General features: G+C 36.1%; 7 protein-coding genes and 1 non-coding gene across 16 annotated transcripts; 3 read left to right on the top strand and 5 right to left on the bottom strand.

The window, feature by feature from the left end:
* Positions 1-2,340: 2,340 nt before the first annotated feature.
* Positions 2,341-11,351, bottom strand: LOC140152818 (uncharacterized). Of its 3 annotated transcripts, none has more exons than XM_072175324.1 (3): positions 11,133-11,351; positions 5,778-5,937; positions 2,341-5,091 (listed from the first exon to the last, which is right to left on the bottom strand). In XM_072175324.1, exon 3 carries the CDS (start codon positions 5,062-5,064, stop codon positions 3,598-3,600), a length of 1,467 nt encoding a protein of 488 aa, XP_072031425.1. In that variant the 5' UTR covers positions 5,065-5,091; positions 5,778-5,937; positions 11,133-11,351; the 3' UTR covers positions 2,341-3,597. The 3 variants fall into 3 exon arrangements, with proteins under 3 accessions (XP_072031425.1, XP_072031427.1, XP_072031426.1); XM_072175326.1 differs by lacking the exon at positions 11,133-11,351 and adding an exon at positions 7,709-8,011; XM_072175325.1 differs by lacking the exon at positions 11,133-11,351 and adding an exon at positions 7,217-7,404.
* Positions 11,352-20,629: 9,278 nt separating this feature from the next.
* Positions 20,630-24,465, bottom strand: LOC140152816 (uncharacterized). The gene has a single exon (XM_072175323.1). The coding sequence runs from the start codon at positions 24,314-24,316 to the stop codon at positions 22,595-22,597; it is 1,722 nt and encodes a 573-aa protein (XP_072031424.1). The 5' UTR covers positions 24,317-24,465; the 3' UTR covers positions 20,630-22,594.
* Positions 24,466-57,412: 32,947 nt separating this feature from the next.
* On the bottom strand, positions 57,413-66,519 carry LOC140151828 (general transcription factor 3C polypeptide 6-like). The gene is made up of 5 exons (XM_072174154.1): positions 66,397-66,519; positions 61,162-61,242; positions 59,285-59,396; positions 57,993-58,094; positions 57,413-57,649 (listed from the first exon to the last, which is right to left on the bottom strand). The coding sequence occupies exons 1-5, from the start codon at positions 66,442-66,444 to the stop codon at positions 57,579-57,581; spliced, it is 414 nt and encodes a 137-aa protein (XP_072030255.1). The 5' UTR covers positions 66,445-66,519; the 3' UTR covers positions 57,413-57,578.
* A 5,700-nt stretch (positions 66,520-72,219) lies between these two features.
* Positions 72,220-87,087, top strand: LOC140152815 (uncharacterized). Its single transcript, XM_072175322.1, has 6 exons — positions 72,220-72,372; positions 78,979-79,131; positions 80,559-80,789; positions 82,565-82,921; positions 83,721-83,879; positions 84,174-87,087. Exons 2-6 carry the CDS (start codon positions 79,035-79,037, stop codon positions 86,585-86,587), a joined length of 3,258 nt encoding a protein of 1,085 aa, XP_072031423.1. The 5' UTR covers positions 72,220-72,372; positions 78,979-79,034; the 3' UTR covers positions 86,588-87,087.
* A 7,413-nt stretch (positions 87,088-94,500) lies between these two features.
* On the top strand, positions 94,501-94,574 carry Trnat-ugu (transfer RNA threonine (anticodon UGU)). Its single transcript has one exon. It is a non-coding gene; the product is annotated as a tRNA-Thr (tRNA).
* Positions 94,575-104,154: 9,580 nt separating this feature from the next.
* On the bottom strand, positions 104,155-122,302 carry LOC140152814 (uncharacterized). Its single transcript, XM_072175321.1, has 6 exons — positions 122,248-122,302; positions 115,276-115,438; positions 113,694-113,954; positions 112,475-112,783; positions 111,431-111,562; positions 104,155-110,822 (listed from the first exon to the last, which is right to left on the bottom strand). Exons 2-6 carry the CDS (start codon positions 115,400-115,402, stop codon positions 106,078-106,080), a joined length of 5,574 nt encoding a protein of 1,857 aa, XP_072031422.1. The 5' UTR covers positions 115,403-115,438; positions 122,248-122,302; the 3' UTR covers positions 104,155-106,077.
* A 6,190-nt stretch (positions 122,303-128,492) lies between these two features.
* Positions 128,493-221,873, top strand: LOC140152813 (77 kDa echinoderm microtubule-associated protein-like). 5 transcript variants are annotated; one of them, XM_072175319.1, is made up of 21 exons: positions 128,493-128,710; positions 135,935-135,979; positions 158,127-158,315; positions 164,999-165,037; positions 170,063-170,252; positions 173,651-173,725; positions 180,129-180,154; positions 198,353-198,479; positions 199,120-199,269; positions 202,649-202,721; positions 204,717-204,818; positions 205,459-205,554; positions 206,070-206,204; positions 207,220-207,319; positions 207,920-208,074; positions 208,627-208,752; positions 209,324-209,612; positions 211,415-211,512; positions 214,467-214,650; positions 215,286-215,416; positions 216,657-221,873. In XM_072175319.1, the coding sequence occupies exons 1-21, from the start codon at positions 128,641-128,643 to the stop codon at positions 216,780-216,782; spliced, it is 2,526 nt and encodes an 841-aa protein (XP_072031420.1). In that variant the 5' UTR covers positions 128,493-128,640; the 3' UTR covers positions 216,783-221,873. The 5 variants fall into 5 exon arrangements, with proteins under 5 accessions (XP_072031420.1, XP_072031421.1, XP_072031417.1 ...); XM_072175320.1 differs by lacking the exon at positions 135,935-135,979 and having other exon boundaries at positions 128,494-128,710; XM_072175316.1 differs by lacking the exons at positions 128,493-128,710; positions 135,935-135,979 and adding an exon at positions 150,395-150,845.
* A 7,929-nt stretch (positions 221,874-229,802) lies between these two features.
* LOC140152812 (E3 ubiquitin-protein ligase UBR2-like) lies at positions 229,803-277,678 on the bottom strand. Of its 3 annotated transcripts, none has more exons than XM_072175312.1 (47): positions 277,580-277,678; positions 273,816-274,081; positions 273,237-273,315; positions 271,227-271,334; positions 270,769-270,917; positions 269,813-269,873; positions 269,523-269,600; positions 268,757-268,943; positions 267,263-267,367; positions 266,786-266,874; positions 265,407-265,505; positions 264,412-264,493; positions 263,712-263,790; positions 263,106-263,205; positions 262,683-262,811; positions 262,126-262,210; positions 261,476-261,624; positions 260,910-261,020; positions 260,401-260,466; positions 259,641-259,818; positions 257,520-257,644; positions 256,731-256,783; positions 256,325-256,430; positions 255,984-256,032; positions 255,043-255,197; positions 254,628-254,718; positions 254,224-254,312; positions 253,511-253,797; positions 252,955-253,110; positions 252,324-252,370; positions 252,013-252,106; positions 250,549-250,746; positions 249,666-249,856; positions 248,748-248,856; positions 248,266-248,326; positions 247,271-247,358; positions 246,132-246,187; positions 244,516-244,612; positions 243,595-243,662; positions 241,721-241,886; positions 233,912-234,011; positions 233,115-233,248; positions 232,483-232,654; positions 231,475-231,552; positions 230,854-231,030; positions 230,443-230,544; positions 229,803-230,014 (listed from the first exon to the last, which is right to left on the bottom strand). In XM_072175312.1, exons 1-47 carry the CDS (start codon positions 277,646-277,648, stop codon positions 229,873-229,875), a joined length of 5,460 nt encoding a protein of 1,819 aa, XP_072031413.1. In that variant the 5' UTR covers positions 277,649-277,678; the 3' UTR covers positions 229,803-229,872. The 3 variants fall into 3 exon arrangements, with proteins under 3 accessions (XP_072031413.1, XP_072031414.1, XP_072031415.1); XM_072175313.1 differs by having other exon boundaries at positions 249,666-249,853; XM_072175314.1 differs by having other exon boundaries at positions 270,787-270,917.
* Positions 277,679-278,177: the final 499 nt, after the last annotated feature.

Raw genomic sequence — 278,177 nt, 5'->3', positions numbered from 1 at the left:
TATAAAATTTGTATTATATCGTGAATATCAAAAATTAAAATTATTTGATATCAGAAAGACATTCTTCGTATTCAGAATGCAATTCGATATGTCTGATGTGCTCTCATGTCCCACAAAAAATACTGTCGAAACGCTCAAAACGCTCATTCCAGATCCCTTAACTTCGCCCGTGAGCTTTTTTCGGAATTCATTGTTTTGCGTTTCAAACTAATATAGTTCGCTACAGAAAGATATTATAGTTTTGTCAGAATATCCGTTTTAATTGATATTCTATTGTGGCTTGCAAAATCATCCATCCATGGATACATTCGCGAGTTCATTTTGACAAAATTGGTAGTCGGAATTGAAAAATGATGCAATCAAAACCGAAATTCTGACAAAACTATGATATATAGCTCACGGTGATGTGCGTTAGAAAGTTGGGAAAAATGCTTCATTGGCGAACTAAAGTCTGCACAAAAAGTAACGCAGCTGTTATAAATACGCCTATAGCTTCAGAAGTAATAATTGTATTGTTTCCACAATATTTCTACATAGAAAGAAGGATGATTTATTTACGCGCATTTTGATACCCCATTTGTCAAATGTCGTTCAATATTAACAACACAGTAGTTCTTTTAAAGAAAAATATCCAAATTTAAAAGTTGCAGTTTACAGCGATCAATGATTATTACGCATTGTGGTACGTAAAACCCTCCATTATCTTATTGACTTCAAATCAATACAAATAGCTGCAACTTTTAAATTCGGGCATTTTTCTTTAAGAACACTGCTGTATTGTTAATATTGAACGAAATTGGGCAAATGGTATCAAAATGCGCGTAAATAAATCATCCTTCTTTCTATGTTAAAATATTGTGAACACAATTATTAGTTCTGACGCTATAGGCGTATTTATAACAGCTGCGTTACTTTTTGTGCAGTCTTTATATTACTTTGAAAAGCTAAAAGGTTGATAAAAAAAAGCTAGCAGGCCAAATTGAAGTCTATCAAAATCGAAAATCTTACACTAATTTGTTTTTTAAAGACTGAATTTCACGCCTAAGTTTAACACTAGGATTTGAAAAAAAATATAGTATCAAGCATTATAGTTTTTCATGGCATTTACTGAAAAAATGAAAATTATATAGCTTTTTATTTGGCCGAAAAATTACTTTGCATTGAAAAGGTGCAACTCAAAATTTTGCTCATTTCAATACCAAATTCGATCTTTTGTGTTGCCTCATTAAATGACTGAGTGAGCCTTGTAAAATGATAGAAATCGGTTGATTAGAGTTCTGCCTGCACAAGCGTTATAGTATTCAGTGATTTGCTCATCCGAATGATCGCAAAAATCATCAAAATTCAGCTTCTGGATAGATAAAATAGTTTAACCTAAATTCAAATAATACTTTTTTTTACCCAAACCAAATTCGATTTCCAATAATTGGTCTTTTAACTAGATAATACATAACATCTTATTTTGCAGTTAATGAGGAATCCAATGTTCTTAAATTGACGTACATGTATTTTCGTTCATATTTTACTATTCACTATAGATTTTCGCGTTCACTTCGACACATTAGAGAATGAATTTGGAGAAAACCTTCTGATAATTACAAACACTCGCTGAGCAGCAAGACCTTCCCTCTAAGCTTTTAATCCGATAAGCTGATTATCTATTTGTTTTCATGAATTGGAAGACATTCTTTGAGCAGTCAAGTTAGCTCAATCGATAAAGCGTTCGACTATGGTGCGAGAGGTTGCGAGTTCGAACCCTGGTGGTGCCTAGAATGCTCTCGTGGAAAAATTGAGTTAGCTTGAAATTCCCTTGGACAAGGAACTCACTGCTAATTTGTCTCGTTGTAACCCGTACGAAACTCGGGGAGCTGATCCTGGTTGCGAGGGTTATTTGTGGAATGTCTAGGGTGTGCGCTCTTGAAGCAGCAAAGTCCCTGAATTGTTGTTTAATGGTTTATGGAATGATGTGGGGCCATAGTGGTCATTTTATGTATTACTGAGCTCAATCATCTGAAATTACTGGACAGCATAGTATTTAATTAACAGGTTTTCTCCAAATTCGTTTCCTAATGAATCCTCTAAATCTTCTCTAGACGTTGAAGTTTCTGCTTCTGAACCGCATTTCGCAAACTCTCTATTACTAACAAACTTTGCGTCAATTCACGGGCGGCGCGTACGCCTCATATAAGGCAGGAGCCATTGGTCTTGTCCCTACAATGTATTCAGATCACACAATCAAGCGATACATTTTGGACTTGACTCTTGCCATGTCAGCCAACATTTCACAGCCCTTAGTAGAAAAAGAGTCACATTCAAAAACATAATTCTGCACTATGATAATAGTTTTATCGTAATTTTAATGTGAGTTGTATATTTAAGTATATAGTATATTCAACATTATTCGTAAAAAGATGCATTTAAGTTACAGATTTGTGATTATGTGAAGAGGTTCATAAATAGCACGTATTTACACCAACAGATAACAACGGAACCCAATAATAAACACAACACAACATGAAAAGAAAGTCCTCACTTACGCCAATATAAATATTCTTGTTAGCTCCAATTTTATAGTTACCGCATTTGCTACCAAAAGCTCTAAATTGACAAAGATTGATATTATTATATGAAATTTGATGGATTTGTAAAAGTTGTAAATTTAAAAAGGAGCGCGCAAAGCTGTAGAGGAGAATTGCATAGTGTGACAATGGCATAGCCCGAAACCACTGCTGGTAAATATCGATGGCATAATGCCCTCATATACAACAGCCCCTCCCGCAAAGCATTGTAACAATGCATGCGTTTCAAATTGACAATTGAATAAACCGGGCACTTGGGATAGTCGACAGGAGTTCGTCGCGGGCATGCAAGCTTGGCCATGCTTGGAAATCCAACTGCGTGATCGTCTTGATTTGTAACTTTTAAAAATGCACGAATTTCAAATACTGGTGCCAATTTTTGTAAATTTGGAGCTTTTGGCAGCAATACAGTATCAAAATTGGGGCTAACAAGATGCTGCACATAACCGTGTCAATCGAATAGTCATAACATGAGCAGGTTTAGATTTATGGCGGGTTATATAAGTGAGGATTTTCTTTTTATGTTGTGTTTATGTATATAATACAATACTTACAATGCACAAGCAGCAACAACGATATGATATGGTCTAATTAACGTCTAACAGGTGAGCGGGGAATTATCATTAATCCCCATACCAAATATGGAAAGAGAAATTGTTTCATATGCATCCCTTCTACATTTTAATTCAGCAAGTCATGATGACTTAATATGCACACTGGAGTATAGATGTTATAAGGAGAGCCAACACCCTAGAACTGCGCCGTATTTCACGTGCTGGTTAGTTTCTACATCAACCCAACATAATGTCACTTAATGAGCGGGTATATAAATTCACTCCAGCTTGCGTGGGCAAATATTTAATGGGAGGAACTTTTCATGACTAGGTCGTAATATTTGTTGGTGCCAGAATAATCGTCACAACAGATTTAACGATTTACATTTATCTTCACAAAGCCTCTATATTACAGTTAAGATTATCGTTATTTTCTATTTTATTGTTGAATGTGTATTAAATCTTCATGCTTGGACAATATCAACATCTTGAACGTCTACGCGGCAAAATGGGCATGTACGCCAGGCACTGATGTTTGGACAGTCGCGGATACAATCTTCGCACCATACTGGATGTAAACGGCACGACTCGAGGTTGTAGGCATGTGTTGGTGGCGAGCAGTAGCAAGCCAAACACATCCCTACAGGCATTGTAGTGACGTCTGTAGTTTGGGCCATTGCGATCATAGCCTTTGTTTGATCCGTAGCATCGACACCAAACGCAAACACCATAGCTCCAAATCTCTTCTTGAAGGGTGGTGTTGTTCCCGTGTACACAAAGCCTCCAAAAGGAGCCCCCAGCCAACGAAAAACTTCCTTTCGGCCATCAACAACGCGAGTCATAATGTAAACTCTACCGCTTGGGATAGTAGCATAATCTTCAAAGCCTTTATCCAAAAGAGGGGCAATTGTGGTTTCATTTCTGGATTCAATGGGTGGAAAGGCCCCATTTGTAGGTAAAAATTCACCACGACCAACTTGTAGACGAGAAACGCCTTCGAGTGTAGGATTTCCGAGTACGCGGAAGCCACTTCTTGTAGACAAATAGCTTGACGCCGTTGTCTTTTCACGTTCGTTGTATTTAAAACCTCCTTGACGGATAGCGGCGAGCATCTTCCCGAAGACGTCGACGTATTTATTATTGTGGTGCATGCACGTCGCAATAGCATCGTCGATAATGCGAGCATCAACATCCAGTTCCTTCAAAACGGCGTCTGAAAACCCTTTAGTGTTTGCACAATAGCGATAGGATTGTTCAGGGTCCGATGGTTTGAAGGCTTTGGATGGATCAAGAACACGATCTGGAATACCAAGCGCATTGCGAACTTCTATGGGAAGGTTGACGGGTTCTCCTTTAGACGTAGAGTTGAGTCGAAATTCGGTGGGACGACACTTTAATATCGTCTTTCTGCCACCCCATCCTCCTTGTGAGTCTTCGTAGTTGGTACCACCAATGTCGGTTCGTCCAATGTAGGTAACGACCTTAAGAGCCTTTTTCATGGCAATCTTCACAGAATCAGCGACGTCATCCAATTTGTCCATTTCGGCATTATTCCAAACCGTTTGGTTAAACGCGACGCATTCGCACGCATCATGAGAAAAATCCCCATTGATCAAAATTCGAACATTGGTACCTCCATTGGATGGTTTCTTTTCAGAAAAGGACCATTCTCCCCCTGTCTTGAAAGCCCAAATAGGCACGGTGGCAAGGCCGATATCTGCCAGTCCCATCTTGTGGTCTTCTGGAAAAACAGACGTCCATGAAGGAATGTCTTTGAATGGCTTACGTTCGCCGTCGCCCAATTCAACCATGCGTCCATCGCGGTCGGCCCATGCAATTAAATCAGCCTCTGTGTTGATTGTGGAGGGGATTTCAATGCCTTGGAAGCGAAAACCCGTCGTGTCAAGTAGAGTTACATTTTCTGAAGCCATTCTTGTAGTCTCGTGGTCAAGTAATGACTGTGAATATAATATAATAATAAATATTCAGAATTTTGTATAAAAGTATGAAGAGTTTGAAATACAAGACATTTATTCGTTTACACCATTGTGCAGATTTTTTAAATGTCAAAATGTTATTGTAAACTAGTTTTGGGCAAACATTTGTGAAAAATATGTTGTCTACTCTCAATGGCCCATTCAGTGAGTTACTCATCCAGACGATCGTAAATATCATCAAAATTCAGATTTTGGTACCTTTGTCATTGTCATAAATGTGTTAACATAGCCTGCTAGTGGTTCAGCCGAAAGCCGTGTATTATTTTACACTTGCGCTTGGATCACTGAATGGGACTAGAAATAAAATTCTGTTAAAATGTTTTGCATGTTTTCAAAAATGTTTTCGGAACGTTATTAAAAGTTTTATACCCTTTATTTATATAACCCGACAATAAAACATTTCCTGTAAAACGTTTTGTTTTTGCTAGGGAGGTATGTTTTTTGTCCAACTGACAACACTGAAATTATTGTGGTAGATTTCCTATTATATTTACGGCGACGTCATTTGCAATACGTTAGAAGAAACTGAAGAATGATTATGGGTAGCCAGTGACTGCGGCAACTCAATAAGGCTGCTTCCCATGATTCTTTTAACGTATTGCAATTTACCTCGTAATTTGCACAAGTACTTTGTTTCTACAACATACCTTTATTTTATCTTCACACAAATATAAAGTAGGTACCGGTGTAGGGGTACGTGGCTAAAATCTATGGTACAGGTGAGTAGATGTGCCTGCCGAGTCACTGGTGGTATCACAGTGGGTGGTATCAATTGTGTTTTCTGACCGAGTTTAGTCTATAGTTGCTCTACAAAAAAGGAATAAATACAAAATTAATAATCACTCCACTCCACTTATCCACTGGGTGCGAAAATCATTGGTGGGGGAGGGGCAGGGGGGTCGGGTCAGAGGATGAACACATTTTCTTCTTAATTCCTACGTACGGAGTGCACACCAGTAAATACAAGTCTCCTACACCCTGGGAGGAACAAATCAGTGTTTCAAATGAGGAAACGTGCAATACGACTTAATTTAATACATTAGAAAAGGCTTAAAACCCAACTATTAGGCCCTGATTCATATTTAATCCTCATTTAGGCCTGGGAAATAGCTTGTCTGTGAAAAATGAACAGGATCTGACTTTTTATGACAATTTGGCTAAACTTTCAAAATGTGTTACATTTCAGAAACACCAAGCTATTCGTTAGGTGGTGTAAGCTATGTGGGCTATAGGATGATCTGGTCGGCATTTTTCTGCGAAAAAATGCTGGACTCCGTATATAATTTCTACAATGGATGTCTTCATCTGACCTTCGACTTGCAGAAAGGGTAAGTTTTGAAGAACTTAGTCGCTCTGGAGTCAAAAAAATGACGTTTTCCCAGACCCTGTTTGTACACAAAGTCAATGGGAGCTATTTTCTGGTGTGCACCCTACGGGTGTAAATCCTGGGCAATGACAAAGAATAACAGGAAGAATTGCATTTGAGATGTGGTACTATAGAAGTGCTGGGAGTATCTTGGAAAGACGAGAAGACAAAATCTGGGTCCCGGATAAGATTGGCACGGACTGAAACATCAGAAAGTCCATAACTGAGAGAAAATTGCTCTTCTTTGGCCACATTGTAAGAAACGGTGGTGGAGTTGAGAAGCAGATTCTTCAGGGAGCCGTGGAAGGCCATCGTGGAAGGGGACGTCCATCAACATCTTGGAATGGAAGCTCTTGGACAAACGATATGAAGAATGTGTCATCCCGGGGTGCCTTCACACGGAATGTATGGTGCAATACGTTTGGCTTCTGATAGAAGTAGATCGTGTAGATGGCATGTACAGCTGCGCAATCCTGTGCCATCTGACCCAGAGGGCTAAGAACATTATGCGAAAATTTCTCTCGCATCAGAAGGTAATTTCTATGCAATTTTTGATGTATCAATACCGATACATCTGACTGCCAAGTTGTCATGGTTGTAGGTGTAATAAATCACTGTTTTGGAGAACAAGTCTAATCGAGTCTCTAAGTTGTGTATATTGGCCTCATATAATTGGCTCAAAATATATCGCTCATTTTAGAAATCAAAGATCAATGTTACCTGATTTACGACACAAAAACTTGTAGCAATTATTATATTCCTTTTTTTCGTTTGGCTGCCAATGTAATACACACCCCTACACGGAATACATCCGTATACTTATAGCACAATGCAATTGAGTGGATTTCCGCTCCAAAGAATACTACACACCCGGCCGTGACCCAGTACACAGAAGTAGTAGTTTCGAACCGTGTCAAGTTCAGGGCCGAGTTCAAAGTAAAACTGGTGGTCTGTACCATTTCCTTACAGGGCTTTTTACGAAACATGGAATTTCAAAATAGACACTAAAATGAGTAAAAATCATAATAAACACTGATTCGTGCGATAAATATATAGCACTTAATATATAATGTTGCAAATGTTATTATTACGCTAAACCTATCACTATCTTCTCAGTGTCATTGTTTATATCAGCTGCTAATTCTGCTATATGTTCTGATATTGAAAATCAAGTTTGATGTCATTATATGATAGCCTTCTACCGGTACTTACCCCGTCAGTAACGTCAGACCCGGCGTTAGTTGCGCTATTACATGTACGTACGCACGTAAGTACGTTTACAGTACTTCAGTAGCACAAGAAGATGGGTTATAAACTTAACAAACTTTTACAAAGGTATGGTGTAGGTATCGTGGCTAGTAGTAGTATTCAGCTATGTTTACACACAATAATTGCGGCAGTGAATATCAAAAGTAAGTGTTCACAGCTCAGTCCAAAACAAAGTGAAAGCAGATATAAGATTTTGATTCAAATATTTGACCGTTTAGTTGTACACACGCTCTACTGGATCTGTTAAATAGTCTGTATTGAGTCTCGTTATGCACATTGAAAGTTTATAATCTTGATCATAAGGGACGCACCATTTGACATGGGGGGGGTGGAATTTTTTTTCGCGGCTTAAGGCGGTGAAATTTGTTCCAGGTGCTTTTTTTTACACAATTTTCATGCATTATTGTATATACGATTGGGTGTAGACTATGCCATAGTCGATTTTTGATTTGAAAATAATTATGTTATATTAAATCATGATGAACGCATTCAGCATGTTCAGTTGAGCTCCAAATTATAATAGATGTTTATCACAAGTAGTTTTCAATAAATTGTCATAAAAAGGCGGCTTTTCATAGACAGGGAGTACTGTGACTGAAATTCCAAGGGACGTGCAATAATTATGAGCCCCCCCGGGGGTGAAATTTTCGAGCGGTTCGCCAAAAATAGCGCCCCCCCCCTCTCGGCCTGCCAAAAATGGCTTGCCCCTCCCCTCTCTGCCCGCCAAAAATGCTTTCCCCCCCCCCTTACACATGCCAAATTTTTGGGATCCCAATTTGCAAACCTTAAATGGTCTAGATATATGTTGCGAGCGCAGCGAGCAGGAAAATTTGCATATTAAAGCGTTTCCGTACTGTTTTCCTAAGCCTTGTTAGAGCGTTTTATTTAAAAGGTGCCCCATGAATGTGTGCCAAAAATCGCTTGCCCCCCCCCCTCGGCTGGCCAAAATTGCTTGCCCCCCTCCCTTTTCGGCTCGCCAAAATTTCTTGCCCCCCCCAATTTTACCCTCTCCCAGGGAACATAATTATTGCACAGCCCCTAACAATTGTACACAATTTAATACAAATCGGAGTTTTCTGTATAAATATAAATACCCAGAGTGTGCACAATGGGCAAGTATACTACAGGTTGGGTCACTTGGTGGGGAATGTTTTTGGTGTGTGGGTTTGTGTGTGGGGGAGGGGTGTGTGTCGGGTGAGGGGTGTGATAGTGGGGAACGTTTTTGTTTTGTTTTTTGTTCTAGTGATAGTTGGGAAAGTGTTTTTTTGGCTTATGCAGTGGTGGAAATTTGTATCCAAAAACTTCCAGCCCCCCCCCCAAGTCAAATGGTGTATCCCTAAATAAAAAGGACACATTCGCAAGTTGGAAAGTTCCAGGTCAGTGAATACCAGCAATGTGTTATTTCAGTTGAAATGACGAGAGAAACACAAAGCAACTTCAGATCGCATTCTTTAGAAACGAAAATACGAATCAAACCTGTAAATTAAAGGTATTTACAGGTTGTCCCAAAAAATAATGTTTTTGTGCATACTCTGGCTATATACATTTACACATAAAACTCCGATTTGTGTACAACTAATCTGATCTCTTCAGTCACCGCACTCCCTCTGTTTGCTAGCACCCTAAGGGGCTGTGCAGTAATTATGAGGCCGGGGGTAAAATTATCAAAAATTGCTTTCCCCCTGCCAAAAACATTTGCCCTCACCCCTTTTCATATGCCAAATTTTTGGATTCCCAATTTAGTAGGAAATTTTGCAAATTTGAACGTTTCTGTAGTGTTTTTCTTTTTAGAGGTTGTTATTTAAAAAGTGCCCCGTAAATGTGTGCCGAAAATTGCTTTCCCCCTATCAGCCTGCTAAAAATTGTTTGCCCCCTCGCCTGCCAAAAGATCCCCCCCTCCCAATTTTATCCCCCACCCGGGTTCATAATTCAGTATTGCATAACCCGTAAGTGGACTGACTTTGGATTGTGGTTAAATGCTTAACACATTTTTTATTGTCTATGGAATTAATGGAAAGCCGTTCGGTTTTCTGACCTACTAAAATTAGCCGCCATGATGTAATGCATAGAACCTCATAATAATAAGTAAAATTTACCTCTGAACTATGAAATATTTACTAAATTATGTAAAATTTTAATCTAATTCATTAAAATATAACATCATTTGGGAAATATTACATGGTTCTAAGGTAAATCCACTTAATTATTATGAGGTTCTATTCGCTGTCGAAGTGACGTAATAATCGGATTAACTACCATAGAAATAGATGAATACAATTTTGAATAAATCGCCCTGAACTACAAGCAGGTTGCACTCAACACATGTGTTTGTCTGCAATCTTAGATTGAATACAATTCGCTACTTGCACGGTTCCGCCATTATGCACTATGTGCGGGGAGAGCCTCGAACTGGCAGCATACATGAAAGGAAGAATTATGTAACCTTACACAGAACGTTATGACTAGTTCAATTCCCATTCATGTATGCTGCCAGTTCGAGGCTCTCCCCGCACATAGTGCATAATGGCGGAACCTGCAAGTAGCGAATACCGCTCTTTTCAAAGATACTAATTTTACAGGTGCGAGTGATTTCTTTGACATCTATGGTTCAATGCATAGGTACCGCGTGAACGTTGTAGTGCAGGGCGATCTATTAAAAAATTGTATTCATCTATTGCTATGGTAAATAATCCGATTATTACGTCACTTCGATATTGAATACTTACATAACGTCATGTAAAGATTTCTTTGTGTGTACAACATCATTTTTAAAATGTTGTAAAAATGTTATAGTAAATATACGGCAAACAATTTTACAACATATTTTGTCAACTCAGCATTCTGTTGGAACGTTTTGCATCAAGTTTTCACAAAACGTTTTTGGAACGTTATTAAAACGTACCCTTTGGGGGATGCAAAGATTTATTGACAGGCCGAGGGGGGGAACAAGCAATTTTTGGCGGGCCGAGAGGAGAGGACAAACAATTTGGGACACATTTACGGGCCACATTTTAAATAACACGCTCTAAAAAAGCAACTTTCCTGCTCGCTACGCTCGCATCATTAACCATTTAATATAAAGTTTGCAAATTGGGAATCAAAACATTTGGCATGTGCAAAAAAAAAGGGGGGGGGGGTTATCGGCATGCCATTTGAAAATATACCCCCGGGGCAAGGCTCGTAATTATTGCACAGCCCAACCAGACAATAACGTTTTCTATAAATACGTTTGTGTTTGCTGGGATGCGTCATTTCATTTAGACCACGGCACAGCAAACAACAACAAATACACCAATGCAATAAGTAATACAATACAACAAAGTCAGCAGAATGCAAAGATCAAAGAAAAATTAATAAAAAATTTTACCTGCTTTAATACGACACACTAAAATTGGCAGCAATTAATGTTCTTTTTTCTCGTTTGGCTGCCAATGTCATGTCATATGCACACGATTGATTGGATTTTCCACTCGAAAGAATACTACCACACACACATGAAAGCCAGTACAAAAGATAGTAATTTCGCCACGTTCATATCATGTTGAGGGCAAAGTTCAAAGTGAAACTAGTGATCTGTTTCCGTGTGATCTGTATCATTTCTAATTAGGGAAGTACCATTAGATATCAAGGGGGCTGGGTTGTTTTTCGAAAGAAAAAAAAATGGAGAAAATTTTTTGTCTCAGTTAGTTTTTTTATGAAACACGGAATTGTGAAAAACGTTACACAACGAGTAAATAAAATATTTGATAAATTAAATGTGCAATATGTGACCGTCCACCACGAATGAGCCGTAAATGTCCTCAATTGTATTCTGAGTTACAGTGTAAAATGGGCATACGTGGTCATATTAAATGAGGTACACGTAGCACCAAATTGGTGTACCTATGAATACGACCTTCATGCCCATTTTACACTGTAACTCAGAATACAATTGAGGACATTTACGGCTCATTCGTGGTGGACGGTCACATATATTAATTTATATGTTTGTCTAATGTGTGTGGGAGTGTGTCAGGAAGGATTTTGGCGTTTACAATACAAGGCCGAGGCAAGGTTTTATAGCAATGGATTAATCATACTGCACCACTACAAGTCTATTGAAAATGTAATACCATTACGTAATACGAATTGTACATCTTCCGTCGACAAAAGAAGAAACTCTGAGAAGAAACTATGCAACTATGCTTTCATCTAACATCTATGCCGCCATATTTAGCTATAAATTTAAAATCAAGGCATCAAAATAAATGTATAGTATAATTATCATCAGTTACTTGTCGGAAATAAATGCATAATATTGAGAGAGTTAATAGCTAAAAACATAATATTTGGGAAACACTGAAATACGTCGTACAATTGTTTTAGCGGCATGTTAGCCCAGAGAAGATGAGAAAAGAGGAGATCGCTCGAACATATTCATTCACTTTTCTTTGTTTGGGGTACTTAAAGCACCACTTGAAACTTCCTTTATAATCTGTTCATCCGCCACACGCTCGACTTATTTGGTAGTTCTCTTAGTGGAGAAAATATTCCACACACGGAAGTACATCGTTAAATTCCCAATTTCGCAGTCAAATCATGCTTTTTTTCTTTAAAAAAAAAAATAACCAGGGTGACCATGATTTTTAAACGAGCGAAAAAGCATTATATATATATCGCAACTCCCATTGAAAAAATCAAAAGTTTTGTTAAGTTATGGAAAGTCAAGCATAAAAGGTCAAAGGAAAAGAAATTTAAATGATAATAATTTGAATATTTGCGGTAGTTTATGGAAACTTAAAACTAGTGTAATCAGTAATTCACCTCGTGTCAGTTTCTCCATATACTCCTGTTTTGTGTCCAAACGTGTCCAAAAATGCTATTTGGATCCAAAATGAGGGTCTTTTTCACAGGGATCTCGGGTCAAGCTTAGCAGCCGGTCATGCCAAACAATACAGAAATTATATTTCGCGGTCAACTGACGTAACAAATTGATACCCGGGCATGCGCCGTTTAGAGCTAGACAGTCGTGACTCGCAAAGCCACTTATCGTATTAGTTGATCAATCGGATTTATAGATCATTGTTTCCATCAATAGGCGGATGCACACATTATTTATTTGATGTGGGCAGCGAGCGACCTCCTCTTTTATCATCTTCTCTGGTTAGCCTTTGTTTGTAGTCAAAATTAAAGGCATACCGAATTATAGCAGGCATATAAGACCCTGGCATAGGCCCTAGACCAGGTGTAGTCTAATTCTACCTAAAAGCGGGTCACGTTATTTCTATAGATCTGCTGCGCATTCAAATTGCATTGTATTGCATCGTAATTTCATTTGTGTCCATGCTAATTATGTTTACACAACATGAACTCACGTCTGAGACTATTAGGTATAATAGTCTCAGCTCACGTGTTTTCAAGCAAATTCGCCGATAATAGCGATCAAAAGCGATCTAATCGGAATGTTACAAAAGTACAGATCGCATTCAGCTTACTTCATATGAGATGATCTTTGGAAAAATATGTCACAATTTGTCATGTGCTTGCGGAATGTCATGCAGTAAAAAGCTGTAAAATACTAAAACGTTGCGCGGCAATTCTAGTGCCGTACTATTACGCTGACTTTCCTATTCGGAGAGGATGTCAATTTCGACATCCTCGTCTGTTTACAAACAGAGAGGTAGACAAAAGACCGTTCCGCTTGTCCAAACACACAAGTATCAGAAAGATGGTCCACAATAGCGTGATTCACGTAACATGAATAGGGATTAAAAAGCTGTCAAGTAGAACCATTAGTCTCCACAGCAGCCAGTTTGGTTCCGCTCCCTCCACACAAACAGTCTGCCAATGGTCACGAACTGGTCCTTTTTGATTCGCTAACGGTTTTCTGCCGACGTCATCCAGCTTGACGTCAAACAAAGCTTTCAATTGGTCGATCGGCTAGACGGCTACTTTATTATTCATGAGCAAGTTTGACCCGCCATCTCGCCAGCTAGACTGAGGTCAATCAAGTTCCCGTATGTACAGCTCTACGGCTACAAACGTGTAGCCAATCAGAAACGGCGTTATAAGTGGCCATTGGCAGACTGTTTGTGTGGAGGGAGCGTAACCAAACTGGCTGCGGAGGAGACTAGTAGAACCATGTGCTTCTTTTGTCCAATTTGCCATCAAGATTTCATATGGAAACAGTTCAGACCCAGAACACGATCATGTCAGAAATTAATAATTTGTTCTGGGACTGATTATTCGGACTACGGCAATTCATGATTGACAACTAAAAATCGGCGTGTCGTTCGTATCCTCCGCTGTCAATTTCTTATCCACTCACTAGTCCTCACAAAAGCTTTGTGTTGATTACGTAATGTGTGGAGGCAAATTGCAATAAGTACAATGAAATAATGAGTAGGGCGGGCTCCGGGCGGGTTTCTTCTTCGTCTTACGTAACAGTATTGTTCTCCAAAAAAACCCCGAAGCTTGTTGTCTGGCGCTCTAGCTGAAATACAGCAAGATAATGTAAAATAGTCAATGTAAACCTGTATTTTAGCTAGAGTGTCTCGAGCTATATCACACAGATATACTTTTGTAGGTCCTGTGGTTCTTGAGTTATGTTGTAAAGGGCTGAAACCACATCACTTTTGTAAAACGTACATAACTCATTAATAAATCAAGCAAGTTTCAAAGTATATGATTTGTAGACTGAACTTCTGTAAAACATCAAGGTTGCTTTCAATTGATTTAGACAATTAGTTTAGTTCGACAAAAAACTAGTCATTAAATTGTTAGAGATTAGCTTAACATCGCCATGATTTACCTTGAAATGACTGAATCAGTTTTCTATTTTCATTCACAAGTGGTGCAGATTATCTTTCCATTACAATCCCAATATTTCTGATCCTGCGTATATGCGGTAGAAATAAACATCTCAAAAAAAGGAATTACCCCTTTTGAATAATGGCCATTATTCAAAAACGGGTATGACAAATCTGTAAAATGCGTTAGAAGCAGAATTTATTTCTACACATTTTGACACCTCATTTGTAGCAATTGACTAAATATTGACGTTACAGAGCACATTTAAATCAATGTAACCCAAGATTTGAAAGTTGCAGTAAATTCTATTGATTTGTATTCAGTATGATATCTGAGTGTTTTTGTTTTTGTATTGTTGTAAGTGCAACCTTCAAATCTGGACCTCACTACATTAAATTGACCGGTGTACTGTTTTTTGGGCTATCGTATCAAATGAGATGTCAAAATGCGCAGAAATAAATTCTGCTTCCAAAGCATTTTACAGATTTGTAAAACGAATTGGAGTATGAAGCTCAAATTTTCAGGATTTTACTTTCTCATCAATATCTACCACCACACAGAAAAAGAAAAATTGAAGAGGTGCTGCGATGCACATCCCTGGAGTTGACATGGAATGGGTCTGCTTCCACATTTTATATAGTAGAGCAAGCAGGTTTTAAAGGAAGATTCTCAACCACAGATCACCTACAGCCACAGGCAATAAATCAACTGATTGAAAAATCAAATGAATAAAAAGTCCATTTATGTTTTGGATTCATAAAATACCAAAAGGCATTTGACTCCAATAGCCATACTGATGTTTGATGCACTGAGGAAGGTCGGAATAAATGACAGTTACATCTGCATCCTAGAAGATATACAGGTTGTACCAAAAATTTGTATACAATTTACATGATTTAGAAAATAGTAAAACATATCACTTATTGATTGTACTGAATTTTACTTAGTCGTCAAGGTAATTTCTAAAAGCTACTACATAAGCTTCGTTTCAATAAGTCTACAAGCGAAGATATGGGCATGTGTAAATTAGTCCAAAAATAGCGTGGGCTAAATTGCATTGAATCATGAACCATCTGTCGGTGCTCTTAAGATGGGTACTTTTAAACAAGTGGGCATTTTTTTCCATTTTGAAGTGGTATTTTAATTTATGATTTTGAAATAAATATGTTATTTATTTACTAATGTCAATTAAGGGATCGGATAGCAACGTTTGCACAGTATAATTTGTGGGACATTATGTATGATATGTACTTAAAGTTTATGTAGCTGGGAGGAAAAGCCGACGATCATTTGAAAATTTTGACCTTTCGTATTGAAGATACACATTTTTTTCCAAAAAGACCTAAATGTCTTACTTCGAAAACTGTTTTTAAAAATATCCATTTTTAATAATTTGCCATAAAATTTGTATTATATCGCGAGTTTAAAAACATTAAAATTATTTGATATCATCAGGACTTCGATATGTCTGATGTGCTCTCATGTCCCACAAAAATACTGTGCAAACGTTGCTATCCCAGCCCTTACGTAAAAAGAAAACATGAAAAACCTTTACTTTTGTTCTGAGATCTTTGGCGATAAGCATGAGAGCTTATTTTACGCGGTACAAACTTGATGTGCGAAATTGGCCAAAAACTGTCCCAACTCGGGCGATTAAGTCAAATCGGGCATAGCAGGCGATTAAGTGAAATCTGAACTACTAAAGACACCAAGTAAAGTTTTTCTGCTAGCCTAGATATTACTGATGCTACTGCATATTACATTTACGCTATGACCTCTTTATTATTTCTTTTCTGAAAAGCAAAAATGTGACCGTACACCACGAATGAGCCGTAAATTCGGCCCGGTCAATTTTGTTTTATTTCGTGTTTAGAAAATATATATCATAAGCTTTAAAATGGTATATCATTTGACTTCAAACGATATCCAGAAGCGGGGTTATGGTTTGTTGAATTTTGCTCCTTCAACAAAATGGTAACCTTTTTTCGGTTCTACGTGTGTCTTTTTCCACATTGCTGGTAATAATATCAAACAGTCATAATTGGCGGTCATTTCAAATCATCCCCAAGTCAACGAGGTTTAGGAATGTCCTCTCCTTGTTAATTGTTGGTTATAGATACCTAGACAAAATCCAATGCTTTGTAATACACCACTTGAACAGGATTTAACCAAAGCAAACAAAGACTAGAGCTATTTAAAAATTCTATAGATATAGATAGAAGCCTATTATCCTCTTCAATAATAGGATTATTGATGCGTTATCAAAATGAGATACATGTAGCACCAAATTGAGTTACCTATGAATACGACCTTCATGCACATTTTACACTGTAACTCAGAATACAATTTAGGACATTACGGCTCATTCGTGGTGTACGGTCACAAATGCAATTGCTAATCATGAAACTCGATTTTACGCAATTCATGCTTGATAATATGTCAAAAGTGGGCCAACTCGTTTTCTGGACGATTTAGTTAATTGAGCATAGCGTTTGAGCCCGAACTAGTAAAGATGTCAAGTAAATTTTTTCTGTTTGCAAAGATGTTACTGATTCCACTGCACATAACATTGTGCCATGTGATCTCTTTTAACTCATGTATAATCTTTATTGTTACCGTCTGTATACACAGATGTATGCCACTGCCAAAATACACATAGATAATGTTTCCAAGGAGGTGATAATAGAGAGAGGTGAGGAGTGAGACAGGGAGATACATTATTACCAAAGATTTTCATAGCAGCACTTGAAGCGGTTCAAAAAGTCCAACATAGAGGGGAAATGAATCAACATCGACGGGGAGATGTTCACGGATATTAGATTTACAGATGATGTTGCCCTAGCAACACGAACAACAACATCGGTGAAGGATATGGACGATCAATTGAACAGCTTGTGCAAAGAAAGCATATGTTGGACTGCAAATGCACAAAGAAAAAACACAGTTTATGGCAAAATTTGTGAGAAAAGAAATAATCGCAATAGCAAATCACCATATCAATAAAGTTGACAACTATGTGTACCTAGGACAGACCTTGAGAATAGAAGACACCAACACAGCTGATGAGATATCCTAATTCGTGTAAAGGCAGGATGGAGATGTTTTGGTATGCATAAAGAACTGTTGACAGATAAAAACATACCATTGACATTTGAGGCGAAGAGTTTATGACCAGTGTGTGCTAACAACTATGACCTATGGTGCAGAGACTTGGTTAACAACAAAAGAAATGGAACAGAAATTGGTAACTGCACAGGGAGCTATGGAAAGGAAAATGCTCCACCTCTCATTGCGTGATACATACAGAAATCAGAAAAGTAACCCAGTCAAAGATATCTTGCAGAAGATTAAAGAAACAAAATGGAGATGGGCAGGTCACTTATCAAGAACTGACGATAACAGGTGGACAAAGAGACTGGACTGGACTGGAAAGAGGACTGGAAAGAGGAGAAGAGGAAGACAAAAAAGACGTTACGACTTTACGAGTACTTACAGCTTGGGCATCAGCGGCTAAGAACAGAATTAGATCGAAAATGCTGGCGGGGGGCTTCACACAGCAGTGGGTGAAACAGCCTAAGTGCGTGAGTGAGATGAGTCTGAGTGGAAATATATTATTGATTTTACGTCATCAAACATTCGTTAGAAGTTAAACATGACTGGAAAGAGAATGGGAACCATAGTAGTTTGGAGTTTCTGTTAAGCCATATTGCATAGCTTCCTTTGGGCCCGGCCTTTGGGCTGTCTTTGCTGCATGGTTCGTTATCTTATTATACTTCCCGTATGCCGAGCGCTTCCATTTTCAATTGGGAAGTAGTGGTGAGTAGCGGTTTTCACATTCAGCTACAAGTTGAACTTACATTTCTTTCTTACATTGTCTGTAATTATTTGTCTGCATGTATCTTCACCATGCCCATTTATGATATGAATTTCATAACGCTCCATTAGAACTCGAAAGAGCACAAAACAGAATCTCACCACAACATTGACTGGGAATCCACAAAGGTGTTAGCCAAGGACGATAGAGAGTACCCCCCCCTTTAGTGCGGGTCCTGCGGGAGGCCATTCAGATCAAGAAGAAATCGCTAGAACTAAATCGTGATCAAGGACTGGAATTGTCAACCTTATACAACGTCCTCATTCGACCAAAAGTTGCCAATGGCAACACAAGGGCCGCTGAAGTCCATCACAACATCTCAGGACTTCTTCTGATGAAGATGTGTGTCACACATTGAAAATTCAAGGTTAGTCAGAGATGCCAGTCAGTTTCACTCAAAAAACCTGAAAAGCGCGTGAATGCAGGCCAAAATGCCCCATAACAGGGTGAAAATAAATAAAAACGCGGGAATTTGAACTCACAAAAAACCTGAATTCAGGTTAAAACCAGGTGGTGGCCGCATTGCATTCTGTAAATTCAGTAAAATTTTCATCGTCAACCGTGTAATTGAATGGGATTATTTTGAAATTTTAAAACGCTTGAAATATCACAAACAAATAGGACTATGTTGATAATAATATAAATACAAGCTAAAACCGTTGGGGTTCGATAATGAACCCCACAAAACTAACCGACTATATTGGAAAATGCCATACGGCCGGGCGGTTTCACAAGTTGCTGGCTCGATCATGTCATCCGCCGCCTGATTAAAACCTGAAAACTGGCATCTCTGGTTAGTGAATTTTTGTGCTGAAAGTCAGTTTAAACTTTTGGAAATTGCTCTATTAGAAGGTTTGAACACAATCTGTGGTTTGAACCAACCAATATCTTTCCGCTGTGGAAAGTGCGGTCCCTGTACGACGCACCGTTTATCCATTTCGCTTCACGTATAGCCAAGCTATCTAAAACTTTGTATCGTATATAACTTTACGCAATCATGTGTAAAAATATAAAATAACATAAGATTTGTTTCGTGCCACAAAATGCTAATTAACTGTGTATGCCATAAAAAGGCCATAATTTTTATGATCTGTATTAGATATATTTAAATACAAGATTGGTTTCGTGGAATGAATTAGCCGTGTATGCTGCATAAAAAACCCATTATACTCCTTATTGGATATATCTTTGTGTCCAAAATTAATTATAATTAGGAGATGTATTCAGGAAATCGTAAAAAGCATTAGGAAATCATATTGAAAAAAACCTATACAGTAGGACGGAAACTTCGTGACCTCTTTTATTCGACAGAAAATTATTACGGGTTGTGAGCACGGTGTTACGTGACACAATGTTGAAAAATTAGCCCGCAAATGCATTTTACCAAAATAGCTCCAGAAATAGAAAAAAAAGTAAGTTCTAGTATTAGATTAAATTCCAAAATTGATTCTGTTTGAAACTAACTCGCTCAACTGTTTTCGTTACCTTTTCACCTTTTTATTGCACTTTGTAGATAGTGCCAACTTGGTTTGTCAACTATACCCCGGATTATTATTTACGTCATACTTCCCAACACCAATATTAATTATCACTGAAATCAGCGGATCACACCATAAATCAACATGATCAAATTCAACCACCATCTAACCATCGACTCTGAATACAACCATATTTAACAGTGCAGCATACTATCGATACTAAGCAAACAAAACTACATTGTAGCTTTCGGTTCCTTTGATTTACACCAGCATTACCGGTAACACATGTTTGTTCTCACATGCTTATACCAGGTGTTAGCCTGCTTCAATAAACATAAACATTACCTGAGCTTGCACATTCTATTCTAACGTTACAATCGTATTCAATTTTGCATTATCTGTGCTAAATGAAAATTGGTCATAGTATTAATTTTGTTACGTTATACGTTCCCTTAAAATGTGTAATTATACACCATTTTAAAAATACAGCCAAAATCAAAATTATGTCCACAAAGTATAGCACTTGTAAGTGACTGTCAATATTTTACCTCATGCCATGCCATCCCACTTCCTTATTTATCATTTATACTTCATTGAAACTTCAAACTGTATTCATTATTCCACACTTCTCATCCTCTGCATGAAATTATGTTAGTCTAAGCTAGTCTACGCGAGTAAATGAGATTATGAGACTGGGTGAATGAGTAAATTACTTCTGTAGTGTTTACAATGGCAAAGTTTAATATGGCAAATCAAAAGGCACACTATCTCAAAGTGTTATTCCTCCTCTAATTAAATTCAAAACAACATAAATTAGATCATTATTACAATTGGCACCTTCCTGGTGTTGATGGGGTGAACATTGATATCACATGGACAGGGCACATCGATGAGTTGACATGTGTTTACATTTGATACGCCCTCTGTTGGTCTGAGATCAAAACTGTCTGGCAAACAACAATATAGTTTACATGGAAGAAGTTGGATTTTTTTTATTAGTTTCAGTTTCAAAGCAAATAATACTAAAATGATATCAAACTTATTTACAAATGCATCAAGCTCTATACATAATATCATACAAAATTATAAAGGTTGTTAAAAGTTGGGTTTTGAACAGATTTATGTGGTCTGCCATAGACACTCCTGTGTTATTATGCCTGGCTTGAAACAACAGAGGGCGTTCGATGAAGGATTTTATATTGCAAAAATTTCATTCTTTCTTCAGTGGTAACTTGAAAAGGTAATATCCTTATGTATTCCCAATTTAGATTAACCAGAGGATCAAACAAACGATCATAATAATTCGGATTTACTGGTTTTGTGGATTGTGACATCTTCAATTGTTTAGATACATCACGAGTTGTTAACTTCTTTACTTTTAACGAAATGGGTTTTTTTTTCAATACTTTTAAGTTTTCCAATATCTGTTTCAGAAACTTAAAGTTTCTTTATTTCTCATTTCCATTCCTTTGGCAAACTATTTATAACACCGTAGTATGTTACAAAATCAATACATCGTCCATATTTTTCACAAAGCTTTTCGTAAAAATAAAATGAACCTTTATCATCTAATATATCTTTATAGTCTTGTTCGAGCTCTATTAAGATTAAGAAAACAACTTATTATAACTTAGTGGCATATGCAATACATCTTCTAAATTGATTGTTTCTTTGTAATTATATTCTTTAAAACTTTGCCAGCTTAAAATGACTTCTTTGTAAAACTGGACGAAATTGGCAGGAAAAACAGAAGCATCAACATTACATTGTAACTCCAGACCTCCCATTTTATTAAAGAAATAATTTGGGCCATCTTTCCATGGTGCATAAAAAAATCTTTTTAGCCACATTATCTTTAATGCTTTGTCTGTATTGAATACATTTACCATCTCTATTCCTCCGCTTTCTTTTGGTGCAATTAAAACAGAACGTTTGATTTTTTCTGGTTTTCCACTCCATAATAAGTTATACAGTATCTTTTGAACATCAGATAACACATTTCCATTCACACAATCTGTGGACATTAAAGTCATTTGTGCAATACTTTTTACTAATAAGACTTTTCCTCTAAGTGTTAAATCTCTTTGTCTCCAAATATCTAATTTGTCCTTTAATTTCGTGAATCTTGGTTGAATATTATACTCATTACATTCTTTTACAATCATAACCAACAAATAAGCCCAATATTTTAACAGGTTCCTTAATTGGTTTAATGCCATAAATATAATCAATTTCTAAGACTTTCTATCTTCATCAATTCTGTTGTCTCCCAATTTATCTTCAAACCAGACAACTTTCCAAACTTTCTATTTCTCTTACAAGATTCTCCACAGATTTTGAATCGGATAGAAAAATAGGTTGCATCTGCAAAAGGACTGCACCTAGGGAGTTCTATGCCATTAATATCCTTGAATGGTAGAAGTAACCTCAGTATGCAATGGTATGTATAACCAGTTCAGCCCTCGATACGTACTGTACTGCTACGGCGAAGCTTTTTAACAAAATATTCAAGATAACGCACCGAAATATTTTGGCAAATTATCTTTACGAGCATGACGAGAGGAAGCGTACCGATTTAAAACCCATGTTTATCACTTTTTAACGACTTAGTACATATATTGGCTGTAGAACGAAATGTCTGTTTTATCCATTCTAATGAAAACTTTTCGCCAAAGTATGCATGTCGATTTATTTGAGACAATAAATTTTAACGCAGCTTCCATCAGCTACGGCTAGTTCTTTTCCTCCTTGAAGAAGACATACGTCTTGAGGCGCACCAAGACCCGAAATCACTTCCTCTTCTTTGACTTCACCGCTGATTCCGCAGTAAAAACCTATTGCATTGCACCCATAAGTACTGCCACTCTTACAGATGTATAGGCAAGCTGTTGATTTATCAAAACATACACCCGTTGGTTTTGGGACATGGATATTGAAAATGTCTCTGTGGGATATGTAGTTAATACAATGGACCCTATCTGACGTCACATCAGTGTAGACAACATTTGTGCCATATGTGGTCATCTTATATGGATGAAATGGCACTGGGATGACTTCAGCAATACCATTGACCGAAAGAACTGTTATAGTACATGTTTGGATATCGCCAATCACTATTAGGCCTTCTGCATTGATTGCAATACTTTGGATGTTCAGTGTTGCATTGTCTTCGGAGCCACAATCTGCGAGCAACTCTGTTTCGCAGATTCCCAAAGGAGAGTATGATTCAACCGTAGTTGTTCGTGCTACGACATATCGATTATTGATTTGGTCAAGTGTGACTCCAGTAATACTGTTATTTCCAGATACTTCCGTAGCCAAGATTCGCTGGTATGCACCACTGATGTTAGACCATACCTGCAGGTTTCCGATTGTTGCCGAAGCGTATCCTGCTATAACGATATTACCGTCAGCGGACGCATCGATCCCGATGATTGTAGCATCGCAACTAAATTGCGTGATGAGTTGTTTGCGTAGGTAAACGCGTTTTGTGATGAACACATTACCCACACAAAGAGAAGGCGTTGTAAGATCACCCCCACATACCAATTTCGGTGCATCTGTGTCTTTCTCTGAATAAGAGATATGATTAGAAATAATTTCCTTTATGTCATTTATAATACGACTATATTCTGCTATATATTCATTGTCGGTGAGCTTAGATAAAGTATCACAGAAAGCCTGTAGTTTATCTACCCGTTGACGACAGCGATCGGACTCGGCGTCAATACCCGTTATACGTTTGTTTTCGTCCTCCGTCAACTGCTGCCTCATGATGTCACCTTGGCGAGTGATTTCGTCAATCACTTCTCGCGAATGATTGGATATCTTCGCTACTTCTTCGTCCAAAGATGCAGCCACCTTTTCAGAAAGTTCATACAAGGCATCATACGCTTCCTGATAACGCTCTGGTTCTTCACTTCTTGCAGCTGACAGCGCGGGGGTGATCTCCTTGCGATCTTCTGATTCGTCTACCTTTTTCTCTTCTACCTCAAAATTACCAAAGAGTGTTTCATCTTCCCGTGACGCATGAGAAGCCCGAGGTCGGAAGCCAAACTTATCGACTCTTTGATTGTTTTCAGATCTCGACGCGTTTTCATGGGAGCTTTTTGTGACCTTGACAGCATTCTGTGGGGTTTCAAAGGAGCTTCTTACATTCTTGATATCAATAGAATGGGGATGGACACCTAATTCAACCATGGATACTATGAAAGGTCGACTTGTATCTGGTTGAAGACTTTCAATGGGATCTGTTTGCTCCAAATTGTCGTTGGTATTTATATGCAACCAATCAATAAATTGAGAGTCACTCAACTCGCCCACACCACCACTGGCAATATTCAACTTGTCAAGTTTTAGACGACATTTGTCCAATTTCTTCCAGATACTTTTTAATCGGCCGTGTTCCATGTGATGTAACTCGCAGACAATCTCAGTTCTCCTCTGTTGGACATAGTCAATGCGTGATTTCACTTACTTCGAGACATTTGATCTTTCGTTTTCAAACGATTTAGATATTTTCTCACGACGTTCCGTCCACAGAACGACAAATCTGTCGCACCATTGTATTTCCTCACGGGCTTGACGTACGAAGTCTGTACATTCCTGTCTTCTCTCCTTTATAACATCTTTACGTTCTTGGCATGAATGTCCCGAAGTTTGATGATTTTGTACGATACAAAATTGACACACTGGTACGTTACAAGAAACGCAAACGAAGAGAGATTTCTGATCGGTATGGATGGTGCAGAACTCGTCGTCTTTACTATGACTTCGGGAATATATTTCAGCCAAATTACGCACTCTGTAGTTGGGTTTCAAAGCAGCCACACCAGCAGGCTTCACATTTGTGATCACTCGACATTGTGGACATTTTACAGTTCCGTTACTGACCAACGATTTGAGACATACTTCACATACATCGTGGCGGCAATCAAGGACAATTGGAGTGTGTTTGTCGACGAACAGTTGCCAGCAAACAGGACAGGAGAGTTCCTCTTCCACTGCGGGAGACAATGCCATTACCATCTATTGTTAAGCTGCAATGATATAAAATAATATAGTGTATTAAAGAATCATTAGTTACATGTAGCTAATATCGATGGTACCATTCAAGAATATAATTGACCTTGCTAATGTTTTTAGAACGCAGTTCTCTAGGTGACAAACTAACTATTAGCCTGCATCTTGATTTGAATCTCGTTTGTCTCGCTTTTGTAGTTATTGTTACAAAGGAACGGGTGTTCTCGAAACATAAGCGAAGTAAGCAATGGGTACAACCGTACAAGAGACCCTCTTTATGAAGTAGAAACGACAATAAGCCGAAGTCTTCTCCGATATATACTTACTGATATTTGGAGCTACATCATGTACATGGTATAATTGCGTTTTAGATCTAGTCATCTATATGATAATACTTGGTTTTACTAGTTCCAACCTACACAAACTCTAAACAATGTCGTTTTCTAAAGCATTAAATATATATACTAACAATAACATGGAGTACTCGATATCTAAACAACAAACTATGTACATGATATAGCTGTTCCATGCCAAACCGGAACAGACTGGCAGAGCCGCATGATGAAATGTGTACTTTGTATATGTGTCAGTTCACAAATGCTATTGTATTCTAAATCACGTCTAAATAAACCTCATCAAATGCAAGGTTAAATAACATAATTTTGATTTCAGATACATAATTAGAAACAGGATCTATGCCTAAAACCACGACACGGGCATATATATGAAATGAACACTGTCAGTGACTCACTAATAATAAATTTGATTTAATATGGATGTCGTAATATTTTCAAAAAATTTAACTACACGTATAATGATATTGAACGACGCGAAAGCATGAGCACAAACCGACTGAACACAAATCTGCAGGCATACCTGAGACAAATGGAAATATATATATACTATTTCCTTGATGAGAAAAATTGTTTCAGCATGTATACAAAATGTTTTCATAAATATCCCTATCGACAACGAATTTATATAATATCGGCAATATTTTGGTATATTATATTATTATTTAAGTTTCTGAAAATGCAGTAAGCATGGTATATAAAGCCCTGTACTCCCTATAGTATGTACAAAGGGCAATTTAAGTACTGATACTTAACATAATTATACTGGAATCCGCTGGAAGCATTATTTATAGTTATTGTTATTATCAGTTATGGTTCACCGAAAGGTTAAAATCAGGTTCAAGTTACCAAGGTATCAAAATATTTCATGTAAACAATAATTATTCGTTGTCATAATTTTATGTAAATAGTTATCCGTTGGTGCAACAGCCTAGCTACAGGAATGCATATGAATGAATCACAAATAGATATTGCGACGAACCACAAAATTAATATACTTAGAATTCTATATATTTTGGGCGAAGTGGTTTCAGCTATAATAGGACCATGAATATGGCTGTTTCACTTTGAACAGAATGTCAATAAACTCGCTATTTGGATGAATACCAAATAAGGCAAGGGTTCCTAATCTGTAAGTTTCATATGTATTTTGCCAAGTGGTATCACGTGTAAAACTAATCAAACCAGGATTTAGCGCCTACAAATAGGAAAACCACAATAGGAAAACGTACATGATAGAGGTGAGAAAATCAGTTGCTGCACTGATCAAAAAGTGCTGCACTTCTGTGGTTATTCTTACACACAGAAAAAAAAGAAACATTCAAAGCGAACTGTAACAGAAGTGCTTTACTCCAAAGGGAAATTTCCAATACGCATATTATATTGCATAATTCCAATTCATGAAAGGTATATGAATCTGTTTGGTTGAAATCACATCCCGTATTGGATTTGCATGGAATTCCTTATGCTCGGGCATTAGGAATTAAGACTTTTTTGACATGAAAATGTACCTTATTGGGTTATACTGCATGTATAAAGTATAGACTTATATAATTCTAAAATGTCCCTTAAAGACAGACAATCCTGAATTGGGGTCATGGTACAAAAACAAGTGGCTGATATTATAGTAGCTATGCCTACTATTGTACAACTTTAATGGTGGGCAATCCGAATGACAGCCTGATCCTCCCCACTTTGACCTTGGAAGTAGGAGTCTCTTACTTCCATGCTTTGACCGATCAACATTGAGATTTGAAAGCTGTTATATAAGACACGGTGGACTATTGTGATAGGCCTACACGTTAATTGTTTTTTTGCTTTTAGCCGCTGGAGCAATTTATTTCTCAAAACAAGTTGGAATAAGATGGTTTCAGCTGTTAATATGTATAGCCTATTTAGTATTACCTACAAAAGGCCATGAAAAATCGGATCAACCAGTTTTGGTAACCAAGTCATTGCTCGTTGTCGACGCACAATGGCAGATTGAGACTGTGCAGATTTAGCACGTTTACAGCAATGTCATCAGGCATCAGCCTTTCAATTAACTATAAAAGCTAATATAAAAATCATTCTTACCGTTTTTACCGTAGCTCCTAGTACTGTAAACAATTCTGTTATCCATATTATACCACAGCTAAAGAGTACTAGCATGTCAGCTATGGGCAATCATACAAGAAAGTCCCTGCCGAGTGTCGTCCAGTTTTATCAAGAATTACTTCCATTGCAGCTGGCTAAAATTCATGTCACGTGAATAAATAAATTTGGTTAAAATCCCTTTGTCATGGTTGTCGATGACTAAGATCCATAAAAATCCTTAGATTGTTGGGCAATTGTAACTGCTATCGACGGAGGTGGACGATTTGCAGCCATTGGCAATTTGCACTGGCCGCTACATTGCCTTTTCAAACTACCGCTCGACGCAGACATCTCTCTTCACCGTCTGCTCCGGGAATGACCAATATCATGAATATGGTATAGGTCTATATTGAATAGCTAAAAGATTTCCCGAATAACGGCTCGTGCAGGTTCAGGAATGGAAATCTCAATGGGCGTGTGCATCCGTAAACAATCGGTGGAATCCCGATTTAGTTTGGTCCCGAGGTTTAAGTTGACATCAATTCAAGTCGACCCGAAAACCAAACATAGTCTTCTCTGATATACCACACGCGAAGCAACTCCGGGATTTCCCCTTTTGCAGCGTTTTGTGAAAACTTGCATGACAATCATGACAATCTCCATTCTCCGGCGCGGCGGCGCTTTATATAGCATTTCCCACAATTAAGAGCTATTAAGCAGGTGGGCCATCATAGGCCCTAGATGTGCTTACATAACTGTGGTTAAGCTAAAATCCGCATATTTTAAAAAGACAATAGAAGACACATTAGCAACACGTATTTGAATGGGGCTTCAACTTTGTCAATACTGCTGTTTACTTCGTTTTTTACCAAATACCACAGACAGTTTTGTACGTACGGTGTAGTTAATGGTAATGGCGCGGGCCCAGTAGATTTAAACCATAGCGAGATATGGGCGACCAATCACAAGGCAGATCCATTTTAAGATGCATTACATCATGGCCAATTTTAGTTAGGCCAGAAATTGCCTAACTCTCCATAGAGTCCCGTGTTAAAAATCTTAACCGCAAGGCAAAGTCAGTAGTCTACTTGGGAAGCTAACAAAGAGAGGGAGTAGGGTGACTGAAAAGATCAGATGTGAAAATCTATCAATTGTGCACACATTAATTAAATCAGAGTTTTAAGCAAAATACAATATCCAGAGTATGCACAATGGGCAAGTGGACTACGGGGTAGTCTATGTAACCAGATCCCGGAACCAGATATGTATGAAATAGTATATTTATAGCGGTGTTCCCTATCATTTTCAGTATTGAGTAAAATACCCGTGGTAAAATCAGCGACAACATATAAATCAGTACAGGATTCACCCTTCGAACAGAAATACAAACGGTGTGGAATTCAACTTCGGCTAGTGAACTGTAAAGCTATCATGGTCAAGGGAAATCCCCTGCCAAATACCTATGCTAACCCCACATTCATGCAACGCCTGGCAACGCAAGGTTGCGTTTCTGCATACCGCATGTACTACCTGATTTTCAATCCGTTCCACGGAGTCAAATACCAGTCAATGACAATATTTGACGATTTCTGCGCAACACTAAAATGCTGATAATTGATTGATAATGATATTTGAATCCATGGAAAGGTTTTAGAATGAGCAGTTTCGTAAAATTCTTATATTTCAAGATCATGATCATGTTGATAGCTGAATTATACTTCAACCACCTCAGTTATTTAGTTATGTTTGGTTTGGGTGTTAAAATACCCAAAAATTTAAGTTTCCGACGTAGTTTTTTCAGGGACACCCTGTATGAAGGATTGGGTGGCCCATCGGGAAAATCCCACCTAATTGCAAGACTATGCAAGTGATCAAGGTGAAATTTGAAAGGTGAAAATGTACGTGGCTTTTTATAGTCCCATATTTGATGGATTCTATAGGCACAGAAGACCCTTTTACAGCGTATCATGTGTAGGGCCTATAGAAACCACAGATTTAACTTTGAACCGCGTCTTTTGTATAATTGGTGCAGATTGTGCCTAGAGGTGAGAAATATCTTTCTTTAGCGAATTATATTTACATGTAGTTTGAAACGCAAAAACGTGAATTCCGAAAAAAAAGCTCGCGGGCGAAGTTAAGGTCTAAAAAATCAAACATCTTACACTAAAAGACATAATTTCATGCCTAATTTTAACACCAGGATTAAAAAAAAATGTATATCCAAGCACTATGTTTTTAACTGACATTATTGAAGGAAAAACAATTATTGCTTTGATAATTTATTTCATAGTAAGAAGGTGTATCGCTGAATTGTGCCGATTTCAATATCGAGCTCCTTTTAGCGCGACTATGCATAACAAAAGAAGCTGGTGACCACCGTTCTGAGTGTATATATTTTCCTTCGTGCACACAGAACGTGTTATAAGGGACCGTTCACAAACACTTGCAAGGGGGGCCTGATGCAAAATAATTTCATTGCGAAAGCTTTACAGACTTCGAAAATTTCAGCCCCCCTTTTGACATGAAAATTATCGGTCAACCCCATAGAAAAGCATATAAACTCAATTTTCCCAGAAAAATTTGTAGCCATTTTTTCAGCCCCCCCTTTGCATCAGGCCCCTTACAAGTGTTTGTGAACGGTCCGTAATTGCTGGATTTTTAACAAGCTTCATCTAGTCCGGCAGGCTTAATTTTTTTCTGCATAACGGGACGTAAAATTTTTATAACACATAGGAAAGGTTTAGGGTTAGGGTTAGGATTTAATAAAATGTGCGTCCCGTTATGGTTGCAGAAAAAAATTACGCGTCCGGCAGCAGAGCTAGATTAGATGGTTTTGTCACTTAATGCATTTTTAGATGATTATTTAGAGAATAAACGATAGGCAGGTCCAATATCCACTACTCAAAATATTGGACCTTTCTGATTGTTATCTATCACAAGGTATATGATATAGTAAAAAAACACAAATTCATAACTTTTTCAAAGTTTAGGGCCTACCAGAGTTTACATAAGACTAACATTTTAACTCAGTGCTCGAATTGTGTCCACACTCATGCTATGATTTTGATGAAAATGGTCTCAAATTGTTTACCTTGTTGTCATGAAAATTCAAATAAAGAATAGATTCTATACTCTGATTAGCTCCTAATCGGCGGGATTAGGCTTTTACCACTACTCCGAAAAGAAGACTCACGTTTAGAGTGATATAGCTGATTTTGTGTGTTAAAAAAGGTAGACAAAGTATAGGACTTCAATTAATAATTTGTAAACTTTCTGGCGAGATGTCACATGACAATTCTCCAAATAAAATATATTGATATCAATCCGCGATGTTATAAGGACCGCCGATTACGAGCTGATCAAACTATACTTGCCTAGGCTAGAATGAATCCTTTGATGCTAAATACCTAACCCCAAATACGGCATTTCAGGAAGTGCAAACTATTATTTAAATTGTCATGACAGCACGAACGATTTGAGATAATTTTTTTTATCAAAAATCATAGCATTTTTATGTTTTGGAAGGTCAAAGGTCTTATTATTATTATTTGGCATTGTCCAGCGTCTGCTCAGTGACACTGCTTCTGCTTGTAATGTTTATGACTAATATCAGGTGTTCACTTCCTTATATTAAAACTGAACTGGTACAGAATTGAACAGAAATCATAATAAAGGTTTATATGTAAATAATTATTCAAACAACACGAGATTGTTTTAGTTGATGTTACCATGGTTACCTTTGTGTATATCAAATGTGCTTTAAAAGAGTTAGGAAATGACTGTTTTCACAGTGGAAAACAACAAGGAATTTAAAACCAACAAGACACGAAATGTGGTTTCATTTAGATGCTTTTATTTCCAATTAATTATATCATAATCTCAAATAAAACCATAAACAGCATTAATAACTACATTACTCAACTCTTAATAACCAAAGTGATTCTGATTAATAAATTTATGAAAAATTTTCAACTTTTGAAATTGTTTCTAGATGGTATCATGGGGGAAGGCACTGAGTTTGGTTTGGGTATGTCCCTCAGAAAGTGGAACCATCTTTACATAGTATACAATTTTTCAACGAAAATTGGCCCCATTTTTATACCCGAGACCCAGATTTTTGGTAAACTTGTTCATAATTTTTTTTTTAATTGAAATTTGGGCTCTAGTTAGGTGAAAATGGGGGCATTTTTCTGGAAATTTCAAAAAAGTTTTATCCACACTAGTACTTATAGCAAGCAGCCAAGTCAAGTGTTCCCCCTAAGGATCGAGTGAAAGTACGGGGACAGCATAAAAGTGAAGGAACTGTAAACAATTCTTAGTAGGTACAATTATTAATATAAGCACAATTTTAAAGGAGAAAATGACAATCATGAACAAATTTGAACCCATATTCTATTGCATGTTGCTGTAAGGATCATCAGTGGCATGCGCAGCACATTGAAAGTGGGGGGGGGGCAGGTTGTTCGGTTCCCCCGAATGGTGTCTGATTGGAGTCTAGTGAACAATGCAATCAATATGACTTTTTTAAGTTTCAATATTTAAGTTAGATACAGAGACCCCTAAATAAATGGTAACATAAATGACAGAGAAAACATCAGTCAAATGACAGAGATCCCAATCTAAAAAAGAATGTCACATTGAAAACCAGATGCCTCCCAATCTTTTATAATAAAATGACTACAGATAACACCTTATAGGCCAAATAGAAAAAAAACATGTTTCTTGTCCAGGTTTTCATAAAAAGTATTTCTTTTATATTAGCAAGGCTACTAATAGTATCTCAACTTCCTAAACATCTTTTTCAAAAGTAAGTTAGAACTGAATAAAAAAAAAAAATTGAAGCAGCCACAAAAAAGGAAGCGGGAGGGGATGAGAAACATGTTTGGTTTTTTTTTTACTTGGCCTTACATATTAAGGAAGAAAATTGACACCTGACTTGCTTGATGTTGGGAAAATATCATGCAGAATATTCATTACATTTTGGACTTTTTTCTTTCAAACTCCATACATGTGTTATTACTCGATGACAAAGTTGCATGTCGTTTTATAGTTACTTTTACAAGAATTGAATGTCTTGTTGGCTCTTATATACACCCAAGGCATAAGTGTTTGAAATACTTGAAATGCACAAGAAACAATAGAACAAACCAGTCACATATACATGATGGTAATGTAACTGATCGCTCCAACATATTTGATTGAATAAATCAATTATAATGTATTGTTAAAAATTAAATCCTATTACTTTTGTTTGCATCATAAGTTCACTCGTCATCAAAATACAATACACATTTTGTATCCACCCACAGATCCTTTGTAAACTATTATACGGTGTATACATGGTAACATAAAAATTCTTACATTTGCACTTTTTGAGACATTTATACTTTTTTTATTTCATTTATTTGCCCAAAATTACAACAGGAGTTTGAATTTCCCACCGGCTCTGCCACTGGTTTTAATTTGTAAACTATTATTTATGATACACTGAAAAAACTAAGCAGCATATATTGTAATGGGAGCGAACTTTCCATATTTCTGCAAATGAAACAAAATAACCTACAAGTATGAACATGGTCTCATTTTGAAGCTTAAACTTGCTGAACATTATAAACTGTAAATAACATCAATTTTTTTGTTATATGTTTGAGATTCCAGGTACTGCTAATTATAGCTGGAATATCAAGGATGGTGGAGGTGGCGGCAGTGGAGGTGGTGGCAGTGGCATGTGTTAAGTCTATGGGAGTGACAAAGAAATGCACCCATTTCATTATAACTTCACAATACAATGATATACCACATGCATTTTTTCTTGTTTCGAAGCCTAAGTATTCAAAGTGATTATTTACTTTAATATTTACTTATTATTTGATTATTTTACTTTTATAATTTTGATATATTTACCAAGTTGATCAGGTTGTTATTTACTCTTTAATTGTGTAAATTAATGAATTAATGAATTGATGAATTAATCACTTTTGAGAACAGTGTCACAAAAGTAGAATCGTATGCGCAAGTTAGTGCATACAAAAGCAAAATGTATTTGTATCATTTGATAAATTTCAAATAAAGATTTAAGTGTGTAAAGTAATTTGGCAGGCTTTAGTCACAATGTGTATACCTGGCCACCAAATGACGACATATCATGGCAGGATATGGAAGATATAATCCGCATTATGTCAAAGCCTATCTTGCTCCCAGGAAGGGGTATTCTACTGCAGTTCAATAAAAATGAACTGAATGAATGCAAAAAATCTTTAGAACTATGACATTACAGAATATAAAGAACATCATAAACATGTAGACCGTCTAACGTGTCTTACGCTACATTGCGCGGTTTGTATAGGAAGCAGATCACAGGGCTTGTCATTGGAAATTTGACTTGCTGCAATTCTGGAAGAGAAATCATCCAATTTATCTGAAGATTTACAAGAAGAACTGCTTGATATTAGGATGAAGTGCTGGATCATTTGCATAGAAGTGCAGCAAGGTCAACAAACACATCGCTGCAGATGAGCCTTGACGATCCTGGCAAGAAAGGTGCTTTTAAGCTGCTGAATACGAATCTGAGGAAACTATTCCAACCGAAAGAAGAGGCCATAGAAGAAAATTTAGCTTTGCATCCAAGCTCAAAGAAACAGTTGGATATTGTGATTTTTCTTTTGGTATGTTTCATGAACAAGCCAAAAAGGAAAAAGAGAAAGAGGCGGAACAAGCTAGAAAAGAGAAAGAAAAGCAAAGGAAGGAGAAAGAGAAAGAACAAGCCAAAAAGGAAAAAGAGAAAGAGGCGGAACAAGCTAGAAAAGAGAAAGAAAAGCAAAGGAAAGAGAAAGAGGCGGAACAAGCTAGAAAAGATAGAGAGAGGGAAAAGCAAAGAAAGGAGAAAGAGCAGGTCCAAAAGGAAAAGGAAAGGAAGGAGAAAGAGGAAGAGGCTGAGCAAGTTAGGAGAAATAAAGAAGAGGAAGCAAAGGAAAAAAAGAAGAAAAGGATTTGGAACAGGCATTGATGGATGAGAGGTTAGACAGAGAGCTGAAGAAGGTAGAGGGGTCAGAGAATAGGAAGAAAGCGTGAGGAAAAGGGACAAAGGCGAAAGTAACAAGGCAGGAGAGCAAGGGTAGTGGAACGGAGGTAGACGAGACGAAGGAGGAGTTGGAACGTTGGTGGAATGAGAGCGACTCGGAGGAAGAGGGGGATGGCATAAAGGGGAGTAGGAAGCGGGTAGCTGAGGAGGAGGGCGAGGGTGGCCAGGAAGAGGTGCAGAGTGGGAGAGAAGAAGGTGGAGGTAGAAGGACTGCGCGGCATACGCGCCCTTACAGAGATGGGCCCGGTGTTGGTGGATGGCCGGGAGGTCGGAAATGGTGAAATGTTTACCCTCCATGGAGGAGGAGGCACCACCATCCGGGTCCACCGTCTGTGGCCCGGTCAAACCTTCACGGCCGGGCCGTATACCGCGCAGGTACTGGAGTTTGTTGGGACGACCAAGTGGGAGACGGATCAGATTGAAGTGGAATGAAGGGAAGGTGAGGAGAAGGAGAGAGGGAGAGAGTTGTTTGTTTGTTTGGGGTTACAGTCGTGGTGTTAATTTAGTTGAAATAATAGAAAATAATCAAGGAATCCAGCAATGATTGTATGATTGAGAGATCTTAGATAGGAGAAATGAACATCGATGAAAATAATCAAGGAATTCACCAATGATTGTAAGATTGAGAGATCTTAGATAGAAGAAATGAACATCGACGAAAATAATTAATGAATCCACCAATTATTGTAAGATAGAGAGATCTTAGGGGGAAAAAATGAATGAACATCGACGAAGATAATCAATGAATCCACCAATGATTAAAAGATAAAGAGATATTACCAACCAGTGCTCATCAAATGAGAGTAACCAATGAGAAGTGAGCAACCACCTAAAAAAAAAAAACAGACATAAAAAAAAAAGAAAAAAAAGAGAGACAAAATGACCGAGGGTGATAGGCTGGCCCTTTACCAGAGCGAGGGGATAGCAGATGATTCAGGATAGCAGATGAGACCATGGAGGTATATAAATAAATGGAGAATGATCTAGCCAAGCATCTTTTGTACTACGTTGGTTATGACCAATTATTGTTGAATAGGCAATTTCAGGGGATATTGATTATGCTAAGCTGATTACATTGTTAAGTCTGTTTCACTGGTCATTTATTTCAATGGGGTGCAAAATGCAGTTACTTATAATGTTTATTGGAAAGTGCTCATGTTTCAGAGAATTTAATATCAAAATGTCATTTTCGCCAAAAAAATGCATTGAAATCAGTCTTTTTGAATCAAATAAACACCCTATCTGTAGGCCTATATCTGTGGTCATATTAAGACCCCCTACATTTTGGTCATGATTCTTGAAAAATTAAATTAGGCTATGACCCCTATTTTTCTTTCCAAAAAGTTATGACCCCCCCCCCGGTATAGGCCTATTTGGAACCCCCTCCAAAGAAAATGATGGCCCCTAATAATATTAATAATCATTTAGGCCTAAATACTGATAATTATTTATTATAAAATGAGAAGTTTAATGATGATGAAAAGATTTTAGCTGAATTCGAAGTACTTCCGGTAAATTTTACTCGCTCTTAACTCAATTGGCCCAAATTGGCCCAACATAATTTTTTTCACAATCGGAAGGTAAAAACGTTTTGCTTTCATTTGCACTATATTTGAACTCCCTCAGACCCCTTAAAAGCTTAATATATGAACATGAAAACTAAGTATATTTGTCAAGTTACGGCACAACTAGTGTTGAAAACAGTTTCATAACTTGAGAACAGAACATCCAAATTTCATCGGGTTTTCGCACAATCATACATTGAAACTATAAGCTATCAAAACTGGCGACTTTGAACAGCTAATTGACTAGCTGACGTCATTATACAGTCTCTTTTACAAGCCTTCCGATGCACGGGTCAATGTAGGGTCAATTCCTATGAGGAAATTTTGGGAGTGACGATCAATGAACCATGGTAGAGTCTCATAACCATCGTGGAGATCAATAGCTTGGCTGAAGTGGCTAGTCATTCAAGTTTGGTGACTCAATGAATAGAGGTAATCGGATAATCTCCACTTAAGAGATTAGAATTCTGGCGATCATTCTCCATTTATTTATATACCTCCATGATGAGACAATGCACATTTCTTGATGTTACTACAATTATTAATACCTGAGAACAACAGACTAATAATGTCAATTTACTTACTAAAAATACTTGCAAAATCTTGACTTTTAGGCTGTGTTCTGTTTAAAAAGATCTGTTGATGTTGATTTCATTGCACCACATGTCCATTTGGCCTGTGGTTCCATTACACATGTTTAAAGATGAAGACTAAGCTAAAGAAGAGTAAGCAGTGGTTTTGTTGTAACCAATGTTTCTGCAAATTCACCACCAGCAAACCCAGTAGACTACAGAGAATGAAAGCAATCATTCAGAAAAGCAAATAGGGATATGATGTGGACAACACAGCAAATCTCTACTGTGGTCAAGCCTATACCAAACTAGTAACAACAATTCCTTTAAAAGGTAATGTTCAGCCAGGTAGTAACTATGAAAATCATTTGTTTTTTCCATTTCATCTCTTTATGTATGTATGTATGTAATAGCCCAAACATAGGGGAAGACCCCCTATTTGGTAGCAAATCTGTGCACTGGTAATGAAAGGGAAATACTTGGCAGCTTTAAAGTGAATATACCAATCTAAACCGGAGGAGAATGCTGTTCATCAGTTCCTCAAAGAAAAATGTGGAAGCCCAGCCTACAAATGTGCGCATACCCAGACTTGTCTGAATGGGCGCATGACCATGGACTTCGTCAATGAGTTGGATTGGTTAGATGTAATGGAGGAGATGGAAGAAGAAATGCCTATCCTCTTTGGTGCAATAACCAGCTGTTTTCCACACCGCACAGCAAGACAAAATTTTGATTTGTAAGTTTGTAATAATGTGTCTGGTGATTTTGTTATTCATGTTGCCTTTTCTTGCATTTTATATTTTCTCAATCTCTGATCACTTTTGCTTCCTTTTCTCACTTTATAGAACTGACGGGCCCTGGTTAGCACTGAGGGAATTACTTAGCTCACATAGGAAGACTGAGGACGATATAAAACAGAAAGTAAAGAAGTACTTGCAATTTCAATTGCATGACATTCAAATTCAGATTTTGCACAATTGCTTAAATAAGAACAATGTCATGGCAATGCTGCCTACTGGATTCGGAAAAACTGCTTTAGCATACTTGGCGCCATTGATACTTAATGAGGTACATGTATGTGCATGCACATGAATGGGGAAATGATGTGGACAGAACATATGAATACAACAAATCTCTGTTGTGGTCAGTGTGGTCAAGCCTATACCAAATGGCATCACAGGATGCCATTCGTGAGAGTGATGGCGTAAGAATAATATGTCACTGGAAATTTGACTTGTTACAATTCTGGAAGAGAAATCATCCAATTTATTTGCGGCTTGCCCATCAACTCCTAACATATGCGCATGGCGGAGTTTGTGCAAGACTAGCACACCAACTATCAATACTCATGGTGGAGTACTTAGCCAAAAATATCAGCAAGCATATTCATTGTGAGCATGAAAGAGCATGAAGGAGGGAAAAGGTACTAACACCCATTTTTTAAATATAGAAGCACTCAATTGGTTAGTGTGCACAAATTAAAGGTGATCGAGAAATCTATGCGCAAATTTAATTTGGGTCATATTTTGCTTATTTCTAGGCGCATCAGTGTCAGTCAGTGCAAAATTGGTTAGGGCCTGTTGGAATTTTGACGAAAAATCTGCGTAGTTAAAATATTTCTAGTACAAGCACAGAAAAGTAAAGTGTATTCACTCAATATTTCAAATGATACCATGGCAAGCACATCAAATAATTCATCATCTGGTGATGCTTAATAGTTGGTTCACATGCTGAGCAGGCTCCGAAACTTCATTGTTTTTATCAGAAAGCTTTCATCAACTGGCTACCAACGAGCACAGTGTCACTTCCGGATAACAACGACAAGGTCAACATGGCGAGTTTTGGCTACCCCTTTCACATGTAATTGTGTGGATGCAACACGTATGGCCAGTGTTCCCCCCTCAATGTTTCGTTCAGTTTAAAGCAAGCCAAGATGACAGATTCTGGAAGATTTTTAACGATTGTAAAGAAATGTTTGATGGATTTAAAATGGAAGTCAATGACAAAATGGAAGAATATATATATTTGACATGGATGCTATGAAAAAGAAACTTGACCATGCTGAACTTAAATTCCATGAACTTGAAAACAAGGAGTAAATGCAGCAACTTGGTGTTTCAACTTGCCTGTGGGTGAAGAAGAGCCAGATTGTTTGTAACCTGCTTCACTTTTCCCACTGTGTAATGCCAAATGTAGACATCTTGCATGGCATTCTTGTGATATCAGTGTGGATGGGGTGAACAAAGCTTAAAATGACAAAGCAAACTTAAAATGACAAAGAGCCCTGAAGCAACAACGAATGATATGTGAGGAAAAATATCAGCTCACAGAGGAAGATTGAGGACAGCTGACAATATAAAACAGAAAGTCAAGAATTACTTGGAATTTCAATTGCATGACATTCTGATTCAAATTCAGATTTTGCACAAGTTCATAAATAAGAACTATGTCGTGGCAATGCTGCCTACCAGATTCAGAAAAACTGTTTAGCATACTTGGCGCCATTGATACTTAATGAGGTACATGTATGTGCATGCACAACGCAAAAGGGCACTGATGACAGATCTAACATTATGAATTTATGTGATTAATAGGTAAAACTTTATCTTGCACCAGTCCATGTATTGTATTTGGTTTTAAAACATGGTTTCATTTATAAGCAATCAGTATATCACAACAAATTGTTTTAAGAAGTCTGTGCACGAATTAAAGCCTTGCATGTAGGTATTGCATAGGCTTTACGCTCCTATAATATGAAATTGCAACCAATGTTTCTGCAAATTCACCACTAGCAAGCCCAGTAGACTACAGAGAATAAAATTAATCATTCAGAAAGGCAAATGGGAAATGATGTGGACAACACATACAAATACAGCAAATCTCTTCTGTGGTCAAGCCTGTACCAAATGGCCTCCCATGATGCCATCAGTGGGACTGGGAATGATATGGCCAAAGAATCATTTGTCATTGGAAATTTGACTTGCTGCCATTCTGGAAGAGCAGTCATCCAATTTATCTGAAGGTTTACAAGAAGAGCTGCTTGATATTAGGATGAAGTGCTGGATCAATTGCTACATGATTTGCATGAAGAAGTGCAGCAAGGTCAACAAACACATCTTACAGATGATGAGCCTTCATCGATCCTGGCAGAAAATGTGCTTTTAGTTTCTGAATACATATCTGAGGAAACTATTCCAACCAAAGAGGTCATAGAAGAAGATCCAGCTTTGTATCCAGGCTCAAAGAGACAGTTGGATATTGTGATTCTTCTTTTGGTATGTTTCATGATCCAATTCAGGATAGCAGATGAGACAATGCAATATTACTTTATGTTATTACAATTATTAATACCTGAGAACAACAGACTAATAAGGTCAATTTACACAAGTTTTGTGTGAAATGCAATTTTACTTGAAGGAAGAACCTCACCAGCCTGTGCTACCCTGCAACTCAAGATTCTTGTTGAGATACCCAAGGCACAACTAAAGATATGTTCCTTCAGTAGCAGGGAATAGCCTAGTATTTGGTTTGTGGCTCCATTTGTTTAAAGATGAAGACCAAGCCAAAGAAGAGTAAGCAGTGGTTTTGTTGCAACCAATGTTTCTACAAATTCACCACTACAGAGAATGAAAACAATCATTCAGAAAAGCGAATGGGAAAATGATGTGGACAACACACATGAATACAGCAATCTCTACTGTGGTCAAGCCTTTACCAAACTAGTAAAAACAATTCCTTTAAAAGGTAATGTTCTAACCAGGTAGTAACCATGCATGGAAGTCATTTTTTTTCCATTTCGTCTCTCAACAGCCCAAACATAGGGGAAGACCCCCTATTTGGCAGCAAATCTGCGCACTGGTAATGAAAGGGAAATACTAGGCAGCTTTAAAGTGAATATACCAATCTAAACCAGGAGAGAATGCTGATCATCAGTTCCTCAAAGAAAAATGTGTTAGCCCAGCCTACAAATTTGCGCATACCCAGACTTGTCTGAATGGGCGCATGACCATGGACTCCGTAAATGAGTTGGATTGGTTAGATGCAAAGGAAGAAGGTAATTTATATACCTTTCTTTTCATAATTCTCCATCTTCATTTTCAGATTGAGAAGACCATGGCGACATGATTGAATATGGTATCTCACCAGCATGTCCATTTGGCTTGTGGTTCCATTACATATGTATAGGAATGAAATCCCAAGTAAAGAAGAAGAAGCAGTGGTTTTGTTGTGACCAGTGTTACTGTGAGTTCACCAGCAGGAAACCAAATCAACTGCTATAGGAAGAAAGTAATTTATATACCTTTCTTTTCATAATTCTCCATCTTCATTTTCAGATTGAGAAGACCATGGCGACATGATTGAATGTGGTAACTCACCAGCATGTCCATTTGGCTTGTGGTTCCATTACACATGTATAGGAATGAAATCCCAAGTAAAGAAGAACAAACAGTGGTTTTGTTGTGACCAGTGTTACTGTGAGTTCACCAGCAGAAAACCGAATCAACTGCTATAGGAAGAAAGTAATTTATATACCTTTCTTTTCATAATTCTCCATCTTCATTTTCAGATTGAGAAGACCATGGCGACATGATTGAATGTGGTAACTCACCAGCATGTCCATTTGGCTTGTGGTTCCATTACACATGTATAGGAATGAAATCCCAAGTAAAGAAGAACAAGCAGTGGTTTTGTTGTGACCAGTGTTACTGTGAGTTCACCAGCAGGAAACCAAATCAACTGCTATAGGAAGAAAGTAATTTATATACCTTTCTTTTCATAATTCTCCATCTTCATTTTCAGATTGAGAAGACCATGGCGACATGATTGAATGTGGTAACTCACCAGCATGTCCATTTGGCTTGTGGTTCCATTACACATGTATAGGAATGAAATCCCAAGTAAAGAAGAACAAACAGTGGTTTTGTTGTGACCAGTGTTACTGTTAGTTCACCAGCAGGAAACCGAATCAACTGCAAAGGAAGAAGGTAATTTATATACCTTTCTTTTCATAATTCTCCATCTTCATTTTCAGATTGAGAAGACCATGGCGACATGATTGAATGTGGTAACTCACCAGCATGTCCATTTGGCTTGTGGTTCCATTACACATGTATAGGAATGAAATCCCAAGTAAAGAAGAACAAACAGTGGTTTTGTTGTGACCAGTGTTACTGTGAGTTCATCAGCAGGAAACTGAATCAACTGCAAAGGAAGAAGGTAATTTATATACCTTTCTTTTCATAATTCTCCATCTTCATTTTCAGATTGAGAAGACCATGGCAACATGATTGAATGTGGTAACTCACCAGCATGTCCATTTGGCTTGTGGTTCCATTACACATGTATAGGAATGAAATCCCAAGTAAAGAAGAACAAACAGTGGTTTTGTTGTGACCAGTGTTACTGTGAGTTCACCAGCAGAAAACCGAATCAACTGCTATAGGAAGAAAGTAATTTATATACCTTTCTTTTCATAATTCTCCATCTTCATTTTCAGATTGAGAAGACCATGGCGACATGATTGAATGTGGTAACTCACCAGCATGTCCATTTGGCTTGTGGTTCCATTACACATGTATAGGAATGAAATCCCAAGTAAAGAAGAACAAGCAGTGGTTTTGTTGTGACCAGTGTTACTGTGAGTTCACCAGCAGGAAACCAAATCAACTGCTATAGGAAGAAAGTAATTTATATACCTTTCTTTTCATAATTCTCCATCTTCATTTTCAGATTGAGAAGACCATGGCGCCATGATTGAATGTGGTAACTCACCAGCATGTCCATTTGGCTTGTGGTTCCATTACACATGTATAGGAATGAAATCCCAAGTAAAGAAGAACAAACAGTGGTTTTGTTGTGACCAGCGTTACTGTTAGTTCACCAGCAGGAAACCGAATCAACTGCAAAGGAAGAAGGTAATTTATATACCTTTCTTTTCATAATTCTCCATCTTCATTTTCAGATTGAGAAGACCATGGCGACATGATTGAATGTGGTAACTCACCAGCATGTCCATTTGGCTTGTGGTTCCATTACACATGTATAGGAATGAAATCCCAAGTAAAGAAGAACAAACAGTGGTTTTGTTGTGACCAGTGTTACTGTGAGTTCATCAGCAGGAAACCGAATCAACTGCAAAGGAAGAAGGTAATTTATATACCTTTCTTTTCATAATTCTCCATCTTCATTTTCAGATTGAGAAGACCATGGCAACATGATTGAATGTGGTAACTCACCAGCATGTCCATTTGGCTTGTGGTTCCATTACACATGTATAGGAATGAAATCCCAAGTAAAGAAGAACAAACAGTGGTTTTGTTGTGACCAGTGTTACTGTGAGTTCACCAGCAGAAAACCGAATCAACTGCTATAGGAAGAAAGTAATTTATATACCTTTCTTTTCATAATTCTCCATCTTCATTTTCAGATTGAGAAGACCATGGCGACATGATTGAATGTGGTAACTCACCAGCATGTCCATTTGGCTTGTGGTTCCATTACACATGTATAGGAATGAAATCCCAAGTAAAGAAGAACAAGCAGTGGTTTTGTTGTGACCAGTGTTACTGTGAGTTCACCAGCAGGAAACCAAATCAACTGCTATAGGAAGAAAGTAATTTATATACCTTTCTTTTCATAATTCTCCATCTTCATTTTCAGATTGAGAAGACCATGGCGACATGATTGAATGTGGTAACTCACCAGCATGTCCATTTGGCTTGTGGTTCCATTACACATGTATAGGAATGAAATCCCAAGTAAAGAAGAACAAACAGTGGTTTTGTTGTGACCAGTGTTACTGTTAGTTCACCAGCAGGAAACCGAATCAACTGCAAAGGAAGAAGGTAATTTATATACCTTTCTTTTCATAATTCTCCATCTTCATTTTCAGATTGAGAAGACCATGGCGACATGATTGAATGTGGTAACTCACCAGCATGTCCATTTGGCTTGTGGTTCCATTACACATGTATAGGAATGAAATCCCAAGTAAAGAAGAACAAACAGTGGTTTTGTTGTGACCAGTGTTACTGTGAGTTCATCAGCAGGAAACCGAATCAACTGCAAAGGAAGAAGGTAATTTATATACCTTTCTTTTCATAATTCTCCATCTTCATTTTCAGATTGAGAAGACCATGGCAACATGATTGAATGTGGTAACTCACCAGCATGTCCATTTGGCTTGTGGTTCCATTACACATGTATAGGAATGAAATCCCAAGTAAAGAAGAACAAACAGTGGTTTTGTTGTGACCAGTGTTACTGTTAGTTCACCAGCAGGAAACCGAATCAACTGCTATAGGAAGAAAGTAATTTATATACCTTTCTTTTCATAATTCTCCATCTTCATTTTCATATTGAGAAGACCATGGCGACATGATTGAATGTGGTAACTCACCAGCATGTCCATTTGGCTTGTGGTTCCATTACACATGTTTAAAGATGAAGATTAAGCCAAAGAAGAACAAGCAGTGGGTATGTACTGTACTTTATGCCAAAAATATAATATAACTCCACTCAGATTCAGCAACAAGCCAATACCGCAACACCAACATTTTTAACATCATCAATCTTCATGAAGATATTTTCGGTATTCCTGCTACCTGGCAATATTTTGAAAGCGGACATGGAAAGAGGCCTTGTGATGGCGTAGGCAATGCAGTAAAGAGAGCTGCGACCTAACAGTTAATAAGGGTCATCTCATTCAAACGGCAAGAGATTTTTACGGGTGGGGTGTTGCCAATGAGTTTTCCACCGTAGATTACTTCATGGTCACCAAAAAAGAGGTAAAAATTGCTAATGAGGATATGAACACCTTGGGAGCAAAGACTTTAAAAGGGACACTGCAAATACACAGTGTGATGCCAGTTGATTCTGAGGTCTATGTGCGAGAAATCTCCTGTTTCAAGGATTGTTGCTGGCAAAATGGCGAGTTCAGCCCAAATTGCAATGGTTGGAAGAGGAGATGAACCCGGCAAGCATATTTTGGCCAACATAAGGAATATAATGTCAGATCGTGCCTCAACTGAAAAGAAATCACCAAATAAGTCAGCGACACACGTATTGGTGGGAAAGAGGGTGGCAGGACACCAACAGAAGCAAAGTGATATCCACAGTCCCAGGCTATACAGATTGGTTCAACATCAAATACCAGGAGGATGAGGCCATCTACACATATAAACTTCTGGAAGACATAAAGAATGGAGACCTGGTAATAGTAATACATAAGATATATAGGCCTATTTATTTTGTCTTTCACATGTACAAAAAAATCATTTGCTTGCCTCAGATCAAAGTTATAGTGTACAATAGTTGCCCAAAATATGTTGACATCGCTATTAGTATAATTCACATAATTAATTAGCGCTTATTAGCATATTAATTAAAGAGGACATTATAAGCTTCAAAATGAGTGGTAGCATGATGTGGTTTGCATGTATTTAAAAATTTTATGTGACATTGCATGAAAGGGAATTGCCAATAATTATGATAATAAACAATGTTGTAAATTGGTGCTCATTTATTGTATGAGCAGAACCTACCAGGAAATTAATTATGTCTGGAAGAAAAAGTGACCCAATATGGTATCACTTCGAAAAGCTACCATCTCAAATTGCAACAGGCTGCAAAGCCAAATGTAAAGAATGTGGCCTAGTACTACAGGGTATTGTAGGACGACTTCAAAATACAAGGAAAATTGCATTGCTGAAAGCTGTGATGTCATGATACTAGCAGAATATAAGATGGCTTCCAAGTTTTCAATTGAGGTCCACAACCTTCCAATTAAAGGAACAAATCTACTACTTGTTTCGGAAGTTTGTATATCGGAGCTGTCTGACTTCACGATTTCTGGGGTGAATTTAAAACTATGCCATTAGTGAAGTATTTTGTGCTGTTACCAGTACTGCAGTAACATGGACCACTTTGGGAAATATGTCCTATTCAATAATGTGGTCTGTCGCATAATTCCAAGCTGTACTTTGGTTTGTCACTGCATTTTGATGTTTCTGTGGGTATCAATGCTTAATGTTTGAATCCATGATCATATTTGCAAGATAAGGGGAATAGGCAAATAGGACACATCAGATTCAACAAAAAAAGCATAATTGCAACCAAGTATGCACAAATCCTGAATGGCAAGACAGTATGTCTTTCCACTGATGGTTGGTCGAATGTTCACAACAAGCCTATAATATGTGCAACTGTAACAACTGATGGCAGTGTCTATTTAGTAGATACAGTAGATACCTCTGGATTACCCCATACTGCTGAGAATCTGACAAAGCTTACAGAAGCATCGATTAAAACAGACAATGCTGCAAATGTGGCAAAGATGAGGAAGACACTAGAAGAAAGAAACAGGGATCTTATCACTTATGGATGTTCTGCTCATCTCCTCATCTTACTAGCTCATGATCTTGAAATGTGATAAAGTTGTCCATGTTGTCAAATACTTTCGCAACAATCACTTCGCTAATGCAGAGTATAAAAAGGAAGGATGAAATGCACTGATCATGCCTCAAGATGTCAGATGGAATACAATGTCAGATGGAATACAATGTCAGACTGTCTCCGCTCCTAACTTGACAACTGGCCTACCCTGGTGAAGCTATGCAAGATCAATAGAGAGAAAATTAACAAGGTAGTGAAAGCTAAACTGACAAATGTAGGGCTGAAGAGAACAGAAATTTGCACCAAAAATGGTCCAAAAATGCAACATTTAAAAAAAATCATAAAAAAGCCTGATTTTACCAAATTTCAAATATTTTTGGTGAAGTTGGTCAAAATTCAAAAAAATTAAAAACGGCTCCTAGATATCTTTATCTAGTTTTTAAAAATTAATAAAAAGTAATGTAATTTATGAGAAAAGTAATCAATCACCTTGAAATGAGTTTTGTGTCTAGTTGTCAAGATTATATGTCACAGTATTTTTTAGGGAACTTGCCATTAATTTACAATTATTGGCTGCCTGATTACTAAGTTTAAAAGCTTGCCATTTTATTTCACTTTTTGGATGACATGGAAGTTCTTCTACGACTCTGTGGTGCAACCATAGTACCACATCCCAAGCTGTTCCCATTTGATGTTGGCCACCAATATTATTTGGTTGTTTCACCAACCTCCACAGGGGCTGAAGAAAAGCCAATTTACCGCCCCTTCCTCAACAGCCCGAAAAGGTTGCCCCAATTTTTTTACGGTCGTTTGAAAAAAGGGAATTATAGGCGCTACCGCCCTAAAAGCAACACATTTTGATGTATAGTACAATTTTTTCACATTTTTGGCCCTTCTTTCTTTACTAATTCTTTTTGCCGCCCCTTCTTCTTCCGCCGCCCCTCTTTTGCCGCCCTTCTTCTCGCCGCCCTTGATTTTGCCGCCCCTGCTTTGACCCGGGGGCTGGTGCCCAGAGCCCCCAAAAAATATGTGCATGCTCCACACTAGAAAACTATGATGGTAAGTGGTTACAGTTATGTGTGCATTTATAAAGTTTACTTGGGACATTCAGGTGGCCTAGTTAATGTGTCTGACAATGTGAGAAATCCTCATGATACCATAAATCACCCCACAGGGAACAGTATCATTTCTAAATGCTGGGGAGGCTGTGTTTCGGACAAGCAGATAACTGAAACCAGTGGTTTATTGGTCTACCTTGATCCTGGTGATGTTATAATTGCAGACCGTGGATTCACTATTGATAATAACTGTAGACTTGCACTCTCTGAAGTGTGCATTCCTCCATTTACAAAAGGAATTTAACGCAATTTACAAGAAAAGAAGTCGATTGGAGTCCCAAACTTTCCATTGTCAGGATTCATGTTGAACATGTAATCGGAACAGTTAATCAGAAATATACCATTTTACAAATCTTCAATTTAGTGTCTGTCCCGTCACATAGTTCATCATCATCGGTGACAATTAATGAATTTAGAGTGACAAAACATGCTTTAAATGTCAGATATCAGAAGTTTTAACAGCTTCTTCAAGAATGCAATGAACAAAGAGAGACTTCAGCAATTCCTTCTTGATGAGTTCCAGTCATTGGCATCAACTCTAGAAAGTCAAGTCACTATGCTTTACACCTTTAAGGAGAAGTGTTATAATATAAGCACTGGTGGCGTGGTGAAGAAGCACACTTTACCTGTCACCAACATGAAGCAGATACGAGACTGTCACTTGTAGAGAAACCAGGTGTGTCAGTCATAATTAATGCTGAAGACACAGATGTTGCAGTTATTGCAGCACATGTGGCACATCACACTCCTGCAAACCTCTATGTACTGCATCGAAAGGAGAATTATGTGAGTGCAAACAATGTTCACAAGAAATGGTAGAAATCATCATACCACTCCATGCATTTACAGGTGCTAATGCTTTAAGTGGATTCTATGGACAGGGTAAAGCGCGCCTATACAGCAAGGTAGAGAAGAGTGGCGATGCACTCAAATTACTCCAAGACTTTGGTACAATTACCGACATTTCTCGTGATGCTAAGCAAGACATGACTTCATTTACCATCAGGACTATTTACAATGACACGGAAAGTAGAAGTCTTGCTGAAGCAAAAGAATATAAGTGGAACAATATGAAGAAAAGGACAGCAATGCTACCCCCGGACCCTGAATCATTTGATTTTCACTTGCAACGAACGAACTATCAGGTAAAAATATGGTATGACTATGCCAGTCCAGACCCACCACCGACGGGACAGACACTATTGAAGATTTGTTGGAAAACGCCTGCCTCCAACATTTCGCCTTCAACATCCTCAAAATGGGACAAATCTTCAATATCATCTGTCCCGTCACGTAGTTCATCATTCAACATCTCGCCACCTGTCCATTCGTGTAGTGATATGCCATTTCCATTTCTGCCCTCGACAAAGTCAACGTCTTCAAAATGGGACAAATCTTCAAGTGTCTGTCCAGTCTGGTAGTTCATCATTCAACTTATCATGAGTTGATAGCTTGATGTTTTAAAAATCCCTTCTATGAATCTCATGATGATAAATGAGAATATGACATTTCTTTGCATTTCATTTCATCGCATGGAACACAGAACTTAAACAAATTACTGAGGACAATTAAAATCTTAGAAAAACTTTATTAGAAAAGAGGAAGTTATGAAGTCTCAATCGTTTACTAAAGAATCCATGTAGAGGACGACGACAAATTGTGTTTTTATACAGGATTGCACTCATGACTGACTTTCATGGCATTGTTCAATTTAATATTGTTGTATTTCCTTGGCAACTCACAAGGTTTTCCTTTCAGACACATGTAAGTATAGCTAAGTACAGGAGAGTGACTGTGTTGAACCACATCAGAAATATTCACACAGGCCATGTTTTTAAAATAAATACTCAAATCTTTTCCAGGCGGTAAAGAAGTTCCTTAAATGTAGGAAATGTGACATGGATTGCAGTGAGCAAAAATTTCACCCACAGAACTTTGGATCCCAGGTAAAGGTGAAAGTGATGTATGTTGCAATAAATATGAGTGCATTCACAACCAAAGGAAGGAGATTTGCAGAAAGGCAATATTTCTCTTTGCCACAGCAAGCCACTGAAAGTCTTCAGCCACCTATACTTACTTGCAGACCATTTCAAACAAGACATTCATAGAACATTAAAGACAGTATTTACAACCAGCAATAATCATGGATATGGATACTTGTGCAGATAAATGTTTTATACTTTCTTCACAAAGTAAACAAGATGGAATTAATGTACAAATATTGAAACCAACAACAAGGAGCTTCGAATTTCATGGCAGGATAGTGATCCAATCTTAATGGACTGGGCAACACTAACCAGTTTACTTGTTATCAGCAGTGAGAGACCTGCAAGCAGTAGACCAATGAAAACCACCATGACCACTTGCACTCCAAGTACAGCAACAGCAAAACCTGCAACAGCCATTCATTTCCAATGGCAACTACACCAAGATACTTTTTTTGGCTCCCTTGTCAGTCACTTGTGGCAAACAGAAAACACCAACATCAGTGCAGGACATTGCCAAATATGTTAACTGTGACCATTACCTATAGATGAGATAAGTCTCAAGGAAGGCTTATGGTATGATAAAGGCAGTGACAGGCTAATAGGACTTGAGAACTTAGGATTTCTGGGTGGAACAAACGAACCAGCAAATTCCGCTCTGGTTTTTATGGCAAGAGGTATTGACTCTAGTTGGAAGCAGCCTCTGTGCTATTTTTTTCTAGAGAAGGAGTAAAGGCGGACACTCTAACAATGCTTACAAAAGAAATCATCAAGTGCTTAAAAGACATAGGTTTGTAAGTTAAGGTCTGCGTATGTGACCAAGGGGTTCATAATAGGTGTATGGATGGTACAAAGATATATTTTATGTACGACACACCACGCCTGCTGAAAAGCATAAGAAATAATTTAAACAAATATGATATTATTAGTGTGGACAATAAAATTTCAAAGTGGTAGTACATAAGACAATTTTATGAACTTGATAAATGCAGGGGTCATACATACACAAAAGGAGCACCCAAAGTTATCAACCTGCATATATAATAATATACCCCACATCATTCTCAAAAATGAGCATTTTGGGAGCAGCACAGGTGCTAAGTGCGACTGTGGCTGCAAATATAAACACATGTGTTGCTAATGGAATATTACCAGCTGAAGCAAGCCACACAGTGGACTTCTGTGAGAAAATGGACAGATTGTTTGGCTCTGTGAATAGCAGTGAAGTAAGAAATATGGTCAAACCTCTAAAATCCGCAGTTACAAACGATTCAAAACACATAGAATTTTGGGAAGAAATGAAAACATGGTTATCAAATTTTAAAGCTTCATCTGTGGTCAATTGCACTTTAGTTAGGTAAAAGACGGTGGCATAATTAGGCAGTGATAAAATCATTTTCTTTCCGACTAAAACAATTTCACCACACAGATTGTGCAAATTTCATACTCTGTACTCCATTAGATATATTGCAGAAAATTAATAACAAATCTTTACATATTAACAAAAGTGGAAATTCTTATGGTTTGCTTATTTCTAAATATTTAATTTCATAATTAACCAGATAGCAAATGTGTAATTTCGGAAGATTTTTGTATTTTATATTGATAATTTCAACCAGTTACTTTCTCGTTTTCATACCCGGACTGCACGTTATACGATCGATGATCGACAAAAACACAACTCGATCAGCTGTATACAAACTTCAAAGTATTCATTCAGTTTCTTTTGCATTCAAATTGTTGTTGTTTTTTCACTTGTAGATATGGGAACAAAATTAAACAATTTTCTGGCCAATGCTTTGATAGAAAATCATGGTTGATAGGCAGTGTTTCAAGGAAATCATTGTTCTGTTTTCCCTGTCTTCTATTTGGGCTGTTTTAAAATTGGTCATCAAATTGCTTAATTTTGAAACATCCTTCTAAATGAAGTTATCAGTACATTTTATGTAAGAAACTAAGATTCATATCTATCCTTTTTCTTGTGAAAACTACAAGATTTTTAAAACTATTTTGATATTTTATTCAAAACAATAACAGGAGAGGAAGCTTACAAGCTACTGTTTGAGTAAGTTCAAAAGCTAAAGATACACATACAAACAGTATAAGAGCTGCATAAGTTGCAAAATCTAATCTCAGGCAAAATGAGCTGATAATCCATGTAGATTTTAGTGAAAACTATGAAAAAAAACAAAGACATGCTATACAGAGTGCCTATTTTGGCTTTGAGTCATTTAGTCTATACGCCGTATGCGTGTATGCATGCCAAAAATCTGACTTGCAACAGTTAACTTGCAACATTTGCCATCAAATTCCGTCTGACATGATTACGACAATTTTGAAACAGGCCCATTTGGTGGTTCTGACTGCACATTATGGACCAAGCATGATGTAACAGATCTCAAGCATTTCTCTGTAAAGATCAAGGTTCATGAAGGAGGTTCTGTCTGTTCATTCAAGCTGCTCTATAATTTACAAATGTTTGAGAAAGTCAACATTGGCACTCAGCTTGATAATGGCTACAGATATGCAATAAGGCAGCATAATCAGTTAGTGGACAGGAATAGACATGTTGTGTCTAAACTTATAGACTGTATTAAGTTTTGTGGCAGCTTTGAGCTAGCACTAAAAGGTCACAACAAAACACAGCACACAGTGTCTTCGACCCTATATCTTCATGGCAGGAATCGCCATGGTAGGTTAAATCCACAGCCACGATTAGCCATTTGGTTCAAACCTTTAAAGCTCTTTTAAACTAATAATTAGTCGAGGGACATAACTAAGGCTACTCACAATAGCCGGGTGATCGATCTTGGTTGTGCGTGATTAAGCTTGTATACCCCATTGAGGTCAATGGTCATCGACTTTTATACTGCCTACAGTGAGTGCAGCTGTACTACACGCTGCACGCTGTAGTCCATAACAGGACCAACGCAATATAAAATGGTCAAATTTTGAGTTCAAAGCGCACGGCCAATTTTCAAAGCGCATTCTAGCGACTATCATATCTGTTCAACACGTATTTCCAAGTTTATGAGACCAAATCTGGTTTCTTGAGAAAAAAATCATGACGGAGATATTCATCATTTTCTAACCCGGTATCAGAAGATTTTCGTCTGATATCAAAATCGTGCATAGCAATTCACGTGTATCGATCCGTGTATTCATTTTAGTGTCCTTCTGCACCAAATAATTATTAGCCAGGCGGTGTCGGTGTGCAGCAAAGCAAAAACCCTCATGTTTTCAAGGGACTTGTTGACTTTCTGGCAGACCATCTGGCAACAACACCCACTGTATTCAAAGGGACTTCAAAGACTAACCAGAATGAACTCCTCGAATGTGTGTATCAAGTATACCTTGAGCAAGTGGCGTCTAAAATTGATGTTGCTCATTTCATCAGCAGACATACAGATGCCAAATTGTCATAGTAATCTGCTGTGTTTTAAATGGGGAAATTAAGCATTAAATCGCGAAACAAAATCTCGCATCAAAACAAAAACACTGCTTGATGCAACTAAGACATCACCACCAAATGGTAATGTTGCTGACAATTTAACAGCCAGATGCCAGTTATGGAGAGCCTACTATCACCTGTATCTTTTGGTGTCACATCGGAAACATGATGGAGAAGCCTTGTAGATCTTTGTAAGATGTATGGCATCATGTCAGACCAGCTCGCCGGCTTTGGCTTTGACGGTCAATATTTTCATTTGAATGTTCCATCAAAGCTCCGAACAAAACTTAATTTAGATCAGTGTGTATTAACATGGGATCCTGGCCACATGAAGCAGCTCAGAGACAAAGACACACGGCAATCAGCAGAATGAATTGACAACACTTGCAAGAATATTGCCACATTCCTTGGCAAGTTTTCATTTTGGAAGACCTTCAAAGAAGCCCTAGAGAAAGCATCAGAATTGGGGATTGACTTAAAAGCCCCATTATAGTTTAATGACATACGGTTCGCTTGTTATGGGCATGGTGTATTCAAGAACTTTCTTGAAAATTATCATGTTGTTTATCAAGTGTTAGAAGAAGTCGCAGAGAGTGATAATCAACATGCTGGTGTCACATGCGACCTACTTAAGTGAATCGGAACCGTTGACTTTGTGTGTAGACTTTTCATCTGCTGTGACTTTTACAAACTCAGCTGACATATCAGAGATGCCACTTTTCCGTATTTATACGGAAATTCTGTATTTTTATGAATTTGCCAAAAAAAGCAACAAAAAAAACCTGGTAATTTAGTCTGAAGTATACACATGCATCATCATTAAAAAAATGGATGTGAAAGATAGTAAGTTCAATTTTGGTGATGACGATGATGTCAACGAACAGCATGACAAGGAAGTGTCAGCACTTCAGTTGGATACAAATTTGTCTCCAGTAGAGTTGGATGGCAAAGTCATTTCTCTGGACCAATGGTGGAATAGAATATTTGCGGGTGGGAAGTACCCAGTACTCTGCAGAATAATAAAAGGTGCTCTTAGTATATTCTGTGGGCCCAAAATAGAACAGAGTTTTAGTGTTATGAATCATTTAATTAATAAGAAGACCAACAGAATTCATGTATATACCTATCAGGCATATCACCTAAAAGTATGATTTGCATGCCAAATGTACCGACACAATCAAATTGTACCGCAGAGATATTCTGAAAAGCCCTATTAAGTATTATGGAAACCACCCAGAAGACAACACCATATTCAAAAATTATGTTAATCACATGGAACCTTCATATCCTAGCTTTCAGAAAATGTTTACTTTATGATGCTTTAATTGCCTGTATAGTAAGTTACAGACTGTTTAATGGAACTTCTACAATTTTCAAGAAAAAAATAATTTGGTAGTCAAAGCAAAGGGTTAACTCAATACAATTGTCACAATTTAAACTTGACTTTCTTTTTCAGGATGAAACCCCACAAAACAGGGGAACATCAGTTGAAAGAAATATTGAACTACAGCAAGATCAAACTACCATGCAGTTGGCAATGTGGCAACAAAAAAAGCACATCTCCTGTAAAGCTTGGCGACAAAGTTACCTGTTCACACGTAAAAGTTATCCACAATACGTATCTGCAGCAGTTGTCATTGAGAACGACCAATAAATCTGAGATAAAGGTAGGTACAAGTTATCCTCTAAAATATACAAATTAATTACACATAAATTCAGTATTGTCCTTTCAATAGTGTAATTTTCAACAAATCATTCAACAATCTGCTACTTTTGTATAAAAAAAGTTACAATGATAAATTCTTGTCCATGTTGCACATTTAATTCAACATACATACTCCCTCCCTAAAAAAAATGCTTGATGATTTTTTTACTTCTTATAATAAAAATTCAATAAAACATTTAAAGAGAAAAAAGCCCAAATCTGCTGTAACAGGCTTTCGCGCCATATTACTTTTTTCACATGATTAATGATAAAACAAACGTTTTTAAATACCTAGCATTTTATTGTACATGACTCGTACATGTGTAATTTTTAGCCTTCAAGTTCAGTATTTTTTAAATAACCTAGTGGCATCTCTGAAATATAAAATTAAGGCAAACCCGCTCCCGAACAAATGCAAGAATGACAATGACATCGATGATGATCCAAAAGCAGATGTAGGCAAACAAAAAGCTCACCAATTGGCAGAGGCGATGAAGTAGACTGTGAAGCCAAGATTCACAGATGAATTCTTGCAAGAAATAAAGGAGAAAGAAAAAGCAGCAGCACTATCTCCAATTCTCACATGAGCCAAATTAGCAAAGAGATTATCGATTCAGATGAAGTGAAAACACTTAGTTCAATGCATGCCGAGAAGTGTCACAACTTATGTTTGAACGAATACAGACAATGCACATCACTACAAGACTGTCATACAGAAGTAGAGTTTCATCGCCTGATTTTCATTAATGCCGATATCAGCATCAGACTCTGATTTACTCACCCATATCACACACAAAGACACACACCACATCAGCGATATTGATGTCAGAGAGATAGCAAGAAACCTAACAAAACATTCTGGAAACAAGGAGTACTTTTGGCAGTTATATCAAATCAATGGCAATGCTTTGCTCTACATTTAAGAACAAAAAATATCAGTTAAAATTGACATTTCATGCTTCTTGACAATAAACAGAAATTACCAGTACATCAGGCATGAATGTTTCACAATTAGATAGATTTTTCAAAGTACCAGCCCCTCATCAGTTAGTTATAAGCTCATTCCCAGTTTTCTAGTGTAGTGAATTGCCAATTTTAAGGGAGTGAGCTTAATATACCAGAGTGGTTACAATAATATTTATTCAATGAGCCTGTCAATATCTCAAAAACAATTTTGATGGAGTTGGGCCCTTCTTCCACTCAGGTAGTCAATTGTCAAGGAGTTGTGAAGCAGGTACTGAATTTGCACTTATGTAGAGCATGACACTTTGTTCCATTGGACATTTGTACCAAAATGCTTAGTCTCCAAGGTCGTAGTCCGAATGACCCAATGAGGGGGCACACTCCCTCAGACAACAGGGCCAAATGAGGGGGGTAGGCACACTCCCTCAGACACCACCTGTGCCGCGATATTATCTGATCTTCTTAACATTTATTAAGGATTTTTTAATTGATTATGAATTCAGAACTTGACTAGACTGGTTTGTGATTTTGACTTATCCAAATATTGATTGGATTAAGACTCAGAACTGTTTTTGACAATGGACTGAACTTAAATTGTATAAATAAATTTTAAATAATATTAATCATATTTCTGAACTAATTCAAAGAAATCAATTCTAATTGACTTAGTAGTTAAATTCAAAATGCCTGAAAAAAATATATAAAGGTGATAGGTGAATAAGATTCCGGTATCCTGAGGTAATTAATAAGTAACTAAAGGCAAGAATTTGTTGAAAAGTAATAATTAAGAAGTAGGAATAATAATAATCAGGAAATTAATAATTTGTCCAATCTTTCAAAAATATTGTCAAGAAATTAATGTTTGGCTTGAAGGGGAAAGGGAATAATGTAATAATGTAATGTAATCAATTATTAACATATGGTTTTGATGTTTAGCCTTGCTTAGTACTTGTCTTTCCCCATTTTCTAACTACTCTGGTCCGGCTCAGTGGGGAATGCCTAACCTCTCTGGGGTGCAATAACCTATGCAAGTTGATCTTTGACCACAACCATTGCAATATATGCTGCTGTTAGTAGTTACTTTTTCGTAACAGATATTTTCATGATTTCTAGTTATTTCCATGAAATTTATGTCATTATACAATGTATAATATACATGTACATGTATTGTAAAAATTCATATTCGCATGTTGTTAAATTTATGACCTAACCTCTTTTCATGAAATTCTCAAAAATAAAACACTTGCCTAATTTATCACTTATACAGTAAATGTAGCAGTTGTCAGATTGGACTATACAAAAGCATACGCATCATACACGTCTCCGACATGCTTCTCTCCTACTTGGTATTACAATGCATAAGAGCAAATATATGTGACCTGCTCTCACAAAATGAGTATAAAGTTGACAAGATAACTTTCTGAAATCATAATTTTATGAGCTTTAATGCATGCATACCAAACATGTTCGAGTTGCTTGTTATTTTGGACTTCAAATCAGTATTTCCTTCAGAATTTCCATTTGTCTTCTGTTGAGTATTGTCGATTTTAATGGACTGTATATATTTTGAAGGGCTCTGTGACTTGATGCTCATTTTGTGGGAACAGATCACATATTCTGCTGCCATTGAAAGGCACAGAGCGAATGAGCTCATGTAAGGCTTACATCATACTTCAAACTAGATGGATATTGAGATATCTTATATCCTATAATAATTCTTTCACACCTGCCAATGTGTGTACTGTAATAAACTGCATAAGAAGTGCCCTGTACATAATTCAATGTGGATTTAAAGCATTGCAAAATAACACCTCACATTTATCTGCATTCTATTCACAAACTTCAGTGGGAAGAAATTCTGATGGCAAAATGTTACACAACTGGAATTTTCATAATCATTTAGAGCTTGATGCCTTGGCCATTATGTGACTACATGACCCATGCAGGGTCAAACAAGTAGGCGCAGTTATACAGATTGAAAATCTCAATATGCGCACAAAGGGGCATGTTTGACAAGATTGCAAGCCCACCAAAGAGTACACGTATCACACTAGGCAAAGAACAAATAACTTTGAAGGATGTTGAAAATGCCTACAATAAATGATCACTTATATGATCAACATTGTATACCTGTACTCATGGAATTGATAAGATTCTGTATCATCAATGTATATTGTGTACCATGTCTAACACACCGACCATAGACTGTTCTCCATGAGATCCAACAGGTGGGGATACTTCTGCAGCAGTAACATCTTTGTTATCAGCACATGGTACCTGTTCTTGACCTACCCTTACCCTTGTATGCCATAGATCAACAAAATTAGTTGCACATGCACATCAGAATGAACATAGTTACAAGAGCAACCAACTGTCATTCTCCCTGACTCAGGATGGTTCATCAGTTTCTGATGACTGGCCTTTTGATTCCTCATCGGTATGTGGGTGGACCTCTGCACCTGAAAGCAGAAAACAAGGTATCTTACTCTCAGATTATACTCTCCCAGTCTCCCTTCTTTTTGGGGAATAATCAAATTCAAAGAAATGTCTAAATAGTATTGCCATTCACATTCTTTTGCCATTTTGATTTCAATATATCGAGGGCTGATCCGCATTAGCTCCCTGGGTAATTGTGCAAAATGAACAACATTATTACCCAGGAGCTATTGGCTATGGAGATGACCCTTCGTTGTACGGTTGTACAGAGTCCATGATCTACAGTGATTTGAGCTGCTTATTTAGACAAGTCAATTTTGACCCTGCTACTTTTTAGCATCTTTCAGCTAATGACCTTTGACCTACCTGACTCTTGTTCCTTGGGTCTTATGAATGCTCTTGTCATGTCTAACTTCTTGAATGTGTGACATTTGTATTTCCATTGCTTTACATTCCCTGTTTCTTCACCTGCAATGAAAAAATGAAATAAAAACAGATTTTATTACATGATGACTGAGAATTAAGTAAGGTTCGATAACAGTATATAAGCTAGTATAATAGGCCTGCTAAATGTGCTTTTGGAGTCCAAAAAACACACCTCGACTTAATAAAAATGTTGTGGATAGGGAGAGTTCAAGTGGTAGACTGTGAACAGAAGAAAATGAAATATGCTGAGAGTAATTTGTCAAGTTTGATCACAAATTCACAAGAGAATGTCTATGTCATGTTTCTATTCAACAAATGCAAGGTTTATTTTGATATCATATTTTCAATGGAAAGGTACAATGTACATATATGTATATCCTTTTAAATTGCAACAAAAAATCAAGACTGCAGAGTTAAACACTTTTGAGGTCCTGACTTGACGAAATTGCTATCTACATTACAGAAAACACATCTTGACACCGAGTTTCAACTGATGTGACATTTGTTTAACATTCTTTGATCTATTACTATGATTTGCAACTTAGTTTTACATGACAAATGTCAATTTTGACTTTTAAAACTTAGGATATAATCAGAAGATATCTTGCACTTCCCATTGCATTTCTTCCATGTCTTGATTTGCTATTCGATATGGGTCGATAGTGACAAGAAATACCTCACTTGCAAGATCTGTAAGAGCTCTATGTTAATTAAGTGTTTTTCCCAATTTGGACCCATGTTGCACTGAATCAGTACATGGATGAAATACATTGTGGAAGTACAAGATTATTTTCTCTGTGACATAATAAGCACCCTCTTGGAATGACTCTGTTAAGGTCTGCACAAATCAGATTAAATACAGACTGAATACGGTGGTATAAGCCCACCTACACCCATCCCTATTTCTCAAAACATTCTGGAAACACGTTCTCAAATCAAATCAATGGTTTGCTCTCACATTTAAGAACATAAAATATAAATAGAAAATTGACATTTCTTGCTTAATGACATATATGATAGAAATTACCAGTACATCAGGCATGAATGTTAAATAAATTAGATAGATTTTTCAAGCACCAGCCTCTCATCAGTTAGTTATAAGCTCATCCCCAGTTTTCCTACAGTTTTGTAGTTTGGGTTACGGTAATATTTAAATTATGCCATGAGCCTGTCAATACTTTGATCTGCAAATGTGAAATTTCTTAACTGGCACAATAACATGCCATACTTACATTGTTGCTCTTCGTCCTCCTCAAAAATAACCACAGTTCCCAAAGTATCTTTGTATTTACCAGCAAAGATGAGATTACCAAGCTGCAATACAGGCTCTTTAGTCTCGACACCCTGAAATATAAATATATACAACATCATGGCTTTATAAGAAATAGGGCTGTTCATTCTGTAACTACCATTGTATGATGCAGGCTGGAAGGTAAAAATACAATGTAGCATACCCCTCAGTGACCTGTGATTTGCCAAATTCAAATTTGGCAAGAATGCATTCTTCCAATGTAGATAAGCCATGCGTCTCTACAGCCCTTGGTTTTCCACTTTCGTTGTCCACTCTTGGGCAGAACATGAAAACACAACAAATCAAGAGTTAAGATATGTCTGAATTAATATCCAAAGAGTTCCCACGTTTTACTTTACTCATTTAGGAGTTATTTGGGGTTTAAAATGTGTTTTTCGTGATTTTTTTCCATTTTTGCCCAAAAATGTCAAATATTAAAATAGCTGTAACTTTCAAAATAAATTGAGTAGAAATTTCATTTCTATTGTAGATGTTACATATCACATGGATGTCTAACACTGGTAAATAAAAATGTCACAGCACAACTCTAAAATATAAAAAAAATGGCAAAAACCATATTTTTGTGCTATTTTGGCCATTTTTGAGCTAAAAATGCAATTTTTGCATGGGAAAAAAATAAATATATATTTTATTGATTTAAAAAATATGTCATTATGTCAACCTAGTTATTCTGAACAAAATGCTGAATGTTTGTGACCTATAGTTTTTGATCTATGGCCCTTTCAAATTCATATATGGACATGTTTTTGTTCAATATTTACAATATTACGCCAAAAATGGTCTTTTATGGCCATTTTAACCAACTTGTTACTTTTTGGAAAGTGGGAATTTCACTTAATAATATGAACATGTAATTGTACTTTAATGTTAAGCTATTTCAAGATCCACTAGTATGCACACTACCGGGGTAGCAGCAATTTTATCTACTTTCAATGCAGTAAAATGATGACTAAAATGATTTTGCTGCATTGAAATTAGTAACATTGACCGATATAATTGGTGCTGCCATGGAAACCGAGCTACCAGTGGATCTGCAACTAGCTTAAAATTAAAGTACTATAATATATCCATAATATATGTGAAGTTCCCACTTTCAAAACACTGAAAATTTTGTTAAAATTACAAAAAAGGACCAATTTCAGCCTAATATTGGAAAAATTGACAAAAACATGCTATTTTAGTCCATATATGAATTTGAAAGGGCCATAGATCAAAAACTATAGGTCACAGACATTCACCAATCACCATCATTAACTTTTTTGTTCAGAATAACTAGGTTGATATAATGACATATTTTTTTAAGTCAAGAAAATATATATTTATTTTTTTTTCCATGCAAAAATTACATTTTTAGGTCAAAAATGACCAAAATAGCACAAAAATATGGTTTTTGCCATTTTTATTCACCAGTGTTGGAAATCCATGTGACATGTAACATACAATAGAAATGAAATTTCTACTCAATTTATTTTTAAAGTTACAGCTACTTTAATATTTGACATTTTTGGGCAAAAATGGAAAAAAATCATGAAAAACACATTTTTAACCCCAAATAACTCCTAAATGAGTAAAGTAAAACGTGGGAACTTTTTGGATATTAATTCAGACATATATTTACTCTTGATTTGTTATGTTTTCATGTTCTGCCCAAGAGTGGACTACGGAAGTGAAAGATAAATGCCTATGTCTCATAGTCTAATGATTCCCCTGCCTGAGGGCTGCCCAAGTTATTTCCAACACTGATTTTCAACTTCAAGCATAAATTTGCCAACTTCACAATTACATGTTGAAACTTACCATGATTTTACATGAATTTCCGCATTTTGACAGGTAGTCTAAATCAATGATACCAGAAAGTTCAAGTAGTACTAAAGATTCCTGAAAAAGTAATAACCAATAATAATGATCAATGACAATAAAATGTAATAAATTAGGGGTTCATTCATATATTTTCATGACTAAACGATTGTTTATGCCCGAGGGCTTTAGCCCGAGGGCATAAACAACGCTTAGTCATGAAAATATATGAATGAACCCCGCTCATACATATCATAACATTCTGCTTGCTGTTATTTTCCTCCAAAACTAAAAATACCATCATTTTAAACTAAAAACTACCAGTTCCTTATCATTTTTTAACAGTTTCTCCATCGCTAATTGTAAGAAAACGTTTACTTGCTCAGTCCATCGTGCTTGGAGTCGCGCGAACATCGCGTACATCACTCGCGCTTATGCGTAAATAGCATCGCGAACATAGACGCGTAATATCCTACTCATGGCGTCCATCAGTTCTCGCGCGGCTTGTTTATGATCGAACGCCGGGCATAAACGTTGTTTATGCCCGCCTATTGACCAATCACGCATGCTGTTATATAGCGAGTATGTATGAAACATTGATAACAATCAATCATCATATATTAAAAGGGCATTTTGTGATCCACAGCCTCATCCCCCCACTTTTCTCAAAGAAAGTTGAGATTTTTATATTACTGGAAACCTCTGGCTACATAATTTGTTTAGCAAAGATTTGTGAAATTTGAATTTCATTCTGGTAATACCAGAACAAAATTACAACACATTGTCTATGGAGCAGTGTAATACACATATATGGTATTCATGCATAACTCGCAAACGCAAAATCGGAAAAAAAGTACCGATATATGGGGGTTTGCAACAAAAGCAGTTGTTGGTGGGGTGCTTGGGTAGGATGAGCATCCAGCTAAAAACTTTTGTTGAAACCCCCTTAACAGTGATTTTTTGACGTTTTCTCAAAATTGCTCAAGTGGATGTAAGGGGTTTTGCAACAAAGCTCTTCATATGTTAATCACTCTATCGCTTTGTCCAAAGCAGCACATTGCTAGGAGTAGAATTCAAGTCAACTCAAGAGCGGTGCCGCTCTCAGGATACGATATGACCAATGAGCACAGGGTTCAGGATACAATATTTGGCCAATGAGCACAGAGCGGTGCTGATTGGCAACATTGGCTTTCAGAGTCATGCCGCTTGACATTGCTCCTGGTTCACTGGGATTTTACAAGAACCAAGAGCAATTTCTGAAGAATAGTAAATCCTTTTCTGCATATATATACAATACAGCATACCAGCACTACTGCCTCAAGTGCAAAACTGGAACCAGTAACAATTTGTTTTAGAAAATTGCTCCTGGTTCATGTGAATTTTATAAAGACCAAGGAGCAATTGGTGGCTTTACGAGGGCAAATTTGCTCCCAGCGCCTGCTTATTTCAAGGCTTGAACACCCACCGTTAGATTCTAAATTTCCTTAGTCTTATACCCAAAGACACAAAAGGGTCATTGTGGGTGGCGATCATTCAGATTGGGTCCCTGTTATACATTCAATCAGGTGTTACACAAGGGATGGTCTTAGGGCCCCTTTTATTTCTTTTATTTATAAATAATGACTTCCCTGAAAAAATATCGTCTCTATAGTGTCTATATTTGTAGACGATTGTGTCATTTATATAGAGATTGAGAATGATTTTGATTCCCAAGTTTACAAGATTTTGGACACCCTTTTCAAATGAAAGAAATCCTGACAAATGAGGTTCCATCCTGACAAATGTCAAGTTATCAAAATAGCTCATGCTACAAAAGTACAAAACACTTTTTCACTCATATTAAGCTTGGAGATTCGTCACTGCAAGAAACAAGTTTGCATGCATAATTGGCCAGTTGAAATAACAAAAGATCTTGGGAAACCACATTAAATCAAGAAGGATAACAGGGCACTTGGATTCATCCCGAGAAATCTCAGTTCATGTAATGAAGAAACCAAACTCACAGCTTTTTTTAGAATGTGTACTATAGCCTATTTTACATTGTGTACCATAACTAGATTTTAATCAAGTAATTGATTAAAATGTGCAGTAGTTTACATTGTAAGTACCAAAAACTCCAAATTTTTATACATCTTCTCAGACCTGAGAATGTCCCAATATATTGGAGAATATCAGTTGGAGCAACCTTGGATTATGAGTAATGAGTATGAACTTATATTATGAAGACATAAGTTGCTTACAGGACAGAAGGAAAATAGACATACAGTCGTACCATACTCCACAAAGCTACAGAGGGCCAAAGTACCGGCCCTTACATTGCAAAAGATACTTCGTCTAACTCATTGGACAAGGCCACCTACATGTACTTGTGTGGCTCCACCTTGGATTCTTTCAACTGGAGCGTTGAGTAGTAACCTGCTAACCTACAAGACAAGACATTGCTTTTTAAACCAAGCGGAGTCATCTGAATAGATTTCAAGAACTTTAACTCTGCTAAGATTTTTCAAATTATCTTAGAACATTCAATTCAAGGACTGGAACTCACTTCCAACCAGTGTTCGAAATATGCTTCAAAATGTTACAGGCCAGCCGGGCTTGACCTTAAAAAGTTACCGGCCAGCCGGGCTGGCAACTAGATGCCAGTCAGAAAAGTTACCGGCCAGGCCAAAAAGTTACAGGCCAATGGCCGGCTGACCGGCCCTATTTCGAACGCTGCTTCCAACACCCTTAAGTACCAGCAAGACTCTCAAAGACCACTTTTGTGGCATGTAAGCAGTCCACCTCGCCTCGGTGCACAACATATATCCTCTTAGTCTGACCCCACCTGGGCTGGGGCTTTGGAGCATGTGCACTATTGTGGAGAGTATTGTCGCAAGTGTTAAGGTACATTCATACAACACCGCAATTACTTTGCAGTGTGTTGTTGCACTGCATCATACTGTACATGTATACGTATTGCGGTATCGCGATGTTAAAGTTAATACATTTTAACTTGGAAATGCGATGAGTTGCGGTAAAGAGTAATTGCTATATTGGGAATGCAGCACACCCATACCCTTGACACCACAACGCTAGTGTACATGTAGCATGAGCAGACCTTTAGAATTATTGAAGCAATCTTCAGAGACTTCACAGAGTCCAGAAGTAGTGCTGCCTAATCTACACTGGCCCCAGGGATCATTTAAATAATTCAGCCCCCTTTAAATTCTAAAGGTTCATTCATACGCAGACGCTGCATGAATGAACATCAATGTCAATGTTCAACTTTTAATGATGCACCGAGGTATTTTTAAAACATGATTGATTAACTGTGCACCATCTATTTTGAGGTCATTGTGTGAAATTGGAGGGTTTTGTTTTGGGCCGAGGTATTTACTGATTAGAGGTTAATAACTGTGCATCGGTTATTTGGAGGGAATTGTGAAAAATCTTAACATTTTGCCTTTGGAACCGATTATATCCCGAGGGGTACAGCCCCAAGGGATATTCCAAGGTCCAAAGCAAAATGTTTATAGATTTTTCACAATGCCTGACATATTACCGATGCAAAGTTATTAACCTTACCATCACTTTGATCTCTTCACTTTGCAAAAGTTTTGCTCAAAAGTTAGGCAAAATAGATGATCTTACATCTTCCCTTTCCAAAAATCGATCAGGCTAAAACAGGAAAATCAATAACAAAAGTGCGTATCACAATCTGTGCAAATATGGTAACGCACAAGCAGTCAGCGCGCGCATAGTTTGTTCGACGCACAATACGGCGCTCGCCGAGGTTACTAATTTTACTTTTGAACAATTACACATTTTGCGGTCAATTCATAACCTCATTAATATACGCGAAACCTGTGATCCAATCAAAAGAAATTGATTGCCTGACCGTGCACTAATTGCGAGGTCATTATATCTCACAATGACTCCTGACGTGCTACAATGACTTCTGCGCGTGCATGCGTGTATAAAGCTAAGCATTATTGCAACGCACACGCCTACGCGATGCCGCCGCGTTTCTGTGATTGGTAGCTCTTGATGTCGACGCGAATGTTAAATTCGCCTGGTCAATTTTTTGTAGGGTAGGTTACAACAATAATTAAAACTGGTTATATTTTAACAATGTTTTATGGCATAAAATACTGACATAAAATGCTATTTTGATTTGTTCAAATTATTAAATTTACGACGGTTACCGTAATGAATGACAATAATAACTTTGCACCATCTATTTTGAGTTCATTGTGTGAAATTGTCGGGTTTTGTTTTGGGCCTCAGTATTTTTCCTTGTTGGAAAAATACTGAGGCCCAAAACAAAACCCTCCGATTTCACACAATGACCTCAAAATAGATGGTGCGCAGTTATTATTGTCCAATTGTGAGATATAACCTCGATTTGCGTGCATGTTTTCACAAATAACTAAATGTGATTGGATCGCACACATCGCGTTTATTAATGAGGTTATACAAAGGCCCAAAACAAAACTCAATAATTTCCCGCAATGACCATATTAAAAAACAGATGGTGCAAAGTTATTATTGTCATTCATTACCACCAATTACAAATTTGTTTCATGAAAATAACAATTTGTTTGCTTTAAATTAGTTTACGATTGAAAATGTATCTACCATTCGCCATTTTAATTCCTAGATAATACGCGATCAACAAGTACCGCGTGTTTGTTTGCGCATTTAAAAACAACACGCAAATGCCGGTCAATTGTGTGCAACAATGCCAACATTAGAACAATTACGCATTTTGCAGTAAACTGTGAGATATTAATGACCTCAATTTGCATTCGCGTCTTTACATTATACCGGTAGTAAAATATGATTGGATCGCACACATCGCGCCGCGTGTATACGAGGTTATGAATAAAGGCTAAAAAATAAAAGCTTAAGTAAATGTAAATTGTAATCATGGTATAACCATGACAAACATGTAATAATAGTTACAGGTAAATTCCTGGGGTAAATTAATTCTTGGCCAAAAAAGTGTACAAAGCTTGTAGACAATTAAGGCGCAATATTTGTATTATCGTTACACTTTCCTCTGAACCGCGCTATGTTTCGTTTAGTTTTATCGTGGAGCTGCTAATTTACCTGTAGTACATATCACAAATTTATGTTTTCATGTTTATAAATGATTATTATGATTATGAATTAACATAATTAATAACGTCAACAAGTTACAACTCAAAAGCATGTAAGCTTAAAGTTATTCAGCTCATTGATTCTACATTGTACCTCTTCTACCCACTCGTCATCTAAATGGTCACAGTCTACGGTAGACATATTAGAGATAATTAATGTGCAGTGTCAAAGCATGAAAATGAAACAAATTTATGAATTGGGTGAAAGTCCTTCACACAGCCACAGGAATACTGGACACTTCATCCCCTGGACACTTCATCCCCTGGACATTTCATCCCCTCGTGTTAAAACGCTATTGTAGCGTTCTTTGAGCGTGACAGTGAATCAAGAATGCATATGAATATAATAATTGTTTAGAATCTTGAACTTAGAAGGAACTAATATAAGGAAATTAATAATCTTATTTATCCAATGTATGCACCGTGTTCTGTGTGAGCTATCACCAGCTGATCACACGTATATTAATCGATCAATGTTGAATGGCAGCAGGGCCTATTAGACTATTTAGTTAATAATAGTTTATACATTCAATGAATTTACCTAAATTGAACAGTGCATACGCGCATATCTTTTGTTATTACTGTGAGTATTGTTATCATTATAATATTACTATTATTGTTAATATTATTAGGCTGTTAGGCATATTATTATTATTATCATTATTATTATTATTATTATTATTTAGTGTGGGTTTTTGTTGTTGATAGCTCAGACTATTTATTATTGTTATGTTAAGTGTATTTTTTCCCCTGTTATTTATGTATTTATTATGTATTGTTTTTAAAATTAATTAATTTTATTTATTTATTTATTTATTTATTTATTTATTCATTTTATTATTATTTACTTAAAGTTGTTCATCTAACAAAATTAGTACATTTTTAATGCTATTTAATATCTGTTTATTGTATATTGATAAATATGTCTGCATATAAATGGAAGGATCATGGCAATGTTTTTGTATTGTCCACTTGATGAGGTGATTAGCGCAATGTCATGTTATACAATAGGAACAATAGCTGAATGGTTACAGGAAGTTGAATTCTTTCAATCATTGACTGGTGTGCTATTAATCAATGGAATCTATATAACTATATAATCATTCGGGAATCTGTAATATAACCATTAAAGGAGGATTTCGTGATCCTAGCATCCTCTTTTTATGACATTTTTCAGTAGATATCCACGAAAAAGCTTATTTCCAAAATTTCAGTTGATTCCGATTTTGCGTTTGCGAGTTATGCATGATTATGTGTATTACACTGCTCCATAGACAATGTGTTGTAATTTCGTTCTGGTGCACCAGAACGAAATTCAAATTTGGCGATATTTTTGCTAAACGAATTAATCTGCAAGAAATATTTGGTACATAAACATTATGTAGCCAGAGGTATCCAGTGGTGTAAAAATCTCAACTTTTTTAGGAAAAGTGGGGGGATGAGGCTGTGGATCACGAAATGCCCCTTTAACCATAGTCTTATCAATTATGGTAAAACTTCGCCTGATGGTGTGATAATTGTGTGATTTCATAGTTTTATTAAGAAGATAAGCCGGCAGCGAACGTAACATGGTGGCAGCGGTGGGATATTACATTCAAAAGTGAATTACAATAATAAAATACATTCGCAATCATGGCGCTACGCAAATCTGCGGACATAGCGCGCCACGCCGCGTACTAGTCAGCGCATATTGCAATTAATCGCGCATTGATAACATTACCACATGACAAGGTGAGATTAAAAGGTTCTAAAAGTAGTTAAGTACAAGGATAGTTAGAACTTACACTTAAGGAGAATTAAATTAATACTAAACGGTAAAGACTAAGGAGTACTATACGCAAAATACTGGAATTCCATCAATTCAACTGATAATAAATATCTGCATTATATTTGTTCTTTTTCTCCTGTTTTTGCCCATTTATTTTCTTACTTTCCTCCAAAGATCCCCTTCACCACCTCCAAAGATCCAATTTTTTCTTGTTTTCACCCAATAAAGCCATTTTTTGCTCCCAAGACCATTTTGTGTGGACACTCTATACTGTTATAAGATCGGCAACCAAGTTTTAGAATATGGCTCAAAAAACTGCAGAAAGAACTGATTTTGGGGGTTTTCCGCACATGCATGTCATTTTACTATTAGAGTGCCCCCCTCCCCGGAAACTTTAAAGTTTGAACTACATGATTCCCGACAGAGTTTACACAGATTACACTCTGCATCTGTATGGATTACAATCCATGGCCCTTAAAGACCGGGTTATAAAAAATCGCACGACCGCAAATATTTAAATTTGATTTCTCTAAATTAAATTTTCTAGATTAATTTTCTAAAAGTAAGACAAACTCAGTTTCACCCCATACAAACTTGCTCAAAAATATTAATCAACATAATTTGTCAGTCGAGTATACATGCAAGTCCTATTTGTTCACCTGAAGATCATGTGGTTACTTATTTTGTTTATTTAATTAATTAATTTGTTTGTTTGTTTATTTATTTTTTAGGAACTATTGCATTTGTTTGTTTGTTTGTTTATTTATTTATTTTAGGAACTGTTGCATTAATCCAACAATTCAAACAACATATATATTCCGGTCTGAAACTATCAGACAATATTTTAAAAACATTATTAACATCCAACAATTTGCAACAAACCCAAATTATGAAAAAATCACCACAGGGTAGTTTTATATTTCTCCATTTACGATCCTGCCCAAAAGTGTCTCCTTTTGATATACCACGTCACAACTAGATAGATGTATTTTAATGGGGCTCAACTTTGTCATTACTGTGGTTTGATGGTTTCCTCATTTTTGACAAATGTTTCATTTCGAAAATACCTAAAGGATTTGATCCGATTTGTGCATGATGATGGATGCATCATAATATTTTGGGTCGTGCTTGTACACGCCGTACTTGAAGTCAAGTTGTCATTAACCGATTTTTTTTTAATTTCATGATAAATTTATGTGAGACCTTATATACTTTGGGACGAATATACTTTCTTGCTGATAAAACGTGAAATAAAAAATAGTATAGGCCTACCATTCCTTTTTGTACAATTTTTTATAACCATGAGTTTTAAGTTCAGTCAACTTTCAATCAATCAACCCAGAACACCCTCCCGGGTCTGTGGATAACGACTGGTAATGTAGTCTAAGCTATTTTCTATTTTCATCCCCCCCGTGCCAATGTATAATGTCATGTAGTTAGTGATATTTTTAATTAACCCCAAAACAACCTCTTTTTTTCGGAGGCCTATACATCATGCATTTTTGTAGTTGATTTTCAAAAAAATAAATAAATAAATAAATAAATAGATAACGACTGGTAATGTAGACTAACCTATTTTCAGCCACTGCCCCACTCCCCAGAGCCATGAAACGACATGTGGTTATGTTATTTTTAATAAACCCAAGTGAACCTGCATGAAAAGAGAAACTTGGCCCCCCGCTTGGCACTTTTGTCGTCTTAAGCCACTTGTGAGAATTGATATGGGAATATTCTAAGGATAATCATGGGATTAAGCCCTTATATCAGTTATCTCCCTGCGCGTGTATCGACTTTAATTTGTTTCCCATTGTCATACTTGGATGCACACTGACCACATTTTTTTTATTTGAATTAGTTGTTTGGAGGTTTTGTTTTGAAGGACCATTGACTATGACAGAATATCCAATTCAACAATTTTGAAGTCGGCTTTTCAAAAATCGCCCAATAGGCCTATTTAATGGATTTCGCGGGTGAGATTTTCAAAGTAGCCAAAATGTCACGAAATCGCTGGAGCACTTTGTTTGTCGCGGGACGGAAGTCAAAAGTCGCCCAATTGGGCGACTAAAACTGGCAATATAGTTATATGTATATAGATTCCACTGATTGAAAGAGTTCAACTTCCTGTAACCATTCGGCTGACGGCTATTGTTCCTATTGTATAACATGACATTGCACTAAATCTAATCACCTCATCAAGTGGACAATACAAAAATATTGCCATGATCCTTCCCTAGGGCCTATATGAAGACATATTTGATCACTATAAGAATATAACATACTATCCACATAACAGATACATGGTTCCCATAAAAATGTACCGGTACTAATTTTGTTAGATGAACAACTAAGTAAATAATAATAAATAAATAAACAAAATAAATAATAAATACATAAATTATAATAATCTTACTATAAATAGGGAAATGTTGTATGTATCTATCTATGTATGCTATAAAGGCTCTGTCAGTTTCGATCCAAATGTCGCCAAATTCATACGGGAGATCGATGAATATACGGGAACGTGTTTAAACTTTATTTGGTTGAAAACGGTCAAGAATTGGCCTCAAAATCAGTGAAAATGTGGTACGTTGCTATGCTGGGTAAACAAAAAAGGGAGTCAGTTGTCAAGCTAGCCCGTGCGCGTCGTACGGGCGTATCTAATGCCAAGTCGCTCGCGTAGCGCAGCGATAGCGCGCAGGTAACGCAGCACTACGCCATGTCGCGCGTAAACGACGCAGAGTCGCGCAATGAATGATAATACGGGTGAACGACCGACCGTAGGCGTAATAAATACGGGGAAAAGATGTGTGTTAAAAGTACAAACAACATGAAGCGGTAGGCCTACTGTAATTAAAAAAAGAAAACAAAATGAGGACAAACAGGTAGGCCTACGAGTATGTGGGTTAGCCTATAGTTAGTCACAGTAAGAAAATGAAAACGGGAATAAAATAGGCTAAAGAAGGAAAAGAATAATAAAATCTAATAAAAATAGAAGATTAAAATAAAAAAAGCTATTAAACTGAGGACAGAACTAAATAAATAACATGAAAACGGGAAATCACAAGCTAAGCAGCAAATAAAAATGAAGTCAACAGGAAATGTAAGAAAGGACAGATTTAGAAAATAATGGGAACGGGATTGAGTAAATAAAAAACATGGTAACGGAAATTTACAAGCTTAGCAGCAAAATGTTTTTAAAAAATGGAACAAAATTGGCCCATGTAGAAGAAACTAAAAAGAAAGAAAGAAGCTAAAATGGAAACTTAGGCTTAACGAGGGTCAGACTCAGATAAATGAAATTTACCTTTTCAATGATTCTACCTGTTCAGTAATTCCTCCCGTTTTAGTGAACGCTCCCATTTACTCACCTAGCGGGGACCCGCGCGTAGCGCGGGTGTCCCGCTAGTTATAAATAAATTAACAGCCTATAGATACATAAACAATACACAATAAATACATAAATTTAACAGGAAGAAAGAGAAGAAATACACTTTAGCTTATCAACAACAACAAAAACAAAGTATAATAATATAAATAATAATAATAAAAATATTAATGATAACGATAGGCCTACCCCGGTAAAATAACAAAATAATAATACTTTTAATAATAATACTAGGCGTAATACTGAATTAGAATCATCCGTGCTACACGGCCTACACGCCGCTTAATAGGCAAATTGATTGCACTATTGCCATTCAACATCGATCGATTTTTATACGCGTGATCAGCTGGTGATACTGATAGCTCATACAGAACACAGTGCATACATATTTGGATAAATAAGACTAATTTTAAATAAAGATATTATTTCCTTCTAAAGATCCTAAACAATTATTATATTCATATGCAATCTTTTTACTGTCACGCTCAAAGAACGCTACAATAGCGTTTTAACATGAGGGGATGAAATGTCCAGGGGATGAAAATGCGAGGGGATGAAATGTCCAGTTACCAGCCAGAGCATGTGAATAAATGAAACAGCGTGCAACTTGTTGTGCCAATGGTCAAAGGTTAAGAGATAGCCTCGATTCTGTAGCCTCATTACCAGTAAACCGTGTGCAGCATGCAGCAATGGTGACATTGGCTGTGGATGAGTGATCGAGTCTAAACTATTTTTAGAATCCACGAATTCGGGAAAGTTGATGATGAGTTTGTAGTGCAGTTCTGCATTAGTTTTTGTCGTGTTTGTTTGATTGTTTACTAGTATTTCCTGAACGAGATCTGAGATGATGCATATCCCGTACTTGTCCCGTACAAGTTGAATTTGATTGAACATTGGTACCTGGCATATTTGGAATGGTAAGTATTGATAAACTTTATTTCAGAGTAAAGCTTAAAATTGTTCGAAATGTTCTAACTTTCGTATGAACAACCGATAGCTTGTGATACGAAAGTTAGAACTTGCAAGGATGTTATCGTATGTAACGTACTTGTTTACAGTACGACAGCAACTTCGTGACCTCTTTTGTTCGATAGAAATTTTTTACGGGTTGGTGAACACGGGTTACGTAACTAAATGTTGAAAATTTGGCCGGCAAACATGCTTTAGCGAAATAGCGCCAGACCGGGGAGAGCCGGGACGGTTGGGGCTTAAATTGTGTACCATGATCACGGAGAAGATACCAAACATTTGTGCAAAGAACAAAAAGCGAGTAAAAGTTGAATAATATTGAAAATAAAGAAGCTTGAACATGTCCAAAGTGGCCGAGAAAATGAGAAAAATTGCATGTCACGATCACCAAAATGGTTATATCTACAACTATGAGCAAACGCCGGTCTTATGCTTTTCTGTAATGATAGATATTAACTAACTTGAGCTTGTATTAAATTTTCAGCGAAAATGATTGGTGGAACAATCGAGTCGTAGGTTGGAAAGTTACTCTCAAAGCGGCCCGTGTCTCAATAAATGCGTGTCCCGTTAGTGACAAGTGTCACTAGCAAAATAGCAGCCGGTCTTGTCATTATATCGAATAATAATCGTCAGAATCGTCCAGTTGACTCCAGTGATATTTCTTTATTCAAGTAAAATACTGCATTGACTTACAAAATATTGAAGTCAATATAAAAAGTAATATCACCTCATTTGACTGAACTTAAAAGCAGTTTTAAAAATATTATTGTTGATCGAGTCCCTGAATGAGAAATAAGATTGCAAAAGATACGAGTATGTTACAGCAGGTTGTGATGGTCTAGTGGTTGGCCCGTGGTTTGAAGTGCGAGAGGTTGAAGGTTGAATCCTACAGCATTTCGATTTTTTTTTCTCTCTTGTTCTGTTAGGCCTATGGTGTAAGCCCGTGAGTATTATGATCAATTAAAAATATTTCTATGCAACACGTTTGCAATGTTTTTCTTTATGTGTAGGCCTACATATTAAAAAATAAGATAGCGTCAGCCATAATTTACGAATTTCAAACCTGATATTTTGGCATAATATTATTTGTAATTTTTACACCGTTCTTACACCCTACCCAGACATACACATAATTGGAATCAGCGTTTCATTGTCTAGAGTAACTTTAATTATCTTCAATAGAACACCACAAGCGGTCAAGATAAAAAAATGCTTTCTTTCATTTTACCTCATTATTTCTGCTTCAAATGATCAGAAACCCTTCCTGAAAGTTGTTTACTAATATCATAAATATTTTCAACAAAAAAAAACCCGCTATGGTAGGGTTCGAACTCCCAACCTCACGCACTTCAGGCACAGACTTTGCCACTAGACCATCACAACCTGCTAACCTATTGTCGTATCTTTTGCAATGTTATTTCTAATTCAGTGTCTCGTTCAACAATAATCTTTTTATAATCTGTTTGTAAGTTCAGTCAAATGGCTTGAAATTACGTTTTATATTGACTTCGATATTTTGTATGACAGGGCAGTATTTTGTATGAATAAATAAATATCACTGTAGTCAACTGGACGATCCTGACAATTATTAATCGATTATATGGACAAGGCCGGCTGTTAATTTTCCTGCTGACACTGGTCACTTATGGTCACGCGACGATTGCGAGGGGAAGCCGTTTTGAAAGCAACTTTCCAACCTACGACTTGATTATTCCACCAATCATTTTAGCTGAAAATTTAATACAAGCTCAAGTTAGCTAATATCTATCATTACAGAAAAGCATACGACCGGCGTTGGCGCATAGTTGCAGATATAACCATTTTGGTGATCGTGACATGCATTTTTTCTCATTTTTTTTTTTTTTTGGCGCACAATAAACATTCATTTTCTCCACAATAATTGGACTTTTACACGTTACTGTTTGTCTTATACTCATGTTTCATATCTTATCTATGGGCTCAATATGGAAATGAAGGGAGAAACCACTTGTGTATTCCATTTTTTTGATGTTTTCTGAAAAACTGTATTTGCCACCTGATTTACAACATTACGTTACGTAACAGCAAAGGTCACGCCGGTAAAAATTACCGGAAGTGAGCTAAGTTGCTGTCGTACTGTTTACATGTACGTGTGATACATGTACGCAGTTGCCATACAGAGTACAATTTCATGCATATGAATAAAACCGTCTTCCTCAAGTTAGTGGTTGTCTCCAAAATATCATGAAATAGTTCGTGACATATTACCGACACACTGTACTATAATATTTTCTTAAATTTTCATACATGTACTTACTTAAAAACGTCAATATTCGTTCTCCGAACGGCTTCGATCAACGCCGTGTTTCTGCTGTATATGCACCCACTGACCTCCAGCAGTGTTGCCAAAAATGTTAGCCCAAATCATGAGTCAAATAAATTAAAAGTCGATCGATTGTTTTTAAAATTCATACATTGGTATCTATGGGATAGCAAAATACCATAAATTGCCTACGCCAGATTTGAAAAGTTGCTCAATTACTTTCTTAACCATCAATTGGTGTCTATTGGACAGGAAACTGTAGTGTGGAAAATCTTCAAAAGTCATCCTTTTGGGCTACTAAGTCGCTGCTTTGCCAATCCTGAACTCCGACGCGTGCTTATTCCACCAGCCGTCTACACTGCGCATGTACTGTGACCACTGATCAGTGACTGTGACTGATTATGACCCGGATGTACCCAATTGAAAAAGGTCGTCTCTAGCGTGTACATCGGTGACAGTAAATCGGCCATGATCATTGCTCGGCGCATCGCACTGCTGTGACCTAAAACATCTCCAGAATGTACTTCAAAGATGTATTTTTTCTCTAAAAGTAAGCAACCTTGAATCCGAAGATACATTATGTTAGTCCAGGAAAATTGTAGCCAAAAGTGACATTCGGAAGAATGTTTTTTTTACTTGCGTTAAAAAAAGTATCAACGCTATGCAGACGCGTTTTCAAATAGCCGTAAGTTCTATCTTATGCACACATAACTCTCGTGTCGTCGTGCATAAAAGATAGATTTTTCGATCAAGCTTAAAATTCACTGAACTTAGCTGAATTAGAATTTTTCTTAGTACCAGTTTACAGATCCGGGTCTCATGGGTGCCAGCATATTATAGCCAAAATATTAAATTCTCGATCATGAGAGCCAACTTGGGTACGCACAGTATTTGCGCCGAGCGTACTACGCAAATACCGCCCGGTGGGTTCAGTTTGTATTTAAAGGTAGGACGTATGACCGTTCCAGGATTTGAAAATGACCCCTATTTCACGGGGAATCGAGGACATTTGCAGCAATTTTACCCCCTATTTTGCACGAAATCAAGGAAAATTTGCCCCCAAATACCTCCCCTATTTTTATCATTTCGAGGACGCATTTTCATTTCACCCCCTTATCACGACACAAGGAATCGAGGACATTTTTCCGAAATAAATACCCCTATTTTTACCATTTAAGGACGCTTTTGAATTTTTACCCCTATTTCATGGGGAAATGAGAACAATAATGAAAACTGTAGCGGTAAAACGCGGACGAAAGTCCTAGAAATACACTCCTATTTTTCATTTCAAGGACAATTTTGCTCCAAAACACCCCTAATTTGAACAATCGCGAACAATTTTGTCCTCAAAAATTCATGGACATTTCTTGAAAAGTACCCTAAAATTGGAACCATCATGCGTACACATTGTCAGTGAAGACTGAACCCACCGGGAAATACCGGCGCTAAAGCTGAATTTATTCTACTTCTACTTCTACAAAAATACTCGTTAACGCCTGCTCAGCAACTTAACTATACTCGATCGGCGAGCGATTGCGATTTAACGCGATGGGCAATCGCCAAATTTTGCGATGCATCGCTTGTCGCTTTTGCATTTATACTTATCATAGCGATAGCGATTGCAGACGACAATTAAAATATTCTAAATGCCACAAAATAAATTTTTAAAACATCAGTTGCTGTCAATTATTATTGCTTTGAATTAATTCATCACCAAAAATTAATAATCGAGAAAAGTAAATTAATTAGCAAAATAATAGATTCAGATGCAAGCTTGTATATGATTGGTTGACGCATTCATGTGTCAAGCAATATCGCAGGGAAGTTGAGATTTCTTCAACTTGCAAAAGCGATGTCGTTTTTGCCTCGGCGATTTGAATCGATTGATCGGCTTGACGCTCTTGAAATGTAAGAAAACATTGAGCATGAGTGAAAATCGCTTTTCTGCAAAAGCGATTGAGTACATTTTGTATAAATTCAGCTTTATGGCGCAATCACAGCTTTTGAGAATTGACCAATCACACAGTTGTTGCTAGGCAAAGTCAAGGTTCAGTCATGCGCGATTGTGATTTGTGTTATTCTATGAAAAGTACGCTGACGCAGAAGGTACAAATGTACATCCTCTCATGATCGAGAAATAGTTATTTTGGCTATACATGTAGCCCAGGGCACAGCATCACCATGAGGTCAATAATTACATTTGTACAGACGAAATCACATGGAAATGTAAACGCACCATCAGGCGCTGGATTTTTTTTTTTAGAAATGAACTGAATTAATAAAATTCACCTCAGTATAGATATCTTTCCATTCCATTTTTAATGAAAAGAGTCATAATAATCCTATTGACCAGGATTAATTGAAGCTTGCACTCTATCATTGCATCTATAGAATTGATTGAGCCACACACCACACAGAGTTTAATTCATACAATACATATACAAGAGCTTATGATTTGAAAAGATCTCCACTTGACGATAAATTTACTCATAGTAAGACATAGCATGTTGAACTTGAAGGTTAAAGTATTTCTGGTATTTTAATACTCCTAGACTATATAAAAAGGCCTGTAAGGGCTGTGCAATAATTATGAGCCCTGGGGAGGGTAAAACTGGGGGGCAAGAAAGTTTTGGCGAGCTGAAAGGGGGAAAGCAATTTTGGCAAGCCGTTTGGAAATTTTACACCCCCCGGGGTTCATAATTATTGCACAGACCCTAATGGCAAATGTATGTTGATGGTGCAGGTGAGCTGAAATGGGCTATGCATGGCGGTGTCTAATTCTTTTGATAGTACCGGTACTATTATTCTCAAACAGTATATCACATTTTTTAATTAATGTACGATTTAAAAACGTTATGGTGAAAATGCAGTAAAATATACGTGAAAACAGCAATCCCAGCTGAGTGTATTGAATCAGTTCCAATTATTGAATACGTGGATCAAATCTTTATATTATTATTTTATTAGTCGCTTTTAATAATATTGGAAAGTTTCTGCATTTCTCTCTCTAGGGGTAAATCATTGTAAGCAACTTGCACCCCTTTAAGGGACCGATCGTTATTTACGGCAGGGGGGAATGGGTGTTTTGGCAAAAATATCGACAAAAAATTTCGCGTTCCCCCTCGCGTCCGCTCAAAATTTTCGCGTTCCCCTTGTTTTCCCAATTTTCTCCATTTAAAATTTAACAATCCCCCTCCTGGTTCAACTAAAAATTTCAGGTTCCCCTCTCAAGACCACAAAAAAATTTTGTGTTACCCCTAAATTTACCCATTCCCCCCCCTGCCATAAATAACGATCGCTCCCTAAGTTTAATGTTTCTTGCAAATTTTACATTGAGGCTGGTGTTTCTTTCCCTTCGATGTTGTGATGAATTCTCTGTGGTCCACGTATTATCACCCGTGATGCGGCGGACATTAATTGTGCCTCTTCAGTCTTCTATTTACAAATTTGAACAGATTTTTAATATTTAGGGCAAAATGTAGGGCTCAACCGATAGTGGGATTGAATATCGTATCGGCCCGATATTTTAGATATTGGTATCAATTTTTAATAAAAAAATTTTTGTCAAAGCTTTTGGCAGCTTTGGAGAACCCCTGAACCTATTGTGACCTTTTTAAGTTCTAAGATCATTCATAGTACTTTACTTTGAAAAAAAATTACAGTTTGTTAGATCCTTAACCTTAATGCAAACCATTATGATTATAACTAAAGTTTAACTCCTATACATGTATCACATATGCATCTATGACAACTCCAATTTCTATGCAAGTTTCAAAAATTGAAATCTAGACATCAATTGTATACAAATTGACACCGACTTTAACAGAATCAGGCATACATGTAATAATAATTTTTGATGAAAATATTTACCTCCAAACAGACCCCTTGTCTAAATATTTGTTTTGGCCGGCACCACCTTATTTTTTGGCCGATTTGGATGAAAAAGGTGTCATAATCTGAAGGAAATCATACCGCATAACAAATACATGTAAGCTGGTTCTCTAAGAAATTTGAAACATCACCATTCTTTGATCCATCACTATTACAATTGCACATTTTTGTGTGCATTTCACCCATTAGTTACAGTAAAGTCAAAATGGAAGCCGATCAGCGAGGCAACTTAGAAATTGTGCCTGTTGTTATTTTGGGTCATTGGGAAAGATTGGGATGCCCTGGTATACATAATAATCTGTGCAATTAGCTAGTATTTATCTTTATTATACTTTGAATTTATTTGCATATTTTTTTACAGATTTTTTATCGGACTACATCAGCAACATTGTAGAAAATCTAGAATAAGTGAGCATCATGGATGCGTGTATGCATGCAGGGATCAGTACGAAAGAACAAAGTGAATGGCAAACCGTGTGTAGACGACAAAATAACAGAAGAGAACAATCACAAGGTACTTTTAAAATTTTCTGCACATACAATGTAAAACAAAATACTTTAGAAGTAGTTCTGAGAATATGACTCATTCATAAGAGCCTTTCTTACATTTGGTTTGGCTAAATCAACTAACAGCTTTGTAAAGTGTGCATATTCTGTGATGGGACTTTAAAAGTTGCTTTTTTGGCCTAAATTAACTCACTTTTAACAACTATTTAGTCAAAAGCTTTTCTTATTCAACATATTTAGCCAAGTTGATCAGTTTTTGACAAACATAAAAATAATAAATATCAATTGAAGTAGAACTTGGTAGTCAAGCCAAACTATATGAAATGATCCACCGCTAACTGCAACCAAATCCATTTTGACATGCATCCATCTGCCAAAATATCGCACAAAAAATATCAAAAGTCTATAAGTGGTAGAATAATGCCGAAATTAATCCAAAACAGGCAAGTGAAATTTCAGATAGGAGATAGATTGACTGGTTTTGGGTTCACGAAGTTTTATAAATTAATAGGCTAAAACAGATAAACAATACATGTAGCGCGTCACAAAGCTGTTAGTCTTCACTGTGAGTGTCGTGGTCTCATTTCCCATGGCATAATTCATAAAACTCAACTCAGCAATCAATTTAGTAGTATTGTGGCAAGACCTATTGTTGCCAATGAGAAAAAATGAGGTTTTTCAGAATGTCGATGAGAAAGTAATCACTGTTGACAAAAGAGTAATCATTAATAATCATGTATGACTAAATAATCCTAAAAATCCTGGCCAAAAATCCTGGCCAAATACTACGTGTATTTACACAGGCTGTTGCGAGTAATGATCTTCTACTTTGCGATCTCTCTTCTGCCTGTGTTTATAAAGATCACATTCACACCCATGTTAATCTTTAGACCATCTGAGATCACAATCCAGGAAGTATATCTTGTGTAAAAACAACCAGTTTGGACCCCTTTTTGATGAGAATTCCTCCTCATGTCATCACCACATGCTTTCACCATTACTAATTTCATTGTAAATCAGCATAAAAATAATCAAAATAAAAGTAAATCAGCATAAAAATAATCAAAATAAAGTAGGGGGAATAAATGAAGCGATAACATGAATTTTGTTCAGGAGAAGTCCAATTCATTTAAATGGAATATGATAGGTGATATTTTAGGGCTGTAGAATTAACGCCATCATGGATACATGAAAAACCAGAATAACATTGACTGCTGACTTTGGAAGCTTATTTCTCTTGAGATTTGTACTATATATTCAAAGGTCATTCTATGATTGTAGATAAAGAATGTTGCCCTGACATGTGTGTATGTTTGGGAATCTTAATTTATGGCATGCATTTGTTTTAGTGAACTCTGAAAGTGTACTGATTTTTTTTTTTTTTTACATTGGGTGCAATAATTTTAAATACCCCACCACTTTTTTTTTCACTAGACATTCCAGATGATGCCAAAGCAGCACAGAAAATGCCAGCAGCATCTACATTACGAGTTCCTTCACCTGTTGGGATCAGACGTAGCAATTTCCAAAGAAAAGGATCTGGTAAAAGTGTGCATTCAGGGAACAGTTCTCAGACATCATCAAAACAATCATCAAGGCAACCTAGTTTATCAGACACAGCTTCATCCCAAAGTACTGTCAAATGTGAACAAAACACAGGAAAAGGTATGTGTGGGATTTCTGTTTAAATATGTGCACAAAGAGGACATGTGTGGACTTATTTGACCAGATGCCACATGAATTGAGAAAAAATTGACACAATTAAACAAATTCAGTCATGCCAATTTCATTTTTCCCATTTGCTTTCTAGATAGCTCAGTTGGTTAGAATACTGACTAGACAGCCGGGGTTCCAGATTTAATGTTTTTTCCACCATAAACAAAGAATTGAAGAGGGCAAGACTGTACTGTACATGTCTGAATGTCACCACAAGGTCCATGAGATCACTGGGAGTCAGATCATGATAGTATTTGAAAGTTAATGTGAATATATGGTCACTGTAATTTATGTAATAATTTATACATAATGGTATTCAAATACTTCCACTAAGGGCTCATATTGAAATACCCTACCACGCTTTCAAACAGAAAGAAGGCAGGATTCCCCTCGCTAAGCGCGCGCTTCAGGAAAGCTCGGTCATAAAACGGATTATAAAGATGGATTATATGCATCAGTGATACACCCTGCCTTTTGAAGTGGTCCATGACGAATGGGAAGAAAACAAACTGACTATGGCTCATCGCACAACCCAGGAAAGCGCGCTCCTAATTTAAGTGGCTAATTGTAGTGTTATAATCACACAGGATTTCAACAAAAGAAGGCTAGCATAGGAAAGCTGCAGGATGGCGCACACCTTCCTGTGTAAGGGAATTTCAATATCGCGAGCCCTAACGTTACCAGAAAACAGTATCTACATGTTGGAAAGAGTGAAGAGTTAACCAACCAAAGTGTTACTAGACATTGGAAGCTGCTAGTCTAGTGTATAAAGCGTCCCACTATACCATTCAGCAAATTACTTCAGCGGGGTCCGTCTGCCCTGTCTGATTGTCGCCAAGCTACGATAATTTTTTTTTTTAATTGCCCGATCAGCAAGCTTAGGTCAACTTTTGCTTGCCCGATTATGCCCGAATATTTGTGAAAGAAAATCATCAACAAGTTGCAGTACCGTATTGTAATAGCTAAAATTGCCTGAAAATATTACACTGTTATCATATTACTATTATTGGGATCAATAACAGTGGAAATTAGTTAGAAATCAAGTTGCTGGCTTATCGAGAAATATATTTTGTAACGTTTGTTTGTCGATCTGCATTACTATTAATGTAAGTAAAATATGAACGCAATAATGTTGTCATTGCACCATAATTTTGCAATTGCCCGATCGGGCAGGGTGCCTGATATCTTGCCTGACAGTATTTTTAATTGCCCTGAGCAATCGGGCAGGTGATTTATCGGAGCCTGATTGTCGGGTAAAAAACAAGGTCACATGTTGCTACGCAGCTTGGCCAGCAAATGAGGTGCTAATGTGATGATGACGTGATTCAATTGGCCAATCATAATCCCACTTCTGTATACGCCATAAACTGCGCCAAATTTACAGACCGCTGAAGTTCTCTGCTGAAAACTATAGAAAACAGATGTTTGTGGGTTTGAATCACAAGCGTTGCACATTTCCTTGCTTTTGTCAGTAGGGTTATGGGCCAGCCAGGATTACATAAATTTATAGGTCATCTAGTTTAATTGTAACACTTTGGCTTAACTTTTCACTTTTTCCTATATAATTATATTCAGTTTATTAATACCTCTTGTAGCCAGCAATCATTCCCCATTGTGTTTATTTTGTTCTTGTGCAGGATGCGTATGCTCTATTATTGCACATCTGCATAGTGAATACAGCGTAAATTTTAATCAACATTCACACATTGTATTACCGGTTACAGGTGATAATTCCAATGGGTGTGTGAAATCAATCAAACCAACCAGAGACCTACTCCAAGCAGTGGCCCAAGACATTCCAAAGAATGCATGGAGGTGGATTTTCAGGGAACTGATGAAGAAGAACTCAGAAAAAGGCAGGGAGGAGAATATCATACAGAATATAGAAGCCAATCATGACAAGGACTTGGGCGAGCAGAAGTTCCAGGCACTACTAGCATGGATAAATTGTGTAGGAGACAAGGCTACTGTGTATGATCTTGATCAAGCATTGAGAAAGCATGACTGTGCAAGTGTTGCAGATAAACACATCAGTGGTGAGCCTCGTGCTACATCCAAAGTAGCCCAGCAAGATAGTACAGGTTAGTTTAGATAATAATGGATTTTATTCTCACAACCTGATGTTTGTTTTTTAGAGTACGGTACCTTATACTATAAATTATAGCCAAGTTTTGTCATTTGATAATCCTATATAATTTTACTGCAGGGTTCATGTCTGTGCAGTATCTGAACATCAGTGCGACCATTTTTTTTTTTTCAAGCAGGTCTTATTTCTTTACCCCCCCCCCCCATTATTTGACTTTGTCAAAATGTTCATCCGCAATCAGAAATGTTTTGGAGAAATCTACATATTAATTATTATTATGTGCATTACAGAAAGTGTAATGGGACCTACAAAAATACAGGCTTAAGTTTGACACTTCTGCTGTATTCACCCTGGGAAACTTCCTTTCAGTCCCATTCCCCCCTGCCCCAATAGAGGTTATCCATGTTCTATAAGCTGCATATCCTATCAGCGACTGCTATACCTTGTTTAGGACTTTCAAAAGAAGTACCTGCATGTGCAACCATGACTGTTTCAGTATAGCCTGTCAAAGTCATGCAGGTAACTCGGAGGTTGTGCATTGAATTGGTTTGAATGAAGAATACTACAGGAACCAGCGCCTTTTGTTAGAAGTCACACATGAGTAAAGTGGATAACCTCTATAACTACAGCCATTCTTTGGAATGTGTAACACTGAACCCTGTGATGAAAACACACATGGTTAGCATTTTTCTGCTGTTGCCAAATCATGTCACAGCCAAATCGCTTCACATCAACCTGAAATCATTTGTATACAATCCGCTCACTTAAGGCATTTTGTGATTGCTTTCTTTCAGATGGCCCAGCTGTAAAGAAGGATGTCGCTCAAAATATTGAAATTCGGCGTGTCAGCGTTGATCAATCCAATATCCAGCTGTCTCAGGATGGTAATACAATTACATTCAGCGTGCCAGCACAAATACTGGCTAACACCAAGTGCCAGCAACAAAAACCAGGTAAGGTTTTCATTCCATTATCAAATATATACAATCAGTATCCATAACAAAAAGATGTGCTCAATGGTGCTCAGAAGGTACAATTGTAAAGGAAAAAATGAGAAAAGACCCCATAACGCTGAGCCTTAAGTACATCATTTTAGTTGAATTTAGACATTCAGTGTACTCAAGTACATGATGTACACACTTGCCAATTTGTATGATTACAAGACCGTTTAATAATGTAATTAAACAGAGGAATAGTCTATGAAATAACCGCTAATACTATCTTGTTGTTGCTATGTTTTCTTATAGATGACGTATCATCGCATGAATATAAGTCCAGTATTGTAGCCATATTGATTGCCAACATCATCAACCCCAACCAGTATCCACAGGGCTGCAAGATGAAACTGTCAGATTTAGCTTCCAAGTTTGAAGAAAAGTATGGTAGCCAGCTTAAATTCAGGAATCTTGGTGTGGGTAAACTGAAACCCTTTTTAGTGCAAAGTTCTTGGTTTACCTTACACAAGGATGCATCTGGAAACGATATTGTTGAACAAACTGCACCAACACCAAGTCCATCAGCTGATAGTGGAGTAAGTGGCATGTTCAGACAAGAATCGGTCATCAGTGATGATACAGGTTCTGAACGTGAGGATTATGACACAGCACACCATAGCCCATCTGAGACTCCATTTAGAACACCTGATGGATTTGCTAGAAAGACCCTCAACCCTATTGCCCTAGACATGGAAATGGGACTCAACGAGGGTATATCTGCACAGCTTCTAGAAGGGTTACTCAAAAGACCTCAAAGCAAATCCTTGAAGTTTGTTAATGAATCAGAATATCTTGACAAGAGAAAATTCACTTGTGATGTAGTTTCACTGTGGAACACCCCAGATAGACAAACTAGCTACATAGTAGTCGGTGTGTGCCCCAAAAGCTCACCACCTCATAAACGAATCGGTGTGAATGATATCAGACAAGACAAGTACTATCAGGAACTCTTTTATGAAGGAGCCTTTTCCTACAAGCCCCCTTTCAGGTACTCAGAAATATTATTTGAAGGGATAAGGTACGGAGTCTTTGTTATACCAAGAAGTAAAGGGTATGGCAATGGTGATCCATGCTATGCTGAAAACAATGATCGTTGTGGCCTGTGGCAACAAGAAAACATTTGCTACTGCAACCCAAAGAACAGTATTGCTGGGAGGAAAGCAACTAAGAAGATAATCAGGTGGTTTAGTGCTTTAGATAGTGTGACAGAATTTCCCACATCACCAAAAGATGCTGCTGAAGAATGGAATAAAGAGTGGGAAGACATCAAGTCACAAATTGGAGGATTGGTCCGTGACAGAGTTCCAAGCCTAGTCCTTAGTAGCTGCAATCCAGAAACACGGTATCTTGGTTCTCTAGGAAAATTCCCATGGGTCAAAGTGTGGGATTTTGACCCGCAGAGTAAAACATCTGGTGTTCTGAAAGCTTGCTATGACGAAGGCTTGAAAGATAGGGTTAGGGTGTCAACTTGGAAAGATGCAGCCTGTGATACTCCTTCAGATGGAACTACAGATTGGGTCTTTGTCAGAGGCTTAGAAGACATTGCAGACACTGTGATTGACGCTCAAGATCTTCGATGCTGGTCTAGGAAAGTGAAAACATCCCTCAACGCCCACTGTAGACAATTAGCAGAACACTGCCACAGTAAAGAGAAGCCCTTGTTGGTTGTCGTACTATGGTATGACAACTTCCAGTACATCAGCCATTTAGCTCGGCTTTTGCAGAAAATAGATGATGAAACAAGAGATGCTCAATTTCTCCTCATCATGCCCCATCTACCAAAAAACAAGATGCAAAGTATGCACCTAGAGGCTCTTCGTCAACAGGTCGGGATTGACCGTGTAGCTCAGATACCTCTATCGAATCTTTGTCATAATCTGTATCACTGCGCTTGCCCATTTCAAACTGAAATGGGCGGCAATTACATGCTGCCAGTATCAGATGGAACCTATGATGCCGATATCAATGATCGAGATTTCCATTGGTACAACGAAGAAATAGAAGTTCTTTACTCAAGTCCAATTGCTCAGGAGATGTGGAATGACACAAAGCTTGGTGAATCGTTCTTCAGTGGTGGACTTCTACAATGGACTGACTGTGAATTGGGCATGATAGATGCAAAGCGATCCCTCTACAAACCACTGATGCAAAATGTGATGGGTTGTGTGCGTAAACAAACATCAACAGTCATCAATCTGTTCCATGAACCCTCGTCTGGTGGTACTACCTTGAGTAGACGACTACTTTGGGATCTACATCTCATTACACCATGCGCCTACGTAGGCTCAAGCTCTTTTAAACCAAGCCAGGTTTACGAGAGGTTGGCATCGCTGTATCAGAAGACGCAACTACCGATTGTTCTTCTTGTGGATGGAGCTGTACCAAAATTGGTGAAAGAGTTGGAGTCCGATAAAAGGTATGTCAGTGTACCCACTATAATACTTCATGTACAGCAATACACTGGTGAGAGCAGTGACAAGACACATGGAAGCAATCAGCATTGGTTGACGGCAAAAGTGGACTGTTTAGAAGCCATGTCTCTGTTACATGTGTTTTCTCACAGCTGCTCAAAGGAGACACTGGTGAATCTAAGAGCACTAGTGGAAGAGGTCAAGGAGGGGAAATTGCATAATATGAACGAATTTAAGCAAATCCATGTAGCATGAAAAGGATCACTTGTGTAGATAATTTCTGTGTGTCAAGATAGCTCAAATCAGTTGAACTGAAAGAGTTTGTGTGTTGCTTATAGAGGGAAAATAGTGTACCTCTGGATTGTTTCATCATGCGCATGTCAAATTGTAATTCCTAGTGCATCTATGTTTGTGATGGGTATAGTGCATTGTGCCAATTATGTACCCTAAATGCTACATGCACTTTTATAACGCTTGTGATATTGAGCCTTTGCTGTAACAAAAATGCTAGAAGTGCATTATTCTGGATCCCCGATAATAACAATTCAATATTTGGGGGATTTCTCATAATTTGTTTTGATGATGGTGATGGTCATGCTTTTAGGTAACTTGGACATATGCTATGAAAAATGTTTATAAGATTATCAGGAGAGTTATATTTCTTGACCTCTGTGTGGAGGTGTTACCAAGTACACACACAATTTGAAATTTATGAAGAGATAAGCGAGGAATATTTCAAAACCAAAGGATATATGTATGATTTTTAATTCCTAACATTCTATAATAATTTTTTTAATGTGTACTGTTTTTATTATTCAGTTTTAACAATTGATTGACTTTAAAAATGAATTTTACCTTTCTGCTGGTCACAGGATGGTCTACCAAATCAGGACATTTGTACATTGCCATATTCATAAAATTAATAACTATTAAATGTAGAATCTGAAAGTACTTTGTACATGTACTACCATAACGTTTAAAGACTTGCTGCAGTAAATGTGTTAATATAAGTAAGGGAGCATACCAAATGATTGATGAAACCCAATAAACAAAACTAGATGTGTTATTGTTAGGGAGGTTATACACAGCGTTCGAAATAGGGCCGGTCAGCCGGCCATTGGCCTGTAACTTTTTGGCCTGGCCGGTAACTTTTCTGACTGGCATCTAGTTGCCGACCCGGCTGGCCTGTAACTTTTTGAGGCATATTTCGAACACTGGTTATACATGTATGTGTCTCAATCTCATGCACTCTTAAAACATTGATGTTTGTTGATGATAGGATGGGACCAGGTGGGCGCTCACTAAAAATTGGTGACGGGGATGTGCAACCACATTGACCTTTTTTACTGAACTCCCTCTTACCCAGTGACCCCTAGAGTTTTCTTTGTTTTATGGTCACCAAAAGACCCCTTTTTTCAAGAATTTTTGACAAATTTCTGATCTCTCATTGAATGACCCCATTTTTTAAAAAGATTTCAAAAAAATTCAAATTTTATTTACTTTTTGAAAATACTGTATCAAAAGGTTTGTTTTTTGACCCAAATGTTCCCCATACCCCTTTTTTGGCCTTCTCACTAATGTCAAAGCTCTTGCCGTAAGACCCCTAGTTCCGATCTGGTGTCTGCACAAAGTGCACATCCCCCTCACTACTAAAGTTGAGCCCCCCACGAGAAGGTAGGTGTGAGCTTTATACCAAATCTAGTTATTTCATCTATGACTTCATTTATCTACTGGTTTGTCCCCAAACTTAAACTATGAATTTGACTGTGTAATGTGTGTGTATACATTCCAAAATTTATTTTTTTAACAATTGATTGCACAGCATTCATAGAAAAGACCTGTGGCATATGTCCACATTGTAGCAATATCAAAGATTATTCTCAGGCAGAAGTAAAATATTTTAATTTTCACTGCCTCTTGTTACTTGCAAATTACAAAAGTAGAGAGCAGATTTATATATGTCTATACAGTATACCTCATAAGATTATTTGAGTTATCGTCAACATGTAGTGCTCCTGGAGCACATCTTGTTTCCATTCATGACATTTGTTCATTACTCATCAATTTAATTATGAATGGACTTTATTCTGTTAGGTTAACCAATAAGTATTGACAGAAAACAACCTTCTGAAAGCTATGTTGCATGATGCTGTTAGTATTAAGAGCATGTCTCACCGTCTCACAGCCCCTAAATAAGTTGTACTTCAGAGATCGCTACAAGTTGGCGATATCTCAAATATTGCTCATAAACCATTCAATAATCGGTGTATGTAAAGCATTGGCTCCCTGACTACTGGTGTCCAATTCACACAATACATTAAATGTACAGTTGTTTGTTGAACATGGATTCAGTGCACAAAAATCTGTTCTCTTAACACTTTATCTGCTATTCATTTGTATATTTCTGCTTCAATATGCATTTAATGTGCAAATGTTTATAATTCACAATGTAAAATCAGTATTATTGTACTTTCTTTTGTAAATATAGCAGTGCTTAAATATTTCAGGTACTACCTGTATATTGTTTAATTACAAGTTTTATTCATAATCACACAAAATTGTTAGCACAATAGAAAAATAGGTCACAAAATTTGAGTACAGTCATGCTACCAATATTTATGTACAGGGTAAAAGGAGGAAATGTATCCGGGAAATGTAACTGAATAAGGGCACAAAGATCAAGCCCATATAATGTGTAAAATGGTTGTTTGTTTAGACTGCATTTATATAATAATAGCTGCCACATGTAAATATGTACAAATGTATATTATAAACAATGGTTTAAATACCTCAAGTTCGGTAGTGACATTGATGCCTTTTCACCGGTTGCTCTGCAAGTATGCTGACAAGCCAACCGTCCTTGTACATGTGTGTGGGTGGCGGGTGTAGGGTGTGTGCACTTTATTTTGTGTAAATAAATTTACAGAAGGTTTTGTTTTTCACTGACAATTCAGTTCCAATAAACACCCCCTTTTGGAAAAATGCAACACCCCCTGAGCATTTATTACAGACAATACGGTATGTCACTACTGAACATGAGGTGAACCAAAGTAAAGATATAATAGAATTGCTGCCATGTGTAAAATTGTATAAATACTATAATAATGAATGGCAATGGTTTGAATTTGGAATACATGTATATATATATATTTGATAAGAATAATAACTGCAATATGTAAAAGAGACTGGTTAAGAATCTGCATATTATGAATTTCTGGATGTACAATGTAAAATCCATTATGCCTACAGCACACATTATATGCCAAATTATTTTTTAACTTTTAAAACTGTCAAGATCATGCACTGGATACTCTTTAAATATTTTACATGTAATGTATGAATTTGTCTATATATTTAAGTTTTGTAGGCTCACCAATTTACATGATGTGATGAAGGGAAGTATTTGTTTGTCTACTTCATGTTGAGCAATATCAATTAATATACTTACACACTGAACAGGTTACAATTATGCTGCACACCTCATTGGGCTTAATATTCCAGAGGTCTGATTAATGACATGTGGCTGAATGTATAGAATACTGACAGACAGTATAAAAGCAACTATACCAACTTTTGTTGACCATATGACACGATCAAGGGAAATGAGTCTAATGTCTAAATATTTTTTTGTCGAAGTTTTTTTACAACATTTACTTCAAAAATGCTACCTTTTGATGCACAAATCCCATAAAATTTTGAACTTCAGGTTGCCAAGTTATATAGTAAATTTATCACTTACTGAAAACAATTAAAAAACAAAAAAAATTAGCACCTTTTATGCCAATAACTCAAAATCAATATTCACGACATTAGACTGATTTTCCTTGATCGCTGCAATGTCTAAAATAATTGATTTTAGTCACAAAAGATTCCTTGTGTGTTATCCATTTTCTGCCAGAATTATGTAATTCCTTCCCATTCACATGTAACAGTTGCCCCGTATAGTTAGACTTTTTTCCATCTTCCGTCCTATATAATAGTTGGATGAGTGGAGCTGGTTCATTTCCTATATTTGGTGCTTTGTAGTGTAGATTAGTATACAAATATGTACAGCAGTGTCATTTGTTTTACATTTCATGTGGATACTGTAGAACATTTATACTTTCATTATAATTCTATCAGTACAAGTAGAGGCTGTAAGCCTTTTGCCATCTTGTGGGTAAATCAATACAGTTGCATTTGCCTTTATAAATATATTGTCATGGGTGTAAGTACTTTTCTCTAGGTCCTCACATGATTTCATTTAACTTTAACAGTATGTATATTTATTGATTTACCCACAAGATGGCTGAAATGGTGTAGCTACCTCTAGTGTACCAAGAAATATGTGTCCTTAAAAATTTAAGGTATATTTTCACATTAAATCAAATTTGATATGCATTATTATGTCAATGTAGTGCCCTGCAGGAGCACAAGGTTTGATTTGCTGATTGTACTCTATCATTCATTAAGCTCTTGCTTCATGTTCATGAAGTACTACATGTATGTATGCTCTACATGCCCATGCTCCTAGAGCACACTATACTGCTTGTCACCTCAAGATTAGTAGTGATGTCACTTCATGTGTTGGGTTGCATAGCCATGAAATGCCTGCTTTCGGAATCACAGCTTAATACAATTGCATGTATAGGCAATGCAATCGGAATACTCTCTCACATACAGATTAGACACATTTTGACATCACTACCAATCTCAAGGTGGCAAGCAGTATAGTTACCAGTGTGTATGTTTTTCATGTGTATGTCAGTGTGTTCTCAGAGTCCTCTTATGGTACATGCAAAATTTGCATATACATGTTTATACGTAATTAATGTTGTCATAGATATTCTTCAGTACTGTTCATAAACTGAATGTTAAACTATGTGACAAATGTGACACAATTGAGCAAGATGAGTAATTGTTAAGCCAAATTAATTTGTCAATTAATTTATTTGTCAATTAATTTCCAAGATTTTTGCTTCAAGTCATCAGAATTGAACAGTTCTGTAGATACAATAAGTTACAAAGTGATTTTAACACTTTTGATCATATATCAAAATTAATTTTAAGAACACAGCTCATTTAACTTTATCATGTCACAAGTGTGTAACAGTAGTGTCTTTTACATGTACTATCATTTAGCGTAACTAACTACATGTTTCTCTTGTCCAATGAAATTATGTACAGGATATTTTGGTGCTTTGCAGACTGCCAAACAGTGTACAATGTACATTGACCATAATTTGTATTATAGAAACCCTTATTTTTTAAAACTTAAGACTGGTCTGCTGTATAATTCAAATAAGTGTTGGCAGACTTCAAAAAATGATTTTTCTTCAAACTTTGTGCATGGATGCACCTTGGGTCAAAGTCAACAGGAATGACATTCATGTCGCCTCTGCACCTTTGGTTGCCATGGCAACCGCCAAAATGTAAATTTGCCCAATTTTCAGCATTTTCAGCATTTTCACATGTAACAAAATGTAGAAATATCAGGTCAGATTTCAGGATGAAGGAAATCATGTTCAGTACCCTTCTTTTATACAGTGAATAAAATATCCTTCCTCTCTATGAAAATCATGTAAACACAAACAAATCACTTTCAGAAGTGGGTGAAACCATTATGTAAAATAGGGTGTTTTTCATTATTTTCGCCATGCCAAAACTTGTGTTGGGAAAATTGATGTAACCCCAAAGTAACACTTTTCTCACAATTATCTGCTCAGGGTAAGTAGATAAGATGTTGGTCTAGTAAAAAAAAAAAAAAAAAGTTTTGGTAATTTTCATACGTGGGAGCAGTGTTGCCAGGAAAATTGCACAATTTTCAGTTTTTTAATTTAATATATTATGAAAAATAAGGGCTTTTATCCACCTAGGGGATGATGATGTATTTTTATGATATTAGTATGAAGACATTACCAACTGTAGTGCATGAGTATCAAGTATTTCTGCCTAAGTGTTGCCAGAAACCTCACTTTTGTGACGTTTGAGATTTTATTTACAATGGAAAATGCTGATTTTAACAGACAACTCTCTTGTTAATTTTGTGCAACACTCTAGTATTGTTATTTGGATTAAGTGCATGGTGTGACATGATTTGCATTGGTTTCAACACCAGTGTTGCCAGTAGCGTTGCCTTTTCAGGTGCTGTTATAAAGTAATTTTCATCACGTGGGAGCAGTGTTGCCAGGAAAATTGCACAATTTTCAGGTTTTTAATTTAATATATATGAAAAATAAGGGCTTTTATCCACCTAGGGGATGATGATGCATTTGTATGATATTAGTATGAAGACATTACCAACTGTAGTGCATGAGTATCAAGTATTTCTGCCTACGTGTTGCCAGAAACCTCACTTTTTTGACGTTTGAGATTTTATTTACAATGGAAAATGCTGATTTTAACAGACAACTCTCTTGTTAATTTTATGCAAAACTCTAGTATTGTTATTTGGATTAAGTGCATGGTGTGACATGATTTGCATTGGTTTCTACACCAGTGTTGCCAGTAGTGTTGCCTTTTCAGGTGCTGTTATAAAGTAATTTTCATACGTGGGAGCAGTGTTGCCAGAAAAATTGCACAATTTTCAGGTTTTTAATTTAATATATTATCAAAAATAAGGCTTTTATCCACCTAGGGATGATGATGCATTTTATGATATTAGTATGAAGACATTACCAACTGTAGTGCATGAGTATCAAGTATTTCTGCCTAAGTGTTGCCAGAAACCTCACTTTTTTGATGTTTGAGATTTTATTTACAATGGAAAATGCTGATTTTAAAAGACAACTCTCTTGTATTTTATGCAACACTCTAGTATTGTGATTTGGATTAAGTGCATGGTGTGACATGATTTGCATTGGTTTCAACACCAGTGTTGCCAGTAGCTTTGCCTTTTCAGGTGCTGTTATAAAGTAATTTTCATACGTGGAAGCAGTGTTGCCAGGAAAATTGCATAATTTTCAGTTTTTTAATTTAAAATATTATGAAAAAAAAGGGCTTTTATCCACCTAGGGGATGATGATGCATTTGTATGATATTAGTATGAAGACATTACCAACTGTAGTGCATGAGTATCAAGTATTTCTGCCTAAATGTTGCCAGAAACCTCACTTTTTTGACGTTTGAGATTTTATTTACAATGGAAAATTCTGATTTAACAGACAACTAACTATCTTGTTAATTTTATGCAACACTCTAGTATTGTTATTTGGATTAAGTGCATGGTGTGACATGATTTGCATTGGTTTCAACACCAGTGTTGCCAGTAGCTTTGCCTTTTCAGGTGCTGTTATAAAGTAATTTTCATACGTGGAAGCAGTGTTGCCAGGAAAATTGCATAATTTTCAGTTTTTTTAATTTGACATATTATGAAAAAAAGGGCTTTTATCCACCTAGGGATGATGATGCATTTGTATGATATTAGTATGAAGACATTACCAACTGTAGTGCATGAGTATCAAGTATTTCTGCCTAAATGTTGCCAGAAACCTCACTTTTTTGACGTTTGAGATTTTATTTACAATGGAAAATTCTGATTTAACAGACAACTAACTATCTTGTTAATTTTATGCAACACTCTAGTATTGTTATTTGGATTAAGTGCATGGTGTGACATGATTTGCATTGGTTTCAACACCAGTGTTGCCAGTAGCTTTGCCTTTTCAGGTGCTGTTATAAAGAAACAGCGAAACCAGTTTTGCTAGTAACATTGTCTATTCAATGAAGTATAGCGTGAAGTATAGCGGGTCCTGGTCTGCTATTATTTACATGTCAATAACTGTATTGCTAGAAAACTCACTTTTGTATTATTGAGGTTAAATTTACTGTTTAAATTAAGACCACTTGACATCACTGTTTATCAACAAAGGCGAGGGACTCGTCTATCGATATGCTCGAACGAGCCGCTATACTGTTCAATGGCTTTCTTGTATTGTATGACATGTGGCGGGCGATTTAAAATGCACGTGCCCTTAGCAGACTACGATGCGTATGCACACTGCAGGGCAAAGAACAATGTAAATTGTCATTATGCGCACGCATACTGCCGGGCAATGACGTCACATGCCAAGTGGTCTATACTTTATTTTGCTCACTGTGATTTCAACACCAGTGTTGCTAGTAACCTTTTCAGTTTATTTGCGACGGCGAACCTGATGAGTTCGAATTTCAACCAGCCTAATCATGAAGCTCCCGTGGCCAAGTGGTTAAGGCGTAGGTCTTGTAACCCTGAGGTCCTGGGTTCAATTCCCAGGTGGGATCATTTTTTCTTCTTGTCTCCTTTATTATTTTCGAATGCGCACCTGATGAATAACCATGTTTATTTATATAATCCCGTTGATCCTGCCACTGTTTTTCCGTTTAATATTTGTGAACTTGTAAAAACAAAGAGTCTGATACAGCAAACTGTTTCAAAACTTAAGGACATATGCATATACCTCAACATCGACACCTAAACGTCCGTATATCAAGAAAATTGAAAGCTTTGTGGAAGGTTGTTCCTGTTTAGTTACAAACAATGTTTTGAACAATTTCAAAACATGTAATGTTTTTAAGCACTATGTCTGTAAATGTCGGTTGGCAATCTTGTATCTTCCGTAATGTGAGTCATCAAATGAGATGAAAAAGGGTACTCTGCTGCATCATATCTAATGTATGAACTGCAACAGACATAGCTAACCATGTCACCTCTTTAGATTCTTCTGTAGCTTTCTCAATTGTTTCAAAATAACTGAAAATGTTACTAGCAACACAGGTGTTGAAATCACAGTGAGCAAAGTAAGGTATACTACACTTAATTTAAACAGTAAATTTAACCTCAATAATACAAAAGTGAGTTTTCTGGCAATATTGTTGTTGACATGTTAATAATAGCAGACCAGGACCCGCTATACTTCACGATTTGAAAAAATTGTGTATACTATGTATACCAGTGCTGTTAACCTCCTTTTCTGTAAATTTGTCAGTAAGAGTGTCATTACCCTGTAAACTGACTTGAATAGACCATGGAAGAAAGATCTCTTTCTTCCATGAATAGACAATGTCACTAGCAACACTGGTTTCGCTGTTTCTTTATAACAGCACCTGAAAAGGCAACGCTACTGGCAACACTGGTGTTGAAACCAATGCAAATCATGTCACACTATGCACTTAATCCAAATCACAATACTGGAGTGTTGCATAAAATTAATAAGAGAGTTGTCTGTTAAAATCAGTATTTTCCATCATCAATATAATCTCAAACGTCAAAAAAGTGAGGTTTCTGGCAACACTTAGGCAGAAATACTTGATACTCATGCACTACAGTTTTTAATGTCTTCATACTAATATCATAATAAAAATTCCCTTTAAAGGGAAAGCCAGCTTCAATGCAGAAGATGCCTTGTAATTAGTTTGGGTGGTGGCATTTTTAGGATCACTCTTTTTTATGATCCATCATGTTTCATGACAGTCCACCAAACCATCAATGATGAGAACATGCACATGTTTCATGACAGTCCACCAAACCATCAATGATGAGAACATGCACATGTTTCATGACAGTCCACCAAACCATCAATGATGAGAACATGCACATGTTTCATGACAGTCCACCAAACCATCAATGATGAGAACATGCACATGTTTCATGACAGTCCACCAAACCATCAATGATGAGAACATGCACATGTTTCATGACAGTCCACCAAACCATCAATGATGAGAACATGCACCAAACAACTCCTATAACTTCCTGTCAATTAATTACTCCAAATTGTGTCTTTTTGTCTTTTCTGCCTTTTAGGCTACCCTTAGCTCATTATTAATATAAAGAAATGCAGTTTTTAGTTAATTGGCTAAAAACTGCCATCCTACTTGCCTTATACATGCACATTAATTTTATATTAATTCGCAATTTATACTTAATATAGCACATTATAAAATGTATAAAGACTGATATTGTTCAATTATAATAGGCCTACATGTATATAAATTATACCCATAAAAAAAATAGGCCCTGAAATTGCATCGAATTTTTCCCGTTGAAAAGACAAAACTGATGTTTAAGATATAAATTATTTCATAAATGACATTTTGAGTCATTTTTATCCATAAAACGATACAGATTATAGGATATTTTTACTTTGACTTTTACGTCCATAAAGGTTTTAATCATGTTATCAATACACTCACATCTCATGCTGTGCTGATCTCCAGGAGGTCTGCGAATGTAAATCTAAGAACGCCTGATAACAAGGATTCTATAATTTTCTTTCGTTGATATGCTGTGGAAACTATTATAGGCCTGGCATGAACTTTTAATGTCATATTTCCTTCAAACCATAACTTTTGAAATTCTCACTCGTTTTCATTCGTTGAAACGGCAAAACATACTTTCTTTTTCTTACAAATCCAATAACAGGTCTATTATATATTTTTACCATAAAAAGTTCAAAGTAATTCAAACCAATGCTAGTACCCCGTAATCTCTTTAGCAAACAAAGACGATCTCCGAATTAGATCATAGCCAGCTAACGCTGGCGAAAATGCATCATCATCCCCTAGGTGGATAAAAGCCTTATTTTTCATAATATATTAAATTAAAAACCTGAAAATTGTGCAATTTTCCTGGCAACACTGCTCCCACGTATGAAAATTACTTTATAACAGCACCTGAAAAGGCAACGCTACTGGCAACACTGGTGTTGAAACCAATGCAAATCATGTCACACCATGCACTTAATCCAAATAACAATACTAGAGTATTGCATAAAATTAACAAGAGAGTTGTCTGTTAAAATCAGCATTTTCCATTGTAAATAAAATCTCAAACGTCACAAAAGTGAGGTTTCTGGCAACACTTAGGCAGAAATACTTGATACTCATGCACTACAGTTGGTAATGTCTTCATACTAATATCATAAAAATGCATCATCATCCCCTAGGTGGATAAAAGCCCTTATTTTTCATAATATATTAAATTAAAAAACTGAAAATTGTGCAATTGTGAAAAACACTGCTCCCACGTATGAAAATTACCAAAACTTTTTTTTCATGATATTACTAGACCAACATCTTATCTACCTACCCTGAACAGATAATTGTGAGAAAAGTGTTACTTTGGGGTTACATCAATTTTCCCAACACAAGTTTTGGCATTGCCAAAAATAATGAAAAACACCCCTATTTTACATAATAGTTTCACCCATTTTTGAAAATGATTTGTTTGTGTTTACATGATTTTAATAGAGAGGAAGGATGTCTTATTCACTGTAAAAAAGAAGGATACTGAACATTATTTCCTTCATCCTGAAATCTGACCTGATATTTCTACATTTTGCTACATGGGAAAATGCTGAAAATGCTGAAAATTGGGCAAATTGACATTTTCGCTGTTGCCATGGCAACCAAGGGTTTAGAAATCGACTGTCACTTCTGTAGACTCTGACCCAAGGTGCATCCACACACAAAGTATTAAGAAAAATCATTTTTTGAAGTCTGCCAACATTTTTTGAAAATATCTGATTTTTACTGCATAGTGTTCTTAAATAGCTTGAAATATTGTGGGTGAATGTATATGTACATAATTGCTGAAACTTCGACTTGTGCCTTGAAAATTGGGTCTTTTACTATATTGCTATACATTATATTATGCCAACATTTGATGAGTCGGAAAATGTGACTATAAACTAAATCTTGCTGCATATCCAAAGAGAGCTCTTCCAGTACATTTTCAATTGATATAAATGTACCTCATTCTGTGTGTTACACCACATCCAATCATCAAAATCCTGCCATCATACATGTACATGTATGAATCCTGCCATCATACATGTATGACTTACATGTAAAAGGGACAAAGTTAACCTAAATCTGGTACACATTGGTACTTGTTGAAGAGTGTATCTGTCCATTGGCATTCTTAACCATGCAACACAATGGTTGAATTAAAAGTTTGGTAGTAGTTTTTGACTAACAAAACTTCTGTCAAACATTTTTTTGGCACAACACATTTGTTTTTGTGAATAACATGACAAAGACAGATTCATCCATCATGAAGATGAGCAGAAATGTCATGAAATATAACAAGCTTGACTAACTAGTAAAAACAAACTTGATCCAAACTCGTAAATTTACCCATTATCGTCATGATAACCAGGACAACAGAGTGGTCCTGGGGTACACATACATGTATGTATATATTATCCATAAGTGTACCCCTAGGACAGGGTCTGCCTTTTTGGCAGTGATCCCATTTCTTGACAATCAGGCCATGCATGATGAGTATTGATGACAGGACATCAAAATTCTAATAGTTTGGTATTCCTGGAGAATTGCACAATTGTCATTTGTAGCACCAGACACTGTGTGGGATCCTGACCCACGGGTGGAGAAACCCAGACCTTGGGCAAAAACCAAATACGGTGTAAACCATTATGAATGAAGGAACTAAAGCAATATTATCAATATATCGCTTAGTACTGGCTATGTAAAGGTAAACATTCCTGGGCTATTAAAATGACCGAATATATTTCCGGTTATGTAATCACTTTGTAAAACGGAATATATCGATGTAAACACTTCATTAAATGAAATACAGGACTCAATTATTGTTTGTAGTCATAATGTGGCCAACAACATTTTATTTTTTTAAACAATATAAATTCATAAAATGTATATGACTGAGTACCATTGTCTTATTTTATTGAAGTAAACAATACAAACAAGTAACACAAGATGTAACTTACTTAAGAGCTAGATTTCACTAACACACTTGCATAGGACTTGGAGATTATCTAAGGCACTTGTTCAAGGCACTTCAGACCCATCCTTGGAGTCCTTGAAACCTGATCTGTTTGCAGTCATATCACTGATGTGGAAAAACATTTCTCTTTAAAATAAATGTGAACAGCTTTTGTTCTTTATCTACTGTAAAAGTGGAAATTTTTGCATTCCAAGCAGCTGCCATAAAAATAACACTTTGTGAATATACATGTATTTCTTCTGTGTATAGGTCAAAGTAAGGAAGCTCAGAATTGGGAATTTAAAAATACTTGAACGGTTCAAAATTGGCAGAGCGAGAACTTTAAGCGTGCAAAATGTCCATTTTTACAGTATTCTAAATGTCTTCACTGGCTCAAAACCACCATACTTGTGTGATCGTCTTAAGGGGGTACTACACCCTGGCCAATTTTGTGCCTATTTTTGCATTTTTCTCAAAAATTATAGCACATTGTTGACAAGTAAGATATGTATATTATAGGGCAAGGACTACAACTACTGTACTGAAAATTCAGCAACTCAAGGCAAGTAGTTATTGATTTATTGATCAAATATTGCTTTTCCCTCATTTTTGACTGTAACTCCACAACTGTTGTCTGTGCTGAAATAAAATTTCCAGTGCAGTAGTTGTAGTCCTTGCCCCTATAATATACAAATCTTACTTGTCCCCAATGCACTAAAAATTATGAGAAAAATGCAAAAATAGGCACAAAATTGGCCAGGGGTGAAAGTACCCCTTAAAGCCACATATCAAACTGTAAATGTGAAATATTTACAAATGTTCACACACCTACCTCAGAGTAGAATGATTTTGAACAGGGATGGCTCAGTGAATGAAATCCCTGACATCATCAATCAGTATAAAAATGAATACCGTACATAAAATACAAAAGGACGCAAGTGCTTTTGGCAAATTTGAAGAAAATCATAGCTAATTACTTGATGTTACATAGAGATTGGAGCTCAAATTTGTATTACATCATTTTCATCAAAAAATTCAAAATATCTTTTTAAAAAATTAAGCAAGTTCTCTGACTTTAATGCATTTCCCCAAAATTTGCATTTCATGCAGTCAATTCTTAAATTGAAAATTATAATAATATATTTTAAAAAAATCATGATCATACAGTTAAATATGCAAATTTTTTAACATTTAATAAATTATACCCATAATGCATATGCAATCAATCATGATGAGTTGAATGCCAACAATTTTCAATTTCAACATAAATTTCACCAGTCATGATTGTAAAACGCAACAAATTACTGTGACAGATATCATCAAAGTAGTATTGTTTCCAAGATATATGAATAGTTACAGTATCCCTGAAGCTAAAAGACAACTCATTTTGCAAGTTTTTTAATAGGTCTTATGGCTCATAAGAGATATGTCCGACCTTAACAGATTTTGCCACTTTTTTGCCTTTAACACAGGAACTGCAAGACCTACTGAGTTTGATATTTTTACACTTCTTGACAGATCAAATACACACATTGCTAACTTTTCTTGCAATCTTAGATAGCGAGAACCAATCGGAGCAAAAGTTGGAAAAATGCGAACCATGCATTAATTGTGTTTAATGCACGGGTGCATACTATGCGCAACTATTTCAGACGCGTTCATTTTTCTTGCGGGTGATGCATTTATATTTGCTTGTATTTTCCAACCTGTCAAAAGGGTTGTTATAGGTCACATTGGATAATGAAAAACAAAGTTGCATGTATGTTTGACGACATTTAAAAATTGCTTTTTAAAAAATATGGCTTAAATAACTTGACCACATCACATAGGTCTTGACATCAGTTGACAGATTAATCATGTGAAAAGATGATTGCACTTTCTTAGCCTTTACAGTTATTATAACGAATAGTGAAATTTGGTGAATTTTTACAAGAGCACACTTTGTAAAATTGTCACTTTACATGATGACTATATCCAAGTTTTTAAAAAACACAAACTTATTGACAATATAAAAAATTCAATGCTCTTTTTACGTTATAGTTATACAAATGAACTAAAATATTAACAAAAGTGACACAATTTGGTCCACTCAGTACCTACACTTACTGATGTTAAAATCCCTAAGCCCCTGGCATATTTGTTGCACAGTTACAAACTGTTTAGTCCATTTTCTTACTGGATATTTCAATGTCATTATTGCCGACTTTGGTCTCATTGGATCATAACGAGTCACCTATAACCCAATTTGTGTATGCCAAAAGATTAGCCTTTGACAATTATACCTTTCTATACTAATTTCTGAAAGTGACAATTTGGTCCACTCCACTCATACCAAAGGCAGTATCTTAAATAAATAACATCGTATTTGTGATATCATTGCTCAAGAAATGAATTATGGTATCAGACTTTGCAGGGGAGCTTTTAATTGCTCTCCTTGAGTGTTACAGGAGAGCATTAGGAGAGTATTTTTACTGTACTGAATATATGTGGTTATTATTTTTACACCAAAGGTAGGCGAGCAATAAAAAGCTCTCCTCAGCTTTACTTGAGGGGAGTGATGGGGAGCAATCACTCTAGCTCTCCTCAAACAGCAAAGTCTGTATCATTGAATGCCCATGAATCAGTGTTGCTAAACTGAACATTCCAAAGTGGTATTAGCATGATCATAGAGAAGTATATCCTGCATGGTGGAAATAGGATCCCAAAAGGGCTGATTTAACATTACATTTGCCTCCGCAAATTACACTACATGCAAATAAAACAACATTCACAAAATTATTATAAACGTACTGTTTAAACAAACTTTTCATCATGTAAACATTTTAAAGTCATTTTCTTAAAGATGGATGACCAGATTGACAGCCTCATCCCCCACTTCAGCCCATCAAAATGCAGATTTTGGACTTTGGTGTCAGTTGAATGCTCGTATTTATCTCATTGACATATTGAAATTGGGTGTACTAAATCAGTATATTTCAGAAAGAATCATCAAAAACTGTCAAACAAGTCTTGACTGTTGTATACCATGTTTGAGACTTAATTTGACAGGTTTTTGATGATATCTTAGGAAATACACCAATTTACAACTCAATGTCTTTCGTTTAATATCAATATATAATACATGATCATGATGATTGTCAGTGATTCCATTTAAAGGATCAGTTTCATTTATAAGAAAAATTGACATATTCTTTTTGTATTAATTAATGCTTGAAAGGGACAACATTTATGTTATGTACGTACGTTTTAAAGAATGTGATTTTCCCAATATATCGGGTCACCTTGCTTAAAAGAGAACATAACATTCATGTGGCAACAATATTATTTACTTGAATGTCACGCTGTTGATTCATGCATACATGTACCAACTAGAACTCCTGGGCTGCAGCTTAGTAAAGGACTGTTACAGTCCAAGATCATAGCCATAATGTCCTTGTGCTACATGCCACATCACAGGAGATAAACCATTTCAGACCAGACTTCTCTTGCCATCTGAGATGCAATCAAGAGCACATACCATGTTACCAAGTCTAATAAAATCTCTTTTTTGTGGATGCGAGCACATGTCATAAAATAAAGCCTGAGAAACAAAATCAAATGGAATGTAAACTAGTATAGAGCTTACTATTATGACAGCTCCTTGCACAATTCAATCTTACTTTTTTTATTTGGAATACAATCTTGATAATGATATACATGATTATGTAGAGCGGCAGAACACAACATTTTAAAACTTTTATCAGCAACAAAATAGAACAATGTGTTGAATACAAATGCTGTACAAAAAACAATGAATTTGATTTTTGACATGGTTTTACTTTTTGACAATACTTTTAATGTTCAGCCTCATTTCATTCCAGGATATGTATCAGTAACAGTTGAAACAGAACAAAACATTTTCTTCTTTTACTCTGATGGCTAATAAATTGTTCACATGATTTGTTTTGATTACGGTAGTCATCTTTTACTTTGTTATATTTAATAATTTTCTGTTTGTTACTGTTACTGTTACCTTTCTTAATCAACATATTAACAATATTTGAATGCAAATTTGCATGAACTATGGAATGCTTTTACACGGAACATGTCAAATATAAACAAACAATTTGTGACTCCAATGTTTTTACTTTATAAGTATGAACTAGAATAAGATATTGCTAACATTGTGACCCAGTAAAATGGGAAATATCAACTGGATTGGGTTTAGAATAATCAAATTTTGACATAAATGGCAATAATATACAAGTCTCAGTGTCCTGAATCACAAAAATATACAAATTTTATTGGTAAATATAACTCAAAAACATCTTTGGTGACTTCACTTCATTCATATTTGTTGCACATGATCAGATCCAAAGTGCAACCACACTCAAAAATAGAGCAAAAGTGACACATATACATTAAGACTCAAGTCTAACCTTTAAATTCTTTTCCCTCTTAGTGTTGATCTACACATACTTCATTGTTTCATGCATAAGCCTCATGTAGGACAATCTATGTCAAGCTTGGTCTATATACGAGGGGGTATCAAAAAGTTTTAGAAATCGCCAAGAAGTGAAAGAGCTATATCAATGAAATTTTGTCAGTGCAATCACTGGTCCTTATGTACACTATGGTGCAAAAATGGTCTCGTAAGTATGTTTACTTTTTTTACAGGCGCTAGATGTCAGTACCTGCCTAAGTAATCGCATAACCAGCAAAATGGAGAAAATTGAGGCATGTAGCATGATTAAGTTCCAGTTTAAGGGTTTACAGTGCCCAGAAAATCTGTGATGAAATAAAAATTTCTTTTCCAAAAAGCAACAGTGACACATCACAATCACCACCGAAGATAACTTTCATTTTATCATCGATTTTCTAGGCACTACAACCCTTTAAAAGCAGGATCTTAATAACGTTGCTTGCCTCAATTTTCTCTATCAAGCAGTTTATGTGCAGTAACTGGGGCAGCAGGTTATTGGCATCCAGCGCCACCTGTAAAAATAGTAAACATACTTATGAGACCATTTTTGCACCATAGTGTACATAAGGACCAGTGATTGCACTGACAAAATTTCATTGATATAGCTCTTACATTTCTTGGCGATTTCTAAAACTTTTTGATACCCCCTCGTATTTTAGTCTGAATTATATAAGCTTATGTGCATCATCATTGAGTTTTTGCAGAATGTGATTCAAAAGAGTAATGTATTAAATTTTTTTTTTTTCATACTGAGGTCATTTTTGTATGAGGTCTATCTAAGTTTACTATTCATTTGTATTTAATTATATTGCTTTTTTTGTCTACTTTCATATTACTACTTACAGAGTTATCTTCTTAAAAGCTTCATGATTTGAAAGTAAACAATCAAGAAAGTAGACAAGCAAGTCATGCAATGCAGAAACTTGGCTCAGTATGCCAAAACAAAATTGTCCTGAATCTGACCAGGGTAATTGTGTTGGGTTGGGTGCTTGGATTTATTGCCATTTATCGGTTACACAGACCATTTGTGTCATTTCCAATGCCTTCCTTTATTGATCATAATCAATACAGGTGACAAGTCGAAGTACATATGTATACTCAAGCAGGAAAGCCCATGCAGGAGAAAACTGAAAGTCTACGAATCACTAGATTCTATTTTTATACCTGCAAGACGTGATCATCCTTCCAAGCAAACATTGCTTTATTTCAAAATGGATGCATCTCTCTCTCCAAAGCATTTGGTCTCAAATTATCAAGTAATGTAGTGGAATTTCTTCTGCCTAAACTGATTCAATATACAATTCTATGACACTTGTTGCATTCAGATCTAACCAAGGAAGACACAAGAACCGAGTCACCGCAGAAACTACAAACCACTCTCTTCAGTTATCTCACATAGTATGCTCTGATTCCATGCTCAATGTTGAAACCAACGGAGAATCATTTAACTTCCAGTACTGATGGAGATTGTACCATGAACTGCATTTGTACACTTCATAATAGTTTGCAACTTCTTAGTCACTCCAGAATCCTTCCTGAATCACATTCCTGAATCCCATGTTCCATGTTTGTTCCAATGTTTGATCCCTGGTGTAAAGCTGGACATAACCATTAAGCTAACTCAGAACAGGCAACCACAACTCCCTTCCAACTTTTGAAATATTGTGCCAGTAAGGCAGTATTCTCCACAATCAATTGGTGTCAGAGAAGTACAGTCTTTAGTTCAATTAAGGATATGTTTGGAGGCTGTGAGTTAAGAAGGAAGCTTTAGTGGAAGTTCTGCTGCCTAAACTGATTCAATTTGTACGATTCTATTACACTTGTTGCATTCAGATCTAACAAAGGAAGACACAAGAACCGAGTCCCTACAGAAACTACAAACCACTCTCTTCAGTTCTCTCACATTGTATGCTCCGATTCCATGCTCAATGTTGAAAACCAATGAAGAATTCAACTTCTTTGTTTTTGTGCATCTTACCAAAGAGTTGGCTAGCATTGGGCACAAAAACTGCTTCAAGATTGTGTCTAGCTGTACTGTTTCCAGTACTGTTGGAAATTGTACCATGAACTGCATTTGTACACTTCATAATAGTGCCTCTGAAGGTTTGTAACTTCTCAGTCACTCTAGAATCCTTCCAGAATTGCATCTCTGCATCCCATGTTCCATGCCTGTTAGTCACTCTTCTGTTCTGATGCTTGATCCCTGATGTAAAGCAAGGACGAAACCTCTAAGCTAGCTCAGAACAGGCAACTAAAAGCTCCTGTGAAATCTTGTGCCAGTAAAGTGCACAGTTTTCTCCAGAATTGATTGGTGTCGGAGAAGTACAATCTTTTGTTCACTTAAGATAAGGATATGTTTGGAGGCTGCGAGTTAAGAAGGAATCTTTCTATGAACAAGAAATAATGCAAAGGCAGAAGTGGAAAGTAACTAAAGCAAATATACCCTAGATGGTCCACTTTTCTATTTTTCATACCTGCAAGTGATGTGGTTCCAAGTAAAATGGATTGCATCTCTCTCTCTCTCTCTCTCCAAACAATTTGGTCTCAAATTACCAAGTAATGTAGTGGAAGTTCTGCTGCCTAAACTGATTCAACACGTACGATTCTATGACACTTATTGCATTTAGATCTAACAAAGGAAGACAAAAGAACCGAGTCACCGCAGTAATAACAAACCACTCTCTTCAGTTCTCTCACATTGTATGCTCCGATTCCATGCTCAATGTTGAAACCAATGAAGAATTCAACTTCTTTGTTTTTGTGCATCTTACCAAAGAGTCGGCTAGCATTGGGCACAAAAACTGCTTCAAGATTGTGTCTACCAGTAGTGTTTCCAGTACTGATGGAGATTATACCATGGCCAGCATTTGTGCACTTCACAATGGTGCCTCTGAATATTTGCAACTTCTCAGCCACTCCAGAATCCTTCCAGAATCGCACGTCTGAATCCCATGGTCCAAGTCTGTTCCGATGTACTAACCTGTGTATTCCTCTGTCTTTCTCTACCCCTACCCACTCATAGGCCATCAGACGTTGCAGTTTGGGCAAGCTGATTCGAGTCTTCTTCAGTTTTTCCAGCAGACTATTTGATTCTACAAAGTACTGAATAGAAGTCTTTGAACCAATGGCAAGAACCGTGTTCAGGACATACAGGTAGTACAAAGCAATGTGTGAATTACAAGATGCATCATAACATCGCTGAACTCTTCGGAGTACGTCTACCTCAATCCTGTATATCTTTCTCTGCAATCTGTGACGGATGACAAATATCCAGTCCCTCAAGTCAAACGAGACATCAGTACCAATACTGTCATGGTAAACTTCATCTATGTTCTTCTCATACAATTTCACAACTTCTTTCAAGTCTTCTTCAGACTGGAAACTATCAAGAATAGCAGCGTAGTTCTGCCTGCTTCGACGACCATCTTTAGCATGTTTGAGCTTGATGACTGCAATCTTACTTCTACGCCCTTCAATGTCATCCTTATCATTCCAGTATTGCAGGGCTGTTGTTGCATCATGGAAAAGAGAGAAGAACAAGTTGAGACAATGATCCAGTTGGTTATTTGAAGAAGTACCAATCTTGTCTTGATACTGCCTAAGCAATCCATCAACTTCCTGAAAGCAACTTTTTGCAAAGAGATACACATCACTATCAACATCTGCGGATTCAAGGAATCCATAGAAACCACCAGCCTGGTAGTTTGTTTCCAGATAATCCACAAAATCAAGCCTCAATTTTATCTCCCCAACATAGCCATAGCTTTCATCCATCCCCTTGCTGCAGAAATCACGGCATTTCTTGTAATGACCAACAGCCACTTTTGCCAGGACCAGGACTTTTGACAAGGTGCTTTGGAGATTGCCATCCGTGGCACTAATTGCATTTGAGCTCTTTGGCAGTTTGCCACCACGAAAGAGATCTATGATTTGCTTGTGATAAATGGTTCCAGAAATATGGTAGATGGTTGACAATGTTGAGTCAGTGTCTTCCTTTTTGGCATCATCACTCTGATATATTCTCCTGTGACTTTGACATTGTGCCATTCTCAGGTTGCGAGCCTTATTAAGCTGATCCAATGCTTTATCATAGCAGTTGCTGAAGAGTCCTAAGGCACGACCATAGTGTGCAGAGAAGAGTGGATCTTCAGGAAAGCTTTTGGCTAATTCCTCCATTATTCTTAACTTTGAATCATTGCACATCTCTCCCTCTTCTGCTGTGTTCTCATAGACATCTGACATCATTCGTGACAATCGTTGCTTCTTCAAGCAAATGTCATCATGGCCAGTTTCTTTATAATCTCTGTGGATGAAGATCATCTTGACAACTGTCATGATTTGCGAACTTGGATCATAGGATTTCTTTCTTTGGGTTTGTTCACGTACATAGCTGATGAATCCTATGGCAAAAGATGCAAGACCCTTCCTGGCATTCAAACTCAGCCTGTTACTCACATGCATCATATTCTCATGATATCTTCTTGGAAACAAGATCTGTTCCAAAATCTCTTTGGCCACAATATGATGAGTGATCTTCCATGTCAGTTTCCTTGAATCTTCTAATACAAACTGATTTCCATTGTGTGTCAGAACATCCAATGTAACAACTTCACTCTGCTTCATACCAAATACACCAGCGAAAAACTGACATGGTAGAGAGCTGTGACCAAAGTAGGTAGCAAGTGCCAGGTATCCTATAGCTTTCTGCCATGGCTGCAAATTGCCTGATGTCACATTGAGGTAGCCATGGACATATGGAATTATGCCACGGTATCTCTCTGCATGTGCTATCAGACCAAACTCATACATGAAGTGAGATTGATTCTCTCGCACATCTTCAACAACTTCACGCAAACGCTTCTGTTTGGCAGTATCGCTTAGACCGTACGAGAAGACTTGTGCAAGTTTTGAAGCCTCAACATAGTCAACTTTTCCTTGTAGCCAGTGTTGGTTACCCTTGTGCACTTGATTGCTTATTTCCATGGTGTAGCGATGAACACACACAAAGAGCAGGTGGCAATCCTGACATTTCTGAAAGAGCTCATTCACTAAGCAGGTTTCTTTGCCATCAATGACAACAAGTATTGGCAGATGTGTCTTCTCGTATAAGAACTCAATCCTGTCTGACACCTCTTTAACTCTTAAAGTTGTTGAAGTTAGAGACACACAAGGTGTTAAGTCATGTAGATCCCATAGTATTCTTCTGGACAATGTGGTTCCTCCTGCTCCTGGTTCATGATAAATTGTCACAATTGTTGATGTTCCCCTATCAATGTAGTTTTTCAGTTGCTTCACTACCTCACCATAAATCGATCGCTTGGCATCACTGGTACCCAGATGAGCTGCAGTCCATTCCAAAAGACCACCTCTGAAGAATTCTTTATCCTGCTCGATATGTTGCACATCGTGGTGATTGGTAAGCCCTTTATAAAGGACATCCATTTCTTGCTCTAACCAACTGGAATCTCTCTCAGTGATGGTTGAATCACCTGAACCTTCAGCCACAGGAAGCTGGTACTTGAGACCATGATTTGGTTGATATGGGCAATCACAATTATTAGCCATCTCATAACACAGCCTGTCTAAGGGAATTTCCACTACTTTCTCAATGTCAAGTTGCTCACAAAGGGAGTGAATACTGGCCTTGTGGTCCTCACTTCCTGGCATCTTTGTCATGCAAAGGACAAACCTGGTTTCTGCAACATTCTCTTCAATCTTCATCAGAAGCCTGTGCAAATGTGTGATGTAGTCGAAGTTGTCATACCATAGAATGACAACTGTCAGTGGTCTTGTCTCACAGTATCGCATAAGCTGCCTGCAGTGATCATCCAGGGGAAGTTTCACTTTGCTTGACCATTCTCTAACCTTCTTGGTAGGCACCATGGAGTCATCACGTGACATCAGCCCTCTCACAAATACCCAGTCAGTGGAAGCCTCTGACAAAGAATCTTCTGGCTCATCATTCCAAGTAGACACTGTGATTCTATTTTGCATGACTGGTTCACAGACATTCAAAGCACCACCCTCACGACTTTCAGGATCAAAGTCCCAGACTTTGACCCAGTTAACATTTCCCAAAGCCTTCAAATGTTTGACTTCAGTATTACACCTACTGAGAACCAAACTAAATGCTCTCCTGTTGCTAAACTCACCTATCTGATCCTTGAACAACTCCCAAGCTTGACGGGACTCTTCAGAAAATGGATCCTTTTTAGGAGAATGAGGTTGATTGGGATTCTGGCTTGTAGAGAACCACTTCCTTATCTTCTCTGCACTTTTTCTTCCACTGCAGACTGTATTTTCAGGTGTACAGCACAAGATGTCAGCTTGATGCCAATATCCATCAGAGTTGTTTTTCTCAGCATAACAAGGCATTCCACCTTCTTCTTCTTCCTCACTGTATCCTTGACTACTTGGTATCACCACCACACCATACCTCTTGTCTCCCAATGTGGTTTCAGAATACCGGTAAGGAGGCTTGTATGAGAAGTTGTCACTTAAGAAATTTGCTTGATAATCTGCATCTATTCTTTGTGGCTGTTTTAGTCCTATGTGCTCATGAGGTGGTGTAGTATTGGCTACTACCCCAACTATAATGTAACTTGTTTGCCTATCAGGAGTATTCCACATACATACTAAATCTCGAGTGAAATTAGCTTGATCAGCATAGACATCTTCAGATCGAAATTTGACTGTTTTACTTGGAGGCTTTGATAGCAAGACTGTAAAACGATCTTCACCAATACTTTCAAAATTGTACAAGATTTTACCAGAGGATTTTGAGCCAAAAAGGTCTCTGCATGCATGTTTGCTTTTTTTCTTATGTGGGGTTGGATGCCAGGGAGTCTCATCTAAGTTCAGGGAAGCATTGAAAGATAATGGGGGATTAGTTGGGTCATTTCCAAAGGGTGATGCACAGGGAGTCACTATTTTGCTTGTACATGTAGCATATCCATCAAGCTCAGAATCTGATGTGTCATCTCCTGCTGCAGTTGAGCTACTTGTAACATAACCTGACCTTAAGAATGGATTGCCATCTCCCAAACTAGGATCCAATGAAGGACGTTTTCTGGGAGGAGGTTGGCATTGCTCAACATCCATTTGACTGGGGTCATCTGGATTTGTACTTAACTTAAACCATTCACTATGCTGTACAAAGTTCTTAAGTTTACCTACACCTAGATCTCTAAACTTAAACTCTTTACCATACTTCTCATCAACACGGGCAGCTAGGTCACTAAATTTCATCTTGTACTGCCTGCTGGATCGTAGTGGATTGATTAAAGAATCAATGATGGCTACTGCAAGTGATTCTCTTTTGTTACCTGAAAAGCAAGCAAAGTGAAAGAGTATCTTAACAAAAGGAAATTAATGGCCTGAATCATCATGGTAGCACCTGGCTCATGAAAGAATTCAGGGTTAAGAAATACAGGATAGCAATCATGTATACAAATGTATAATGGGGTTGTCATAAGAACAGGGTTGGTGTATCTCATGCAACCCTAGTTGCAGCAGACCCCATTTTCACAAAGCTGTAGTAGCATTGCTTTATCCGGGAACAGGCAATTTGAGAGATGACAGTTGATCAGATTCACACCACTTGAACTCCCTCCCAGACAACTTGCAAAAGTCTGGTTCATGTATGGAAGGTCAAATTGGGACAACATTTTATTTCACTGATTTCCTGGGTTTTCCATATTGACAAGAGCTGACAAGTTGTTTTGTACAACATTCATTCTATGGCATAATTGTTGAATCAGCTCTCTACCTTTGTTTTAGCATTAGGTATATGAGGAAATGAAGTGAGAGACACATCAGATGAAAGCTCCACCTCTCACACAGGGACTGGCTAAACAGGGACTATGATAACTGATGACGTACTCATAGAAATACTCTAACTTATTATAAATTCACTTAATTATTTTGCTCTTACCTGCATGGCTGCCTCTTGCCATTTCTGGTACTTGAATGGTAACAGTATCTCCCTGAACAGACGTCTCTATACTAGTAGTGTGTCCGCCTAACTTTATTTTGATGGTAGGTGTCTTGCATTTGTCCTTGGTATCTGTTTTGTAATAAAATTACACAAAAATAAACATTTTTGTTTTTAAATGTGTGTTGAGAAAAGAAAAGCAGTTGTTTTGGTCTTGCACCTAAAGCAGTTAGGCTCCAGCTCCACTTGAAATTTTATAAAACTAATATATCAACATGATCAACAGGTACCTTACATATAATTGTTACAAATGCTATTCACCCATTGCACGGTTCCGCCATATGCAAGGAGAGCCTCGATCTGGCAGCATGCATGAATGGGAATTGAACCAGTCATATAACATTACGTAAAGTAACGTAATACTTCCTTTCATGTTTATTGCCAGTTCGAGGCTCTCCTCGCTTATGGCGGAACCGTGCAATAGGCGAATATACTGGTATAATAACAATACATGATCAGAGGAAAGAAACATGACATGATGAAGCCAAACATTGTTGTGCTCATTCAAACCTGTTTTGATGCCGCATTTGCTACCATGCTTGCAGTATCTGTGATAAATGTAATAGCAGCGGTTTCAAATTCCCAACTACATTTTGACCTTATTTTGCTAGACATGTTTACCACACATAATAAGGGACAGTAAATTTATGGACTTTTAATCTAAGAGTCTAATACCGCCACAGTATAAAACATGTTTAAAGTGTTTTATCTTTAATATTAAGGCATGATCCTAATACTGGAAGAAAATGCAATTGTTTTCAATGGAAAATGTGATTAAAAACACATCATCTTGCAACATCGTCCCCCGCTACCACATGTATGTGGTAAATATATTCAAAAAGAAAAAGTCTGCATCAGTCACAGGGGAATATTCTGTGGTTTTGGAAAAAAATAGTCCAAATATCCACTACATATTGTGACAGCAAAATATATCAGGTGTACTCCTGTATTTAAATTTTAAGTTGAGTAAATGTGTTATAGTACCTTTATCAACATTCCTCTCGGTCTCCAACATTAGTTTGGCGTGCTTGTCAGCCACATGTCGACAGTCACTTTCCCTCAGAGCCAAATCAAGGTCTGCTACTGTGGCTTCATCACCCATACAGTTTCGCCATTTCAATAAGGCTTGAAATTTCTGTTCCCGCAAATCTTTAGGATTATTGCTTTCTATATCTTGCAATAAATTCTCTGCATCTTTGTTAGTCTTCATCAAAAATCTGAATACCCTTTTCCAGCAATCCTTTGGTACTTTATCAGATACACTTTGCAAGAAAGCTTCTGTCAGATGATCACCTGGATATTTAAAACAAACATATAAAAGTCTCTGAGACAGGAACTAATTTAACTTTAGGCAATTGGTAACTGGTTCATCTAAATCAGCACCCTGTATTAGGTGGGCCTCATAGCACTCTAAATTGATTATCATATAAAATATATGCATAAAATTAATTTATAACAGCTTCTGTAGAATAACATGTAAGAAAGATAGATATATGGTCCGTATAATGTCAGCATCTTTATTCTCTAGGTAAACTTTTTATCTCCCATAGGCGTGACACACAATTTGGGTCCATTATCATTTCAATAATACCTCTAATTTCCATTTATTTGGTACCGACTATTAGAATACATGCAGGAATTCCAAAAACTATAAAAATTGGATTTAGAGTGCTGCATATTTTACATCATTGTTATAATACACAGCACCACCACTACTGGTCAAAATGTTCTCTATTTTATTTCTTGTGTATCGTTTTTGTAGAGCTACACCAAATGATGTTTGGTTCATTTTGTTTGGTTCTTACAAGTTGTTTCTGTTTCATATTTCTGCAACACCTTGTAATTCATGTATTGTGTACACCTTTTATACTTAATTTTTACATGCAATAAAACTTCAAGAGTCTCACTCTGACATTGATATGAAAATGAATGTGTTGCAATTTGTGTTTCTTTCTTTATATGCAGAAACCTGAAGCGCATTAAGAAGTATTTTGATTATTGCTTAATTGAGATAGCGGGTGGGAGATGGGGAGAGGGAGAGAGAGAGAGAGGGGGGATTCTCCTATCATGAGATAGAGATGGACAAAGGGAGAGGGAGATCAAGAGAGAATGGGGTGAGAAATTGGGAGAGGGAGTGGGGGGATTGAAAGAGCAGAGGGAAGAGATGGGCGAGTTAGTCGTGGAGTTAGTGAGGCCCAAATACCTTTGTTGCTATTTGCTGCTTGTTCAATCTTGTCAGCTCTGCTTGCGCCTGAACTACCACTAGTAGGGTTGTCTCCATCCGAACCATGGAAACTGGCTCCCGGTGTGGCGATAGTGGTTCTTGTCGAATTTACAACCGGTGACTTTCCGCCAGAAGCAACAGTTCTATCACTGCTAGATGAAGTGAATAACTGAGCTGATGATCTGCTTAGATTTGGTGATAATATGGATCCATTCTTCGGAGGAGTGCCTACTGGTGTTGCTAGAAATATCAAGCAAAGGTTTCTTTTTATAAGTTTGGAATAAGTTGGAAAGCTGTGTTTGAGGTTATGTTTGTGTGCATTGGTTTCATTTTTACTGAGGACTTGCAAGTAAGCTTTGCCCCCTACTCCACCAGTCAAAATAAGAAAACTGAGACATTCAGGAGTAGCATTAAGGCCCGAAAGTCGGGGTTGTTTTACCATGTTTTTTACTCCTGAGCTTGCAGAAAATCCAAATACATGGGGTGAAAATTAAATCTCTGGGGTGAAAGTAAGGTCCAAAAGTAGCGGGTCAGAACCTCACCCCGAGCTTGCACATTCCCTATATATGGAGGGTGAAAATTAATATTTTTTTAATTTAGGGGGTCATTCACCCCAGATCGGGGGTTAATGCTACCCCTGGAGACATTCTGAATTTGGGCAACAACAAAATTCCCCCCCCCCCCCAAAGCAAAATCTGCTACCGCCATGCACCACTGACTACTAAACTCCTCAACAAAAGTTTGGAAAGTTTTTTCAAGCATCTGTTTCTCAAATTATTTGTGACATATTCATATCGTGTTGCATATCAATGGATAGCTTCAATCGCCCCTTTACAATGACACCCCATTTGAAACAATAACATTTTTCACGGCTGAGTACACGCCTTGTAAATGTAGTGGGGTCTCAAAAAGAATTTGCCAAATTGACCATTATTCTGTGCAGCAAGCTACAATCCCATATCTTCACAATCTGGGACCTAATGCAATCCTCCAAGATGACACCGCTCGCTCCACATAGCTAAGGTAGTCAACGACTACCTACAGAATATGGGAGTAGTTAATGGCCTGCCATCAGGCCAGACCCGGGGCCAGAACTCAACCCGATTGAACACTTGTGGGACCAGCTTGATCGTGCTGTGCGTGCCAGAGAAGCCCATATGTAACCACATTGAATGACCTGCGACGAATCCTTGAAGAATGGAATGCCACCCCACAGTAACGTGTAACCAGGTCGGTGAGCAGCATGAGGAGAAGATGCCCGACTGCTGTGGCTGCCTGTGGTTTATCCACCCGCTATTGAGGTTAGTGGCTAATGATGTTTGAGCACAGAATAATGGTCAATTTGGCAAATTCTGTTTGAGACCCCACTACGTTCACAACGTGTGTACTCAGCCGTGAAAAATGTTATTGTTTCTAATGTGGTGTCATTGTAAAGGGGAGTATTGTAGCTATCCATTGATATGCAAACACGATATGAATATGTCACAAATAATTGGAGATACAGATGCTTGAAAAAACTTTCCAAACTTTTGTTGAGGAGTTTACATACTTTGCTCCTTACCCTGTGGTGACCCTTTGGGACTTGGTCGTTTCCTTGTTACCACATGCCATGTTTCTTGGTTCTTTGCAGATGTTTGCTTTCGGTTCTTTCCTTTCAAAGTTTTGCTGTTTTCCATATTTCCAGACATTCCAGTTGAGTCTTTGTAAATACTTTAGGCAACAATCTGGATGAGAGAGAGAGAGAGCGAATAAAATTATAATATTTTTTTTAATTAACTAAATAAGTTTAGTTAGGGAGTATTCAGGACAGTGGCGTAGCATCATGGGGGCATGGGGAGGGCTTGTGCCCCCCATCGATCTGGAATTATAAAAATCCCATAGGAAAATTGCGGAAAATGGCTTGTGCCCCCCCCCCATGAGACTCGGTGCGCCCCGAATGTGATGACCCATGCTACGCCACTGATTCAGGAATACCTTGTAGGTATATTGGTGAGGGTGGGCAAAATACAGGGAGCAAAATGTTTTTACATCCTTTCAAACAGGGCTCAAAAAGTTATAGATTTCAGAGGGGTTGAAAAAGTTTTATATACAAATCCGTAGACATTCCACAAGGGTGCACATCTTCACACACTGCATGACTTCCGCACTGCATACAAAAAATGGGGACGTCACTATGACTAGAGTGTCGTACTCCAGCAGTACTACTAGACTAGCTACTACTAGTAGGCAGGCATACGGGCCCACTTTCATCAAGTCCCCCACCCCCCACCAACACCGGGGACATTATACCGCACAGATGGTCGAGCAGTGTAGAAAGGTCTTCAAATACTACAGAACTGACTCAAATATTGTTTATGTTATACAGACTTGTGCCCTGCGGGGCAAGATTTTTTTACCCCCCCCCCCCAATCCTAGCATCACCTGACCCATCTTGAACAATTTGGAATCATAATAATAATCCCGCCCGATTCGGACCTTTTTTTTTGCACACCAGACCAGTCGATCCGATCCATTCTCACCTTTCCAGATCTGATCCGATAAAGTTGATTGAAAACTAAGAAGGACAACTGATCAGTGGCGTCGCCAGGAATTTTTTATCGGGGGGAGGGGGAAAAGTGAATTTCAGGGGGAAAAATCAACAAAATTACCACAAAAAGTGTAAAATTTCGTAATTTTGGATTTTTACTGGGGGTCAAGAGTTCTAAAGCCAAGTAAAATAAATAACATGTATATTGTCCTCCTGCCCTCACTGATTGTTGGAGATTTCAAATATTTTTGTTATTTTTCTTATAATGTTCCTCAGTTACTTTGTCTATTTGATGAAAAGACATGTTAAGAAGTTTATTGGTTATCATAAGGCCGTGTGTCTTTGCGTTTTGTTAGTAAATTTCTAGGATCGCGCATCATTTTGCATTGAAACATTCATAACTTCCAAATTATAGGTCCTATCATAGCAAAAGTAAAGATTTTCTGAATGGAAAAAGTCCAATCTTTCCAAAAATGGCATCTAATTTTTAGTAGGGGTAAGTCTAAATCAGGTAAAAATCCAAATATGCATGAAAAAGTTGTCAAAAAGTAGCACCTCCTCAAAAACATGTAACATCCAAACCATAGCACCTATCTAAAAAACAACCTTATTGGTGCAAAGTAGAGGCAATAGCCCACCCAAAAATGTATACTTTGATAGGGTTACCCCTACTTGATGTACTTTTTTGATACACTGAATGACATGTTACAAAATTTTCCATCAAAATTTGAGGAAAACACAAAAATAATACTTGAATTGCTAAAAGAGCCTCTTTATACAAAAATTTTAGTGTATTCTTAAAAACATTAATACATTTGTAAAGAGCAAGCAACAACCATCCTAAAAATGTTTACTTTGATAAGGTTACACCTAAATAGGGTACTTTCTGTGGTATGATGTCACATGCAGTACATCGAAACATGCCGACATCAGGGGCCGACATAAAAGACGTAAATTTTGTTCAGTTTAAAAAAATTCAAAGAACTAATCTCTTGTGTTGACTTCAAACATGTAAAAACTACAGGTATCATGGGTATTAACCACAAGTTTAACTCACTTCAGATTCTTTCTAGCAATACTTTCAGGCTCTGTTGCTTATATACCGTACTATCCAGAGAGGTTGCATGTTTCGGGCTTTTTATCCAGAGAGGTTGCGTCATCAACCAATTCCTACCAAATTCACCTGAATTTTTATTACTCTTGACACTCTTTAACAGCTCACATGCAGTGAGCAATTAAAAAATATAATCATTTATAATATAAATGTGTGCATATTATTTTAAATGTCCAATTTTGAAATTCCAATATTATGAATGAGGCTGAGCAAATATTAAATTTTGGTCTTTACATAGCATTTATTTATTTATTTATTTATTTATTTATTTAATTAATAATTAATTTATTAAATTAATTAATTTAATGGCTATTTAATACAGGCCTGTTAAAATCAAATTTTACAATTGATTTATGGCAGTTAAAAAAAACCTGAGATGGTTGTCTTCAGATTTCGGTGTCCCAAGATCCGTGTTAATTTAAAATTAATGAATTAATTAATTATATTAAATAATTAATTAATTAAAATTAATTAATTAATTAAAATTATTTAATTAATTGATTAGAAAACAAATAGATCTTTAGGATAAAAGTAGAGATTTAAAGACTTCATTCATTGTTGTAATATAGAAAACCATGATGAACTGATGAGTGTTTGTTTCTCTCATAGACTTTACATGGTGTCGTATCCCAATTTTGCACCACCCGGCATCTTTGTTTACTTACCGGTAATTAATTAAATCTTATTTATTTCAAATCTCAGAACCTCAAATTTGGTACCAAATTAAAGAGTACATTCTAGGCCTTTAGGCAGTATCTTATTTAAAGACTTTATTCATTGTTGTAATATAGAAAAACCTTGATGAGCAGAGTGCTCATTTCTCCCATAGACTTTACATGGTGCCGTATCCCAATTCCGTATCCCAATTGCACCACCCTGCATCTTCGTTTACTTAATTACTTACAACTTTTTAATTAAAAACCTCAGAATATTATGTTTGGTATCAATTTAAGGAGTACACTATAGGCTTTAAAATGAATGCAAATTTGATGGTATTAGAAATGATTAAAGGTGCTTGCTTATTACAAATAAGTCATTTTTTACTAAAATATGAAACAACACCACCCTATTGAGAACACCAGTTCACGACGCACGGCCATAAACATTGGAAACACTTTGTTCATTGTTCAAGCTAGGAGTAGGGCTTTGGGGAAATAACAAAAATACTAGGGGCCTCCCTGTTTTTATAATGTGTTGACAAATCGTTGACTAAATTATAATTCTAATCAACTGGACTTAATATTTTTGATGGCTACGGTATTTTAGTCAACTATCTGATCTAACCTGGAAAATGCGATGCCAAGAGGGTATGTACCCCCGAGTGGTGTCAAATGAGAGAGAACAAAGTAAAGAATATAATAAAAAATAATTTCCTCACCGGGGGTCACACTCCTCATAAGACTGGGTCAATATTCCTATTTTGGGTCCTTTTCATATCTCGAAATGCCAAAAAGGCAGTGGTGTCAAATGAAAGGCAAAAATGTAAAGAATATAATAATTACAATAATTTTCCAATCGGGGTGACACTCCTCAAAAGATTCATAATTGTGGGTCCTTTCATATCTTGAAATGCTGAGAAAGTATGACCCCTGAGTGGTGTCAAATGTCATTAGCCTACTATGCAGCGGATTTCGTATACTCATAAAAAACATTCATACACTCTTTTTCCTGTGGTTAAAAATAGCGCACTCACAGAAAGAAAACACCAGCTATAGCCGGAAGCATTCATTCAAAAAGTTCGATACCACAAACATTTAAGCCAAAGTGATGATAAATGTAAAATAAATGACGGTGCGATATAAAAACAATAAAATCAGAATTTGACATCATGATAAAGTAGAAAAGCATTTTCTAATGCTTTTTCCGGTGGTGAACTAGGCCATTCGGATCAAAAGATATTGTAAAAAGAGTATGAAATCTTATATTCAATGAACCCCTTTTTTCAAAACATTATACCCAATGACCCCCTTTTTGATTTTGTTTATAACGCTTTGTACCCGATAGGCTCCTACTGCATGACGCTGGTAGGCACATACCGTCACTTCAAAGTTGAGTGCCCCCGGATCAATGCAATTTTGCCCAAGCTCACTACCAACATAGGCGTAGATCCGGGGATAATCGACCCAATATTTTAGTGCCAGGGGGATGGTCCATACAATCATCCCCCCAATGTTGACACCTGAATATGGGTTTCGGACCAAATTAACCTCATATTTGGCTATTTTAGCCCCAAAATTGCAAATGTTCGTGTGCTTCGCGCGTATTCATTAAGCTTTTGCACCATATTTCATCAGTTTAGCTTCAAAATAGCTAAATTTTTCACGCGCATTTGTACCATAGACTTATTCTGTCGCCAAAAGGTACTGAATTCACTACGGTATACTTCAAGAATTTTTTCCAACCCTATCCCCCCCATGTCAAAAAGAAATCTACGCCACTAACTACCATTCGCAAGATGCTGTGAACTATCAAATCGCAACAGTTTAAAATAGTCGCTAAACCTTTCAAGTAAACCTCCGGTATTAGGGGCTGTGCAATAATTATGAGCCCTGGGGAGGGTAAAATTGGGGGGCAAGAAATTGTTGGCGAGCGAAAGGGGGGCAAGCAATTTTTGGCAAGCCGAGGGGGGGGACAAGCAATTTTTGGCACGCATTCATGGGGTGCCTTTTTAATAAAACGCCCTAAAAAGGCTTAGGAAAACAGTACGGAAACACTAGTAAATATGCAAATTTTCCTGCTCGCTGCGCTCGCAACATACATCTAGACCATTTAAGGTTTGCAATTTGGGATCCAAAAAATTTGGCATGTTCAAGGGGGGGGGGGCAAAGAATTTTTGGCAGACCGAGAGGGGGAGCAAGCAAGTTTTGGCGGGCCGAGAGGGGGAGGGGCAAGTGAATTTTGGCGAGCCGTTTGGAAATTTTACCCCCCCGGCTCACAATTATTGCACATCTTATAATATGAAATAGGTTAATTTTTTTCAAACCTGATTTTTTTGCATATTTGTAATGTTTACTAAGGACCGTCGATGTTAGGATTTAAAAAAATCGATATATTGGTCACTCATTATCGATAATAATCGATAAATCGATTTTCCTCCCAATTTTAGTGACCTGAAAATTCAAGTCACTAAGCTTCTAAAATTTGAATTAGGCATATGGAAATGTATTAGAAACTTTTAATAGTGGTGAGGTAAAATAACACTTATTGATTCTAGAAGTTTTTACATTTCAAAACACGTCTGTACTGACATAATTGCGGCAGTTAACACACTGCTTACGCCCGATTTTTGGATTTTTTTTTTCATTATCGGCAACTCCGATATATCGATTTTCTTCCGAAAGTGATATCGGCGATATTGATATTATTGGATAGCCGATTTTTTGATTATTATCGATTCATCGACGGTCCTTAATGTTTACACATGTCATAACTTGCACCTAAATGGAATCTGCGAAATTTATTGTCGTTGTAGGTCAACAGAGCAAAGTTCGACATATATTATCATAATTATTTAAAAATTATGATATTTTTATGTCCTCCCATAGAACTGCATGGCCAAAATAACCAGTGTGGGGTTTCTTTCACTTTACCTCGTTATTTCAACTTAAAATGGACATCAACCCTTCCCGTCAGTTATTACTAATATAATTTCAACATTTTGAATAAAGAATAACAAAATTAAAATTTAACAGAAATCGTACATTAAGGGGGTACTACACCCCTCGATAAATTTGTGTCTATTTTTGCATTTTTCTCAAAAACTAATAACACAGTGGTAACAAAAGTTATGTATATTATAGGGGCAAGGACTCCAATTATTATACTGGAATTTCAGTGACCCAAGCCAAACGGTTCGTTATTTATGATAAGAAATAAGGTACCGCTAGGATGTAGGGTACCTGCAGGTAATATGGGACCATTAAGGACGTTTTGCTTATTTGCATAAAAACTAAAGAAGATATGCCCACAAGAGATTGTTATGATGAACAACCTGTCCTTTAAGATTAATAAAGCGGGCAATGTTACCTTGTTTTTATGTTTGTGTGGACGCTATGACGTCAAAATGACGTCATCATCAAGTGTCCCATATTACCTGCATGTGCAGGTAATATGGGACACTGTGTTATCTCTATGGTGAAAATCAAAAAGTTCAGAAAATCACTCTTTTGTTCTAAAAACATTTTTGTTACATGATTTTGAATGTTAAATGCAAATTTCTACAAGAAAATTCAATTTTCTAAATAGTTTTGCTTTTCGCATTGACAATGCACACAATTTCCTATGTGTCCCATATTACCTGCACCCATTCAGTTGAAAATCAGAGAATAATCATTTATAAAAGGAAAGTGCCACTTGTCAGTGGAATTTTACCTGCTGATAAGCTTAACCCATCACCTAAAGATCATAAAAAATGACAAATGCCCCCTCAGTACCAGAGTTTTTGGATACACAATCATAAAATGTGACGTCATTGATTTTATATCAGGCCGAAAAAACGATATAATTTTTTGGGCAATTTCACTCTTTTGGCATTGATTTCCAAGAGTTTGATACACAGACTCCAAAACTGCATTTCTAGAAGCACAATTGATGTCTCTAAACACTTAACAAATCAACTTAAAGTGTTCCCTTCTCTAAGCTACTTTTTGTTAAAATGAAAACAGGTGTCCCATATTACCTGCTGTCCCATATTACCTGCACCTACCCTACCTCATTTCCGACCATATAATTATACTGAACCGCTTGTGGAGTCACTGAAATTTCGGTGTAGTAATTTGGTTCCTTGCCCCAATAATATACATAACTTTTATTAACAGTGTGTTATTATTTTTTGAAAAAATGCAAAAATAGTCACAAATTTACCACAGGGGTGTAGTACCCCCTTAACCTACCTAGTGACCTATCATGTATTATTATCCTAGGCCTATCATACAATGCATACTCTTCTGGCGTCATGATGAGGATTGAAGCTTCATGATGATCTTTTTTGCACTCTCAAAGTCAACATCTTCTTCAACAGTTACTTCCTGGATGTCAAGGAAAATAATGAATTTTATGGAATATTCCCGCTGGAAAAACCGTTACTTTTAGACAATTGACATTCTGAGCTGTTCATGTTTCTGGCGGGGATGGCGGTTTACATGATACAGTGATGTGCTAAATATAGATACTGGGGAAAATCCAAATGGATTGGCGTTAGGTCAGAGAGTAGGGCAGGTATTGTCAAAGATCGTGCACATTGTGCTACAGTTTTGTACTTTACATATTAGCGTTACTTTCAAAACTCTTTGTATGGGGCTCAAAAACCGCTCAAATATCATAAAATAAAAACCCCAAGTTGTTCAAGTATCATATTGATAGGCGCCTCATTACTAGTATTCCTCCAGTCACTTTTGCCAGTGATCCCACGGTAGGCAAGGTGGTGCCAATTGACAATGAAGTTAAAACCTGACTGCCAGCCAAATTAGTTGCATATAATTCTGAGTTTAAAAATACATTTTAGGGAGTGTTTTTGGAAAAGTTGAAACCTTCGACATCAAATTTTTTAGATCCCCCCAAAAGGGTGGATTTTTTTATCCCTCCCTCCTTTTATACTAGTCTAAGTTGTTGACTCCCATGTCCGGTCCTCTAAAAAAAATCAAAATTATATCATAACTCATTAGCTAAAAATGACCATTTGGAGTTTAGTGTTAGATTTTAATACATGCCACATTCAAATTATAAAGTGGGGGCCCAGCGCTATAGCTAGGCCTACACACATTTGGTTGATTTGAAGCTTGGGAGTAGGCCTACAATTGAATCATTCATGCACGCGGAGCGCACAAAATCTTTGGAATATGCATGCCTTGTACTGTAACATTACCCTATACTTTTACCTTCCAAATTATTTTGTTCTGGACTGCATTATTATCCCCCTTTTAGGACCCATTTTTTTTTATCCCCTATATATATTTTCCAACCCCCCACCAAAGTATTTATGAACACTCCCTTAGAATGAGAACTTTTTTATAATGCAGTTTTGCCAATAATAAATTAGTCTTTCATTCGGACATACCAGTGATATGAGGCTTAATAATGATACCCGCGTCTTGACTCTGCAAAACAATATTTTTTAAAAACCTCATTTTGCATTTAGTTTTTTAAGCCCCATCGGGAGCCACCTACAGGATCTCATTTTGCATTTAAGTTTTTATTGTGTTGCAAAGTAGCAAAACTTTCTTTATATAGGCCTATGGTGCAATTTGTGCCTGGAAAAGGCTATCCCCTCTTACAACCTATCAACAGGTCTGATTTCTATAATGAGGTGTCACCGGGTTTGCAAGAGATAATAATACCAAATCTAAACACCATGAAATTCACCACATCACGACCAAGCTCACATTGGGCGCCCCATTCCTTTTTTAAAGGAATTTTTATTTAATCATGACCTTAATAATAATGACCACAACAAGGATGTTTTCTTCAATTTTGCTACCAGGCTTGCTGACTATTACTAGGGATGCTATTACCCGGGGGTCACTCCCATTGTGGCCTGTACACCATCCGCGATAATCAACTTTTGAAAAGCACCCTAAACAAGGATTTAACCCTTGGCTAAAACGACACCCTAAACAGGGATTTCATTCCTAACATCAAATTTCATACCCTACATTTCAAGGCCCTATGTCACAGGGGAAGTTGCCCAAATTGGTCCAGAATTGTCAAAATAGTATAAAGTTATTCAAAGTTTCACAAACTTGCTTAAAACTTCCTCGAAATTGCGGTAAGTTGCACAAAGTTGCTTTTTAAGTTTCTCAAAATCGCGTAAAGTTATTCAAAATTTCACAAAATTGCTTAACATTTTCTCAAAATTGCTTAAAGTTGCTGAAAAGATGCTCAAAAGTTTTCAAAATTACTCAAAATTGCTTCAACTCCCGCGCAAGCTGCGTAAAGTGAGCGCGGATTCTATGAAATTGTCAAAAATTTTCCAATGCAGCGCAAATAGGTCAGCAACCTCACACACTTTTGGGGAACTTTACGTAACGTTAAAAAATGTTGCAAAATTTCGGACATTTTTGGAGAATTTTGACACCTTTGGGCAACTTCCCCTGTGACATGTGGCCTATTTCATTTCCGCGTATTTAGAAATTGCAATTTTGCTACCCTTTTTTCCAATTTTTCATGTTTTTGACACCCTAAACGCGATACGCGCGTATCGTGCCTACCCACGAAAAACGACCCTTTTTACGCGTTTTCATTATCGCGGATGGTGTACAGGCCACAATGGGAGGGACCCCCCCCCGGGTGCTATTACCATGATTACTAGCCCTGTGCAAGTTGCACGAAGTCACCATGAGCTTGGACCAACATATTATATCGTTATGTATAGACTATGCCGCATGTTCAATTTTTGATAAATAAAAATATGTTATTAATCATGATTGAACTCATCAAGTTGAACTCATGTGTTATCAACTTGGTGACCTTTGCTCCCATCCGAAAATTGTTGCGAATGAGTTATTATACGACCATGTTGATTTTTACAACTTTAGCATAAAATGCACAATTTTAACCAAAAGTTGTTATGGCTTGCGCTACTATTGAATAAGGGCGCACTTCATGAAGTATAAACAGTTGTGAGGAGCAAATTTAAAAGGTTTCTGGCAATCGGTTCTAACCTTTTGTGAAAACATTTTGTGTTTTCTGGTCTTAGTTTGGGTTGGCATTAGATTCGAATTTGTTAATATTACTTTCCTCCAGGTGAATATTTATTCTCCTGGATTTTTTAATAAGATAAACTAGTGTGCAAAATGAAATAATCACCCGATCAGTTTTTCACTGAGTTTTTACCAAGCAAACACAACATTTTCAAAACTAACGTTACGTTAAAACGTGTTGTAAATGTGTTTAGGTTTTTGTGGATTATTATAAGGGACCGTTCACAAAAACACTTGTTAGGGGGGCCTGATGCAAAAAAAATTAATCGCGAAATTTTTTCGCCCCCCCCTTTACAGGCCTCAAAAATTTCAGGGCACCCCCTTTTTGACAAGAAAATTATGGGTCAACCTTTTTGCATCAGGTAAAACTCAGGTCCCCCTAACAAGTGTTTGTGAACGGACCCGAAAGGTCATGCAAGCATTTTTACGAAAAAACATTACAATGAAAGTTTATAAATGTTGTCAAACTCAAAAATGTTCTGGAAAAATGTATTTGTCAAACATTTTTGCAAAATACTTTGGCAACCGTTAATAACAACGTGTTAATGTTAGAATGTTTTGTAGCAAATATATATTTAAAAATGTGTTTTGAATGTTATGTTAATTATTGTTATCACCCGACATTTAAACGTTTTCTGTAAATTAAACGTTTTGTGGGCGTTTTGTATTTTGATCGTGCGCTTAGACTACCCCGTAGTCCACTTGCCCAATTTGTGCATACTCTGGATATTGTATTAAAGATGGACTCCAACTCTGATTTAATTAATGTGTGCACAATTGATAGATTTTCCACATCTGATCTTTTCAGTCACCCTACTCCCTCTGTTTGTTAGCTTCCCAAGTGATTTTTAACCTGGAATTTCGCGATTAATAAACTGGCAGATTCTAAAATCAGAATTGTTCAGTATTGAAGTGCCAATACAATTATGATATGTTGCATTCAATAATATAAGCATACGTACACTTTACTTTTACTGTCACTAATATAATTATATAAACTTTTTCATAACAATTTTATACTAGTATTTTGATGTAATAAATAATAATAATGGTAATAAATATCAGTATAATTTCGAGTTCAACTGAATGCTTTCATCATGATTAACATTAATAACATGCTTTTATTTATCAAAAATCGATGGCATAGTCTAGTTGATGCTTTGTAGCAAATCTTTAAAAACGAATGTTATCAAAAAGTTATGCTGTAAAACGTTTTGTTTTGCTGAAATTGCTAGGTATGTTGTGTTAACATTCGACAGGCCTACTTTTGTACACAATAACATAAAAGTAATTTCAATTCGATTCAGATTCAGTCCTCACCTCAGTATAGGGGCCTATACACAAGTTTGTGTGTTTGTTTGTTTGTTTACCCAGGTTGGTCCGTGAGGGACATGCATGCTAATCCATGGAAAACCATGGACCGTTCCAAGCTCATACAAATGCACAAGCCTGGATAGCCAGTGTAGGCTAATAAAGTTGAGGTAGTAGCCCGGGGGGTAGTTGAGGTAGTAGCCCGGGGGCCGGGGGCACATATTGACATACGTCATGTGCTAAATGACCCCGTTATTTTTGGCAAATCCTACACCCAATGACCCCGGTTTTTTCAGTAGCCTACACTAAATGACCCCCTTTTTTGAACAATTAGTCCTCACAATTGAAATTTCGCGCATTTTGAAAAAATTAATGAGTTTTGTAAATTTTGTATTGTAAAATTGGGTAAAAAGCTAACGGTATTTTTGATTGTTAAAATTTTGGGCACTCCCATACAAAATCAGCCCACTTTTGACATTACCAACACCGAATGACCCCCTTTTTTCTGAAAATTTCTACACTGATAGACTGCGTATATGGCAAGCCAAGGGGGCCAAAAGCGTGGAACAGCTACGCGTAGCTTCTTTCTCGTTACGAGCAGCTGTTTGACCAATCAAAATAGTCAAATTTAATCACGTGGTTGGGTCGTTAGCTGCGCGTAGTATAGTTATAGGTATCCTCTTTCACAATTATTATCTTGTAATTAATTTACGGAATTAGCATAGATAACGAACGGGTAAAGGAGGCCAAATCACAGCACGTGTCAAGAGAACATGTTGCTATATGCCTGGCTAAAATGACACAAAGCATATTTATTTAGTGTTTCCAAGTTTACACCGTGTTTAATAGCAAGTAACTTTATACTCGGGCTGTATTAGCGGTGCAGGGGATATGAAGGTCAAACAACAACTAGGCCCTACTACTGATGTAAAGCGCTGTGTAAAGATATTGCAGGGAAAGCGATATCACATGGGGGATCACATGCCACTGTGTAAATATGGAGAGAGTAAAATGGGTCATCATTTTTTTCGGAACGGGGGGTTCCTAAATTTACAAAAAGTCGGCGTCAATAAATTGCGGCCCTCACTATTTCGGCATCAAAATGTTATGACCCCCGACTCCCACCACCGATACACCTTACCCCCTAGACAGGCTAAAATTTTATTGAAATCAGACATTTTTGAATACAATAAACACACTATCTGTAGTCATCTTGTGACTCCCTACATTTTGTCATTATCAATTTATGACCCCCCCTCCCCCTTATTTTTCTTTCCAAAAAAGTATGACCCCCTATATTTTGGATCCCCTTCCGAAGAAAATGATAGCCACCTAAATATAGAACAATCATCATTCTGTTCAGATATTACTTTAATAGCACCTATACCTTTTTTTGCTGATATACTACAGATATTTTCATTTACAAAAATTAACAACGTAATATTTGTGAGAGAGGATGTTTACATCAGCTCCACGTGTTTAAAACCGCGAATCTGATTGGTTAATAAGCTGCACGTAACGAGAAAGAAGCTACGCGTAGCTAGTCCCACGTTCTGAGCCGCTTAGCTTGCCATATGCGTATGCTCGTGGGCACAGGTACAGCTAGGTACGTCACTTTCATATTCGAGTGCCCCAGCCCCCCCAAACAAATGAATCAAAATGCCGTATTCTTCATTTAAATTGTAAATTTTGTCGTCAAATCCCAGGGTCAACTTCTCTCACCACTGTTTTTGAATTATATCATGTACAACATGGTTTGCGAGCAGTTAGCGACAGGCAGTTGAAAGTCGAGTCCACCCCGCCCATTAGAAATTCTAAATAATTTAGTGTTAAGCGCCCTTGATGAGCCGGTAAGAAAAACACCGCTGTATTGATGAATGCGTTTGCGATAAATAATAGCTTAGCAGAATAATTATAAATATCAAATAAAACTAATTGTTTGTGTAAAAACAAGCATATCTTTTATCAAAATATATTTTATTCATTTTGCAATCAAATGATTTCCAACATATGGATGGTAAGTTATATTAAATAATAATTCAACGACCCAACTCACTAATTGATTGATCATCAAGCCAACGTTACATTGATGTCTGGTTTCTTCGTAACGAAAGACGCATTTTTTGCTGCGTTGTTGGTGATGTGTGTGTCATCGGTGTCATGTGTGTGATCGTGAGTAGGTGGTGAGCAATATTGTACACGTTTGTTTTACAAACCATATTTAATACTGTTATTGGCAGGATTTTACACGTGAATTTAGCTTGCTACGAAGCAAGGATGGATGGCGATTTTAGCCTTACAGTAGACGGGAGTTTGCCTTATGAAAATGGAATCGGCAGTGGTTTAGGTAAGCTTCTTCGAATTTTATTCTGTTCAATGCAGGATCCCAAGCCATGTTATGTACCGGTACTGTATTGATCTTTTGGCCTTCTTGGCCTTGGGAGGTTGTCACATAACGCTTGAATGCCCTGGGTCTTGTTTGACATGTCCCCCATATTGAAATTTCATGATTTCTCCTCCTATTAGAAGTAGAAGTGTTCATTCACTGCTAACTACTAACTAGTCCGATGATACTAACATAAGCATCAGCATGACACCTTGAGTTTGACCATCCTGGTTTTTTTTACACTGTCACTGACAGTATCAATCAATCATGTTGACACTTCTTCACTGTCCAGATATTGAGTATATACAGATATACGGTACATTTCTATAACATTTGGACGTCCAGCTCGTAATCCTGCTTTCACAATCTTGGACTATTTGCATGAATGCCATACATCCATATGACATAAAGTGACAATTTATAAGCTTGCATCTTTTGTGACAATTTCACCAATCCAATGCTGACATTTTAAATAGGGATTTTAATATTAGATCAATTTACAGTGATTTGCTGAACCAGAATTGCAGAACACCATGAATTCATCAAAATTCAGATTTTTTTGTTTGTTCATTTTTGGAACAAGCATAGTGCTATATTGAACTTTGAAGCAAACAAATGGCAGCTCTATGACTATGTGAAATCAATCTGATTTAGACAACTAATTTCCAATTTGATAGCATGTCATGAATGGGTTTTGATCCAAACTTTCATGTATCAAGGGCATCAATCCTGGGTGGTGCATGTCTCTTTGTGCAAAATGCCCCCCGATTGTACAGGATAATTAATTTCGGAAATGAATGTCAAAAATCGCTCAAATTTTCAAATTAAAATTAAAAACCTGAAAAATGTTAAAAATACAATTGATTTCATTTGTACAGACAAAAGCATCATTTTACATGTTTACACATGTAACTATTTAAGTTATATTGCACACGCACATCCTCAAGATTCATTTGATTCCATCATTGGAATCTTGGATAATTTGAAAGATGAAGATTACAAATTAAAATTGATATATTTTAAGATTATTTGTAAAACATGTACTTATGACATACAATATATATGTTAAACTTTAAGACAAGTAAAATTATTTTGCTTTATCAATAGCAAATGATAAATTGCTGTAATCTCCTTTAGTCATGCCTAATCTCCTAAAGCAACAGGAAGACATAGCCAGTGAACCATATTGTCACCATGCATACTACCATGTTTATACTCAACTCACATGGCATTAAGATGATAACTCAGCATGTGCCCATACCCTAGTCTCTACCGCTACCAGTAATTATAGGACCCTAATGGAGTTGTACGTTAATGAATTTGCCCAGCGTGCCGTGTATTTGAATTGAACCCGACACAGAAAACACTAAATCTGTTCATCTACCCTTAGGAAATCAATGTATGGTTACCACTTGGCACTTGCTTGACTGGAGCATAGTTTAAATTTCATACCAATTTGATTGTCGGACACCCCAGGATATAAAGCCACTAAGCTGGTGTAAAATTTTGTCATTAGATGGCCACTAAAATAAGTGAAATGGTCAAAAATTAATATGTCAATTCTAAAATTGATAGTTCTTATTTTTTTCAAATTAAAAGTACGGTATACATGTAGAGAGAACTGGAATTTATTTTGTTTACTAACTATGACTAGATGCAATTTGCAATGAAATGAGAGACTGCTTTGATGTACATTTTTAAACGGTGATATGTGTTCTGCATAAACATCTGTTAGATAATTTGAGATATTTTGCGTGTGTGTATTGATAATTCTGTAATTTTCAACTTATTGTAGGATATTAAATGAATGATGCAGTGATTCTGCATATTTTTGTATCACCAAGATTCAATTGTAAAAAAACATATTAAATTGATGAGCTATTCACAAACCCATCCAGACTGCATGGTTAAGTGTGTAAGATAAAAATAAGTGTGACAACACACGTGGGGTGTATGTGTGACGTCTTGTTCATGAATGGGCACAATTGACGTGCATTGTAAAATTGAAAGGTACTGTAATACATGGCAACATTTGTAGAACTGACATTATCAGTGCAGCTTAATTTTATTTGTAAATTGTATGAAATACTTTGTGAGAAAATATATTCAGGAAATTTGTACAATATGTAAATTATTGATTTATTACTAAGGCTTACGCCATACTGTTAACTAATGCAGGCGTACTATTACTGACACTGCCCATTTTGTTGAAATCATTGTTTTGATGATGACTCAATTCTTACAATAGACAGACATCCCTCCCTATACACAATTACACATGTAGTAGAGATGGGTATGCCGCAGATCATAAAAGGGTTGAGATGTGTGACCTTGGCAATGCAATCATATTTAGAAGTGCTGGAAATTAAAATGAAATTAGGTAAAATAGGACAATTTAAAAGAAATAATGAAATTTGGAACATGGACTAATTACTGCTCATTGATTTAAATTTCTGGCAACTTATGGGGAACTTATGGTTACGGTATTTAAAATATTGAGCAGTTTAATTGACCCACAGTCGACTGAAGGGTAGTTGTTTAGTGCAAGTTATGGTACAAAAATAAGCTGATAATATCCGCCTCATTTATTCTTTATTAACTATGTGAACTAGAAAATTTTGAACAAAAATAGTAATAAATTAGTGTCCAAAATTATGAACTTGCTCATTTGTCATAAAAGATGCAATTAAAATGTGTGAACTCTAGAGCTGCTGGTGGTACCAAATACTGGGTAATGGAATATATTCAGGTCATTGTTAGTTAATTTTACTAATTGAATGAACTGCAACAAAGAAGTCCAATGACTACTGATGGTGAAGTGTATTTTGTGTGCATTTTACAAAATTTATTACGAAACACCCGAAAACAATCAAATTATTCCTTCATTAGCATTTTCATTTAAAAACCTTTGATCAACATTTTCATTTAAAAACCTTAAGATGATTGCAGTGGAACCAGTGTTCAAAATACTTGCAGCCCTGGCCCATTTTGATCAGATTCTATGTAAAGGAGCCCTCGATCAAGTGCACTTTTTGCCATTGAGAAACATTTTGTACAATTTAGTGCTAAAATCAACCTCCTCCAATGTTGAGTTCAAATTCTGCACGGACCTGATTGTCTTTTTTTCATTTGTGAAATTTTCATATAGCTTTATTTTTTCTCAACATTATATAATAAATAATCAACCTGATCAGTTTCTATTATCAACCCCACAGTTATCCTCCTGCATGTGACTTTCAGCCTCCACATGATCCCACATACTAGAAATGCATAATTATATCATACTTGCATAAAATTGAAACAAACTTGTGACAAAATTTGTGTTAATGACAGTACACTAAAAACCTTTTAATCCTAATTATTTTTGTGTGAAATTCTCTGATTTACACAACAATGATTTGGGATAGGCTGTCATTTATGTCTTCATTTTATCAGCTAGTACTTGATAAGTATCTTGTTAGTTGTCAATATCTTTATTTGTTCAGCAATCAGATTGTTTAGTTTATCGATGCAATTATCATCATAATCTTCATTCTAAATGGTTAATGTACTGTCACATGCATTTGCTGATGAGTTTATGATGTACTGAACACTATTTGGTTTTGAGGATCTAACTCAAGAGACCTTCAATCTGTTGTAAAGTACTGTAGTACATGTAATGCTCGGGAAAAGAACCATACCCAGGAGTATGTTATGTACCACTTTCAGAACATAACATATGGAACATTCTGTACACTACAATGAAAGAGACAAACATGCAGTACTACCAGGTTCTTAATTATTTTATTCAGAACTTTCCCCTTTCAGAATTTTCCCCTGAAAGAATACTGAATCTTGATCTGGTCATTGTATCATAAAATGGTTTATTGAAAATAGTTCAAAATGTATTTCCTTATTAAATGCCCGGTACCCCAGGTCAACATAAAAAGTGGTAACCATGTGTGTTCTAAATTTCGCAGAAAAGGGGTATTTTGTTGACTGAAATCGCGGACATGCAAATCGCGAAAAAGGGGTATTCTGAGCATTGTCTCCGCGAAATTTTAAAAAAAGGGGTATTTCACAGGTTCGTTCGATCGATGTCTTCAGCCTGAGTCTTCAGCCTCCATCCTCTGGCATTTCATTGATTCCGCCCTCAATCGTCACAGCGAGAGCGTCACAAGGCAGCTTTTTTACTATTGGCACGGCGGTTTCCCGATATAGTTGTCTAGTGGGTGTTGCACGTATGCTCCCGCACGTTTTGAAGAGAGCTGAATGAGCGACGCGAACATCGATGGTGTCAGATGTAACCGTTTTGGCTGCCGTATACACTTTTCCATGTGGTGAATTGAAAACATTGCGGGAAACATTGGCAGTGATTGGAGCGAATTCTCGACCGACCGAAAGTGATATTTTTCCTTGGTTTTTAATTCTGTTCGAATTCTGATGCATGTAAGTTTTATTTTGTATCGTTGTTTCTCTTCCCCTGTTGCACTTGAAGTTTGGCGTGTACACAAAACTTCGAGGGATTGTTCCTCTTTGGTTCATTTTCAATTAAAATCAGTATACAGGCATTGTAATTACCCCAGTTAATAACACAGGATCATCTGGGAGTAGGCCTACAACAGACACAAAGTAATGTTCATACTTGCACATTTTGTACTTAATATATTAAAATATTTGGAGTCATTGAAAAGGGGTGTCTGGAAATCTTCTCATTGAAAACCTTGAAAAAGGGGTGTTTTTTACCCTGATTTTGTCAGTGATTTGGCAAAAAAAGGGGGTAAAATCAATGAAAAATCAGTGAAAAGGGGGGTTTTGAAAAAAGGAAGAACACACATGGTTACCACTTTTTATGTTGACCTGGGGTACCGGGATTAAATGTTCCTTTAACTGTGTGTGAAATGTCAAAGGGATTTCACAGGAGCAGCAGGTTGTGCTGGCCCAGCCTGTTGAGTTTTTATGTGTGCAACATATGTATGTGTGAGTAGCACCAGTCAAAATTACTTGCCAAACTCTGATTTTTAGTGTGCATAATTATGTGTAGGAAAAATAACTGCTTCCTTGTTGAAATACTTGTATGCAATTTGTAAACATATTCATTATTCAGTATTAAAGGAGTATTTTGTGATCCTAGCATCCTCTTTTTATGACATTTTTCAGTAGATATCCACAAAAAAAGCTTATTCCCAAAATTTCAGTTGATTCCGATTTTGTGTTTGTGTTTGCGAGTTACGCATGATTATGTGCATTACAGTGCTCCATAGACAATGTTTGGTAATTTCGTTCTGGTGCACCAGAACAAAATTCAAATGTCACGATATCTTTGCTAAACGAATTAATCTGCAAGATATTTTTTGTATGTACATAAACATTATGTAACCAGAGGTTTCCAGTGATATAAAGATCTCAACTTTTTTTGAGAAAAGTGGGGGATGATGCTGTGGATCACGAAATGCCCTTTTAACTTAATTTGTACATGGGCTGATATATATGTTGTATAAATGTACAGTAATCCCTGTCAAGTTGGATTTTTACAGGCCTGTAAAGTGTTATCATGGTTATACCCAATAAATATATCATAACATAATGTTAATTTAACAGTAAAGTACACTTAGTCATTCAATGATCTGAAAATAGTGAAATACAAAACAATTGAGTTTATAAATGATTGTGTAAATAATGTATGTATTTTTAATGTTGAAGAGGTCAAGAAGGGTTAAGACAAGTTTTATCGTGTGTGAAGTCTTTTTTGTTGGGACATCCAAGTCATCCATGAGTGTTTGGAAATTAACCGCAATACTCGCAACAGTTGCATGCCACTTTTGTCTTCTTTTTGTGTCTGTTTACTGAATCATTTAATTAGGGTCCCCGTAAATTTTCAGCGCTTCAGGGCGTGCATTGTCGGTTACTTAAGGCACCCATGAAAACATGCTAAACACTTGTACAAAAACTGTATTGTAATTGCAGTGTAATGTCAAAAATTCAACAGGTTTTATTGCTACATAAAATGTGAGAAGCGGAAGGGCAAATAGTAAAATTTTGAATGCATTTTCTCATGTTTCTATAGTATTTTTTAGGGTATTGAAATTGTAACTTGATGGGAGGATCAAATATTTTACATAAAGAAATTCATTCATTTGTAGAATTGATCCCCCAAAAGACCACCTTGCTACAAAGAATATGAATTTTGTGTGAAAATGATTTTGCAGATAGAAACTTCCTGTACCAGAGGCAGCACCAATATTTTCAGGCTGTCTTAAATTTAATATTTTTGCCCCAAATAGTGTGATTTTCAGTGATTTTTTTATTCAGGTGTCATCGAAAATACTATGTAGTCTTTGTGTTGGCATAATTGCTAGAGTAATACAAGCAATTATGTCAAAGGCCAAGTGTTCGCCAAACAGTTGTTCAAATATTTGCTTATGAATTGAAAGGAAATATTGTGTAGGACATGAGCTATCATGATGCACCAAATTTGGAGAGCTAGTGTCAGTCATATATTCTGCAATATTCATTTGATCTGCTTGCTGCAACAACACATGAAGAAAATTATAATTCCTGAATTATAAGTACAACATTTGAAAGGCAAATGTAAGACAATGAGATGCTATGAGATAAAACCTGGGACACAATGCCTTGTTGCAGCATAATATTGTAAGATGATGGCATCAGTGCTTGTCGGCAACAGGTGACACTGATTATGCTGACAGTTTCTAGGAGGAATGGAGATATTTTAAAAGCAATTTTAGGAGAAGGGTGCAATTTCTAATGTAGAAATGTAAGGAAACCCACACTTTTGTTAATGTCTGGGGCTGGACTGCGGAATAGATTCCTTTTTTCCCCATGGGTTCCTCATTACCATGTAGAATCCTCCCTCAGTTCAAAAGGTTTATTTACATGGATCAAATATTAATGGTACCACAACGTACATCTGCTATTCAAAATTAAACCGGATTGGAGAGCTCCCTAATATAATTATGATGTGGGATATGATGCTTTCAAAATTGTTTGCTTTATGACCAAAAAGGCTGAGTGCTACAGTTTTTGAGGCAGAGTGTTTGGTTATCCATGGTATGACAGCAGATAGAATTGGACAAATCAGGCTACAGTTTGGTAATGATATGAGTGAGACAATCCATATGATATGGTTGTGAATTAACCAAGAATGAAATGTTGAAGTACATTTATTTTATTGATATTTTCCAGATGAAAAGAAAGATAGTGCAAGTACTCCTGAGCAGCTAGTGGAAGGTAACTTTTATACTGAGTGGTATACATATAACTAAACCAGATCTGATTCCAACATCTGCACCCAAGATATCAGAATCAATGATTCTTTGTAGTCATCATCTTCATCATTTTGCAGAGCACTCTGTTACTGACCATCTGATAATTTCAAGTTTTATTTCTCCTCTCTCTGTGTGATGTGGTACTAACCAGGAACACCAAATAAGAAGACTAATCAAAATTGATATTTCATCTATTACAGCCATTCATCGTTTTGCTGTATATTTATACTGCCAAAAATTTCTTTTGACTCTGTCAATTCTGTGTGTGTGACTCTTTTCAACTAACATTATTTATAACCATGTAAAGTTTGTCATTCTGGTTTGGGGACTCTTTGAAGAATCAAATATTTAATTTACAAACAATTAAAAAAGTTCAGTGTTCAAATCCCAACTAACCAGAATGCATCAAAGATAATAGAAGTTTAAAAAAACACCTGTTACCACAATGTTACCCAATCTCATTGTGCAAATTATTATTTTCTGTTTCATAAAGTTGCAAGAATATTTTACAAAATACCCCTTCTCAATGCAAAAGTTAGTCAATTCTGTCAAAATGTACATTTATTAGGTTAAAACAAATATTTGTTCCCCCTCCAGTACAATTTACAAGTTGAATGGTTTTGTCAATTCCTACCCCCCCTTCATTAAATTTTTCCACATAATTCATATATTGTTTGTCTATTGCCTATTATTTTTTCCATTTTTGCTTTCTGGCCTTTGATTGGTTGTTTGACTTGTCAATGGAATTAAGGGACAAATCCTGTAAATTAATAACTTTTGATTGCAATGACTAAAAACAAACCCACCTGCAACTCAACAACCATTTACTCTAAATAGGTTTCTAAATAACAAGAAATTGGGTGTCTTGATTTCACCTTTAACATGATGTCCCATGAATTGATGACATTGGGACATCATCATGTTTAGTGTAACATCTTTGATGCACTGATGTGACTGTGAGCAAAATAGCTCATTGCAAACATTGAGTGTGACTAACATCTTTTGAGAGTGAAAATCTCAAGAATTGGTTTCATCGGATATACTAACAGTACCCAGTAACAACATTTGATACTTTCACAAAATACCCAGTGTACACCATCACCCTCCTTGAGCAATTTTTCTTGGTTCAAATCTCAAAACACAGCTTACCAATGTATATTAAAGGTTAGGTATATTCCATTTGTCTTATAAAACAGTCTTTAGAAAGAAGGGTGACACCACAAGCAATGTCATATGGAGCATATTGTAAGGTACCTTGTGTTGGCAATAGCATAGACCATATTATAAGAAATGGCAAGTGCTGACTGCTGAGTAAGATTCATCAAATTATTTAAAAAAATAGAAATATTTTTTCTTTGTGTCTCTCACATTGGAGACTCGGATTTGAATGTGAGTTAAAGCCTTAATGTACGATCTTTTTTTCAGAATATACCTTTATTTTTTTCAAAACAGATTTTTTTTTGGTTGGCATATTTGTGATACTTACACATGTTCCAACTTCATCTATGAGCAAACTGTCAAATTCACCCTATTTGTAGTAAAACAGGATGATTTTCTGTTGGTCCGACATATTATCATATTTTACAGATTATGATAATATGTCGGAACGATCTCAAATCTTAATCTCCTATGAAGCCAGTTTGGTTACACTCCCTTCACACATGTGGATGGAGCGTAACCAAACTGGCTGCATAGGAGACTAACTTTGAGGCCACACTCGGCAACCTAATCCAAAAAGTGCGAGATATTTCAAGTGATAGAAGTTTATGATGTTGTTTCTTTGCTAATTTCCAATGTTTTTCGCGTCCAAATGTATTGGGAACTTTCATAATGATTTCGAGGAGCACGTGTGGCCGAGTGGATAAGGCGCCCGACTCATAATACATAGGTTGTGAGTTCGAGCCCGCTTTCGTGCCAACGTGTTGTGTCCTTGGGCAAGGCACTTTATCCTCATTGCCTACTTGGGGGGATGTGGTTGGGTTGGATTGATGTTTGTATAGTTGTTTGTTTCAATGTTGCAATATTGGCGCTGATTAAGCTGCTGCCAGCAAAATTGCATTGTGTCTGTTTAGGTGTGTTTAATGTACAATTCTAGCAATTTGACCTGCGGGTCACGATTAGAGTTTGAAATAAAACCTTTAAAGAAAGAAAAAGATTGCATATTAACTATTTTATCATTTTGGGAGAAGAAGAGAAAAATCTAAAAATTTAAAAAGATCGTACATTAAGGCTTTAAGTTCAGTTTGTTTATCTTTCAAGTCATGGTCATTGGTCAAATCTTCAATTTGCCAAAAAAATCCCACAAGGTACCTTTCATTGATGTCACATTGTTGTTCATTAGACCCAAAAAAACAAATTGTTTGTCCATAGAGGCTCATGAAACAGTTGGGTCGGTAGGTCGGATTTTTTAAATATTTTTTTACAGATATTGCACTTGAAACTGACAATTTGAAGACTGGTAAATAAGTCAAAACACACAGCACTTTACTGGTTTAACTCGTGAGATGGTTCTGCATGTTATACTGTTCATTTTCTTTACATTTTCTTTCTTTAAATTTATACTAACCACTGTTTTACTAGCACATTCAACGCAAATTTTAAAAAAATTCGGTCGGACGTGGACAAACAAACAATTATTTTTTTGCCTTATGTGCAGATTGGACAAATACGGTTCCTGATACATATTTTTATATTATGGACAATAATGTAATAGTATACAACAGAAGTTCAAAATATCTTTTGCTGAACCATAGATCATGAAAACAAGCCATCTACGATCTATCTATCTATTGACCATCTATGGCTGGATTGCCCTCATAATTAGCAACAGACAACTGGTCTTGATCAGGAGTTTTCTCCCCCGTCCCTGCCCAAATATGACGCAAGTACTTGTAGGTTGAACCAGAGATCCTAAAATGGTCTCGGATTAAATGCACCTTATACATTAAAGTTTGGCTCTTGTAAATTGTACGTCCCATATACTCAGTGGGTATTCCATGGGTTCATGTTGTGTGTTCTGTAATAACACATTCATGTTGAGTTTAAAAGCACATTTGTTTTGTTGCTTGAAAAATTCACAGATTTGTAAAAAAATGTCAATTAATGACATATAGAAATGATGTGAATCTTTCGTTAAAAAAAGTATAACTTGATACATATTGTTGATTAAGGAGAGTCACTGCCTCACAAAAAGTGGAATATGTTGAAAACTTCTGTCTATGGTTGAACTTTTTCAGATGTAAAATGTCACTGATATTGATATACCACTAGACAATCAAATTACATCTATGTTAAATGCGTGTCGGTAAATGATGTTTACGAAATATCCCAGAGAAGTGTCATGCATGTCTGAAGAAATGAATGAACAACCAAACGATCCTCAAAAGTTCAGAAACAGAAGCAGAAATTGTTGTGACACTATATTTCCACACATCCCTGGAATAAAATTAATGTGCCAAATGTGTGCTCCATTATTGCTTGTAAGGTGAGGGAGGCAGACCAAACAAGTACCAAAAGATGAAACAATATCACATATCATAATTATATTTCCCACCTTATCCGTCCATTGTATCGACTCTTTTTACGAGTGGAATTGCAGTGAAATGTCATACAAGATTGTAGATAAACTAAATAAAAATCTATTCACTAAATATTCATAATTTTACAATAGAGTGACATTTTATTCAAATTTATTATTCAATAGTGCAATTTTTACTGACAGATGTTGTGCAGATAGACAGAATTTAAAACAGTTTCAGTCTTAATTTAATGATTACCGGTACTGTGATTTCACACTAACATTGACAATAATAAAAATGACAAAAGATTTTTTTAAATGCGTTTTTTAGATTAAACATTTTTAAAACAGACTTTAGAGAAGTAAATTATTCTTATTTCTATCATTTGTTTTTAAATGAAGTTAAAATTATAAATGGCTGTGTGGTCAAACACAAGGAATATTAAAATGCAGCGGATTGTTGAAATTTTGCTCATTTGCACCAAACAATGCACTATGAATCTATGATCATCAGGGCAGACATATTGTGACCTCGCCTATTATTCTTCCTTATGCAAATCAAGTAAAGTAAATGTTTTAAAATCCTTGAATATGATGGGACGTAATCAATGTGTTTGTACTGCTAGGTTGTATTTTCAAAGCATGTATAGATTTTCAATATTGATCAGTGTAGAACAAGTTAAGCATTCTGCTGGATTCGTCAAAATATCCCGACATATGTTAGTTAGAACAAGGATCTTTTATTGATTGTATCATAAAACGATGTGTACTTTAAACAGTGATATAGCTGAGTACATGTACGTTTATGTTAGTTTCAAACAGTGATCTAATTCTTCGCAGAAGGTATCAGCTGTTACAGACACTGTATATTACATGTAGAATACGATAGCAATCATACTGTAAAATGCTTGGATTTTGCACTGGAATATCCAAATTCTGGCCTTTTGCCAGCTTGAATTCAGAATTGGCAGTTGAAAATATAATCCACTATCTAATTTTTCCATTAAGGTTTTTATGCACTGAAACTAGCAATGATTAGCAAATTCGTCCTCAAAATGATTAATATTTTACAATTTAGAATGGTTTTTAGATAATTTGGTTTTCCCAACTTCTCCTCATTTTAATGTACGGTACCAAACACTGTGCATATAATGTCTGAGGGATAGTTTATTATGTCCTCTGAAGTTAACAGTAAAAAATAGGTGGTTCAAATTCAGGTTTTTATTTCTGGTACTTGCAATTATTTTTATGTAGATATAATTAAATATGGCAGAATAAATTTATCAAATTTTGCTAATTAAAGAGATTATTGACCAGCATTTTAGTTTTGTTTCAAACAGCTGCTTCCTTGTTGCATGTAAATTTGACTCTCCGTCAGTGCTGTATACAGTATACTGCATTGAGTTTGATGTGAGATTCTAGACTTGTGTATTGATTTTGCAGAGTCTGTCTTACATGTATTTATGAGCAGGAAAATTGACGAAACTTCCTTAGTAAGTGCAATTACTGAGAGTGCAATAATTTGTATCAACCATTTTGGTCATTTTGCAGTTCAAGAGTGTATTTTGTTTAATTTGTTTACTTAATTTATTGTTTTTGAACTTTTTAATTAAAATTTAATTAATTGCTTGTAAAACAGCTTAAATTGTAGCCTATGCATTTACTGATATTTTATTTTACCAAAAATGGTGCAAATGACTATATTGCACTAACCGTTGAATTACTCTTCTCTAGCTCCATGTGAGAGAAATGTTTAGCTCCTGGAGGTGTACCGTTTAGGTCATTGTTTCTTTTGGAACTAAGGCAGTAGCATAGCCAGGATTTTTTTCGGGGTAAGGTGTCTTTTAGGGAGAATTGTGCAAAAAAATTTCAAAAAGGCTTTAAATTTTAGCTGCGCTGCCTCATTTGAAAAGGTAGTCCCTGATATGAGTTTTGAACAGAAGTTACGTATTCTATCTAGACTCTAGTTCTACAGTCTATGTCTAAACCTAGTGAGCCTGAAATGTACAGCCCCTAATTGCTGACCATTAATAATAATATTAGCTTTGATGTAAGCCTGTGTTGCTACCCACTAAGCTGTGAAATCAGTTGTATATAATTAAGACTAATTACCTTATTATCAGCCTTGTATACTGTGTACATAATTAACTGTTGCTAAAACATGTTCTCAACCTGTGTTTTGATTCTACGCAATGCTTCCTGTAACATATGATACAATGCGTAGATCCCTATCTACATGTGTCCATGTATGCATGAGGGTTTTTAACTTTTCCTAGCAAAGAAACTCTGAACTTTTTTGTGTGAGTAAAAGAAAAAGTTCATAGCTGTAGCTTTGTGTGGATTGTGACCCAGTTAAAACCCCGAATAGAGCACCAGAAAGGAAAATCAGTATGCTATTGTAGGGGCTGCCCTCAGGAACTATACATGTCATTGATGTTATCAACATAATATTATACATATTGTTAGCCACTTTCTTCCTCAAATAAAAAAAATCCACAATCTAGTGTTAGTAGAAACGTACAAGGAGCTACAAGGTAGGATATGAAATAACTAATGTGATGCGAGGCAGCAAAATGTACAAAACAAATGATGAGAAAAATGGCACATTTACATCTCCATGAAGTTTGTCAAATTTAGGGCAAATGCTGTGAAAGAGTTGAGGAATTGCAGAAATGATCCCCTCCTTAATTCTGTGGTACATTCTCTAAATGACAAATAAATAGAATGGACTAAATCAAAATAATTTTGGGAGCAGTTCAAGAAGAAGACTAGGAAATGTTCAATAATTTTCCCCATAAGCTCTCCTGTTACACATTGGTTAGTCTGTATGGTCTAAAATGCAAGACATTGATCCAACAGTTATAACAAAACAAAATAAAACCCCTTTTGTACAGACATGACCATTAAAGCACATAGTAAACACACAGTATTACCACATAGCCCAAATTCAGCCATAAGGCACACATGTGTATCGCAAGAGTCCCGTAGAGCTGGTGAACTTTTCCAAGTTATTTTGGGTACAATAGCAAGGTAGACCCATAGGTAAATGTTGTTATTGTGTAATTGTTTGTACAAACTCTAGAAGGCCCTCAACTCTTTAAGTGATTACGCACGGAAACCCTAGTGACCGACAGTTGTTAGTATTTGAGTGCTACCGACTATTGGAAGAAAGTATTTCAGTATGCACAGCGGTGAGGAATATGGAAGGAAACAGTGGTTTGACTTTCACAATTTTTCAAGATGGAATCCACCCTTGCAATGATGACATCATTTGATGGGGAGCGTTGAAATTGAAATTTCAATTGGACCTGGTTCAGGCTATTAATTCAGCCATGTTGTCTAACCTCATCATGTGATGGTACAATAAAACTACCTAATTTGTTTTTGCAGATTTAGTTACTAATTACAAGTGAAGACTTAATTTTGCAAATCCAGAAATTGATACTTCCAATATTTATAAGTCGAGGCTCCTTGTGAAATAAGTAAAATTGAATACTTTGTAAAGAAAAGTTTCGACATAAACCATGGTGGGGTGTCTAACTAGACCTAGAAATAGACATTGGCGTACAGAAACATAATTCTATAATTTTATAATACAGTTAATTGATTTCAACAAAAAACCATTGTCTAACAGGGTGCGCGATAGCCGGTATCGCATAGCAGTTTTCTATACAATCTAGTCAGTTTGCTATGCAAGTTCCATTTCCCGGGGTTCCATTATGCATAGCATATTTTGCTACACAAGTTTTTCACCTGTGATGTGTATTAAAAATTAATGTTTTGTTTAATTGACCATTATTATTTACGATCATTTCTGAAGAATGTCACAAATAAAAAGGTCTAAGAACCATAGCACAGAGAGCATTTTGAATTCTGATTTGTTTCAAAACTATGAAAGGATAGGCTCTCAAAACAAACGAGCATGACAATCTACCTTTATGGCTACTTTAAGGCCTATCGGTTGGCCACTCATAATATATCTTATGGCCCTTCAATAGTTTTCACATTTATAGGCCTATTTTGAACCCTCAGTTTTTCTAGTGCAAACCGTTTTTATCATGATGCAAAAGAAATACGATAAAAATTGCTACATAAACTGGGGGGGGGGTTTACACCCCCAGCTAGGTATTCTAATGCTATCCGATTCTGCTTTCTTCTGGCAACAAAAACTAGGTAATTTCAAAATGCTTCTCCTCCTACATGTTACACCCTACAATTACGTAACTTGCACATATGTATCGCCTATATCCAGTGCCCATATGGTGCAAACAGAATTGGGATCAAAGGTCATTAAAGGGGCATTTTAGGTATATAACCAAATATCTTCAAAATGCTTCTTCTGCCACATATTACATAGCACAATGACGTCACTTACACATGTGCATCGGCTTTACCCAGTGCCCATACCTTGCACACAGAATTGGGGTCAAAGGTCATTAAGGGGGCAAAATCTTACAATTGCATTATCTGGACATCTGTAAGGAGTATGGGGCTCAAACTCGATACAATAAATCTCATGACCAGGGGAACATTTTGCAGGGGTCAGGTCAAAGGTCATGCAGAGGTCAAATCTTAGAAACGCATTTCCTGGACATCTGTAAGGGTACGGGCTCAAACTTGGTGACAACAAACTTAATGATCAGGGGAACATGTTGGAACACTTTGCAGGGGTCAGGTCAAAGGTTATCTGGGGTCAAATCTTTATAACTTCATTTTCTGGATATCTGCAAGGGGTATGGGGCTCAAACTCAGTGACAACAAATCTCATGACCAGGGGAACATTTTGCAGGGGTCAGGTCAAAGGTCATGTAGAGGTCAAATTTTCTAAATGCATTTTCTGGACATCTGTTAGGGGTACGGGGCTCAAACTCCACAACAACAAACTTATTGACCTGGGGAACATTTTGGAGCTCAAACTCAGTGACAACAAATCTCATGACCAGGGGAACATTTTGCAGGGGTCAGGTCAAAGGTCATGTAGAGGTCAAATTTTCTAAATGCATTTTCTGGACATCTGTTAGGGGTACGGGGCTCAAACTCCACAACAACAAACTTATTGACCTGGGGAACATTTTGGAACACTATGCAAGGGTCATGTCAAAGGTCATCTGGGGTCAAATCAGAATTTCATTTTCTGGATATCTGTAAGAGGCACGGGCTCAAACATGGTGACAACAAACCTCAAGACCAGGGGAACATTATGGAACATCATGCATAGGTCAGGTCAAAGGTCATCTGGGGTCAAATCTTAGAATTGAATTTTTGGACATCTGTTAGAGTACGGGACTCAAACTCGGTGAAAACAAACCCCATGACCAGGGGAGCATTTTTGGAACATTTTGTAGGGGTCAGATACCTCCACAACACCAACATGCCCCAGCTAGGTTTGTGGTCTATGACCACCATTTGCCACTAGTTGAAAACTGTTATACTAACTAACATTTGCATAGCATTTTTGCTATACAAAAATCTGACACTATCGCGAACCCTGATTGTCTTAATAGAGGCCGGCAGCGTGACGTCATATGCCGCCATCTTGTGGGTACACGCTGTGATGGTCGTTCGATCTCCATGCGTGAACAGCAAAATCATCGCGTTGATGCGTGGTAACAGCTGCGTGGCAAGCTGCGCCTTGCGCGTAGTATCCGACGCATGAACACGCATATCATTTGTACCCACAAGATGGCGAAAGGCTGACGGCCTCTATTAATTTCTATGTACCATTTAATGTTCTTTTACTTTTTTGATGTTCTTTTTATGGGGGAATGGGGAATTTATTAAACAGTTAAAGACTTGTGGTGACATATATTCTTTTGGAGGGTGTATTAAAAACAGACTTAAGGCAACCAGACATGGTCATTGTAAAGTAAAATACCCCTGATATGAACTTTCATTGATTTTAAATTTGGCCGTAGATTTTAAATATTGACTTTAGTTCAAGTATACTAACGATGTCTATTTTCATTGATTGGCACAAAACTCAATGAATGCAACCTTCTCTGAATTCATCTGATGACCTGTAATTTGTATTATTGAATCAAAGATTGAGCATTAAGCATCCTCCATATATTAAGTAAACAAAATGAATATCAGATCAAAGATTACAGTTTGTCAAAATTACTTGGTACCGTAGTTAGCTATAGCAGAGATGAAGCAATTCAAAATTGGCTTGAAGGCTGGGAGTGAAAATATCTTTTGATCACAAGTCGCAAGGCCTCAACACAATCATGATTGGTATTTGAAATGTAGCACCTTTCTACAGATTCAAATTTACTAAATATAATTGTGAAGAGCTGTCAAAATTATTAGAGCAAAAAATTGCTTTTTGTAATTTTCAACTTGTTCTTGCATTTTCTCAATTACAATGTACATGCCTGAATACATTTCAGCATTTATATGAAGCTATTTTCAGAGATATCAGTATTGATCAAAATAACAGATCATTGTGAATCAATGGGTGACATGGTCATGGCCAAGTGATGTAAAGTGGGTGTGGGGTAGTTAGGTGTGTTTATTACCATGGTAACTTAGCTATTTTAAACTTAGAAACATTTTGCACATCAGTGTTTTCATTTTCATGTACAAGTGTATGTGCATATAAATAAAGTAATTAAATAAGTCAATTACAAAATTTAGAATGATAGGATCTCTTTTTAAAATTATATTTTCCGGTTAGGGCCTATGGAATTGTAATCAAGGCTTTCAAGGGAATAATGAAACATCAAAACTCAACTAGAGAATAAGATGAAGTATGCAAATACACCACACTGTATTATATATAGACCAAAGTCCAAACTGGCATTATTTTCGGTCATGATATTCTTCCAATAACTGAGACGAGAGTATGCTGCTTCCACTTCAGATATTAACCTTTTGAAATATTGTTGCATGTCGAGGTCTGCAGACAAAAAGTATGAAGTTGTTTGTTTGATTTTCGAACAGTACTTAACATAATTACAAATATTAAATTGTTATGGCACAAAAATTATTTTGATTAGTTTTTTTTTTATGTGAAATAAAAATAATTAATATACACTTGAATGCCTTAAAATGTAAAGTGGTAACATTTTGTGGCAGAAGTGAGAAAATATAAGGAATCCTCGACATTTACAAGATGTATAAGCCACACAATTTCATATATCAATCTTATTCATCTGCTGAAATACTGACGCTGCAATCGTATTTGCTCAGTTGATATTTAGAGTTTTTCTCATGCTTGCCAGCAGCACTATGTCTGTTTTAAACAAACATTGCTTTGCTGCATCTAGATGCAATTTTGAGGAAGAGAAAGCTAATACTTCGTACTACAAGTAATAAGGGGGCTGGCATTTTCTTCGGAAGGGGGTCCCAAATATGTCGGTGACCAGAGTCAATTTTTTTTATGACCCCCCTATCGCAAGCAAATTTTGTTTACGACCCCCATCGCTGGTCGAAAAATGTTATGACCCCCCCACCCCTTCCAACTACACAGACTCAAGAAAAATTATTCATTGACGGAACTAAGGCACGGAGCGCGCCAAAACTTAAAAGTGAAGAAAGTGTGAGCGTTAAAATTTTTATCGTGATTGTAAAGAAGGCGCACGGAGCGCGTAAAAATTTTGCATAGATTGTACGCACATTTCGATTGTGAAGTTAAGGTATGCGCGTACAGCGCGCAAAAATTTGGAGTCACCAGCCCTTAATAATTTATAACCCCCTATTTTGGGTGTTAAAAAATTATAACCCCCTATTTTTGGTCTGAAAATTCTATGACCCCCTGTATTTTTGGGACCCCCTTCCGAAGAAAATGCCAGCCCCTAATGATGAAGAAAAGAGACATCAAAATATTTACAATTAATTTTGACATTGTTCACAAGTAAATGTCTTACATTAAAATGTCTAACATATTGTGGCAGAAACCTCAGAATTCCCATAATGTCACATTCATGCATTTGACTTTTGACAACACCTTTTGTATTTGCCTTGGGTTTTGCAGGCACCTGTAAGTGTAACCTACCCTGGATCATATATAAACCCCATCCCGAAGCCAGTATGTTTGTAAATGTTTGTGTTTTACACATAGTATATTCGCTCAGATTCTGGATCTGTGGTGCACTGTATATACCGTAGATAATATTTGTAATTTATTTTTCAGTAATTTATTTTTCACAGAGCTTATAGCACTGAGATGCAAAAATTGACAATTTAATTGAGTCTGTAGACAAAATATTTCAGATTTAGTGCGGCAGTGTCTAAAAGTCTTGACGTCTTTAAAAAAACAATTACAAAATCTTGAAGGAAAAAAAAAAAAAAAAATCACCAAACTCATTACAATAAGGCTTTAAGCAATTAGTAAGTTTTAGTGGATTCTCTGTCGGACAAGTTTAGAACTGTCAAGCTTTTGTCAGGAGGAGCTCTGAATATTTCAGTACTTATGAATGAGACGTGTATGCCACCACTTGCCTACTGATGGATCTGAAAAGAGCCATTCACTGAAGACATCCCTGTCCCTCTGAAAATCTGTCCATTTACTTAAGACTGCCCCTTGGTCAACAGAGACCAAGCAGACCTCGCCTATCTGCTCAATTTAAAGTTTTGTGGCTCTGAAAAGAGCCATTCACTGAAGACTGCCCCTTGTCAACAGAGAACAAGCAGACCTCGCCTATCTGCTAAATTGAAAGGTTTGTTGAGTCTGAAAAAAGCTGTTCACTGAAGACTACCCCTTGTCAACAGAAAACAAGCAGACCTCGCCTATGCTGCAAAAAAATTGCAGAAATCAGTCAAAGTGGTAATTACTTGATAGTGTGTTGGTTTTTGACACTTGAGCAATTTGCCAATTGCAGTCCTTCACTATGTAGAAGATATATCCGTGCTATTACATGTAGTATAAATGTGTTATAAATCCTTTGACTGATTCGGGGATTATGGAAGTAAAGGTTAGATACTATAAATATCAGAGGAAGAAATGAGAAATATTTATTAGGCAAGCTTGTGTATTAATCAGATATAGCTGGTGGGATTAGGAACCTATTCCTGGAATGACTTTGGAAAGTTACTTGCATTCATTTTCTAAGCCAACATGTTTGTGTTGTTTGTTTGTTCATTTTTAACGATCGCTCCTTGCTGAGACAAACTTCGGTCCTAATGGGACCAGGCTCAAGCAAAATGTTCAAACCAGGTTAAAGCCATTCTCTATTTTGCAAATGAACATTAATGCGAACCATTTCATTCTCGCAAATCATCTATAGACTGGGAAAATTTAGGAGAGTCAACTTTGATTCCTGTAAATGTCATATTAGAATGGATTTATGCTGCAATTCTTATCGTGCCTAGGCTGTAGTAAAAATTTGCTACCGTAATTCCACATCATCACATTGCGATACCTAAACCTTAGTGTGGGGCAAGTTTGTGTTAATATTAGCACACATTGCAATGTTACACTCCATTGCAGAATATGAAAATAGCTTACAGGGATTATTAAGATTGGGGAATTCCTTTCAAGTTACAAGGAAGTGTAGCACTTCCTATAAGCTAATAAAGTACTGTTTCAATTACACATTAGTGTATGTAAGGAGCTTCCTAGAATATTGAAACATAGAACAATCTTGTTTTGTTTGTACCTTTAAAATGTATAGATTTTAAAGGTACATAAAGTATGTTAAAGGTGAAAGTTTCACAGACAGATGAAAACAAAGATAGATGGATGCTCACATGTGTAAACAGCTATGCAGGAAAGGTTTGGTACTAAACATGGTATCGATAACCATTTAGACTACACAGGAACTTGTTCTGGTTTCTTTGAACCTTTATTGGTCTGGGAGTGGCCTTACTTGATTCTATTTTAAAAGTTTGTCAAAGAGATGGTACATAATATTAGACATGATCTTGACTGGAACAGTCAGTCATGGTCAGTAAGGATTTATGGATCAACAAAGAATGTCCTCAGGGCTGTGGTATACAGCTACATTAAAGCAAGTGAAGTTCATCAGTGTTTGAGGCATGAAAAATAAATACAAGGGAAAAGGAAGCAAGATAATTAATTAGGTAAAATACATTATTAATATCTTTGTGTTTTTTAAATTCAGTATAATTACCTCGGTCTCATTCAGTAACTCTTAAGGCTAAAATGACAATATTTCGGAGTCTGCCATTGGAACAGATACTTTGCAACTGATTTGTAAGTTTCAAATTCAAACTTTTGGAGGTGATTCTTTATGTTAAGTTTTTATGTTAATCCATTATTTTGACCCCATTGCAATAGCCGACACAAACAGACACTGGATAACATTATGTGAATTTCCTGGGTGGGAAGAAATGAAACTCCGCCATTGGGTCAGAATATGTGAGCCTGACACGTTTCCTTCCACCAAGTATCATATTGCCATATATTCTTCATATTATTTTTAATGGGCAATATTTTTAATTGTTGAATCTTATCTGCTGTATAAACAAAATCAGTCATGCAAGGGTACCAAGAAATTAACAAAAACTTTGATACACCATGTGAGTATAGTTTTTGCAATATCACTCTTCCCCTCTCCGAAGTTTTTGTTAAGTTAGCAGGAAATTTTGGTAAATTGTTAACATCCCTTTTGCTGGTTTTATGTCTAAAATTAGCGGTAAATGCAAAGGTCATGCAGAGAAAACTTGTGCAGATATTGATTTGATCTGGGCCAGTGCCATAGAGCATATGTTGTTCTCAATTTTAGTGTTGTGATCAAAGCTGTAACAACATTTGAGCATCTAATATCATGCCACAAATATGCTTGAACTGCTTATAAATGTACATGGTCTACCCAGGTGTTCAAGATAACAGCTTAGTACGAGTTAACCGGTGGAAAGGACGTAACACATTGGCATATTAGTGTGATTAAGGACAGCCTAATTTCATTGGTCATGGCGACCCCATGGAGTCCAGGAAGTGACAAAGTGTTCTGGGATAGCGGGGAACAGTTTGAAGCAGACTCAATCGATGGCGAACATGACGATAAGGAAGAGCAGAGTGCAAAAGAAGCAGAAAATGGTGGTGATGCAGCAGGGGGACATATTGGTGCTGATGGTGTTGGTGGTAGTGGTGCAGGCACTGGTACTGCAACTACTGCTGCTATAGGTCTAGGTGCAGGACCTGGAAATGCAGGTGTTAGTGCAGGAAATCCTCCTGCCACGGAATCTGGTGCTGTATGCTTAGGTAGTCCTAGTGTGGCAGGTATTACTGCTCCTGCTCCTACTCCTGTTGCTCCTGTTCCTATTATTGCTGCTCTAGCTGGTGCAAGCAGACGAGATTGCAATACACCAGATTCCCTTGATCATGGCATATCTGATAAACAGTTTGGTAAGCTAGCTGATGATGGTGCCATCTGCAATGGTGGTAAATGTATACTGCTCATGTTAGTGTTGAAGAGAGCACAACGCCAAATTGCTCTATTACAAGCTATTTCAATGGAGTGGTGTGCTCCCTGATTCTGTTGAACTTTATAGGCGTGTTTCTATTGGGACCATTTACCGGTAAAAAGATGGTGAAGGGATTAATTCTGCTCAATAGAAACTGACCTTCCCCGCTATTTACCGGTAAATAGCGGTGAGAGTTTACCAGTAATGTTTTCCTTCTTGAGGAAGGAAAATAGCGAGGACGCTATCGCTAACTCCAATAGAAACTCACTCCGCTCCACTAGAATGCGCATACAGGAAGAAAAACGGAAGTTGAGTCGCTAAATTGACCTCTGCATCATCAATGAGCTAGCTTGTTTAATATATTTACTATTCCGTTCGCAAAAATTCATAGGCCTAATCACATACAAATATTTGACTCACTTGCTAATAATGGCAGAAAAATATTCATAATGCATATTGATGCTAAATATTTAACATGAGTTATATGACCCCATGAAATAATATAAAACAATAACAACAACCACAACAACAGCGGATGAATCCAGCTGTGCATCAGAAATAAATAGAAATCAACTCGAATCCGCGGCAGAGTGCTTCAGAAGATTAGAAAGATTTCATGATTATAATATTCATGATATTATGTTGTTAAATGTTATTATTATTCATTAAAACGAATAATAACTGAAATTAAACTGTGAAAGATCAAATTCTAAGACATATTTTTTTGCGCGCAACAATACTGAATACTTGCGGTCGATAACAAAGAACTATCAATTTGGGGGATTCCCCGATGGCGTAAATTATGTGATACGAGAACGAATGACAATGCTAATAAAAAAACCATATTCTTCAGTCTTCTTTTCTCGAGTTTGCTACCTCATTTTTAGCCAAACAATTAAGAAAATACTACAATACTAAAATCCACAATGCTTTGCGATTGACCCCAGTGCACGACCTTTCGCCTGCAAACTTTCCAGACGTGTCAATCGATGCTGTTCATCGATTGTTTACCGGTAAACAACGTGCAATGGAAACTGGCCGTTATCTGTCTTTCGCTGCTATTTGAAGGCGAACAGTTTTACCGGTAAAATGCAGGGGACTCAATAGAAACACGCTATATGTGTCTGATAACACAAAAGTTTATATCTAGGCCTACTTAAATCTACTTAAATTAAAGGAGGATTTCGTGATCTTAGCATCCTCTTTTTATGACATTTTTCAGTAGATATCCACGAAAAAAGCTTATTTCCAAAATTTCAGTTGATTCCGATTTTGTGTTTGCGAGTTATGCATGATTATGTGTATTACACTGCTCCATAGACAATGTGTTGTAATTTCGTTCTGGTGCACCAGAACGAAATCAAATTTGGCGATATTTTTGCTAAACTAATTAATCTGCAAGAAATATTTGGTACATAAACATTATGTAGCCAGAGGTATCCAGTGGTGTAAAAATCTCAACTTTTTTGGGAAAAGTGGGGGATGAGGCTGTGGATCACTTAAATGCCCCTTTAACTAAGTAAAATTTTAAAAGATAAATTTAGATATTTGTATTCATAATTAATTTGACTTGATGGATGGATGAATGGTTATGTACAAGTTCAACAAGAAGGTCATCATGTGGTCTCAATAATTGGTTAGTCATCAAAAATGTGTATCCCTCCCATTTGCATTTTCGACAGATCAATACAGACATGCAATCTTGTTAAAAGCTGCATCTTCTGCAGATTTGTTTGCTTAAAGGGAATTCCTCATTAACCACAGAGATTTTCTATTTATCCAAGTCCATTTTGATTAAATTGTGATAGCTTGTTTAAAGTATTGATTTCTTAATATGGCAATATAAGCTTGATGTGCAAGGGCAACTGAAATATGCTTCTGTCAGTTGATGTAATAATCTGTACTGAACATGAAATGTAGAATCCCATAATTGGGTTTGTCCATATTAATTTCAGGATTTTAAAGTAACTAAAACTACTAACAGAAATGTTAACATAAATTTAGGCAGAATTGTTGCAAACATGGGATCACATTCAAAAACAGGGATGAACATCCTTGTGTCTTTTCAGCACCTTTCCTGTAAACCTTAAAGAGGACCTTCCAAGTTCATGTAAGAGAGTGTCTGCATGAAACCATGGAAATCATGGTAAATTTACAACTCTTGTATTTCTGCAAATGTGTCAAAGCATAGTGAACCAAAATGACATCCGTTCTTATCCTTTGAAATATTGTCCTACATTGTTGTTGCCATCAATAATAAAGCATAAAATGGATACAATAAAAATATGCAAAAAGACATTAAAATCAAGACTGAAATTATGATTTCCGGGTGCGGTAATTTCATTGTATCAAAACAAAAAGTTGGGTTTTGCTGTTGTTGCAGATAATTTGTGATCTTGGTTTTTAATAAATGCAAAGGATGTGATAAATGTCAACTTTGCATTTTGTGGTTTAGGTTTATAGTACCGGTATAGACCACTTGACATGTGACGTCATTGCCCGGCAGTATGCGCACACATTATGGAACTTTTCATTGTTCTTTGCCCTGCAGTGTGCGTGCGCATCATAGTTTGCTCAGGGCATGTGTATTTTAAATCTCCCACAACATTTCATATAGTACAAGAAAGCCATTGAACAGTGAAGCGGTTCGTTCGAGCATATCGAAAGACCAATCCCTCGCCTTTGTTGATAAACATTGATGTCAAGTGGTTTGGATTAGAATGGTGGGGATTAGTTTTAGGTCTGGGTGAAGATTTGGATTACAGGATTAGAGTATTGATGCAAATGGTACAAGATAAATGGAGCTAAGGGACCGTTCACAAACACTTGTAAGGGGGGGCCTGATGCAAAAAAATTTCATCGCGAACATTTTTTGGGGCCCCCCTTTACAGACCTAAAAAATTTCAGGGCCCCCCTTTTTGACATGAAAATTATGGGTCAACCCCATAGAAAAGCATATAAACTCAATTTTTCCAGGAAAATTTGTGGTCATTTTTTTCAGGGCCCTCCTTAGGAGGGTCAAAAAAATTAAGGGCCCCCCTTTTTGCATCAGCCCCCCTTACAAGTGTTTGTGAACGGTCCCTAAAGTAATGAACCCAAATATTTAGACACATTTTATGAGATGCATCATGTCTTATATCCATGGCTAAAGGCCAAAACTGATATGGGAGTATTTTGTGTCCATAAGTGTTTGATATTTACCCTGTCAAAACAGAAGTATTCTGTTATTGTTCATTGACACAGTTAGTACATACTACTCCATTTGAAAATTCCTGCTATACAAAAGAGGTTCATAAAAAAAATGGACAAACTAGTATTGATAAGAAGCTAACCTTTTTCCCTATCTATAAGGTCATTTTCACAGTAAAGGGTGTAACTTTTGATTTTTAGGGTCAAAATTTCAAACCACTTAAATATGTTTCTGTTTACTGTAATCATGCATAGAAGCAACTTAAATTCCAGTAAAATATTGTTTCAAGGCTTAAACCTTTTGATTTCTGATAAAAAATTTGACATTTCCATAACATTTTGGTTAAAATCTAAGAAAAAATGTATTTTACATAAGCTCAGAAAATTATGACATGAAAGCTGGAATACATGTGAAATCCCATTCCAAAGTAAGTCAACAGATATAAGTTAAATTTTATACCATGTTTTGCTATGTTTGTAATTGCAATTTTGAAAATTTTTAACATCAAGGGTCATTTGCAATGGAAATTTCCCAACCTTAAACATATTTTTTAAGTTTTAATTGGGTTCCTAAAATAATTTGAATGTCTAACTTCATGTACAAATACTACTTGATGAAAGGAACCTCCCAGCCAAGTTTCACAGAAATTGGAGTTATTTTCTAGAATTGGCAATTCAAGCGATCTGTGTTTCGGAGGCTTCAGTTAACAACACAGGTGATCATAAAAGTAAAATATTTGTCTAACTACTACAAGTTGATATGAAAAAATAGGTAAAAAATATCACAATTACCAATTTTCATGCATTGCTTATAAGTATTGAATTTCAGTTGTGACAAAACTTAAATTATCACAGCAAGTCATTTTTTTTGTTTCGGAGGCTTCATGTTAACAATGGTTAAACATTGCAGAAGTAGTTTTTTTGAAAACAACACTGTTGGGATCATTTAAGCTGTTATTTTCTTGTGTGTATTGAATCAATGATTCTATGCGGCAGATATTGTAGATTTATAACATGGTAATTTTTTCACCCATTTGTTAAGTATGGTGTTATTTGCATGTGAAGCCTCCGAAACGGACTTTCTTGGGTATCAGTATATTTTTCAAACATTAACCATAATATCAATTTTTTTTTTAATTTATGACATTCTGCACATATCATGTAACAATTACAATGCAGATATCAATATGGAACACACCAATTTAGATATGCATAGATGATAATTAACCTAATTGTTGTTTCGGAGGCTTCATTTGTTTCGGAGGCTTCAATTGTTAACGGAAAGTTTGTATTGGGTCCCATTTTCAAACGGTGATATATATCTCCATGATTTAAAAACAAGTGACTTGAGGATCTACTTTGCTACATTTTGATAAATAGATTGGATGAGCTCTTTTATTTATATTTGCCCAAGCTTGCTGAACAGTTTGTTTCGGAGGCTTCAAAAAGTTAACGGAAAAATGGCTCTTTGAAGTCAAGATTTTATAAAATTTTTAAAAGCTTGCAAATCGACTAATTTTTGTTACCTATTTCAAGTTAAGATATCAACTGTTATGAATCAAGAAGAAGTGAAGAAATAACCAAGAATTATGAACCAAAGCTATACCCACAAAGTTTGTTAAAGGTGAACCTCATTGAAAATAAAGTTATATATCAATGGAAAGCTTATGATGTCAGGATATTAAAAATTATTTTTTCCGATTTTTTGATTGCTAATAAAGCTGAAAAATTAAAAAATGATTGAATTTTTGGTCTTTTTAAGGCGCCCAAAAAGCACCCAAATCAATCGCTCTATGACCTTGGGAATGCTCGTGACGTAAGCTCAGGGTTACAGTCACGTGATCCTACTCGGAAACATGTAAACAAGACTTGCTTCCTGTACTTTGCAAGCTGCCCGGCAAGTCTGATTTTCACAATAAAGCTTGAAATTAGAGGAATCTTCAAATTGCTGGTTCCTTCTATATATATTAGAAATAATAGAATTATTGTCAACACATAAATTTTCCGTACATTTTTGACAAAATCAGTCATAACTGGCTGGGTATAACTGGGTAATTGAGTTTGAATTTCGCGCTGGGATCAATCCCATGCTCAAATGCTGCTACCGTTCATGTCATGGACTGAATAAACATGATCGAATAACAAATTAAATAGTTGTTTGTGACATTCCCTATATATTATTGATTCATTTTAAAATGTCTGATTAAAAAAAATATCGTCTTGCAGTAATTAAAAAATTAATAAAAAACCGCAGATTTCATCAAATCCAGCCCATAAAAGGTTTTCATATTTAGCGTATTGCGGTAATACATTCTTTCCACACAATCGCGATTGAAAGAAACAGATACTCGGGCAGATACTTTATTATAAAATAAATACAATTTAGGCTTAGTATGCCGTTATTTGATGGAATTCTGAAATCTGAATAAAATTAAAATATTGTCACTTGTGTCATGATTCTTTAATGATAGTACAATCAGTGTACGGTACTGAAAAAGTGAAACATTCATGTTTTATGGATTACCGAACACGATGCGTAAATTGCTGCTGAATTGCAGGGACGGATATGCACAAACACAGCGACTCGCTCGGGCTTCGTCCTCCGTGTTTCATGGGGTGTTTCAGCAGATTTGATCAATCGCTCCCTTATATTTGGAACATTTACAGGAATAAATTTTGCTGATGAAGTAGCAATAAGTTGGAAATATCAGAATGTGAATATCAAATCGGTCATTTTGTCTGCAAGTTCAGTACAGTCGCAGATACTGAACACTCGGCGAGACTCAGTCAGTCACTGAGCTCATCCCGTATGTATCTATACTATTTCACCTATCATACATGACCGGCCATTACGGGTGTAAAGCTAATAAATAATTAAAAAATCCTGTACATGTACCTTATTCTATTCCTTCATTTTCTCATTGTGATAAGTTCATCTCAACTTGGTGTGACGATCTGTACTGGTAGCACTAGCAGTTATTTTTTGTAATCTGTTTTCATTCCGGTTCTTCGCTAATCTTCGCTCTTCGTGCTTTACTGTAATATTCCCTATGCATATCGTGGATGGCTTGGCCTATCCCAAATCACCCGCCAGCACTTTTCCCATTTTAAATCCACACACTTTATTCAGGAACTTCATTCTTAATTTGATCATGATATTTCCTTCATGTTATTCTTATTTTATTGAAGATATTTTTCATGTAAAGTAAGTTGACAATGACTGAATTGCGTGCATTGGCCCGATGCATGCCACAGTAATACACGGACATTGTGTTTACAATCAAACCCGGAAGTAACTGTGTGTCCCTGGACTGGCGTCATCAACGAAAAGCGCCTAATTTGAACGATTTCGCTTTTGTAATTTAGGGGGTGCCAATATCCAATCTTTGCATGGAGATTATGTCTAGCCTGGTACGCTATGCAAATAAAAAATATTCTTTTCTGATTCCTGACATCATAAGCTTTCCATTGATATATAACTTTATTTTCAATGAGGTTCACCTTTAACAATTGTTAACGGAAAATGAAGCCTCCGAAACGACAAATCTCAAGTCCGGTTCTCAAAAATACAGGGCTGTTCACAATTAAATCTAATGTGGCAGTGTTTACTGAACATATGACCGCACTTTCAGGATAAGAAAAATTATCCATGAACTAACTGAAGAAAACACAGGGTTTTACAAAAATGTTACTGTTTTTTATAGTTTTTCAAAATGGCAATATTAGGTACATTTAAGCATGCTAAAACTGAACGCAGTAACTCCCGAAGATGATTATGCTACCCAAGGTAGCTGCTAACTAGATGACTTATGTGGCCAAAAATCATGGAATTCTGTGGCTTTATTAGAACACTACGGATCAAAATGTTAAAAATCCAAAGTTACACCCTTTACCGTGAAAATGACCATAATGAACCCAGAGATGGGACAAAACTAATTTCATGTTGATTCTTTTTAACAAAAGTTTTTCATTTATTTGATCTCTGATATTGGACAAGAATTGTATAACCCTTTCTTTCATCTTGAATCCACAGAAGAATTCCTTCATCCACATCATGATGATGACTTAGGAGAGTTTGGTGGTCTAGATTTACATGACAGAGTTGCCAAGCTTGAGAAGCAGGTGAAGCAGCAACAAGATGAGATTACGTGCCTTCGTACAGCCTTAGCGGATGTTGTCAGAAGACTAGCGTGTGTGGAAAATAATAAATATTCACCCAGAGGTAGGTATCTTGATTAGGACACAAGTTGTGTGTTTGGAAACTCTACAGAATGAACAAGTTGTCCTCGGAACAATAGCTCAAATTATTGGTAGACGAATGGTATTCAGTGATACTTGTTATCATTTGTACATGGATTAAATGTACATATGGCAGGGGTAGAATTTTGTCACTCAGGGTAAGAATCAAACTTGATTCTTTTAATAGTTGTTTGCAATGTAAGCATGACAGCTTTACAAGAATCAAGTTTAATTTGCTAGAGTTGATTCACAAATTCTCATCAAACTTGTAGCCCTGCGTGGAATAAAGGTACATATTCCACCACCAACATTCAGCACAATTCTGGAATACCTTTACCATGCATTATGTTTTATAATGCGCTTCATTTATATGTTTGCACAGTGTGAAGGATATCAGCAATCATTGTGTTGGGAGGGATGTGGATATTACTGATTCTGTAGAGGTATCTGAAACCCACATTTTATCTCGCATGAAATAAAAAATGTTGAAAGTCAAGATCTCCACCAGAGATGAAAAATATAAAACAATGGTGATTCTTTGCCTGTATGTGGATCTTGTAATTGTGACCTCTTTTTATGAGCTGATAGGTCACATACAGGTAAGTGATGCTACATCCTACATGCAGGCATGGAAATCAGTGTGTCGCTATTGAACCAGTTTTTCTGGAAACCCAGGTACCAGTAACTTGCATTACCTTGGACCTGCACTGCATTTCTGATACCAAAAGCAAAAACTTGCGATTTTGTTGGAGTGTTTTCATTACTTGGCTATTCCGCGGCTATTACCATCCCTCTGACACTAGAGTGAAAGATTGCTGTTGTAATGAATGGGACAGTTAACAGAAATTGATATAGAAGTCTCATCTGTTAAAATTAAAAAGTTCCAAATTGTACAATAGTGTCCAGTTTGATATTCTCTCAGTTTCATAGAAAATATTAACCCAATGGAAAGTTTCACCCCAGATTCAGGGAGTAAGAGATAGATGGAACAAAAGCCCACATGTCCCACTGACAGAATAGGCAGTTAATGGTTTTAAATCAGACAGGAGAATAAATGGTTAGTATTTCTAATGAATCTGCACAAGTGTGCCTTGGGATGGTCAAACTTTCTGATTGGAATATGAATCAGATTTATTTATAAATTGATTAAAATTAAATTTGATTAGTCTGTTATACATAATAATTATTGATTCACATTGGGCAGGGCTCATTTGATCATAAAATTAATAAGTTTTCATTGATTTCAAATCATCAAAAGATCTCATTTTGTCAAAGGAAACAAGTTTAGTGGAATATGAACATTCACAGTAGCCCCACATAAACAGTCCATTCATACCAGTATCATTGTTGTCAACTCCTGTACGTTGTCCTCCAAGACCATAATAGACCTAATTTGTAGGCCCTTCATACAAGTCCTACTAGATGGGTCCCTTTCAATGCCATGGTCTCCGAAAACCAATATCACCTGAGATTGAGAACCAATATATCAACATTTTCCTTGGGCATGTTAGTTCTCGGATGATAATAGTTTTTTGGAGGCTATAGCTAAAGGGCCCTACATAAAAACATGTTTACAATCATTACAGCATTACCTAATCAGTTGCATACATGTATCATAATAAGTTTACCGATTGTGTATTATTTATTTGTATGATTTTATTTGTCATCAATTCATCTTGTAAAAAGCATACGTTTGGTGATACATTGTAACATTGTCCATGAGATAAATACCAAATTATGACTGATATACATGTATATACTTTTGTATAGATGCAATTCTGTATACATTGTATGTAATATAGGCCTATATAATGAAATGTTGATAATTTTGCTCTGTATTAATTTGATAAACATGTTAATTGATGGAAGATAGCTCCAAAAGTTGACTCACCAACAAGCATGTTGCATCACAAGATTGATAGATCAATGGTTTGGTTGGTTGATTTGATATATTGATTGATTCCATTTGAAGCCATCTTCCATAATTAACTAAAGTTTAATTGTAAGAATATTAGATATGCAATTAACATACAGGCATGGTGGCTTAGAAGTGTAATTGGCAGGGACAGAGGTGTACCTCTGGTGAACCATCAGGAACCCTCTGATAAACTGACCGTTACATAGTCTGAAAGAATAATAATAAAGCGTCATTTATGCTACAGTATCTCATGACACCAGTTATTGATGACTTAACAATGAGCTTGATCATTTCTTGGTGTAGGTCATCGGAAAATTGACAAGTCAGACACTGAAGCATGAATCAACTATTAATACCATAAAACCTCATCTACAAGCATATAGAGAGTTTTTGATGAAAGCTAACTTAATATGAAAGATTCGTAAATATGCCAAAACAATCAATAATTTATTTGCTCAAACTCCATAATATTATACTTTTTGTTTATGGAGGGCCCTGGTTTAATTTAGCTTTTACAAAAACACTCTAAATACTTGTAGACAAGGTTTTACGGTATTTTATGCAAGCTATATTTTAAGGCAGTGTGCCCTAACAGTAGATTGACCATAATAATAGCAATAATCATTTTAAATGGTTTTGTTAAATTAATGTAGTAACATAGTTTTTGTTGACTGCTTGCATGTATATATTTTGTATTTTGTTTTTGTATCATTGAGATATTTATTATTTGCCAAAAGTTATGTGTACACCGCCCAAATGCTTTGCTGATTTCATGCAAAAAAACAACTTCTTTGACATCTTCAAATATACTAAAGAGCAATGCTGGACTAATAGCTGCAGTACAGTGGAAAAGGGTACATGTATAGTATGATTGAGGCTGTCGTTCATTAGCTTAGATTTTGGGTGCATTTTGGTGGGTACCAAGTAATAAAAGCAAATGCTTAGAAGTAACGACAGGAACAAAATAATTTTCCTGTAATATTTGGACCATTAAAGAGTTTTAAAATTGATTTTTTAAATTGAAGAAACTTACTTTCTTGCTGACAGTTTTGTCAGTGAACCACATCATCAGTTTCCAGTCAGCAGTCTATAATATCGAATTGATTAATTCGAATTAAACAATTCATTGATGTTATCACTGGGTAGTAGCCATTACTGCCAGTAGACAGGAAGTCTAGAAAATTGACCTCAACGCTGTAGGTGGTCTTCCTGTACTTTTGAATGGGACAGCAGTAACCTTGGGCATGTTTTAGACCAAAATGTTGTATTTTTCAGATTTTTTTCTAAGTTTGTGAGAGCAGAACAAGACTATCCGTCGATGGATTTTTATTTCCGGCGGTAGATATTTTTAAAATTAAGTTTTTCATAACATATTAAAAAGGCAGAGACCCCTGATGTATAATAAATTAGCTAGGTAAGTTTTGAGTAATCTTGATGAAAATTATTAAAAAAGTGCCTATTCAATTGTGTGGGTACGGTCCATCACCTGTCACTTGGTAGTCTTGTAACATGTAGTCTTGTTCACTGACGAAACTGTTTAATTACCAAACCTGATGAACCTGTTTCAATATAAATTCAACCATTTGTGATTCAAGTAGTACACTCATGAATTTCTTCAATTATTGCAAATATGTTTGAATCTTATCTTGATTTCTGTGAATAAAAAGACCAATTTGCCTAATAAAGAGTCAGCTAATTCCTTGAGGGGGAATTCATATTATAATGCATTCTAATTGGTCATCACACATGTACAGTAGTTACAAATTCATTAATATTTGGTGACCTACTTTCAAAACCTCTTGAAAATACTTGAAATGGATAGAAAAGTATTGTCCCATATCAACCAAGATATTTTCATAAGAAACCATATGAATTGGATGAAAATTTTGCAGTAATTTCTTGATTTTGTATATCAAATAAATTAGTGAATATTATCTAATGTTGATTTGAATATGAAGACAAACTAAGGTGACACCTGTAACAAGTGACTTTTCTGGTTAGCATAAACTTGCAACAACCTACCAGGGCAACAATTGTGGCTCAAATGCACTTGAATCACATGTGCTTATTTGTGACTCATTGAAAAGCTGGAAAGCAAGCATTGCACTTTAGGGATTTGTATGTGTAATTTGTGGTGTCTGCTCTTGGTTGACTCTCATCATTGGAAAATGGAAAATAATGGTGATTGAATGCCCTAAAATAGCTCTGGGGACTTATGTATGACAGGCATGAGAATTTTCAGTTTAAAACCTGAATTCAGTTTTTTTTATAGTCAAAATTTCCGCAACTTTATTTAATTTCAGCCTGTTTTTGGTACTTTTTGCCCAATTTCACGCGCATTTTCAGTTTTTTTAGGTTTTTTTTAGGAAAGTGCAGTCTCATGCCTGGTATGAGCAGCAGATGACCAGACTATCTACCCTTGATGAAGTTGGAAAGGAATTTTAAAATGGTTCATCGATCATGTTGATGAAATTGTGCGTTTTAGGAAAATTCAGGCTAAAAGCATTGGGTTGTATACATTAACTTTGGTTCATAAATTCTTAACTACTATGGAAATAAATATCCATGGTAATTTAAGTGCATCTTGGGCATGGTATATTTGTAACATTTGCATAAATGTATGCTTGTAAAATGTAAGGGACATGGCTGCAACCAGTTTTAATTACAAATTTCTCTAATTATGAAAATGAAAAATAATTCATTCTGTGTTCTTCAAGAACCAGTGAAAATCAATGGTTTTGTGAATAAGTTGGAGCAACAATATTGAGTACATTTCTGTGCCTTGACTGCATATATATATTTTACTGAAGTGCTTAGTTTTTGGTGATTGCAGTTTTCAAAAATCAAAAGAAATCATTCATACAGTTCAAAAGATTGATATCTGCTGCAGCCTTGTTTCTTGTTCATCCAAGTTGTAATTTCCTCACCAATTATTTGACTTGATTGGCCATTCCATCTTGTTTAGTTTTGCACTATTGCCATTACTTATTTTGTTCTCACTGTACTGAACCAAAACACACTGCACATAAATATGGACTACAGCCATTTTGTTTTTAGCTCATATTCTCTTGTTATTACCAATCATCCTGGGTGATTTTTTTAGCTGAAACACCAGATACTGGTGAAGTATTTTACTATTCAAACTTATTTTCATTCAGAGGGTATAATAGCATTCTTTCATACATGTATGTGTAATCATGGTAATGTCCGGTCTCAGAGATTTACATAGTCTTTGGGGATGTACCTTGTGTTTTGGTTCATGCCATAAACCTTCCCTGTAGAAAGCTTATATTATTTTCCATAAGTTTGCAAAGATCAAATTATAAATTGATTTAACAGTTTCTTGCTATTTCTAGACTTGCATTAATTAATGCAATATACTTTATAATTATTAAAATTTAGATTAACTGTAGCAATTGTGCAAGTAGACTTCAGTATGTGGTGGTTGTATTTATATGCTAGACATTTTACTTTTACATAGCCAGATTCCTTCCATTAGGAGATATGAGGCAGGTTCCATGTGTGTACTCCTTATTTACCCACTACTGCAGTAGACCTACACAATACATTTAAAATACTGAATTACCTGCAATGTGGATGGGTAGCTTGTATATTCTTGCCCTGTTTATAGTTGCTGACTGGAAAAACTGAATTCCACTACTATGGGGGGACTAGCTGTTTGCCTGTAGAGGAATCTGGCTATGTATTTGTATCCATTCTTGATACTTAGTGGTAGCTTTGGTAACCAAGATAGCTTTAGCTCTAGTGTAATATACCTTTTAATTAAATAACTGGTAAGGAAGCAGGTATTCTGTTACAACCTAACATTGCTACAATTTAATCTTTGAAATACAAATTGAATTTGATTGATTTTAGAAATGGTGATTACTTCAAAAAGCGCAATATTAAATTTGGTTCATAAGAAACCTGCATGCATTCCAAATAATCAATAGCTTTAATAAACTGGAAATCAATGATCAAGTTTGTTAAACGGATTTCTTACATTTCTTACGGAAATATGTATCTTTAGTACAAAATACATATGTAAGCAATAAACCGTTTTATTAATTCAGGTTTCATAAATTTACAGCCTTGCAATTGTTATAGATGTAAATTAATGCTGAAAATGGGTATAGAAGTTGCTTTAAATATTATCCTTATTTGTAATGCGGATACTTGTAGATAACATTTTTGCATTAACACCTTCCACAATGGCCGCTGAGCCGCCGATAAACAAATAGCCGAGCACATCAGCGCTGACTCATGCTGCCATCATACATGTATAGCAGTCAAGATATCATTTCAGCAATCACTAACGCCTGTCTGTTGCCATGACAACTCACCAGTATACTCATCACCCACAATGCATTGCTTGCATCTTCTAATTGCATGATGGGAATAGCGGAGCCCTCACTCTACATAATAGCCACAGAACTCATCAGCACCATCGTTTGTTTTTTGTTCCGTGACAGTTTTCTTTACATCATGAACTCGCATGTTTTTGTGTTTGACTTAAGGCCGCATGTCCTCCTCACGATCTGCATGGCCCCTCGATTCCCCGCACAGCACGATAAGTAGCAGCAGAAGAGTGAAGCATGGAACACCCAATTTGTTAAGTAATGGTGATATGCAGGGTATGTCAAAGTGTGTGCATGTGTCCGCCCGTGCACAAAATGATGTTCGTTTGGGAAGAAGTTCTCGGCTAACACGATCTTGCCCTATCTGTTCACCTCGGCATTCTTATACAGGGCTTCCTCAAGGACCAATCAAGATACGTGAAGTGTCAGGTAAGTTAAGATGCAACATGGATGTAGAGGTAATATGAGATGGGAATTTTGTACTTCCTGTAGTGTTTATTTTGTTGATTTAGTTGTAGTTTTGTTGAAATTTTTTGTTGGTACATTCCTAATTTGTAACTTAATTGAATTTGTACTCACTTTAGTCTATATTTTGTTCATTTGCTAGTTTTGTTGGTAATTTTTGTTTGTGCATGTATGTATACCTAATTTGGTTTTAAAAAGTGCCTGACTGTATGGTTGAATTGTTTTGGTGTGTACCCAACCACAACTAAATGGATTTCCTATGTCTCTTTTAGAAGAAAACCATGAAATCGGAGTAGAACATGATTAGAAAGATTCATTAGGATTGCTAGAAATAGCGAATTAACAGGTCCAATATTTTCTGATTGAGATAGAAAATTTAGAATTGCAAATAGTTATTGGTTGGGCAACACCTGTTATGTTTTTCTGCACTGACAGCTGTTGCCTAAACATGCGGTAAGTGCAATTCTAATGTTGAGATCAGAAAATATGAATGTGTTAAATAGCTTGAAATGTGTGAAGTGAAACATTAATGTTTTACAGATTTTGAAATTTAAGTTTCATACAGATCAGACATGGTTATCTAGTTTAGATGAAACATTTATATTATAGAAGCTATTTATTTATTTATTTTATTTACTTATTACAATTGGCGAAATGCCAGGCAAAACCCAATGTTGACAAACAATAAATTGAAGGGATGCCTATTTTGTATTGTTCCTTGTTCCGGGCATGTGATGGCCTGTGCCCCCTTTGTTATACGGGCTCGATGACCAGTGGGTCAACCGTTTTGTCGTTATGATTGTTGATCAACCAATCAGTAAGATTGTGATCACTTCTACGTCTGCCTTTAAAAACTTTAAATTTAAATATTGTTTACCTAGATAGGCTACAATATGTAGCAGTTTCAAACCATGACAAAAAGAAACCACAAAATTGTTGAGAACAGTCAAATTTGCAAAAAACAAATAGCCCTCAAATAACCCAATATACAGTAGCTGTAATGCAGGCATGTAGCCAAGGGTTAGGGGACCAGATGCCCCATCTTACCCCCAAAAAAAAAAGAAGTCTCCACCTTGCCACATGGGTGAATTTGCCCGTAAATAGTCTATAACCCTAAAATTTGTAGAAATGTACACTAAATGGTTTCAATTGGGCTTCATTTTGAAAAAGATAAACTTCTGAAGACGACATCCCATGCATTGGGCAACCACAACTTGCAGCACTTCCACTGACAAATCCCATCAACAATACCTGGCTACAAGTTTGTTGTTGTGATCTGTATAGAGGTGTAAAATCCACAGTTTGATGTATGTTTGTACTATATGGACCATTGCAAGCATAAGGGATGCACCATTAGATTCTCAAGGGGAGGGGCATGGGAGTTTGTATCAGGCAGAATTTTTTCTTTTCGCCGCCGTTGTCTTTTTCAATTTTAATGGATACCTTTATACAGAGTTGGGTAGGGAAATATTTTTTACTCATCAGTGAGGAAATTTTTTTTTCATCTCACAAGTGGGCAAAATTTTTTTTGTTCAAAAAACTCCCATGCCCCCTGGCAATCAAAATGGTGCACCCCTAATGACCATTTAGCAAATTCTTATATTAGGTTTATCTTGCCAAATGCGAACCAACTGTAAAATCTGTGTTTGTGTTCAAATAATTCTTCCTGGTTGCAAGTGATTGGGGTTTTCCATCTGTAAATACCAGTTTTCAGTTTTGTAACTTCCTGATATATTGTATCATAGTTGTGTAAACTTGAATAGAAACTTTCACGATTGTGGTGTAATCATTGATAAAACTTCCAAGTGGTTTGTCTCCATGCAGAATTTCATTGGTAGAACAAATTGCAGATTGAGCAAATACTTAGTTTAGATGGCTTTAGAGTGCAAATTGCACATTGAGCAATATCTACTATTATGGAAAAATGTTGACACAATTTGGCGCTCTCCCAAAAATTCAATGTTGGACAAAGTCATGTTGTCGGCAGGTCTCCAACATTGAAAGATGGGGAGTGGGGAAAAGAGCTGAAAAGCTGGGAAGGGTGAGAACCCACATACATTGCATGCATGTTTCACTCACCTCTGCCATTTATAGGGTGCATGTATCATAATGTTTGGTGCAATTGTGTCAACTATTTTTTCCCGGGATTGTAGGTTTCTAAAATATATTACTAAAATCATAGACTGTGTCTAGCCTCAAAGTAATTTAGATGGTCAAGTGAGCTCAAGTGTCAGGTCTACTAGCAGGACATTCTGTCACATCAGCAATAGAGGGCTCACTGTAATGTTAATACTCTTATCCAGATAGTACAAGACATGCTGTTTGTTTTTGGAAAATCCCTGATAATATCACAAGAACACAGAGAAAACAATATGCACAGCCACAGCTACATTGTACAGTGTGTAACCTGTTATGTTCAAAACATCTATTCGCATTATGTAATCTTGACTTAACTATATGATTTTCCTATTGCATGTTATGTTTAATTTTCAATTTTGTTTCAATTTCAGTTTTATTTGATCAAAGACTGCTATTATGTACACTTATGCATGCTTTATCTCATTCTCAATTTAGTATTTATATTTTATATATTTATGATATTATTTCTGTGAATAGTTTAGTGTTTTATTTGTTTTATCTCTGCATGATTTAATTAAGTTGAAGATGTCATTGTTAACCAATGTTCACACCAGGGGTCGCGCTAACCTGCGTTTCTGCGCGTACAGCGCATATTTTTAAGTTTGAGCGCATCTATTCATTTTGCATACCAGTTCAGGGGTTTTCATGCTTGGCAGAAAAATGAAAACATGTGAAAGAAAAATAAAAGCTTCGATCTCCAATATTTACGACCTGTCCAGAAATTATGTAACATAAAATGCAATAACATAAATGTTGAAGTGAAGTCGCCGTAGCATTGTAACATAATTTAAAAATAAATATAAAATATACACCTCCAGCGTAATTTAACACAGATTGTGATATTGTCTAGAATCACTGATGAGTTTTATTGCAGTACTGAATGACGACACGTACGTGAGCTGGTAATTTCTAATTCTAGGGATCGGTAAGAAATGCTTCAAGGGTGGTGTGTAGAGATATGCCAGCGGTGAAATACGAGGCCGTAGAAGAAAAAAGTGACAAAATTTGCCCTTGAATTATGTTTTATAGTCAAAATACTCCAGTAATTCAATAAATATCATGATATTTGGCCTAAACTTGAACTCACTTGCAATGAAATGTCATTTTTTATTGAGTAAATCATGGCTTTTTCACTCGTGACATGTGACTTGCAATGCTGTTGCATGGTTGAATTCTGCACTTTGCAAGTTGAACTGCATTTTATGGAATTCGCGAACTTTTATGGCATAAAGCAACACTTTTATAGCAAGTACACTGCGTGGGAACTTTATTTAAAAGCCAGATAGTTGGTAAATAGTGAGAATCATAGCGTGAAAGGGAGATCGCGTTTTTGCCAGGCCATAAACTATTTACACATCATAACCAAAATCACAAAATCTGATACTGATATATGAAACGGGCATTCAATACTTGACTAGAGAACCCCTCATTTTAGGATTTGAGCGCATATTTTTAACACTTTCAAGGGGTTCAGGGGTTCTGAGAACCCCTGGTTTTAAAACCTAGTGCTACCCCTGGTTCACACTGAGGCTGTAACGTTGCAATTTTGGTGCATTGAAAAGGATTTGGCCCAAGAGAATTTGCATTTCCAATGAGAACATTATGGCTTTTCTGCATGTTTTTTATCTGTAATTTTGCCATTTTTGAGGAAGAATAATTTAGAGCAACAACATTCTAGAGAGTGAACAGAGCTTGGATGCATGTAAGATAAAAATCTTCAAGGGCAATATGTCCTTGGGTTTGAAATCTACGAGCCCTTAGACAAGTTTTACTAGCCCTGACTTTAAATGTACTCCGATCCACTAACTGTAACAGAAACTGGTATTTAAATAACTAGACATGTCACATTTATCCTGTAGTTGACCATTTTAATGGGAGGAAGTCAGAAGGGTTTTTGGAAAGTAAAACAAGTTTTGATGCAGTTTCCAATTTTGGAACTGACGTTGTTGTGCATATTCAATAAAGGAAGTTCCGACCTCAATTCCATTTTCATTTTATCAGTCAATCAAATATTATTCCCTACAAATGAAGAGACTGTATGAACAGTAAAACATCCAGCTTGTAGCACATTAAATCAGACTGGGTGATCACGATGAGTACATTTTAATGATTTTTTCAATTTCATGAATAAATATCACATTAACAAATTACAAGCCGATATAAAAATGAATAGCAATAAATGTATTTATATGTCTGTGATATATTAATGAGCTAGACATATTGCCAAGGACATTCAATGTAATACTAAATTAGTCATTAGGCATGCTATTTTTAATATTACATGTAGTATGCACTTGCATATTTTAGATGGTATTTTTGCTATGCATCTGTTGCTTATTTTGGATGGTTTTCCCGACAACTCTCCATATTCTACTGTCCTGCATCACAAGTCCCTGGTCAGATGCTTCCAGTCCATTGTCCTGCTTTAGCATATCTACAATATTATTTACATTTTTTCATACCTAAATATTAATTTTGGCCTTTCATTGCATAGTGCAACATTTGGACATGTCTTTCTCCTTAAGTTTAAATGTTCCCTATCCTAAAGACATGTTTTTGCTTCAAAAAAAGGTAAAATTTGTGTATTGACCAGTAAGAAATCATAATTCATTCACTTCTTTATGATTTATGAAAAAAGGTAGTATTGATGGCCTACAAATGAGCCAATAAACGCTCCTTTTTGATGTTGTCCATCTTTCTTAAAGATGTACATTCTGTTGGTATTCACACTAATGACTGGCAGTACATCTGAACTTCAATTTTGGAATACAATTATGCAACTAGTTTTCCAAGTCATGTTTATGTTTTACTCATAACTTTGTATGATTTGTTTCATCTAATCCTTGTTAGGTTTCCTCAATAATTCACCTTTGCCTTCCAAGCCGTCCATGAATGATGTATCGCCTAGATCAAGATCACACAGAGTGCCTAGCACACCAGACACAAAGAGAAGAACAGCATCGTTTGGTAGCAGCTCATCGTCCAGTAATAAGATGAAGAAATGGGGGTCGCATGAAGGGTTGGGTAGTCCACAGATAGGGTAAGTGGATTCCCTCAATAACATTAAAGTCAAACACTATCAAGTAAACTCGGTAATATTAATTGAAAAGTTGATGCTAGAACTCGGGAAATAAATGTGTATCTTAGGATTTTCAGATGGAACTTTACCTGTTTGCAATGAGACGGAGTGCACCAGAATGACCTATTTGAATGTTGACCTGAAAAGGATGTGTCCAGACATAACTTAAGGTGGCTGAGTCATAACCCTAAGTTATAGTCATCATTAATGGGCAAGTTGCCTAGGCCAATCTTTCCCCAAAAATAATGTGTTCACAAGTAAGAAAAGTCATGACCGGGAAGTCTCAGAAGTGGCTTGACCAACTCTCAATTAACCTCAAGTCACTACTTTTGGTTTACATTCAAGCATAAATTAAAAGAGAATGCCGATTGTGCCCTCAATTTTTGTTACTCATGCTAATGGTAGTGGCACTTCTGAAAATCCAAAAGGATCGTTATATGCATTCAAGCTATAGTATCAATTTCACAATCTTTTAAAACAAATCGTTGAAAATAAATTACAAAGTAAAATGAATTAATGATTTTAAATTATTGTAAAATGCTATAATTTGCTGAAAGTACATTCTATTTCTAATTCTGATATATAAATTAAATTAAATTATCATGACAATTATTTTGCTGTGTATAATAATACTTCTATCTTCTATCTGACTTGGCTAAATTCTTTCATATGTATATAATTCCATGCAGTTCTGATTAACCCTTCTGTCTACCCATTGTTTTCTTTCTTTTGTCTTACATGTCAAGCAATTATTTTGTCCAAACTTGTGTGCAATTTCCCATAAAATTTGATTTCCTACTTGTAGTTGTCCATCATGATTTTGTTTGCACCCCGCTGTATACTGTTTTTGTGTACTGTAGCATGTACTGCTTTCCCAAAGAATGAAAGCCTGTTATGCAATAAATGTTGTAAAATGCGTAATTGTTTTTGGAAAAAAAGGGGGACATTGACAAAGAGTACCTAAAACCTCCTGCTATGGTAAGAAAACACATGACAAGAACTGTGCATATCTCTAGTATCATTAGACTTTGTATCATCTATGCATTACAGTACAACAGGAAATTATAATACAGAGATATGCCAGATCACATTGATATTGACAAAACAGAAGCAACATGAAAAGTAACATAATCATAAACAGAAGCAACATGAAAAGTAACATAACCATAAACAGAAGCAACATGAAATGTAACATAATAATCTTCCAGATACACTTTTCAGGAAGTGGATTATTGTATTCACAGTTGATGGAGCTTGATAATTCTTTAAATCAGGTCAAATGGTGAAAAAACAAAGAAAGAGACAAAAACAGAACCTCCAATTTGTTTTGCCCACTTGGACAATAGTACCAATATTTTATAGATCTCTGACCCACTGAACATTATGACAATCACTTCAATTCCTCAGAAAATTCACACTTTTGGCTTTCTAAAATGGTTGAGGTGGTCTTTGTCATACATGTATACAGACATCAAATCAGCAATTCAGATGCTACACTGCACTTCCATAGTGTACAATGTTCTGTTATACTAGCTTAGTAGCTTTACACATTCAGTTTTGTCCTTCATGAAAAGAACATCACATTATTAACCTCAAGTAAGCAAGAAGCTGTCAACTTCGCAAGAGCAACCCTAACCACATTCTTTCTTGCCTCTTTCACTGATAACCAATAACCAAAAGCACCTTTCTTAACCACAAAGGTTTCTTCCATGAAGGACAGTCAGTAGGCAATCATGAAAACACCAAACAAAATAAACACACTTGCAGAAAATAGGCCTATGTAAAACCAAATAAAACCATTGATGATGCCTCTTTCATAACTAGGCCTGTTGCATGCAAACGTTACAAAACATGATTTGCAAAATGTGCTGGGACCTTGTAGACTTGACTATGTGCAATGTATTTAATAGTCATCGACGAACTTCAGATGTTGCTAATGACTTTGAATGTGGTAAAGATTTCATTTCACTTGACAAGAGAATAGAGTTTTGTGGCAGTGTGTCTTTGGACTGAAGGATCATGTGAAATATCTATGATAACAAGTTATTTGATGGTTATTTAAGACTTGTTTTTGCATTCAGGAATTATGTACTTAAAAATAGCAGTAATTATAATGGCAGACTATATTCTGGACAGCTTCAAAGGCAGTGGCTTTTGAAACACAGTAGCCAGTGTAAAGCCAGTAGCTCAAGCGGGAGCTCATATGGATATGAGGAATGCCCCTTTAAAAAGCAAAGTTGCAGATTGGTGTTGTTGCACAGTCTACCTATGCAGCCTCCGCTGTGTGGAATGTAAACAGGTTAGTCTAGTGGCAGACTCAAAGTTAGTGGAGCTCATTATACAAACAAACAACTACAACTTCCTTTCTGGGTCATACCAGTAGAGGGCAGGCTTTGGTGTGCCCTGTTATTTCCTCTTCTGCTGGGTAGTTTTGGTTGATCATGTGATCAGAGGAAGTCAAGGCCATTAGAGTACTGCACAGCTCAATGCTGTACTATTCCGAGGGTGTGGTATTGTGTGAGTGCAAAGGCTTGTGTTGTGTTGCTGTTGTTGGAGCGTGGGACGTGAGCAAGCGTGCAGGTCGATTGGTTGGCGGGTCTTTTCAGGCTCTTGGGCCATTTTGATCTGGCACAAACTGGTGGTAGAGCTGTGGGTTATTTCCCAGCTGAGGTGTGGAGCATTATTAGGAGTGTATACTGAATGGTTTGAGGAAAAATTCAACACATCTGTGAAACAAGTTGTGTGGATATCATAATTGTTTTGGATATCAATCTATAGCGGAGTACAACCATGAGCAGCAAGGCTTCACCAAGAAGGTCTGCAACTCCACGTTCTGCTGGGGCAGCTAGGAGTGGAGCAAAACGTCCTGGAACTGCCGGCAAAGGCCGTCCAAGTACCGGACGAAAGTAAGTAAATTGGTGAAATATTATAATGCAAGTTGTCTCTTTTCTGCATGTCAGCAGGAGGGAGGTACATCCAGTGTACAGCAAATCTGTGCACAGCACACAAATGGTGTTTTGTGTGGGTTAATTTTAACATACAGTCACACAGTACATATCCAGGGCATACATTGTATTTTTCTACATAAAATTTTCAAAGATGGCAGCCAACCCACACAACCAAAATTGTGACCATTTTCTAAACCAAAGCAGGTGGTTTTTAAGGCACATGGGGAAGTTAGTTTGTCCTTGACCTCATCTGACATTATTGTAAGGCCATATTACAATGGCTGCAATGTGTTTGTGATTTCCCTTTATGTGTACTGTGTAGCATTGAATATGGTACAGCCCTAGAGCCATTATTTTAGTAATGGCCATAAGTACTTAGCAAAAGAAGGCCAACATCTTTTGTTTTTCCAGTGGACCTAGAAAAAGTTCCTCAATGACAAACATCAGTAATCATAATCTTAGACAACGGAGAAACTCAGATAATTGGTAAGTTGGTAAAGAGAGATTGGTGCCATTTTAAAAAATGGTACAGGCTGCCAATGATCCAGTGCTGGAAGAATTTGATATGATTGGTAAGATTTAGAGACTGTGGTTGTTAAAATTAGATTGTGTAATTGACAATTGTATGTTTAAATGTTTTCATATAGGGGGCCTATTTTTTATAAAAACATATAAATACATATGCAACTCCTTTGATTTTCAGTTTTATTGTTTAAACATGAAATTCAATTTTATTTTCTCCAGATATTTAATGAGAATTTAATATTAAAATATAAAGCTAGTTTTCTAAAAAGCAAAATTACACACTTATATTGTAACATTTTCTAATACGGATTATTTACGGATGATAATTAGGTATTAATAGACAGAGTGCAATTTTTTGGTCACCCCTGTGTTTTTTGGGGGGTGGGGGTTTTCTCCAAAAACAAAGGTAACCAATTTATTTTTATACCAAATTCATACCTTCTTAGAATTGATTTTAAGGTCATGGGCAAAACGATAAATAGCCTTGCACTGAACAAATTTAAACATTGATAAATAGTGCTGTGCTGACCACATATATACAGTATATATGCATATAAAACCTCTCAAGGCAATATAATACTGGACATGTTGAAAGCAAATAACTACCAAGCCGGCCATGTCACTAAGAGCCAAATGGTATCATGTCAAGGGCTCAGTTCATTAACCTCAATTCAAAAATGATAACTCATATTGGCCTCATATCGTAAAGTATGAGTTTTTGTACCAAATCCATTTAGAAGTCACTTTGTGAGTGTATAAATATATGGGGGTTAAGGAATTGTGCCTTGCAGATAGTGCTGCTTGTTTGAGATCCTAGTGTAAGATATGTCGTCTATAGAGGACACTGATTTCATAAGCCAGAATCTTACTATGTAATACGCATCCTTCTCAATCAGTGCGCGTGGCTGGTTTGTATTAGGATAGTCAAGTAAAAATCAATACCAATAGGTCATTAGTAATATTACCATGTTACTTCGCTTGAGAGGATATAATTGACAGAGCTATGATGCTATACATACAATTTGAAATTACTGCAATGTTATGCTGATCATTTACATTTGTAAAGTAATCCAATTAAACAGAATGGTACGGTAATCTCGTATATATGGTATTTGATCTTGCCTAGATATGCTTCTTTTTAACCTGGGGATGTGAATTATTTTATAGACCCTGGTATAAGTGACCATGGCTATTGAACTGTGTGTGAAGAGAACGCTTTCAAATGAAATGGTTAAAATGGAGGTTAAATGTTTTGCATAATCAACTTAATTATTTAAGTACTAGGCGGTTACCCGTATTTGGCGGTTCTCGGCTGTCGCGATTACCTGGCTGATGGTGACTGTACTCACCAAGTTTTATGCCCATAGGACATTTTTTTACTAATTTGACCTCAGATGACCCTTTGTGACCTCGAACTGACCTTCCAAAATTTGGCTCTAAATGTTGACTGTACCCACCACGTTTCATGCCCATACGACAGTTTTTAGTAATTTGACCTTGGATGACCCCAACATGACCGTCCAAAAATTTTATTCTAAAAGTTGACTGTACCCACCAAGTTTCATGCCCATACAACATTTGTTACTAATTTGACCTCAGATGACCCCTGGGTGACCCCCAAATGACCGTCCAAAAATTTGACTCTACCAAGTTTCATGCCTATATGACATTTTTTACTATTTTGACCTCAGATGACCCTGGGTGACCCCGGATGACCCCAAAATGACCGTTCAAAAATGTGACTCTAAAAGTTGACTGTACCCACCAAGTTTCATGCCCATACGACAGTTTTTACTAATTTGACCTCAGATGACCCCTGGATGACCTCGAGTGATCTTGGCCCACTTACCGAAACAAACTTGTTCTGTCTGAGGTCCAGATGCACCCACCCACCAAGTTTGAGGAACGTGCGACCCCTAGTCTCCGAGAAAATAGGCGGAAAACAGTTGTTACTAATTTGACCTCAGATGACCCCTGGGTGACCTTGAACCACTAACCAATACAAACTTGTTCCGTCTTAGGTCAAGATGCACCTACCCACCAAGTTGCATGCCCGTATGACAGTTTTTACTAATTTGACCCCTAGATGACCTCTGGTGACCTTGACCCACTAACCAATACAAACTTGTTCTGTCCCGGGTCAAAGCGCACCCACTCGTCAAGTTTGAGAGCGTACGACCCCCAGTCTCCGAGAAAAACAGTTTTTACTAATTTGACCCCTGGATGACCTCGGGTGACCTTGACCCACTAACCAATACAAACTTGTTCTGTGTGGGGTCAAGCTGCACCCACCCACCAAGTTTGAGGAACGTCGACCCTAGTCTCCGAGAAAATAGGCGGACAGACAGACAGACACACAGATAGACGATGCGTATTATTATATAGATAGCACTGTTGCACATTTTCTCATCATACACTGAAAAAAACAGCATCCAGGGGTAGATGGTAAAAAAGTAGCAATCACATACTGCTTTCAGAATAAATATAATGGCAGGTATTGTAAAATAAAGTACCTCTACTATTTTAACAACACATTGATGAGAAGATGGGAATTGGTTTACATTTTATAGAATCAGATGGAAATAAATATGGCGCCCCTTGAAGATGTTTAAATCAAAACTACCAAGACTCACACGAGGTTTACCTAGGATGTTTTGCTTTAAACATGTTCAGGGGCTAATGACTGCCCAATGAAATGAACCATCCTGGGAGGTTATAATTAGCGAAAAAAGAATAGCTTGCACGCAATTGGGTGCAGCACTTACGCTAGTTGCATGTTGCGTAATGTGTCATTAATGCACGCTTTATTGATACACGCAATAACCAAAACTGAATAATTTTCGCTAATTATAAACCGGACAAACTAAGAGGAGGTGGTTGTCATTTAGTATTTTTTTAAGTCTAATCTGATTGGTTCAAATTGGAAAATTGTTTCCACTTTACATTTTGTAGAGAATTGGTATCGTTGCATGTTGGTTTGACACCATTTGCATGTATTAACATCCTATTCATGGCACCCTAAAACCTAATAATGCACTGTCTCCATAACATCCTCGTTGCAACTAATTCATTCACCATTTCTATGTCTGGTTTGCCTAATATCCACACATGCCATTTCCGTTATCACTGAAACCAAAATTTATCTTTCCTTAACAACTAGATAATATTTAGAATCAAAACTAACACATAATGCTGGTTGATATTATATCATTGTTAAAACATATCCAGTGACCTATTACGTTTCATAATTTTATTTCATTCATATTAAATTATATTGAATATGATATACTGCAAAATAGTTTATTACAATATCCATTTAATTAATGATATTCAAAAAAAAAAAATCTTTCCTTAACTTTAAAATATAGGTCTACATCAAAACTAAGTCAAAGTGTTAGTTAGTGCATATATCAGTTTTGATAAGTAAGGTGTTACTTTCCATTCTGATTATGTTCATACTACAAAACATTTTGTTGAATCGGTGCAAGAACGTCTTAAGTGACATTTTGGGCCAAATTGAAAATTAATTAAAATTAATTGATAAATTCAATAATGTGTCTCCTGTGAAATGACAAAAATGCAAATATGACGTTCTTTCACCAACATGACGATGTTCATATTTGTAACATGATGATCATCATTCATCAAGCTACTAGTATACCTGAATATTTGTATTAGACAAAATACCTTTTTGACACCAGGAAAGAAATTGTGATTTGAACCTCCCTGTTGATTAAGCCAAAACCGTTCACCTTATTTTGGTAGTGCTTTGTTCATTAGAATCATCAATAATGGCAGACACTAATTATGCATATATCGACTCATAATTGCTGCCTATTACTAGTGGTAATTTATTGATTCATAATCATTATTTTCTCTTACCAGACAATTATAATTTATTCATATTTGCCTGCATGATACATTTTGCTTACATTTCCCGCCAGAGCTCGTTCTGCTTATCTGTTGCTGCAATTGACAAGAACGTTTGTCATAATCGAAACTATTGCATGGTTTGAATCATTTATTTGCATGCGTTATAATTATCACTGTAGTATTATCATGAGTTCAAGGGGCATTGAGAGAATCAACATTATATGTTGACATAGGTGTAAGAGTATTATCACGCATCTACAGGTGCAGTACATGAAACGTCCCACATGGTTGTTGAATTTGGAAACTTGACCTGGGAAACGTGACTAACCTTCTTTGAATGTGATTGGAGGTGTTGGAACATGTTAAGAATTGTATGATATTGTTCATACTTCCTGCTAAAATTATTTCACAGAAATTTGATTTTGATTTCATATAGTTGTACGTGAAACTTTAAATTGATAACGAGAAAATATGGTTGTTGTGTTGGTTTTTGCAAGTTTGATCAGCCCAAACTCCTAATGTTATTTTAGCAAAAATTTGACCTTGTTGACCTTTGATGTGTGCAGTGAAGAAGGAAACATGCATGTGACATTTTTGCCCAGTTGATTCATTGAATGTGTGAAAAACAAACAATTATTAATAGCATTTTAGAGAGCTACGAAAGATATGACATATTTGGCAGGAAACATGTCCAGTACGATGAGTACCCAATGAAGCGTCAATTAGTTGACCTATTGACCTCAGATTAGATTACAACTGATTGGCAGCAAATTTCAAATCAAAATAGTAACTAGTAAACAAATACTATGTTTTGACAGAACCTAACTTATCAGTCAATGAGAATCCATGCGTATGTTAAAGAGTTCTCTGAAAAGTGAACAAATAAAAGGTTTTTAAAACCAAATAGAAAGGATCAATCAGATTGATCATTGGTGCAATATACGTGCTTGTTTGGCTGTGATTGCGACTGCCAACTGATACTTTGGTGAAAGAATTTAGTTTGAGATTTGTGTCATCAAAAAAGAAATTCATCAGTTCATGTAGTATGTAGGCTAAATCAATCATTTAATTTGAGACTTAATAAGAACAAATGTTTGAATAGAAAAATGTACAAAATGACAAATAGAGTTAAACAGACCTGCTTTATCCATGAAGTGTTTCATCTAGACAGAATTGGGTTGGTCCTAGACTTTTTTGAAATCAAGCCTTTACCAATACCAAAGTAAACACGGAAGGTTGAAGGTAATGTTTGCTATTCATGTGTAATCACTTCAACCTATTTTGTATATTGTATATTTACTTGAACCTTTTGAAATTGACATACATATAATATGTGAGAAAAGTTTTGGATTTTGCACATGTATGGGACCATAATGAGAATGAGATTTACTATGTGTACATTTTGTATAAATGTATAACTATAAATCATGTTGCAGTCCTAGCCTGCACATGATTTATGGTGAAAATGTACCATAGCTGTTTTGTGATTTAAATGGCTTGGTATTTAAACATTATTTACAAAGTCCTGCTTCTGCCTAAATAGGTGCATCCCTCCAATGTGGAGTATTATCGCACCATTCTGCGTTGTTGAAGACATTGGGCCGTTTATATATTTTACCAGGATTTTTCCAAAATAACCGCAGATGAAATTGTTTGCAATACTATCATATATTAATTAAGTAGGGTTTCCGTATAATTTTAGGAAAGATACAGATCAGGATCAAATCAGAATACTGTGTACCAAGTGACATCAATGTAAACCAAATGTTGAAATTTAATCCTGAAACCTTAACCTATAATATCCCTATATAATCACCAGTAAATATCCCTCCCAGCATGTGCTTCCAAAATCAAATCTTGTGTTAGTCTATGGCTCATTATGTGTATCTTTACCATATGGAATATCATATGTCCATAATCACGGTTGATATTAATATTATGGTTCCCTGCTATTAAAACTCATTTGCAGGGTATTATTTCTAACACTAATCACTCATAAGGAGAGATATATATACATTTGTTATCATGGTTTATGAAGAAAATATTTATTGATATGTATTTAATAGAAATAGATAAGAGAACAAAATATTCATTGAATGAAGATGGTTTTGAGCTGTGGCCTTTCACACTACTGGCAAAGTCCATTATCATGATTATTAGATTATGTTTTACTGTGTACGATGTTATTTTTGCATAGGTTTTTATTTTTGCAAAATTTCACATTGTGGACTTCGTGACAATAACACACAAATCCACAATTTTTGATATAGACTTCTTTACATTATACTTGATAAATACTGTTCAATAAACAAATCAAATAATTTTTCAAAAACATAAAAATTGGTAATATTTGTGTAGGCAAAAATAACACGGCATACAGTTTGTGGCCAGAGGGGACATGCTTGCACGCATTCCCCGATTGAGATGTGTTTCTGATACCAATGCAAAATTACTCATCACAATCTTTTATTATTTTCTTCCTACATTGCAGGAGTAAGGAACCCCAGTATAATGTGGGTAAGTTGTCTGTAATTGTTTTTGAAATGTTCTAATTTTATAAATGCATATTTTGAAAAAATTAAGGTTTAAAAAAGATTCAGGCTGTATCCAAATGATCAGTAACTATGTTTCCAATGACTAAGACATGTAAATGTTATTACAATTATGATGAATAAACACAACAAACGAGATGGAATTACTGCCGGATCTGTACAGATGCGTATCCGATGCATATCCAAAAATGTTGTTGTTTGAAAACGGCTTTGTTTGAACTTCGGTTTAATGGTCTTTTCAAAATATATTAAAAACTGATGGGTACCAATCATTTTGATGCAGCCTGTATATCATTCTGTAATATCAGGCAAATCTATTGCATTCATGTTCTATGTGATTTTTGCCACTGATATGTAGATGAATTTTAAGCTGCCAAAACGTTTGACAGTGCAGCTTGAGCAAAAAATCACATCTTCAATCAGTGGGAAAAAATACAAGAATTTACGCATACTGGCCTTCCTTTTCTTTTTGTGCATCATACAAGACGTACGTACGTACTGAACATAAACAGGTCTGTTCTTGCAAAGAACCTTTAGGATCTCTGGTTCTTGTAACCAAATTATTCTAGCTAGATAGTGCTCGCCAAGCATAGAAATTGCCATGACATCATAAACTATATAGCGGGATATATTAGAGGGAATAATTTGTTATATATTTTACAACTATGAACAGTTTTGTGCTTTGTTTTATTTAGCGTTTCATAGTGCTGCACATTAACCCTATAGTTTATTAACCCTATGGTTGAAAAACATTTCCTTAGGATTCAAAATTTTCGGTTTTGAATTTTGCCTGAAAATAGTAGACTCAACAAAAATGTCCCTTATACAGAACATGAATATTGGCAAGCTACAGCAGGTACTGTGTTTATGCTGTTCATGGCAGTGACCTGTACCAATTTAAATTGTCACAGCTACTTTCATTCACACAGATTTAGTGTACTTTTTTTGTGGAAATTTTTCTTGCAAATTAAGCTTTAGTAGTAAGCATTCACAGCAAATTCTATTAGTTTCATCAGATAAAAGCGCAATCAAAATTTAAAAACTTGTGCTTGTGAAACCGAGCTGTTTTACTGTATTTGAGACCTTCCTCACATACATTTTGTCCCTTGCATCTTATCAGGTGTAATCAAATTGTAAATCGGTCATTTAAGAATTACCAGGCACTTTGGGGGCTTTTATTTGTGGTTGGGTTGGATAGGATGAGCAGTGAGCAATAAAAGAGCAATTCACATCTAACTTGCCTGAAATTGCTAATATATGAATGTATGTTGATTGAAAAAGTGCTTTTAGCCACAAAAGTACTGCATAAACAAACAAAAAATGGCATAAAATGCTGCAATTCACCTCAGTATTCATGGTATATATTATCCGATTTGCATTGCCATAAAAATCATGTGCATGTATGTTGGCAAATGAGAAATTGGTTTTAAAAATATGTGCAATTCGCATCTTACTTCCCAGTAATAGCTATATAGGCTTAATATAATATTTCTTTACTAAGTAGAACTAAAACAATTGCCTTTAGTATTAGTAAGAAAAATATCATACGTAACGAAGATTTATGCATCTCAATAATATAATTATCCGTATGTGTGTAGCCTGTGTGTGAACATTTCCATAAATAAAAACTTATATTTGGCAAAACAATATGATTTGTGTTTCCCCCTCTGCTGTCTTTGTACCATACTCGTGCATGTTCATACAGTGATATCATAAGTTGTATATCTGTATTTGTGTGTGTATTATCATGCCTTTGGATACTATCCTGTGATGTATCCTTATATCTTACATCTGTATGTAACCTGTTTCATGTCTACCCTTGCAATCCATACATGTTGAATGATGTTGCTCCATTATTGTGCTGTGTATATAGCTGGTGGTAAGTTTGATTTGATGCTCAGAAGTATTGCCTGGCTTGTCATCTTTGCATGGAAATAAAATAACATTAATATGAATACTAACTAACAATAACAATTAATATGCTGTTTTACACAAACAGTTTATATCTGATCCAAGCGGCCTCATGTTAGACATTTTTATGACAAAATCAGCAAACACACTCTAAAATATTAAACATTTCTTGGGGAAAAAGTGAATGTATCTTTGCAACCAAGTTTAGCAGACCGGTAGGGTCATCAGCACTTGAAAGTGTATTTTCAAGACAAGATATTGATGATTGCAGCTCAGATTTCATAATGGCATTAGATGGAGTGGGAAGTTCGTATCAAGTCACAGTTTAGCTAAATACACTGGAAGCAATGGTTGAAATCTGGGTCATGATGGATGATGGATTCAAGCTATAGCTTCTTTATTTTAATCAGGCAAAATATTCTGTAGGGCCTTTGAGGCCTTCCCCAGTTCCATTGCCCTACAAATTGGGTTCAATATTGCAATCAGTTGTTCCCCTCTCTCCCATTTACTTGTAAACTGTAGGAGGAATGGAATGCAGGAGTTAGGAAATGAACAAGTACTTAGGTCAAAAGGTCAATTTACTACATGTTTGTGGCCCGGGTTTGTGGGCTGCTGCAGGTATTGGTGAAGGGTTGCAAAATGAGGTCTCAAACTTGAAGATGGTTCCTGATCTTTCATTCAAATAAGATCAAGAAAATGATAGCTGAGATGATTTGATTTAAAGGTTCAAAGGTCATTTTGAAATGATCTCACAATCCATTAACATACAGAAGTGTTATGATATTGATACTCTATAAACACATGTAATACCTTCAATTCATGGGGATTCAGTAGTTTCCAATCAAGCACAATTCATGGAAATGTGGTGCAGATTTGTCCAAAATGTGCACAATTTTGCTTGCTAATATGATGTCATATGATTAGAAACATGTTAATTGTTGTATAAATGGCTCACTGTGATTAGAATCATTATTGAATTTGGGATGCAACAATCCAGTGAAACAATAATTGTTGGCAAAATATTGATTACCATAGTGATTATACACACCTGTAGGTAGAATGGCTATGTATAATGGCAGGTCAGTGATGAGTGCTTCTTGATGCACAAAATCTATTTATAAAAAAAACACTATCTTTGCCTGGATTTTTAACCAGCACGGTGATAAAACTGACCTTCTATGTTAAAATTGATCTTGATTTTATCATTGCGTGGATGCATTTTGATGGATGCAAATTTCCAAGCAAAAACTGGATGTGATTTAGTTGTTGATCTAGAAGCAATTCTCAAATGATGTACAGTAGCACACCTCCCCTCCCCAAGAACTCTTCACATCACCAGTCTTTGATTCAATTCCCAGTTGTACAATAGCTTATGCAGTAGGAATATATTCCTGACTCTTGTGTCATTTTGACTGCATGAATTTATAACCACTCATAATTTCATATGGAATACTGATTGCCATCATGCCATGGTCTTTGAGTCATTTTGTAACCAATGTTAGTAAGTGGTATTATAAAATACATGATGTACATGCACCTGCTCCAAAGCTGCATAGGTGGGGTACAATTTGGAACTGAAATAATAACATTAGGATATTTTTAACACAACTAACATGGTTTTAAATGGATTAAATCACTGTACTAATGGTGCACATTTGCTTTATGCTTTTGTTATAATTATATATATAATAATAAACAAGAAATTTTACATTTTACAAAATATTACATTATATCAATTTTGCCTGAGGCACAAACAAATAATGCCGCACTTTTAACATAAGTTACACTAATTAATTAATTCAACTAATTAATGTATCATTTTATTTGAATTACTAATTTACTTTATTTCATTATAACCAGATTCAAATTCAAACATGATTATAAATGTTTACATAATTAATATTAATAATTTACATGTCAAATCAATTCTCACTAATATGTTACTACATTATAGATTTCATTTCAATAAGTTTTAGGCCTATAATATATATAGCAATTGTGTTTTTCACAGGCCTTGATGACACAGTCCAGTCCATATACACAATAGAAATAAATAAAGCATGTTATTTTTGCATCAGAAATGAGAGCACTGACCTGAAGTTGCCATATTGTGCTTGTAGCAGACCTCATTGTATTGATGGACGAGAGGCCGAGAATAGTACTTGCATTCAACATTGTTAAAGTACATTATCGCTGGATGTTCAGATTCTAAAATATTTACTATCAATATAAATTTTGCAACATTATGTGAATAAATCACTTTCAGCAATGATTTCATGTATGCAGATTTTTTAAAGCAATCAGCAAAGAATTGGAAGTATTGTATACAGTTAATATTGATCATATTCACAGAAAAGAAAATATAATTGTTTTGTCTTCTATTTTATATGGAAATGGTAATTTAATTCATACTAAAATTTGCAATTTTAATATTGAAGTATAATTTATGTTAAATTAGTGCAGATATATAATTTAGAAAGTTGTTAATGGCCATGAACTATCAATATGCTTGTAAAATTAATTAGAAGCCATGTCATAAATATTTGATTGATATTAGCAGCATCTTGTTAACATTTCGGACATGTTATCATCTATGTTAAAGATGATACCATATGTTATGTGTCTTTGCATGACTGAATTGCCTTTACAGTAGCCTTGCATGTTGATAGTTGATCGTCCTGAATCTGTAGGCTTCAGCATGTTCAGAGCACATCATGCATGCATTTTGTGATGTATGAAACTAATATGTTTTGACATGCAAGGTATAGGTATATGGGTTTTGCAACCTTCTATATACTAGAGATTTTAGGTCCTGCAAAAAAAATTAGTGTTCAGTATGGGGCACTCAAGCATTCAATCATAGGATCATCAAATGTTTTGTGATATACCATCAAATTCCTTTACTCATTTTCAGTCAAATGATGTAGATCTGCTCGAATTGTACTTCAATAGCCATGTTTAGATGAAAAAAGCCCTCTGTGTGGACATGCCTAATATCGCACATGAATATCAAACCCCTGTGAGCAGGAATATCCCTGATTGTGCCCATAAGTTGATCCTGGAAAGCAAGAGGCTACATAAGCATGATATTTAAAGCTTACAGAATGCATCTAGAGCTCATTGGCCCATTCTAAATTATAAACTTTGAAGAGGAGGATAATTGAAACATGAAATGTTAACATTAGATCTCTGACTACCTGTAAGGCACAATATTTAGGTCTTAATGATTTGTTTTTCTGTTTAATTTTGCAATTTAGTTAATTGATCATCAGATTGCTCAGAACAAATTCAGGTGCACGAAAATAATTTGTATAAATTATATATTGAAATTTATTTTCATTTAACATTATTTCAATTAATTTCATATATTATTTGTTAGGATTAACAATTGTAAGCCTACATAACCACATAAACCTGTAAAAAACCATCAAAATACTAAAGTTTGCTCCAAACAATATAGGTAACTTCAATTATGCACTCCAGGTTCTTTAAGGTGATTCTATTGTCAATCTGGAAAACTGGGCAAATGGTGACTGTAATTTGATTTCACCATAGACCATTTAAAACATGCTTTAAAATTGGCTCATGTTTACACATGACTTGATAAATTGGGCAAGTAAATCTGAATTTTAGGTGACCTATACCATTGCTGGCTGCACATGAACCTCCAAATTCAACCAAGTTGATAGAAAATGCAGGATTTAGGAAACTTGATTGTGAGGAACCAGTATGGTCGGTCATGGCCGGAAGCCATTTGGGAAATAACCAATTGTATTGCAAACAAAGCATGACTGAAACACTGCTGACCTGGGTGTATTGTATAGATGCTAGGTATTTTTCTGATGAATATTTTATGTCCATGCTGTTCATGCAGTAATTCCAGGTGCATCATGTTGCAGAATGCACTCTTTTTCACCCTCTCTTTTTGCGAATTTAAATTTTGCAATTCCAATTGCTGAAATATTATTTTGGCGGTATAGTTTATACTTCAGTAAACTGCTATTTTGTGATTTAATTATAAATATTGCCCCTGAAATTACTTGACCTCCCCTTGGGTATTGTGGGGTTGTACATGTACCCCTTCCTAAATGCATATATAAATATGAATTTTTGCACAGACACTTTTGTAACTATTTGCCATAGAAATTTAAAAATATAAATATAATATTGGTGAAAATTATATCAACATTATCAACACTTTGATAAATACCTTGTACAAAAATCATTTTAAAAACATTATAGGAAAAAAAATGTGTGAAAAAGTGAGGGTCACTGAAAGGTAAATTATTTACTGAAGTGAAACAAAAAATATTAATATCAGTTTGATTTTCAGACAACCATTGATTGCAAAAGCAGAAGCAGATAAGTAATATTGCATATTGTAAGACCCTGGCCAGGTACATTTCAAATGAAGCAGTGAATATATTAAAATCATAATGATAATACGCTAAGTGATTCACAGGACCTAATTTGACTTGTTTCCGTTACTGATAAGCTTTGACCTTTGACCTCTGTAGTCTACCAGGGTGTAAATTGGAACCTTAATTTTTTTTGTCCAATTTAAGAATGAGTGATATACGGACATTCTTGAATGTTGAAGGAAGGAAGTAGTTGAAACTACATAAATGATTTAATCATAATAGTTTAAGCTTATCTATTCTTAACATAATAAAGAGATATTTCAAAAGTTATATTTAATCCTGATATTATATTGAAAACATAAAGCAAATAATTAAACTGAATGACCACATATTTTGTTGCTGTGAAATCATATTGTGTGAATTGTGTAGGATATGCACATTATGAATGATAAATGGCGCTGGTGTATAATTAGTGTCATGCATGTGGATATTAACGAAGTGGTAATTAATTTAATGCTCTAGATTTGTCAGGTTCCTCCATCCAATATACATGATGTTATCATTCATAAAGCATTCAAAGAAGTTACCTGTGGGGCCATCCATTTTAAACTACACCATTTTTTGACTGAAGACAGTAAATAATATTAACCTGTCAATAAGCTTACTATGTTGGAACATTTAACAAAAACAAACTTAGGTTGACATGAAATATCCGTTGACAACCTAATTTGCTTAATTAAACCAATGGTTGTTTCAGTCAGAATTAAGATATTTTAATAGATTTTGAGACTGCAAAAACGGCTAGAATTTAAATTTAAATTCCCATCACTAATTTGTGTAGAATCAACACAGAAAAGGCATTGAAAGGAATTGAGTATCAGCAGGTTTCTGTAGGTTGAAATAGAAAAACCACCTCCACAAAAGTATTAGTTACACATGCTCACAAAAGGTAGCTTTTGCACACATTTGACTCTTATGAAAAGACATTGAATCAAGGTAGTACTGCAAAATATTTTATTTTAGTACCAACTTAATTTTAGAAAATGTTGAAAAGCTATCAAAAAGTAACTGCAAGTTCAAACTTTACTCATAACACCATGATATTCTTACAAATTGAAATCTTCTGATTCACAATACACTGAGGCTAGTGCTCTGGGTTTGCTTGTGTGGTTGTAGACATGACCTAACAAAACAAAACATTGAAGTGATTTTGAGGCCACAGAGGACCTGCATTCTTATTTCTAGGCCCAATTCTTCCTTCCACTTAATACGCAGACCATCTAGCATTGAAAAAGCATTTTCGCTCCTAATAACAGCTACAAAATGGCCTCTGCGCCAATGCAACAACAGTCTTGGTTTATCTACACTAGAAAGAGGAGTATGGAGTATCTCCTGCATTGATTAGCCTAATGTCTGGTCAAGGCAGCAATCATTATTGGGCCAGTATATATTATAAGCATGGAAAAAGCATTTGTAAATACAAAGTATTACAGGCTGATAGCAATTATATGATACTACATTTTGTACCTCTAGACATATTGGTTGCAGGTGTCTATTATTAATATTTTAAGAAGTGTCATCCCGGGAGTGTCATCTATCTTAGGACAGTGGACACTGGTGATGGACAGTTAAAAAAACTTCCCCAGACAGGTACAGGTTGATTTAAAACAAATTTGATTTTCTGCAATAAATTTGATATAATTTTTGAACATATAAAATCCTGTAAATTCTAACCATGCAAGAAAATATGTTTATTTCTTTGAAGATATTCTAATTTTCCATAATATATTTTAATTTTCTGCAAAATGTTGGTTGTTGGAATTTACCAAATTGCTCAGAATAAGCAAACATTTCACTCTACCCAGTAAGAAGTAAGGAGCTCCCAAATTACCCATTTTTCCTAGGTCTGAAAATATAAAATGCAGTAACCACAACCAGTCATCAATCATTCAATTTGATATATCAGCCCATTTAGAAATTAAAATGCGATTTAACGGTCATATTGTTTAAACCGTGCTCCAAGAAATGCAGATTACTAATAAATGTGGTGGCAGAAATGATTACTCACGCCTCATATAGCTTGAGGTGCATTTTGAATCTGTTACAAGCTCAACATTTTTATACCTAAATGGCTTATAGAATAGCGTAAAGAACACCTTCAGCCAAACTCCAGGGGCCAATTTCACATGGACTTACATTGCATCAATATTGCCAATACCGAACACGCATTACGATGAATGTGAGCCCTTGATATACGGAAGCCTTTGTGAATCCAGATCCAAACAACATTGGCTTTTGCATTAACCATATTTGATGCGAGGTGATCAAGCACTGTGCGAAATGCCAAACTGTTGTTAATAAAGACACAGTAGCAGTAGGCAAGCCACCAAGTTCAAGCCAATGATTTGAGCCTGGGTGTGAAAGCTATTTAACTCTCTTCACTCCATGTTATAAGTGATATAGGCCGAATCAATAGGCTCAGAATTTTAAAGAAATGACAAGAATTATCTTTTGCTTGTTGCATGAAATTATGATAATTAGTGTGGTGGTTGTTGAGATAATTTGAGAAGAGTATCCATAATTGGTAATACATCTTGCTATGAGCATATCATTTACAATACTATAAGAACCCTGGCTACATGGTGATAGCCTCATCTTGTCTGCATAATCAGCAGACTAATTGACTGCATTATGATTTCTATTAAGTCGCAAAGAAAATAAATATAATAATTACATTAAAATCTCTTTCTATTCCAAAAATAGGTCAGTACATTCAGCGCTATACAATTATGCAGATGTTACTTGTTTGCAAAGAACTATGCTCAGTTTTTAATAAAGCAATAATAAATTATTTCTAATTTTATCTTCAGCCATTTGGTGGATGGAATAAAAATGAACCTCATCTGGTTTGTAGGTTAATTGCTTTTTTTATAGAGCGTAATCTTCCAGGAATTTTTCCATTTCCCTTGCATTATTTTTTATCTGATGGTGTTTGTATTTGGTTGCTTCAAATCATGGCAGGCAAGCTTTTTGTATACATTGACAGTAATTGCAAAAAAAAAACCCACATTTTAATGAAATTTAAAATACATAAGCATTTGACATGGATCTATTTTTGATTAATGTGTGCCATTGGATTTTATAGCTAACTGTAAGTTTTATGTCCATTCAGTATTTGATTCATCTTCACTGAGGCTTTCAAACAGAAATTATCCTCATATATGAGCCAGGACTGAGCTTAGAAAGCATAGACCAGGCTGATGTAGATGGTGGAGTACGTATTAAAAATGGCATTTTTTTAAATTTACGGATCACTGAGTCTGAATAGATGTATAGACCATCTAATAACCCTTATAGATGGTCTATGATAGATGTGATATTGTTGAAAATTCATCAGGGCTGGATCTACTTTGATAGCAAAATACTGTAAATCTGGATATCATATTCCATATCATAACCAGCAGTTTCATATAAACAAACATTAAACAAACAAAAATACAATCAAAACTGAATTGATGTATCTTTCATTTTAGGAACGTTTTTTCATAAAATGTTTTAAATATTGCGGACAATGTTCACAAGTGCACATTTCATCATGATACATTTTAGGAATGTGATGGATTTTTGTCAAATCGTATAAGTGCATAATAAATCCATCTCTAATATCACATAATATAAAGCTGTGTCATCTATGATCATGAGGTGAGACCATTACTCTGCCTGATGTGCCGATTGACCTCTCAGGTAACTGCACATTCAATATTTACAAACAAATTAGAATGCAGCAATAATGCAGTCATCCTATTATTGTATAGTGATGATTCTATGTGATAATCCAGCAGTTATCTCGGCAATGGGATGCAAGCATTAAGCAATAAACAGTAACTAGAGACAAGATAATTTCCTGAACTCTGCATTTACTCCCTGCAATGAAGGAGAAGGGGAACTTGCATACTATTATTAAACATTCTACCCTACCCTATGCTACCTGCTATCGCACAACAATATGCCCGACACTAGCTTCTGTATGTACACACCAACGTACATCGTACCACAGCATCACATTATCATCCGTATGTGCATTCACTCATCTGGGGAGTTAACGCTCAGAATGCCAGTAAGGCAGGGCAGTGGCATATGGTTCGGTAGAAGGATAAGCTACGTAGGGAATTGCACTCTCCTTAATGTGTACAACCTGTCATGTTTCATGGTGTGTGTGTCAGATGTTGAAAAAACCAAGTCAACATCATTGTTATTTATAGTAAATTATGGCAAATTGTCCTGTTGTGATGACTCAATTGGCTAGAACGTGCATATTATATTAAATAATAATTTTAATACATTTTAAACCATATCAGGCTCAATTTGATTGAATCTAAAAATGTCTGAATCTGACTTTCACATTATTAGATACAGATATTTCCTGAGACGAAAATACTTAAATCGTCTCAGGATATTTCAGTTTATCAAATGTATTTGGCCATAAATAATTTGAACAGCATTTTGCATTAGTTGTGATATCAATTCCTCTTCCATATATGATATATGGTCATTTTCACAGTAAAGGGTGTAACTTTTGATTTTTTGGGTCAAAATTTCAAACCACTTAAATATGTTTCTGTTTACTGTAATCATGCATAGAAGCAACTCAAATTCCAGTAAAATAATGTTTCAAGGCTTAAACCTTTTGATTTCTGATAAAAAAATTCACATTTCCATAACATTTTGCTTAAAATCTAAGAAAAATGTTTTTTACATAAGCTCAGAAAATTATGACATGAAAGCTGGAATACATGTGAAATCCCATTCCAAAGTAAGTCAACAGATATAAGTTAAATTTTATACCATGTTTTGCTATGTTTGTAATTGCAATTTTGAAAATTTTTAACATCAAGGGTCATTTGCAATGGAAATTTCCCAATCTTAAACATATTTTTTAAGTTTTAATTGGGTTCCTAAAATAATTTGAATGTCTAACTTCATGTACAAATACTACTTGATGAAAGGAACCTCCCAGCCAAGTTTCACAGAAATTGGAGTTATTTTTTAGAATTGGCAATTCAAGCGATTTGTGTTTCGGAGGCTTCAGTTAACAACACAGGTGATCATAAAAGTAAAATATTTGGCTAACTACTACAAGTTGACATGAAAAATAGGTTAAAAATATCACAATTACCAATTTTCATGCTTTGCTTCTAAGTATTGAATTTCAGTTGTGACAAAAATTAAATTATCACAGCAAGTCATTTTTTTTTTGTTTCGAGGCTTCATGTTAACAATGGTTAAACATTGCAGAAGTATTTTTTGAAAACAACACTGTTGGGATCATCTAAGCTGTTATTTTCTTGTGTGTATTGAATCAATGATTCTATGCGGCAGATATTGTAGATTTATCACACATTAATTTTTTCACCCATTTGTTAAGTATGGTGTTTTTTGCATGTGAAGCCTCCGAAACAGGCTTTTTGGGTATCAGTATATTTTTCAAACATTAACCATAACATCAACAATTTTTGGCTCTTAGCGGAGCTAGTGAGCCTTGGTCATTGTAGTCAGTGAGGACTGTATTTTTGCTACAAATTTTGGCCACTTGCGTTCTTGCTTTTTATGCTAAGGTTTCTTTTGTTAATGATATTTGGCTTTGAAATTACATTCCAAGGTTTGCTTAGTTATTTAGCAATCGATTGCACTCCTTTAGAAGTGAATTTGGGGTGGGGAAAGTACTTATTTTGAAGTGAGAAAAGTCAAAAGTCGTCATGAGAAACAAGTCATTTCTATCGTTTTGCTTGGTTCCCTGTATGCGCTAGAGATTATTTTGGTCTGAGTAATTTAAGTTGTGAGATCATGGCGGATTTGACGGATTGCACTATTTTTCTTTGGGAAAGTGACCTTTTATCATGAATTTTTGCGGTGATCTCACATGGATAGAAACGTGATTGGATGATTCCTTTGTCCAGATTGTTTATTGAGTTCTCGGGAGTTTTGTTACCATGGGACAACACTTCAAAATATTTAGAGACCAGCGTAGTAATTTAATAAATGAACGCTAAATAACCAGGGTTGCCAAAAAAATTCAGCCCGAATCGCAGGTCAAATAATCGAAAAGTCGCCCAATTTTTTTCTTTACCCTTTGTATTCTATGGGGCAGGAAATTGTCCCGGGGAAAATCGTCAAAAGTCGCCTAATTGGGTTACCAAATCGCGGGTTTGACAACCCTGAAAACAACGTCTCGACAGCGAAGGTCACATCTGGCTATTCATTATCATTGTTTGTCTGGCACGCTTTCTACAGCGTGGGTTGGGAATTCTGAAAATCTGTAAAAATTACAATTTTATGGAATATAGGGTGGGTTTCTAAAAAGCGTGTGAGCAATATATAATTATAAAAGCGTAGGGGTAACGCTAAAAAAAAAAAAAAAAAAATATAATAAAGTAATTTGATGATCTGTTGAAAAACATTCATATTTTCTTCATAAATCTGGAAAGAAAATGTCAAAAATTAATTTGCTGATGTTTTCAATTCATACGACGTCACCTGTAGTAGAATCGACGCGCCGTGAGTTTTATGAATGAATATAATTTTCAGTCTCTACATCAGCCGCTTTGGCCCGCTCGCTCACACTAGAAGTGGAGCGATCCGAACCCAGCGGCCGTGTAGAGAGTATAGACTGACGTATTCATGTATTCAGGATCTCACAGGTTTCTCAGCCTTTTGCCCATGTGTTACTTTATGATAAACAATCTAAAGTCGTATCTTTTCGATGCAGTTGCAGTGATGCAGTTTTGCCAACATTTTATGTCGCAAATGTTTCAGATGAATAAGAAAATCATGAGTGTTTGATAGATGAGGATAAATTCTGCATCAATTTGGATTCTGAAATGGATTGATGGCGCAGATAGTGATAAAATGGACCCGGAAGTGACTGTATAAAACGGCGATAGCGCCGATGTTCAGTCTTCGAATTTGATAAAGTAATGCTGTAAGCTTTGGTCACAAACACTGCATAAGGGTGGGGGTTCAATTTTTGATAAAAAGGGTGTCTGTCTAAAAAGTGTGGGGAAATATAAATGGAGGGGTTTGACCCCTGACAAGCGTTCGAAATTTGTAGCTGCTACAACTGATCATCACTATTTAATTCACTAGAATCTGTTTGTTTGTCTGTGTCTGCCTCTTCTCTCAGAGACTAGTGTAGTAGTAGCTCGTTCACGTAGTGATTCCGTTGTCCCACTGGCCTACAAAACTTAGATTGCATGGCGATCGGAGTGTTATCGTCAGAGCACTAGCATAGTAGGGGAAGCATGTTCCTCAAACTTGGTGGGTGGATGCATCTTTAGTACAACAAGTCACACATACAATATTTTCTCAATTCGAATTTTATCCTTTCTGGGTATGACTGATTTTGTTACCGTAAAATTTGTTTCAATTCCCGATATCACATAATAGTACCGTACACTATAAATGCACCACATTTTGTAGGCTCCAATTGCTGATTACATAAATGAGAACAACTGGTAACCAGCGGCACTGTGCAGTACCGGTCTGTTATTCAATTGCGTTGTGTGTGGGTTATGTGTATTTTATGTGTAAAATGCCTATCTTGCGCGGTGATCCACCCAAAAACAAAATCATCGTATAGATCCCTGGTACTAGGTGCATCTTGACCCCAGCATAAGTTTGTATTGGTTAGTGGGTCAAGGTCACCTGAGGTCATCCAGGGGTCATCTGAGGTCAAATTTGCAAAAACTGTTGTAGGGGCATGAAACCGTGGGTACAGTCAACATTTGGAGTCAAATTTCGGGAAGGTCATCCGGGGTCACCCAGGGGTCATCTGAGGTCAAATTACTAAAAAATCGTATGGGCATGAAACTTGGTGGGTTCAGGTACAGTCAACATTTAAAGTCAAATTTTGGGAAGATACTAAAAATTGTCGTATGGGCATGAAACTAGGTGGGTACAGTCAACATTTGGAGTCAAATTTTGGGAAGGTCATTTTGAGGTCATCCGGGGTCACCTAAGGTCAAATTACTAAAAACTGTCGTATGGACATGAAACTTGGTGGGTACAGTCAACATTTGGAATCAACATTTTGGGAAGGTCATTTTGGGGTCACCCAGGGGTCATCTGAGGTCATATTACTGAAAAACTGTTGTATGAACATTAAACTGGATACAGTCAACATTTGGAGCCAAATTTTGTGGGGTCGCATGTTCCTCGAACTTGGTGGGTGCATCTTGACCCCAGGCAGAACAAGTTTGTATTGGTTAGTGGGTCAAGGTCACCTGAGGTCATCCAGGGTCATCTGAGGTCAAATTAGCAAAAACTGTCATATGGGCATGAAACTTGGTGGGTACAGTCAACATTTGGAGTCAAATTTTTGGAAGGTCATTTCAGGGTCAACCGGTGTCACCCAGGGGTCATCTGAGGTAAAATTGCTAAAAATGTCGTATGGGCATTGGTGGGCACGGCCAACATTTGGAGCCTAATTTTGTAGGGTCGCACAGAACAAGTTTGTATTGGATAGTGGGTCACGGTCACCAGAGGTCATCCAGGGGTCATCTGAAGTCAAATTAGCAAAACTGTCGTATGGGCATGAAACTTGGTGGGTACAGTCAACATTTAGAACCAAATTTTGGAAGCTCATTTCGAGTCAGCCAGGGGTCACCTGAGGTCAAATTACTAAAACTGTCGTATGGGCATGAAACTTGGTGGGTACAGTCAACATTTGAAGTCAAATTTTTAGAAGGTCATTTCGGGTCATCTGAGGTCACCATTTAGAGCAAAATTTTTGGGAGGTCATTTCGGGTCGTCTGAGGTCAATTTAGATGAATTCTAATAGTTGCCAAGGCTTTCTATAGTTGTTGAAAGCTTCAAATACTAAAAAAGGGATTTTAAAATTTTGCAGAACAAATTATTCTTGCTGGTTCAGTAGTAATTTGCACAATAATGAATTATTTTCAGATTTTGCAACTAATAGTAATGCGGCAAAAAATAATAATGCGGAGGAGGAAGATTGACCACCGCATCGAGTTTCAAGGACCGTATTGAATATTTGTGGGGAATTTTTCAAACTGAAGGTTTAAAAAATTGACCGACCTACCAACCTGTTGCGCATTCGACTCCAAGAACAATTGCTTTCCCACAAAAAAAGCGTAGAGCCACAGCGCCATTGGTGCTCTTGTTTTAATTTATGACATTCTGCACATATCAAGTAACAATTACAATGCAGATATCAGTATGAAACACCAATTTAGATATGCATAGATGATAATTAATCTTATTGTTGTTTCGGAGGCTTCATTTGTTTCGGAGGCTTCAATTGTTAACGGAAAGTTTGTATTGGGTCCCATTTTCAAAGCGGTGATATATATCTCCACAATTTAAAAAGAAGTGATTTGAAGATCTACTTTGCTATATTTTGATAAATAGATTGGATGAGCTCTTTTATTTATATTTGCCCAAGCTTGCTGAACAGTTTGTTTGGAGGCTTCAAAAAGTTAACGGAAAAACGGCTCTTTGAAGTCAAGATTTTATAAAAATTTTGAAAGCTTGCAAATCGACTAATTTTGTTACCCATTTCAAGTTAAGATATCAACTGTTATGAATCAAGAAGAAGTGAAGAAATAACCAAGAATTACGAACCAAAGCTATACCCACAAAGTTTGTTAACAATTGTTAACGGAAAATGAAGCCTCGAAGCGACAAATCTAGAAGTCCGGTTCTCAAAAATACAGGGCTGTTCACAATTAAATCTAATGTGGCAGTGTTTACTGAACATATGACCGTACTTTCAGGATAAGAAAAATTATCCATGAACTAACTGAAGAAAACACAGGGTTTTACAAAAATGTTACTGTTTTTTATAGTTTTTCAAAATGGCAATATTAGGTACATTTAAGCCTGCTAAAACTGAACGCAGTAACTCCTGAAGATGATTATGCTACCCAAGGTAGCTGCTAACTAGATGACTTATGTGGCCAAAAATTATGGAATTCTGTGGCTTTATTAGAAAACTACGGATCAAAATGTTAAAAATCCAAAGTTACACCCTTTACCGTGAAAATGACCATTTTAATTTCACTAATAATGTTTTGTGTACTGCAGCTAAAAAGGCTTCTCGTTATTATTTACATGTGCTAACAGCACTTGTTTTTCACTCTCGCCTTGAGAACCACAGTACCTGCAATTATATGAAAGTTTGTACTTGCTACTAGATATGTTGTTGTATTAGATAAGGATTTTTACACGATGAATTATGACCAAGAAAATTTAAAACTTACTCTATTATAACATGGAAAAATTTGCAAAAATGATTAGCAGAGGAAGTTGTAGTAGATAACAAATCATAGTCTTCAGTGATGTTAGAGTAGGATAATGAACCAACATCTCTAGCTTTATTGTTAAAATTGACAAAAAATAATGTACTCTAATGTAGATACCCAAATGTGAACACACACCTCTAGCAAATATGGCATTCTTAGGCATGTCACGGTACATTTACTGGATTTATTGAAGTAAAAGAAACTACTCCTACAAGGATTAAACCCCAGGTATTCCAACAATGCGGTAATAATAGCCTCAATGTAGAGTTTGGACTGTGTAATGGGTTCCACGTTTGTCTGATTTGCGTGGCCAACTGGTTTGTTTAGTCGCTGATGTCATATTTATTTTGTTCATTCAACCCTGTATGTTTAATCACAGTCTGATAGTTGATTAAGCATGGTTAAGTATACAAATGAATGAGATGATTTAGTGATGAAGTGATCAATTAGATCTTGTCTATTTATTGCTCTGTTAAACACATTGACAATTCATTGGTTGGTATAAGAGCTCATGTTAGAGAACACATGAATTAAAGCATGTTCATGGTTGGTTGGTTCATTCCTGTCATGGCTGACAACTTGTGATTTCAGAGATGTGATGCATGGGGCTATTTTTGCCCAATTTTGACTTCAGTAAAGAAATAAAACTTAGCAGATAGAAACATCTGTGTATATTGGTATGGGCAATAGTGTGATTTTGGATATGGAAATCTAAATACAAACAAAAGATAGGCCTATATGAAAGAGAATATTATATCACTTGTTATCAGAAAATACTAATAGTAACATTATAATTTATACTTTTACTTTATTTTTATGCATTGGTATACAATGTGGAAAAAAAGGTGAACGAAAATATTACTACTTAAATCATAAAATAACTAATAATAACATTTTCGGTAATTACTTTCTTATACATTATGCATTGGTGTGCAATGCCATTTGTTGCTGAACTATGTCATGCATGAGTGGTTTCTTCTTAATGTCACCTACTAACAAGGAATTATTGACAAACTAACTTAACATTTCATTTGATATGTTTGCATTATGTGCATTTTTGAGCTCAAGATTTGTAATCAAGGAAAACAACTGAAAATAGATGTTGCAAAATTCAATGACACAAGTGTTGCTACTTTTAAAACTTTTTGAGATAAAAATATATACATCTGTAATAAACTACACAGGCCCGTAGTCCACTTTGTCAAAATCAGCACCCCCCCCCAATGAAATCCTGCGTACGGGCCTGAAACTACACACAGTGATATTTGATATAGTAGTGACAATTGGGATTTTTGCTCTTCAAATACAAATCTTTCTTCCAAAAAGTTTCTGCAATCTTTAATTTAGTATACTCTATATGATGGATATTTTCCAATGAGGCTGATCTTTGTTGAAACACCTTGGAAATAGTATAGCCAGTTTACCCTGTCTGTGAATAACTTTGCATTCATCATATTTTCTGTACAACCAGACTCCCGCCTTGAAGCTGTAAATCCTATCACGAAATTAATGAAACAAGTACCTGACATTTGATATATGTGTAACCTTTTTCTATCTCTTTTCTTTTCTCAGAGGAGGGCTATGTGCGAATATACCTACGAGGACGTCCAGTCACATCGTATATGCCAACAGATTATGAGGGCTACTCTCTGACAGCTAAAGGAGAGTTACCGTCGGAAAAGCTGAAACTAGAATGGGTGTATCCTTTGATATTATTGTTGATGTTATAATTTTTATACAGAAGTTCCTAGTAATACACTTCCAATTTTTGATTAATGCCATAATAGTTGGCTTCATCCTATTAAACATTAATTCTGTTTTGGGCACATGCAAGCCAATTACTGACATTTATCAGTGTTTTTATTTAAAAATAATGTTAAGTAAGTCATCAATATTGCTACTTCTTCTTGCATGTGAAACCTAGGGAGATATTTAGATCTCAGGATGCTTTCTGAACAGCCAGTCCCTTATTTATGCATCAACTTTAGTGAGAAAAGTTGCTCCATTTGTCAGTCCATAGAGATGATATGATCAGGTGTCTGATGTTCTGCTCCACACTCACAAGCTGGGCTGTCATACAGGCCCCATTTACACATGTTAGCCTAGCTTGAAGCATCCAACCCCTGTGTGAAGGCAGTTTAGTCTCGCCCCAAAAAAATTTGTTGATGGGGAGGACAAAGTTAGGACATCTTGCTGCTAATATTGCTACTATCAGCATACAGTGCAGTATATTAACATGTGAAGTTCAAACCTGCTATGATTACTCTCTAGGATTAACATAATAATATTATCATTATTATGGCATTTGTAATTGTTCCTTGACTGAGCTATTGAAACAGGTACGGGTACCGAGGACGGGACTGTCGTGGCAATCTTCATCTTCTACCAACAGGAGAGATTGTTTACTTCATGGCAGCTGTTGTTGTCTTATATAATGTAGATGAAGGACATCAGAGACATTATACCGGTCATAATGATGATGTCAAAAGGTAAGAAGCTGCTCTATACAGTTTTTCATACTATTGACTAGAATATCTCATTCAATTAAAAAGTGTGCATCAAGTGTGAAATGTCCAATTTTGAGCAATCACATGAATTGCACTGTTGTTATGTTACTCTTGAAGTTATGAGGATATTCTAGTTAACGGTATTAATAATTGTAGTTATCATAGAGAGTTTCTCGGTCATACTGCAACGGTGCAACCATTACTACATTTTTCATGTCTTGCTCAACTCTGCATACGGGATGCTAGTTTTCTGATGACAGAAAACCTTGAGGTTCTCTCTTACAAAACATGAAGTTACAAACTAGCAATGAGGCTCTGTCACGTGGTATGCTATGTAGCTGAACAACTTCATATTCATACTCCTTACACATGCACTTTAGGGTATGCTTGCATAGAATACCTACATGTAACCTCTGTTGTCATGTGGAATATCTCCATATTATTGGTAGTGGTAATTTATTAGTAGCCTTCACATGAAATGGAAGGGTACTCTATAGGTATACATGGAGAGATTATTCCATGTTTATAATGTAAGCTGGGATCTGTGGCCCACATAAGGAATCTGAGTGTGCTTGTGCCCTAGTCTTGCTTGCAACAAAACATGAAATGCTTTCAAAGTGCCTAAACCACTGTAAATCCCTGAATCCTTCACAATTTGTGTGAGAAGACCTGTGATGACACATTAGCATTTCTTGGTGAGTGATGTGTTACAAACCTTTTATGAATTGGCACTTGCTACATGATGAATTCTAAGAATACAATTAACTGGAAATTATTTGACTTTATAGTAAGGTACCTCGTTAGCAAGTCAATACTGTACTTGCAGATATGCAGCAACCAAGCATACTGAAGATTAAAGATGTCAAGTGGATCGTTTAGTGACAAAATTACTATAAACCACTTGGACCTTCAAAATGGCCTTTACAGATGAATGTATGAACAGTTGGGCCTCCTACTCCTTGAGAATTCTCTTGTGTGTAGTGCACATGTGTAACGAACAGATGCTTCATGTCCTGATGCACAGCAGAATAACAAACAGATAGGAATAATGAGGAGGGGACTAGCTATAGGCAAATGAGCAGTTATTAAAGAGGGCCAATTCCTTGAGGTGTGTGAGACAAAATTGCTATGCCTACACTGTACTTTGTATCCATCACCACATTGTTTCACAGCACAGTTGTGATACCTGTTATGTAAATGCAGAGGCATGCAACATTGCCGTTCCACTTGGACAACAGAACAATGGGTCATAATGAATATGCAAGAAAATATTGTTCCATACAAGCCATTTACCTTTGATTTTCTCCATATTCATCTTTGATAATAACACAACCTGGGAATACAACAACTTGGTTGAACGCTAGCAAATTTGAATATTAAAGGCAAATTTCAGATCTCCTTAAAAAGTCACTTTAGAATTTTGTGGTTCATATTGAATAATTACAAATGGTATTAAGGGCTGGGGTATGAACGTTTGGACAGTATTTATTTTGGGACATTAGAGCACATCAGACATATCGAATTGCATTCTGAATACGAAGAATGTCATTCTGATATGAAATAATTTTGGTTTTTTGAAATTCGCAATTTAATACACATTTTATGGCAAATCATTAAAAATTGATATTTTTGAAATTTAACAGTACTCGAAGTAAACTTTATAAATCTGATGATTTATACTTAACGTGTATGTAGGTGGGATGAAATGCCGACGATCAATTGAAGATTTTGACCTTTCGTATTGAAGATATGGATTTTTTTCCCAAAACACAAAAAAAAATTAGGTGTTTTTGGGAAAAAATCTATATCTTCAATATGAAAGGTCAAAATTTTCAATTGACCGTCGGCTTTTCCTACCTGCTACATACACTTTAAGAATATATCATTAGATTTATATAATTTACTTCGAGGACTGTTATATATCAAAATTTGAAAAATATCACATTTTATAATTTGTCATAAAATTTGTATTATATTGTGATTTTCAAAAATGAAAATTATTTGATATCAGAAAGACATGCTTCGATTCAGAATGCAATTCGACAGGTCTGAGGTGCTCTCATGTTCCACAAAAAATACTGTCGAAACGCAATAAACGCTCATTTTAGATCCCTTAATGGGATCTCCAGCATTTAAACTTACACGCCTTCCCACTTAAATATATACAGGGGGTCATACTGAAATGCATATTACTTTATTATCTCACAAGAATCATGGAGGAATATTTTAATATTAAAATAATGTTCAACTAAGTAACTATTGCATCTAGTTGTGTATCCTATTAAATTGCAACACTATAGAGACATTTAATATTACAAACCCTGGTGGCAATAGGTTGTCGGTGTTCCCTCTCTATCGCTTTCTGTTTCTCTACCCATGGGCTCTTCCAGTTGTAAATCCATACACCCTATTGAAGACATGACCTTAATCTCCTACAGGGGTCTAGTTTTCAAATGGAGTCACCCATTCAGGTAACCCCATTTTGAAATTCACACTCCCTGTGTGGAAGATTAAGGTAAAGTCTTCCATAGGGGGGTGTATGGATTTCAACTGGAATAACCAAATTCTGCTAATGGATAAAAACCATGCACTGTCAATAACATAAGACACAGCATCTTGAGAGATAGATCCAAATTGGCAATATGTAGACTTAGAGTAAATTAGTCTAGATGAGTGAGGTGTTTTGCTGCTGTTGCCCTATAACTATAATAGATGAACTAACAAAATGAAATGAATATATATAACTATGCAGTCCCGTGCACTAGTGATTGCTATCACAAAATTGTAAGGCATATCTCAAGGACCACTGGAGCATTACCAGGCATGTTTGTACTCGCATCAATGTATTTGCTTGTATGTACTGAATAGGAAAAGGTGTAATTCCAATGTTTTATGACAATATTTTAGATATTTTGGATGTATTATCCACATCTGACAAGTGCACTGTAGAGAGAGGCCATTAGCAGAATGCTGAAACACTAATTATGTTCAGAGTATATTGGGACTTAATTTGTACCAGCTGTGGGACTGTCAATTTATACAGCTAATACAAATGTATATGAGTAAATTGAAAGTTTGCAGAGGCATTGACCCTATTAGTGCCTCCAAAATAAATTGCTCCATATTCTGATCTGTAATTCTTAAAATAGATTTGAGAAGAATGTTAATATTGAGTATATTGAATTGGGAGATATAATTGTATTGGATATGTAAGGTATTTCACCTCTATATTCAAATCTACTGTTGTTGTTGAAAATAGAATTTGAATTTGACTTTACCTGTTATAAATAATTATGATGGTGGATAGAGAGAAGTTGAGTGTTATTTTTCAGTATGATTATTCTTGATTTTTCATTTTCAGTATTGCTGTCCATCCAGACAAGGTTACCATAGCAACAGGACAGGTAGCTGGTCATGACAAAGATGAAGGAAAGGTATGTCACAAAATTTTGATTTCCAATTTTGATTAACTTATTATTTGTAATGTAAAGCACACCATTAAATGGAAAGAACTAGTAAAGTTTCCAGTGGTTCCTGAGACATCTGTCAACATGTGGGCTACACTTAGAAGCACTATGTACCTTTACCATACAAGAAGTAAATGATTCACCTGTGCAGGATGACACCACATGCTAGTGATAATGAGTTCATTGAGTTAGGTGTTTGTAAACAGCGTGCACATAAATAACTAAGGTATGCACAGGTATGCTGGAATTGCGCTTCATATTAATACAACACGTTGCTGGGTCAACACAAGTTTTAGCAATTGCAGTGCCCAGATGTCCACCCAGCCTATGAAAGAAGAAGGAAAGGACATTAAGCCATTTTGATAGTTAAAATTGGTAGAATTAGTTATTAAAAACAGACAAAATAAGCATTTAATTTCTTTTTCATTTTCATGCTTTAAAGCGCCATAAAAATGGCCAAAAGAAGGGTGTTTCCTTTAAAGGCCTTAGAGATGGCTTTCTTGGATTTGTAAGTCACATTTGATGATAACATAGTTTGACGCAAACATACAGACAGCACTCAAACAAAAAACAAACAAACAAGGACACCAATATAATTATTTTGTCTTTTTACATGTTTTATGTTTCAATATGGGACACTGTTTTTAGGCATAGAATTTTGGGATTTCCCTTATTTTCTTTGCAAAATCCTTGGAGCTAGCAGAACTGCACTAGCATTGTATAGATCAGACTTAATGATTTCGTACATAGTATGGTGTTTTTAGCTGTCTGTTAGGTAATCTACTTTTGGTCGCTATTCTTTCTTTAAATTTCCTCTTGGCTTCATCTGTTCTTGATTTCACCTATACTGTGTGACTAAAAAACTAAAAAATATTTTGACAATTAAACTTTGAAAAAGAATATTAATCCTTTAAAATTTTATGTTGCATTTTTCAGTCATTTGATAATGACTTGGAAAAGATATAACATAGATATCTTTTTGAAATGGGGACTTAACTGGACCACCAAATCTGTTTTGCATTCATGTAAATGTTTTGCTTGGGATTAGTGATTGAAGTTTATAGCCAATTCACACTAAATAAATGATAGAAAGGAGAATACGGGCTCCATATACCGCCCTGTATATTGGTGTTGTCAGCTATTGGTGTTGTCAGCCATGAGGGAAGAGTTTGGAGTCAGGCATTTGTGGACTTCACAAACTAAACCAATTCTCAGTTCATCTTAAGCATGATAAGTACTGTGTGTATATAAATACACTGAGTCACAACATATGCATCTTAGGTTTTAATGCATTCTAAACAAAATACAAATACCACCATGCCTGGACACAGATGACTTCAACCGTATTCTCCTATATCTAAATTTTGGTTCACCTAGTTAGTTAGTGATGTAGGTGCATAGTTTGCTGGTCAGAGTATTGAATTGTGTGTATAGGCATAGAGTTAATCATGCAGGTGAACCAAAGTATAGTGATCCAAACACAAAACTTGTATTCCTACCTTGAAGTCTATCTGTTATCAGTGAGACTGAGTTGTATGACTGCTTATGACTGTAATTCACAAGTAAGACTTGATCTCACTGATTGTCAGATAGAGTATGGGATGTAAATTTTTGTGTTTGGATTAAAAAGTCTTTAAACTTCATTCAAAATTCTACCAGCGTTAACTTTTTATGCTTTGCTTTGGATATACTGTATATTTCCTTTTACAAAGTTTTCAAAGCTACCATAAAGGGCTATTCCAGTTGAAATCCATACACCTGCTAGATGTGACCTTAATCTTCCACAAATGGAGTGGAATTTCAAATAGAGTTACCTGAATGGATGATTAGAATTTAATTACTCCTGCTGTGTGGAAGATTAAGGGTATGTCTTCTAAAAATGGCATGTATGGATTTCAACTGGAATTGCCCAAAATAATAAGCAAGCATATATTGATTATTTCTGATGTTATTTCATTGCAGCCCCATGTCAGAATCTGGGATTCCGTCACCCTCAACACACTGCACGTGATCGGCTTGGGTAACTTTGATCGTGCTGTTTGCTGCGTTGGATTCTCAAAAAATGTGAGTACTACCAGGATTTTATCTCTATGAGGGGAATTGGGGTCCTTCCCAACTTGCCAAACAGTACCTATTTTTGGATCAGAACTTTGCTCCTTCCATGACCATCATCACTGGAGTCCCGGGTTCAAGCCCAGGCCATGCCCAAAGACTGTACATGTGCACGTGGTTTATCCCAATCCATGCTTGCTCTTGCCGGTTTTCTCCAGGATCTCCAGTTTCCTCCTGTTTTCAAAATCGGTGATTAGTTGTTTGGTTATCAAAAACTTCTTTCACCCAATGGAATTTGGTTCACTGCACAGATAATTGATGGATGTTACAATCTATGTGCGGATAGGTTTGCGCAGGGTTTGGCTGCAACCGGCCTAGTGGATACGATTTGGTTCTAATTATGATTTGCCAGTGGCAGCAAAATTACAACACTTTTGAAACCTCTGAGAAAATGTGTTGTATAAATCCAAAATTATATATTCATTATTATTATGATTTATCATCGCAGATTTGCTTGTTTACTGGTGAAATAAATCACATATTAAGTACAGTTTTGCTTGTAATACCACACCAGGCATTTCATTTTCATTTAGCTGTTATAATTGTTATGTTATTTAATGTTATTTTTTGTGTGTTTCTTTATGTCATCTAGGATGGCGGTAGTAGACTTGTGGCTGTAGATGATTCAAATGAACATGTGCTCTCTGTCTGGGATTGGGCCAAGGAAAAGAGATTGGCCTTCACTAAGGTAAGTCAAATTGAATATGGCTGAATGGCAGAGTATCATATGTAATATTCTTGATTAAAATACATATAACAGGCTACAGATTCATGTTGAATTCTTTCATTCTTAAACACTTGAGAACGTTCCTGCAATCTTATTATGAAACGATAGATGCACTCTAGTGGCTAAAACCAATACCTTTGTTCTCTAAGTCGACGACTAGGTATGGTCAGCAATCAAGGTTTGATTGTGACATCTTTTAGAAGATTTTGTTGGTGCTTGCCTCTTTTACTTGCAAATAATTGAAAAGTTAAAAAGCAGTCTTGGTGCTTTTTTAAAACATGACAGATTTTTGTAATGTCTATTGCAAAAGGTGCCTCTTCCAATTTAAATGCAACATTAGAGTTATATGAAAAAGCCATTATTTGCAGTTGTAGGACAGCTATTGTTTGTTGCATTGGATCTCGTAATCTTTCCCACAATCACTTGAAACCATCATTGAAACTCATTTTACATACCATTTTTATCCTCATACCCAGAGTTCTCAAGACCCTGTGCTTGCAGCTGAGTTCCATCCAACCCTGAGTGGTCAAATCATCACATGCGGTAAAGGACACATCCTCTTCTGGGCGTTTGATGGAAGCAAACTTGTCAAAAAATCAGGAATATATGAGGTGAGTAGTAACATAAAATCGAAAGGATGATTCTTATCTGATTTCCCCACTATCCCCTCATTTCAGATTGAGCTCACATAGATAGAGTATCATTATATTAGTTATTCTGTCGGTCCGTGCCACATCACTTCCGGTTTATGATGCGACTCAAAATTGAGTGAAAACAAGTCCTTGGCTCGATTTTTTGTTGATGATTTCTGTCATTGGTGTTGTGTATATTTCGATCGCATAAAGTCAAGTGGAATCAAACAAGTTTCTAAGTCTGCAGGGTGGAAGTTACTTACTTGATTTATTGTTTTATATAGTGACAACCCGGCAATTAAATTCCATGGTCGAGTGTTGGTTTTTCCAAAATTAAATTTGGATTGAGTAACATCAATATTTAGCCTCCTTCACAGCCGGTTTCTGTCATTCACAACAAACTGTGAGCCACGTGAAGCTTGGGCCCAAGACTAGAAGTAGCCCGGATGTTGGACCAACAGAATAGAGGGTACCCATTAATCAGTGCCTAAGCATTGCTTTTCATATTGACCCTCTTCTGGATGTAATCAGGATAGATTGTGAGAGTCAATCTTTTCGAAACTGACTGTGATGACTGACTGAAAGTTGTGCCTTTCTATACATAGCATGGTACCACTTTCAGGTATAAAATGAATATAAGGAGTTGGTACACCTTGTGAATTGTAACAGGGTGGTGTTTTTACCTCACATTGAGGCCATCACCCAGGCACTCTTATGACCAGTTTTGAGTTCGGATTCTAGAAACAAATATGTGAATCACAGCGGTCCATAGAAAAGTGTATGACTTCAAAGGTGGTAAACACTAAACTATTATGTTTTTGTTCATATGACCTGAACGAAACATATTTCAGACTTAAGATTGGAGTTATGAGAAAAATATGAGCTTTCATCTTATACCAAAATCTGCATTTTGTGAAATGGTTACAGCAAGAGGAAATATAATTATTGTCATGTGTTTGTAACAGTTACCATTTACATTTATCTTTCTTTATAGAAATATGACAAGCCCAAGTTTGTACTGTGTATAGGGTTTGCTACCAATGGAGATGTGATTTCAGGCGACTCCAATGGCAATATCTATGTCTGGGGAAAAGGTAACTATTTCATATCATCAGTAGATTTTGTATAACCACATCATAGTATAGAAAATAAAGATAGATATTGTATTTGTTCAATTTTCTGTAGGTAATTTTGAGTTCAAATACATTGCTCAAATCTATTATACAGTTTAAAAATGTTTAAAAAGTGGTTATGAAGATCAAAAGTTAAAAGTTGCAGTTGCATACAAACACACTATTTATTGCATATAAATTTAAGTTCCTGATAAAAATGTGATTCAGAAAAGGAAGAAAAAAAGAACTTTTAGTTAAGTTAGCTCAATCGGTAAGGCATTAAAACCATTATTGTGTGACGATGCGAGTTTGAGCCCCGGCGCAGTCACAGTTTGTGGAATAATTGAGCCAAATTGAAATTTCCCTTGGGCAAAGAACTAACTGCTGGTGTATGAGAACTTCGGGGGGGTGGGAGCTGATCCTGACTGCAATGCTTTATTGTGGTATGAATAGGGTGTGCACTTCCTAGCTTCAAGTCCCTGATTGTTGATAAATAGTTTATATGGTGTGTCTCATAAAACACTGCTTTGCTTTGATATTTAGTCAAAATAAATTATGTGATCATTTGTTTTTGATGACCAGGTGGCAACAAAGTGACATACGCTGTAACTGGTGCTCATGAAGGACCAATATTCTCTTTGTCTGTACTAAGTGATGGCAGTATGCTATCAGGAGGTGGTAAAGATAGGAAAGTCATCTCCTGGGATTCATCTTACCAAGCTACAGTCCAACTAGAGGTGAGTCAGTCAGCAACTCCAAGGGATCACACTAAAAGGGGCAGGGAGGGTCACTTTAAGGGGTACTACACCCCTCAATAAATTTGTGTCTATTTTTGTATTTTTCTCAAAAACTAATAACACACTGGTAACAAAAGTTATGTATATTATAGGGGCAAGGAATCCAATTACTACACTGAAATTTCAGTGACCCATTTCAGACATTGTTTTGTATTGTATCTTTAAAAGTAATGATGATAAGTACAGAAAAGTATACATTTTCAGAAAGGAAATTAGCACAAGCAACAATTTTTTCCATCCACATATCAATTTATCTTCAATTTCCAAATTAATGAAAACTGCATATTCATGTTCTAAAGACACAAAACTTATTGCTGTTTTCTCAAATTTGTAATTTTTTTCTTCCATTTTAAATATATTATGGGTGCAATGAATTAAAATGAAAAAAATGGGACTTTATCCTTCCCTAAAGAAGTCATCTTACTAAGAAATTTTACTCATGTTTATGGGATATTAAATTTACACCTATTTTGTGTTTGTTTTTTATGTTAGTTGCCTGAGGTAACCGGTCCAGTGCGAACTCTGTGTCAAGGCAAGGATGATAAATTCTATGTAGGGACTACACGTAATGCCATTCTACATGGAGATATGAATGGAGATCTCACAGCTATTGTACAGGTAAGATAAATTCTTGAAAGTGTCAAACTTATGAAATAAATTTGACATTTCATAAATTTGACATTCCTTGAGTTATTTTGCACAGTCTACAATACTTTTTACAGTTGAGAGCAGCAAAGGGTGCTACACACCGTAATAATTCATGTGGGGTATAAGTCCCCCAATCGTAGGTGTAATACCAGGTCCACAATTTGGTGGTTAAATATCATATCTTACCACAAAAGACCACACTTTCAATAGGTCCACGGTTGCGCTGTTAAATACATACGAGGCTCATAGGGTCCTCGTTTGTCAGGGAAAATATGTAGGGGTATGTGCATTGTCCAGTAGATGTCAATTTAAAGACTTTTATCCAAAAGTTCCATGGATTTGAAGTGTGTTCACATGTGCATAACCTTTCATTACTTGTATAATTCAGTGTGGTTCTAGTTGAGCCAGAAATAACTCTGCCACTAATTGCAATCTTCTGTTTGACTGAATATACAACTATTGATATGCAAAAATACGATTTGTCCATTTGGCAATTGATATTTATATTATCACTGTTTCTACTTTATTCTACATAAACTAGGCTCACACCGATGAATTATGGGGCCTGGCAGTCCACCCCAACCAGGGCTTTTTCATGACCTGCGCATACGACAAACAAGTCATCTTATGGGACATGGAACAACACCGCCCTCGCTGGATCAAAACCATGGAGGATCCATGTCAGTCAGCATGTTTCCATCCCAACGGCTCAGTGGTAGCTATTGGCATGAGTACCGGTAGATGGGTGGTACTTGATGCGGAATCTCAGGACCTCGTTTATGTACACACTGATGGCAATGAACAACATGACATCATTAGATATTCACCAGGTATGTTTATACAAGAATCCGATTCCACTCTTGGGGTATAATAATGCACATATTTCCATATGCATAGATTGTATTACTGCTGTAAAGCATTCATATATGTGGTACCTCAATGCGTCTGTGGAGCCCAACTATCATCTCTCTAATGGTCATTCAACTGGTTAGTTAATATGCCTATCATATCTAATTCAATTAGTTGAATAAGGATAATGTAAAAGGTGTTAGTGAATTGTAACATGCTTTGCTGTGGGATCACTGTCTCATTCTAGTCCCTAATACAGCATAAACTTGTAACAATAACAGAAATCAAAACAAGTTGCAACTTTGCAATAGCACTGGCTATTAACCCTTCATTTGCACAAAACTAGGAAGAAATGTTTACAATTAACTTTATTTAGCTTCATTTAAGCATCCAATACAGGGTGTCCCAGAAAAAATTACCGAGTGAATATAATTGAACGTAAGTCGAGAAATAAGACATCAGAATCAAAAATTTAAAATGTAGCGCATAGCCTATTTTATTGTGCATCACATACGAAAATTTTATTTGATTCGGTTGACTGGTTGTGAAGAAATTAACGGTTACATAAAGCGCGCATCAATGCAGTTCATTCCAAGTTTGATCAACAGGCGCTTTTTTCATACTCGCTCACCGCTTCCTAAAGTTTGTGTATCTCATTTAATTTAGCCCACGTTATCTATTTTATAATCCGACGGTGTTATGTTATTCATGCTATCACTGAAGATGAATAACAGTTTGTCCCAGAAAACTTTGATTTCTTCAATTAGAAGCTTTCCAACTTTAATTCTTTAGGTTGTGCAAATATGTTATAATTTTAACTTTCCCAAGAACATTTGAGTCAAAAATGACAATAATCAAGTGCTTACAGATTTACTTGTGATTTTTGATACCGTGCAACAATAATGTTGAAGTTTTTAAAGATTTAAACTTTGCATTACAATTTCTTGGAAATATTCCAAAAACATTAATGTATGTGAGAAATTTTTAAGCAAGATGCAACATTTATATCAACATTAATGAAAAAAGATACCGAGCATCATCTTACATGCAAGCTTTCACTTTCAATATCGTGCAGGTTTTCAAATTTGAACAAAACCTAATTCAATGTTTTGCAAGAAACAGATTGTTTAAAAAGAACAAAAGGATTTCACAGAACAAAATATGAAGCCCATTGACAGTTAATCACTAGTTCGCCGCAATGTGTTGAATGATCTTTCTTTCAAACTTGGAATGAAGTGAATTGACGCATGCGTTATGTAATCGCTCATTTCTTCGCAATCAGTCAACCGATTCCAGTAAAATTGGCGTATAAGGTGCAGAATAAGATACACTACACGCTGATATTTAGATTTTTGGATTCTGATGTCTATTTCTCGACTTACGTTCAAATTCATTCGCCCGGTAATTTTTTCTGGGACACCCTGTATGTGTAGGCTGAAATATTGTTCTTAATTTCCTTAATTTGTCTTGATTTTACTTGCTAGTTATACAAGATAAACTTACGGGCAGGGTAAGGGAAGACATACTTGTCCACACCCGAATTTGAGATTTCTTGACACTATTTCTTTGGAACATTCAGCAAAAAAGGAGTACAAAAAGACATAAATTCTCTCCCGTTAAACATTTTCCAAAATCAGATTACATTATACTGAAATTAGTCTTAGGACAAGTGTATGAGATTTTACTGATGAAAATGACAAGAAGAAGTTTACCAAACCGAAGTAATGATAAAACCTGCTGTGGTACATTGTATTTATACAATTTTATTGGTGATGTTTTTCAGATGGTAACTCCATTGCCATAGCATCCCATGATAACTACATCTATGTGTATTCAGTGAATGAAGATGGACGCAAATACTCCAAAGTCGGCAAATGCTCGGTGAGTATTACCTCAAGATTTACTTGTATTTGTGTCTAGTTTAGCCGTAACTGTACTTAACATTACCAAAACCACAATTCATTGATCACAAAGCTTCTGCAAGCGCGGGTATCCCATATAATACGATTGCATCATCATGAGAACAGTCAATGGGCACGGAAAGCTTGGCCTGACAAGGTAAACCCTCATGGCAAGGTATGGCCATGCACGTGTCTGGCATCCGAGGGGTCCCTGGTTCAAAACCACACCCGAGAAAAGTTTTCTCTTCTTCTTTCTTTATTCCTTCTTTCCTTCCCCCTCGCCAAAATAGGCCTGGAGTGTTAGGGTTAATAACACCTTAATTTTTCCCCTATATTAGTATATTAAAGAAGCTACCAATATGGCAACAAGCAGTGCCACAACATAGGGCCAGACAGTTTAAAAACCTATTCAAAAATGATTTCAGTGGTACATGGTTTCATTCCAATTATGTTATTAATTTTGGTAAATGCTTTCCTTGACTGCTTACAGAGTATTATGATGTGTGTGAATAGGTATAGCTTGTATGAATAGTATGTTCATCTTGCATGTTGAAAAAGGAAATCATGTCAAGGGGCTGCTCATTCAAGCCATTGCACATCATTCAATATTATTGTTTGTGTGTTGGATTTTGATTCTCTGCCTGATTAAAGGAAATAAAAAAATGAATGGCTAAGTGCATTCAGTGCCTGTAAAATCTAAATTTATAGACCTTGTGGAATCACTAAGATTTTTTTAAAGTTCTAATAGACATGCACTACAGGGCTTTTAGGTTGCAGGACTTACCAGAGGTTTCTCAATAACACAAATACATTTACACCACCTTTAACACAAACAAGGGGGATCACCAGCCATCCAAGATTTGCACATGACCCTCACCTCCCACCCACCCCCATTGTTGATTATAAACCTGCATTTGTACATAAATAATCAGTTTACAAATCTTATCTTCCCAATTAAACAGTCAAGCTTCACACCTATTCTGAAGACAACAACGCTCAATTATAACAATTTGAAATTCTACAGACTACTGGCAGAAAATGTAAATTGGTTTAAGAGGTTTGCTTTGTGTCATATCATTGAGCATGGTAACAGCTTACAAATAACTTACTTTGCCAACAAATCCTGTGACAGCGCACATATCCTAATATGTCTTTTGAAAATAAGATACGTGTTGAGGTAGAGAAAAAAACAGCTCTTGCATTATGTTACAGATGTTTAGATGTTAAATCTTAAAAAAGTTACCAATTGTTATCATTGGCTATTGGCACTTGTAATCATCTGTGAATAATTTTTTAACTGTGTCATCATATCATCAGTCTCATGATTGGGGTATGTTAACTTGAATCCCACTACTCCTACTTTGTAATACCAAACATACTTGCAATCCATGAATTCCACCCTAGAGTTAATACATCCATCACAAGTCTCAAACATGCACAATGATAATGATGATATAGCTTGGCTAGGTATGCCCATATTGCCTATCATAGAGGGCTCCTTCAACACCCAACTTGTGACCACAGAAATGGCTTAACTGTGTAATCCCCATAGGAAAGTACAAAAATATGAAATTTGGACACCAGAAACTTTACGTAGAAAGTCAAAAACTGTGAACTGGTATACCTTGATACAAAAGTTATCATACAGTGATAGTAGGATTTTTTCAAATAAAATCGCTTTTGTGTAAAATGGATCGCCGTGCTGAAAAATGCTGCATTACTTGCTTTTTTGGTACAGTAATTCATTTAAAAGGTACAGTCGATGATGGTCACATAATTTGGAAAAAGACATTTGCCCATAACTTTGCTAATTTTTGTCCTACAGACATGGTTGACCCCTCATTTTTTAAGTTAAATAATCACCTTTCCAAATAAAACAATTTCCATGTGAAATATCCTGCTTGAAAATTTGATGATCATACCTAGCTTGGCAAATGATGTTTTATGGTCCGATGCCACCCCTCAAAGAAATATGACCTCGATCACATCTGGGATCTTATTTTCTTTTTAAAGATAAAAGGCTGTGTACTCTTTTGACATTTAAATCATCTGCTGGCAGATATAAAATGTGTTATGTAAACAAAGCTGTTTTCCTGCCCATGATAGACACCAGCAACCTGCACAGGTGTATTTACATTCCTTACCCCAAATTACATTTCATGTTTTTGATCACCTCGGTGCCAGTACAAACTTTTCTTCAGGATAATGTTTTCTGGATTCATTCTCAATTCAACCCCAATTTTAAGACACAGACATTACTACATCATTTGCACTTGCACATTTGGTACAATGAACAACTTATTTCTCAATCCTATAAAACACATGGTGTATCTGGTAATTCATTTTGTAATTCATTGCTACAAGAATGATACCACACCTTTAGGCACTAGGTTTGTTCTGTATCATCTTAGAATGTCAACCTGTATTTGTGGTATTGACAAATCATACTTTGTAAATAGTCATTATTATGTCTCTTATGTTTACATACACTGCAGTTCAATGCATTTTTTGTGGTTCAAAGCATGTTCTATTTTCAGCACCTATCATGTTATCTTTTTTAATCAATTATTTCTTTTGTACAAATCAGTTTTTCAAGTTTTTATTTGGATCTTTACTTGAACCCTTTCTAAAATAAGCCACTTTGCAATGAGCCACCCTTGCTGTTCTTGTTGAGTTGACAATACTGCTGCTCTTGTCTGCTTCAATCTACTTACCCTAAGTTGATCCTAACCCTAATACCTACCCCTAATCATAACCCTAAAACTTAACCCTAACCCTAAAACATGTCCTAAAATCCCAATTTCTTGGGGTGATAGCATGTATTCTTTAAGACTTGACCATGAAAGCTTTGGATATGGTTGTATATCTGCTGTCAGTTTCTTCAGAGTTCCCCATGTTTATGTAATATATTTGTTTTGTTGTTGTTTTCTACAGGGTCACTCCAGCTTTGTGACACACGTTGATTGGTCAGCAGACTCTGAATTCCTGCAATCTAACTCTGGTGACTATGAGTTACTCTTCTGGAATGCTAAGACATGTAAGCAGGTGACATCAGCTACTACTATGAGAGATACAGAATGGGCTACCTTCACTTGTGTTCTGGGATTCCCAGTTGTAGGTAAGTATACTCAGGGAAATTTTTCTCTCTCGATGTTAAATGCAGGGATGTTGGTGCCACTTTTCTTTGTCAAGCTAAGTCAGATGTAAAATTGACAGATTAGAAAGTACTGAAATGTATTTTCATTTGCAAGTCTGATTTGGTTGATTAAGGATAAAATTATTTTCACTTACGTCACCAGTATGTATAATAACTAATTAAAATAACAACTACGCAGTGTAAGACTGTGGATGGTTAGTTAAGCTGGTTTACAAATATTATTTATTTAAAGGCAGTGGTATAATGTCCAGTCCTTTGGCGATATCTGATATGTAATGGGCGTATTGATACCATTACCGACATATTACACTCCTCAAATTGATTCCAAGTCTATTGTCACAGAGGCAATGAAAGGATTATAAGACTTATATATGTCTTAATTCTTAAAAGAGATAGTAAATTACAGTGTGTTGTAATGTGCATTTTACTAAGGAGATGTACAATTAATACATATCATAAATATTAGGGATTTGTAATAGGAACACATCATAGAGGTACGACCCATGTGTTAAAAGTGTATTGAAACACAACCCTGGTCCAGAAGAGCACAGGTAGTCAAAAAGGTGACTGACCTAAATTTGTTGTTCTTTGTTTAGGTATTTGGGCAGAAGGTAGCGATGGTACAGATGTTAACACTGTAGGTAGATCAAACAACAGCAAAGTTCTTGCCACCGGAGATGATTTTGGCAAAGTCAACTTGTTCAAATATCCAGCATCGGTTCCCAAGGTAAGCCCAGATACTCAATACAGAGGGAAACTGCTGTGTCAAGTTTAAGGCTCTGAGTGAGTCCCGGGAATTCGAGTCCCGCCCGATAATCCTATTACCCGGGCAGGAAATTCCCTGCCCGGGTACCCGAAATTAAAAAAAAAAAAAAAAAAAAACAACAACTTTTTTCAAAGTTTTTTCCCGGTTTTGTAGTGTCTCTGGACCTAGACCTAAATGCTAGGATCATGGTTGACCTAAAAAAAAAAAAAAAAAATTGAATTTTGCACATTGTTTTGTGTTTTTAATCTGAAAATTGATACATAGTTTTCATGTCATACTCTATTAATGATATCAAAATGCATTGAATTTCAATACATTTTGATATCATTAATAGAGTATAACATGAAAACTATGTATCAATTTTCAGATTAAAAACACAAAACAATGTGCAAAATTCAATTTTTTTTTTTTTTTTTTTTATATGTCAATCATGATCCTAGCATAATATATTGAAAAAAAAGAATGATTTTCACCGATTTTTATAAAAAAAAATTTAAAAAAAAAAAAAAATTTTTTTTTTTTTTGCAATTTTTTTTTTTTGCAATTTCGGGTACCCGCTCGAAAAAAAGTTCGGGTACCCGGGAGCCGAATTTCCCGAAAATGAGAGCCTTAGTCAAGTTTATCATTACTGTATCATATTTTATGGCCCATGCATGGCCGCTGAGCGCTTACTCAGATCCTGAGATATCCTATTCAGCTTTGACAGAATAGTGAGACAAATAAAAGCTTGCCAGAAGAGCCTATATATCAGTGGTCCTAGGTTCATGCTGATCTTAAAATTCAACTTTTTGAGAAGAACAGTATGGCTGGTATACCACTGTGGGAGATGAGGCTATCAGTTTTGTGGTAATACCATCTAAAAGTAACAAATCTCAGGCCTAAAACTTAAATGGGCTTATGAGCAAAAAAAACTATGGGCAGCACGCTCATCATGTGTTTATTGATGTCCAGTCCACATCCTTCCCTTGTATTCTATTTTCATGTTAATTGTACTAAAAATGAGATGAAATAAATATTGAATTGAATTAAGAAAAAAAATATATGAGCTTTTTTCGGATGCTAGAATCTCACATTTGGTTGGTTAAAGGGGTGACTGTTTATTAGGTCACTCACCTGTTAAGTGAATTATAATGGGATTAACATACATCTGCCATGTTTCCCATTAACCATACCTGTGATAAAATGTTGTATATTTATGCAGGCACCATGCATTGCATACAGTGGCCACAGCAGTCACGTTACCAGTGTCATCTTCACCCCAGACGACAGCCAACTGATCACCACAGGAGGACGAGACATGTCTTGCATGCAATGGAAGTTGCAATGATGAGCTAGACTATGGCATAGTCCATACTACCCAAGCTCCATTTGCTCTTCATAATATTATGCCAAATCTGTGCAGTAGTCCATACAACAACGCAATCAGGACTTTCGGCAAGAGATATGAACAAAAAAGATAGTGGCCTCTTTTTTTTTGTATGAACAGTAACAAGCTCATCTATTAAAGCATTATCAGTGTTTTGTGGAAAAATAATTACTTGATTGCAATTATGAATATAGTAATTAGCCAGACTTGTAAATGGCATTTTCCCCCATTTGTTAGTATTCATCGTTGTGATTGTACATCATGTATTATATATCTGCCAATCTTCGAACAATTTGAATCATTCCTTCTTTTTTTTGCATGAGTTTATTATTGTTATTATATTGAAAAGAAAAAAATAACTGTAACACAGGTTTGTTGTTATTTGTTAGGTTACCTTGATTATTATGCGTCACTTGGACAGAGAAAAAAATTGTATTTTATTTTACATTTGAGTTTGAATTATTTCATTTTATTTCTTGCTTCCATTTTGTTGTTTTGAACCAAAGTGCACATTTGCAGTTGTTTGTTTTTATATTTTGAAAATTAATTTTCGTTAGCCATAAATTTCTTTGTTTCTCGAAAGATCAAAATCTATTTATTTAGCAGTATATCTGTCATACAAACTGTGATTAATAGTACTTGGATACCTGTCAAGAATGGCTCATGATGGAGTGGATAACAGTTTCAGGGCCAATCTTGGTCATCTTTACTAAGGGCTCATATTGAAATTCCCTTACACATGCAGGTGTGCGCCATCCTGCAGCTTTCCTGTGCTAGCCTTCTTTTGTTAAAATCCTGGGCAGGGTGTATCACTGATGCATATAAATCCATCCGTTTTATGACCGAGCTTTCCCGAGGCGCGCGCTTAGCGAGGGGAATCCTGCCTTCTTTCTGTGTGAAAACGTGGTAGGGTATTTCAATATGAGCCTTAAAGTAGAGTACATATTTTAGGGCTTTCAAGTAATTTATCTGAAAGAAATGTATACTAGCAAATAAGAAATGCAGATAGCTGATAAGAAATGCAGATAGCTGTAATGAGAAATCTATGTGTGGATTGCTGTACCCTGTTAGTTGGTTGGTTACTATGCACTAGTTCACATACATACAATCACATGCACTTAAAGTATGCTGTGCTTGCTTGGTTGGTTTGTTTGCACTTTGAGTTTGAAATGTACTTTTTCATATTTTGATTTTTTTTTTTTTAAAAAAAATGTTACAAACTAAATTGGACCATGTGAATATACTAATATTTTCTAAGTAGCAACAGATTTTGTGGTAAATGTGTACTTTGTGATCACTCTACACATTATTGAATTATCAAGTTATGTAAATGTGGTGTTTGTATGGATTTTGTTTTGATACATACTGTAGTTCATTTGCTCCCTGTTTTCTGAGCTGATTTTTTCCAAAAAAACAAACAAATGTGCTGGTTTGAGCATGGTGGACCACTGTAAGGTCACTTATTTGTAAACATGTATGGTTTCTGAAAGTGTCTGTGTACAAGCATAGCGCGCTTTGTGGTATTGTAAAAGATAAGCCTCATCAATTTGCACATTGCAGATATTCACAGAAAGTGATAGTAGATTGTCGACGCTCATGTGCCATGTATTTAGTCAGTGTCAAAGGCACAGTTGCTGCACACACATAGTGATTGTATTTTATCATTGAGATTTTTATGCAGAATTCTCTCCTCAGGGTCTGTTCCATAATGAGCATAGGGTATAATCAGAATCAAATCAGTTAAAATGTGTCCCATCCCTTGGCTTTTTTGCTTGCTGTATTGTTGGCTACATTTGTGATGATATCGGTACAAATAATCAGATATTGTGTGCTTGTTCTTGTTGCAGTCGAATATTAAGAATATTAGTAGAGTTTTGGTATCAACTTGTTTATTGTGACATTATTTTTTGTTCCAAAAATGGAAAAATCTACCTCACGAATGACCTGTGATACAGCAGTGCAAAAAAATGACATTTAGTGTACCATGTTACACCTTTGGCTCAAGTATAGGAATCCCAATTGTTACTATCTTTCATGCCATGCGTCTCATGCATAAAAAAATTATACTTCCCACATATATTACCAGCACAATTTAGATGGTGTATACTTCTTGTAATTCAATTTCAATGTGTCTTATCCATTTAGGCTATCCTAAACAACAGTAAATTTTTTAATTCTTCAGAGTTCCGGGTATGCGCTGGTGATCATTGAACAATGACCAATGGGTCGCCATCTTGTTGTCATGACAGATGATAATCAGGTGATTATGATTTCTGCATTTAAGCAGGAAAACACTTGGCGCAAAGCACATAACTTTGAAAAATTATCAAATTTACTGATGTACTGTTTATCAAACCCACTGTAATTTATCAATAAAAATAAAATAATGGGTTTGTTTCCTAAGTGTAACTGTTACTTAACAATTAAATTGACAAAATTTTTAAATACTGATTGTAGTGAATATGTTGTACTGCAGTGGGTTTCTGTAACATTAAAGACAAATTGGAGATAAATTGTTTTAAAAAGTGGGACTAAAATGCAAACTTAGAGTCAACAATATTATTCTGCATGTATATCTATATATCTCTAGTTTTCTATTTTCTCGACTTCCAATTCCTACATAGCAGAATGTAATGTTTTACCTCAAATTTCAGGATCAAGATATAGCCTATATAAAAATATACAATAACTCTATTCAATGTGCATAGATATATTGGGCAATAGTGATTTTGTATCAAGTTGAAAAACCTCTCACGAAATTCCTTGCATGAATTGTAATTTTTGATAAATTTGTACTTGTGAAAAAAATAATGAATATGAACAAAATTGTATTATAAATGTTTGAATTTCAAATAGATATTGACACATTGGCTGTTATTATCAACATTGGTCTATTTCATTTGAAATCATACACCCCTTTGAAAGACTTGCCTTAATCTGAATCCACACACAGAGTGTGGGTTACCTGAATGGGTGACTTCATTTGAAATTTATACCCTCTGTGTGGGAGATTAAGGTCATGTCTTCCATAAGGGGTGTATGGATTTGAACTGGAACAGCCCATTGCATGTTTTGGCTATCAAAAGTAACGGACAGAAATGTTTCAATATTGATGGAAAGTAATGAATGACACACTAGTATGATCTTGTAAAGACTTAAGCTTGGATATTGGCCATAGTGCCATTAATATACATGTAAGCAAACCACCTTGGGAATCCACACAAATAACCGCTGATACAGCCTTGTCATCTATTTTCAAGACTAAAACTCTATACCTAATAGTGAGTTATAATTTTTGACATCAGTGAGTTCTGCAACGGTTAAGAGTAATTACCACAACCATCGTCAAAGTTGTCATTTTCACAATGCAGATTTGCCCTATATAGTGTCCTAGAAATGGGAGGACAACAAAATTGCTAAGTTGATGCATGCACACATGACTCTAGGTGTGAATTTAACTGTCGTAGAATTATCCGTCGTTCAAAATGAAAACTCGCTAACGTGTGTTTTGTGCACAGGGTCTGTAAAATATCCTTACAGTGGTGCTATGACAAGAGTACTAGATCAAAAGTTGTCTGCCATAAAGTTTATGATGTGCTTAAAAATTTAGCAATGGTAAAATTTACAATATTTATAAAAAATTATAGTAATATTTGACAAACAATATTTCCTATGATTGCAGACATATTTCTGCTTTACAGTACAAATGTGGAGGCAATTATGTAAATTCTCCACTTTGTTGGTAAATGCTCATCACCAGTTGAGATGCAGGAACCATTCCAAAAGCTACCGTTCTCTATATTAAAATCTAGAAATACAGAAATTATACATGTATTGAACTTCTTGCACTCATTAGTGAATTGTGTAGACTCCAAAAATCTTGCAATATTTCTATCTTTCTCTCATATACCAAGTATCCATACTACAATATTAAAGACAAAAGCACTATCTAGTATAACTGTTTCACTTATCATATTTAAACCATTTGAAGCTACAAGTACATAGAAATAAAGCAGTGTAACATAAAACTGTATTGAAATATTATAGCTCAGACATATAATACTGCTGATATTGTACTTGAAATAAGTAAAAGCATCCTTTATGCAGCAGGTTAAAACATCCCTTGACTAAAACAATATTTTAAAGTCCCTTTATGTCAAAAAAATTGTTGAATATTGGGTGCTACTTTTTTGTGTTACAACAAACTGGTATGCATATTTCAAAGATAAATACCTTGAACATGAACAGGATATTGATGTAATCATGGTAATTGTAAATGGAAAGCCATTTATTACCAGAAAGGAACCATTCCAAGTACATGTAGTTTTAATAAGTTTAATGACTAGTGAATTGCTATGATTGCTACTTGTGTAGACACAGAAAAGGCCTGATATTGGCAGATGCTTGTTTGGCATAACATGAATTGAAGAATATAGTTGATACGTAAAATCTACAAATGTGTTATAAAATGTACTTATTGACGAATACTTTTAGGCTTCATGGTCCTCACCAACCATCGACTAGATTTAATAGTGGAGTTGCGTAGACCATGGGTGTAACCTGTGGTTTCCATGATGTTAACATGGAGCAATAGCCCAACATGTATTGGTAATGATGCAGACATGCAGAAGATATTTGGAGGTGTCAAAACATTGAATCTGATAAAGTTATGGTAACATTATTAATGTTATGCCAAATAGATGCAAATGAAATAGCTGGTGTAGCTTATCGGATTAGTAAGTGTGTAGTTGTGTCACCAAGTGGCCTTGTATGTTATGTATGGTAGTTGATACTAACTTTTTACCATTCCATATCAGTTGACTACTGTTACTACTATTTCTGGGTAAATTGCACCATTTTTTTTCTATATTAAACTGTAATATTTCGTTGTCAACTTATATAGAATGGACTACATATTTTACAGAATTCTGCTCATGCTCTTTATCTCCGAGGCTGGAGTGCCATGTTCTATTGAAATTGAGAAAGAAAAAAAGAAAAAGTAAAAGATGAAAAAAAAAAGAAGAAAAATAAATTTGACTTTCTGAAAAATTACATGTAAGTGTTGCATTTGTCTGAATTTCTTTGTGTGATTCACTTAATGGTAATAATATGTGACCTGCTACCATGAAGAGCATAAAGTCGCAAGTTGGTAGTTTCGAAACACCCTGGCTACTGTGTTGGTGATTCCTTCAACTCAGTCAGCCAGGAGTCTCAAACTTCAGGCGGCATAGGAAGCGACCGTGACGCACGAGGCTGGCGAAGATACAGGGCTGACAGCCCCATTCAAAATACACGGTTAGCAATTACAAATGGAAAATTAACATACTTGCAGTGGGGTACTTTGCAGAACCCCGACGGTTTTAGAGTGAGATAATTTTGCTTTGACACCACATAACAAATTTAGAATTTGTTTGTGAAGATTTCATGATTATGTGTTAATCCAATGGCGACCTCAAAATTGGCGATATCGCTTCCATCACCGCCTGGAAACTTGTGATTTTATACTCTTTTTGTTGTAGCAGGTCAAATACAAATAAAAACTGCATCAAAAGAAAAACCACTCAGTGGAGGGGTCATAACATTGTATCTGGTAATCTTATGGTGATGTCATTTATATAGGCCTACACCTTAGGGAATTTAGTTACCTACATAATTTTTGAAACCCAGTTTGCTACCAAAGACTAAATCATTCAAAATTTTTCTCATTTTGTAATTGTTATTTATAAGGTTGCCTTGATCCATTTTGCAATAATAGTAAATACTTCCAAACGATATCATGGGAGGGAGCTCATTGCACTGAGAACCATAAGGATGTGATGCCTTAATTTAATAGTTTGTCTCAAAGCCCCCGCGTGCATTTAGCAATTTCAGGGTTTTTTGCCGTTTTATATTTCTTCAAAATCCACCACACAAAAATTTAGTCTGACAAAATAGCCTAAATCATAAATCTCAATGAAATTCTTGTCAAAAAGCTTGTCCCATAAATAACAAAAACCTTATTCCACATTAGGTTTTTAACTTGGGAAGGGCTTTGAGACGACCTATTAAATTAAATTAAGATGGCCTAAGATTGCACACCCAAGATACGCTGTGTAGGGTATAACTTAATTATTCCAAACTTCGCCATGATAATGACACACTGATACATCTGGATGCACAGGGGAAAATGGCGCCTCCATCAATGGTCCGTCATACACAAATGGGCAATTACAATAAGAAGTATGAATCCTGATAGTAATATATTCAAGAATAACTCCATGACACCTGATTACTAGTGAAAAATAATTGACTTTATTGTGAAACTGAATTAGTACAACAATCATGACAATTAAATGAACTGTTTGAAAAACTTAAGATGTATGATTGATGATGATGAACAAAATTGTCTTTAACTTAAATAGGTTAACTCTCCATACTGCCTATGCACTTCATTATGTACATGTGTAATACATACTACAGGTACAGATTGAGAAAAAAATGAGATGGGTTCTTCGTTTCCAATAGTATCAATTTTGTTTTAGGATCTTCACTTTTTCAGAGAAAAAGCCCTTCTGAATGAATACTTGGATATTACAACTTTTCATAACAAAAAAAACATTGAAGTATAAACTTTCATTAACTATTCTGTGTAACTACCTATCTATTGTGCAAATGTTCTTAACTTTTTTTTATCTAGAATCTGTGTATAAGTGTTACAGCAATATTCAGACAGATTACTAGAAATTTAGTTTTAGTTTTGTTATATATTTTGAAGTTGCACCCCTAATTTGAAGTTTTGAAACTTTCCAGGAAAAAGAAAAGACAAGTCTTGCCTTGCAGGTGCAAAATGGGGTAAACCTTGATCTTAAAGTGAAGTGATTGTATACGTTTAGAATAAATACACCACACAAACGATGTGTGTAATTGTCTTGATTTACGCATATTGATGAAACCAGATGACTTTAACTCATTCATTCCTTCATGCGGGCAGCTACCAACCATGCCAAATAGGGTTTGCACTAGACCGGCGCCCTCATCAGTCAATTTTCTGGGTTGACGACTGAGAAACTTATGTGTTCAAAAAATGTCAGCATCTGGTGGTTTAAGATTGTGCAGTTGTGAAAGAGAATATACCACCATTTCTTACATCATGAGCAACATTTGGCCTTTTTTGTGGTATTGACCCTTTGATGGATCCCCATCATGCTACCTAAAGGAGGTTCTTCCTGCAAACACATGCGCAATACAGCATTTTTGTTTTTTATGCTTTTCTTAAATGCATTTATTCAGCGCACCACAATTATTTTACAAAGCGTACACCTTCATAAAAGCATATATGTGTATGTCACACATTCGCTCAAACAACACTCATTCTGCAAGTAGAACCTCATTTTGAGATGAACACGCAAAGGGTCAAATCACACAGTGCCATATAATAATGAACACACAAAACAGCTTGGGGTCTTATATCATAGGGAGCAATTACCCTATAGCCTATGTATATTAAATGTTATATTGGTTAAGAATTCAAACTAAAGAACAACATTGAGATAATAGTTTCAGTATGAGAACATCACTTATAAATAATGGTACAGTATGGGAAAGCAAAAGGGTGAAAGATACTCCATTTCTTAACAAACTCATAATTTCATATCTCTTTCATATCATACAATATTACACCATCATTACTTATCCACCATATACACTCACATACAATACATTGCATAAATAGCACAACTAACTAATAGCTATTCTTCATTTTCTACCAACCTTGATTACCTGCTCTTATATATCAAATGCCCATTGACAATATAATAAATCATACACCCCATTTACACCATGTAAAAGTTGCAATTCAATTTGCACCTCAAATTTGATTTAACAGAGGATTAGCGATAATTTGAATGGGTTTTCAACAACACAGTCGACACCACATTCAGTATGCTGTATTAAAAGTGCATTTCGCGATCCACAGCATCATCCCCTCACTTTTCTCAAAAAAAGTTGAGATTTTTATATCACTGGAAACCTCTGGCTACATGTTTATACAAAAAATTTCTTGCAGATTAATTTGTTTAGCAAAGATATCATGAAATTTGAATTTCGTTCTGGTATACCAGAATGAAATTACAAGACATTGTCTATGGAGTGGTGTAATACGCATAATCATGCATAACTCTCAAACGCAAACTCGGAATCAACTGAAATTTTGGGAATAAGCTTTTGTCGTGGATATCTTCTGAAAAATGTCATAAAAAGAGGATGCTAGGATCACTAAATACTCCTTTAAGTAAGAGAAACAGGGTAAATGATTGTGTGGACAACTGTGCAATGCCACACGTTGATTTGTTTGTTTCTATCCTACAAACAACATCTTTCTGAACTTTTTCTGAAAAGGTCTATAAAATTGAATTCTACTTAATGATATTCCTAAGCAACATCACATTTGAAAGTGACTGTACCTGTTTACACTATACTTGGCCGGCAGTGAATTCAAGTGCAAATAAGTACAAAATCAAATTGCAACTTTCTCAGGTGTTAACAGGGTCATAGCCTCAATGATAAATACATTCACAGACTTTACAATCAAACAATCCATTTCAGGGCACCTTTGAAATTATTTCCTAATTGCACAAGTGGTTATAATAATATACATTTACATATTTCCTTCAGTACTATGTATAATCAAATAAAAACATCTTGTGAAATTAAAAACTACACAAGACTATAAATATATCCTTGTACAACTATACTTGGATGTGCAATTGAATGAACACAGTGTGACAAACACCTGTGACAAACACCTGTTTCGCACTACTCATCCAAAACACTGCAACCACATGACAGTGAGGTTATGAAATATAGCAGATGTATATGTGCGCATCTAAAATGGCACACTGTGTCCATTAAATTGATAACGCAAGTGTAGTTTAGAAAAAACAAAAGAAATAAGTGCAATGACAAAACTAATCTGTTACTATACCATAGATGCATACCATATGCTTACTCTAAGACAAATACATCTCTTCTACACAAACCAATTTATAGTCTTTCTAGTTGATATACAGAAAATCCACTCCCACTGTACCATATTTATTGTGTACAAGGCAACTACTCCCAATGCAATGTGGATACAAGCATTCAGAAATACTGTAAAGCAATGTTAATGTATATTTGCGAGGTGACTTGAATTTTCATGTTCGCAAATATTTTCTTTTTCCTCTATATAGACCTTAAGAACACATACCAATCTCAGGAAAATTACATATCCTGACAAATTCATTACCCCAAAAATATATTGCATTGCGGCAGTTGCAGTATACTGGAAATGTGTGCGTATTACATGTGTTGTTTATTTTCTGGTTATCTGTAAATGTGCTTGATTAGTATAGTTTGTTATATTATATTATCCCCATAGTGCATTTAAACTTATTTCATTTTATACTCATTTCAGAAAACTTTATGATAGATCAGAAGTTTGATGTTATAGGATTTTATATATAAATCAAACTTGGTACGAAATGGACCTTAAGGCAAAAAAATTGCTTGCTTGTTCTTCACTCTCTGTAGAAGACAGGGTCGGTCATCGCTTCTTCTTTTTTTGTTAATTTTGTTTTGGTTTCATAGCCAACACATGTTACAAAATAGGCCTAATTATCTTAACAAAAACAGCATAGATATTAAGATGTGAATTTTTGACATTTCTCTACTGTATCACTTCATTCATATTTTCAAACAGTTTAGAAGTGTGGAGAAACTGTTTCTAACTTTTCAGGTTGTTAAAACTTCCGAAAAAGAAAACTTTTCTGGAATTTCCAAAATTAGGGTAGGTATACTTTTTGTACAATCAACCCTTTTTTTTCCAGATTTTCAAGATTAGGATCCATCAGAAAAAAAACCAAGCAAACAATTTTTTTTTTTCTTTGTGGTCCAGTAGTAAGGTGAATTGTTTAGGAGAGTGGTTTTGATATATTGATACGAATTATACCATTACATGAATCTTGTACAAATGTAGAAAATATGCCATTGGTTCTCTGACTGAGAATTGAGAGTGTTTATAAAATCTCATTTAAACTCTGAATGGAGTAGTCCCAGATATTACATATTTAAGTAAGGAGGCTGCTCTGTTGTAAAAAAAAAAAAAGAAGCTGAAAGTTGCAATTTTGGCACAAACAAGGTGTGGTAACCCTGGGAGTTAATATTGGACTATTCCATTTGAAATAAATCTGACCTTAATCTTCCACACAGGGAAAATTTGAAATCTATGCCCCCGTGTAGAAGATTAAGGTCATGTCTTCCATATGGGGTGCATGGATTTTATATGATAGCCCATCTGGTAGAAATGCTTGCATATCATTTGAACTAACTACAGAGACTTGCTAATATACAGAAAGCAAACACAGGTCACTGCATTAAATAATGTTTCATATACAACAATGGCCAGGCCAATTTCATGGACCACATATAAATACCCACTGAGCATATTGCAGAGTATACACTTACAACTTCAAAACCTAACACCAGCAACATTTGACTTTTAAAAAAAAGAATACCAAATTTTTGTAAGAAAGTACAAATGCGAAACCAACTTATACCACAAACACACAATTTGGACAGTATTATTTTAGCTTAGTGTTCATTGATTCTACTTTTGCACCACAAGTATCACATAAAAATATCTCCATAGACTTTAAGAGGTTGATATATTTATATTTTTATATTACAAATATTTACAGTGGTTTTTTTACATGTAGAACATTTTTAAATGTATTATCCAATCCATCCCATTTGCAAAGTACTTTTTTGCCAAAAAACAAAGAGCAATGAGTTGCCAAGCTACCTCGGATTAGTTTCCCCTGTAAGATGTTCATAAATTAATCATACTTATTGATGTCTAGAAGAATCCAGTACATTGGCAAGATATGTATATAGACAATTCATATTTCAATCTGAGTTTCTTGCTGAAAAAATTTGTATAATTGTATTTGTGCAAAGGACTTCAATCTGTGTCCATGTACGGCTGCAGTATTAGACTACCCATCTCTGCATACAAGCAGCAGACATGACATTGCTCTAATATCACAAACAAAAGTGTGGGTTTTCATGACTGATTAGCATTATCTGTAGCACATACTTTGCAGCCTACAGCCATTTTACTACAAATAACTTATGATATATTTTCTCACAGGATTACTTTCTTCAGCAAGACACTTATAAAATAAAAAGAAGCATGTTTATATATGTTCATTTTAACTTGACATGTGTCAACCAAAAAAACCCAAACGTGGGTTGTGGTAATTATGAAATGCATGTAGTTTTACCTTCTAAAATACATTTAAGTAGTCTCCAGTTGCTGAATCGGTGACTGCTCAAATCTTATCTTATCTTAAATAGATAAGTAGACAGCTATCTTAAAAGAACAGATCTTACTTGGCTTAATACCAAAGATTACAGATTCAAAATTACACAATACATAAAGCTATGGCATATCCGCCATCTTGGTTTGTATCTCATGGAGGCCATTTGCTGTATCTCGGGCATTCATCGCAAAGGGCCAACATTGAACAATAATTTGCATGTTTAGCTTGATAGTTTACAAAGGGTTGCGATGTACAGCGCTTTACGTGCATTTTGGCATAATGGATTCACTCATAATGCAAACATCCAACCACTTTGAATCCAAGTTTGACAGGTGCTAGTGAAATAATCCAGAGTTATATTAAGTGGCCTTCATTAGTGACACACCAACATGGCTGAGTCGTTACTCTTTGATTCTACATCACTGCTTATTACTCACAGCTTAGTCTTTGTTAGACTTTTCACACAGCAAAACCTGTAAAACTCTACTTAACCCAACATTTACATGCCGGATTGTGTGTATGATGTAATTTTGATGCATGATCAAAATGCTGTAAAACTAACTTTATTTGGGTATTTAAGTTCACTTATTTCACGAGGAACTCAGTTTTACAAATTTAAATACCCATGAATTAAAAATATTGCATCAATCATGGAAAGTTTGGAAGAAAATAACACTGAATTTCTGGATGCACAAACTGAAATCCTCACAAATATACTGATTGTGAATAATTTGTGAAATAAAGTAGCCACAGAATTAATAGTATTGAATCTGTATATATGCAAGTGGAGGAAACGAAGTTGATACAGGCCCCGATGTAGTGGGCTATTCCTGTTGAAATACACATTCCACATTGCTACTATGGAAGACATGACCTTAATCTCCCACACAGGGAATGTGAATATCAAATGTAGTTATCTAAATGGACAACTGCATTTGAAATCACACTCCTGTGAAGGAGATTAAGGATGTCTTCAATAGAGGGTGTATGGGTTTCAACTGTAATAGCCCAATATACTTACACATACAAATATTATATGTAGATAATCAAAGACTACTTGAGGCAAGACACTCTTGTAACTTTGGGCATGTGTCTTGAGTTAATCTTCAAAAAAGCTTTCAAACAAAAATAAGAGAAACTTAATATCAGGAAGTTTCTTTCTGGGTTTCAAGGGTGACCTTGTTGTGGATTAATTCAACATCTACCTACCATGTTAATGGTACTACTTACTACCTTACCACACCACCAGTGTGATTTCCTAATTTTTAATGCAATCAGTGTTTTTACCTTTGTAGCATTGAACGTTTCTATATGCTTTCCTCTACAAGCCACACCTCCTATCAACAACCCACATGACACTTTGATGCTCTGTAGGGATAATACTTTGAAACATGTTGTAGAAGAAAATCTAGCTGGGCTCATGAAATTTATGAACAGTGAATGTCCGTTCAATTTCTTTACATCTGCAATAATCTCGGGGTTGAGTAGGTTTTGAAATAATCTTACTCCCAATATCCACATATTTAACAATGGTAAATCTGATATGCTCCAATGCTTGCATCATCTTAGAACTGTCAATCAATTATACAAACCATGCAATTGACGCATGTGTATTGCACTATTTACGTTCAGGGATTTTTTTGTTGACTTCACTCTGGTGGTGGGTGTGCTACTTTACTAAGCCTATAGAAACCTGACAGACAGAACAGTTATCATAGATTCTGCCAGTCTATTGTCAGCAAGTTATTATTGGCTTCTAATTTATGTGCTACTTCAGCTGGAATACTATGAGATAACCACAGACAATGAAGCTTGGTGTAATGCTCCTGACTTAGGTGCAGTGGATTACCTCGTCTGTGGAACAAAACAATGATACATCAAAACATTGGTAATTTGGTTGCATATTTGTTGAATGGAAGTATTGACATAAAGGCAAATTGAATTATTTGTTCTGGAGATATGAATATTTTTATGTTGCAGACAACAATTAAAATTATTTAACCCTAACACCCTGAGGAGGGTTTGGTCAGAGGTGCCCTATGTGTTGCTCACCCCAACTCGCTGACGGGGAGGCGCCCAGCCTGTAGTATGTTGTTGTATTCACGGTTAACCAAAAAATACCACAGAATGCTTGTACAAGGTTTCTGGGCTATTTATATTGCACTAGTATGATGATCCAAGAGGTATATTCACAGGGAGAGGAGGCTCGCCGGTCACCAATATAGGATCAAAATGGTTTTGCTATCATTTGCATTGTCAGAATAACCTGATAATATACATACCTTAGTCCCGAGTCAGGTTCTCCATAATCATCTAAATATGGGGGTGTGTAGAAACAACCACGGTTCTTGGAAGACATTAATAGTAGCTGACACTCACGTACCCTGAAAACAAAATATGGTGATATTTTCTGCATGTTATCTTAGGTAGCATTTATTTCTCAAGTAATTAGCATGCCAATTTGGACAATAATTGCAATGAAAGAGATGGAGAGGGAGGAGAAAGAGAGAGGGGGGAGAAGGAGATATCTGGGCACTCGAAATACAGAGATGAGAATCCAAATTCAGAGAGAGGAGAGTAAAAGGAGAAGGGAGGAAAGAGGACAGAGAAAGAAGAAAGAGGATGAGATGAGAGAGTGAGAGCCATGGGCACTTATTCTAAAACCCTTAACTTTTCAGTTTTATAACACTCACCTTAAATAGATGCCAACACCTGCTCCACAACTGATAGCATGTGCTGTGCATGCCCCCACAGTCTCCTTGTCTATCTCTGTCTGACAGCAGTAACTTTGTGAGCAGACGACGGTACCACACACTAGACACAGTGCTGGGGCACGACTGTCACTTTGTGCACCACTGGCCTTTGGACACCTGAAATTGGATACAAAAATGTGGGTAAGAAAAAAGGTATAGAAAACCAACCACAGAGTAAATTGATGCCTAACACTCAGGGCTCATGATAAACAAGACTCATAATATCATGGATTGATATAGAATGGCATACACACAGCACCTAAGCAAATTCCACTTTGCATATTGTGACACTGATGCTTATGTGTATGTGTAACTTTATTGATGTATGCAGTAACAAAAGCTGAATAATTCTCGCCTATTACCAGCTGATCATAGTATAGGGTTTCAGTTTTGTACTTGTCTAATGGCATATCTGTACCCTTTCAAATATTTTGCAATACTCCCAACCATTTACTAGGTCTATGGCTTATTAGCTGCTGGTAAAATTGATTTCTGCTGAAAGGAAATTCATTCATATTTCTGTCTGTTAAAACTAACTTTCTTGGTTGCATATCTACTTACATGAACATTGACACATTATTCATCAAATCACTGTAGTCATCTGGTAGAGTAACCAATGGATTCACCTCAAGTGGAAATCTGTAATGACAATGAGCATGAGGATAGCTAAAAGGGGTGTTTCATTATTTTAACATCCTTTTTGAGTATGGTTAACAGACACAAAAAAAACTGATTTTTAAAATTTCAGTTGATTTAGATATTGAATTTGTGTGTTAAGCATAATTGCATGTACTATAGTGCCTCTCATAGGCTACCATGTTTTATAATTTCACGTATGTTGACAGAGGGAAAATACAAATTGGACGATGTCTTAGGCAAACAACCAAATCTGTAGGAAAGTTTATGCACACAAACATTTTGTAATCCTTTGTTTCTGATGGTATAAAAATCTCAACGTTTTGGAGTGAGTAGCATGGACGAGCCTGTGGATCACAAAGGCCCCTTTAACAAACTTAACTTTTTCAAATTTTGTCCACACACATAAAATGTTAAAACCCATGTGCACTTGATCCAATTCAAACTGGAGACCTTCAGAATTGTTCACATTTCCATTTTAAAGACACCTTAAATCCTTCTGCTGAATACAGTTTTCATACAGCTTCGTATTTTAAATATTTTCCAAACAAGTACCAGGATTTTTTTTATCTAAGAAATAACATAAAATGTTTCAGTTACACTGTATCTGTGCTAAACAACAGCTTCAAAGTTCTAGAATGAAATAAAAATATTAAAGAAACTTTACACCTAGAAATTATTGATTATCATCAATGAAGACAGAACCTTAGTTCAAAATCAAATTTTACAAAAAGCTGTTAAAGTTTTTTTATGCCTTTAAATCACGCTCAACACAGCTACCACGAAAATAAAAAAATGCAAATAAATTCGTTATGGTTTATGTAAGAAAATCAAGATTATTATTATTTTTTTTTTTTTTTTTAAGTAGTTCAAAGTCGGCTAAGCACACAAAATTAAATAAACAATAAAACTTTTGACAGCATTCTTAATTACCTCAATATCTTTGCATCAGAATTAGTTAGCTTTGGTTTAACATCTGGATGAGATCCCCATGCTCTGACTAGGTCTGACATCTGTGGTGCTATCTCCAAGTTAAACAACTCGGCTAAGTTAGTTGGTAATGCCAGGTAACGACACAGTGGAACAAATTCATCCAGCCCTACATCTGTCATATTGCATTGAGGAAAAACAATCAGTTTCTGTTTCATGTGTAGGGGTGAACTTACATGTTATATATCTGCTTTAAAAACAAGGGCACCAATGGTGCTATAGCCTCGCTTGAATTGAGCATTCAGGACTGCAATTTAGTGATTATTTTAAGTAGAGAGCCAATGTGTCGCAACATTTCAGTCAAATTGGAGAGATTTACAAGTCAACCTCTGGGTGACCTCTGACATTAGATGACCGCTAGCTGTTATTACACACATTTCCCACACCTTTAAATTTATTTCCCGCAAGTATTTGCAGAAATGAGAGGCATTTTCTGGAATTGTATAAATTATGTATATGACCCGGGGTGATCTTTGACCTTGTTGTCCTTGACACCTCACTTGACCATTCAACCTTGGTAATGATCTATTACTTCCAGTTTGAATGCAAATAAATACAAAACTAATTTGACTTACTTTGTAGCTCTGCTGGGGAAGGTACACCAGTAAGAAAATGAAAGAAAATAGCAGCACATCTAAGAAATGGTAGACAAGAAAACTGGACATGATTCCATAGAAGCCAGGCTGCTGGCTGACCTCCATCCTCCAGTCTGAATGAAGATAAAAACAACAAAGTATGTTACATTATAACCTTCAAGAAAACCAAAATTGGAAGATTTGGTAGAAGCAGGCTTTTCATTGATGGGTAACAATCATTTGCATAGTATAATTTGTACTCTTGCAGGGTATGCTAGCACACAGGTTAATAATGTACATCTTACAAAAATTCTAATTCTGATTTTTGATGTTTTTTAGATATTGATTTAGCAAATCACAAATAATGCCTTTCAGTGTAATATGTCCGTAAGTGATCAAACTGAGACATCATAAAGTATCGGATTTGGGTGTATGACACTAATCATGCTCTACATCATAAGTGAAACCTCCTTGATATATGAAAAGGTGATCTATTCTTATCAAAAAGCTCACAGGTTAAAATATTTTTTTAAAAACCTAAAAAAAACTGCATTCCGCATTAGGTTTTCAAACTTCAGACCAACTACTAACTTAAGATGACCTAATGCAGGCACCTTTCATAGTTTACACATAAATCAACACACCCCATGCATACCTTCACATCCACACCACATCACTCACCCCTGCTCATCTAAACATACATACAAACCCCTACAAATTGTCACCTACAGCTCTGGACCTTCATACACACCTCATAATGCAAACACACACATAAGACATTCATGATCACAGCTTACCCAACAAACTGCCTGAGTTCTGTATAGACTTTCAACAGTTGTTGTGTATCAGTATTGTACTCATCCTGTTCCATAGATTCATCACTGCTCCCTGCTTGGTCTACAAAGAACAATAATAGTGACAATATTGAGTTACATTGTTAAAGTTACAAAGTTAGTATTAAATTTTCTTTGTATTGCCTTGTCTCTTTGAGCCCAAATTAAAAGTGGACATATCTGATTTTATTTTATACCAAAAAAATACAATTATGTTTCTTATGGAAATGTTATAATATGGCTTTAAAGAAGAAATGAAAAAAGGAGAGGAGATGAACAAAGTAGTCACTTGGTATCCCCTGGAATTCAAACCTTTGACCCCTTCATGTCCTAAAAAAGAAACCACAAATATATGTTGTTAACTCATTAGCTAAAATGACCATTTGGAGTTATTACTCATTGGACTTATATTAGTGTATATCATCCATTAAGGGCTGGGGTATGAGCGTTTGGACAGTATTTATTTTGGGACATTAGAGCACATCAGACATATCGAATTGCATTATTGAATACGAAGAATGTCATTCTGATATCAAATAATTTTGATTTTTGAAATTAGCAATTTAATACACATTTTATGGCAAATCATTAAAATTGATATTTTTGATATTTAACAGTACTTGAAGTAAACTTTATAAATCTGATGATTTATACTTAAAGTGTATGTAAGTGGGATGAAAAGCCGACGATCAATTGAAAATTTTGACCTTTCGTATTGAAGATATGGATTTTTTTTCCCAAAACACCAAAAAAAATGAGGTCTTTTTGAAAAAAAATCCATATCTTCAATATGAATGGTCCAAATTTTCAATTGACCGTCGGATTTCCTCCTGCTACATACACTTTAAGAATATATCATTAGATTTATATAATTTACTTTCGAGGACTGTTATATATCAAAAATTTGAAAAATATCAAATTTTTATAATTTGTCATAAAATTTGTATTATATTGTGATTTTAAAAAATGAAAATTATTTGATATCAGAAAGACATGCTTCGTATTCAGAATGCAATTCGATAGGTCTGAGGTGCTCTCATGTCCCACAAAAAATACTGTTGAAACGCAATAAACGCTCATTTTGGATCCCTTAAGGGGGTACTACACCCCTGCCCAATTGTGTGCCTATTTTTGCATTTTTCTCAAAAATTATGGCGCATTGGGGACAAGTAAGATATGTATATTATAGGGGCAAGGACTACAACTACTGCACTGGAAATTTTATTTCAGCACAGCCAACAGTTGTGGAGTTACAGTCAAAAATGAGGGGAAACCAATATTTGATCAATAAATCAATAACTACTTGCTTTGTGTTGCTGTATTTTCAAAACAGTAGTTGTAGTCCTTGCCCTATAATATACATATCTTACTTGTCACCAATGTGCTATAATTTTGAGAAAATTGCAAAAATAGGCGCAAAAATTGGACAGGGGTGTAGTACCCCCTTAAAGTGTGCACATTTTGTTGATTTAAAGCTTGAGAGTACACTTGCATGCATTTTGGAAAGTGCATATATACTTTACCCCATACTTTTACCCTCAATTTTTGATTCCCCCCCTATTAAGGACTGAGTTTTTTTGGATCCCCCCTTTTAAGGACCCAAAATTTCTTTGATCCCTCTCTATTTTCCAACCCCCACCAAAGTATTTATGAACACTCCCTAGATATAATCAGAGAAGACCCTTTTACCGATGACCTACCCATTTATAAAAAGTGGTGTATGAACCAATCTTTGTTTTTGGCTTAAATCTGTTCATACCACGTTACTGTCAATTAAGCACAATTCAGTCACAAGCTATCATCATTTTCAATTTGTAAATTGATACTTCTAATGGAAAATTACCTTATTACCAGACTACCACATGAAATACTTAACAAGATTAAGCTTTTAATTTACAAGATTACAGTGTTTCGTTACAGGTTGTTGTGCAAGTGAAACAAGACATTTCATTCAACAAAACACACAGTCTATAGCTGCCTTTTGTATGTCTTTGTCTTTTTCTTATATTTCAATATCTCATGCCATGTGTTGGGATTGGCAATGGCTCTTGAGATTGGGGAGCAACTATAGAATATCCCTCTCAGGGGTCATAAGTTGGTTGGTTGTATGTATACTTGACTTGCAAGTTTCATGGATACATGGGGTATTTTGTTTCAATGTATGGGTGCATGGTGGGGTATATAATTTTTTGGATAAAACTTGATTAATGTAAAGTTAGGTATGACTATTAAACATTTTTTGCTTTTATGTTGATGTCTAAGGTTTATTAAATGAGAATCTGACAGGTGCCCATTGCAGAGATGCCAGTCAGTGTTGTCAAAAATTCCTGAAAAGGCAAAAAATTTCCTGAAAAATGTACTTTGCCTATACGTTTGTACAGGATCATCCGAGTAAAACTTCCTGAAATAATGAAATTTCCTGAAGACTGGCAACACTGCCATTGGGCACCCTTGGTTCCAAGATATCAAGTTTACACACAGTCAAAACTCAATTTATTTGTTCCGATTTGGTTTAAACCTATTTCAAAATATTCAAGGATTCAGAAAATATATAGTTTGACCTATGTATGATTAATCAGTCTCGACCTATTGGCAAAAAGGTCAAAGGTTGGAATTTGAGCTCCATAGGGTCAAACACAGAAAAGTTATCCAATGTTGATGAAAATGGTCTCAAAATGTTTGTCTTGTTATAATAATTCAGAAAAGAAATTGTTTGCACTACCTGCGATGTTTCGTTACCATGGTAGCACAGCAAAAGGAGTTGCTGCCTGTTGAGTCCAATTGATGTTGACATATTTCCTTGCATTACCTAGGCAACAAATTGTCATACACAGTGAAAACTTTCTTTTCTGAATTATTGTAACAAGAGGAAACAGTTTGAGACCATTTTTTATCAAAATCTGATCAATTTTCTGTGTTTGACCCACGTTGAGCCCAAATTTCAACCTTTGACCACTTTGCTAATAACTCCAGACTGATTGGTCTTAGGTAGCTTTGACCTTTTCACTAATAACTCCAGACTGATTGGCCTCAGGTAGGTCAAGCTATTGGAACTTTGAATGATTTGTTATTTCAGACAGAAATTACCCCCTTAGTGACATTTGACCCTAAATCTATGAACACCTCATAGACAATGGCTACTGTCAATGCATTCACCTTTGTTTATTTAGTTTTCTTTAAATTGGTCAACTTGACTTGGTCACGCAAGTACAAACTTTAGATCAGTAAGTTTAGAAAATAAACTTTCAACAAGAGTTTTTTAGTGCTTATAACTTAAGGCAGCCACCACAGATAAACACATTGCCCTTGCATTCACTCAAAAATATATAAATCACTGTCATTAGTTGCTCTTCTACCCCATATAAAGCTGAAGTCACACTCCAGTTGTAAATGACAAGCAATTAATCTTTAGTCAATAAAGTGGATTGTTTTATCCAAAGCAACAATAAACTATCACGCTCATACGATCAAATCTTAACTACTTGTCACTGTTATGTACTACATGTACTGTCATCTCAAATGCACTGACATCATTGAAACACTGCACAAGGAGATTCTTCAAATGAGCTGCTGCTGTTGTCTAGCTTCACTATGATGTTTTAAATGCTCATGTCTCTCAACTTGCCCAACCAATCAACGTCACAACTGTGAATTCTCAAACTTGAATACCAAGGAATTTTAAACTGTTACATAATTCTTCTTGCACCTCATCAATATTTTAGATATAATAGGCATAATGTCTTAACTGGTCAATGTACAGAACACCAATACCAACTGGACAAGTTGGTCCACTTGGTCATCTAGTATAGAGGCCTTGCATTCTTTTATCGATTGGCTCCAAACAAAGCATTTGAACCGGTGTCCTTCACCGTAGTTATGGCGGAGTGCAGTCCATTCAATCAAATGTTGTCATCAACCTATTCGATCGTAGTGCAGGGTTATATGCGCGAGCCGAACTGTCACGGTAGATTGCAATCATGCTTTTGTTGAATGCATTTGAGTAGTCCGCCATATTTACGGGATGATACGTCACATGCAAGGCCTCTATGGAAAATGGCAGCACATCACAGTGTATTAACTACAGCTTCTCTTCAGAAGAAACACTGGCACAATGTTTTCACTCATCAATGGTCAAGTTCATTATTACAAGGTTGTATCCTTTGACTGCTTCTTTTGGTATCATTGGTAATGTCACTTTTCTGCTTCTGGTAATTTGCAATCGACATCTGCAAACCATTACCAACTTCTACCTGGCCAACTTGGCTGTCGCAGATCTGACGTTCATTGTGGTGGAAACATGTGTGAAACTCTGGCAATATGTGACATTTAATGGTTTTGATATCAATGATCTGTTTAAAACACTGATTCAGTGCCACAGTTATACTATCGTATGCTATTCAACATACTTCACATCCATCTTTCTTATAACACTTGTCAGCTATGAACGATATTTGGCTGTTTGTCATCCCTTGGTATCACACACTGTACGAGCCAAGAAACGCACATGCCTTTTGGTTATGGGGTCATGGATTTTATCCATTTCTTGTGCCATTGCTGTTACATCAACAACTAGGGATGGACGTTATTGTATTGAATGGCCATCAAGAGAACCCTATGAATTTGTACCCACTCAAGTATCCTTTTGCGATATTGGTGTTCATCCAGACAACACCATTCATTACTGCTCTAGTTTTAAATGCATATTTCTTTCGTCAAATTTATTATGAGCTCATCGAAGTTCACACTCAGAGGAACAACGAAAACATAATGAACGTACACATCGTGATGTATCTAAAATGCTCATTGCAAATTCAGTGGTGTTCTTTGCATGTTTGCCACCATATCACACACTTAATTTAATTATTTTTGGTGTGAAAATGTCAGGAGGGCAAATAACCATTCCTAAAACATTACTGTGGATTTCTATATTCTTCAATCTTGTGAATTCAGCAGCTAACCCTTATGTGTACAGCATCGCCAATAAGAGATATCGTAAAGCATTGCTTCAGAGGCTCGCCAAATGCTGTAGAAGACACACAGATACTTAAAGAAACATAGAGGAACATCTAGGAATGCATAGAAAGTGAGACTCTATTGTCAGAATTTTGAACAAAATTCTTTTCAGAAACACATTTCAGATTGCTATGGAATGGGCTAGTCCATTTAAAATCCACACTCCCCCATGGAAGATTTTGGAAATATCTTCCACAGTGGGAGTATGAATTCCAAATGGAATGAACACATTAGGCAGCTCCATTTGAATTTCATACACCCTTTGAGAAAGATTCAACCTGAATCTTCCACTGAGGGAGGGTGTCTTTCAAATGGAGCTGCTAATGTGTTCATTCCAGTTGAAATTCATACTCCCCCTGTGGAAGATATTTCCAAAATCTTCCACAGTGGGAGTGCAAATTTTTAATGGAATTGCCTTATGTACATGTTCATTATTATTTAATTTTATTATTAACATTTCATTTATACAGAGTAGCCTTATCATTATATTTTGTATCACCACATAATGAATTTTTCATTATAGTCCTGTGCTTTGGGGCTTGTGCTTATTGCCCATTATAAATTTCTCTCATCATTATTATTATTATTATCATTACTAGCGGGACACCCGCGCTACGCGCGGGTCCCGCTAGATGAGTAAATGGGAGCGTTCACTAAAACAGGAGGAATTACTGAACAGGTAGAATCATTGACAAGGTAAATTTTATTTATCTGAACCTGACCATCTTTAAGCCTACGTTTCCATTTTAACTTCTTTCTTTCTTTTTAGTTTTTTCTACATGGGCCAATTTTGTTCCATTAAAAAAATTCTGCTGCTAAGCTTCCGATTTTCCGTTACCATGTTTTTTTATTTATTCAACCCCGTTCCCGTTATTTTCTAAATCTGTCCTTTCATACATTTCCATTTAATTTGCTGCATAGCTTGTGATTTCCCGTTTTCATGTTATTTATTTAATTCTGTCCTCAGTTTAATAGCTTTTTTATTTAAACTTCCTGATTTTATATTTTCCCCCTTACATTTCCTGAAGAGTTTCTTTCTTTCCTTCTTTAGCCTATTTTATTCCCGGTTTCATTTTGTGACTTAGCATAACCCACATACTCGTACAGCCTGTTTGTCCTCATTTTGTTTTCTTTTTTAATTACAGTAGGCCTACCTCTTCATGTTGTTTGTACTTTTTAACACACATCTTTTCCCCGTATTTATTACGCCTACGGTCGTTCACCCGTAATATCATTCATTACGTGACTCTGCGTCGTTTACGCGTGCAATGGCGTAGTGCTGCGTTACATTCAGCTGCGGTATCGCTGCGCTTCTGCGAGCGGCTTGGCATTAGATACGCCCGTGCGACACGCAGGCCTAGCTTAGTAACTGACTCCTCTTTTTGTTTACCTTGGATAGCAACGGACCACATTTTCACTGATTTTGAGGCCAATTCTTGACCGTTTTCAACCAAATAAAGTTTAAACACGTTCCCGTATATTCCTCGATCTCCCGTATGAATTTGGCGACATTTGGATCGAAACTGACGGAGCCTTTATAGCGATACATACATACATAGATACATAGATACATAGACACAACATTCCCCTATTTATAGTAAGATTATACCAATGTTGCAATTCTAAATTTATTTTCAAGCACTTAGCTACTATTTGTACCAATTTGTTGTAGCAAGTATGGTAGAGCAGTTCTCTTAGATTCTGTGTTGTACAAAATACAGGTGTTGCATGCTTGTAATTTTCATGGATAATGTTAGTATTTCTTACTACTAGTTGTGTTGTGAGCTTTATCTGTACTCTGTGAGCAGGCATTTTGGAAAATATTGAATTAAAAAAACAGGGGTCCAATGATTTGAGTGGGGAGGAAAAACAAAAATCAGAAAAAATGGGAAAAAATTTTGAGGACATTTAAATAAATGAGTTTTGAAAATTATGGACAATTACTTGCAAAATATAGCTTCAAACATTAAAATGAGACAAATAAACATTTGAACAAATATAACATAACCTAATCATGACAAATATTGTTGCAGAACCATAGAAAACATGCTGAAATCATGTGCTGAACACTGATGAATATTAAACAGAATAAAACTAAATTGCAGGAAAAAAAATCTTCAGTGAAGCTATGCAAATTATGCTTGACATTATAGACAACCTATACTTTGATCAGTACCAACGAAGTGGACGTTTCCTTTTTATATAACAGCACCTGTCAAAGTAGATGACTTTTTGTGCCATATCTCTTGGTTTTATTTTCAATTGATTGTATGGAGGATAAAACAACTGCCACAATAGGTCATTTATCTATATATTGGTAGTATTATGACTCAATAAGCCAGTTCACAATTCCAGAACAGAGTGTATTGTGGATAAAATCCACGAAAAAAATTGGAGATAAACACGGCGACTCGTGCAGTGTTATTTCAACGGGAGTGAACTTTGCACTTTTAAAAAAATGCAACCTACTTCTTTGGTCCAGATGTCTTCTCAGTACTTGCATATACTAGCAAAGTATTGATTGTGATTGTTTCAATTGGCTAATCTTGAAAAAAAAAAGAAAAATCACAGGATTCCTTTGAGTCGCAGTTCATTCACACGGCCGTCAATAGGGGAGATTGTTTCTGATTATCTCTTGTCGAAGAACTGTCACATGACCGTCTGAGCATGCACAATTGCAATTTTCCGAGATTGTGAACTGGCTAATACCATCTGCAGTGTTTAGTGTCCACCTATTAGGTACCAATCAGGTGTACATACCTTGTGCTGCTGGTAGTTGCGCTGTAAGCATTATCTGTACTATATGAGCAGCCAATACCATCTGTAATATATGCAGGTTATAAATAGCACCTGAGCTGATGACTGCATTGAATGCAGTCGCTTCAGTACTGTGATATAACCTAGGTAGACTCAGACATAAGCTAACCTGTAGTAGGAAGAGATATATATCAGAATAGTACCATGGATAAGTGAGTGAATACTGTCAAACATGCAAACACCCCCCATGTTAAATTGGTAATAATCAGGAAAGTTGAAAAAGAAGGAGGAAGAACGGAATTATATCCTTGAGATAATCCCGTAGGTTATCCTGTCGCACCTATTCATAGTCCTTTATTCTCAAGTAGTTACACATCTACTTGAAAGTAGCCTTTTCTGTGATGTGTGTTGCCGCCTCCGGTTGATTAATTTTCACTCCAGAATTGAAACCATATCCAATGTTTCTATAGATAATTCCTTGAAAGTATGACACGTGTGTGTGTTAAGTACCTGATGTTGCTCTGCAGGGATACCGCACGTGGATACTATAAGAAAGAAATGTAGTTTTGCAAAGATTCCAAAAAAATCCGCCCATTTTGGAATATATATTAATTATTTAGGAGAGTGTTTTAGGATTTTGTTAGAAACGGGATGATTTTTGATCATCTATATTTTATTGTTTTTTAATGTATTTTCCTGTCATTTCCTGCAAACCTAATAAAGATATTTTGATAATTGAAAATAGTCTGTATCATAAATCGTAGAAGTTGAAAGCGTAACCAAGCGTGCAAAATTATTATTTGCCATGGAACTTCGGTCATATTTTATTTGAAATAAACTGGATGTTAGGATCTGCATGCATGGTATGCATGGTATTGATGGTATACAGACACTGACCTTCCCTAAAACCAGTAAGCAGCAACTTGTGTATCACACCCGTCATGGGTTCGAACCCTTTTGTTGTATTTTATTGTTAAACCTAAATAGCGTGATTGCTTTTGAATGAGCGGCAACACACATATTTTGTTTGAGGATAGCTGGATCTATCTCCTTCTTTTACATCTTCTCTGGTAATAATGTAGCTTAAAATTTGCCACTTTAATTCTCAAGAATAACTTGTAGAAATTGTCAATCATTTTTTTAAAACTATTTGTGTATTGATATACAAGATATGTGTTATATTATTTATTTTAAATAAATCATATTTTAATGATATATCCTTATTAAAGCAATATTGTAACCTTTGCTGAGGAGGACACCATCATTTTTGCCAAAATTGCTGATGAATCTGGCTACAGCATCCATTTGGTGAGTCTTGGTAGACATCTAGTACTAGTTTGTGACCTACTAGACTTTCTTCCACTAGATTTTCCCAGCTTTATCTTTGAAAATCATATTAAATTGGTAAAATAAGTTTTCTTGTAAATCCTTGTTTCACAATTCTGATTTTTACTTTATTGTTATGTACTTTAATGAATAAAAATACCCTGCACAAATCAAGGCATTAGGTGCTGTATATGTAATATAATTCATATGATCCTAATATTAGTCAAACTTCCGTATGGCTGAAATGATTCGTAGCCTGGGTGAAACTAGAGGGTGTTGATTACACATTGTGCAGATCAACTCCATTAATGATAGACTGACTGATACAAACACTAATACAGGCGCAACAATGAAATAGTGATTTCTTGAATTTCACCCGATTTGTTTAGCTCAAAATTAAAAGGTTACATAAATGAATGTGAAAACTACCATTTTGTAGAAAAAAGAAAATACATTTCTACGAAAATGTTGCAATATTGCTTTAACAACTCATCTATTTACTGAAGCATTTTCTTGTGTTTCGTTGCCGATTGATTCCCAATGTAACTTACCAACAATGAAAACATATCAAGATCTAATATGGAAATGCTGTCAGGACCCGTATTGAAGCCAGTCAAAGCTGAAACAAATCAAATACACATGATACATGGGTAATCACAATTACACAATGCTCCTACTGAAGGGAACAATGACAGTGAAAAAGTTGATCCTAAATATTTATGTAATATGAATAAATAAACTGTTGCAATATTGTATTCTCATAAAGTTTGTCAATTGTTGCAATATTTGTATGTATCTCATTAATGTAACCTCATGTATTCTCATAAAGTTTTTCAACTGTTGCAATATTTGTATGTATCTCATTAATGTAACCTCATGTTGTATTCTCATAAAGTTTTTCAACTGTTGCAATATTTGTATGTATCTCATTAATGTAACCTCATGTTGTATTCTCATAAAGTTTTTCAACTGTTGCAATATTTGTATGTATCTCATTAATGTAACCTCATGTTGTATTCTCATAAAGTTTTTCAACTGTTGCAATATTTGTATGTATCTCATTAATGTAACCTCATGTTGTATTCTCTAAAAGTTTTTCAACTGTTGCAATATTTGTATGTATCTCATTAATGTAACCCAATGTTGTATTCTCTAAAAGTTTTTCAACTGATACAATATTTGAATGTATGTGATTAATGTAGCCTCATGTTGCATTCTCTAAAAGTTTTTCAACCATTGTAAACTTACAAATCAGTAATATAGTTGCTCAAACTCCAATGTTTTTGTGGATGGTGTCTGCCTTTTGTCTCTTTTGTCCAAAAACATTCATTTCAAAGCATATATGCTTGTAAATGGAATTCTACGGTATATATCATACCTTCGTATCGTGAATTGATATCAAACATATAAACTTGATGTGTAAAATAAAATTACATGGAACTTAGTATTATTATCATTAATCTGTACCATACCTGCTAGTAATTCCAGAGCATGTTGTTGGATAATAGAGTGGTTAGCAATGCAAGTACTGGTGGTGGCAAATCTTATTACTGACCGTAGACCATCAATCTAGAAAAGGTAACAGTACATCAAGGAAATATATAATATGATGAAGCAAAGTGAGTCACTTCTTACATCACATTAATGGGCTATTCCTGTTGAAATCCATACACTCCCTAAGAAGACATGGCCTTAATTAATCTTCCACACAAGGAGTGTGAATCTCAAATGGGGTTACCTGAATGAGTGACTCTATTTGAAATCTACACCCCCTGTATGGGAGATCAAGGTCATGTTTTCCACAGGGGGTGTATGTATTTCAACTGGAATAGTGTAATTTTCATTCCATTTTAATCTATTTATTTCCCTATTAGAGGGTTATATGATGCAAAAATTCCATCAAAATGGGCAATTCCATTTAAAATCCACACCACACACATAGTTGAAGATTTCACTGCCATCTCAATTCCAGTTGCACCAGCTGGAAATTTACTAGGTTTTATGTAAAATTCCAGTTGAAAATTGATGAAATTTTAAAAATCCAGTGATCAAATCTGGCTGAATTTACACAATTTGCCCCAAAATAAGAACTGTTTGGAATTCCAAAATCTCTTGCACTTTCCCATTATATATGGATGATATTATACATATATACCGGTATATTATACAGATGAAAATCTATCTGCTAGCAATGCTGGAATGTCAGTAACTGCTAATTCATAACCTCTGCGTATGTTTAGATTTTTCATAATGCCCTCCAAATAACTGATGCGCAGTTATTAACCTATATGAAACCAATAACCAATGAAAGACAAAATGCACACAAACAAAACATCACTGCACTGATAGGGACTGCTATTATGATAAAGCCTGTCACATATGGAAAAAAAAAAAGTCACATATGGAAAAAAAAAGAAAGGAAGGTTTTATTTCATACTCTAATGGTGGCCCGCAGGTCAAATTGCTAGAATTGTACATTAAACACACCTAAACAGACACAGTGCAATTTGCAGGCAGCAGCTAATAATCAGCGCCAATATTGCAACATTGAAACAAACAACTATACAAACATCCAATCCAACCCAACCCCATCCCCCAGTAGGCAATGAGGATAAAGTGCCTTGCCCAAGGACACAACACGTTGGCACAAGCGGGGCTCGAACTCGCAACCTAAGGATTATGAGTCGGGCGCCTTATCCACTCGGCCACACATGCTTCCACGTGGAAGGCCAAGAGGCTCAAAAAAGCCCACAGGGTGCAATCTTGAATGTTCAAGATGCAATCCTGGACATGTAAGGTCAACATCTTAGGCATGTTTTGAGCCTCTTGGCCATTCATAGTGTCCTGACAAAGAACCTCAAAAACCAACTGACTTCTATTCAAAAAATCCATCAAGTTTTGGATTCTTTCCTAAATGCATGCTATTAAAGGCAGCATCAGGTTATTATTTCACCCTAATAAATGAAGCTATGGGAAAGAAATTATGACACATTACCACGAATTGTGTCACTTTGAAGCGATTCATTTGGCTCAATCTATAATATTCACTTTCTTGCCCAAGTAATAATATTTGTTTTTGTTGACTCACCTGTCTTGAGGACAAGCCTCCAAACAATGCTTTGCCTTGTGTCCTCAGTAAAACCTCTGTAAAGAAATACATACATACATAGATTGCCATCAGTTATACTCAGCTTCATATTAATACTACTTTAGCAAAATTTGGTTCAGCTTGAAAATCTACTTTTGAACTGGTTTATAAATAACAGTGGACAGTGTGTAACAGCGGATGGACAGGAACTGTGGATGTCCACCATTCCCAAACAGCTTTACTATAGTCTGTATGCTTTCCTTGAAGCAGTAATTTAGACATTTTTTTTATTGTATCTCTAAACATAATGATGGTAAGTATTTCAAAGTATACATTTTCAGACAGGAAATGATGCAAGCAATCCAACTAGCGTGACAGATTCCTACAAAAATTAACAGTTTTTGAGAAATCACAAAATCACATTTTACTTTTCTGCCTTGTGGAATGTATACACACTATAGATCAGCATTATAAACCATGATCACAGTTGGGTCTGCACTTAAAGCCTTAATGTACGATCTTTTTGAATTTTTAGATTTTTCTTTTTTCTTCTAAAATGATAATATGCAATCATTATGAAAGTTCCCAATACATTTGGACGAGAAAAACATTGGGAATTTGCAAAGAAACAACATCATAAACTTCACCTCTATCACTCGAAACATCTCGCACTATTTGGACTAGGACAGCGAAAAGTGCGGCCTCAGAGTTAGTCTCCTCACGCGGCCAGTTTGGTTATGCTCCCTCCACATGTGGAGGGAGCGTAATCAACTAGTTTTGTACTGAGACTACGGTTTTGCGATAAATGGCGACATAAAGTCATAATCTAAAAAAATATGACTTTATGTCGGACCAACAGAAAATCGTCCGTTTTACTACAAATAGGGACGAATTTGACAGTTTGCTCATAGATTTAAGTTAGAACATGTGTAAGTATTACAAATATGCCAAAAAATCGGTTTTGAAAAAAAATAAAGGTAAATTCTGAAAAAAGATCGTACATTATGACTTTAAAGAGTGAAACTTAAAGGGTCCATGGTAAGGCAAACTCAAATGTGTGTCCACGCTTGCCTGATGTTACATGCGCACACGTGAAGGGGTGCCATGGTATGTGTGTGTAATCATGCTTTAATACTTACCAGTGACTTGGATGGTATAGGCACATGTATTCCAGGCAAGAATAGGGACTCTCTCATTGTCATCATCCGGCATCACATCCAAACCAACCTATATTCAAACACAAAATATGTTTCATACATCAACTTCAACAATAAGATATTAATCTTTTACTATGAGCGTGCCACTTGTCAGCTTAAGTAAATCAAGTATTCTTAAATCAATGTAACAAACATCACAAAGTAATTTAATTATATAGCTGAACGCTTTTCCAAAATAATTATATAGATGAAAGCTCTAAGAAAAATATATGTAAACCTACTATTTTGCTATCAATATTATACTTTAAACTAATTTGTTTGTCAAGTTCATTATTATAAAAAGAAAACCCTATTAAAGCCATATTGTAACATTTGCTGAGGATATTTCTCAACATTTTTGAAAATTCTGCTCTTGTACACGACTGTGTTGTACTTCATTAAACTAACATACCCTGCAAAAATCAAGGCTTTAGTTTTTTCAAAATCTCAAATGCATATATGATGTTCATAACACTCTCACGTACATGGCGGCTGGAGGATCATAGGAAACAGCAAAGGACCGTGCCGTAGCACGACTATATTGGCAACATCCGCGCTGGTAGTAATTCCCATTTTCTTTGATTTTACCTCAGTTGTACGGCTCAAAACTAGAAGGGGACATATCTGTCAGTAAAAGCTAACATTTTATGGAAAAATCTCAAATGCATACATGATGTTCATAACACTCTACGTACATGGCAGCTGGAGGATCATAGGAAAAAGCAAAGGACCGTGCCGTAGCACGACTATATTGGCAACATCCGCGCTGGTAGTAATTCCCATTTTCTTTGATTTTACCTCAGTTGTACGGCTCAAAACTAGAAGGGGACATATCTGTCAGTAAAAGCTAACATTTTATGGAAAAGAAAATACTAAGCTATTTTTTATGGAAATGTTGCAATATGGCTTTAACCTCAACTATTCATTCTCTGGCTTACCGTATATGTTGCAGTAGCAAATGTGCGAATCATATTCCTGATTCCATCAGCAAATAACTCCCTGCAAAAGCACAATTTTGCAATATTTATAAAATTAAATATGAACAACAAAAACAAAACCTTTTAAATTGTCCTGGAATCTCAAGGACTGCACAGCAACATTTGAGGATTTACTATTTCTTATTCAAGTTTCCATTTATGATAACACTTTAAGATAATATAGATTGAGGGTTTCAAAGGATTCAGCATTAAACAGTATGTCATACAGTATGGCATACTTGTCACATACAAAATATATTAAAATTGTAATACCAAATCACATGTGCTTTATTAATCCCAGTCCTCACTTCAAGAATAAGCTACATTAATATTTTCAAATATATTGGATATTATAACATGTTCCAGAATATTTCTGAGTCTCTATATGATAGTACATGGAAATATGATGCAAGTAATCTGTTTCAAGTCATAGATTAACTTACGTTGGTTCTTGCTGTGGCGTAGCAAAGAAGCTCTTGAATTGATCTGTCGTTAGTTGAGATAGCACCTGCTCTAAGTCTAAACTAGGAAATGGCTCCTGCTTGCTTGGACCTGTGTTGGGTACAGAACAAGAAAAATGGATGGTACCTTCCATATTACAACTTTCAATGTGCATTCTGTGATTTCAGCTGAATTTTACTTCAGCAAAGGAAACAAGATTAATAATCAGTTCAACAACTCTTCCTATACCTTTATACAGGAGCCAAGCGTTGTTAATCCGTGATGAATCCCCACTTATACAGTAGCGTATACGCGAACGCAAGGTTAAGCGTACGCATTACGTGTGAGTGCGTAATATTCGTCATGCCTGGAACTTATGCGTAAACACTTTCTTAATATGTTTAATTAAAGTAGCAGCTAAACATTGCCGCTTTATTCTTTAGTTTTATTGCTGATATCAATAGAGAAATCACCGATCTTCTTGTAAGGTTGAGTGGCAATGACAAACGGATATTCCGAATGAAAGAATCATGTGAATTAGACCATCTTTAGCTTGTTTCGTTGTTGAAAGGGATTCAATCATGTTTCATCGTTGTTCATCACCGATTAACAACTCACGTCCGGCACGTCTGCGTAGTTTACTTCGCTCAGGCAGCTAAAGCTGCCCTCCTGAAGTAAACCATGCAGACGACGCGGAGGCATTGTTGTTAATCGGTGATGAACAACGGTGAAACATGATTGAATCCCTATCTCATATTACAATCTCAATTACTCTTTAGATTTACTAAGCTTGATGAAAATCAAACATGAGTAGGTGAATATATTAAGGTTGTGTGCAACCTCCCAATGATGCTACCACTTTTTACCGATTTATGGCATTCTCACAAAAATCTACCCAATGTGTCAATAGGACAACTTACTTGACTTGCTTTCAGTTTTCGCTGATTTCCGTTGCGGTTGTGAACTCTTGTTCTTTTCCTCTTGTTCTTCTTTCTTCTCCTTCACCTGTGCTTTATATTGATTGACTATCTCCATTCCTCTTCTTGTGGTTTGTAGGATTAGGCCTAGCCAGCTGGCATAACTACCGCTAACAGGTGGGATACTGCTTCTACTGAAGAAAAAAGTGGGATATATGATTATCTGTAGCCAATTACAAATGTTCCCCATTAAACAAAATGAACAAAAAGTAATGTAAGATTGAATTGAAGCACAGTTCTATTCCATCCTTAAACTAAATCAAGCTTCTAAAAAAATGTCACAAGATGTTAACAAAATTGAGCAGAAAAGAGCTGTACTTTGAACATGAGAATGAAGTTAATTTTTGACGTCAGGAAATGCTTAATTGTTTTACTATCTTCCTCTGGCAGAAGAAGATGATTTACAAAGCACAAAAGTGAAACACTGGGGAATCTCTGCTGTACCAAGTATCAGCGTTCTTTTGCATTCTTTGCTGATGTTGTGTATTTATTTGGGTAAATGTGGAATTGAGATTCTGGTGTGTTAATTTATTTACAATATGCATTATTGGCACTTCATGTGATCAACAAGTGGTGTCACATCACTGCTTGTTGATCAAATGCAGCTAACTTTTTTTTCACTTAATCAAAATGGCATGCATGTTAGCATGTGCATTAGGACTATGCTAGGCCTGTAGTTATGATCACTCATTCTTTGGAGTATCTCAGTGGTCAATTATATTACCAAGTTAATAAAATAGACTGCCCACAACACGATGGAAAAAAACCTGGTTAACTAATTTGTCAAATCTGTCCGCGGATTAAATTCTACAAGAGTTCCACTTACACTTGAGTTGGTTGTTCCTCCATAGTATCATCATCTGGTTTCCCTATGGTATCCAGAGCAGGAAGTAATGGTACAACAGTATTGGACACTGTCTTACACAAGGGACATAGGAATTGATGTTTTCCCAGATCGTAGCTAAGAGTGTTACGGATCCTGAGGGCTCGCCTCTGTTCTCTGCTTAATAGTGACTCAAAGTACCTATGTATTACAAATAAAACAACAAATGATCGTTAAATACAAGACAGTGCACATGCACTTACAGTCAGTCTAATCTGAAGTAAAAAGTACCGACGCGGACGCAAACATTCTGCCGACTTTGAAGGCACGCACGCATACCTGCAGCAGAGACACAGCACTACGCACTGATAACGCGCTGTATACGCGCGCATTGTCACTTTGAACTTCAGAGTGGACAAATTGTAATTCATAACCTCATTAATATACGCGAAGCCTGTAATCCAATCAATTTTGATTGCCTGACCGCGCACTAATTGCGAGGTCATTAATAACTCACAATGACTCGGACGCGCACTAATGACTTCTGCTGCGGCGTGCGTGTATAAGCTACAGCGTTATGGCAACGCAAACGCCACGCTGATGCCGTCTCGCTTCTGTGATTGGTAGCTCTTGTTGTCGGCGCAAATGTTATATTCGCCTGGTTGATTTTTTTGTAGGGTAGGTTACAACAATGATTAAAACTGGTTGTATTTAACAGCGTTTTATGGCATAAAATAACATAAAATGCCATTTTGATTTGTTCAAAATATTAGATACGACGGTAATGAATGACAATAATAACTTTGCACCATCTATTTTGAGGTCATTGTGTGAAATTGTCGGGTTTTGTTTTGGGCCTCTGTATTTTTCGCTCCCTCGGAAAAATACCTCAGCCCAAAACAAAACCCTCTGATTTCACACAATGACCTCAAAATAGATGGTGCGCAGTTATTATTGTCTAATTATTATTTGTCCACAATGGGCTATTGCAGTTAAAATCCATACCCCCCCCCATGGCAGACATGCATAACCTTAATCTTCCAAACAGGGAGAGTGAATTTCAAATAGGGATACCTGAATTGGTTACTCTATTTTGAAAGTATAAAGTATGTAACCCACAATATATAGGGTGTCCCAAACTGATTACCCATCCAAGAGACAGTTGCCATTGTATCTTTACTTATCCATCAGCATGATTAAATCAACAATATCTTTCTCTCAACTAGCGACACAAAAAGATCCATCTTGATCCATTTTGGATTATAAAACTTATATTAGATGCTGGACTACAATGTTATACTGCTACTTGGATGTCTTTACAAAGGTTGTGGCATGTATTGGTAACACTCATATTGAAACAGCCTGTAGCATGTACCAATAGCCACTGAATCAGTTTGTGATACACAAAGACTTATTTTTCAAACAAATTCTAATAGCTTTTTGGGCTGGTATGGGTTTTTCACTTACCCTCTCCAACAATCTGCATGCATGACATGACCACATGTGCTGGTATATGTTCCCCAGAAGAGGTCAGAGGTCATTAGCAGAGGATTATAATCATCTGCAAATAAACAAAACAAAACAATTACTGGCAGAAAGGCTTTCAAGAGGCTATAATTGTTTATTTTTACCACAATTTATATATAGTACTTTTTAAAAAGGGTGCAAATAAGAAAACGCTGCTGATCACTTCCTAACAAGTATAGCCCTTCTGTGCTTGACGCATAGCACGTAACTAAGAATTAGGCAATTAGGAAATTTGGTATATATCAACTTACCTGCATTCTCTACTTTCTTATCTCTATTTTTTGACAGGACAGTTGATCTGAAAACAAAACAAAATATCATTATTTAAAACCATGGATTAGTAGGCTTCAAACCTCTACAGTAAACCACTTACCACTTGTTAAAATAATCAAAATGTTTATCAATGCCTAGGCAAATAAAACACAATTGAATCTGATATGTTTGTCAATGTCTATATATAATGCATTACCATATTTGTGCTAGCAGAATGACGTTTTAACCCCGTGAGAACTACCTGCCTATTGGTCAAAAAGAAGTTTTCATTATCAATTGGACCAATCAGCAACATTGTTACAATAATTTCACCATGCAAAAAAATTGTGATGAATTATTTGCAAAACTCCATTCTGATTGGTGATTAAAATGAAGATATCATGTAATTAACCAATCAGAGGCAGTGTTAGATCGGCAGGTAGTGCTCAGGGGGTTAATAATAAGTTTGAACCCATAAGGGAAGGAACGGGAAAGTGTTACACTGAAAAAGTCCCCTTTAGCAAGCATCACTTTCTCAAAGCCCTGGTTGATTGTTTCTGTTGCTTTCTAAAAAATACAAGTAAACACACAAACAGACACACAAGTGAGAAGAGGCTTATAAAGACCTACCTTTGTACAAAAGCAGCTAGCACCATGGCACTACCTTGTGATGCAATAGCAGCCTCTTCTTGACATAAGATGCATGTAACATGAGTAGGTTCATCATATACAGGGTCGCCTGGATTCGCACCCAAGGCTATAGGGAATTCAGTCAGGCTGGTGTCACTAGTGGGTAAAAGGAATCATACAATGTTGTTAGAAGCTACCAACTTCAATGTTATAACAAATTCTTTAGGAATTCACTGCCAGTTTTTAAAATACTGAGTGCTTACCAGGAATATGCCTCAAAACAATGAAATGCAGAATGTTCACATCATTATCAAAATTTTAAGTTGAACAGTTTGTTGGTGTCAATTAATGGTTTATGTACCTCCTCTTTAACTTAATTTCTTGTTAGGCGACCCAATTATATAGGTTGATTACCAGAGGGCGAATACATATCTTTTACCCAGAGATGTTAGCAAAATCACAAAAATTAAACCCTTCTTACTCAAACGTTCTGGTGATATTCGTACTAGCACATGAAAATTTTGTATCAGATACAGGGCAGCACTTATAATCTTACCACTCCTCCATATCAGGAGTTGAGGGCACTCTCTCTATTTTTGGTGGTGGTGGTGGTGGTGGTGGAGTTTCCTCAGCCGTCTCTTCAAAGAATTCTGGATTGTTCTTGATAAAGTTTTTCTGCATTCTTGCCATCTGGTCCATCAGAACCTGTCTTCTTTTCATGGCCATTCTGGCTCGGTTAGCTCGTTCTTCCTCTTCTTTAGCGGATTCGTGGAGTTCCTTTTCTGCTGCCTCAGCCTGCATGTCAACTTCTTCACCTTTCTTCTCTTGAACTTCAGCAATTTTCTGTTAAAATGTTCATTGTTATTCCATATGAGTAAACTGCATAAAATATAAATACAGTAACTATTCTCTTGGTTGGGCTAACATTGCATAAAGGAGACAAGCACACACACACAAAACAGCATGTGCAATGTGACTCTATGCCCCCTTTTTGCTGATCCGACAACCATGCAAGCGACCCAAAATTGTTTGCAAAGGGGACATCCTGACTAGATGTCCAAGAAAATTAAACTTGATTTGCGAGTTATTTGAGGATTAGGTGAAAAGGGAGGGATAATTGCTATCTCCGATTCAATGCCCAACATTTAGCTTTCCATGTTGTGCATCAGTAACACCAAAATCTGACAAATAATCTTATGATGTGCTTGAGAAGTCTAGGTGCCATCTTGTTACACTGAATATTTTGCTTGAATCTACAATTGATCTTACCTTGATTAGCCAACTCATGAGTTCCTTGTGTGCCTTCACTTTGGAGTTGCCAACCAAGTTCTGGATTTCTGTAAGTAGACTTGGCTCACCTGTAAAACAAAACATTTCAGTTAATTAACTATAGAGTAACTTTAAAATAGTGCTTGCCATCCTCAACCCTAATCTCTTATCCTAAAAGCACTATAATCATAACCCTAAAACCTAACCCTAATTGCAGCCTCTCAGGGTGGCAGCAGTTACTCAATATTCTTACATACACTTGTGTTGAGGAAAGGAATGCATGGATATTATTAGCCAATGCTTGTATATGAAATATGACATGTTTCCTTCTAGCAGATTTCTTTTCATTTACAGTCTTTAATAATCAGATACAAATCACTTAAAATATAAGAAAATTTAGTTACCTTCTCCAGCTTTGTCCAGAAAGACAAAACTTTCTCCTCTTGCTTGTAGTCTTTCTTCCTCTAAAACAGCTAGACCGATCAGATACAATGCCTACAAAAACAGGTGTAAACAGGTGTCAGTTAATGACCCTCAATGATAAACTGAGAAACTTCATTCATACAATATCTTTTGTTACTTAAAAGGATCAGGCTATTAGGAAGTTCCTCTCACATAAGTCATCTGGAAAGAAGCTGGATCATCTCTCTGATGTTGGCTATCGTCATTGATGCCAAAACAGTCAAGTCACTGTTAACTGTTTTTTAAAGATGATAGTCATATATGTAATGCCATCTTGTAGTAGGAAGGTAGATAGGGTAGGTAGGTAGGTAGGATTCTTATAAGTGCTACTCATAACATGTCCTTGATATTACTTACTCTATGAATGGAGTTTTCTGACCATATCTTGCCTTTAGGGTTCGATGTTCTCTCTACAATGGTTCTCACAATATAAATGAAGACATCACAATCCAATAGATGCACTAATGGTTTGAAGTTAGAGCATAGCGCTGGTGGAGTTGCTGGTACAGCGGCTGCAATGAGGAAAATTTTGTTAACTAGAGATTCAAGAAAAAACTTTCAATGATTTTGCATAACTTGTATACTTTTCTCATCAACTGATAGAACACATTATTTTTCAATTTTCTCTTGGAAGTATTTTGCATTAAATTGAACAAAATTGAACATGACAGTAACTTGATCAGATGTGACAGTCAATGCTGAAAAAGAAAGTGGAAAAGAGAAAATGAAGAGGTCGGAATGCGATAAACAATTTTATCCCGATTGGTGTTTAGCTACCTGCTGTAAAAATTCAGAGCACTTACAGAGTGCAAATGTGCCATGTTGTATTTGTTTTGCTGCCATGCATGATATATCCTATGTACAACTAACACAGGGGTACAAGTTTCCATGCAGAATGCAATGAACACCAATATCCTGATTGGTGTTTATCACATCTGAACTCTTCAAATCATAAACAAAGTCTTGTTACTCTTAAAGGTAAAGGTAAAGGAGACGATGCTGTATAAACAGTGATCGGAGTGCCCATCTCTCTTTCATTGGCGATTGGGCCAGACTCCTCCATGTAATGTTGCTATAGGGGGATCGCTACACCTCCTCTACAGAGAGTCTGTTACCTTCCCAGCATTTAAGAATGCCGGTACCCATTTAAACACCTGGGTGGAGAGGAGTAATCGAGATAAGGTGCCTTACTCAAGGGCACAACACGATGGCATCGCCGGGGCTCGAACCCGCAACCTTCCGATTACGAGTCAGTGCCCGTTCCGCCATGGCCACCATGCTCTTCTTGTTACTCTTACCTAACTCTTGTTCTTGCTGCTTTTTCTTTTTCCTCTGCTGTTCTTCAGCCTGTAAGTACAAATTACAAGTTTTACGTAAATGGATAAACCTAAATTAGAGGTGTTATGAAGCATAACATTTATTCCAAATATCATTCTGCATTTCATCATATACATATCCAGAATAAGTCCGGTATTTATGTGAAGCTGAAATCACAGCATTTTACACAACTTAGTGTGAAATCACTGCATTCATGCACCATTTGTGTTTACATAAAAAATAAAGATGAATGATTATTTTTTTTGATTTAGTTTCTTACAGTTGATTACCATTGTAAAAAAATGGCATCCAGCATTCTTACCTTTGATTGGTCTGATCTTGAGTAATGATAGAAGAATGGACTGTAATCTGCCAGGCATAGTTCTTTCAGTTCATATACACCTTTGGAGGCTGACCCACTTGGTTTCCTTAGTGATATACATGCAAAAAATATATATTAACTTCGAAAACACTTTGCGCCCAACACTTTTCTTCAATCTGTAATAGTTTAGAATCTTTACTTGCTGAGTTTTTATGACTGCAATAAAAACTCAATTTGGTAACCCTTATGATTTCCTGAATAAAGAGTAACATGTGACCTTATTTGGTGTCAGAATGAAAATCAACTATTCATCACGTTGCTATAATATGGAAAATAACTTTAGTATGGAACACTTTTATCTCATCAGATAAACATCACACACACTAACAGTGTGGTTAACACTTACTTAAAATCAGCTACTTTGTTAATGACTGCTTCCATGCCTGTCTCATGACAATGCTGTATATAAACAAATCAGAACAATATAATTAGAATGGTTTGAAAGAGATTAAAGGGGAAAATATAAAGTGGTAGTCAGACTGTGCATGCTTGAGTCAACAATTCTCTTTCTTTATCTTTGATTTGCTACCCCCCCCCCTCCTTCAAAGCACCCAATGCAGACCATGCCTGAATGCAGATAAGCAATACACCAGCCATACTGCCAGCAGATAGAAAAAACAATGCAACTCAGCTCTGATATCAGCTCATACCCTTATTATATGTCACATGACATAGTATTTCAAATTCAATTACTCTATAATTATTATCTTTCATTCCTGATTATTGCAAAACCAACATTTTCATAATATAAACTGTCCCCAAAAGATGACACTGAGAACAATCAAATATGTTGCAATTTTATTGAAATAAAGGTGGGTAGTCAGAATTTGTCAATTCTGGTTTCTATATTTCATTACGTCCTACCATTTCATCTGTTTCCAAATTATCACTTGTATTGCTCTACCAGTTTTGATATGAGAAGCAAAAATCATGCATAACAATACCCCATAGGATAAAACATACTTCTGGTGGTGGTTCTACCTTTTCCCATGCATTTGTTCACACTATCTAAACAAAATATATTCCGGATGTTAAATATGTCTGGGTTAATGAGAAAAATATGAGCTTGTGGGGATGTGGATCTGGTCACGCACCTGTAACACCTATTTGCAACAATCTATAAATCACAACTTACATCTTCTGGTAAAGCTTTTGTGATCTCGCTGTGAGCCATGGGACTGATGCAGAGTTGGTGTATAACTTCACGACGTATGCGATCCTCATCTAATACATTGCCTACACCAGGCATATACCTCTCACCTACACAAAAAGAAATAAAACAATGACAGAAGCAAAAGATGAAACATTATAAATTGGTTGACATTCTGAGGCCAAACTTGTCTTGGTAATATTTTGCTAATAATATTTGCCACCCACTCTTACCCTGAGGTGTGTTTCACTCAACTGTTAATATATCACAGGGTAAGTACATACCTGCCAACATTGAAAACCTAGAAAACAGAGTACATGGCGCCCATAGTATCGCCTATGATGGCGGGGGTCCAGGGGCCCGCTTAAGGGTCCTTGGTGGGGTACAGGGGCAAAGTCCCGGTGGGGGTTGAGGGGGCAAAGCCCCCCAAAGCTAGAGGGTTTCTACACTGTAAAAACCCTTATAAGCCCCTTCACATTAGACACATTTTATAGAAAAACAACAAGGTGAAAATGAAGCCCTAGGCTTTTATACACTTTGAGGAGGATTTATACTCCATATCTAGCAACAATTTCAACACATATTTGATGACTACAACCTTTGAAAAAAATGTGAAAAAACATTCTGGGACCTGTTTTTATAAGTTTGAAAAATATGCTTCCTTCACACAGAAAATGTGCTTTTAAAAATGCAGTTTCCTATACTTTTGTACATAACGATCATTCGTTGAAGCGTTTTTTTGGCTTTATAACAAGGCCTACGTGACTGATAGGACATTGATATGATGCACAATACAAAGGTGAAATTTTTTTTTTAAATCCATTTCTTCTTAATTTTTTCAAAGTTTTTGGCAACTTGAGAACCTCTAGACCTATTCTGAAGGTTGCATTTGAGGAGGGATTTATACTCCATATCTGGCAACAATTTCAACACATATTTGATGACTGCAACCTTTGAAAAATGTGAAAAAACATTCTGGGACTTGTTTTTACAAGTTTGAAAAATATGCTTCCTTCACATAGAAAATGTGCTTTTAAAAATGCAGTTTCCTATACTTTTGTACATAACGATCATTCGTTGAAGTGATTTTTTGGCTTATAACAGGGCCTACGTGCTGATAGGACACTGATATGATGCACAATACAAAGTTAAAAATTCAGAAGAAAAAAAACATTTAACAAAAAAACATGTCAAAGTTTTTGTTGACTTTGGAGAAACACTAGACGTATTCTGAAGTGCTAGGATCATTCACAGATGATTTGAAAAAAAAAATGGAAAAAATTACAAAAAAATTACAGTTTGTTATCTTTAATATTGTTTTTTTTAAATAATTTTTTTTAAATTTCTTTTCCAAAGTTTACGGCGACTTTGGAGAACCACTGGACCTATTCTGAAGTGCTAGGATCATTCACAGTTAATTTGAAAACAATTGGAAAAAATTACAAAAAAATTACAGTTTGTTATCCTTAATATGCAAACCACTAACTAATGTTTACCTCTTCATCTATCACAATATTATACATGCATTGGTTTTCCATGCATTTTATAATATGTGCTAGATGAAGAGGTAAACATTAGTTAGTGGTTTGCATATTAAGGATAACAAACTGTAAGTTTTTTGTAATTTTTTCCAATTGTTTTCAAATTAACTGTGAATGATCCTAGCACTTCAGAATAGGTCCAGTGGTTCTCCAAAGTCGCCGAAAACTTTGGAAAAGAAATTTAAAAAAAATTATTAAAAAAAAAAAAAAAGCGGAGTACTCCGATTTTCGGAGGTTTAAAACTCGGGAAATCGGAGTAACTCCACGAAAATCGGAGTAGTTGGCAGGTATGTAAGTAACCTGTTATAAAGTTATAAGGACTCTGTACTCAACTTTATGTGTTTATGTTGTAAATCCCTATTATATACTTATGATGTGTATCAATCATAAATCTCTTATTCAAAACTGCCATTTTCCTTGTTTTTTACCAAATTTCTCAATTCAAAAATATATAATGACAATTTGAATTATTTATACTTCACTTTTAAATAAGTTATTCATAATTTTAATTTTTTATACTTATGCTGGGATCACTGAATGAGCCTTTAAGATCTATCCTACTTACAGGTTAGAATGATAAGCAGATGAAGCATTTCTTCCAGGAGTGTAGCATACGATGCCCTAGCTTGCACATCCTCTGTTGAACTACTAGCAGCAAACTCAGGAGTTAAGTATCTCACAAGATCAAACCGATTCAGAACAGCTATCAGGTATTCATTAGGATCCATCATTGCTCCTCCAGCCTACAGTTAATACAAATATGGCGATATAGGTAAAATGTATAGCTGGTTCAAGAGTGCTTGAAGATACATAGAAACAGGTGAAAATATTGAAAGCAATATCAATCATTAAACAAAGGGTCCAGAAAGTTTTTTACCCATGTATCACAGAAAGTTATTGTATTAAAAATTACAATATTGTTATTATTTCAACAAAGGTTAGGTACTAGCTCCATATTTTGTAGCACTGCTTTGCATGTCTACTTAAAATCTATATCCCACACATGGAATTCGGAAAACAAGAAGTTCATATAATTTCATAACTGGCCCTGGCAAATACCTAGCACAATCTGTGCTAATGACCATGGAGTGTGCTCAACATTTCAATGCACTCTGTATCTATATCATTTTTCATCTGATGTGGCAGTGATGAGGCACATGTTACTCGCGCGCATCTATACAGTGTCTTTATGTGTGTGCGTGTATATGCAAGCTATTTGAAGGAACTCTTAAGGATTTGAAGCTGCGCCCAATGAAATGCACTCTGACGTCACTGCGACATCAGGGTGAAAACTGGTATATTTGGCATTGAGATGTGATATTTACCTGCAGCATGATAGTATCCTTATCAAACATCTCTGTCTGGCATCTCACATTCTGATAATAATATAACTGAAATGAAACACAGGTTAGAATATTGATAATTCATTGCAAGACAACATCACACTACTTAATAATGATAATGATAATGCCCTTTCTTTTGATAAGGTATTGGACAAGAAAAACACAGCAAAACAACAAAAATAAACAAATCCTTGATATATGGGATATAATGAAAAAAGATCTATTGCCCAACCTTACTAAGAGCCAGAAACCTTTGGAAATTCATAAAACGGTTTGTATGCACAGTGTGTACTACTGAGTGGTCTCCCCATCCTGGTAGTTGGTTGAATGAACTTGACCCTACATATGATGTTCCATGCTTTGACACAGGGGGGGGGGGTGTAACTCCATTTAAAATGCATACTCCCTATGTGGAAGATTCAAGTCATGTTTTTCATATGGAAGATTAAGGTCATGTTTTCCATAGGGGTGTATAGCCCACTATTACTTACCTGGTTGAGTAATGAGAATCCATTTCTTCTCCACATGCCAGCATACACCTGTGCCATCAGTACTTGAGTCCTCAATGGCTCTTCTATTAGTTCCATCGCAGTCAATGGTGACTGTCAAATAAACAAAATAAATCATTACAACCACATATGCTTTTAACTTGTTCATTCTTGACTCATTAAGCACCTTTCTTTGGTGACCTTCTTTTCCACTGATAATGAAAAAACAAGCACAAGGAATTCGAAAACATTACAACAAGAAAAAAGAAATGCTCTAAAACACAGGCATGAGAATGGCCTTTTTGAAAACTGCCTGAAAAAGCGTGTGCATTCGGCCTTAAAAGGCCTAAAAGATGCGTAAATTTGGACAACAAAACTGCCTGAATTCAGGCAAAAGCTTGAAAATTCTCATGCCTGAAAACATGGATTTAAAAACTATGCATGCTGGATACAGGGACTAACCTGTTTTCTTATCCTTGGTATCCACTAATCAATGAGCAGACAAAATAGGATGAAGCTTTGATTTCCTGGTTAATTCTAATAGGCTAATATGTATAACCAATTCTTACCAGTGGTAGTAGACCTTCCTTGAAGTAATCCAGATTATATTTGCCTAGGTGTAGATGCAGACCAGCCAGGAATCTAATGAGTGCATAATGGACGGTTACATGCTTGGTACCGACATCAAACTTGAAACAGGTGGCTTTGTGTCCAGCAACTAAAAAAAATGCAATTAAAAGTATGCTTTAAATCTAAAGATAATACACCAAATAGCTTTTTCCTCATTAGGTTTCCATTATGAGATTATTATGAAAACTGTTTAACCACTGAGAAAAATCAGTGATCTTGATCACTAACAAGAGAGCATAGTGGTCTAACGATTAGGGTGTTCAACTCAGGTTACGGGTTTGAACCCCGTCAGGGCCAACATATTGCATGCTTTGGCAAGACAATTTATCTCACTTGTCCCACTTCACACAGGTGTAAAATGGGGAGCTGTTACAGTACCAAATGGTATGGTATACCCTAGTGGCAGCGAAATAAATGTAAATAAATAAAGGAGGTTAAGATAAAAAATGAATAAAAAAGCGCTTTGATATCTTTTGAAATACGGATATAAAGTACTGCATTAAAATGCCTATTGATTGGACCAAAATGTCTGCTTTTCCCAAAACTGTTCGTTATAAATCTTTGCCAAATGTGATGGACTATGCCTTACCTTCAACAGCCACTTCTGGTTGTGGATGTGTCACTCCTCGTAATGCTTTCATTGTAGCTCGGTATGCACGGATTAAAAGTGAACGCTGCAAAGAAAATATAGTATTATTATCTATTCAGGTATCCCTGCTATAATTGGGTTTGGGTCACATGTCATCTATACAAAAAGCAATAAATTGGACAGTTCTTACATAAAATATTTTTCACTTCAAATTACAAAAAAAAATGAGGCTGCTATAGTTCTAAAAGGGGTTAAGTCACAAAATCATGAAAATGGAGCCAATGTTAGTTTCTGCTGCAAGGGGGTTATCTACACCCTATGTATCTACACCCTAAGTTTCATTTTAAACATGTGTGGGAGAGCATTGAAACTGGATGGACAAAACAACCTCCTTGCATGAACATAACAACCTTCTTTGCCATTTATCTTGAAGTACACTCACTGTCATATGAACTTAACCCCCAGAACTAGCATCCTCAATTTAACTAAAAAGCATATGAATAATGGGCCATTAGGTTTAAAAATGTTATACCCTGTATAAATTTACTAACACTTACATCAGATGCACACCATTCCAATAGTAACGTAAGACAAGGACCCAGTTTGATCTGCAGGTTGAATGCTGTCTCCCACTCAGGTTCAAACTCAATATGTTGCCCTACCTGACGTACCACAGTATCCATGCCCTGAAAAAACAACAACACAATGTTTATTATGATAAGTTATGAGTTGATAACTTGACTATAGTGCCAAGACTATAATATCATGAACTTTGGGTGTTGCCCTACCTCACCATACCCTTTGCAAAATGAAACTTTAGATGCAAGATATACTAAAATCACTGATTCGAGATACAGGGTCTTTCATGATTAAGTAGGCAATTTGCCCTTTGAAGATGAAGCAGGAATAAGGCCAGCTATTTCTTGTGATATTTCTGTCTTTTTCTCACTCTTTTTTAAAAATTTACATTTACAACTTACATGCATACTGACAAGCAGCTCCAGCAAGACATCAATACCTTCCATCACTTTCTCTCTTGCTTCTGCTGTCCAATCCTCAAAGTTGTTGGACAAAACATACCTAAAAACAACAAGATCAAATGTGAAAATATGTACACCAAAATATCGAGGAGTGCTATTGATCGGATTGAATTTAAAATATGACTCTTCAATATCAAACTATGGAACTTACATAGCCACCAGTGACCAGTCCTATCCTATGATTTTTAAACAAGCAATCTGCTTTGTGAATGAACCCGTTTGAAAGTCTGGAAAGTAGTACCAGGTTTGAATGGAGCAACTGATCAACTATTTGGTCAGCAGCAAAGATGGACAGAAAAGCTCATGTGTTTAACAGATGATTCAAGGATATTTGTAAGCCGAGGTTCTGCATACTCAATTGCTTGTTGATTAAACCCTTTGTTTTCCCCAAGATCAATTGATACTCTCACAAGTATTACTTTATTGAGAGCTCTGGAATTGTTGCCCATTGCAACATTAAATTGCAGAAACATGACTTTCATCTGTAATTAGAGCTATCAGGTCTAGCCTAAGTTGAATACAAATGTCTATGAAACTACATATTACCTTAGATCTACAAGAACATACTGGAAGCGACGCAATCCTTGCAGTAGACTGGCACGCTGAAAGTGCAGTTTTGAATCAGCTGCAAAAAGATAATGACAGTAAGGTTAATTCTTGATCATATTTACTAATTGATTAGTTTAACACCATAGCCACATAGTGCTGCCTTGTGGTGGAGATGATCATACACAGGTATTAAAGCTTATTCACAATGTGATGTCCAGATTCTAAGTTTTAGGCCAACATGTAGAAGTGGGGCCTTCTTGACAGCCCAACTTGTCATTGTTGCCCAGAACGACACATCTGACCACATCATTGGGAGTGTTTATTTGTTGACTGAAGGACTTTGCAGGGTTAATGATGTGACCACAATGCAAATATGTAGTAAGTTCAGGATTAAAATTCCCCTGTATATATATTGAGGGGTTACTGGACAAAGACTCTATATGCAATAGCTGCCCCATGGACATTTGGCCATTTCTGCATTCTATATATACTATATAGTGTACATCTGAAAAATGACACCTGGAAGCTAATGCAGGTGGGAGCCACTAACCCCTTGCCTTTGATACATATCTGACTTTCCACATTTCTTCATTGCTAGTACTAATGAAGAGTCTGGTTAGTATTTAGTATGCTATTACATTCAAACCTTAAAGTTGTCAAATCTAACCACATCAATTATTTTTAGTTTCCTACTTACCTCCTCTATACTTCTCTGTGTAGTCCACAAATGTTTTGAGAATTACTTTCAGAAGACTGTGTTCTTTGATTAGCATGTGAGACTGTAATTAAGATGTAAATAAACAGTTACAAATTTAGCTGGTTAAAAGTACAAATAAACCCCTAGTGGAAAAACACTACCTAGCACCATGTCTAATTTGGTCTTATAGCACTATTGGTGCCCAGTTAGATACAGATGGCTCTTTCTATCACATCCTGGTGATGTCAGAAAATATTTCAAGCATAATAATTAACATTTGCTTAGTGTTATCGTTTTTCATTTAAATAAAAAAAAGAAAGCACTTTGTAAATGTTCAGGGTACGACACAGACAGGAAGAGCCATTGGTAGATATCGGGGCAACGATAGCACTACAGGACCAAGCAGATGTTGTGCCTGATTCCCCTTGATTTAATTAAACATTATTTTCACAAGACTACTCTTCAAAACACAACTTGTACTACTGTTTTTAAATTTCTGAACATCCTCCCAAAGGTATTGCTCTCCACTCTTTATTTAAGATTGGCTACTGAATTTACCCCTCCCTCTTTCTATTCAAAGAAAAACAAATGCTTTATCTCTTGCATATTAAATAATCAATAGTTATTTAACTTTCTACATCCATAATTCATCCTGTATTTCATTAGATCTTTGCTATTGCATTCTGTTTGTACTATTAATACCCCAAATCTTGTATAAACAGTTGTGACACTTTATGCATTTCACACACCAACTCTCTCCTTGAACAATGCAAGTGTTGGATGAGTGTGTTATATGACCAATCCAACATTGCTTGCAGGGGAGGGAAGGGAGCAAGCAAGCAAAAACACATTGTTAAACTTTTGAAAAATTATATTATTTCCCATCACATCAACAATTCATTGAATATCTAAAATGTCCCCAATGAATTATGCACAGGATCGCTGCAAGAGTGAAGCATATATAGACCATGCCATTATTATTTCTGGAGACTTACCACTGTTGGCACTGTGAATATCTGGACGGAAAGAGATGTCACTGACACCACATGGTCATGATCATCATCGGCAAAATCTGACAGAATTCCACTATAATGCTGTCAAGGATTGAAACAAAAAATATGTTAGCTGTTACAAATGAAAATATCTTTTGCTATAGAAATATGATGCTTCACATCAAAGGTTATCTCAAGCTGGCAAAAGCTGATTTTAAAATATATGAAGAAAAAATTAGGAAAATAATGGGAATAATAAAACAATGTCTGCATTGCAGCTTAAAACTGTGTCAAGGTGTGTTAGCAAACTATGGATTTGCTAATATCAAACAGATAAAATTGCACTCTTTGGACAAAACATATTGCTTTTAAATAAGGTTAAAATCTCAAATTTTGACAAGACAGCCCAAGATGCAATTTTTCACATGACACATTGCACAGTTTGTTTCATAATAATAAGTCACATGTACATGACTCTTGAGTTTTGCCATCTACAGCCTTTATTTCTAGGAAACCAGGAATTAGGAAGGAAATCTAATTATTGAAGTATGAACATTTGAATTGCATGAAAGTGGTAGCTTTGACAATATTAACCCAGTTGGGAAACCACCAATTAGTGAAATTAAAAAACAGGTAGCAATTGGGTGCAGTGGGAAAATCATCGTGGAGGGGAAATAGCGTATCTCCTGATTATCTTGCCATGGGCCTTGGAAACTTTGATCTTAAATGTGTGCTTCCTTGTGATCCGTGTGTGTAATGCCGATATTGTTAAGCGTCACATGGGCAAACCTTGTGTGTAAGGCTATGTGAAAACACTCATACTTGCAGACACCAATAATCTTTTCATTCAAAGCATTAATTCTGGAGGTACAGTATTGTATGCCCATGTGTAATAATACAATATGACAGATTTCCCATAGCATTATACAGATTTCAGACTCAACCTATTCTATCCTCCTGTATGCCCTTATACACATATTTGGATCAGATAACAAGTACACTAAAAGATTCATATTGCCTCTGCCTGCACAGGTACACCACCACTAAGGTACCTAATTGGTACACACCTACACAGTACCCATGCTGCTACTGCACAGGATATACCAGCAGTGGTACAGCACTGGTACTACACTGTTAATCCCCTGGTACTGCAGTAACAGCCAAGTATCTTGGTGACGGTGTACCTGTGCATGCGGCCGCAATAGGAATCTGGTAGTGTAGTAGACACTAAGGAATAATTTCTTTGCTTGAAGCTTCAGCAAAATATGCCAAGTTGGTGAAATTAACAACAAACCCCATAAATCACATAATTTTCACTACAAAAACAAATTGAAAACAAATGTTCACTAGAAAATGAGACATCATTTTAGCGGTTAACCTACCTTTGTAAAAAGCACTGCAAATTTCTTCTTGTACTCGTTGTCCATTAGAAGTGTACTCATGAACAATTGATGCCACTGTATTCTTGCAGCTATATATAAAAAACAAATCCACAACATATCAAGATATAAAAGAGCACTATTTTATCTTGACTGAGGTAATTTAAAGAATAAATTCTGTACCTTTATAGGCAAAACTATCATTTTGATTCAAGTTATTGTTGTTAAAAAGAACTCAAGTTATACCACTCACTATCTATGTCAAAATTATGTGAAATGTCTCATCTTACTCCTGTGGAGTCTCAAGCCCCTATGTTTTGACCTAATTGTGGCAATCTACAAGAAAGTACCTCACTTTAATGGTCATGATAAGAAGATACTACCAAAGGTTCAAAATTGTGAGAATCTATGATCAATCCTAACAACATTTCTCAATAATGGGTTTGATGAAATTGAGACTGTCCCTGACCACTCACTCACCTTTCCACAAGATAGTATCTTTCAGCATACACTCCTCTAGAATTGTCAAGTCTGAGCCATGAAAGTTCTTCATCAGCTCTTGGCAAATTATCACTCTCAGACCCTCTGTAAAAAATACAACAAACATGTTTGGCATCACTTATCAAGACTCAAATACTTGTAACAGGTGGTTGATACCACATACATTCAAGTTGAAGGCCAACTAATTTTACATATGTGACCTATTGATACCACATACACCCAAGGTGAAGGCCAACTAATTTGAATATTTTCCTGCTCTGATAAAACCAGGAACAGATTCAAACTTATTTATATATCAGATCAAAACGTGGGAAATATAAGAAAAAAGAAATTACATAGATTCTTGGAAGCAAACCTCTACTTTTATGATTTCACATCTTCCCCTTGAATCCACCTGTTTTGTGGAGATTAGTAAACCCCCACCCTTTTCCCATTTCAAACATTCTACTCTCCACTATGCATCCACTGTATGGCTAAAGCCACAGGGGACAATGACAACAAAAGCAATGGTAAGTTCCAAGATATATTTTGAAAGGGGTATTTTGATACTTTTTCTTCAATGCTTTGTGAGAAATGAGTGAATTGATTTCAGGCATAAGACGGGGCTTCGATAAAGGGAGCACCAAAAAGGAGGAAGATTAATGAATCTCCTATACTTTAGGATCTCATCCCTGTAATATTTTTTCTATAACATATTGTCCTTGTGTTTTAGCTGCATAGTATGCTTCATAGCAGGGCTTTGAGATCCACTTGACATGAAGTAATATTACAGTCCAACCTCTCTTACCTGCCCATGTTGGGTCCAAGCATTGGCCGGATCTGGCTGAGTGACTTACATGTACATTTATGTGTAATTCTGAATTGAATTCCAAAGTGAAATTGGACATCATATAAGACCTGCTCTCATAAAAAAGCAGAAAGTCACCAGGGAAGAAAAGGAGATATGGTTCATTTTAACATGAAAGAAAACAGTAGATAACAGAAGAATTCTTCATTGAAATATTGACTTTTGAACAATAAGTGAAGGCACAATCCTAGCAATGTATATATCATTTTGAAGCTTATAATCCTGAGATTATAAATCTGGCCATGACTCATGGTATCATGGCATTGACAACACGTTTTCCTTTAAAGATCATTTGTATGGATAACAGAGAGATCCATATAAAAGAGTTCTGCATAAATGTAACACGATCTGGTCCATGGGGGCCATTGAAAATTGAGTTACTGTAATTATTACATTATACATACAACAGGCTATCATTTACTGAAAACACCAAAGGTCCAGCATACTTGGATCAAAAGTTATAAAGTTTTTTGATGTCTTTTTTCTCATGTATTTTATTGGTTTTTATTACTCCGTATTTTTACCTTTATCTCTGTTTCAAATTTGCCACTTCTGGCTCCCATGGACCAGATCATGTCACAAATGAGGTTTGACTGTACAAATAAATCAATGATATCAAAACCAACCTGCTTGTGTGGCTATTTTAATGAGCCAGCTTAGAAGTTTGAGACTGAATGTTTGGTGTGACACAACAGCAGAGTGCATGACAAGAACCCTTAATGGTTTGTGACGATGGTATGTTGTGTTGCGAGTAATGATCCCTTTAGCTTGCTCACACTCTCTGTAACCACCATTGCGAACAGTGCTTCGACCCTGCAAAGTAAATTGGTATTGCTTTAGTTTGAAATATAGGACTATGTGTCTAGAAAATTATATATAAAAATTATAAAATCTGATGTACATGTAGATTTGAAATTTAGTCAAGGAAATGCATTAATGCTGAATTGGTTTTTATGTAGGAATGGTAGAATACAACTACTTCCCCTTGTAATGATAACATCAAAGTTACATCAAAATTACTGGCCATCTTTCTGCATACATCCATTATCAGCTGCATTGCTTAAAATGTTAATAATAAACCTTAAAATGTTTTGACAAAATCTTTTTTACAAATTAAGTGAACCACTAACTATCCAGCGAGTATTATTTTGCACACGGTCCTATGCACATGATTGATGCTGCATAAATAATACACAAGGACTACTACTCTTTAAAAATGATTTGGCTAAATATTTTTTAATGTGTCTGCTTTGTTGTTGCTGATGTTGATTTAGATTGAGCTATCAAATGCCTCATATTTTACGATTCACTTTGCATTTAACTGCCCGTAAAAAATATTTCTTCATACAATTAATGGACATAAAATAGCTAAATGTCTTTTTTTTATATTACCTCTCTGTCAACAATGGTTGCAAGTTCTACAGCTTCCTTTGGTGAACAGTCCACAGCTTTCTTCAAAGTTGCAATAACCTGTTTTGATGTAAGATAAACTCTATTAGCTGAATTAAAGTGTAAGTGATTCAGTTCCCAATCATGCTACAACCCAACCAGTATCAAACAAGGACTTCTTCCTGTTAGTTCAGTTACATTCCAATATGCGTTTCACCGAGCTGTGCAGGGCTGTGTGTGTGGGTATTTGGATGTGGTTGTAGGTGTGGATGTGTAACTGCATGTGTTCTTACCTGTTCATATGTATGGATCTCATCATTGAATAACATTGTAGCATAGGTGTCCTTTGGGTTACTGCAACAAAAGAAAATAAGGAGCATAGTTGAGAATCGGTACTCTGTAAAACTTAGCATGAAATGCATGCCTCGGAATATACACTTTTTGCGCATGCTACTGGGTTTATCTGCTTGGCGACTTGCACTGGTAAAGGCAACAACAAATAAGTGATATTGGCAAAACAAATTTCAAATGCATTGTGGATTGGTTTGGGAAAATTTTGGTACAGCTGATCTCTTACCTATTTGCCGATTGCATGGTCATCTCAAAACAAGGTTCAACCCACCAAGTGTGTGCTGTGTGTGGTAACACCTGTCAAACATGTGTTTTAAGTACAGCGTACGCTTAGCAAAAGCATGAGAAACATAAAGGCACATTTTGCGCATGCATTTGCAGGGAGAACATCGTTTTGGAAGCAAGATGGTGGATCCGTGCAAAAGGCGAGAGGGCTTTTTCTTGTACTTACAAAATATTGTTGAAAATACTTTTATTAACGCCAGAGTAATGGGAGAGAACATGGACCTTTTCGGGCATCATTATTTCTTAATTTTATGTCTAATGTATATAAAACTATATATTTTTGGAAAGGAAATGAATCGAGGAATCCTGTGGTGACGTCAGATTTTTATAACTCTTTAGTTTTTGACAAAATCACAAAAATACCATTTTTTACCCCCAATTTTTTGTGAAAACATAAAAAAAAAATCAGTTTGTTAAAAAAAAATTTCAGTTAGCTTTTCATGAAGAAAATTAGGGGAGGTTTATTTATTTTTTTGAAATTTGCTTCTTTTTGAAATGTCAATATTCAAAGCTACATTTGAATAGGTAATTGCAGACATATTACTAAGCCTCATTCATTTGCACATGCCATGATGCAAAGGAAGTCCAGAAAGCATTGCATCATGTGACTTACTACTGGGGATCAGCTAACCTGGGTCTCAGATTCTCTGGAAGCACTTCCTGGTCATCCAGAAATAGTATATCGCTACAGTAGGGTAAGATGCAAGAAACCACCGCTGACATGTAGAACTGTATGTTGATTGGCAGTCTTTCTAAAGGGTCCTGTGAAGATAAATAAATAACAAAGAGTCAAGAAAATTCCTTCTTAGTTACATACTCCTTGAAAATTCAAAAAGAGCTGCTGAGAATTAAGACAAAAAAATAATTTGTTCACTTGACTTTGGAGGAATATGTGCTTATGAAAATTCTCTTTTGCTTTTGCCATTTAATAGAGTCACAGTTTGTTTCTCCTTTTTTCATCGGGCCCAGCATATTCATACCAGTCTTTGACCTATATTCATGCGAGTTTTTTGGTTGGCGAACATGGTACTATGGGAAAACATTTTTATATTTTGTTAGAATCTTGTATACCTTTGCAGGTTGATCAGCTCCTTGCTGATGTAACTGGCAAAATGGATCACTCTTCCAGGCTTCAACATCGCCACAATCGCAATATCCACCACCACCTGAGGTGTTCATCTACAGGGAGAGCAGTAAAACAATTAATAAATATATGACCCGTTCTGACAAAACCAAGAACAAGTTGCATTTTTGACATTTCATGATTTGAATAAAAATGTAAACACTAGACAATGAGCTTGAAAATGATACCAAAATTATATACATAGCATCAATACTTTTAAAGATATGGATAATTTAGTAAAAGATACCTTCATATTTTTGCCAAATTGCTTTTCTGAGTAATGGGGTAATTAGTTTTCTGTCTTACACAGGATTGAATAGGGATTATCATAGTTCAATTGGTAATTATTGATTAAATAAATCTTGTTTTAAAAGTACTTTCAAGGATTTGAAAGTCCACTTAGTTCCAGAGCCAAATACCATGAAATTAAGAATTCCAAAAAAATTTTTTTTATGGGAATGTCATCTTTAACCTATAATTTAAAAACATGCTTGGCGACTTGTTCCGTGTTTTGTTGGAGCTGGTCACATGTATATTACTAATACATATTATTAGCCTAGTCTGCTTCACAATCACTGAGGAATAATATGTACCGTAAATTCTCTAATAAACTGACAAGTGCACTACATTTTTGAAAAGGGGCCTTTATTTGAAGTGAAATTTTCAACAAAAAATACCAAACAAATTCTGGGAAGCTGAAAACTCAAGTTGAAATGACTAGTTATGATTTTTCTGTTTCACTACTGGGTTTGCGATGTCACTTTTGGCAATTATTGATCGTGAGTGAATTGTGGTAAGCTTACATACACAAGATAGGATAAAATTTCAGCTATTGTTAATATTTTGGTTGAAAAAAAGTTTCTTTTGTGCAACTACATAATTCACACTTGATCTTTTCATGCATACTTTTAGCACAAAATGCCAGAAATGCTATCGAAAGTAACAATACAAAAGACTCGGTAAGATAATAAAGTTTCAACAACTCTTCCTATACTTTTGTACGGGAGCCAACCGTTGTTAATCTGTGACAAATCCACACTTTTACTGTACATGCGAATGCATTTATTGGAAGCATGCATGCATAGGCGTAAAATCCGTCACGCCAGGAGCCTGTGTACGTATACATAGTCACAAGTTGAATTCAGTATTTTGGAGGCAGTGGCTATACTTTCCATTTTTTTATTGAATTTATTGCTGATATCAACAGAGAAATCACTGATCTTTTTATAAGGCTGTGTAGCAATGATTGCTTGACATTCCTCATGAAATAATCATGCAAATTATACTATCTTTAGCTAAAACTGCCCTTGCAAAGTAAACTAAACAGATGATGCAGAGGCATCATTGTTAAACGGTGATGAACAACTGTGAAACATGACTGAATCCTTAAATTAACACTGGTTTCACATTAATAGCAATAATTATGTTCCTATAACATACATACTAGTCAATAAGTCTAGAATACTTCCAACAGTTTTTAGGTACAAGTTTCTTCCTCCAGGAACCACATTCTATGTGATGTCACAAAAACTTAAATATATCCTGTTCTGAAATGTTAAGTTGTTTGGAAACTTGTTTGGTTGGTGGGATTTACCCTAACATTTCATGTTACATTTATAAACCAACAAACCATGGGTTATAAGAATGTATATATTACAAAGACTTGCATGCCCTATTGATCCTACAGTTTTCGGCAAGGTTCTTCAGCGGTCTGCCGATTTGGCACTGCTTATAGCATAAATGCGAAGTGGGGTACTGATTGGTTAATAGAATGACATCATCATCACATCTGACATCTCATTCACCTATTAAGCTTCATAACATCGTGTAACCCAGTTTTGACCCAGTTCTTTTTACGCGATAATCAGGAAGAGCAGTCTGAATAACAAATTGAAGAATATTGGTAGTTGGCATAAAGTATGATTACTTTCAAGCTAAGTGTTATAAATGATACTCACCCTGTATCTGTGTGCTTTATGAGGACTTTTCTGAAAACAGTCAATACACAAAACACAAGTTGGATCCATAGCACAGTCCCTGCAAATATCAAGAGTAAAATATATTAGCACATATACTGTACAACTTGACACACCAAATGCCATTGAACTAATGAGCATTGTGGTTAGGCTGTACAAATTACAATGATGCGCATATATTATTAGGAGTCAAGATAGCTCAATCAATAAGGTGTTTGGCTATGGTGCAAGAGGTTGCAGGGTCGAACACAGGTGGTGGTTTAGTATGCTCATGTGGAAAAAAAATGAGTTAGCTTGAAATTCCCCTGGACAAGGAACTTACTGCTATTTGTCTTGTTGTAACCCGTATGAAACTTAGGGAGCTGATCATGACTGCAAATGTCATTTGTGGATTGTCTTATCTCAAAGTCCTTGAGTTTTTGGTTTTTTGTTGTTGTTGTTTATTTTGGGGGGGGGTTATGGAATGATGGGGGACTGTAGTGGGCAGCGACAACCTGTAAAGTGTGCTGAATTTTTGGATCAACATCTTGGCATTGGATCTGGATAAAAAACATAACTTACCGACAAGAATATGTAGGCTCTCCCATCTTGAAAACCCTACCACAGAATTGGGGTGGTACATCAGTCTTCTTAAGCTGTTGGAACACAATATCTGGATCGCCATTACAGATATACCACTCCAAAGCTGCCAGCAATGTGTCTCTGCAGGAATCATCTTCAGCTGGAACAGCTAATTCATTTGACTGGTAGACCTCCGGAACCTGGTTCCTCCAGTATTTATACAATGCTGCTTTGAGAGAGGCTGCATCATTACAGGTTCTCCATTCCTGATCAAACATAAGCAAAAAATATACAGATTTAACAAGTAGATCAGTAAATGCAGTGCATATAATGTGTCCTTACCAGAAGGGCAGTTCTCTAACCACATTACAGGACACTGGGGATTGAACAAACAAAAAATAAAGATACAGGTAGTGAACACCACACATAGTAAAACATTTGTGTGAAACACCTTTTATTTTTCATTTTTCAGCCAATTTTACAAATTGACGTCAAATGACGGTAGATCCTTCCATGTAATTATTTTGTGTAAGCTAATCCTAACCCTAATCCTAATCATAACCCTAATCCTTACCCTAACCCTAATTTTGTGTATAATTTCATGAAGGAGTAACCCAAATGACCTTTGACCTCAGTATGTAACCTTGAATACAACCATCACATGATAATTCCCATAATACAGCTTTGACATAAGTTTGATATAAAATTAGATGGTTTGAACCCAATGCACACATTTATTGGTCGAGCTATGAGTTTTGAAATATTGGACGAGACGTAGTCAAGTCCAATATCGTCCAATATTTTAAAAGTCATTACGAGATCAATAAATTTTGTATTGGGTGAAACAAAACATCCAATCTTATCATTATTATGTTTTCTGAATCTATATATTGTTGTATATTTTTCATTTTTGTATTATTATTATTATTATTATTTAATTCTCTTGATTTTTGGGGGTCAAAATGATCAACTGATCTGATCTTACATGCCTAGAGCAAAAAAAAAAAAGAAATTGAAAAAAAAGAAGAGGTCTGCGTATCCAGATTTTTTTTTAATTTGGGCCCTATTTCTGGAATTCCACAAATTTCCGTAACATTTACATTGATGGGGGTCCATTTCACAAACATTTATGACTCTTCATTAGTTTGTGGCACTTAGTAAGTCTCAAAAGCTTGTCACATACATGGTCATGTTTTTTTACATAACTTATATTACCAGTGTGCTATTATGTTTTGAGAAGCGTGGTACATAGCGCGGTACAGAAGAAAGTATATACACGCGCCTTACACTGCGTGTACACACGCTTCTAGTACACTACATGGACACAATGCGCATGTTCCAGTTTGGCCAAGAAATACTTAATTTGATTATAGTTATTCACGTATTGTTACTTATTTTGGCGATCTTTTCTTTTAGACCACCCAAGCTATATACATGTAGCTCCGTATGCACAAAAGAGTTAGACCGGGCCTAAAGTTAGACCGGGTCCAAGCCTTGAAATAAGCAGACTGGAACCAGGAGCAATTTGTTTTGAACATTGCTCCTGGTTCACTGGGATTTTACAAGAACCAGGAGCAATTTCTGAAGAAACAGGAGCAATTTTCAATATTAAATCCTTTTCTGCATATATACAATACAGCATACCAGCACGACTGCATCAAGTGCAAAACTGTAACCAGGAGCAATTTATTTTAAAAATTGCTCCTGGTTCATGTGAATTTTACAAGGACCAGGAGCAATTGGTGGCTTTATGAGGGTAAATTTGCTCCCCGCGCCTGCTTATTTCAAGGCTTGACCGGGTCTAAATGGAATTTAGTACCAGGAGAAAGGACATTTTCCTTTACATTTTCTTAAGTTAATTTGTATCATTTTTGAACTTTGCATTTAAATCTTTAAAATTTGCAAGCTACTCTAGGAAGGAAATAAGAGTAAAGGACCATTCCTGATGGAACTAAATTCCACTTAGACCAGGTCTAACTTTAGACCCGGTCTAACTCTTTTGTGCATACGGACCATAGGGTCTAAATTATTACTTTTCCATCAAGGTTCACTTTTGCATCAAGGTTAAACAGTTTTCAAACACTTTGAAGTCAAGGTTTAATGTATTGGATGGAGGGCAGGGTTTCGAATAATGAGGGAAATTAATTATGGGGTAAAAAAACAAGGTTAAAATAATTTTTGAAAACAAGTGAAAACAGCTATTCTGCTGGGAAGTTTTTGTCTCAAAAAAACGATTACAAATAATTGAAAAAGCAAAAAAAAACATACCTTCATAAAATCAGCATCATTTCCGTCACATGGAAAGATGATCAGATGAGTGAAAAGTGGCAAAGGATTCGTGAAATGGAAGAATTTTCCCAGCAAATCAAGCGTGTGTGTTACTCGAACGTTTCGGAGATGGCATCACCGGTTTTGCAACTAGCTCTTTTACGTCCAAAATAGCGATAAAAATATGGGATTTGGAACAAAATAAAGCTTGTTCGATGAAATAAAAGGTACGTTTGTATAGCTAAAAACATGTTTAACCTTGATGCAAAAGTTTAATTTGATAAATTCGTAATTTTAACTGTATATAGCTCGGGTGGTCTAAAAGAAAAGATCACCCTTTTTTCATGTTTTTTCTCAGCTCAGAAGTTAGGGGTGGTGCAATAATTATGTGTACCCCTGGGGGTGAATTCTCAAAATGGTCTGCCAAAAACGCTTGCCCCCCCCTTTGGCCATGACAAAAATCTTTGCCCCCCCTTCGATGTGCCAAAAACCTTTGCCCCCCTTTTGATGTGCCAAAAAATCTTTGCCCCCCTTACACATGCAAGATTTTGGGGAACCCAATTTAAAACCTTAAATTGTCTTATCATATAATGCGAGCGCAGCGAGCAGGAAATTTTGCATATTTAAATGTGTTCCTAACGTTTTCCTATGCCTTTTTAGGGCGTAATGTACATGTAGAAACGGTACCCAAAATATCTGTGCCAAAAATTGCTTGCCCCCCCTTTCGACCGGCCAAAAATCGCTTGACCCCCCCTTTTGACCTGCCAAAAATGCTTGCCCCCCCTTTTGGCCCCAGTACACATAATTATTGCACCACCCCTTAGTCAGAAGTGCCAGAACAGAACCCGGGCCGGGCTCAGATCAGCATATATCAGAAAGCTGCCTTAAAAATTGGTTCTAAAAATGAAATTACCTCGACAATACCTTTTTATGCCAAGATGCTGTCGCTAAAGATTGTGCATTGGACCTTTAAACAAGCAAACAAAAGCTGAACCTGTACTTCATCATTCATGTGAATTGCCAGTGCCGTACTATTACGCTGACTTTCGTATTCGGCGAGGAGGACGATTTCGACCTCCTGGTTTGTTTACAAACAGAGAGGTAGACAAAAACCGTTCCGCTTGTCCAAACACTCAAGTATCAGAAGGATGGTCCACAATAGCGTGATTCACGTAACCTGAATAGGGATTAAAAAGCTGTCACGTAGAACCATGTGCTTCTATTGTCCAATTTGCCATCAAGATTTCATATGGAAACAGTTCAGACCCAGTACACGATCATGTCAGAAATTAATATTTTGTTCTGGGTCTGATTATTCGGACTAGTGAATTGCAACCATTGATTGATCACGTACGTACGTAAACATCAGCCGGAAGACGAGTCTGATCATTGATACATACAGCACAGGCAACGTCCAAACTCAAGCTAAAAATTATAGTATGTTAGACTGTTTTCTTATTTATGCACACATAACAAGAGAAAAGTAAATACCATACCTCTGCAAGCAATTGGGCCTTTTCTCTTACAAGAGAATCAGCCGAAGTCCCTTCCGATAAATCTTCCATAGCGGTTCTGAACTCGCTGCGTCATCCAATTCCCTTCAAGCTTGAGAGCACCGTTTCACATATCTAAATGTCAAGGGGTGCCGGACACTAGAGTTGAGCACAGGCCTATTGGTGTGTCAGACCTTTGGAACCGTCGGGATCAGTAGCGTAGCCAGGGGGGGGGGGCAGAATGCCCCCACCTGACAAAAAATGAAAGAAAAAAAATGAGAGAGAAAATCAAGAGGGCTGCAAAAAAGAGGCAGAAAAATAGTTCAAAATCAGAAATCCTCAATTTGAGAGCTAATTTTCAACATTTCCGTGATTTTTCCTTCATTTGATTGGATTTCCAAGCTTTTTCCAGTAATATTGGCAACTGGAATTCCAGTCGTTTTCAGAAAGCAGATTTGGAAATCCGGACATTTCTTTGATTGAAAATTTACTCCTCTATAGGGGGTGTGCACCTATTTTCTGGAATAGCCCATGGGCCAAATTAGTGTAAAATACAAATTTTTTTCGCGCTGTGCGTGCACATTGTAACGATAAAGCCCTT

The sequence above is a fragment of the Amphiura filiformis genome, chromosome 5, assembly GCF_039555335.1.
Source record: "Amphiura filiformis chromosome 5, Afil_fr2py, whole genome shotgun sequence".
NCBI lineage: Eukaryota > Metazoa > Echinodermata > Ophiuroidea > Amphilepidida > Amphiuridae > Amphiura > Amphiura filiformis.
The sequence above is the reverse complement of the archived record's forward strand: the minus strand, read 5'-3'. Positions and strand labels throughout refer to the sequence as shown.

What these genes read in the sequence shown, in the direction of transcription:
- LOC140152818 (XM_072175324.1), bottom strand. Translation starts at nt 5,064, where the DNA reads ATGGCTTCAGAAAATGTAACTCTACTTGACACGACGGGTTTTCGCTTC.
- LOC140152816 (XM_072175323.1), bottom strand. Translation starts at nt 24,316, where the DNA reads ATGGAACACGGCCGATTAAAAAGTATCTGGAAGAAATTGGACAAATGT.
- LOC140151828 (XM_072174154.1), bottom strand. Translation starts at nt 66,444, where the DNA reads ATGTCTACCGTAGACTGTGACCATTTAGATGACGAGTGGGTAGAAGAG. An exon ending in ATGACGAGTGGGTAGAAGAG is followed by an intron (nt 61,243 to 66,396) that starts GTACAATGTAGA and finishes TTACTTTTTCAG; the next exon opens with GAATCTTTAGTACTACTTGA. An exon ending in GGAGGACGAAGAGCAACAAT is followed by an intron (nt 58,095 to 59,284) that starts GTAAGTATGGCA and finishes TTTTCATTGCAG; the next exon opens with GTGAAGAAACAGGGAATGTA.
- LOC140152815 (XM_072175322.1), top strand. Translation starts at nt 79,035, where the DNA reads ATGGATGCGTGTATGCATGCAGGGATCAGTACGAAAGAACAAAGTGAA. An exon ending in CAGAAGAGAACAATCACAAG is followed by an intron (nt 79,132 to 80,558) that starts GTACTTTTAAAA and finishes TTTTTTCACTAG; the next exon opens with ACATTCCAGATGATGCCAAA. An exon ending in TGAACAAAACACAGGAAAAG is followed by an intron (nt 80,790 to 82,564) that starts GTATGTGTGGGA and finishes TACCGGTTACAG; the next exon opens with GTGATAATTCCAATGGGTGT.
- LOC140152814 (XM_072175321.1), bottom strand. Translation starts at nt 115,402, where the DNA reads ATGTCTGGAAATATGGAAAACAGCAAAACTTTGAAAGGAAAGAACCGA. An exon ending in AGCAGCAAATAGCAACAAAG is followed by an intron (nt 112,784 to 113,693) that starts GTATTTGGGCCT and finishes TTAAATATCCAG; the next exon opens with GTGATCATCTGACAGAAGCT. An exon ending in CGAGAGGAATGTTGATAAAG is followed by an intron (nt 111,563 to 112,474) that starts GTACTATAACAC and finishes ATTACAAAACAG; the next exon opens with ATACCAAGGACAAATGCAAG.
- LOC140152813 (XM_072175316.1), top strand. Translation starts at nt 150,410, where the DNA reads ATGGCGACCCCATGGAGTCCAGGAAGTGACAAAGTGTTCTGGGATAGC. An exon ending in CATCATTAGATATTCACCAG is followed by an intron (nt 209,613 to 211,414) that starts GTATGTTTATAC and finishes GATGTTTTTCAG; the next exon opens with ATGGTAACTCCATTGCCATA. An exon ending in CCAAAGTCGGCAAATGCTCG is followed by an intron (nt 211,513 to 214,466) that starts GTGAGTATTACC and finishes TGTTTTCTACAG; the next exon opens with GGTCACTCCAGCTTTGTGAC.
- LOC140152812 (XM_072175312.1), bottom strand. Translation starts at nt 277,648, where the DNA reads ATGGAAGATTTATCGGAAGGGACTTCGGCTGATTCTCTTGTAAGAGAA. An exon ending in GATTCTCATTACTCAACCAG is followed by an intron (nt 260,467 to 260,909) that starts GTAAGTAATAGT and finishes GTTTCATTTCAG; the next exon opens with TTATATTATTATCAGAATGT. An exon ending in GAGGCTTGTCCTCAAGACAG is followed by an intron (nt 244,613 to 246,131) that starts GTGAGTCAACAA and finishes TACCTTTTCTAG; the next exon opens with ATTGATGGTCTACGGTCAGT.